General features: G+C 32.2%; 25 protein-coding genes across 50 annotated transcripts; 11 read left to right on the forward strand and 14 right to left on the reverse strand.

The window, feature by feature from the left end:
• Positions 1-9057: 9057 nt before the first annotated feature.
• LOC135124807 (potassium/sodium hyperpolarization-activated cyclic nucleotide-gated channel 1-like) lies at positions 9058-15732 on the reverse strand. The gene is made up of 3 exons (XM_064050029.1): positions 15045-15732; positions 9873-10161; positions 9058-9823 (listed from the first exon to the last, which is right to left on the reverse strand). The coding sequence occupies exons 1-3, from the start codon at positions 15720-15722 to the stop codon at positions 9135-9137; spliced, it is 1656 nt and encodes a 551-aa protein (XP_063906099.1). The 5' UTR covers positions 15723-15732; the 3' UTR covers positions 9058-9134.
• An 8587-nt stretch (positions 15733-24319) lies between these two features.
• On the forward strand, positions 24320-34636 carry LOC135125285 (potassium/sodium hyperpolarization-activated cyclic nucleotide-gated channel 4-like). Of its 2 annotated transcripts, XM_064050729.1 has the most exons (4): positions 24320-24439; positions 25018-25748; positions 25799-26093; positions 33860-34636. In XM_064050729.1, exons 2-4 carry the CDS (start codon positions 25068-25070, stop codon positions 34576-34578), a joined length of 1695 nt encoding a protein of 564 aa, XP_063906799.1. In that variant the 5' UTR covers positions 24320-24439; positions 25018-25067; the 3' UTR covers positions 34579-34636. The 2 variants fall into 2 exon arrangements, with proteins under 2 accessions (XP_063906799.1, XP_063906800.1); XM_064050730.1 differs by lacking the exon at positions 24320-24439 and having other exon boundaries at positions 24930-25748; positions 25799-26066.
• A 7021-nt stretch (positions 34637-41657) lies between these two features.
• Positions 41658-43569, reverse strand: LOC135125283 (putative aldehyde dehydrogenase family 7 member A1 homolog). Its single transcript, XM_064050727.1, has 5 exons — positions 43322-43569; positions 42439-43269; positions 42193-42375; positions 41937-42143; positions 41658-41886 (listed from the first exon to the last, which is right to left on the reverse strand). The coding sequence occupies exons 1-5, from the start codon at positions 43508-43510 to the stop codon at positions 41674-41676; spliced, it is 1623 nt and encodes a 540-aa protein (XP_063906797.1). The 5' UTR covers positions 43511-43569; the 3' UTR covers positions 41658-41673.
• Positions 43570-48792: 5223 nt separating this feature from the next.
• LOC135124808 (U6 small nuclear RNA (adenine-(43)-N(6))-methyltransferase-like) lies at positions 48793-50544 on the reverse strand. The gene is made up of 2 exons (XM_064050030.1): positions 50439-50544; positions 48793-50383 (listed from the first exon to the last, which is right to left on the reverse strand). Exon 2 carries the CDS (start codon positions 50378-50380, stop codon positions 48911-48913), a length of 1470 nt encoding a protein of 489 aa, XP_063906100.1. The 5' UTR covers positions 50381-50383; positions 50439-50544; the 3' UTR covers positions 48793-48910.
• A 2789-nt stretch (positions 50545-53333) lies between these two features.
• LOC135125290 (procathepsin L-like) lies at positions 53334-61999 on the reverse strand. Its single transcript, XM_064050754.1, has 4 exons — positions 61890-61999; positions 61694-61790; positions 54009-54356; positions 53334-53957 (listed from the first exon to the last, which is right to left on the reverse strand). The coding sequence occupies exons 2-4, from the start codon at positions 61784-61786 to the stop codon at positions 53391-53393; spliced, it is 1008 nt and encodes a 335-aa protein (XP_063906824.1). The 5' UTR covers positions 61787-61790; positions 61890-61999; the 3' UTR covers positions 53334-53390.
• A 475-nt stretch (positions 62000-62474) lies between these two features.
• On the reverse strand, positions 62475-62915 carry LOC135124841 (procathepsin L-like). The gene has a single exon (XM_064050064.1). It carries the CDS (start codon positions 62913-62915, stop codon positions 62475-62477), a length of 441 nt encoding a protein of 146 aa, XP_063906134.1.
• A 5103-nt stretch (positions 62916-68018) lies between these two features.
• Positions 68019-77871, reverse strand: LOC135124842 (uncharacterized). The gene is made up of 9 exons (XM_064050065.1): positions 77762-77871; positions 77374-77712; positions 76769-77323; positions 76529-76587; positions 76165-76484; positions 72561-72702; positions 71803-71899; positions 68685-69032; positions 68019-68634 (listed from the first exon to the last, which is right to left on the reverse strand). The coding sequence occupies exons 1-9, from the start codon at positions 77849-77851 to the stop codon at positions 68068-68070; spliced, it is 2517 nt and encodes an 838-aa protein (XP_063906135.1). The 5' UTR covers positions 77852-77871; the 3' UTR covers positions 68019-68067.
• A 484-nt stretch (positions 77872-78355) lies between these two features.
• LOC135125298 (procathepsin L-like) lies at positions 78356-79340 on the forward strand. Its single transcript, XM_064050765.1, has 3 exons — positions 78356-78543; positions 78593-78718; positions 78768-79340. The coding sequence occupies exons 1-3, from the start codon at positions 78478-78480 to the stop codon at positions 79299-79301; spliced, it is 726 nt and encodes a 241-aa protein (XP_063906835.1). The 5' UTR covers positions 78356-78477; the 3' UTR covers positions 79302-79340.
• Positions 79341-79471: 131 nt separating this feature from the next.
• On the forward strand, positions 79472-80192 carry LOC135124843 (testin-2-like). Its single transcript, XM_064050066.1, has 2 exons — positions 79472-79624; positions 79671-80192. The coding sequence occupies exons 1-2, from the start codon at positions 79481-79483 to the stop codon at positions 80190-80192; spliced, it is 666 nt and encodes a 221-aa protein (XP_063906136.1). The 5' UTR covers positions 79472-79480.
• A 5877-nt stretch (positions 80193-86069) lies between these two features.
• LOC135125296 (procathepsin L-like) lies at positions 86070-87236 on the reverse strand. Its single transcript, XM_064050762.1, has 3 exons — positions 87128-87236; positions 86740-87078; positions 86070-86689 (listed from the first exon to the last, which is right to left on the reverse strand). Exons 1-3 carry the CDS (start codon positions 87215-87217, stop codon positions 86132-86134), a joined length of 987 nt encoding a protein of 328 aa, XP_063906832.1. The 5' UTR covers positions 87218-87236; the 3' UTR covers positions 86070-86131.
• Positions 87237-93494: 6258 nt separating this feature from the next.
• LOC135125297 (procathepsin L-like) lies at positions 93495-94448 on the forward strand. Its single transcript, XM_064050764.1, has 3 exons — positions 93495-93656; positions 93705-93830; positions 93880-94448. Exons 1-3 carry the CDS (start codon positions 93591-93593, stop codon positions 94411-94413), a joined length of 726 nt encoding a protein of 241 aa, XP_063906834.1. The 5' UTR covers positions 93495-93590; the 3' UTR covers positions 94414-94448.
• Positions 94449-94533: 85 nt separating this feature from the next.
• On the forward strand, positions 94534-95305 carry LOC135124844 (testin-2-like). The gene is made up of 2 exons (XM_064050067.1): positions 94534-94737; positions 94784-95305. Exons 1-2 carry the CDS (start codon positions 94594-94596, stop codon positions 95303-95305), a joined length of 666 nt encoding a protein of 221 aa, XP_063906137.1. The 5' UTR covers positions 94534-94593.
• Positions 95306-101933: 6628 nt separating this feature from the next.
• LOC135125294 (procathepsin L-like) lies at positions 101934-103301 on the reverse strand. The gene is made up of 3 exons (XM_064050760.1): positions 102996-103301; positions 102605-102940; positions 101934-102549 (listed from the first exon to the last, which is right to left on the reverse strand). The coding sequence occupies exons 1-3, from the start codon at positions 103086-103088 to the stop codon at positions 101989-101991; spliced, it is 990 nt and encodes a 329-aa protein (XP_063906830.1). The 5' UTR covers positions 103089-103301; the 3' UTR covers positions 101934-101988.
• A 116-nt stretch (positions 103302-103417) lies between these two features.
• LOC135125293 (procathepsin L-like) lies at positions 103418-109809 on the reverse strand. Of its 2 annotated transcripts, none has more exons than XM_064050757.1 (3): positions 109677-109809; positions 109291-109632; positions 103418-104001 (listed from the first exon to the last, which is right to left on the reverse strand). In XM_064050757.1, exons 1-3 carry the CDS (start codon positions 109761-109763, stop codon positions 103438-103440), a joined length of 993 nt encoding a protein of 330 aa, XP_063906827.1. In that variant the 5' UTR covers positions 109764-109809; the 3' UTR covers positions 103418-103437. The 2 variants fall into 2 exon arrangements, with proteins under 2 accessions (XP_063906827.1, XP_063906828.1); XM_064050758.1 differs by having other exon boundaries at positions 109287-109632.
• A 44-nt stretch (positions 109810-109853) lies between these two features.
• On the reverse strand, positions 109854-111025 carry LOC135125295 (procathepsin L-like). Its single transcript, XM_064050761.1, has 3 exons — positions 110913-111025; positions 110525-110863; positions 109854-110474 (listed from the first exon to the last, which is right to left on the reverse strand). The coding sequence occupies exons 1-3, from the start codon at positions 111000-111002 to the stop codon at positions 109917-109919; spliced, it is 987 nt and encodes a 328-aa protein (XP_063906831.1). The 5' UTR covers positions 111003-111025; the 3' UTR covers positions 109854-109916.
• Positions 111026-117037: 6012 nt separating this feature from the next.
• Positions 117038-134593, reverse strand: LOC135125301 (cathepsin L-like). Its single transcript, XM_064050769.1, has 6 exons — positions 134078-134593; positions 133682-134029; positions 127510-127750; positions 127253-127453; positions 117703-117776; positions 117038-117652 (listed from the first exon to the last, which is right to left on the reverse strand). Exons 1-6 carry the CDS (start codon positions 134183-134185, stop codon positions 117095-117097), a joined length of 1530 nt encoding a protein of 509 aa, XP_063906839.1. The 5' UTR covers positions 134186-134593; the 3' UTR covers positions 117038-117094.
• Positions 134594-145509: 10916 nt separating this feature from the next.
• Positions 145510-179038, reverse strand: Trs31 (TRAPP subunit 31). Of its 3 annotated transcripts, none has more exons than XM_064050767.1 (5): positions 179016-179038; positions 153081-153227; positions 152907-153033; positions 152673-152855; positions 145510-145681 (listed from the first exon to the last, which is right to left on the reverse strand). In XM_064050767.1, the coding sequence occupies exons 1-5, from the start codon at positions 179021-179023 to the stop codon at positions 145583-145585; spliced, it is 564 nt and encodes a 187-aa protein (XP_063906837.1). In that variant the 5' UTR covers positions 179024-179038; the 3' UTR covers positions 145510-145582. The 3 variants fall into 3 exon arrangements, with proteins under 3 accessions (XP_063906837.1, XP_063906838.1, XP_063906836.1); XM_064050768.1 differs by lacking the exon at positions 179016-179038 and adding an exon at positions 158683-158708; XM_064050766.1 differs by lacking the exon at positions 179016-179038 and having other exon boundaries at positions 153081-153295.
• On the forward strand, positions 158968-160676 carry LOC135125284 (procathepsin L-like). Its single transcript, XM_064050728.1, has 4 exons — positions 158968-159058; positions 159147-159243; positions 159564-159911; positions 159990-160676. The coding sequence occupies exons 2-4, from the start codon at positions 159151-159153 to the stop codon at positions 160551-160553; spliced, it is 1005 nt and encodes a 334-aa protein (XP_063906798.1). The 5' UTR covers positions 158968-159058; positions 159147-159150; the 3' UTR covers positions 160554-160676.
• On the forward strand, positions 168842-170569 carry LOC135125292 (procathepsin L-like). Its single transcript, XM_064050756.1, has 4 exons — positions 168842-168951; positions 169040-169136; positions 169457-169804; positions 169883-170569. The coding sequence occupies exons 2-4, from the start codon at positions 169044-169046 to the stop codon at positions 170444-170446; spliced, it is 1005 nt and encodes a 334-aa protein (XP_063906826.1). The 5' UTR covers positions 168842-168951; positions 169040-169043; the 3' UTR covers positions 170447-170569.
• A 241-nt stretch (positions 179039-179279) lies between the features above and the next one.
• Positions 179280-180985, forward strand: LOC135125291 (procathepsin L-like). The gene is made up of 4 exons (XM_064050755.1): positions 179280-179389; positions 179478-179574; positions 179881-180228; positions 180297-180985. The coding sequence occupies exons 2-4, from the start codon at positions 179482-179484 to the stop codon at positions 180858-180860; spliced, it is 1005 nt and encodes a 334-aa protein (XP_063906825.1). The 5' UTR covers positions 179280-179389; positions 179478-179481; the 3' UTR covers positions 180861-180985.
• A 9905-nt stretch (positions 180986-190890) lies between these two features.
• Positions 190891-204578, forward strand: LOC135125289 (cathepsin L-like). Its single transcript, XM_064050753.1, has 4 exons — positions 190891-191005; positions 191138-191234; positions 203496-203849; positions 203909-204578. The coding sequence occupies exons 2-4, from the start codon at positions 191142-191144 to the stop codon at positions 204473-204475; spliced, it is 1014 nt and encodes a 337-aa protein (XP_063906823.1). The 5' UTR covers positions 190891-191005; positions 191138-191141; the 3' UTR covers positions 204476-204578.
• A 7847-nt stretch (positions 204579-212425) lies between these two features.
• Positions 212426-247866, reverse strand: LOC135125287 (tropomyosin-2). 21 transcript variants are annotated; one of them, XM_064050746.1, is made up of 10 exons: positions 247755-247866; positions 243236-243376; positions 243052-243177; positions 226941-227074; positions 220495-220612; positions 215329-215399; positions 214815-214890; positions 214660-214722; positions 213540-213609; positions 212426-212644 (listed from the first exon to the last, which is right to left on the reverse strand). In XM_064050746.1, the coding sequence occupies exons 2-10, from the start codon at positions 243347-243349 to the stop codon at positions 212565-212567; spliced, it is 852 nt and encodes a 283-aa protein (XP_063906816.1). In that variant the 5' UTR covers positions 243350-243376; positions 247755-247866; the 3' UTR covers positions 212426-212564. The 21 variants fall into 21 exon arrangements, 20 of the variants coding, with proteins under 20 accessions (XP_063906816.1, XP_063906817.1, XP_063906810.1 ...); XM_064050747.1 differs by lacking the exons at positions 215329-215399; positions 220495-220612 and adding exons at positions 215005-215075; positions 226163-226280; XM_064050742.1 differs by lacking the exon at positions 212426-212644 and adding an exon at positions 212765-213445.
• Positions 247867-254596: 6730 nt separating this feature from the next.
• LOC135124809 (synaptotagmin-4-like) lies at positions 254597-255654 on the reverse strand. Its single transcript, XM_064050031.1, has 2 exons — positions 255051-255654; positions 254597-254996 (listed from the first exon to the last, which is right to left on the reverse strand). The coding sequence occupies exons 1-2, from the start codon at positions 255423-255425 to the stop codon at positions 254664-254666; spliced, it is 708 nt and encodes a 235-aa protein (XP_063906101.1). The 5' UTR covers positions 255426-255654; the 3' UTR covers positions 254597-254663.
• A 3862-nt stretch (positions 255655-259516) lies between these two features.
• Positions 259517-261838, forward strand: LOC135125302 (tropomyosin-1). Of its 2 annotated transcripts, none has more exons than XM_064050770.1 (5): positions 259517-259625; positions 260318-260609; positions 260663-260796; positions 260842-261239; positions 261544-261838. In XM_064050770.1, exons 2-5 carry the CDS (start codon positions 260370-260372, stop codon positions 261624-261626), a joined length of 855 nt encoding a protein of 284 aa, XP_063906840.1. In that variant the 5' UTR covers positions 259517-259625; positions 260318-260369; the 3' UTR covers positions 261627-261838. The 2 variants fall into 2 exon arrangements, with proteins under 2 accessions (XP_063906840.1, XP_063906841.1); XM_064050771.1 differs by having other exon boundaries at positions 259520-259625; positions 260321-260609.
• Positions 261839-275005: 13167 nt separating this feature from the next.
• Positions 275006-277976, forward strand: LOC135124810 (synaptotagmin-4). The gene is made up of 6 exons (XM_064050032.1): positions 275006-275162; positions 275209-275453; positions 275504-275736; positions 275890-276262; positions 276317-276634; positions 276687-277976. Exons 1-6 carry the CDS (start codon positions 275123-275125, stop codon positions 276804-276806), a joined length of 1329 nt encoding a protein of 442 aa, XP_063906102.1. The 5' UTR covers positions 275006-275122; the 3' UTR covers positions 276807-277976.
• Positions 277977-282427: the final 4451 nt, after the last annotated feature.

Consider the following 282427-nt stretch of genomic DNA (forward strand, 5'->3'; position numbering starts at 1 on the left):
CTTTTATTTTTCGCACTTTAAATACGCACATAAATTAACAGGTTATGGGCCCAGATTACGTATCGAGTATTGTGCAATTAGTATTTTGAAAAAGTGCAATTAGTGGAATATCAGCGATTAGTTCCTATTCGAAGTTGTGATTTGTAGTTGGTCAGTGTTCAAGTTCGGTTTCGCGGCCAATAGTAGCAGACACATCGAAAATGGATAAGTTCGCGATAGCTAAGTTTAACGGCAACGATTTTGCAGTATGGAAGTTTCAAATGCGCGCCTATCTACGGTATCACGAATTGTTAGACGTTGTCGAAGGTATGAAAGCTCGCCCTGATTCGGGAGGTACGTCCAAGGAACAAGAAGAATGGGACAGAAAAGACGAGAAAGCTCAATTTGCGTTATCGTGTGCTCTAGAGACGAATGTTGTGCGTCATATAATGAATATGAAGACTGCAGCTGAAATGTGGACGCGACTGGTGACTATTTACGAACAAAAGAACAAGACGTCGATTCATATTTTACACCAAAAATTTTATAATTATCAAATGCGACCAGGCGCAACAATTACTGAACATGTTGCTGCTATCGAAGAGCTGGTGAGACAGCTGGAAGATCTGAATCAGAAACCCACCGATGAACAAATAATCACCAAAGTACTGTACACATTACCACAACAGTATCAGCATATAGCAGCGGCTTTTGATATGCTTCCAGAAAAAGAGCAAACCATGGTCAACCTTCTTCCTCGGTTATTAAAGCTGGAAACAATGAGAAATGGAATGGTCGAGATTAAAAACGACGAAGAAGACAACTCAGCCCTTTACACAAGCAACGGCAATCGGGGACAACGCCAAAATCATCAAAGAAATAGAGGTGGTCCTTATCAAAATCAGCAGCGACAGCAATTTACAAAACAGCGATTTAGTGGGAAGTGTTATAATTGCGGTAAGACGGGACATAGAAAGATCGACTGTTGCAAACCCCAAAACACTCAAAACAATGGCCAAGCGAATGCAGCATCAAACAGTGCGATGATGTACACAGCCGAAACGATGGCTGTCGGTAACGCGGGCGAATTATGGGTCGCGGATTCTGGTGCGAGTAAACACATGACTTTTCGGCGCGACATTATTACAAATTATAGGGAGTTTAGTGCAAGTGAGAGAAAACCGATCACAGTGGGCAACAATGAAACTATTTACGCGGAAGGTGAAGGAGATGTAATGATTAGCTCGTACGTTAATGGACAAGTACTGGAGCAAGGCATGAGTGAAGTGTGGTACGTGCCTGAAATTGGGAAAAATCTATTCTCAATAAGTGCAGCTAGTAATCATGGTGTTAACGCATTATTCAGCAAACACACGTTACAATTGTTTAGTCGTGGCAAAGTGGTAGCCACCGGACAATTGGCTAAAAACGGTTTATTCGAAATGAATATTCGCGCGCGGGCAACGGCAGAGGCTATGATCGCAAGTGCAAGTGCTCAAAACGTTCGAGTGTGGCATGAACGGCTTGGACATGTTGCATTTAAAGTGGTTCGCGAAATGGCCAAAAGTGACGCGATAACTGGCATGAAAGTTGTGGACTCGAAAGATAGTGCGGACAATGAGGACACATTTTGTGAAGACTGTGTATACGGCAAGCACGTGCGACAACCGTTCCCGTCCTCAAATTCGCGGGCTGAACGGCCAGGAGATCTAATGCATTTTGACACGATCGGACCATTGAATGAATCGTTAGGTGGTTCGCGGTTCGCAGCTGTATTTACAGATGATTGCAGTGGTACGATCATCGCAGTTCCAATGAAAACAAAGTCCGACGTCGTCGACGCGATGATTAGTGTAATAGCTGATGCAGAAGCGAATGGACACAAAATAAAACGCGTGCGATCGGACAATGGGGGTGAATTTTTGGGCAGTGAAATGAAGGCGGTGTTAACCAAGAAATTTATTAAACAAGAACTGACCACACCGTACTGTCCACAACAGAATGGGCGGGCCGAACGATCTAACAGGACATTAAATGAAATGGTGCGGTGTCAACTAGCAAGCGGAAACCTGCCCCAAGGACTATGGGCGGAAATGATTAGAAACGGGGCTCACATTAGAAATAGAATACCACGTGCCCGTCTCGAAGGAAAAACCCCCTACGAACTCTGGACCGGTCGAAAACCTGATTTGAGTCATTTGCGTAAAATTGGTAGTACTGCATATGCATTAATTGACGAGTCGAAACGGAGCAAATTTGAAAAGAAGAGCGAACGGCTCATCTTAGTTGGATATGAATTTGAGCAACACGCATATCGACTTTGGCGGCCAGGTACAAAAGTAATTATTAAGAGTCGTGACGTAAAAATTGTCGAATTACCACCAAAAAGACCGCTTCAATTGTTACCTGAAATCGCTACAAATGAAGAACAATCAACACCAACACGAGCGGCGTACTCGAAACGCGTGGTTCCTTCAGATGAAAACTCCATCGTAAACAACACCCGGTCTAAGACGAAGAAAAGGATGGAAGAAAAAGATGAAATGACCGAAGTTCAATTTGCAGCCCTCCTGACTGAAGGTGAGAAAATAGTGACTAAAACACCTGAAACTCTCGCAGAAGCGTTAGCCACGAATGATTCAAAACAGTGGGAGCTTGCAATGGCTGATGAATTGGAGTCTTTAGCCAAAAATGAAGTTTGGGAATTGGTGGAGCTTCCAGCGAACAGACGACCAATCCAAAATAAATGGATATTCAAGATTAAAACCAACCCGGACGGCAGCATCAATAAATATAAGGCACGGTTGGTCATTAAGGGATGTTCGCAAAAAGCGGGCATCGACTACGCGGAAACGTTTTCACCCGTTGCACGGTTCGAATCGGTGCCATCGCGGCGGCCAAAGATTATGAACTCTTTCAGATTGACGTGAAAACTGCTTTCCTTTATAGTGAACTAAAAGAGGAAATATATATGGTGCAACCGGACGGTTTTGACGACGGTAGTGGCCGTGTGTGTAAACTAAACAAAAGTTTATACGGACTGAAACAGGCACCATTAGTGTTTCATGAGAAAATGGACGGAGTGCTAAAGGAATTTGGCATGAACCCTACTCGGTTTGACCGGTGTGTGTACGCGTCTGACAATAACGAACTTTATTTCGCGCTGTACGTGGATGATGGTCTGGTAATCGGTAGTTCCGTGGAACGTGTCAACAGTTTTATAAACAAACCAAAACTGAATTTTGAAGTTACTGGTGACGTGGCAAACTGTATGCAAATAGTGCGCGATCGTGGGACAAAAACTCTACACTTAAAGCAAACTACTGAACATTTGGTGCGAAACCCTGTTCACCATCGACGCACCAAACACATCGACGTCAAGTTCCACTACACACGTGACGCCTATCAACGGGGAGAGATTGATATCAACCACGTTGGGACAACGGAACAACTGGCGGATATGTTCACGAAACCGCTAAGCCGTGATAAATTTGCCAATAATTTAAAATTGTTGAATTTACATTCAGTTTAAGACTTATTCTCTTAAGTATTATTTTATTTGTGTGTTCTAATTTTTCTTGTGTTTGTTTATTTAGTTCATCTGACCAGAGCGAGTGGGAGTGTTGCAATATGTCAGAATTAGATACGCTCTGGCCCAGTACCGGTGCGACACTTGTGTGGTTGAAAGTCTGGACCCTTTTGTCTTTGTCGGCGTTTCACGGCAAATCGACGTCCAGATGTCGGGACCTTTTTTACTAAGTTAGTTTTCTCATATTGTACATATCTAAGTCAGTTAATAAATACCTTCGCTAGTGTTAACATCGTTGGCCTTTTATTTTTCGCACTTTAAATACGCACATAAATTAACAAGATCTAGAAAAGAAATTGTACTGAAAATACCCTTGTCAAAGCAATTTGTGATTTCGTTAACAATGTCAGTAATGGCTTTCGAGGTGTTTAATCTGGGCCTGAAACCGAATTGATTGTCACATAATACATTCTTTTCCTCAAAATAATGACATAATTGACCCATCAGAATTCTCTCCAGAACTTTCGATAAAATGGGCAATAGTGATATCGGTCGGTAATTGCTGATCTCATTGGGTTCTCCCTTTTTAAAAATTGGTAGGACATTTGCAATTTTCAAGCAGTCAGGGAAAGTAAGTGTTTTAATACTTGTATTAATTAATTTCGTAAGGGGAGATATTATGACATCCAGAACGGTTTTGACTATTTCAACACTAAGACCATAGATATCTTTGGTTTTACTATTTCTTAATTTTTTTACGACATCACGAACTTCAGCGCAAGACACTTCGCTAAACTGAAAATACGTTAAACTATTATCACAGTTATTATTGCACATTAACAGAATGGGATCACAGTTTGAATGAGGAAGCTTATTAATCACATTTTTTGCGATGTTACAAAAAAAATCATTAAAATCATGAGCACTTTTATTACAACCGCATATTTTATTCGTTTTCTTAACACTTCGTTTAGAATTAATCATAGACCACATTGCTCGCATTTTATTATGAGATTGATTTATATATTTATCGTTAGCACTGATTTTTGCGTTTTTAATTGCTTCTCGATACATTTTGCGATATGAGTTTCTAGATTTTTTGATATCAAGGCGATTTGTTAGAAGATAAAGATCATTCAACTTGGATAAGTTATTTTTCATAGTTTTTAGATGGTAGGAATACCAATGAATGCGTTTACAATAAGATGGTTCAATTACTTTTTCTGGGAACGAGATACAAACATAGTGCTCCAAAACATTGAGAAAATCTTCAAAAGCCTTGTTTATGTCGTATGCGCAGTTACAGGTGATAGGATTCCAATCAACCGCTTCAAGATGTTTATACAAACAAAATTTCCCAATTTCAGTGATTGGTCTAATGATTAAAGAATTCTCATTGAACTGGTTGACTGGAATATTTGTTTCAAACAATATTCCCAAATGGTCCGAGAGGCCTAAGTTCATGGGTTGAATATGAATAGAATGAGTTTGAATATTCGTGAATACATTGTCTAGACGATTATTCCCTCTAGTATTAAAATTAACTAACGGCTTTAAACCATATCCTAGAAATAAATCTAACAGATTATTTTTCCTTGTATTGTTAGAATTAAAAACAATATTGAAATCGCCACCTATGATAATATTTTTTGTAACATCCAAACAGGTAAGCAGTCTATTTACAATAGCTATGAATTCGTCAAAGGCACTCAATGGAGGTCGATATAAGGAGACAACTGTTAAATTCATGGAGGGTATTAGAATGGCAGATATTTCACAAATTCTGCTGAAAGAGAGCGCTGTTAATTTGGGTAAACCATCCGCTCCAAATTGTTGTTGGGTGAATATAATCGATCCCCCATATCCGTCATCATCTCTTGAGAAGCAAGATTTTATTACGTAGTCATCTATTGTCACAGTGTCACACTCGGCACTCGTCAACCAGTGCTCAGTGAGACATAGGATGGAAGGGGAAAGTTTATGCTCCTCAAGGAATGCTTCTATTTCACCAATTTTGTTTCTTAAAGACTGGACATTAAAAAACAAGATTTTGATGTTGTAATTACCTGTGGTGGGTCGGATGTGGTTGCGTTTCAGTTTTGGACTTTTTGCCGTTGTCCTAAAAAAGTTGTCATATTTGTCTTTTCTCCTTTGTATTGGGAAATATCGTTCGTCTGTTCTCTTGGAAAATAATAGCGATTAAGAACTATTCCGTTAGGCCAAAAATTTTCGTCCAATATTTTGTCTTTATCCTGAAGTGGGATCGAAATTTTGAAAGATGCTATTCGATCTTTGTTTTTGAGGGAGAGTTTTTCCACTTTCGAGTTGCAAACTGTCCCAATGTGCTTCTTTATGTCCTCATCGGTAGTATCAGGGTCAAAACGGGTTGCAAACAAAAGGATTTTCTTTTCTGCAGCTTTCAACGTCGAGGTGGTACTGGTGTTGTTGTTTCCAATAACAAGAGGGCGACTTTTCTTTTTGTGTTTATAGCGTACTTCGACAAAATCGGTATCATTATGTAATGTAGTAGGGGTAGTAGTGTTTACACCCTTATCCTTATTTATTCCTGTGGTCCCTTTTTTGGAAAGATCTATGATTGTATTCATTAGATTTAGTTGGTCTTTTTCCAAAGAGGTCAAGTTGGGTTCATTAGTCTCGGATAATTTTTGTGATTTTTGATTATTGATGTTCTTATCATGCACTTTCTCTTTCGGTTGCTTGGTGCTTTTTGTAGTTGTAGGTTTTATACTGTCACTTGCCTTATCTCGCTGATTATTACTGATCGATCGTTTCAATGCAAGGATTTCCTCACGTAAATGAGAAATTTCATCAACAAGCGGAGCTACTGCTGCACTAACTACATCTCTGATGATCTCTGTTAGTGATCCATACTGAGATAGGTCCGAATTATCCGGGATTAAGATGGAATTTGGAATGTTACACTCACTTTTTTTGCAGCACTTCATTGTTGTTGCACTAAGTACTTCGAGATGTCGTAGATATTGGGAACAGCTGGGATGACACATAGAGCCACAATTTATACACGTTAAGCCACTGTCTATTAGATATTTACATTTTAAACACGGAGCTTTAGTTGGTGCGTCTTGTTTGTTCGCCATCTTGATTTTTTTCCAAACTGAAATATCGAAAAATGAACATTTCGAAAAGTCGAAAAGTAGGGAAATTAGAAAATTAAAAAATCGAACAATCGAAAAGTTGAAAACTCGTCAAGTCGAAAAATCCTAAAACCGAAAATTTAGAAACGCCAAAAAACGGTAAGTCGAAAAATTGAAAATTCTAAAATTTAAAAAATCGAAAAATTGGATAATTTAAAAAGCAAAAAATTTAATCGAAATATTGATAAATTCCAAAACTGAAGTATCCAAAAATTGGAAAATCCAAAAATCGAAAAGTTGAAAAATCGTCAAGTCGAAAAATCAAAAATTTTAAAAATTTTGAAATCAAAAACCTAAAAAATCAAAAAACTGAAGAATTGGAAAATATGAAAAATGCAGAAATCAAGAAGTAGAAAAACCGAGAAATCAAAAAGCCGAATAATCGAAAAATTGGTCAATCTAGAAATCGAAAATTTAGAAATGTCAAAAATCAGAAACCTAAAAAAACGAAAAATTGCAAAAAAAAACTGAAAAAATAGAGCAATCGAGAAACAGAAAAATTGAAGAATAGAAAATTCATCAGGTGGAATAACCGAAAATTTTAAAAATCCAAACTTCAAAATCTTGAAAAATCGAAAAATTGAAAAACTAAAAAATGGAGAAAGCGATAAGTCGAAAAATCGAGAAATGGAAAAAATTTAATAAAAAAAAACCTGACAACAAAATATCAACAAATTGAAACATTGAAAAAAAGGTGAAATCGAAACATGGAAAAATTAAAAATTCGAAAACTTTAAAGTTTAAAAAATCGCAAAATTGAAAACGAAATATGGAAAAATTAAAAAATCGAAATACTGAAAAATTTTAAAACTGAAATATCGAAATGGAAAAAATAAAAAAAATGAAAAATCGATTAATCAGGAATTCGAAAAATTTTAAAGTTAAAAAATCAAAAAATCAAAACGAAATATCGTAAAATTGATAAATCGAAAAGTCGTCAAGTCGAAAAATCGAAAAACCGAAAATTCAAAATATGCAAAAATCAAAAACCTGTAAAATCGAAACACTGAAAAATCGAGAAATGGGAAAATTCAAAAAATCTAAAGGTCGAAAATCGAAAAATGGGAAATTTGAAAAATCGATTAATCAGAAGATCGAAAAATTGAAATAATTGAAAAAGCAAAAAAATGAATCGAAATATTGAAAAATTCCAAAACTGAAGTATCCAAAAATCGAAAAGTTGAAAAATCGCCAAGTCGAAAAATCGAAAATTTTAAAAATTTTGAAATCAGAAACCTGAAAAATCAAAAAACTGAAGAATTGCAAAAATCAAGAAGTGGAAAAACCGAGAATCGAAAAATTGGTCAATCTAGAAATTGAAAATTTAGAAATGTCAAAAATCAAAAACCTAAAAAAACGAAAAGTTACTAAAACTGAAAAAATAGAGCAATCGAGAAAAAGAAAAATCGAAGAATAGAAAAATAAAAAAATGTAAGAGTCGAAAAATGAAGAAATCGAAAAATCTAAAATTTAAAAAATCGAAAAGTTGAAAAGTTAAAACACCAAAAAATCAAAACGAAATATCGGAAAATTGAAGAATCGAAATGTTGAAAAATTTGAAAACGGAAATATCGAAAAATTTAAAAATTTTAAACTGTTTAAAATGTCAGTTATTTATAAATCCGACGTAATTTAAGTGTTTGTTGATTGGGAAAAATGTTATTAAAAATAATTTCTATAAATTAACAGCAAGTGAATTTAGAGTTCAGATTTTTTTTACTACAATTTGCACTTTTATAAATCTTTTCCGATATATTATGGTTTGAAGGGACTCTTTGTTTAATTCCAAATTGACAGAAAACTAGAAATCGCGAAAAATATGCAAAATATATGTATATTTTTTTCATTTGATGACAATCATAGTTATCGAGGGGCAGAGCTTAATTACAAAATCCATATTTGTCTGCAAAAATCTACCATTTTAAACACGTTTTAATTTAAGTTTTTTGTGTGTAAAGATGACTACATCTACATATTAAGAAAAAAAGGGCAAAATATAAGCTCCGCCCACCCACCCTATCTCAATCGTGATAACTTTCAATTAAAGAAAAAGTTTGATTTATCAATTTTATCTCCACACTTAATACAAAATCCAATTTTTGTCTATAACACAGCACAAAATTTCTAAAGTTATTGAAATTTTAATGAAACGAGTTCAGAATAACACCTAAATGACATCTTAGTTGACCATGGTTTAGATTACGTTTTCGTGACGTCGTTCGTGACGTGTGTGACCTTCGTTCTGATTGGTCAGTTACGACTTGATCGTCATTTTGATTGGTTTAGCCAGGAAAAGGGATTTCTCGTGGAAATAAAAATCAGGATTTGCTGTTTATTTTTGATTTTCAAATAACGTATAAATATACACAAACTTTCTACAATTCATCAATTTACCAGTAAAACATCCTCTAAGAAAGTGAATACCGAGTAACTACTCTACAATGAAACTACTAATAAACCGAATAACTCCTGTCGCTCCTCTTCAGTGTTTGCACCCCCTCGTTCTCCTGCGACATCATCTGCAGCGTGCTCTCCAGCCGACTCATCGCCAGCCTCCGAATTTTCTTATTCAGTTCCGGGTACGGCTCGATCGCCTCCTGGAAGTCCCTCCTGCTCAGCCTGAACAACTCGCACTCCTTCACCGCCACCACCGTGGCCACCCTCGGCGCGTTGATCAGCAGCGTGATCTCCCCGAAGTGGCCGCCGTCGTCCAGGTGGCAGATCTCCTTGCCGCCTCCCGTGTACACCGCCACCGTGCCCACGTAGATGAAGTACATCGCGTTGCCGGTGTAGCCCGCCATCACGATGATGTCGCTAGGCAGGTAGATCTCCGAGCGGAGCTTCGTCACGATGCGGACCATCACCGACGGCGGCAGGTCCTTGAAGAAGTCCACCTTCTCGATCATGGTCTGGCACCGCTGGATGAGGATGTCGTGCTTGAGCACGGGGGACAGGTTGTTGAGGACGTCCTCTTCGCGGAAGATGTGCTTCTGGAACTTGAAGTCGATGTAGCGGAGGATTTTGTCGCGGAGGCGGTGGGGGAGTTCTTTGTATTTCATGTACTCGCCGATTTCTTCGAGGAGGTGGTTGTATTTGTTCCGGGAGCTGGAGCGCTTCTGGTAGAACTGCATGACTTTGGCTGGAGGAAAGAGGGTTTAGCGGGATTTCGATTGGTTGTAGCTGCTTACCTAAAATGATGATTTGGAGGACGCTACCCACGGTTATGCAACCGATCTCCACTATCATTACTAGGTTAGTGCTGTTGATTATGTCGGTGACGCCGACTACCATAAGGGCTCGAGTCACTTTAAATGCGGTCATCAGAAGGGGGAAACCCGCGATGGCAGTTTGAGCAAGAGAGACCGGGTGGAAGTAGGAGACGAGGGCGTACGCGATACTGGAGACCCATCCGAGCAAAACGAGGATCCAGATAGTAAAAGTAATCAGTCTGACGTGAGATATCGCGAATCCTGTTCTCTACAACAAACTTTATAGATCCAGCTAAACGGCCATGCGCCTGTGTAAATAAAGTTAGCTTTGGCCTTTTGGCATAAATTATCAGAAACAATTTATTTAAAATAGAACGTTAGGCAACCCAAATTACACATTTTTACTTGTCTCTTGAGCATGATTTAAATTCACAACCCGGTAAAAGCTAGGGATCCCAAGATTCTTCCAAATGATTTCCAAACAAAAAATTAGGGCCCAAAATTCTTTCAATTTTTTTCAAAAGCAACATAAGGGCCGGCTAAGGTTTTTAATTTCTTAAAAAATACACCACGGGCTCCCAAAATTATTTTAAATTCTTAAAAAAAAGACAAAAATGGCCCAAAATTCCTTTAAATTCGTAAAAAAGACACTTGCGATACCTAAGATTTTTTTTTATTTATTTTGACTTAGAGTATTAAAAAAAAAGATAATTGAGTCCGAGAATTATTTTGGACTCATAAAAAAAGACAATTGGACTCTTGTAATTAGAAAAAAAATTAAAATGTCGAAAAATCTTAAAACCGAAAAATAAAAAATTTTAGAAACCGGAAGATCGAGAAATCAAAACAACAACAGTAAAACATCAAAATAAATAAAATCGAATAATTGAAAAAGTAAAAAATCGAAAAGAAAAGGTGAAGGGTCGAAATATTGAAATATCCCAAAATTTAAAAAATTGAAAAGTCAGAAACCCAACAAATCGAGAAATTCAAGAACTGCAAAAACTGAAATATAGAGACATCGAGAAGTCGAAAAATCGAGAAATGGGAAAATAAAAAAATCTAAAAATTGAGAAATCGAAGATTTAGAAATACCAAAAATTCAGAAATAGGACATTCGAAGAATCGAAAGATCTAAAATTTAAATAACCGAAAAATAAAATATCCAAAAATTGAAAAATCGAGAAATCGAAATATCAAAAAACCAAAAAATTGCAAAATTGAAAAACCGAAAAATCGAGGAATTGAAGTATAGAAAATTTCAAAACAAAAATATCCAAAAATGAAAAGTCGGAAAATCGAAAAAGTCAAGTCGAAAAATCGAAAAACCGAAAATTGAAAACGTTGAAAAATCGAGAAATGGGAAAAGTGAAAAAATCAAAACGTTTAAAGGTCGAAAAATCGAGAAATGAAAAATCGGGAAATCGAAAAATAGAAAAATCCAAAAATCGGTTACTCAAGAAATGGAAAAATTGAAATATTAGAAACGTCAAAAATTGAAAAATAGAAAAATCGAGAAATCGAAAAATTTAAAATTTAAAAAAAAGAAAAAAGATCAAAAAATTGAAAAATTGAAAAATGAAAAATCGGGAAATCGAAATATCATCAAGTCAAATATATTTCCTTAGCTTACGGTCGGGAAGTAAAAATGAATAACCGAAAATTTAAAAGACTGAAAAACAGAGAATTGAAAAATCGAGAAATCGAAAATTTAAAAATTCGAAAAATTGAAAAATTAAAAAACAGAAAAATCTAAACGAAATATAAAAACATTGATAAATTGATTAAGCAAGAAATGGAAAATTTGAAAATTTAGAAACGTCAAAAATTGAAAAAGGAAATTCGAAAGTCATAAAACGCGAAATCGAAACATCACAAAATCAAAAAATATAAAATTTAAAAATTCGAATAATTGATTAATTAAAAGACCAAAAAATGTAAACGAATTATCGAAAAATTGATAAATTGAAAAATAAAAAATCGGGAAACCGAAAAGTCAATTCGAAAAATCGAAAACCAAAAAGTTGAAAATTCAAAAGCCTGAAAAATTGAAAAACTGAAGAGTGCAAAACTGAAAAATGAAGAAGTCGAAAACTCGAGAAATGAGAAAAATAAAAAAAATCAAAACGTCTAAAAGTCGAAAAATCGAGAAATGGGAAAAGTGAAACAATCAAAACGTCTAAAAGTCGAAAAATCGAGAAATGAAAAATTGTGTAATCGAAAAACGGAAAAATCCAAAAATCGGTTACTCAAGAAATGGAAAAATTGAAATATTAGAAACGTCAAAAATTAAAAAATGGAAAAATCGAGAAATCGAAAAATTTAAAATTTAAGAAACCGAAATACCAAAAAAATTGAAAAATTGAAAAATGAAAAATCGGGAAATCGAGATATCAAGTTAAATATACTTCCTTAACTTACGGTCGGGAAGTAAAAATGAATAACCCAAAAATTTAAAAGACTGAAAAACAGAAAAATCGACGAATTGAAAAATCAAAAAAATCTAAAATTTAAAAATTAAATCGATTAAGCAAGAAATGGAAAATTTGACAATTTAGAAACATCAAAAATTGAAAAAGAAAAATCGAGAAATGGAAAAATTCCAAAAATGAAATATCGAAAAATTGACAAAATGAAAAATCGGGAAACGAAATGCTTTAAGTCATAAAACGCGAAATCGAAACATCACAAAATCAAAAAATCTAAAATTTAAAATAATGATTGAAAAATTAAAAAGCCAAAACATCTAAACGAATTATCGAAAAATTGATAAATCGAAAAATAAAAAATCGGGAAACGGAAAAGTCAATTCGAAAAATCGAAAACTAAAAAGTTGAAAATTCAAAAGACTGAAATATTGTAAAACTGAAGAGTGCAAAACTGAAAAATCGAGAAGTCGAAAAATCGAGAAATCAGAAAGTGGAAAAATCCAAAAATCGAATAATCAAGAAATGGAAAAATTGATAAATTGAAAAATCGAAAAATTGAATAAGCGGGAAATTGAAACGAAATATCGAAAAATTAAAGAATTGAAAAATGAAAAACCGGGAAATCAAAATGTCAAGTAAAAAATTGGAATAACCTAAAATTTAATAGACTGAAAAATTGAAAAATTGAGAAATCGAAAAACTAAACTTCAAGAACCCTAAAACGAAATATTAGAAAATTGAAAAATCAAAAAATTTAAAAATTCGAAAAATTGAAAAGTCAATTCGAAAAATCGAAAACCAAAAAGTTGAAAATTCAAAAGCCTGAAAATTTGAAAAACTGAAGAGTGCAAAACTGAGAAATCGAGAAGTCGAAAACTCGGGAAATGGGAAAAATAAAAAAATCAAAACGTCTAAAACTCGAAAAATCGAGAAATCAAAAAGTGGAAAAATCCAAAAATCGAATAATCAAGAAATGGAAAAATTGATAAATTAGAAGCGTCAAAAATTGAAAAATCGAAAAATTGAAAAAACTGGAAATTGAAACGAAATTAAAGAATTGAAAAATGAAAAATCGGGAAATCAAAATGTCAAGTAACAAAATGGAATCACCAAAAATTTAATAGACTGAAAAATAGAAAAATCGACGAATTGAAAAATTGAGAAATCGAAAAACTAAACTTAAAAAACCCTAAAACGAAATATTAGAAAATTGAAAAATCAAAAAATTTAAAAATTCGAAAAATTGAAAAGTTAAAAAACCGAAAAATCTAAAAAATTGATAAATCGAAACATGAAAAATGGGGAGATCGAAAAGTCACGTCGAAAAATATCGAAAAACCGAAAACTTAAAAAGCTGAAAAATCAAAGACCTGAAATATTGAAAAACTGAAAAATCGGGAAGTCGAAAAAACGTTTAAAAATCGATTAATCAAGAAATGGAAAAACTAAAAATTTAGAAACGTCAAAAATTGAAAAATAGAAAAATCGGACAATCGAAGAATCACAAAATAAAATATCAAAAAATTGAAAAATCGAGTTATTGAAACAAAATATCGAAAAATTGAAGAACCAAAATATTGAAAAATTCCAAAAATGATATATCGAAAAATGAAAAATCGAGAAATCGAATTATTGTGAAGTCAAAAAATTGAAAAATAGAAAAATCGACGAATTGAAAAATTGGAAAAGCGAAAAATATAAAAAACGAGAAATCGGAACGTCACAAAATCAAAAAATCTAAACGAAGGATTGAACACTCGAAATATTGAAGAAAAATTCCAAAACAAAAATATTGAAAAATTGATAAATCGACAAATGAAAAATAGAGAATTCGAAAAGTCAAGTCGAAAAACGGAAAATTTTAAAAATAAAAAATCAAAAAACTGAAACATGAAATATTAAAAAATTGAAAAATCGAAAACATGAAAATTCGAGAAATGGAAAAATCTAAATTGAAAAAACCGAAAAATGAAAGCGAGAAATCTAAAATTAAAAAGCCGAAAAATCTAAACTAAATATCGAAAAACTGAAGAATCGTAATATTGAAATTTTCCAAAACTGAAATAGTGAAAAGTCGTGAAGTCGAAAAATCGAAAAACCCAAAAATTAAAAAATCTAAAATTGAAAAATTAAAGAGAAAAACTGAAAAATCGAGAAATCGACAAGTCGAAAAACTGAAAAATGTAAAAATTCAAAAATTCAATACAATTAATCAAGAAATCAAAAAATTGAGAAATCAAGAAATTCAAAATTTAAAAAACCGAAAAATAAATTACCAAAATATTTAAAAATCGAGAAATCGAAACATCAAAAAATCGAAAAATTCCAAAATCGAAAAATTAAAGAATTCCAAAACTAAAAAGCCTCAAGTCGAAAAATCGAAAAACCGAAAATTAAAAGAATTGAAAAATCAAAAACCTGAAAATTTTTTTTTCAATGTTGTCCTGCAAAATGTAGCTAGACAATTTGTTTATTTTTTCCCCGAAACTTTGATACTCTAGGAGTCATGAAACGTCGAGAAAGCTTCGACATTTTCGCATTCTGTTAACCATAAGTAACACAAAAAATTTGTGTTTAGCGTAAGAGCCAATATTGTTAGAAAACCTAAGCGTTCGCTACTCGTTTCACTTTCTAATTCGTCCAGCAAAGCGGCAAATGCACATCCATGTGCCGCTTTGTCGCCAAAAACGCCCAAAGCCAACTTGCTCTCGCTTTACTATACCTCGCCCAGCTTTTGCAGATAACTCAGTAACGTGGGCAAACGCACCAGCTTAATCAACAAAACATAGCACGAAAACTGGTACACTTCCGCGAAAAAAAAGTCAAAGTACAGACACAGCGGCTGCGACGTAACGAAATCCACCACGAAGAACGTGAAAATGTAGTGTTTGGCCACCTTCTGCGGCTTCAGCACCACCATCTGCTTGCGCGCGTCGAAGTACCCCGTGAAGAACCACATCACTACGTCCACGTTGCAAAGCACGCAGATGCCGCTGTAAACGTAGAAGAAGACTTCGGAGTGCTGCTCCACGGAGATGGTCAGCGGTATGATCGCGAACTGCACCCCCCAGGTGCACAGCATGAACATCTCCCAGCAGAAGCGGAAGCTGCTGAAGGGGTGGATCATGTTGGGGTGCATGCGCAGGTGGCGGACCTCTTCGTCGTAAATGCGGGCCGCCGACTTCAGGTACTTTTTGCTGTCGGGGCTGTAGGAACTCACCGTTACCCATTTCCAGAGCCTGCGACGCAGAAGGACGCAGAGGGAGTGGTATATGGTGTAGGTGACGATTTCCTCCTGCAGCGGGAGCTCGCAGGTGTGGTCGGGGATGGGGCGGACCAGGCTTTGGGTGGTGCGGGCGCTTTTCGTGGCTTTTCCAGCTTTTGCGGATTTTCGCAACATTTTCGAAAAGTTTAAATGTCACTGTGAGGTTTTCAAGGCATACTGGTTTCGAAAACGGAGTTGGTTATAGGTGGGGGTTGGGTACTAGGAGAAAGGGAGTTGGGGGTTGGTGCGTGGAGGGTACAGGCGGAATTTAGTCAAAATATCCAAATTTTACAAAAAAAATAATAAAAAAATAAATAAAATATGTTTGAAAAAAAAAATTGAAAAAATCTTGGGATTTCTTTTTTGTCTTCTTGGATTTTAAAGGGATTTAGGAGGCGTTTGTGTTTTTTTTTTGTGAAAATTTTAAAAAATCTTTGCGTCTTTCTTTAGTTTTCTTATAGAATTTAAAAAAATCTCGAAACCTGTATTGTTTTTATTTTGAAGTAAATTTAAAGAATCGTTACCTGCTAAGATAAGACTGATTTTAACAAATGACATACTCCGTAAGAAAAGAAAAGGTGGGCAGGCGGGGCTAGTACGTGTTAATACTGATTAGTCCCGCCCACCCACCCTGTCTTATAGTTCTTTGACTCCTTTGACTTTAAACTTCAACGAGACATAACGTCATCCTCGAAACACCAAATCCCCAAATCCCCTAAACACAGTATCCTCAAATCCTCAAAACACTTAAATACTCAAATCCTCGAAGCATCCAAGTCCTCAAATCATCAAAATAGCTATATCTTCAAATCCTCAAAATACCAATATCCCCAAAATCTCTAAATCCCCAAATCCTCATAACACAATATCCTCAAATCCTCAAAACACCAAAATCGCCAAATCCCCAAATTCTCAATACATCAAAATTTTGAAATCCTCAAAATAACAAAATCTGTAAATCCTCAAAACACCAATATCCCCAAAATCTCAAAATCCCCAAATCCTCAAATCATCAAATTACCTATATCCTCAAATCCCCAAAACACTAATAAGATCTTCAAATCCTCAAAACACAAATATCCCCAAATCGTCAAATCCTCAAATCCCCAGCACACCAAAATCTTCATATCCTGAAAACACCAAAATCTTCATATCCTCAAAACACCAAAATCCTCATATCCTCAAAACACCAAAATACCCATATCCTCAAAACATCAAAATTCCCAAATCCTCAAAACACCAAAATCCTCACATGCTCAAAACATCAAACTTTGAAATCCTCAAAACACCAAAATCTGCAAATTCTAAAAGCCCTAAATCCTCCTCAAATTCTCAAAATACCAAAATCCCCAAATCCTCCAAACACCAAAATCCTCATATCCTCAAAACATCAAAATCCCCAAATCCTCAAAATACCAAAATTCCCAAATCCTCAAAACACTAAAATCCTCATATTCTCAAAACACCAATATCCCCAAAATCTCTAAATCCTCAAAACACAATATCCTCAAATCCCCAAAACACCAAAATCGCCAAATCCCCAAATTCTCAATACACCAAAATCCTCACATGCTCAAAACATCAAACTTTGAAATCCTCAAAACACAAAAATCTGCAAATTCTAAAAGCACTAAATCCTCCTCAAATACTCAAAATACCAAAATCCTCAAATCCTCCAAACACCAAAATCCTCATATCCTCAAAACATCAAAATCCCCAAATCCTCAAAATATCAAAATTCCCAAATCCTCAAAACACTAAAATCCTCAAATTCTCAAAACACCAATATCCCCAAAATCTCAAAATCCCCAAATCCTCAAATCATCAAACTACCTATATCCTCAAATCCCCAAAACACTAATAAGATCTTCAAATCCTCAAAACACAAATATCCCCAAATCGTCAAATCCTCAAATCCCCAGCACACCAAAATCTTCATATCCTGAAAACACCAAAATCTTCATATCCTCAAAACACCAAAATACCCATATCCTCAAAACATCAAAATACCCAAATCCTCAAAGCACCAAAATCCTCACATGCTCAAAACATCAAACTTTGAAATCCTCAAAACACCAAAATCTGCAAATTCTAAAAGCCCTAAATCCTCCTCAAATACTCAAAATACCAAAATCCTCAAATCCTCCAAACACCAAAATCCTCGTATCCTTAAAACACCAAAATCCCCAAATCCTCAAAATACCAAAATTCCCAAATCCTCAAAACACTATAATCCTCATATTCTCAAAACACCAATATCTCCAAAATCTCTAAATCCCCTAATCTTCAAAACACAATATCCTCAAATCCTCAAAACACCAAAATCGCCAAAACCCCAAATTCCCAATACATCAAAATTTTGAAATCCTCAAAATACCAAAATCTGTAAATCCTCAAAACACCAATATCCCCAAAATCTCAAAATCCCCAAATCCTCAAATCATCAAATTACCTATATCCTCAAATCCCCAAAACACTAATAAGATCTTCAAATCCTCAAAACACAAATATCCCCAAATCGTCAAATCCTCAAATCCCCAGCACATCAAAATCTTCATATCCTGAAAACACCAAAACCTTCATATCCTCAAAACACCAAAATTCTCATATCCTCAAAACACCAAAACACCCATATCCTCAAAACATCAAAATCCCCAAATCCTCAAAACACCAAAATCCTCATATGCTCAAAACATCAAACTTTGAAATCCTCAAAACACCAAAATCTGCAAATTCTAAAAGCCCTAAATCCTCCTCAAATACTCAAAATACCAAAATCCTCAAATCCTCCAAACAACAAAATCCTCATATCCTCAAAACATCAAAATCCCCAAATCCTCAAAATGCCAAAATTCCCAAATCCTCAAAACACTAAAATCCTCATATTCTCAAAACACCAATATCCCCAAAATCTGTAAATCCCCAAATCCTCAAAACGCAATATCCTCAAATTCTCAAAACACCAAAATCGGCAAATCCCCAAATCCTCAAAATACCAAAATCTGTAAATCCTCAAAACACCAATATCCCCAAAATCTCAAAATCCCCAAATCCTCAAATCATCAAATTACCTATATCCTCAAATCCCCAAAACACTAATAAGATCTTCAAATCCTCAAAACACAAATATCCCCAAATCGTCAAATCCTCAAATCCCCAGCACATCAAAATCTTCATATCCTGAAAACATCCAACATTTTTTTATAACTGCAGAGATTCATTGGTTATACCACTAACACGAATTTTCTCTATTTCAATAAGTTCGGGAAAATTTCCTGACTTGTGGAAATCTGCACGTGTGGTACCAATCTTTAAATCTGGCAATAAGCAAGACATTGAAAACTATCGACCGATTAGTATAATTTCAGTTCTATCGAAAATCTTTGAAAACATTGTGTCCAGTTTCATAAGTGATTCTTTTAGAAACGTAATCAGTGTGTCACAACATGGTTTTTGTTCTGGTAGATCAACTGAATCTAATCTCTTTGTATACATAAATGATATTTTTAATGCAATTGAGGACGGTTCGGAAATTCACTGCATCTACACAGACTTCCACAAGGCGTTTGATTCTGTTGATCACACAATTTTGATACACAAACTTCTACTCTACGGCGTTCGTGATCCTTTACTTTCATGGATTCAATCTTATATCAGTCATCGTCTACATTTTGTACAATTAATGAAGTTCAAGTCATCTACCTACGAATCAACATCTGGAGTTCCTCAAGGCTCGGTTATAGGACCACTTTTATTTAATATCTTCATTAACGATATCTGCTTGAATTTCAACTCAAATTCCTTACTGTATGCAGATGACTTGAAGTTATATAAGAAGATTGATTCCATGTATGACATAAATACTTTGACAAATGATCTTATATGTCTTAACGATTGGTGTAAACTCAATCATATGTCTCTTAACATTAAAAAATGCAAAGCAATGTGCTTTAGTCGCAAAAGTCGTCCCTCAGTTCCATTGTACCTACTAGAAAATACGCCCCTAGACATAGTTAGCAATGCCAAGGATTTGGGTATCTATTTAGACACTAAATTATCTTTCGTCAGTCACTGTGAATATGTTGTTTCTAGAGGTAGAAAACTTTTGGGGTGTTTAAAGCGGTGGACGGTGAACTTCAGTAACATCAGAACCATTCTGATATTATACTATTCGTTAGTCCGATCGATATTGGAATTCAATTGTGTCAACTGGTCACCGTTTTATATCACTCACATAAGCCGAATTGAAGCTGTCCAAGTCAAACTTTTAAAATATGTCAAATATAAGTTGTGTGGTGATGGTATTGTGTTAGCAGATACAGACCTTGTTGCATCTTATCTGTCAGTACATACACTAGAAAATCGTCGTAAGTATCACAAACTATGTTTTCTTTTTAAATTATTAAATGGTTTAATTGAAGCCCCCATATTGCTAGCGTTGGTAGGTCTTAATGTGTCAATCCGTAAGGTTCGTACGCCTAGGCTGTTTTTTATACCAGTTCATAAAACGAATTATGCATTACATTCGCCTCTAAATAGCGTTTTGATGATTGCTAACGAATGCAACACTTTAGAGTTTTTTGGTATCTCCCTCAACGCCTTCAAGAAAGAATGTCGCAAATTGTTACTATTATGTTAATATGAATTGTTATGTTAATATTTTGTTATGTACTTTATGTAATGCCTTTACATCTTTCGGCGTAATAAAGCACTATTTATTTATTTATAAATCCCCAAAACACTAATAAGATCTTCAAATCCTCAAAACACAAATATCCCCAAATCGTCAAATCCTCAAATCCCCAGCACACCAAAATCTTCATATCCTGAAAACACAAAAATCCTCATATCCTCATATCCTCATATCCTCAAAACACCAAAATACCCATATCCCCAAATCCTCAAAACACCAAAATCCTCACATGCTCAAAACATCAAACTTTGAAATCCTCAAAACACCAAAATCTGCAAATTCTAAAAGCCCTAAATCCTCCTCAAATACTCAAAATACCAAAATCCTCAAATCCTCCAAACACCAAAATCCTCATATCCTCAAAACATCAAAATCCCCAAATCCTCAAAATACCAAAATTTCCAAATCCTCAAAACACTAAAATCCCCAAAACCTCAAAACACCAAAATTTTCAAATGCTCAAACCATCAAATTTTGAAATCCTCAAAACACGAAAATCTGTAAATTGTAAAAGCACCTAATCCTCAAATACTCAAAATACCAAAATATTCTTAAAACACCAAAATCACCATATCCTCAAAACATAAAAATCCTTTTAAAAAAACTGAAACAATCTGCGAGAATCTGAGACTGAGAAAACCTGAAATTTTCAATTTTTCGATTTTTCAAGTTTTCGATTCTTCAATTTTTCATTTCTTTAATAAATATTGGGTTTGCAATTTCTTGCTTCGGTTTTTTATTTAATTTTACTATTTTTCTATTTTTCAAAGTCCGGATTTTATGTTGTTTTGTTTTTTCAATGTTCCGATTTTATAATTTTTCATTTTTTTTTCAAATTTTCCTTTCTTCAGTTTTTCTACGTGCAATTTTTCAATTTTTAATTATTTTTGTTTCTTTACATTTTACAGTTTTTTGATATAGTAAAACGGTTTTCGGTTTGATTATCATATATGAATAGTTACTTACCATATTTGAACATTATAAACAATATTAATTATGTCTAAATTATATTTAATTATATCGTGAAAATGTATAGCTTTGACCGATCAATTTCAACCGTTTCGAAATTTTTTCCAAAATTTAAACATTGTCGAGTAAACGAATCATGCAACCCGATAAAGTAATACTGAAGTCGTACTTACCCCGTTTTCTGTCCTTTTCCAAAAAATATCCATTTTCTTTCGTGTTCACAGCACCAACACAACACATTTTCACTAATATTTATTAATAATAAATTAGAAATGCGCGAAAAGAGTCCTACTTTTAAGCCAAACCGGAGCTCCAATGTTACTGCCATCAGACCGAAATCTAAACTGAACACAAGGGGCCGAAAAATGCGACCTTTTATCAGGTAGCTCACGTGACAGTGACGTCATCGTACGTCATAGGTTCTTTATCAATAGTGCCAACGCAATGTTATAAAACACTAACATTGCTGATTTAGTGATGACGCTTATCAAAGAAACGACTCCTAGCAAAGGTAGAAGATGCCGAGGAAAAAAAGGAAAATGAAGGAAAAATAAGTTAATAACTTGTCTTCACATTTTTTTGTCCTTATAAATAATAAATTAAATGTAATATATTTTTGTTTCCTTAAGAATACAAATTTAACATAGTTAGTCGAGTTACAAAAGTCTCTTTTGCTCCACGTTGGCCACCAGCGAGCGATTTTCAAGATTTTTGTGAAACTTTGCTGGTTTTGGATTTGAATTATCTGTCCTCGATAGTTGATGCTCAGCAAGAAAAATATCCACTTTCCTTCGTGTTCACAGCACTTAACACATTTTCGCTAATATTTATTAACAAAAAATTAGAAATTCGCGAACACGGAGCTCCGATGTTGCTGCCACCAAATCGGAATCAAAACTGAACATAGAGGAGCGAAAAAGTGACCTTATATCAGGTAGCTTACGTGACAGTGACGTCATCATACGTCACGATGAGATTGCAAAAATTATGTGTTCTTAGGAAAATGATTTTCGGTTTAATTATCTTAAATTGATAGTTATCATATTTAAACATTATGAATTATCTTAATTATGTTTAAATTTTATTTGATTATATCGCGAAAATGTATAACTTGGACCCAACAACTTCAATCGTTTCGAAAATTTTCCCAAAATCTAAACATTGTCGAGTAAACAAATCACGGAATCCGATAAATTAAAACTGAAGTCGTAGTTACCTTATTTTCCGTCCTTTTCGAAAAAGTATACATTTTCGTTCGTGTTTACAGTACTAACGCAACACGTTTTCAGTAATATTTATAAAAAAATAAATTAGAAATTCGTGAAAAGAGCCCTACTTTTATGCCAAAACGGACATCCAATGTTGCTGCCACCAAACCGAAATCAAAACCAAACACAGAGGACCGAAAAATGTGACGTTTTATCAGGTAGCTCACGTTACAGTGACGTCATCATACGTCACGTTTCATATTTTGGCTGGGAAAATGCCCATTTTCGGGGATAATTTAACATTGTGTAAACAAATTGATTTGTTTTGACGTGATAACGTCTTATAAATCGATGGAGCCGGCTGCACGCTCGAAAAAGCATGACTCATATCGTTACTGTCACGTTCCATGTAAGGCTTGAAGTGCAAGCGAGAACGCGGAACGAGCGACAAAGAGGCACAATCGGCCTTCGCGTTCGGCAGCGTTCGCCATCCGTCTCTCTCCTACTTGAGTGAGCGATGCGTCTGCGTGGACAGCTGCTATATTATACATAGTACATTTACATGTTTTGGTCGAGTATCAAGTGCAGTGAAAAGTGAATGTAGTGTCAATTTTGACGTGACAACGATAATATTTTAAGAATTTTATTTAAATTGTTTCGAACGACGATTTATTTTGCAGAACTGCTTACAAACGCACCATGGAAAAAAAGCCTGACAAACCAGAGGATGTTACGAATAAGCCTTTACCTTCAATGAGTGAACCCATGGAGGTTCAAGATGCTGTAGCATTTACTTTAGCAACGCCATTCGCGCAGCCAATAATCGCTGCTTCAAAATCAAAAGCCCAAAACCATTCCATCAGTATTTTCTTAAGACGTTGTCACGTTCAACTATCGTCAGTAAACCGACTTAACAGACAACCGAGTTTTTTAATAATTTCGGGTTTGTAAGAAAACGAGGTCCGGTTTAATTATCATACCTGAATGATTATCATACTTAAACATTATAAATGATATTAATTACGTTTAAAATTTATTTATTTATATTGCGAAAATGTATAGCTTTGATCAACCAATTTCAAAAAAGTTAAACATTGTCGAGTAAACAAATCACGGAACCCAATAAATTAAAACTCAAATCGTACTTACCATGATTTTCAGCCTTTTCGGAAAAATATCCACTTCCCTTCGTGTTCACAGCACTTAACACAAAACATTTTCGCTAATATTTATTAACAATAAATTAGAAATTCGCGAACACGTGCTACTTTTAACCCAAAACGGAGCTCCAGTGTTGTTGCTACCAGACTGGAATCAAAACTAAACACAGAGGACGGAAAAAGGGACCTTTTAACAGGTAGCTCACGTGACAGTGACGTCATCGTACGTCACGATGAGATTGCAAAAATTATTTTTCATATTTTAGCTCGCAAATTGTACATTTTCGGGATTAATTTCACAATGTTTAAACAAACTAATTTGTTTTTGCTAACCTCGTGTTCTTCGGGAAATGGTTTTCGGTTTAATTATCATATGTTAATAGGTATCATATTTAAATTTAAACATTATGAATTATATTAATTATGTTTAAATTTTATTTAATTATATCGCGAAAATGTATAGCTTTGACCCACCAACTTCAATCGTTTCGAAATATTTTTAAAAATTTATACATTGTCGAGTAAAAGAATCACAGAACTTGATAAATTAAAACTGAAGTTTCGGTCCTTTCGGGAAAAATATCCACTTTCGTTTGTGTTCACAGTACTAACACAACACATTTTCACTAATATTTATTAATAATAAATTAGAAATTAGAACATTAGAAAATACTTTGCCTTTTTTTCTTGTTCGTAATCTTCTTTTCGCAACATAAAACTTAAAACGTGTTTAAAACAGGAAATATGGATTTTGTAATTACGCTCCGCCCATCAGTCTGGCAACGAATGGAAAATTAATCACGATTAAGAACTGAGATCGGGGTGAGGCTTATCTTTTTTTATTGTTTTTTTTTTTTTTTTAGTTAATACATATAGTTTTCTCTGAGCAACACCGTCACTGAAGGACATGTTTCACATGGCAAGCAATTCTTGTAGAAAAATACGGATTTTACAATTAAATTCCGCTCCTTCGGCTGTCGACGATTAAGAAAAATCATCACAATTGAGATAGGATGGGTGGGTGGGGCTTATGTTTTGCATCTTTTTTTCTTCAAAATATATATTGTTTTTTCCCCATAACAAGAAACTGAAAACATGTTTAAAATGGTAATTTTTATCCCATATAAATGAAAATTAAAAATCTTGAAAATGAGAAAGTTCAGTTTGAGTCTGTAAAATGTGTAATATGGGTTGCCTAACTTGATTCATCAGTAATATGAGTTGCCTAACTTGATGCTTCAATGAATTCATTTTAAAGTGGAAGACTAGTCGAGAACGAAATTTTTATGTATTTATAATTATATTAAGCTACTTGTCTTGTAATTGTCTATTTTCCAACGAGAAACATTTTCTCTTTCTGACGTTAAAATGAACCCGACCAAGCATCCAGCAATTTCCAGAATCGCTCCATTCAAGTTGGTCATGCCACTGACATTCCGAATTTCCCAAAATGTCAAAACGAATCCCCAAAATCGGACGAGCCCAACGGGCCAGCGAACAAACCGAAGTCCGCCCCATCCCCAACCACGAGTGCCAACTCCCCCTCCTCGAAGACCTGGCCTACTACCGCATCTACCAGGGCCTCTTCGTCCTATGCCGCCGCCGACTCTGGAAGTGGATGACCGTCTCCCCCTTCGACCCCCAGAGCAAGAAGTACATGAAATCCGCGGCCCGCATCCACGAAGAGGAGATCCGCCACCTCACCATGCATCCCAACGTCATCCACCCCTTCAGCCAGCTGCGATACGCGTGGGAGGTGTTCATGCTGTTCGTCTGGGGCACCCAGTTCTTTTGTATACCGGTAGTGATAGCATTACAAGACGAGAATGTAGGCAAGTTCGTAATGTTCTACCTGGTGCTGTGTTTCTTTTGCCACGTGGACATCATGATGTGGTTCTTCACCGGGTACTACGACCACAAGAAAAACATGGTGGTGATGAAGGGGTGGCAGGTGGCCGTTCACTACATGTTCAGGTTCTTCTTGATTGATCTGGTGACGGCGCAGCCGTGGAGTTTGTATATGGCCTTTGTGGGCGCATTGGGGTCATACACCTACTACGTCGATGCGATTCTTCTGCTGAAGTTGTTCCGGATGCCCAAGTTGTTGGAGTACCTGCAGCGGTTTAGCGAGGTACAGTAGTGGGAAAATGTGTTGTCCAAGCTAACGCTAGTTTGTCGCAGAGGACGGGGATAGACTTCTTGGTTTCTCATATAAAGCTGATCACTAGCGTGCTTTGGGTCGTTGTGGTCCTGATGTGGACCAGCAGTGTCACTTTCATGATCATTAAGGTGATAGCTCCTGAGGACATACTTACGACGACCATCGACAACATGCCGCTGTTGATGACCACGTTTAGAGTGGCGAGGGCGCTAATGGCGGTTGGCATTACCGATAAGCTGAATAGCGCTAATGGAGGGATGCTTATAGAAATCTTCGGCTTAACACTCGGTACTATTATACAGATCTTTGTTTTAGGTGCGTATATAATATTGCTTATAAATTTTTGGGTGACGTCATCGAGTTTTAAAAAAAGACATATATTATATATCGGGTTTTGGTGTGTATTTTGACTCCTTTTCGTAGTCGCATATTTTTTGGTTCCTTTTTGTCCTTTTTTTTTCCTCGTTCTTTTAGTCCCCTTTTTTTGTTCTCTTGCCTTTATCGTATTTTTTGCAGCTTTTATGTCGTTTTTTCGGTATTTTTTTGGCCCCTCTTTTATCACCTTTTTTGCAGCTTTTGTCACTTTTTTATCGCTTTTTTTGGTAGATTTTATGTCGTGCTTGTCTGTTTCGTCTTTTTAAATGTGTTCTTTATTATCGCTGTTTTGTTACGTTTTTTGGTCCCTTCTTTCACTTTTTCTACCCCTTTTTTGTCCTCTTTTATCGCCTTTTTTGCAGCTTTAATGTCGCTTTTTTGTCGTCTTTTTATTGTCTTCTTTTTTGAAGCGTATGTCTATCGCCTATTTTGTCCCGTTTTTTGGTTCCTTTTTCGTTTTTTTAATCGCTTTTTGGTTCCTTTTTTATTCTCTTCTCTTTATCGCTTTTTTGTCGCTTATTTTGGTCCTTTTTTTCCCTCCTTTTTCACTTTTTTTTTGTCGTTTTTGGTCCATTTTGTAGTTTTTATGTCGCTTTTTTGTGTCTTTTTTGTCTTCTCTTTTATTGCTTATTTTTGTTCAGGTTTTAATTGCGTTTTTTAAAGTCCCTTTTTTGTCCTACCTTTTATGTCACCTTTTTTGTTGCTTTTTTTTAAATGCCCTTTTCTGTAGCTTTTATTGCTTTTTTGTTGTCCCTTTTTTATTGTATTCTTCTTTATGTAGCGAATTCTTTATGGCTGTTTTATATCGTTTTTTGGTCCCTTTTTGTCGTCCCTTTTTCATTTTTTGTTATCTTTATTGTTCCCTTTTTGGTCTCCTTTTTTGCCCCTTTTTCTCTTCTTTTTCCACATTTTCTCACCTTTTTTTGTCTCTTTTTTTTTTTCTCTTTTTTGTCGCCTTTTTATTGTCTTCTCTTTTGAAGCGTATGTCTCTCCCTTATTCTGTCCCGTTTTTTGGTCCCTTTTTTTCGCGTTTTTTTAATCGCTTTTTTGGTTCCTTTTTTATTCTCTTCTTTTTATCGCCTTCTCTAGCTTTTATGTCGCTCTTTTTTTTACCGTATTTTTTATCGCTTTTTTGTCGCTTATTTTGGTCCTTTTTCACTTTTTTTTTGTCGTTATTTGGTCCTTTTTGTAGTTTTTATGTCGCTTTTTTGTGTCTTTTTTGTCTTCTCTTTTATTGCGTATTTTTGTTCGCGTTTTAATTGCGTTTTTTAAAGTCCCTTTTTTGTCCTACCTTTTTTTTGTTGCCTTTTTTTAAACGCCTTTTTCTGTAGCTTTAATTGCTTTTTTTGTCCCTTTTTTTATTATCTTCTTCTTTATGTAGCGAATTCTTTATGGCTGTTTTATATCGTTTTTTGTTCCCGTTTTGTCGTCTCTTTTTCATTTTTTGTTATCTTTGTTGTTCCCTTTTTGTTCTCTTTTTTTAATGCCTATTTTTAGTCGCTCTTGTCTTTTTTATTGTCTGTCTTCTTTTTGTAGCGAATTCTTTATCGCTTTTTGGTCTAGTTTTTTGCCCCTTTTTCTCTTTCTTTTTTCACATTTTCTTACCTTTTTTTGTCTCCTTTTTGTTCTCTTTTTTGTCGCCTTTTTTATAGCTTTAATGTACCCCTTTTTCTAGTCTTTTTTTCATTGCCTTCTTTATCTTATTTTTTTTTATCGCTCTTTTTGGTCCCTTTTTTGTCCTCCTTTTTTCACTTTTGTTTTTTGTCACGTCTTTTTTATCGTCCTTTTTTTAGCTTTTGTATCACCTTTTTTGGTCCCTCTTATGTTCTCTTTTTTATCGCATTTTTTTGTAACTTTTATCTCGCTTTCTTTGTTCCCTTCTTTTTATCGCATTCATATCACTTTTTAGTTCCTTTCTTTGTTTTTATAGCTTATGTAGCGCTCTCTTGTCTCTGCTTTACTCCTTTCTTTTTCACTTTTTTTACCTCTTTTTGTCTCCTTTTTGTTCTCTATTTTGTCGCCATTTTTTTAGCTTCTATGTGTTCCTTTATTTTCTAGTATTTTTTATTGCCTTCTTTTTCTTCTTTTTTTATCGCTTTCTTGGCGATATTTTGCTTTTTTTCACTTTTATGTTTTTTGTCACGTCTTTTTTTTATCTTTTTTGTTCCCCTTTTTTTCGTAATTTTTAGCTTTTGTGTCGCCTTTTTTGGTTCTTCTTTCGTTCTCTTTTTTATAGCATTTTTTTGTAACTTTTATCTCGCTTTTTGGGACCTTTTTTGTTCCCTTTTTTTTTTGTTCTCCTTTTTTGGTCCCTTTTTGTTCCCTTCCTTTTGTCCCATTCATGTCAGCTTTGTAGTTCCTTTTTTTTGTTTTTGCACTTTTTATAGCGCTTTCTTGTCGTCTTTTTTATTGTTTTTTTGTAGCGATTTTTTTATATCGCTTTTTTTGGTTGTTTTATTTCATTTTTTTGTCAGCTTTTTTTTGTCCCTTTCTTTTGGTACCTTTTTGTCTTCTCTTGTTTTTATAATTTTTTTTGTAGGTTTTATGTCGTTGCTTTTTTCAGCTTTCCTTATTGTCTCCTTTTTCTTATTATATATTTGTATCACGTACTTTGGTTCCTTTTTTGTCAACTTCTTTTGACGTTTTGTTTCAATTTTTTGTTCTCTTTTTTATCGTTTTTTTTTTGTACCTCTTGTCTCATTTGTGTCCCTTTTTTTGTCGCCTCTTTTATTGTCTTCTTCTTTTGTAGAAACTTTATCGCTTTTTTGTCTCGTATTTTGGCCAATTTTGTCCTAATTTTTTCATTTTTTGACTCCTTGTTCTCTTCTTTTATCGACTTTTTTGTAGCTTTTATATCTCCTTTTTTATGGTATTTTTTTAATGTCTTCCTTTTCTTGTCTTTCTTTTCTTATACCGTTTTTTTTTCCTTTTTTTCACTTTTATGTTAGCTTTTTTTTTGTCACATATTTTTTGGTACTTTTTTTTGTAGATCTTTTCACCTTTTTTGATCTCCTTTTTGTTCTACTTTTTGTAGCTCTTTTTTTGTTTTTTTATCGTCTTTTTTGTAGTTCTTGTCATCTTTTTTAGTACCTTCTTTGAAGTGTTTCTTTTACGCTTTTTTTGGTCCTTTTCTTTCACTTTTATCTAAGCTTTCTTTTTTCCCTTTCTTTTGCTTCCTTTTTGTTTTGTTTTTATTGGACAATAAGTTTTTTCTCGACTTTTTTATTATATACCGTATTTTTTTGTCGCGTTTTTTGGTCTCTTTTTTGTCCTTTTTCAATTTTTTGACGCCTTTTCGTAGTCGCAAATTCTTTGGTCCCTTTTTGTCCTTCTTTTTCTCGTTCTTTTAGTCCGCTTTTTTGTTCTCTTGCCTTTATCGTATTTTTTGCAGCTGTTATGTCGTTTTGTTCGGTTCCTCTTTTATCACCTTTTTTGTAGCTTTTGTAACTTTTTTATCGCTTTTTTTGATAGATTTTATGTCGTGTTTGACTGTTTCGTCTTTTTAATGTGTTCTTTATTATCGCTGTATTGTTACGTTTTTTGGTCCCTTTTTTCACTTTTTCCTCCCCTTTTTTGTCCTCTTTTTATCGCCTTTTTTGCAGCTTTTATGTCGCTTTTTTATTGTCTTTTTTATTGTTACCGTTTTCGTAGCGTATTTGTTTATCAGTTTTTTTGTCGTCTTTTTATTGTCTTCTTTTTTGAAGTGTATATCTACCGCTTATTTTGTCCCGTTTTTTGGTCCCTTTTTCGTTTTTTTAATCGCTTTTTGGTTCCTTTTTTGTTCTCTTCTCTTTATCACTTTTTTGTCGCTTATTTTGGTCCTTTTTTCCCTCCTTTTTCACTTTTTTTTTGTCGTTTTTGGTCCATTTTGTAGTTTTTATGTCGCTTTTTTAACTCGTTTTTTGACATTTTTTTTTGTTCTCTTTTTTTTGTCGCCTTTTTTTGGTACCTTTTACGTCGCTTTTTTGTGTCTTTTTTGTCTTCTCTTTTATTGCGTATTTTTGTAATTGCGTTTTTTAAAGTCCCTTTTTTTGTCCTACCTTTTACGTCACCTTTTTTGTTGCTTTTTCTTTAAACGCCTTTTTCTGTAGCTTTTATTTTTTTTGTCCCATTTTTTTATTGTCTTCTTTTGTAGCGAATTCTGTATGGCTGTTTTATATCTTTTTTTGGTCCCTTTTTCATTTTTTGTTATCTTTATTGTTCCCTTTTTGTTCTCTTTTTTTAATGCATTTTTTAGTAGCTCTTGTCTCTTTATTGTCGTCTTTTTTATTGTGTGTCTTCTTTTTGTGGCGAATTCTTTAACGCTTTTTGGTCTTGTTTTTTTGCCCCTTTTTGTCTTCCTTTTTTCCCATTTTCTTACCTCTTTTTGTCTCCTTTTTGTTCTCTTTTTTTGTCGCCGTTTTTATAGCTTTAATGTCCCCCCTTTTTTCTAGTATTTTTTATTGCCTTCTTTTTCTTATTTTTTTATCGCTGTTTTTGGTCCCTTTTTTTGTTTTTTTCTTTTGTTTCCCTTTTTTATCGTCCTTTTATCAGCTTTTGTTACACCGTTTTTGGTCCCTCTTATGTTCTCTTTTTTATCGCATTTTTTGTAACTTTTATCTCGCTTTCTTTGGTACCTTTTTTGTTCCTATTTTTTGTCACCTTTTTTTGATCCCTTTTTTGTTCCCTTCTTTTATCGCATTCATATCACTTTTTTGGTTCCTTTTTTTGTTTTTATAGTTTTTGTAGCGCTCTCTTGTCTCTGTTTTACCGTCTTCTTTATTGTCTTATTTTTGTAGGGAATTCTTTATTGCTTTTTGGTCTCCTTTTTTTGCTCCTTTTTGTCCACTGTTTTTTCACTTTTTTTACCTCTTTTTGTCTCTTTTGTTCATATTTTGTCGCCATTTTTGTAGCTTTCATGTCCTCCTTTTTTCTAGAATTTTTTATTGCCTTTTTCTTATTTTTTTATCGCTTTCTTGGCGATATTTTGCTTCCTTTTTTGTCCTTCTTTTTTTCACTTTTATGTTTCTTGTCACGTCATTTTTTAGCTTTTGTGTCACCTTTTTTGGTTCTTCTTTCGTTCTATTTTTTATCGCATTTTTTTGTAACTTTTATCTCGTTTTTTTTGGGACCTTTTTTGTTTTCTTTTTTTGGTCCCATTTTGTTCCCGTCTTTTTATCACATTCGTGTCATCTTTGTAGTTCTTTTTTTTTTTTGTTTTTACACTTTTTATAGCGCTTTCTTGGCCTCTTTTTTTATTGTTCTTTTTGGTAGCGAATTTTTTATCGCTTTTTTGGTCCTTTTATTTCATTTCTTGTCAGCTTTTTTTTGTCCCTTTCTTTTGGTCCCTTTTCGTCTTCTCTTGTCTTTATTTTTTTTTTGTAGGTTTTATGTCGTTGCTTTTTTCAGCTTTTCTAATTGTCTTTTTTTCTTATATTACATTTTTATCACGCATTTTGGTTCATTTTTGTCAACTTCTTTCGACGTTTTGTTTTAATTTTTTGTTCTCTTTTTTTATCGTTTTTTTAGCCCTTGTCTCATTTGTGTCCCTTTTTTTGTCGTCTCTTTTACTGTCTTCTTCTTTTGAAATTCTTTATCGCTTTTTTGTCCTCATTTTTTCATTTTTTGACTCCTTGTTCTCTTCTTTTTTCGCCTTTTTTGTAGCTTTTATATCTCCTTTTTTTATGGTATTTTTTTTATTGTTTTTTTTCTTAACTTTTATGTTTTTTTTGGTACTTTTTTTTGTAGATCTTGTGTTACCTTTTTTGGTCTCCATTTTGTTCTACTTTTTGTAGCTTTTTTTGTTTTTTTTTCATCGCCTTTTTTGTAGTTTTTGTCATTTTTTTCCTTTTGTTCGCCGTTTTTTATCGCCTTTTTTGCTTTTATATCACTTTTTTTTGTCATCTTTTTTATTGTCTTTTTTGTAGTGTTTTTTTACGCTTTTTTTGGTTCTTTTTTCACTTTTATCTCAGCTTTCTTTTGCTTCCTTTTTGTCTTGTTTTTATTGATTGTTTTATAGGTTTTATGGCGTTGTTTTCTTCGTCTTTTCTTATTTTCCCCTTTTTGTATATCGATTTTTTTGAGCTTTTGTTATTTTTTTTTCTCATTTTTGTACTCATTTTTATTGTACTGTATTTTTTTTACCTTTTTTTGTCCCCTTTTTTTTTCACTTTTATGTTAGCTTGTTTTGTCACGTCTTTTTTGGTACTTTTTTAATTCTTTTTTATCGCCCTTTTTTGTTCTCTTTTTTATCGCTTTTTTCTATAGGTTTTTGTGGTTCCTTTTTTGTCACCCTTTTTTTGGTCCCTTCTTTATATCTTTTTCATGCCATTTTTTGGTTCCTTTTTTGTCATTTTTTTTTCACCTTTTTTGTCGCTTTTTCATCATTTTTTAGTCATCTTTTTTATTGCCTTCTTTTTTTGTAGCGAATTGTTTTATCGATTTTTTTGGACCCTTTTTTCACCTTTTTGTCAGTTTTTTCAGTACCTTTCTTTTGATTCATTTTTTTTATTGTCTCGTTTTTATGGAATTTTTTGTAGTTTTGCAATCGGTTTTTTTTCCGTCTTTTGTTATTGTCTCCTTTTCTTAAACCGTGTTTTTTCGCCCGTGTTTTGGGTTTTTTCTCTTCCTTTTTTTCCATTTTTTGTCCCCCTTTTTTTGGTAACTTTTGTGTTACTTTTTTGTTCCATTCTTGTTCTCTTTTTTGTCATCTTGTTTTGTAGCGTATTTTTCATTTTTTTTGTTGTTTATTTGGTCCTTTTTTATCGCCCTTTTTTGTAATTTTTATATCACTTTTTTGGTCCCTTTTTATTTCCTTTTTTGTAACCTTTGTGTCGTTTTTTGACAGTTTTTTCCCTTTTTTTTGTGTTCTTTTTTTTGCAGCATATTTTTATCGCTGTTTTTTTGGCACCTTTTTGTCCTCAATTTTTCAGTTTTTGTTACTTTTTCTGGTCCTTTTTTGTTCTTTTTTTATTGTCGTTTTTTAGCTTTTTTGTAATCTTTTTTGTCCTTTTGACGCCTTTTTCGTTTTTTATAGTTTTTATGTCGCTTTTGTTTTCGTCTTTTTTTTAATGCGTTCTTTTTCTTGTACCGTTTTTTTATTGCGTTTATGCCGCTTTTTTATTGTCTTTTTTATTTTATTGTTACCGTTTTCGTAGTGTATTTGTTTATCACTTTTTTTTGTCGCGCTTTTTTTACTTTTTGCCGGCTATTTTTTGTCTACTTTTTTGTTAGGTACCATTTTGTTTTCTCTCTTTTTATCGCCTTATTTTATAGCTTCTGTGTCCCCTTTTTTTCGTATTGTTTTTCCTGTCTTGTTTTTGTAGTGTTTCTTCGTCGCGTTTTGTCTTCCTTCTTCCACTTTTGCCAGCTTTTTTTGGTTCCATTGCGATTATTTTTTGTCACTTTTTGTCGTCCTTTTTGTCACATTTTTTGTAGTTTTTCCTGCCGTATTTAAGAGAAGTATTGTCTAAATCGTATTAGAGTGGAAATACTATGAGAAGAACATGTGAATCATACAGTCCGGCACTTCACCTTTGACCAATAACGTATTATCAAAAAAAAAACTAGCACAAATTGGAAACTATATAATCTTGAAAAGTAAAGATTTAAAACGTGTAAGTTGTATACATTCATTGATGTGTTCTTCTCAAAGTATTTCCACTCTACTCTATTGAACGATCGTGGGTACTACACCTCATTAACCCATCCTCCTTTACCCTATTCAGCGAAAGTGATGCAGTACTACCAGAAGCGCTCCAGCTCCCGGAACAAATACCAGCACCTCCTGGAAGAAATCGACGAGTGCATGAAATACAAAGAGCTCCCCATCCGCCTGCGCAACAAAATCGCCCACTACATCGAGTTCAAGTTCCAGAAGCACATCTTCCGCGAAGAGGACGTCCTCAACAACCTCTCCATGGCCCTTAAGCACGAAATCCTCTACGAGCGCTGCCAGACCATGATCGAGAAGGTCGAGTTCTTCAAGGACTTGCCCCCCTACGTCATCACCCGCATCGTGTCGAAGCTCCGCTCGGAGATCTTCCTGCCGAACGACGTGGTGGTGGTGGCGGGCTACACGGGGCACGCGATGTACTTCGTCTCGATGGGGACGGTGGCGATGTACACGGGGGGCGGCAAGGAGATCTGCCACCTGGACGATGGCAGCCACTTCGGGGAAATCTCGTTGGTGATCAACGAGCCGAGGGTGGTGACGGTGGTGGCGGTGAGGGAGTGCGAGTTGTTGAGGTTGAGCAGGAGGGATTTCCAGGACGCGATCGAGCCGTTCCCGGATTTGTACAGGCAGATTCGGTTGCAGGGAATGAGTCAGTTGGAGAATGCGCTGCAGGTGGGGGACGAGAAAACTGATCTCCTGGTTACCTCGACGTCTTCTACCAAAATTAAGGGTGCCAAGGGTACCAAAAGCACTACTCAATTTGCGATTTGATGGATGTTTGCTTGGTTATAGTGTTGTGTTGTTTTTAATTAAAGACTGATTTCGTACATTGGTGTGTTTATTTGGTTGCATAAAAACGGGGCAACTTGTTAATAAAAAAAAAGTAAGGTTAGTGCTTTTATTTTTTATTCAATACGGTTGACAGTGGCGAGGTTTTTTGACATTTACAACGTTTAAACACTGTGTTTCAGGCCACTGAAGTTTTCCCCGAAAAGTCGGAAAAAAACTTTTAATAAAGGAAAAAACCGACAAATTTTGCTTGAAGTTGGTAGAACTGTCACTCTACTGACGTATTGACAGTGACGTTTCATTTAATCAAAATTCGTCAGCGCGTAAAAATGACAATGGCCGAAAATTCCTCAATATTGGTTTAATTCATAAATTAGGTTACAGAGATTTGGTAAAAATTTTGAAAAAAAATTGTTTTCTAAGATTTTTTTGTCATAAAATAGCGAAAACTTGACAAAATCCAGAAATGGAAAAATTTCTAAAATTGTGAAATGTTTAAAAATTGAGAACTCGAAAAATCTAAAATTCAAAAATCAAATACATAATTGAAAAATCGAGAAATTAGGAAATCCCAAAACTGAAATGTCGAAAAATTGGGGCAAAATATTGAAAAGCTTTTAAAAATCGAAGACTCAAAAAACCGAGAACTCGAAAAAAAGGGAAAAATTAAAAACACGAGAAATGAAAAAATCTGAAGTTTGAAAAATCGAAAATTTGAAAAGTTCCAAAACTCAAATACCAAACAATGGAAAAATCGAAGAAAAATTAAATAGCGAGAAACTGAAAAATTCCAATGAAACATCGAAAAACTGACGAATCGAAAAATTATTAAATCGAAAAGTCGAAAAATCGAAAATCGAAAACCCGAAAAACCAAAAAATTGTAAAATCCGAAAAATTGAAGAACTGAAAACCAGAAAAATGGAAAAAAAGAGGAATCGAGAAACAAGAAAATCAAAAAATCGAAAAACCTAAAATTCGAAAACTTAGAAACGCCAAAAATTGAAAAATCGAAAACTGAAACCCTAAAACTGAAGTCCGAAAAATTGGGAAAGAATAAAAAAAATCGAAAATGTGAAAAATCGAAAAAGCAAAGAATGGAGAAATTGAAAAAACGAAAAGTAAAACTCCTGAAAATTCGAATTTCGAAAAGTCCAAAATTCCAAAATTCTAAATATCGAAATGTAAAATTGAAAATTCAAATATTGAAAAATCCAAAATTGGAAAAAACGAAAATTCCAGAACTCAAAACGAAAAAATGAAAAATCGATAGTTATCGAGTTCGAGAAATAAAAAAAACAAAAATTACAGAAGATTGAAAAATCGAAAAACTAAAAAAATATCAGAAGATCGAAAATTTGAGAATTGCCAAAATCGTTGATGAGTAAAAAAATTAAAAAGTCTAAAAGCTGAAGAATGGAAAAATTGAAAACTCGAAAAGTGGAAAAATCAAAAATCGAAAAATCGAAAATTGGAAAAATCAAAAAAAGAAAAATCGAAAAATTAAAATATCGAGAATAGAAAAGTGAAAAAATAGAGCATTCGAGAATTCCCAAAATTCAAAATTCCGAAAAACCGAGAAATTAAAAAATCAAAAACTTAGAAACGCCAAGAATTGAAAAAATCGAAAAACTGTAAAACCATAAAACTGAAGCCGAAAATGCGAAAAATCGAAAAAAACAGAAGTACATAATTGAAAAATCAAAAATCGAAAAACTAGAGAATGGAAAAATTGAAAAATCCAAAACTAATAATACTCAAAATTCGAATTCCAAAACTCCAAAATTCGAAAACTTGAAAATTCGCAAAATCAAAAATTGAAATATCGAAATGTAAAATTGAAAATTCAGATACTGAAAAATCCAAAATTTGAAAATTCGAAAATTCCAGAACTCAAATCGACAATTGGAAAAATTGAAAAAATGGAAATTTCGAAAATTGGAAATGTCGGAATATCGACAATTCGACAAATATTAAAAATGGAAAAAATTGAAAATCTAGTGAAGATCGAAAAATCGAAAACTCGAGAAATCAAAAAAGAAACAAAAATTGGGAAGACTCAAAAATCGAAAAACTGAAAAGTCGGAAAAATAAAATTGGAAAATTCGAGAAATCGAAGAATAAAAATTGAAGTCTGGAAAAATTGAAAAATCGAAAATTGAAAAAATCAAAAATCGAAGAATAGAAAAATCGAGAAATCGAGAAGCAATAAAATTAAAATAAAAAAAAATTAAAAATCGAAAAACTAAAGCTTGGAAAAATTGAAAAATGGAAAATTCCAAACTTCTAAATATCGAAATGTAAAATTGAAAATTCAAATATTGAAAAATCCAAAATTGGAAAAATCGAAAATTCCAGAACTCAAAACGAAAAAATGAAAAATCGAGTTTGAGAAATAAAAAAAAAAATTGCAGGAGATTGAAAAATCGAAAAACTGACAAAAAAAATCAGAAAATCGAAAATTTGAGAATTGCCAAAATCGTTGACGAGTAAAAAAATTAAAAATTCTAAACGCTGAAGAATGGAAAAATCAAAAAAAGAAAAATTGAAAAATCGAGAATAGAAAAGTGAAAAAATAGGGCATTCGAGAATTACCAAAATTCAAAATTCCGAAAAATCGGAAAGTCGAAAAATCGAAAAATTAAAAAATCAAAAACTTAGAAACTCCAAGAATTGAAAAATTCGAAAAACTGTAAAACCATAAAACTGAAACCGAAAAAAACAGAAGTACATAATTGAAAAATCCCAAAACTCAATTATCAAAAAATTGAAAAATCAAGAAATTGATTGAAAATTCGAATTTCAAAACTCCAAAATGCGAAAATTCGAAAATTCGCAAAATCAGAAATTCAAATATCGAACTGTAAAATTGAAAATTCAGATACTGCAAAATCGAAAATTGGAAAATTCGAAAATTCCAGAACTCAAATCGAAAATTCGAAAAATTGGAAATTTCGGAATGTCGTCAATTCGACAAATATTGGAAATGGAAAAAATTGAAAATCTAGTTAAGATCGAAAAATCGAAAACTCGAGAAATCAAAAAAGAAACAAAAATTGGGAAGACTCAAATCGAAAAACTGAAAAATCGGAAAAATAAAATTGGAAAATTCGAGAAATCGAAAAATAAAATTTGAAGTCTGCAAAAATTGAAAAATCTAAAATTGAAAAAAATCAAAAATCGAAGAATCGAGAAGCAAAAAAATTAAAATTAAAAAAAGTTAAAAATCGAAAAACCGAAAAATCGGAAAAGCAAAATTCGAAAATTCGACGAAATCGGAAAATCGAGATATCAAAAAATCGAAAATTTAGAAACGCCAAAAATTGAAAATCGAAAAAATGAAAAATCCCAAAACTCAAAAATAGAAAAATTGAAAAATCCTGCAACTGAAACATCAAAAAATTTAGAAATCGAAAAATTGAAAATTTGAAAAGTCGAACGATTTAAAAATCAAAAAACTGACGAAACATTGGAAAACGAAAGATTGAAAAATCGAAAAACTAAAGCTTGGAAAAATTGAAAAATGGAAAACTCCAAAAATTGAATAAATAAAAATTTCGAGAATTGTAAATTCCGAAATATCGACAATTCGAAAAATCAAAAATGGAAAATGTAAAAATTGAAAAGTTGAGAAATAAAAAAAAAATTGAAAAGATTGAAAACTCGATAAACTGAAAAATCGGAAAATCAAAATTCGGAAAATCCAAAATTCCAGGATTCCCAAAATCGAAAAAAGTCTAAAAACTAAAGAATAAAAAAAAATTGAAAAATTGAACTTTGGAAAAAGCGAAAAATTAAAACGCATTGAAAGAAACGAGAAATCGAAATGTAAAAAAAATATGAAGATTGAAAAATCAAAAAACTCAAAAACCGGAAAAACAGAATTCGAAAATTCATAAATTCGAGAATTCCCAAAATCGAAAAAGCGGAGAATAATAAAATGAAAAGTCTAATAACTAAAGAATCGAAAATGGAAGAATAAAAAACTCGAGAAATCGAACAATTGAAAAATCCCAAAACTCAAATATCGAAAAATTGGTGAATCAAAAATTTGAAAAATCTACAATAAATGGGAAAATTAAAAACTCGAAAAATCCAAAAGTAGAAAAATCGAAAAAACGAACAATTGATTAAACGAGAAATCAAAAAACGAAAATTTAAGAAACTATCCAAAAATTGAAAATTTTAAAAGTCGAATAATTTAAACATCAAAAAATTGACGAATCGAAACATTGAAAAATTGAAAAACTAAAGAATGGAAAAACTGAAAAATCGAAAAGTAAAAAAAATCAAAAATCGAATTTCGAAAAATCCAAAATTCGAAAATTCGCAAAATCGAAAATTTGAACTATCGAAATGTAAAATTGAAAATTCAAATATTGAAAAATGCAAAATTGGAGAAACGAAAATTACCGAACTCAAAACTAAAAAATAAAAATCGAAAATTCGAGAAATTAAAAAAAATTGAAATTTCGAAAATTGGAAATTCCAAAATATCGACAACATTGAAAATCGAAAAATTTAAAATGTTTCCGAAAAGTGGAAGAATAAAAGGAAATGAAATCTAGAAATAAAAAATCGAAAATTTGAAAAATAAAAAAACAAATTAAAAAATTTTAAAAATCGAAAAACTGAAAAAACGGAAAATTAAAATTCGAAAGATCGAAAATTCGAGAATTACCAAAATTGAAAATTCCGACAAATTGAAAATTTAGAAACGCCAAAAATTGAAAAGTCGAACAATTTAAAAACCAAAAGATCGAAGAGTCGAAATATTAAAAAATCAAAAATTTGAAAAATTGTAAAACTGAAAATTTTGAGAAATCCAGAAGTCGAGAAACCGAAACATGGAAAATTCGAGAAATCAAATAATGGGAAAATCAAAAATTAGTAAAATCTAAAAGTTGAAAAATCGAAAAGTCGTCAAAAATTGATAAATAGAAAAATCAAAAAATTGAAGAATTGAAAAATCGAGAAATCGAGAAGCAAAAAAAATAAAATTAAAAAAAAATTAAAAATCGAAAAAATGAAAAATCCCAAAACTCAAACGTAGAAAAATTGAAAAATCCTGCAACTGAAACATCAAAAAATTTAGAAATCGAAAATTGGGAAAAATAACAAATCGAAAATTTAGAAATGCCAAAAATTGAAAAATTGAAAAGTCGAACGATTTAAAAATCAAAAAACTGACGAATCGAAACATTGGAAAACGAAAAATTGAAAAATCGAAAAACTAAAGCTTGGAAAAATTGAAAAATGGAAAACTCCAAAAATTGAAAAAATAAAAATATCGAAAATTGTAAATTCCGAAATATCGACAATTCGAAAAATCAAAAATTGAAAATGTAAAAATTGAAAAGTCGAGAAATAAAAAAACAAAAATTAAAAAGATTGAAAACTCGATAAACTGAAAAATCGGAAAATCAAAATTCGAAAAATCCAAAATTCCAGGATTCCCAAAATCGAAAAAAGTCTAAAAACTAAAGAATAAAAAAAAATTGAAAAATTGAACATTGGAAAAATCGAAAAATTAAAACGCATTGAAAAAACGAGAAATCGAAATATAAAAAAAAAATAAAAATTATGAAGATTGAAAAATCAAAAAACTCAAAAACCGGAAAACCAGAATTCGAAAATTCATAAATTCGAGAATTCCCAAAATCGAAAAAGCGGAGAATAATAAAATGAAAAGTCTAATAACTAAAGAATCAAAAATTGAAGAATAAAAAACTCGAGAAATCGAAAAATTGAAAAATCCCAAAACTCAAATATCGAAAAATTGATGAATCAAAATTTTGAAAAATCTACAATAAATGGGAAAATTAAAAACTCGAAAAATCCAAAAGTAGAAAAATCGAAAAAACGAACAATTCATTAAACGAGAAATCAAAAAATCGAAAAATTGAAAAATTTAAAAGTCGAATAATTTAAACATCAAAAAATTGACGAATCGAAACATTGAAATATTGAAAAACTAAAGAATGGAAAAACTGAAAAATCGAAAAGTAAAAATACTGAAAAATCGAATTTCGAAAAATCCAAAATTCGAAAATTCCCAAAATCGAAAATTTGAACTATCGAAATGTAAAATTGAAAATTCAAATATTGAAAAATGCAAAATTCGAGAAACGAAAATTGCCGAACTCAAAACGAAAAAATAGAAATTTGGAAAATTGGGAATTCCTAAATATCGACAAGTCGAAACATTGAAAATCGAAAAAATTTAAAATGTTTCCTAAAAGTGGAAGAATAAAAGAAAATGAAAATCTAGAAATCAAAAAAACAAACTGAAAAAACGCAAAATCAAAATTCGAAACATCGAAAATTCGAGTATTCCCAAAATTGAAAATTCCGACAAAGCGAAAATTTAGAAACGCCAAAAATTGAAAAGTCGAACAATTTAAAAATCAAAAGATTGAAGAGTCGAAATATTAAAAAATCAAAAATTTGAAAAATCGTAAAACTGAAAATTTTGCGAAATCAAGAAGTCGATAAACCAAAATATGGAAAATTCGAGAAATCAAATAATGGGAAAATCAAAAATTAGTAAAATCGAAAAGTTGAAAAATCGAAAAGTCGCTAAAATTGTAAAATTGAAAAATCAAAAATTTGAAGAATCGAAAACCTGAAAAATCCCAAAACTGGAATATGGAAAAACTGAAAATTGTGAAACTGAAACACTGAAAAATCGGAAAATCAAGAAGTCGAGAAACCGAAACATCGAAAAGTCAAAAATCGATAATTTTGAAGCGCCAAAAATTGAAAAATCGAAAAATTGAAAAATCCCAGATAAAATGTCGAAAAATTCAAAATCGTGAAACTGAAAATATCAAAACTAAAATATAGAAAAACTGAGAAATCGAAAAATCGTAGAATCTTTTTAATCCAAAAATCTGCCTAGGGTAAAAACCCAACACGGATTCATAAACCACAAGTTGGTGGGGATGACTAAACAAATGTTTCTAACATATATACAAAATTTGGCAACAATAAATCACGACAGTTTCAATTCTCTGAAGTTAGGAACAAAGGTGAATTTTATTACCAACTGAAACAAAAAAAAACTATTTAGCACCATTTATTCAAACTTAATCCCCTGCGCTAGCGGCAACTCCTTCGAATGATTAATCGTAATCGTAGCCCTCCTCATGTACTGCTTCCACGCATCACTCCCCGACTCCCTCCCCCCTCCCGTATGCTTCTCTCCTCCAAACGCGCCCCCAATCTCCGCCCCCGACGTCGGAATATTCACATTAACAATCCCGCAGTCCGAGCCCTTGGGACCAATCCACTAAAAACCCAAATTAAAACACACTCAACACGTTTCGCACCTCAAACTACCTTGAAGATGTTCCCAATACTCTGGGTGAAAATACTCGACGACAACCCTTGCGGCACCTCGTTATTCCAAGCGATAGCTTCGTCGACGCTCTCCGTCTTCAGGACGTAGACAATGGGGGCGAAGCACTCGTTGTGGACAAGGGGGCTGTCGTGAGGAAGCCCCGTCACGATAGTGGGTTGGACGAAAAAGCCATCCCTTGCGATTTTCTAAAAATGGGGGTTATTAACTCGTTAAAACACAATTAGGGGTTTTTACTTTTCCCCCAAACTCAATCCGTCCTCCTTGTTTTACGATTTCGGTGATCGTGTTTTCGTAGTTTTGCAAAGACAGGGGGCTGTGGAGGGGGCCGATTAGGGTTTTGTCGTCTAAGGGGTCTCCAATTCGGTGGACGACTTGTTCGTAGGCTTTTTTCAAGCGCTGGAGGACTTCGTCGTGGACCTAGAGAACGAGCCGCGGGTACAATAAGCGTTAGGACACACTATATTGAGTATGTAGTCTTACGGATTTGTGCAGAATTAGTCTCCTGGTGGTGGTGCACCTCTGCCCCGCCGTCCCCACGCACGCGAACACCGTCGCCTGCACCACCATGTCCACGTCGGCGTCTTCAGCCACAATCAGCGCGTTGTTTCCACCCAGTTCCAGAAGATGTTTGCCGAAACGTTTCTGGACTTCCACGCCTACGTTGTGACCCACGGCGGAGCTTCCGGTGAAGCTTAAGAGTTTGATTCTGGGGTCGGCTGCCATGGCTTTTCCGACGTCGGCGCCGCCGCAGCAGAGAGTAGCGATGGCTCCTGGGAGGTGGTTTCTTTCGAGCACTTCGGAGACGATTTTGGTGGTGGCCACCGACACCAAGGGGGTGGTTTCAGAGCCTTTCCACAGGACAGCGTCTCCACAGACCATGGCGATGGCGCTGTTCCACCCGTACACGGCTATGGGGAAGTTGAAGGCCGAAATGACTCCGATGACCCCCAGAGGGTTCCACTTTTCCATGAGGACGTGGCCGGGGCGCTCCGACGGGTAAATCGCACCGGCTAGAGTCCGGGAAAGACCGACGGCGTAGTCACAAATGTCAATATATTCTTGAACCTCGCCGACTCCTTCTGGAAGAATCTTCCCCATTTCGACCGACACGAGTTTCCCGAGGGGTTGGAGTTTGTTCCTGAGGGCATCCCCGATTTGTCGGACGATTTCGCCCCTTTTAGGGGCTGGAAGCTCAGCCCAGACGCTCCAAGCTTCCTCAGAGGCTTTCACACACGACTGGTAGTCATCAACGGTGCCTTGTTTGACCTCCGCGATGACTTTTCCATTGCTGGGGCAAATCGACTGGACTGACTGGAACGAAAACATAGAAAACATGTGGTTATGGAGGTTTTAGGGTTCATACGTCACCGGATCCTTTCCAGCTGCCGTCGTACACCCCGAGGTTCGTGGCCTTGAGCCCCAGGTCCTTCAAGAACGAGTATTTGGGGTCGTTGATCAAAAATTCGCCTGTCGAGGTGGACATTCTGTGAAAACTAGCAACTTTCTTGCACAAGGAGAGGATTTGTGTCGATTTTGTGGCGAAGAGTGGCATCGCTTGTTGCCGAGTTGGTTACTGTGATAAAACTCTTTATCTGTAGGTCAATAGTCGACTGACACACTATTTATGCATTTTCTACAGATATCTCGTAAACAAGATAAGAAAATCGAATGAAGCAAACACTCGAAGATAACACCATAGTTATTTAATTAAAATGGAAAATTATGAACACAGCATAACCCAGTTTGGTTTTTGTTGTTTTCGAAAGTGATTTATTTCTTCCATCACGCTGATAAAATGACTGAAAATTTCAATTTCTGTGGTCGGTTAGGGGAAGGATCGCATATGAGCGAAGAGGTGGTTGAAGTCTCTACGGGTAGGAATGGGGACACCTCCTCGAATTTCTGTGATCCTATTGGTGGAACGGAGATTCCGGCTCGTCAGCTGGAATTTTTGGCAAAATCAATTTATTTTTATTACTATTGGAGTGATCAAGGATCTTCTGGGCTTTCTGTGTTCCTGTTACTAGGTCGAGGATTCAGGTTCGTCAGCTGGAATTTTTGACCATCAAGATGGATGTGGTAATTGACAAAAAAAAAACAATCAATTATCTGTGATTGTTACTAATGTTTCGGAATAATAATAAATTAATAATGGGGATTAAGGGTCAAAGAAGTCGATAAAATTAGAAAAATATACTGTAAATATGTAAAAAATGTTCGTAATGTGGAAATTCCAAATATGGCAAAACGAAAAAATTTAAAAATTTTCCGAAAAGTCGAAAAATCAAAAAACTGAAATTCTAGAAATCGAAAATTGAGTCTGAAAACTCAAGAATGGAAAAATTGAAAAATCGAAAATTGGAAAAATCAAAAATCGAAGAATTAAAAAATCGAGAAATCGGAAAGTAAAAAAATAAAAAAATGCAAAAACTAAAGTATGGAAAAACTGAAATATCGAAAAATAAAAAAAATTAATAAATTTGAATATCGAAAAACCGAAAATTCGAGAAATCGACAAATCTAAAAATTGAAAAGCCTAAAAACTGAAGAATGAAAAAATTGAAAAGTCGAAAATTCGAATATTGAAAAAAAGAATGTTCCAGAAATCGAAAAATAAATAAATTTTAGTCTAAAATGTAAAGAATAATATTGGAAAAATCAAAAATAGAAAAGTCGAAAATTGCAAAAATTTGACAATTCGAAAATTAAAAATAGGAAAACCGAGAATAGAAAATTTAAAAAATAGAAAAATCTAAAATTCGGAAAAACGGAATTTTAAATAATCGAAAATTCTAAAAATTGAGAATCGAAAGAATTGAAAAGTAGTGCAGAAATTCGCCAAACCAAAAAACTGAAAAATCAAAAAATCCAAAAATTAAAAAAGCTGTGAAATTTAAAAACTGAAATGTGGAAAAACTAGAAATACTGAAAATTCCAAAAATTCAATATAGAAAAAATTTTCGGATAGCCGAAAAATAAAAAAATTGAAAACCAAGAAATCCAAACATCCAGCATAGAAAACTCGAAAAATCAAGAAATCCAAAAATGAAAAAGATTGAAATATGTATCGAAAAATTGAAAAATCTAAAAGTGAAAATACTGAAAATTCGAATTTTGAAAAATCCAAAATTCGCAAAATAAAAAAACAGAAATTTCATAAATTGGAAATTCCGAAATATCGACAATTCGACACATTGAAAATCGAAAAAATTTAAAGATCTTCTGAAAAGTCGAAAAATCAAAAAATTGAAAATCTAGAAATCGAAAAAATGAGAAATCATAAAAGCAAAAATTAATAAGATTGAACAATCGAAAATTCCAGAATTCCGTAAATCGAAAATTTGAGCAATCGAAAAATAAAAACTTGGAAAGTCTAAAAACTGAAGAATGGAAAAAATCAAAAATCGAAAACTCAAGAAGTCAAAAAATTAAAAAAGTAAAAAATTGAAAAATCGAAAAGTAAAGTAAAAATTCGAATTTCTAAAAATCCAAAGTTCGCAAAATCGAGAATTCGAAATATCGGAATGTAAAATTGAAACTTCCAATATTGAAAAATTCAAAACTGGAAAATTTGAAAAAATAGAAATTCCGAAATATAGACAATGATTCGAAACATAGAAAATCGAAATAATTAAGAATCTTCCGAAAAGTAGAAAAAGCAAAAATTAAAAATCTAGAAATCGAAAATCAAGGACTCAAGAAATTAAAAAAAATCAAAGAAGTTGAAACATCGGAAAATCAAAATCTAAAAGTAAGAAATTAAGAAAAGTCTAAAAACTGAAGAATGGAAAAATGGAAAAATCGGGAAATCGAAAATTAAAAGAAACAAAAATCGAAGAATGGAAAAATTAAAAAAATTATAATCAAAGAAGCCATAATAAAAAAAATGAGAAATGGAAACACTGAACGATGGAAAAACTGAAAAATTGAAAAACCGAAAATTAAAAAAATTTAAAATTTGGGAAAATTTTAAAATAAAAAAATCGAAATATTAAAAATTCGAAAAATTGAAAATGGAAAAAATTGAAAAATCTTTCGGAAAGTCGAAAAATCAAAAAATTGAAAATCTAGAAACCTAAAAATCGAAAACTCTAGAAATCAAAAATTACAAGAATTGAAAAGTTTGAAAAATCTGAAATCAAAATTCGTGAATTCCCAAAATCGAAAGAAAATTCCGAAAAATTGAAAGTAAAAAATTCAAAAGTGTTCAAACTGAAGATTGGAAAAATTCAAAATTGAAAAACTCAAAAATCGAAAGTCGAAAAATCGAAGAAATGAAAAATCCAAAAATACAAAAACAAATAGAAAAACTGAAGAACAGAAACACTGAAAAATGGAAAAGTTAAAAAATGGAAAATGCGAATGTCGAAAAATCGAAAAGTAAAAAAAATCAAAACCTAAAAACTGAAGAATATCGGAAAACTGAAAAATCTAAAAATCGGAAAATTGAAAAATCGAGAACCTGAGAAATCAAAAAATCCAATCATTAAAAAAAAATGAATCGAAAAACTGGAGAATGGAAAAACTGGAAAATCGAAAAGTAAAAAAAATGAAAATTTGATTGTCGAAAGATCCAAAAATTGAAAAATCGACAATCGAAAATTCGAGAAATCGAATAGTAGTAAAAAATGAAAATTCTGAAAACTGAACAATTCGAAAATTTGGAAAATCAAAAGCCCGGAAATAGAGAAGTCAAAAAATTAAAAAATCTGGAACTCGAAAAAATCAGATTTTCGGGAAATCGAACCAACAATCAATACTAATTTTTCCAAAATACAGCTAGCAACGTCGCCACTGTCAGTTTAGTAATTTATTGTAGCTGAAAATAATTGGGTTATGTTTTTTATGTTAATTCAAAGGGTTTTTATATTATTTATATTTATGCTATATTTAGCATCTTTGTTCAATTTTCTTAGGTTATTTCCATTTTTATAAGTATAATGTGAAAATCGAAAAAATTTTAAAATCTTCTGAAAAATCGAAAAATCAAAAAATTGAAAATCTAGAAATCGAAAAAGTGAGAAATTATAATAGCAAAAATTAATAGGATTGAACAATCGAAAATTTGAGCAATCGAAAAATAAAAACTTGGAAAGTCTAAAAACTGAAGAATGGAAAAAGTCAAAAATCAAAAACTCCAGAAGTTAAAAAATTAAAAAAGTAAAAAATTGAGAAATCGAAAAGTAAAATAAAAATTCGAATTTCGAAAAATCCAAAGTTCGCAAAATCGAGAATTCGAAATATCGGAATGTAAAATTGGAAAATCCAAAACTGGAAAAATCGAAAATTGGAAAATTTGAAAAAACAGAAATTTCGAAAATTGAAAATTCCGAAATATAGACAATAATTCGAAACATTGAAAATCGAAATAATTAAGAATCTTTCGAAGAGTCGAAAAAGCAAAAATTAAAAATCTGGAAATCGAAAATCAAGGACTCAAGATATTTAAAAAAAAAATCAAAGAAGTTGAAAATTCGGAAAATCAAAAACTAAAAGTAAAAAATTGAGAAAAGTCTAAAAACTGAAGACTGGAAAAATAGAAAAATCGGGAAATCGAAAATTAAAAGAAACAAAAATCGAAAAACTAAAGAATGGAAAAATCGAAAATTCGAGAAATTCAAAATCGAAAACTCGAGAAATCAAAGAATCCATAATTAAAAAAAATTGAGAAATGGAAACACCGAACAATGGAAACGCTGGAAAATTGAAAAACAGAAAATTAATAAAGATTAAAATTTGGAAAAATCTTAAAATAAAAAAAATCGAAAAATTGAAACTGGAAAAAATTGAAAAATCTTTCGGAAAGTCGAAAAATCAAAAAATTGAAAATCTAGAAACCTAAAAATCGAAAACTCTAGAAATCAAAAATGACAAGAATTGAAAAGTTTGAAAAATCTGAAACTTAAAATTCGAAAAATCGAAAATTCGAGAATTCCCAAAATCGAAAGAAAATTCCGTAAAATTGAATGTAAAAAATTCAAAAGTGTACAAACTGAAGATTAGAAAAATTGAAAATTGAAAAACTCAAAAATCGAAAGTCGAAGAAATGAAAAATCCAAAAATGCAAAAACAAATAGAAAAACTAAAGAACAGAAAAACTGAAAAATGGAAAAGTTAAAAAATGGAAAATGCGAATGTTGAAAAATCGAAAAGTCGGAAAATTGAAAATTCGAAATATCTGAAAAAAACGAGAAGCAAAAAAGTGGGAAAATACCAAATTGGAGAAATTGGGCACTTGAAAACAGGAAAATCAAAAATTTTATAAAATCGAAAATTCGAAAAGTTGAAAATCGAAAAATTGAAGTCTTCCGAAAAGTCGACAAAAAATTGAAAATCGAGAACTTGAGAAATCAAGAAATCCAAACATAAAAAAAATGAAGAATCGAAAAACTGGAAAATCGAAAATTCGAGAAAAGTAAAAAAGATGAGAATTCTAAAAACTGAAAAATTCGAAAATTTGGAAAATCAAAAATCCGGAAATAGAGAAATCAAAAAATTGAAAAATCTGGAACTCGAAAAAATGAGATTTTCGGGAAATCGAACCAACGACCAACACCGTAATTTTTCCAAAATACAACTGGCAACGTCGCCATTGTGAGTTTAGTGATTTGTTCTAGCTGAAAATAATTGGGTTGTTTTTTATGTTATTTCAAAGGGTTTTTATATTTATGTTAAATGTAGCATCTTTGTTCCAATTTTCTTAGGTTATTTCCACTTTTGTGAGTACAATGTGTTGCCTACAGTGGTTGATGTTTCTGACTGTTTAATGTGTTGCCTATACTTCCACATAAACAACAACTCGTACAAAAATTTAGGATAAATAATTCCTCCAACTTCCACTTTTATTTTTTTATTTCCTACTAAAAATAAATACTTCCACTCTTCATCCAACCCAAAAAATAAAAAAAAATCTTAACTCTCCTTTCCTTTACAAAAACCCAACTTAAACCATTCACTCCTTCTTCATCAAATTATTCTTCAAATACTGAAGAACCTGATGCATCGCCTCCTTCGTCCCCGTCCCCTCAAAAAACGTCAGCTCCAAACCAATACACGAATCCGTCTTCATCACCCCAATCTTCGCCTTCAAATAAACCTTACTCGAAATATTATCCTCCAAATCAGTTTTCAACCTCTTCTTCTTATAAAACCCGTCATCCTCCAACCCCCTCTTGACCGCCGCCCCCGACTCCTCGCAATTCAGTTCCGCCAACTTATCGCAAGTTTTGTGAATATCGCTCCCACTTAAATTATTATTATCACAATTTGAGTCCTCACTGAGGGTCACTGAAGACTCACTAACCCTCAACCTCTCCCTCCTTTTTCTCCTCTGGTGTGACCACGTGTCCGCAAACGCCGTAATAACAAACTCCACCAAATTACTAACGTGCTTGATTTCTTGATAATCAAACTGGAGCCCCCTGAAGATCTCGACAAGTCTTTCAGAAACCGTGGCAAGTTTATACGGAACCTCATCACGTTTAGGCACTTCATAATAAAGCGGTTTCGGCAACTTGTGTTTAGCCACAACCAAAGAATCCGGGATTTTCGTTAAATCGATATCGGCGAACGTCCACGCTAGCCCCCACCGGGTGGTGTGACCCTGACAGAACTCCGTCTGTTTGAAACTAACAACTTCCACTTCTCTCAACAATTTTTTCAAAGGGGGCAACGTCGATTTGTGGCCCACCATACTCGAATAAATTTTGATTTGTGTACCTAAAGTCTTGCTTTCGTTGATCAGTCGACTGATATAGTCGACTTCACCCCCTTTAGCCACCACTTCATCCACTGACGCACAAAACGCGTTCCTGGGGTGTGGTCTGTTCTGCTTCCGGGCTTTGAAAAACGGGTGCAGTTCTTGCGTGGTTGAGAAAAACGGGGGGTTGCACATGCAGAAGTCGTACTCATGGGGGTGTTGATTGACTGCTTCGTTCAAAAGGGTGTCTTTGACTTGGATTACCGTGACGAGGTTCTGGAGGGAGTTGCGTTTGACGTTTTCCGTTGCGAATTTGATGCTTTCGGGGTCAATCTCAGTGGCTAACATTGTCCACTGGTTTTTCTTGGCGGCTATAGTGGGGTACACACACGAGGCCCCCGTTCCAATGTCTATACCTTTAATGTTGTCGGTGCGACCGGCAACGCTGAGCAGGTCTTCAATCCAGAGAATGTAGTTGAGTCTGAGGGGCACGGTTGGTATTAGTTTGTTTAGGGGGATTTGGATGTCCAAACCGAAGTCCTTTTTTAGTAGGGTACAAGTGAGGGCGCGCAGCGCCTCCACGTTTTTGAAATCGATGGTGATTTTCCCTGATAGGTCTTGGGTTGCGTGTTTTCTAAAGTCGGGGTATTGTATAGCAAGTTGTTTGAAGTTGGGGGGCTGCTTATAGATGTTTCTTGGGTGCATGTACTGATTCATCGACATTGTCTAGACGGGGAAAAAGGGCCAAAAATTAACAATTCGACGCAAATTGGGTACTTACGGTAACTTGGAGTCGTCAACGCTGTATTAAGAAACGTAAAATGCATAAAAAACGCAATTTTTTGTATTTTTTCAAATTTCAACATAACCTCAAATTATTATATTCAGTGTTGCCACCACGTCAAAGTTCCTAGCGTCATAGTCGGTTGTCTTAGCACACAGATATTGAATGAATAGATAGACAATGCCATAGATCTTCCAAACAGTCAAAGTCGACGAACAAACAAATATTTTTTATCTCAAGCGCTATGAAAAATAACGAATTACGATACGAAAATGAATCCTGGCTTCGAGTTGATGTTTTTGCTACAAAAATGTCTCTTAATAACAGAAAACAATCTGTTATCATTACACCTTTGTATTCTCCTGAAAATTTTTTGAAATATCTCCTAGAAGCGTTGTAGATGAAAAGTGGAGGATTTAAGTTTATTACTACAAAAATTTACTATTCTATACATGTTTTAAGTTTCTTGTTGTCGAAATAAGTCTGCCGATATTAAGAAAAAAAGGCAAAATATAGCCCCGCCCACCCACCCTGTCTCAATTGTAATGATTTTATTTTATTCGTCGTGAGCCAAGAAGGCGGAGCTTAGCTGCAAAATCCATATTTCCTTACAAAAATTTACCATTATAAACGCGTTTTAAGTTTCTAAGAATAAAAAAATCATCACAATAGAGATGGGGTGGGTGGGCGGGGTTTATATTTTGCCGTTTTTTCTTAACATACATGTTTTTAATGTCTCGCAAAGAAATAAGTATTTTACGCTCACGGCGACTTTCCGAGTTTTTGTTTTTTCGATTTTCCGACTTTTCGGTAGAATTTCCTATTTTCCGAAATTCAGATTTTTTCGAATTGCAGATTTTTAAATTTTTTGATTTCTCTATTTTCGGTTTTTCAGTTTTTAGGATTTTCATCTTTTTTACTCGAATTTTCAATATTTGAATTTTTTTTTTTTCAATTTTTTTGAATTTTCAATTTTTTTAATTTCCTGTTTTTCGATTATCCAGTTTATCCATATGTACTTCAGTTTTCCGATTCTTCAAATTTTTTAATTAAATGGAAATGATTTTGTATTTTTGTATTTTTCAATTTTCAATTTTTCCAATCTTCAGTTTATATACTTTTGAATTTTTTACTTTTCGATTTTGGGAATTCTCGCATTTTCGATTTTTCGAATTTTGAATTTCCGATTTTTCAAATTTCTTAATTCCTGTCATTTGTGACTTCTCGAGATTTCGATTATTTGATTTTATTTTTCGAATTTCCGTTTTTCCGAATTTTAGATTCTTCAAAATTAGTTATTTTGGATTTTTGCAATTTTTCGTCTTTCGTTTTTTCTATTTTGATTGATTACATTTTCGATTTTTCAATTTTCGTTTTTTCGGTTTTTCTATTTCCATTCTTAAGTTTATAGACTTCCATTTTTCACTTTTCTATTTTAGGAATTTCCGTTTAGATTTTTCAAAATTTTTGATTTTTCCAATTTTGAATTTTTGCAATTTTTGGTCTTTCTTTTTTTCTAATATTTGATTTTCATTAATTAAATTTTCGATTTCACGATTTTTCGATTTTCGAAAAATTTTTTTTTTCTCGATTTTTCAATTTTTCCATTCTTCAGTTTTTCAATTTGTAAATGTTTTGATTTTAGTTTTTTTAATTCCTTGAGTCCTCGATTTTTCGATTTCTAGATTTTCAATTTTTTGTTTTTTCGACTTTTCGGAAGATTTTTAAATCTGTCCCATTTTCATGTTTCGAATTGTCGATATATCGGAATTTCCAATTTTCAAAATTTCTATTTTTTTAAGTTTCCGAATTTTCTATTTTTCAATTTTTCCTTATGATTACTGGAATTTTTAGTTTTTTACTTTTCGATTTTTGGATTTTCAGTTTTTCCATTCTTCCGTTTTTAGACTTTTCCAATTTTCCACTTTTGGATTCCTCGAATTTTCGATTTACGGATTCTGGAATTTTCGATTTTTCGAATTTTAATTTTCCGATTTTTCAGTTTCTCCATTCTTCAGTTTTTCGATTTTTCTGTCTTTCTCATTTTTGGTTTCTTGATTTCTCGCGTTTTCGATTTTTCGATTTCTAGATTTTCAATTTTTTGATTTTTCGGAAGATTTTTAATTTTTTTTTGATTTGTCGATATTTCGGAATTTCCAATTTCCGAAATTCTATTTTTTCAATTTTTCGAGTTTTCAATTTTTCGTTTTGATTTCTGGAATTTTCAATATTTCGATTTTATTGATTTTTTTATTTTTTTGACTTATTCGCACTTATTACACGCATTCATATTTTTTGGATTTGCATATACAGGGTGACTCAAAAAAATTAGTGAATGCGTGAATTTACTTTATTTATTTAATCAGGAACTATAAAACCGAATGCTTTGAAATCTTGGAGATGTTTTGATTGTATCATAAGCGCGGTAAATTTTTAATCAAAATGTATTTGCTCATCCCCCCTAAAAAATTGATGACGTCACCCCAAAATTTTGATTTTATCATTCCATTCATATTTTTTAGATTTGGTGGCTCAAAAAAAATTAATGAATGGGTCAACACCCTTATTATTAGTAGTACATTGCACCAACCCAATTTCATAGACACAAAATTTTGTAAAGTAAAGACTGGTTTGAAACATTAAATTTATACAAAGAAATATCGATCTATAGTTTCTTGCAAATCACCATGTTTTAAGTTTCTTGTCGTGAAAAGATGGCTACGTATATTTAAAAAAGGCAAAATATAAGCCCCGCCCACCCACCCTATCTCACTTCTGGTGATTTTTTTATTCGTCGTAAACCGAGGGGCGGAGCTTAATTGTAAGATCCTTATTTTTCTACAAGAAAGTACAAAGCTGCATATCAAACTATATTTGTTCATAGAACTCAAAATACAAAAGGCATTAAAAACTTAACCTACTTCTTCAAACTACGACCTCAGTAGCGACTTAAACCAGAGGATAACTGGCCGCCGTGGCAATTCCACAATTATTTTTGCGATTGCGGGCCATCAGGATGTACCCTTGAGCCCCCCAGCTCTCTCCCCACGAGTTCTTAACAATCCAGTAGTCGTTACCCTTGTTGTCGGTCCCATACCCCACAGCCAAGACTCCGTGGTCCAGCAGATCCTCGCTGCACTCCGGCTCGTAGTACACCCCGCTCTGGTACTGCTGGAAGCTCTCATGGCTAGCATCTATAGCGACCGAAATCGGTCCAACCGTAGCAACCGCCTTCTGGAGCGCATCCTCGTCGCCAGCCGCGATGTCCACGAAACCGCGATCCGTAGCCCCCTTGTTCTTGGGGTTGTAGTGGCACCGTTCGTCCTCAGCCTTATACGGGTACGACTTTTCGGTGTCGATGCCTTTGTTAGCCTTGATGTACAGGAAAGCGTAGTCCATCAAACCACCTTGGCAACCCTTGTTGCCGAATTTTTGGGAGCAGTCCACAAGGTTTTGCTCGCTTAGGGACACCAGTTTCTTGGTTTTGCGGAAGTTTTGCCCCTCCAAGGAGCCCGTCTACAAAATAGACAAGATTTAGTTATGATTACACTTATTTTAAGTACTCACAGCGCTGAAAGCCCAGCATGATCCACACTGTCCTTGGTCTTTTATTCCTGTAACCGCCCCTTTCTTCCTCCAGTCCACGGAGGCTGGGACTTCCACGTTAGCAGGAGGGATGAACGTGACGCCATCTTCTATCTCGCTTCCACTCATTGCGGTTCTATTGAAACCGTTCATGATCTGGATGAACTCCTGGTGCAGCATGTCGGAGTATTTATTGATACCCATTTCGTAAGTGACCAATCCCTGGGCGTACAATTTGTTATGTTGGGCGACTTTGTGGGAGTTTTCCATGAAAATTTTCATGCGAAAACGTTCTTCGATTTCGCCTGGGTATTGTTTGTTGTAAGTAAGCTGCAAAAAATTTGATATTCAAACATTTTTATTTAGTCAAGGCAAACATGATTGATGAAGATTATCTTGACAGGTTGTCAAATTTGATTAGTTGGTACTTCCCCCAGATATTTAATCCGCCAATCAAACACAGGGTGTGTTCGGATGGTGATAACATAGATTAATATAAATGCGACATACAGGCCGATTTTGCAAAACCACCCTTATTGACATTGGAGTCCTCAACCGCCAAAGACAAGCGCCAAATTTAAATAGTCGATGCCAATAAAAAAACTGATTTGGTTGGTTTGGACTATAATTTCTGGTCGGTTTTTATAACGACCAAGCGAATATTTTTGGTATATTAAAATAAGAATATTGTTGAAATCGTAATAACCTAATGGATTTTTTTCGAGAAAATATTTTGGAAACACTGTGTCCTATTTTGTATGAATTTTTAAATATTTTTAGAGACAATTTTTGTGGTTGTTTTCGATACACTGTATGATATTAACAGTGAGAAAAAAAAAAATGAAAAATTAAAATAATCGAAAAACCGAGAAATCGAAAAATCAAAAGATCAAGAAATCATGGGGTCGAAAAGTCGAACAATTGAGAAACCAAAATAAGTCAAAATCGAAAAGTTAAAAATTGAGAAATTGACAATCAAAATATCGAAAAATCCAAATCTCGATAAATCGAGAAATCTAAAAATTTAAAAATTCGAAAAATTGAAAAATTGGGGAATTGGGAGATCAAAAGAACGGGAAATCGAAAAGTGATGAAGTCGAAGAATCAAAAAATAGAGAAATCGACAAACAAAAAGTTAAAAGTTGAAAAATTGGAAAAGCAGAAAAATCAAAAAACGAAAAAGTGGAAAACTGGAAAAACTGAGAAACCGAAATAGGCCAAAATAAAAAATTGAAAAAATGATAAATGGAAAACCTGAACAATCAAATCTCGATAACTCGGGAATGAAAAATTAACAAATCGAAAAATTGAAAAACAGAACATCTGAAACCAGGAAGTCGAAAAATCTAAAATTTAAAAATCCAAAAATTGAAAAATCGAAAAAGTAAAAAGATAGACGCATCGAAAAATCGAGAAGTCAAAAATAGAAAGGCCGAAAAATCGAAAAATCAAACAAGTGAAGTCGAAAAATAGAAACCTTAAAAAATCGAGAAATTGAAAAATCAAAAACCTGAAAAATCAAAAAATTAAAGAATTGAAGAACCGTAAAATCGAAACATCGATTAATCGAAAAATCGAAAAATTGAGTTTATAAAAGTCGAATTTGAAAAATTAAAAAAGCGAAAATTCGACAAAATGATAAATGAAAAACAGAAAATCTAAAACCGGGAAATCGAAAAATCAAAAGATTAAGCAATCGAAAAATTGAAAAATCGAAAAAGTAAAAAAATCGAAAACTCTAGAAGCCAAAAATCCAAAAGTCGAAGAATTGAAATATTGAAACATCCCAAAACTGAAAATATCGAAAAACTGAAAAATGGAAGAAAAACTGAAAAATGGAAATCCTGAAAAAACGAAAAACCGAGAAATCGAAAAATCAAAAGATCAAGAAATCATGGGGTCGAAAAGTCGAACAATTGAGAAACCGAAATAGGTCAAAATCGAAAAGTTAAAAATTGAGAAATTGACAATCAAAATATCGAAAAATCCAAATCTCGATAAATCGAGAAATCAAAAAACTTAAAAATTCGAAAAATTGAAAATTGGGGGATTGAAAGACCAAAAGAACGGGAAATCGAAAAGTTATGAAGTACAAAAATCGAAAAATTGAGAAATCTACAAACAAAAAGTTAAAAGTTGAAAAATTGGAAAAGCGGAAAAATCAAAAAACGAACAAATGGAAAACTGGAAAAACTGAGAAACCGAAATAGGCCAACATAAAAAATTGAAAAAATGATAAATGGAAAACCTGAACAATCAAATCTCGATAACTCGGTAATGAAAAATTAACAAATCCAAAAATTGAAAAACAGAACATCTGAAACCAGGAAGACGAAAAATCGAAAGATTAAGAAATATTGAAAAATTAAACATAAGTCGAAAAATCTAAAATTTAAAAATCCAGAAATTGAAAAATCGAAAAAGTAAAAAGATAGACGCATCGAAAAATCGAGAAGTCAAAAATAGAAAGGCCGAAAAATCGAAAAATCAAAAAAGTAAAGTCGAAAAATAGAAACCTTAAAAAATCGAAAAATTGAAAAATCAAAAACCTGAAAAATCCAAAAATTAAAGAATTGAAGAACCGGAAAATCGAAACATCGATTAATTGAAAAATCGAAAAATTGAGTTTATAAAAGTCGAATTTGAAAAATTAAAAAAGCGAAAATTTGACAAAATGATAAATCAAAAAAAAGAAAATCTAAAACCGGGAAATCGAAAAACCAAAAGATTAAGCAATCGAAAAATTGAAAAATCGAAAAAGTAAAAAAATCGAAAACTCTAGAAGCCAAAAATCCAAAAGTCGAAGAATTGAAATATTGAAACATCCCAAAACTGAAAATATCGAAAAACTGAAAAATGGAAGAAAAACTGAAAAATGGAAATCCTGAAAAATCGAAAAACCGAGAAATCGAAAAATCGAAAGATCAAGAAATCATGGGGTCGAAAAGTCGAACAATTGAGAAACCGCAATAGGTCAAAATCGAAAAGTTAAAAATTGAGAAATTGACAATCAAAATATCGAAAAATCCAAATCTCGATAAATCGAGAAATCAAAAAACTTAAAAATTCTAAAAATTGAAAAATTGGGGGATTGAAAGATCAAAAGAACGGGAAATCGAAAAGTGATGAAGTCGAAAAATCGAAAAATAGAGAAATCGACAAACAAAAAGTTAAAAGTTGAAAAATTGGAAAAGCGGAAAAAACAAAAAACGAAAAAATGAGAAACTGGAAAAACTGAGAAACCGAAATAGGCCAACATAAAAAATTGAAAAAATGATAAATGGAAAACCTGAACAATCAAATCTCGATAACTCGGGAATGAAAAATTAACAAATCGAAAAATTGAAAAACAGAACATCTGAAACCAGGAAGTCGAAAAATCGGAAGATTAAGAAATATTGAAAAATTAAACATAAGTCGAAAAATCTAAAATTTAAAAATTCAAAAATTGAAACATCGAAAAAGTAAAAAGATAGACGCATCGAAAAATCGAGAAGTCAAAAATAGAAAGGCCGAAAAATCGAAAAATCAAAAAAGTGAAATCGAAAAATAGAAACCTAGAAAGTCGAAAAATTGAAAAATCAAAAACCTGAAAAATCAAAAAATTAAAGAATTGAAGAACCGGAAAATCGAAACATCGATTAATTGAAAAATCGAAAAATTGAGTTTATAAAAGTCGAATTTGAAAAATTAAAAAAGCGAAAATTTAACAAAATGATAAATGAAAAACAGAAAATCTAAAACCGGGAAATCGAAAAATCAAAATATTAAGCAATCGAAAAATTGAAAAATCGAAAAAGTAAAAAAATCGAAAACTCTAGAAGCCAAAAATCCAAAAGTCGAAGAATTGAAATATTGAAACATCCCAAAACTGAAAATATCGAAAAACTGAAAAATGGAAGAAAAACTGAAAAATGGAAAACCTGAAAAATCTGAAAACTGAAATATCCAAAAACTGAGAACCTAAAAAGTCGACAAATCGAAAAATCCAAAAGTCAAAAATGGAAGAGTCGAAGAACAGAAATATAGAAAAATCCCAAAACTTAAATATCCAAAAACTAAAAAATGAAAGAAAAACTGACGAATCGAAAAACTAAAAAATCCCAAAATTAAAAAGTCGAAAAATTAAGCAAACGAAAAATGCAAAAAGTGAAGTCGAAAAATCGGAACCTTAGTACTAAAAAATGAAAAATCAAAAACCTGAAAAATCAAAAAATTAAAGAATTGAAGAACAGGAAAATCGAAACACTCGAAGGTCAAGAAATGGGAAAATCAAAACACCGATTAATTGAAAAATCGAAAAATTGAGAGTTTATAAAAGTCAAATTTGAAAAATAAAAAAATCGAAAATTTCACAAAATGACAATTGAAAAACACAAAATCTAAAACCGGGATGTCTAAAAATTAAAAGACTAAGAAATCCAAACGTTTGGAAAATTCTGAAATGAAAAATCGACACATCGAAAAATCCAGGAGTCAAAAATCGAATCGATTTTTTGAATTTCCCATTTCTCAGTGTTTCAATTCAAGTTTTTGAATTTCCGGGTTTTCGTTTTGCCATTTTCGATTTCTCAATTTTTCGGTGTTTTACTTTCGGCATTTTTCAATATTTTGATTCTTCAGTTTTTCGATTTTTCGATTTCTCGGTTTTTTATTTTTTCGTTTTTTTTTGTTTTTGGATTTTAAAATTTTAGATTTTTCAATTTTTCGACTTTTCTGTTTTTCAATTTTTCGAACATTAAATTTTAGAGTTTGTTTCAATTTCTTGATGTTTCGAAATTTTAACTTCTTGGTTCTAGATTTTTCAATTTTTCAATTTTTAAAATCAATTTTTCGGTGTTTCAATGTTTTAATTGATCAGTTTCTCGATTTTTATATTCTTCAATTTTTCTATTTTTTCAGTTTTGACCTATTGACGATTTCTCAAATTTTCGATTTTTCTACTTTTCGGCTATTCGGTTATTCGATTTTCCATTTTTTTGATGTTTCAATTTTTCAAATTCTCGATTTTTCATTTTCTGATTTTTCAATTTTTCGATTGTTTCAATTTCGGATTTTCGATTTCTCGGTTTTCCCTTTTTCAATTTTACAAATTTTAGATTTTTGAAATTTCCATTTTTCGATTTTTTGAAGCATCGATTCCTCGATTTTTCAATTTTTCCATTATTCAATATTTCGCTACTTTAATTTTTAAATTTTTTCAATTTAAGACATTTCGATTTATCGATTTGTCGATTTTTCAGTTCTCCGATATATTTTTCAATGTGGCGGATTTTTAAATTTTTGATGTTTCAATTTTTGGTTTTTACAATTTTTTTGATTTCTTGACGATCCGGTTTTTCTACTTTTAAAATTTTTCAAATTTTTGGATTGTTAGATTTCTCGATTTTTCGAGTTTTCGATTTCTCAATTTTTCAATACATGTTTTAATTTTGACAACTTTTGCATTTCTGGATTTTTCAATTTTTCGGTTTATAACGTTTCTAAATGTTCATTTTTACGGTTTTCTAATTTCTCAATTAATCGATTTTTTTATTATCCCATTTTTCAGTTTTTTGACTTTTCGGTGGTTCGATTTTTCAGTTTTTCAATTAAATGTTTTGAATTTTCGTGTTATCGTTTTACCATTTTTCAATTTTTCAAATTTTCTATTATACGACTTCCAGTTCTCGACTTTTCGATTTTTCAATTTGTCGATAAAATTTAAAAATCGAAAAATTGAAAAATCGAAAAAGTAAAAAAATCGACACATCGAAAACTCCAGAAGCCAAAAATCAAAAAGTCAAAAAATCGAAATATTGAAATCCAGAAGTCAAAAAACAGAAAAGACGAAGAATTGAAATATTGAAAAATCCTAAAATTGAAATATCTAAAAACTGAAAAATCGAAAAATCAAAAAGTGAAGTCCAAAAATAGAAACCTTAAAAAATCGAAAGATTGAAAAATCAAAAACCTGCAAAATCAAAAAATTAAAGAATTGAAGAACAGGAAAATCGAAACACTCGAAGGTCAAGAAATGGGAAAATCGGAACATCGATTAATTGAAAAATCGAAAATTTGACAAAATGACAATTGCAAAACAGAAAATCTAAAACCGGGAAGTCGAAAAATCAAAAGATTAAGAAATCGAAACATTTGAAAAATTCGAAAACGTGAAAAATTCAAATATCGAAGAACTGAACTGAAAAATCGAGAAATGGAAAAATTGAAAAATCGTAGAAGTAAAATAATCGACACATCGAAAAATCCAGGAGTCAAAAATTGAAAAGTCGAAGAATCGAAATATTGAAAAATTCCAAAACTGAGATATCGAAAAACTGAAAAATGAAAGAAAAACTGAAAAGTGGTAAACTTGAAAAATCCGAAACCTGAAATATCCAAAAACTGAGAACCTAAAAAGTCGAAAAATTGAGCAACCAAAAAAATCCAAAAAGTGAAGTCGAAAAATCGAAACTTTAAAAAAACTAAAAAATGAAAAATCGAAAAATTAAAGAATTGAAGAACCGGAGTATCGAAACCCTCGAAAGTCAAGAAATGGGAAAATCAGAACATCGATTAATTGAAAAATCGGAAAATTGAAAGTTTATGAAAGTCAAATTTAAAAAATTGAAAAATCGAAAATTTGAAAAAACGACAATTGAAAAACAGAAAATCTAAAAGCGGAAAGTCGAAAAATCGATTGATTAAGAAATCGAAACATTTGAAAAATTGAAATATGGAAGAGCTGAAATGAAAAATCGAAAAATCTAAAATTTTAAATATTGAAAAATTAAAATACCAAAAAATTGAGAAATCTAAAATTTAAGAATCGAAAAAGTAAAATGTCGACACATGGAAAAATCCAAAAGTCACAAATGAAAAAGTCGAAGAACAGAAATATTGAAAAATCCGAAAACTGAAATGTCCAAAAACTGAGAAATTAAAAAATTGAGAAATTGAGAAATCTAAAAAACAAAAAAGTGAAGTTGAAAAATCGAAACCTGAAAAAATTGAAAAATTGAAAAAACAAAAAACCAGAAAAATCAATTAATTGAAAAATCGACAAATAAAGAGTTATAAATAAAAGTCAAAAATTGAAAAATCGAAATATTTTAAAATCGTAAAATTGAAGAGAAAAACTGAAAACCGAGAAATTGAAAAATTGAGAAATTGTGAAATCCAAAAATTGAATAATAAATATGAGTAAATTGAAAAGTCCCCAAACTAAAATTTCGAAAAAATGAGAATTCGGAAGTTGAAACATCAAGAAATTTAGAATTTAGAAATGTAGGAATTTTACTGCAGCTGCTGTTGTGATAAGTTGTTTGAAATATTTATATCGTACGGGATGATATGTCTGCATGGCAACACGCTGGTGAATCCCCGGTCTATTTTTAGTTATCATTAGAATGTTTGTTGGATGACTCGTCGTGGCGCCTTTTGATATTAAAAACTAAGTTCTTTTTTTAAATGGCCTTCAGTTTATTAATCTTAATGTCACTATTTACTTGTCCGGTATTTTAACGTGATATAATATTTGTTTAGCTTTAGCTTAATCTAAAGTTCGCATATATTGACACAAAAGACGGTAGTTCCCCCAAATTCAGTCTTCTAGTCAAACAATAAGTCATTGAAGTTTTTTTTTTCAATCAATAAGTAATAACTTGAAAATTCTTGAAAAAACTAACCTTGTAAGCGGCCCATTGTTCTTGTACTAAGTTGGAAAACGACACTGCCTGGCTGCCAATCACACAAACGGATAGGAAAATTTGGAACTTCATTGTTCTGAAAAAAAAAAAAAAACGAAATTAATAGCAAAGGTGGCACAAAATAGTGTAATAAAGCCACCAGTGGCACGGGAGTCAAGAGAAAAAGTTTAATTACCTCTTGTTGTTCGACTGTTCTGTTCACCTCGACCACAAAACAGAAAATGATCGCGAATACAAAATTGGTGAGATTCAAATTTGTAATGGAGATTAAGAGCCCCCTTCCACTGCGTCGCCAACTTGCGGAGCGAAACTCCCTAGATGGATTGTGGTTAATTTTTTTTTTCTGTTATTACCGAAAATGTGTGTAAATTAAAATTTCGCTGTTTTATGACTTCTGCGGACATTAATTTACGATTTTGTTATCTCTCTTGTTGAAAATAAATCACTCTTTAGTAATTTAGTGATATAAGGCAGTGTTGCCAGTCGTGCGAAAATGGCTGATCAGTTTGATTGTTCCGCCGATCGACGCAAAATTTTGGAAGAAAATGCGAAACGAAGAACTTTTCTTCGTAATGTGTTCTTGAAAGAAGTTTCCGACCCGTTTAGACATGCCTCGGGGGAAGGAGGGACCGTGGTAAGTCGAAATGGTGTTATGTCATACCTAACCTAAAATAACTATGAAAATTTTACTTAAACATTGCGGGGGGATTTGCAATTTCGAGCGGTTTGTTTTGTTTCACATTATTTACAACGACAATCATTACAAAGATGGGTATGAAGCAGCAGTAGCGATACCGCAGTTGTTGCCGTGGTTGCGGATGTGTCTGTAGAAACCACTTTCGCCCCATTGCTGCCCCCAGGAGTTCTTGACGATCCAGTAGTTGTAACCGTCTTCGGAACCATACTTTACGACGAGGACACCGTGGTTGAGGTCTCTGTCGTTGCAAGTGGAGTCATACAAGACTCCCCCGCTGTAGAACTGGAGTTGGTCGGTGGCGTCAATGCCCACAGAAACCGGACCGTTGTTGGCGACGGCTTTAGCGAGAGAGTTTTCGTCTCCAGAGGGTAAATCATAGACCCCATTAATCTTAGTGACAGACTGGGAAGCGTTGAATCTGCACTTGCCAAGTTTGCCTTCGTACAGATAGTCACTTTCGCTCATGATACCATAGTCGTGGATGTAGTCAAAGGCGCTTCCCATACAAACTTAGTCTCCGCATTTCACTCCCTTAGCATTAATTTAATACAAAGTTTCACGCAAAAATTTAAATTTACAATAGATATACTTTTCTCATACAAACTTAACCAGTATTTTTCACCCCCTTAGGGGTTAAATCTCGGAAAATGCTTAAATACGTGTTTCACTATACATTAATACTAAATTCCATGTTAAAAATTTACAACAGAAATAATTTTCCGATATAAAGTTAGCCACCACTTTTCACCCCCTTAGGGGTTGAATCTCGGAAAATGTTCAAATACGTGTTTCATTACTTGTGTTGAAGAGCATTAGTACCAAGTTTCATGTACAAATTTAAATATACTCGTACAACAGAAATATTTTCCCATACAAACTTAGCCTCCACATTTCACCCCCTTAGGGGTCGAATTTTAGAAAATGCTTAAAGACGGGGTTCATTATTTGTGTTGAAGAACATTAATACCAAGTTTCACGGAAAAATTTCAATTTATTGTAGAAATATTTTCCCTAAGCAAACTTTGCCGCCCAAATTTAGACACCACTTTTCACCCCCTTAGGGGTCGAATCTCCGAAAATGCTTAAATACGTATTTCCTTATTTGTATTGAAGAGAATTAAAATATACCAGGTTTCACGCAACGATGTAAATTTACAGTAGATATATTGGTCCTATACAAATTTTATGACCCCTTTTTAACCCCCGTAGGGGATGAATTTCGTAAAATCGCTTCTTAAACGATGCCTCCAGTATAAAATGAACATTCTCAGCAAATTTCAACTTTTTAGCATTAGCGGTTTGGGCTGGGCGTTGATAGGTCAGTCGGGACATTGCCTTTTATATAATAAAGATTATATAATATAAAGATAAATAAGAATGACTAAACAGTATTAAGAATAATCACTGTAATGAAGAGGGGGTGGGTGGGCGGGGCTATTGCTTGTTTTAAAAAGATTCTATAGGAAAAGTTTGACTTAACCCCACCCACCCACCCGTTCTCTCATTTTTTTGGTAAATCACTGAACAGTATTAAGAGTAATCACTGGAATAAAGAGGGGGTGGGTGGGCGGGGCTATTGCTTGCTTACAAAAGATTCTATAGGAAAAGTTTGACTTAACCCCACCCACCCACCCGTTCTCTCATTTTTTGGTAAATCGCTGAACAGTATTAAGAGTAATCACTGGAATGAAGAGGGGGTGGGTGGGCGGGGCTATTGCTTGCTTACAAAAGATTCTATAGGAAAAGTTTGACTTAACCCCACCCACCCACCCGTTCTCTCATTTTTTGGTAAATCGCTGAACAGTATTAAGAGTAATCACTGGAATGAAGAGGGGGTGGGTGGGCGGGGCTATTGCTTGCTTACAAAAGATTCCACAGGTAAAAGCTTGACTTAACCCCACCCACCCACTCGTTTTCTCATTTTTTTGGTAAATGACTGAACAGTATTAAGAGTAACCATTGGAATGAAGAAGGGGTGGGTGGGCGGGGCTATCGCTTGCTTACAAAAGATTCCATAGGAAAAAACTTGACTTAACCCCACCCACCCACCCGTTCTCTCATTTTTTTGATAAATTACTGAACAATATTAAGAATAGTCACTGGAATGAAGAGGGGGTGGGTCGGCGGGGCTATTGCTTGCTTATAAAAGATTCCATAGGGAAAAGTTTGACTTAACCCCACCCACCCATCCGTTGTCTCATTTTTTGGTAAATGACTGAACAATATTAAGAGTAATCACTGGAATGAAAAGCGTGGGCGGGGCCAGTACCTGCTAGGATAAGATGGATTTTCACAAATGACGTATCCTCCAAGAAAATTAATTAAATTATTATAAGAAAAGACACTAGAGGCTCCAAAGCACTTTCCAATTCTATCCAAACATGAATACCTAGAACCTCAAGATTGTTTTAAATTTTCAAAAAAAAAAAAAACAAAACATGGTATATGTAGTCTTTTATTCGTAATAAGAAACTTAAAACCGTAATTTTTGTAAACAAATATAGACTTTGCAATTAAGGGGACTCGCTAGACGAGCTATAACATTTTTTTGGTTTTTTGTATGAAAAAATGATATTAATATTGATGTATCATAGATCAAACTGCAGCTTTTTTCATATTCTAGAGCGCAGAGACTAGTTCAATCAATTACAAAAATATGGCTGAGAAATATCGTAAAAAAAAGCAGCATTGTATGTTTTCTTTTCAAGTTTTTTGAGTCATACTCATAACCATCATAGAATCACTTGAAAATTCGCACATGGATAAAACATCACTTTTTACAGGCCGCAGAGTCATTAAATGTTTGTTAGTGGTACAATTTGTTTAAATAATAATGTGTTTATTAAAATGAAAATATACCACAAATTAATGCAAAATACGTCGAATAATTTTAACAGGAATATCAGAGATATCAGAATATCTATTGGTTAGCAGAGTTTTTAACAAAAACTAACAATTATTGAAAAAAATGGGTATCAATTCGACAGATTTTGAGCCGTTAGTTCAGTACTTTGCCTCTAGGAGCGCCACTAAAATTTACGGAAGCGACTTTCCAGGTAAAACCCTTATCGCCTGCTCTACCATAAGCTGATTGTTAGCGTTCTCGGCTGATTTTTCTAATTTATGGCAAGGAACTCAGTTTTATAACAAGCCACCAGGACTGGCCGTAGTAATCTATTTAACTTTTACGCAATGAGGTATTATCATAAAACCGAATTAAAACTCGGGAACTATAATATTTTTACTGCACTCAGGATCCTGAATTCAATACACATTATTACTAAAAATTCATTGTAATATTATTGTTAACATATATTTTACTTTGTTAATTAATAAAACTAATAAACATATTTATAATAATAATAAAAAAATATATAAAATACAGCTTTTGTTTAACACATATAAGTAGCTAAGTGTATCTACTACTAATCCCAGAAAGGAGGTGTTTTAAAAAAGCCCTACGTCCAGTAACTTCTCCCTGCATTGTTTACTCGAAAAAAGTGCTCGTATATGTTTTCATTTGCCGAGAGATCATTTTCAAAATATATTTATAATAAAAATATGCAAGTCTTGGTGATGAAAAATGTACTCCTAATAAATTATTAAAGTACATAAAAAAATAGAAACAAATTTTATTTATTTTAAAAAAATCTCTCGCAAAGGCAGGTTCCTCTTTCTTCTTGAATCAATTATTTCGGGCAATAATGCGCCAAAGTAAAATCTGCCAAGTTTATCTGGCATCTTTTTACATATTTCTTAGTTTTTTTCTATATTAATTCCTAAATAAACTTGTGAAATACCCGTAACAAGCATTTGTCCCTGGACTTGAAAGTAGTAATCATGATTTTTTTTAGTTTCAATTCACTCTGTGTCAATGTACAAAATTTGATTTTTTTTTCTAACCGCTTCTTCGGGAGTCAAATCTTGCGATTTTGAAGGGCATTTAATTTCGACTAATGCACTCATAATCCTCCAGAACCCTGTCTGGACTAGCAGCCAAGTAAGGAAATTGTTTTGAAATAAACAAGCCACACCGTTCAGTTTTTATATTTTTATTTAATTCAAAACACTTGACAGCTTTTTCCTCACTTTGTTGCCCATAGTATGTATGATTATTACCTCTAAATGTACTGTACAACAGAGACTTCACAGTTTTAGCTATTGCTTGCTTACAAAAGATTCTATAGGAAAAGTTTGACTTAACTACGTACTTACAACTAAGTTTGTAAATACCTCCAAAATTTGAAGCCGTAACCCTAATTTCTTTTGCCCAAATGTGCCTGTTGCCTAGTGTCTATTTCAATTTGGTCTAAATTCAAAGATAATTTTCTCAAAAAAACCTCTTTGGCTGTCACAAATGTTTCTACATCCATGTCAGGATTATCTAACAAATATTTAAACCATAATCGCAATCGGGACCAGCATACGTACATTTTTTTACGACATATTTCTTTTACGAATACTTTGTCTAAGACGAGCTTGTTTCATAGACGAACAATATTTTTTTGTTATTAAACCAGGACCGTATCATATTCTTTAGTAGTCGCACCGTCTAGAAGTGCTGAGATTCTCGCTCCTGAGATTATTGAGTTTTTTAGTATTAGTTAGTGTATTTAATTCATTATTTTTTTACCAAAGTGTTAATATCTTGAGTCCTCGATTTTTCGATTTCTAGATTTTCAATTTTTTTATTTTTCGACTTTTCGTAAGATTTTCAAATCTTTCCCATTTTCGATGTTTCGAATTGTCGATATATCGGAATTTCCAATTTTCAAAATTTGTTTTTTCAAGTTTTCGAATTTTTCTATTTTTCAATTTTTCGTTTTGATTTCTGGAATTTACAACTTTACATTTCGCTATTTCGAATTGTGGACTTTGCGATTTGTCGATATCCGAATTTTATTTTTTTTATTTTTCGATTTTTCAGTTTTTCCATTCTTCAGTTTTTCGATTTTTATTTTTTTAACTTTTCGATTTCTCGATTTTTCAGCTTCCGAATTTTGATTTTCCGATTTTTCACTTTTTCTATTTTTCAACGTTTTCGATTTTTGTTTTTTTTTCGATTTACGGATTCTGGAAGGATTTTTCGAATTTTAATTTTCCGATTTTTCAGTTTCTCCGTTCTTCAGTTTTTCGATTTTTCAGTCTTTCTCATTTTTGGTTTTTTGATTTCTCATTCCATTCATATTTTTTAGATTGGTAGCTCAAAAAAAATTAATGAATGGGTCAATACCCTTATTATTAGTATTACATTGCACCAACCCAATTTGATAGACACAAAATTTTGTAAAGTAAAGACTGGTTTGAAACATTAAATTTATATAAAGAAATATCGATTTTGCAATTAAGCTCCGCCCCATAATTGCAAGATCTATAGTTTCTTGCAAATAACCATGTTTTAAGTTTCTTGTTGTGAAAAGATGGCTACGTATATTAAAGAAAAGGCAAAATATAAGCCCCGCCCACCCGCCCTATCTCACTTCTGGTGATTTTTTTATTGGTCGTAAACCGAGGGGCGGAGCTTAATTGTAAAATCCTTATTTTTCTACAAGAAATTACAAAGCTGCATATCAAACTATATTTATTCATAGAACTCAAAATACAAAAAGCATTAAAAACTTAACCTACTTCTTCAAACTACGACCTCAGTAGCGACTTAAACCAGAGGATAACTGGCTTGAGTGGCAATTCCGCAATTATTATTGCGATTGCGGGCCATCAGGATGTACCCTCGAGCCCCCCAGGTCTCTCCCCACGAGTTCTTAACAATCCAGTAGTCGTTACCCTTGTTGTCGGTCCCATACCCCACAGCCAAGACTCCGTGGTCCAGCAGCTCCGCGCTGCACTCCGGCTCGTAGTACACCCCGCTGCGGTACTGCTGGAAGCTGTCGTTGCTAGCATCTATAGCGACCGAAATCGGTCCAACCGTAGCAACCGCCTTCTGGAGCGCATCCTCGTCGCCAGCCGCGATGTCCACGAAACCGCGATCCGTAGCCCCCTTGTTCTTGGGGTTGTAGTGGCACCGTTCGTCCTTAGCCTTATACGGGTACGACTTTTCGGTGTCGATGCCTTTGTTAGCCTTGATGTACTCGAAAGCGTAGTCCATCAGGCCGCCGTTGCAGCCCTGGTTGCCGAATTTTTGGGAGCAGTCCACGAGGTTTTGCTCGCTGAGGGACACCAGTTTCTTGGTTTTGCGGAAGTTTTGCCCCTCCAAGGAGCCCGTCTACGAAATGGCAAGATTTAATCATGCTTACACTTATTTTGAGTACTCACAGCGCTGAACGCCCAGCATGATCCACATTGTCCTTGGTCTTTTATTCCTGTAACCGCCCCTTTCTTCCTCCAGTCCACGGAGGCTGGGACTTCCACGTTAGCAGGAGGGATGAACGTGACGCCATCTTCTATCTCGCTTCCTCTCATTGCGGTTCTATTGAAACCGTTCATGATCTGGATGAACTCTTGGTGCAGCATGTCGGAGTATTTATTGATACCCATTTCGTAAGTGACCAATCCCTGGGCGTACAATTTGTTATGTTGGGCGACTTTGTTGGAGTTTTCCATGAAAATTTTCATGCGAAAGCGGTCTTCGATTTCGCTTGGGTATTGTTTGTTGTAAGTGAACTGCAAATAATTTCATATTCAAACATTTTAATTTAGTCAAGGCAAACATGACTGATGAAGATTATCTTGACAGGTTGTCAAATTTGATTAGTTGGTACTTCCCCCAGATATTTAATCCGCCAGTCAAACACAGCGTGTGTTCGGATGGTGATAACATAGATTAATATAGATGCAACATACAGGCTGATTTTGCAAAACCACCCTTATTGACATTGGAGTCCTCAACCGGCAAAGACAAGCCCCAAATTTAAGTAGTCGATGCCAATAAAAAAACTTGTTTCACAACTCGTTGCCTGAGAACTTGTTTGATCTACAAGCCAGAGTGCGCTCAGGCCAATGTCGACTCTAAGCGTTCAAAAGCGATTTGGTTGGTTTGGACTATAATAATTTCTGGTCGGTTTTTATAACGACCAAGTGAATATTTTTGGTATTTTAAACTAAGAATATTGTTGAAATCGTAATAACCCAATGGATTTTTTTCGGAAAAATATTTTGGAAACACTGTGTTCTATTTTGTATGAATTTTTAAATATTTTTAGTGACAATTTTTGTGGTTGTTTTCGATACACTGTATGAAATTAACAGTGAGAACAAAAAATGAAAAATTAAAATAATCGAAAATTCCAAAAATCGAGAAATCTAATAATCGAAAAATCGGAACCCTAAAAAATCGAAAAATGTAAAATTTAAAAACCGAATAACGAAAAATCGAAAAATCGAAACTTCCAAATTTAAAAAATCGGATAACTGAAAAATCGAAACATCGAAAAACTGGAAAATCGAAAAACCGAGAAATCGAAAAATCAAAAGATCAAGAAATCATGGGGTCGAAAAGTCGAACAATTGAGAATCCGAAATAGGTCAAAATCGAAAAGTTAAAAATTGAGAAATTGACAATCAAAATATGGAAACATCCAAATCTCGATAAATCGAGAAATCAAAAAACTTAAAAATTCGAAAAATTGAAAAATTGGGGGATTGAAAGACCAAAAGAACGGGAAAAGTGATGAAGTCCAAAAATCGAAAAATTGAGAAATCGACAAACAAAAAGTTAAAAGTTGAAAAATTGGAAAAGCGGAAAAATCAAAAAACGAAAAAATGGAAAACTGGAAAAACTGAGAAACCGAAATAGGCCAAAATAAAAAATTGAAAAACTGATAAATCGAAAATCTGAATAATCAAATCTCAATAAATCGGGAATGAAAAATTAACAGATCGAAAAATTGAAAAACTAAGAAATATTGAAAAATTAAAATATCAAAATATTGAAAAATCTAAAATTTAAAATCCAAAAATTGGAAAATCGAAAAAGCAAAAAGGTAAACACATCGAGAAATCCAGAAGTCAAAAACAGAAAAGCCGAAGAATTGAAATATTGAAAAATCCTAAAATTGAAATATCTAAAAACTGAAAAATCGAAAAATCGAAAAGTGAAATCAAAAAATAGAAACCTTAAAAAATCGAAAGATTGAAAAATCAAAAACCTGAAAAATCAAAAAATTAAAGAATTGAAGAACAGGAAAATCGAAACACTCGAAGGTCAAGAAATGGGAAAATCAGAACATCGATTTATTGAAAAATCGAAAATTTGACAAAATGACAATTGAAAAACAGAAAATCTATAACCGGGAAGTCGAAAAATCTAAAGATTAAGAAATCGAAACATTTGAAAAATTCGAAAAAGTGAAAAATTCAAATATCGAAGTACTGAACTCAGAAATCGAGAAATCGAAAAATCCAAAATTTAAAAATCGAAAAATTGAAAAATCGTAAAAGTAAAATAATCGACACATCGAAAAATCCAGGAGTCAAAAATCGAAAAGTCGAAGAATCGAAGTTTTTGAAAAATCCCAAAACTTAGATATCGAAAAACTGAAAAATGAAAACTTGAAAAATTGAGAAATTGTGAAATCCAAAAATTGAATAATAAAAATGAGTTAACTGAAAAGTCCCCAAACTAAAATTTCGAAAAACTGAGAATTCGAAAGTTGAAACATCAAGAAATTATGGTCGAAACCGGTTAGGATGTGTGTCAGATCACGGATCATGGCTAATAAATCAAATCGTTTCCGAACGCTTAGAGTCGACATTGGCCTGAGTGCGTTCTGGTCTGTAGATCAAACAAGTTCTCAGACGACGAACTGTAATTCTTGTGACCTGAATTAAAATGAAGGAAATAGTAAGCAGCTTGTAATATTCTGGTCAATTTGTCGAAAGTAAAACGCGTCGTTAAAAATATTATGACATTTTAGTTAATTTTATTCCTAGTTAGCAACAAACAGTGTTGCCAACATAAGACGAGGAGTCCTCAACCGTCATTAAATTTAAACTATTACGCTTCTCTATGTTCTCTGGTGATAATTTAGAAATGTAGGAATTTTACTGCAGCTGCTGTTGTGATAAGTTGTTTGAAATATTTATATCGAATGGGATGATACGTCTGCAGGGCAACACGCTGGTGAATCCCCGGTCTAGTTTTAGTTATCATTAGAATGTTAGTGGGATGACTCATCGTGGCGCCTTTTGATATTAAAAACTAAGTTCTTTTTCAAATGGCCTTCAGTTTATTAATCTTAATGTCACTGTTTACTTGTCCGGTATTTTAACGTGATATAATATTTGTTTAGCTGTAGCTTAATCTAAAGTTCGCAGATATTGACACAAAAGACGGTAGTGCCCCCAAATTCAGTCTTCTAGTCAAACAAGAAGTCATTGAAGTTTTTTTTTTCAATCAACAAGTTATAACTTGAAAATTCTTGAAAAAACTAACCTTGTAAGTGGCCCATTGTTCTTGTTCTAAGTTGGAAAACGACACTGCTTGGCTGCCAGTTACACAAACGGCTAGGAAAATTTGGAACTTCATTGTTCTGAAAAAAAAAACGAAATTAATAGCAAAGGTGGCACAAAATGGTGTAATAAAGCCACCAGTGGCACGGGAGTCAAAAGAAAAAGTTTAATTACCTCTTGTTGTTCGACTGTTCTGTTCACCTCGACCACAAAACAGAAAATGATTGAGAATAAAAAAATGGCGAGATTCAAATTGTAATGATGATTAAGAACCCCCTTCCACTGCGCCGCCAACTTGCAGAGCGTGGTTAATTTTTTTTCATCTGTTATTACCGCAAATGTGTGTAAATTAAAATTTCGCTGTTTTATGACTTCTGCAGACATCAATTTATGATTTTGTTGTCTCTCTTGTTGAAAATAAATCACTGTTAAGTATTTTAGTGATATAAAGCAGTTTTGCCAGTCGTGCGAAAATGGCTGATCAGTTTGATTGTTCAGCCGATCGGCGCAAAATTTTGGAAGAAAATGCGAAACGAAGAACTTTTCTTCGTAATGTGTTCTTGAAAGAAGTTTCCGACCCGTTTAGACATGCCTCGGGGGAAGGAGGGACCGTGGTAAGTCGAAATGGTGTTATGTCATACCTAACCTAAAATAACCAAAGCAAACTTTATTTGAAAATTGCGGTGTTGTTTCTTCGAACGAGTTGTTTTGTTTCACTTTATTTACAACGACAATCATTACAAAGAGGGGTATGAAGCAGCAGTTGCGATACCGCAGTTGTTGTTGTGGTTGCGGACGGGTCTGTAGAAACCACTTTCGCCCCATTGCGGCCCCCAAGAGTTCTTGACGATCCAGTAATCGTAACCGTCTTCGGAACCATACCCTACGACGAGGACACCATGTTATGTTATATATAAAGATTATATATAAAAATAAATAAAAATGACTGAACAGTATTAAGAATAATCACTGGAATGAAGAGGGGGTGGGTGGGCGGGGCTATTGCTTGCTTGCAAAAGATTCCATAGGCAAAATCTTGACTTAACCCCACCCACCCACCCGTTCTCTCATTTTTTTGGCAAATGACTGAACAGTATTAAGAGTAATCACTAGAATGAAGAGAGGGTGGGTGGGTGGGGCTATTGCTTGCTTATAAAAGATTCCATAGGAAAAAACTTGACTTAACCCCACCCACCCACCCTTTCTCTCATTTTTTTTGGCAACTGACTGAACAGTATTAAGAGTAATCATTGGAATGAAGAGGGGGTGGGTGGGCGGGGCTATTGCTTGCTTACAAAAGATTCCATAGGAAAAATCTTGACTTAACCCCACCCACCCACCCGTTCTCTCATTTTTTTGGCAAATGACTGAACAGTATTAAGAGTAATCACTGGAATGAAGAGAGGGTGGGTGGGCGGGGCTATTGCTTGCTTACAAAAGATTCTATAGGAAAAGTTTGACCTAACCCCACCCACCCACCCGTTCTCTTATTTTTTTGCTAAATGACTGAACAATATTAAGAGTAATCACTGGAATGAAGAGGGGGTGGGTGGGCGGGGCTATTGCTTGCTTACAAAAGATTCCATAGGAAAAAGCTTGACTTAACCCCACCCACCCACCCGTTCTCTCATTTTTTAGGTAAATGACTGAACACTATTAAGAGTAATCATTGGAGTGAAGAGAGGGTGGGCGGGGCCAGTACCTGCTAGGATAAGATTGATTTTCGCAAATGAGATCCCTCTAAAAATAGAGGGCGGGTGGGCGGGGTTAGTACTTCCCAATCTAAGACTGATTTTGGCAAATGAGATACCTTCCAAGAGAGGGCGGGTGGGCCGGGCTAGTACCTGCTAAGATAAAACTGATTTTGGAAAATGAGATACCCTGTAAGAAAAAAGAGAGCGGGTGGGTGGGGCTAGTATTTGTTAAGATAAGACTGATTTTAGCAAATGACGTATTCTCCAAGAAATTTAATCAAATTCTCTCCAAACAGGAATACCTAGAACCTCAAGATTGTTTTAAATTTTCAAAAAAAAAAACGGTATTCGTAGTCTTTTATTCGTAATTAGAAACTTAAAACATGTTTAAAATGGTAATTTTTTGTAAACAGAGATAGACTTTGCAATTAAGCTCCGCCCTCTTGGCTCACGACGAATAAAAAAATCATCACAATTGAGACAGGGCGGGTGGGCGGGGCTTATATTTTACCTTTTGTCTTCTTAATATACATAGTCTTCTTTTCACAACAAGAAACGTAAAATATGTTTGGAATGGCAAATTCTCATAGACAATTGTGGAATTTCAATAACTTAACACTTGTTATTTTTATCCAATTGGTTTTAATTATTTAAACTTATGTAGATTTGTGCGTCATCATAAACCTGTCAATTTTTGGTTAAAATATTTAATTAAACTTAGGATTATTCGATATACATATGAATGAGATATTTATGCCATCAAATGGAAAAAAATGCATAAACTCACCTCAAAACTACAATATATTGAAAAAGATTTAAAAAAGTGCAAAGTGTAGTAGAAAAATCTGAACTCCAAATTCATTTTTTCTAGAAGTTATTTAACATTTTTACCTTATCAACAGTCACTTAAATTATCTTATTGTATACAGTTTCGTTTGTGATTTAGAAATTCGAAATAAAGCACATAGCTTAATTACACGAATTTAAAAAAATACTTGTTCATATTCATTTGATTTCTTTATTTTTCAGTAAACTTAAAATGCAGTTTCGTGCAGTTTAATTAACATACGGTGATTCGGTGTAAATGACGAATGTGATTTGTGGTTGCGGCAACCCGAAATACATTATTCATTTATACCGTGATTCACACTATAATTTCAAAAATATCACAAATCCACGAAGTTTGTTACACATTGCATTTAAAATAAAAGCTGACGGAAATAATTCTCTGAAAAACGGGTTCACGAATCCATCGTGGATTTTCTTGGACGTAATAATGTAAATTATGTTTGTTTACATTACAATTGTTGATAAATTGTCGAACAAAATTGTAAAATGGGAAGTAATATTTTGGAAAGTTAATTTCTCGTAGTTCGTGAACTAACTGTATATGATACGGGTGGAACTTGTTAGCCTCTAACATTCGTCAAGTAGAAGATTGGCTTATGCCAATTTAATATAATTTTTTTTCTTACGGCTTGAATTTGAACATTTATTCTCGAATGATTAGTTTGATTTTCATCGTACTGAATATTACCCACTGTGTTTTGTTTTACGTGATATGGGGGTTGAATTAGTTTGAATTTCTTTTTGAAAAATCTGTTATCTCAATATCTTCTACCAAAAAATGTTTCAATGTTAAGCAAGTTATTAATCGCTTTGTATTTGGTGTTATCTGCTTCGATTTTTAACAAATTTCGCGTAAGGATGACAAAGCGTTTCAAATCATCCTTATCAGACAAGTACTCTGTTGTGTCTAGGCCAAAATTTATTTAGTTCATTCCACGTTTCAAAGCATTCCTGAAATTTTGGAAATATTTACAATTTTGAGTCTCACAAGATCTCCGATTAAAAAAAAAGGTATGCAGAGGGTTTAATTACACTTTTTAACCCTTAAAAAGTTAAAAACTACTATCTTGTTTTCATTTGTGAATTTTTCTAAAAATTACTGGATCTTCATTTTACCAAACATTCAAAATTTTTATAACCGAGATTTTCAATGTTTTCAAAATTTTCGTTACTGAAGTTGTGCCTGAGTTTTGGATACCTGAGATGACAAAAGTGAATCTCTGGTCGTTAAGGTTTTCCGAATTCGCAAAATTTTTTAAATTTTCAAAATTTGTCCGAACGTCAAAATCGTCGATGTTTAAAAAAATTTCTTTGAAACATCATAGATTCCTTCAAAGAGTTTAAACTTAAGTATGTTAAAAATGTATTTAGTTCAATCCACGTTTCAAAGTATTTCTGAATTTTGGAAATCTTTACAATTTTTAGAATCTCACAAAGTCTTCGATTGAAAAAAAAGTCTTTGCGAAATGTACAGAGGGCTTAATAGAAGTTTTTAACCCTTAAAACATTAAATACTACTTCTAATTTTCAAATTGTTTTCAAATCACAGAAATTTTTAAAATTTGGAAGATTTTCGAAATTTAAATTCTCGAAATTTTGACGAGTTACATCAGAGTTTTATATAGCCAGGTTATTAAAAACCAATTATTTGTTAATCGCCATCAAGATTTTCCAAAACTTCAGAATTTTTGGAATTTTTGAAATAAAAATTTCAAAGTTTAATCAAGTTTTTAATTAGGTGAACCCTTCAGCATCTTTTTTGCGTTTCTTAGCTGATACTTACTGCACTAAAAGTCCAAGACGACCCACAGTCCCCCCGTCTTTAATATCACTTATTACGTTTTTGGTCGTCCAGTCAACTTCGTCATCGACTGGTTGCTTGGAAGGAACGTATCGTCTGCGAAATTTTCCAGGCACTTGTGTTTCAGGAGCTTTAGTCCGATTTACGAACGCAAGAAATTCATCAGCTGTTAAATCCCCGAACTTATTAATCGCTTTGTAATAACTAACTTCGTCATTTTTGTATTTGGTGTTGTGTGCTTCAATTTTCGCCAGATTTTGCGTAAAGATGACAAAGCGTTTCAAATTGGTTATCTGACAAGTACTCTTTGTTGTGTTTGGCCTAGAAACAAATGATGGAAGGGGTCTAAATGTGGTGAAAATTACCTTGAAATTAGCCCATTGGTCTTTGATGGTACTTTGAGGGATCGCAGTCGCGAGAGCGACTACACTTACAATTAAGACAACTGTAATCTTCTGGTGTCAGGGCACTAATTCGTCTCCTTATATGCACCATAGTCAATATCTTATCGTTTGAAAGGCGCAACTTAGTAAAAGTGACTTGTTGAAAATTTCAAAATTTTATTATGTATTAATTACATCGTAACATTCTGGAAGATTTGTTTACAAAGATGGGTATGAAGCAGCAGTTGCGATACCGCAGTTGTTGCCGTAGTTACGGATGGCTCTGTAGAAGCCACCTTCTCCCCAGCCACCTCCCCAGGAGTTCTTGACGATCCAGTAGTCGTAACCACCTTCGGAACCATATCCTACGACGAGGACACCATGGTTGAGGTCTCTGTCGTTGCAAGTGGAGTCGTAGATGATGCCCTGGCTGTAGAATTGGAGCTCATCGGTGGCGTCAATAGCCACAGAGACGGGTCCATTGTTGCCGACAGCGTTGGCAAGAGAGTTTTCGTCTCCAGAGGGCAGATCGTAGTATCCATTGATGCTGGTGACCGATTGAGAAGCGTCGTATCTGCAGTTGTCAAGTTGGGCTTCATAGGGGTAGGCGCTTTCGCTCATGATACCATAGTCATAGATGTAGTTGAAGGCGCTGTCCATCCAACCACCGTCGCAAGCAGCATTACCATACCCAGTAGAACAGTCAATCAAGTTCTGTTCACTGAGCGAGATGAGTTGTCCGCGATTGATGGCGAGTTGCCCTTCCACGGAGCCAGTCTGCGAAAAAAATCAACACTACTCAAACCCTCGAGAATGTTCCTACTCACGGTGCTGAAACTCCAGCAGGATCCGCATTGTCCCTGGTCCTTGACTTCGGTGACGGCGTTGCCTCTCCAGTCGACGTCGGCGGCGGCGGGTTTCTTGGAAGGCACCCACTTCTTGGCCAGTTTCTCGTTCTTGACGGGCTTGGTGGCCTTGCCGCGGTTGACGTAAGCCAAGAATTCCTCCTTGGTCAGGTCACCGAATTGGTTGATGGCTTTGCTGTAGGTGACTTCTCCTTTAGCGTATTTGGCGTTGTGTTCCTCGATCTGGGCCAGGTTGTCTTTGAAGATGACCAGACGGCGAACTTCCTCCAAGGGGTTGCTGTATTGTTTCTTGTGGGTCAGCTGGAGGAGGCGGTTAGTAGGGGTATTGAACAAAAATTAAGCGTCTTACCTTGAAATCAGCCCATTTTTGGTGGAGGGCCGATTTGGGGGCTGCCAAAGTGGCGACGATTACCAAAGCTAGAACGATGAAGGTCTTCATGGTGTCTGACGAAACGCTGGCACAGTCAGCCTTTTATACCAAATTTTATCTTTGATTTTTGCAACGGGTTATGGATTTGAGAAGTGGTTTTTGTTCAAATTTTTTTATCGCAGACGGTACTTGAAAAACAATCGAGGAATTGAAAAAATTGTGGAGGACTTTGGTCCTTGCAGAGTTTAGTGTGTTGTGTACCTATTTTTAGTATTTTAACTTATCCAGGAAAATTGCACTAGCTCGTGTAATGTTGGTTGCCTACATTAACAATTCATTTGTTACATTCTACGTCATCTTTCGCCACGATTTGGTTTATTATTACCACGGATTATCATAAAAGCGGCCTTTTTGCTAACCCACCATTGCTTTGTAACAACGATCATTTTCCTGTTTGTTACAAACAAATTGTTGCCAGCCGGAAATTAAAAACAAATAAAATAGTTGCAATTTATTTCAAGTATAATACACTATTTTGTTGTCTCTCCAGATATGAATTTAAAAACATTCAAGTGTGGTCTCTGTAAAAACGTTAAACAATCGATCGCCTGATTGATAATCGAGTGAATTGTTCGAAGATAAAATTTTTAAAACGGATCATCGTATCTTATTTATTCGGTCGTTGAAAAGTCAGGATGAAGCTGTCGGTTCTTTCGTTCGCACTATGCCTCGTAGGGGTGCTTTCAATCCCCAATCCTAAGGTGAGTGTTCCTGGAATAACCCCCCAAAATAAAAAAAAAACTTAAATAGGAACATCGTCGCATTTTTAACCCCGATTTCGTTGCGGACATTCCCGATTCCGTCGACTGGAGGGAACAAGGAGCCGTCACTCCCATCAAAAACCAAGCTCTTTGTGGGGCTTGGGTCTACAGTGTCGTATGTATCCAACCCCGATTCCAAATTCGCACTACCCTGACTCTTTCAGACCGGTGTTCTCGAGGGCCAAAATTTTTTAAAAAATGGTGAACTCGTTCCGTTGAGCGAGCAAGAACTGGCCGATTGCGCAACCCAAGATGGTTGTAGTGGAGGAACCGTCGAGGAGGGCTACGAATATGTGATAGCCCATGGTCTGGCATCCGCAGCGGATTACCCAGGCCCCAGCGATGGGACTTGCCATCGAGGTTCCATTCCTTCCACAGTCACAGAAAGTGACTACGTTACGGTAGAACACGACGAAGAGACTCTTCGGCAAGCCGTTGCCACGATTGGTCCAATTTCTGTGGCCGTTAACGCTCTACAGTGGGAGTTGTACGTCGGTGGGATTTTGAAATGTGAGGATTCGGAGACTTTGAACCATGGGGTGCTCCTGGTTGGGTATGGTAGCGAAGATGGGGTGGATTATTGGTTGCTGAAGAATTCGTGGGGCGAAGCCTGGGGCGAAAATGGCTACATTAGGGTGGATAGGACCCCTGGGGCCGATTGCGGAATAACTTTGGCAGCTACATATCCAGTTGTTTGAAATTGATTACTATTATTAAACCGCATTGTTACAATTTTAGTTTTTTTTTTATATATAAAAATAGAACACTGTTACTATCTCCAGATGCGAACTTACTCGTAAAAACAGATAATCGCGTGATTCGTTTTAAGATTAATCTTCCATCACAAACAAACCAGTCTCAATTTTTGCAAAGCAAAATGAAACCGTTACTAATTTGCGTCCTCGGCTTGTTGTCCGTCTCGACTTTCGCCCTCCCCGATTCCGTCGACTGGAGAGACCAAGGCGCCGTCACCCCAGTCAAAAACCAAGGCCTTCTCGATTCACCTTGGCTCTTCAGCGTCGTACGTATCCAACCTCCCTTATTTCCAATTACAACCAAAATTGTAGACCGGCGCTCTCGAGGGGCAAAATTTCCTAAAAACCGGCCAACTCATCGCGCTGAGCGAGCAAGAGCTAGCCGATTGCGTCAGCGTGAATGGTACGACCGAAGATGCCTACAAGTACGTGATCGGGCACGGGCTGGCGGCCGATGCGGATTACCCCCATCTTGACGACGGTAGTTGCCATCGCGAGTCGATTGCGTCAGCGGTCACTGAAATTGCGTACGTTGAGGTGGACTACGACGAAGAGGTGCTTCGGAGGGTGGTGGCCGCGGTGGGTCCGGTGGCGGTCGAGGTTAATGCGCGTGCGTGGACCACGTACGCTGGCGGGATTTTCAAGTGTCGGAGACCGGTGCCGACGAACCATGGGGCGCTGCTGGTGGGGTATGGGAGCGAAGATGGGGCGGATTATTGGTTGGTGAAGAACTCGTGGGGGGAGGAGTGGGGCGAAGGGGGGTATATTAGGGTTGAGAGGAGTATTGAGGGGGATTGCGGGATTACGTTGTATGCTACTTATCCTGTTGTTTGAGGTTAATGATGATTAAATCGTATGATTATGAAGTGGTTTAAATAAAACCACAACCTAAATAAGCTAATTTTTCGAAAAGGAACAAATACTGTTATGTGCTTGTGAAGAAATTCATTATCTGGTAGAAAACTGGTTCTTATATGGCAATTAAAGAACATAATTTTCGTTTTATAAAGTAATAAAACAACTGGGACGCTAATAAATAAATTATAGCTAAATGTTTTGCCTGACTTTTTAGTAATTGGTGATGTCAGTGAAGAAATACATAGAAATCTTCAAAATTTTTCTGGTCGTCAGAGTGCAAGTATTCATAAAACGTGTCTGCTTCATCGGTTATATACAGGGTGATTTTTTTTCTATTGGAATGAGCAAACTGAGTGAAGCTAATAAAAGATCTAATGCGAACTAAAATTTTGGTACGCGCGCTACTTTGGAGATACAATTAAAATTTTTAGTGAGAAATCAAAGTTTTGAGAAATCTATAATTTTGGGCGGAAAACCCGAGTTGATGCATTGTTGAAAATTAATAATAAATTTAACTCGTTAGGTAAAATTTTCAAATCTTGATATCGTGGACTTCAAACAGTCGGGAATATCTTAAAAAAATCAAAATTTTTACTCAGAAATTATAATTTTTGAAGAAAGTTCATAATTTTTCGAGAAAATAAGATTCGAAAGACAAATTTTGAAAAAAATCAAAAATTGTAGACGAAAACCCGAGCTGATGAATTGTTGAAAATTAATAAAAGGTGAAAATCTTTGGGTAACATTTTTGTAGAAAATATGATGACTCAAAAAACCAAATTTTGAAAAAAAACTTGAACCGTGGGAGAAAACTCGAGCTGAAGGAATCATGAGAATTAATAAAAAATGAAAATTTTTGGGAAAATTTTCAATGCGTGATTTTGAATAGAACGTCAAGTTCTTCAAAAATTGAAACCAAATATTAAGCATTCATATTTTTTAGATTTGCATATACAGTGTGACTCAAAAAAAAATGAATCAGTCAGTTTATTATTGATCAAATTAAGAACGAGCCACCCCATTTTCTGGTAAAAATAAAATAATGTAAGGTAAGAATTGTAATAACAACATTCAACTGTCTACGTGACATTCTTCCGATGTATAAACATCAACTTTTTAAACACTACGCATATTGCTTAAGGGAACTCGCTAGACGAGGTATAACATTTTTTTGGTTTTTTATATGAAAAAATGATACTAATATAGATGTATCATACATCAAACTGCAGCTTTTTTCATATTCTAGAGCGCAGAGACCAGTTCAATCAATTAAAAAAATCTGGCTGAGAAATATCGTAAAAAAAGCACCATTGTATGTTTTCTTTTCAAGTTTTTTGAGTCATAACCATCATAGAATCGCTTGAAAATTCGCACATGGATAACACACCACTTTCTGCAGGGCGCAGAGTCATTAAATGTTTGTTAGTGGTACAATTTGTTTAAATAATAATGTGTTTATTAAAATCAAAATATACCACAAATTAATGCAAAATACGTCGAATAATTTTAACAGGAATATCAGAGGAAAATTAATGATCTATTGGTTTGCAGAGCTTTTAACAAAGACTGACAATTATTGAAAAAAATGGGTATCAATTCGACAGAATTTGAGCAGTTAGTTCAGCACTTTGCCGATAGGAGCGCCACTAAAATTTACGGAAGCGACTTTCCAGGTATAACCCTTATCGCCTGCTCTACCATAAGCTGATTGTTAGAGTTCTCGGTTGATTTTTCTAATTTATGGCAAGGAACTCAATTTTATAACAAGCCGCCAGGACCGGCCGTAGTAATCTATTGTTAAGGAAATTAACTTTTACGCAATGAGGTATAGTGCTGCAATTGCTGGTTCGTTTTTATGACTGCATCCTATTGTAAAGGAGTTAAGTGTTCCACAATAGGCCCCTGCCGCAAGTAATCCAGCGGTTATAAACCATCAAGGAACCAACTGTCTACACTACACAGAGCCGTATGCGCCCGTAAATCTTTAAGATGATTTATGACACGGCTATTTACATTTTCAATACAGTTCCTAATACTTGCGGTAATTGAGTTTGCAGGGCCATAAAAACGAAGTCAGAGTTGGACCACTATACTATCATAAAACCGAATTAAAACTGGGAAATTATAATATTTTTACTCCACTCAGGATCCTGAATTCAATACACATGATTACTAAAAATTCATTGTAATATTATTAATAAACATATTTATAATAATAATAAAAAATATATAAAATACAGCTTTTGTTTAACATGTATAAGTAGCTAACTGTATCTACTACTTATCCCAGAAAGGAGGTGTTTTAAAAAAGCCCTACGCCCAGTAACTTCTCCCTTCATTGTTTACTCGAAAAAAGTGCTCGTATATGTTTTCATTTGCCGAGAGATCATTTTCAAAATATATTTATAATAAAAATATGCAAGTCTTGGTGATGAAAAATGTACTCCTAAAAAATTATTAAAGTACATAAAAAAATAGAAACAAATTTTATTTATTTTAAAAAAAGCTCTCGCAAAGGCAGGTTCCTCTTTCTGCTTGAATCAATTATTTCGGGCAATAAAGCGCCAAAGCAAAATCTGACAAGTTTATCTGCCATCTTTTTACATATATTTCTTCGTCTTTATAAATTTTTTCTATATTTATTCCTTTGGATGTCCATACAACAAAATAAACTTGTGAAATACCCGTAACAAACATTTGTCCCTGGACTTGAAAGTAGTAATCATGATTCTTTTTTTAGTTTCAATTCTCAATTTTTTTTCTAACCGCTTCTTCGGGAGACAAATCTTGCGATTTTGAAGGACATTTAATTTCGACTAATGCACTCCTATCCTCTAGAACCCTGTCTGGACTAGCAGTCAAGTAAGGAAAATGTTTTGAAATAAACAAGCCACACCGTTCAGTTTTTATATTTTTATTTATTTCAAAACACTTGACAGCTTTTTCCTCACTTTGCTGTCCATAGTATGTATGACTGTTACCTCTAAATGTACTGTACAACAGAGACTCCACAGTTTTAGCTATTGCTGTAGTCGGTCTAAGTTTGTAAATACGTCCAAAATTTGAAGCCGTAACCCTAATTTCTCTTTATTTTGCCCAAATGTGCCTGTTGCCTAGTGTCTATTTCAATTTGGTCTAAATTCAAAGATAATTTTCTCAAAAAAACCTCTTTGGCTGTCACAAATGTTTCTACATCCATGACAGGATTTTCTAAAAAATATTTAAACCATAATCGCAGTCGGGACCAGCATACGTACAGTTTTTTACGACATATTTGTTTTTACGAATACTTTGTCTAAGACGAGCTTGTTTTATAGACGAACAATATTTTTTTGTTATTAAACCAGGACCGTTTTAATCACAATATATTTACTTATCCCCTCTAAAAAATTGATGACGTCACCTCAAAATTTTGCTGAATAAATCCTATCTAAATTGTATAAAATATGATGAGTCTCTTCTTGTGATTTATGATTCTATTCATGTTTTTTGGATTTGCATATACAGGATGACCCCAAAAATTAATGAATGCGTAAATTTATTTGATTGATTTAATCAGGAACTACAGAACCAAATGCTTTGAAATCTTGCAAATGTTTTAAGGTTATAAAGAGCATAATAAATTTTTAGTCAATATATATTTGCTTATCCCCTCCAAAAAATTGATGACGTCAGCTCAAAAGTTTGCTGTATAATCCTATTTAAAATTTACAAAATATGATGAGTCTCTTCTTGTAATTTATCATTTCATTAATATTTTTTGGATTCGGATATACAGGGTGACTCAAAAATTTAATGAATGCGCAGATTTATTTTATTGATTTAATCAGGAACTACAAAACGGAATGCTTTGAAATCTAATGTGAAAAAAAAAACATAATAGGCCTGCAGTCGTGACGTTTCCGATGGCGAGGGAAGTACTGTCTAAACCCTTTAGACCAATTTTTTTGATTTTCCCATTTCTCCATTTTTCAGTTTTTCAGTATTTCAGTTCTGAGATTTTGTAATGTTTCGGTTCTTCAATTTTTCCATTTTTTGATGTTTCGATTTCTCGGTTTTTCAATTTTTCGATAGGTATTTTAATTTTTCAATTTTTAAGTTCTAGATTTTCCGTTAATTTTTTTGCTTTCCTTGATGTTTTGATTTCTCGATTATTCGATTTTTCAAGTTCTCGGTTTAGATTTTTTGGTTTTCCAATTCTTCGATTTTTAAATTGTTTAATTTTTAGATTGTTCAATTTCTCGATTTATATATTTTTCAATTTTTCGGTTTTTTTCATTTAAAATGTTTCAATTTTTCAATTATGCGTTCCCCCTTAAATACCACTATTCCCGTTGATAATGTGCTGTAAATATATTTTACAATGACCGTATTTGTGCAGAGACGGTTTATACGGATATGCTTGTGATGCTGGACCATCAGGCCTTCGAAGTTAAGGGACCCTTCTGGCCTAAAGTAACGGAAAATAAAATTTATTTGGTTTTATTTTGGTTATTACAAAAATACGATTTCGTCTGACTGACCGTTTGCCGACACATACGAGTACTTCTTGGCGTTTCACTAATTTATGACTTGCAGCCAGGCAGCCACCTGAACAAAGAGTTGCCGCTTGAGTTTTGTTTGCAATTTCGTTTCTCATTCTTATTTTGCTTTTTTTATCGTTCAATAAAGTATACCGCACACTTTTGAAATTATTGCATTTGAATTCATGTTTTTTCGATTTACTTATTATTGATTAAATCAAGAACGGCGCGCTCCATTTTTTTCCAAAATTTGGTGCTCTGTTTTTGGAAAATTCTAACCTGACCTGGTTTTAAGTTAATTTTGAGACTCCATTTATTTTGAAAAATTTAAGGCAATCTTGTGGTTCTAGGTATTCCTGTTTGGAAAGAATTTGTAAGTGCTTTAGAGCCTCTAGTGTCTAGCCCCGCCCACCCACCCTCTCTTTTCTTGGAGGGTATGTCATTTGCCGAAATCAGTCTTATCCTAGCCAGTAGCGGCTAAGATAAAACTAATTTTGGCAAATGACATCCTAGGAGAAAAGAGAGGGTGGGTGGGCGGGGCTAGTACCTGCTAGGATAAGACTGATTTTCGCAAATGAGATCCCTCTAAGAAAATAGAGGGCGGGAAGGTGGGGTTACTACCTGTTAAGATAAGACTGGTTTTAGCAAATGACGTATTCTCTAAGACATTTAATTAAATTATTACAAGAAAAGACACTAAAAGCTCCAAAGCACTTTCAAATTCTGTCCAAAAGGAATACCTAGGAACCCCAAGATTGTTTTATATTTTCCACAAAAAAACAGGTCAGGTCAAAATTTTACAAAAATCTCCAAGGGACTTACCAGTTGATTATCATTAAGAGTGTGGCGGAGAGTTAATCCGTCATTTTCCTTACATCCGGTATAATTTACCTTCATCACCCGAAATCGCCCGAAACTGGTGGTCGGCAACGATTCGCACTGCACAAAGATTACGATTCCAAAATTTAGTTTTAGAACAAGGTTTCTGGATTTGTTAACTGCAGGGTGTATAAATGATATGACAAGAAAGCTGACACTTCTTCAAGCAATTTATTTGGTGTTGTGTGCTTCGATTCTCGTCAAATTTTGTGTAAAGATGACAAAGCGTTTTAAATTCTCGTTATCAGACAAGTACTCTTTTGTTGTGTTTATCCTAAAAAGTGTGAAAATTATCTTGAAATTAGACCATTGGTCTTGGATGGTACTTTGACGACCACACTTACAATCAAGACAACCTTCATCTCCTGGTGTCAGAGCCCTAATTCGTCTTCTTATATCACACCACAGACAATATCTTATCGTTTGAAAGGCGCAACTCAGTAAAAGTGACTTGTTGAAAATTTGTAAATTTTATTATGTATTATTTACATCATAAAGTTCTGGGAGATTTGTTTACAAAGATGGGTATGAAGCAGCAGTTGCGATACCGCAGTTGTTGCCGTAGTTACGGATGGCTCTGTAGAAGCCACCTTCTCCCCAGCCACCTCCCCAGGAGTTCTTGACGATCCAGTAGTCGTAACCACCTTCGGAACCATATCCTACGACGAGGACACCGTGGTTGAGGTCTCTGTCGTTGCAAGTGGAGTCGTAGATGATGCCCTGGCTGTAGAACTGGAGCTCATCGGTGGCGTCAATAGCCACAGAGACGGGTCCATTGTTGGCGACAGCGTTGGCAAGGGAGTTTTCGTCTCCAGAGGGCAGGTCGTAGTATCCATTGATGCTGGTGACCGATTGAGAAGCGTCGTATCTGCAGTTGTCAAGTTGGGCTTCATAGGGGTAGGCGCTTTCGCTCATGATACCATAGTCATAGATGTAGTTGAAGGCGCTGTCCATCCAACCACCGTCGCAAGCGGCATTACCATATCCAGTAGAACAGTCAATCAAGTTCTGTTCACTGAGAGAGATGAGTTGTCCACGACGGATGGCGAGTTGACCCTCCACGGAGCCAGTCTGCGAAAAAAATCAACACTACTCAAACCCTCGAGAATGTTCCTACTCACGGTGCTGAAACTCCAGCAGGATCCGCATTGTCCCTGGTTCTTGACTTCGGTGACGGCGTTGCCTCTCCAGTCGACGTCGGCGGCGGCGGGTTTCTTGGAAGGCACCCACTTCTTGGCCAGTTTCTCGTTCTTGACGGGCTTGGTGGCCTTGCCGCGGTTGACGTAAGCCAAGAATTCCTCCTTGGTCAGGTCACCGAATTGGTTGATGGCTTTGCTGTAGGTGACTTCTCCTTTAGCGTATTTGGCGTTGTGTTCCTCGATCTGGGCCAGGTTGTCTTTGAAGATGGCCAGACGGCGAACTTCCTCCAAGGGGTTGCTGTATTGTTTCTTGTGGGTCAGCTGGAGGAGGCGGTTAGTAGGGGTATTGAACAAAAATTAAGAGTCTTACCTTGAAATCAGCCCATTTTTGGTGGAGGCCCGATTTGGGGGCTGCCAAAGTGGCGACGATTACCAAAGCTAGAACGATGAAGGTCTTCATGGTGTCTGAGGAAACGCTGGCACAGTCAGCCTTTTATACGAAATTTTATCTCAGATTTTTGCGATGGTTATGGATTTGAGAAGTGGTTTTTGTTCACATTTTTTTTATCGCAGTCGGTACTTGAAAAACAATTGAGAAATTGAAAAAATTTTGGAGCACTTTTGTCCTTGGAGAGTTTAGTATGTACAATCGCACGCAAATGTTTTGAGCCTATGGGCGGATCATTTTTGCCGGTCGTCACCGAAGGAGGCGGTCCAAATCGTCCAAGGGCAGAATTTGTAGGTAGGCTCAAACTACAACGAAATTTACGTGTTGACCAAATTCTTACCCTGAATTAGTTTTAATTTTATAAATACCCTATCTAAAATGTTCAGAATATGATGAGTTTATACTTGTGATTTACCATTCCATTAATATTTTTTGGATTTGTTTATACATATAGAGTGACTCAAAAAAAAAATGACTGAGTCAATTTATTTTATTGAAGAAATCAAGAATTGCAAAACTGAATACTTTGAAATCTTGTCAATTAGTTAGAAAAAAAAACCTGTCCTGCTCTAATAACATCGAGAATATGCTCAAAATCACACTAATATTAGGTCTAATTGTGCCGACCATAGTTATAAAATTCACATTAAAGTAAATAGGGGACATTTTTTGAAATGTACTACATTTCAAAAAGCAAAAAAAATGTTCAGTTTATAAACTTCATAATTTTGGTTTAAAGTTTATCAATCATATTTGACGCTTTATTTTATCCGTTCCATTTGTTATCCTTTACTGCGGTCTCTCTTGGGTCGAGATGTAACACCGGACCGAAGGTTCTTCGACCGATAGGATAATTTATTACTTCCGACATCTTTTCGGTGACAAATTTAATCTTTGCATACTTCAGCGTAGTTAGTGAACTCGTTGTGACCACTGAAATATACAAAGAGTAAATTTTGAAATGGAACGAAAATCGAAGAATACTTTCAAGGCCACGATCAAAATGTATTTGCTTATCTTCGCCAAAAAATGCATGACGTCATCGTAAAATTTGATATGATGAGTCTATACCTGTGATTTATCATTGCAGTAATATTTTTTAGATTTACTTATACAGCCTGTCTCAAAAAAAGGTCACTTCGATTTTCGATTTTTCGTTTTTTCGACCAACAGTTTCATCGAATTAGATTTTTCAGTTTCCATTTTTCTATCAACTTTTCGATTTTATTACTTTCTAATTTTCTGATTTTTCAAATTGCGGTATTTTGATTTTTCGAGTTTTCAGTTTTTTCGTTTTTCGATTTTTTAATTTTTGGTTTTTTTGATTTTTCGATGTTTCGATTTTTTAATTTGCCATTCTTTCAATTTTCGATTTTTCGTCTTTCCATTTTTAGATTTTTTGATTTTTCTGTTCGTCAGTTTTTAGACTTTGCAATTTTTTTGCATTTTTCGATTATATTTTACTTTCCAATTTTTTTGATTTTTGAAATCTCGATTTTACGTTTTTAATTCTTCGATTTCCGATTTTTCAATTTTCCGGTTTTTTAATTCTTCTATTCTCGATTTTTCGATTTTCCATTAATTATAAAATTCTTCGATTTTTCGGTTGTTTTATTTGTCGACCTTCGATTTTTCAACTTTCGATTATTCGATTTTCCATTTTCTGATTTTACGATTTTTCGATTTGCGATTTTTCGATTTTCGTTTTTCCGCTTTTGTGGTTTTTCGATTTTTCTGTTTGTTTCAGTTTTTATGGTTCTGCAATTTGCAGCTTTTAGATTTCAATTTTGTTACTTTCCGATTTTCCACGTTTCGATTTTTTGATTTTTTTTCGATCGTCGTTTTTTCGATTTTCATTTTTTCGATTTTTTGATTTTTCAATTTTTAGGCCTTTCAATTTTTTTACTTTTCGCTTTTTTGAGTATTTGTTTCATCGAATTTTCGGTTTTCGATTTTTCGGTTTTTCCATTTTCCGATTTTCGATTTTTCGATTTTCCATGTTTAGATATTTTTCGATTTTTTTTTATTTTTCGATTGTTCTGTTCGTCAGTTTTGAGACTTTGCAATTTTTACTTTTCCACCTTTCTATTATTTTAGTTTCGGATTATTCGATTTTTGAATTTTCGTTTTTTTTTTCAGTTTTCGATTTCCGATATTTTTCGATTTTTCGGTTTTTTAATTTGTCGATTATCGATATTCCGATTTTCGATTTTTCGATTTTCCAATCTTCGATTTTTCTATTTCCAGTTTTCGATTTTCCACTTTTTGATTTTACGATTTTTCGATTTTTCTGTTCGTCAGTTTTTAGGCTTTGCAATTTGTTTACTTTTCGATTTTTCGATTATTTTACTTTCCAGTTTTTTGATTTTTGAATTGTCGACTTTTAGAGTTTTCAATATTATGAATTTTCGAATTTTCGGTTTTCCTATTTTTTGATTTTTGATTTTTCCATTTTTCGGTTTTTTGTTTTTTCAATTCTCGGTTTTTCAGTCTTCCAAATTGTCGATTTTTCAGATTTGTGAATTTCCAGTTTTTCGATCGACCTACGTATTAGATTTATTGAATTTTCGATTTTCGGTTTTTCCGTTTTTAGATTTTTGATTTTCCAGTTTTGCATTTTCAGATTTTCTGTTTTTCGCATATCTGATTTATCAAATTTTCGATTTTTCGGCTTTTCGATTTTTCGATATTTGATTTTCGATTTTTCGATATTTGATTTTCGAATTTTCGATTGTTCAGTTTTCCATTTTTCAGCTTTTAGACTTCAATTTTTTTACTTTTCGATTTTCCAAATTTTCGAGTTTCAATTTTCAGATTTTTGATTTTTCGATTTTCTTTTTAAATCTTTGAATTTTTCGGTTTTGATTTTTCGAATTTATGATTTTGAATTTTTCCATTTTTCGGTTTTTAGACTTCAATTTTCTTTCTTTTAAATTTTTCGATATTCTATTTTCCGCTTTTCAGAATTTTCGTTTTTCAGTTTTCAGACTTTCGATGATTAGAATTTTGGATTTTTCAGTTTTATGATTTTTCGATTTGTAGAAAATTTGAGTAGTCGAATTTTCGATTTTTCAATTCATCGATTTTTCTATGTTCAATTTTTCAATTTAAATTTTGCAATTTTCAATTTGTCCATTGTCGATTTTTAGAATTTTCGGTTTTTCAATTTTTCCATTCTCAACTGTTAGACTTCAATTTTGGTACTTTCCGATTTTTTGGTTTTCGATTTTCCAATTTTCAGAATTTTCAAGTTTCTTTATTCAAATTTTCCATTGTCCACTTTTTCGATTTTAGATTTTTCGAATTTTTGTTTTTCCAATTTTTTGCTTTTTCGATTTTTTTGTTCGTTTCAGTTTTTAGGCTTTGCAATTTTTTTTACTTTATATATTTGGATTATTTTAATTTCCGATTTTTTTTATTTTTGTTTTTGATTTTTTTAATTTTCAACATTACAAATTTTTGACTTTTCGATTTTTTTGTTTTCCCGTTTTTCAATTTTCGATTTTTCGATTTTTGAGGTTTGTGAGTTTCCACTTTTCGATCGACCTAGGTATTTGATTCATTGAGTTTTCGATTTTTTGATTAGCCATTTTTAGATTTTCGATTTTTACGATTTGTATTTTTCGATTTTCTGTTTTTTGCATATTTGATTAATCAAATTTTCGAAAAAGTTACCATGCTTACAAAAACTTCAAAACATCTACAATATTAAAGTAGAAAACAGTCTCAGCAAACCTGTAAAAGTATTAAGTGGAGTACCACAAGGTTCGGTTTTGGGCCCTCTACTTTTTATTGCATATACTGCTGACCTTAAAATCAGTATTGAGTCGCCATTTGCAATGTACGCGGATGACATCAAATTATATAATAATAGCTGTAAAAATATAATTTTGAAAAAGGACTTGCTCGCAATATACAACTGGTCTAAAGATTGGTTACTTCCACTGAATTGTGAGAAATGTTACGTGCTTCATATCGGAAAGAAAAACCCAAAGTGCAAGTACTATTTAGGTGGAAACGAATTAACCAAAACTGAGTGCTGTCGGGACTTGGGTATCTTCATAAACCAAGAACTAACGTGGTCTGACCACATAGCGCATACTGTCAAGAAAGCGAACTCAGTACTGTTTCTCTTGGGGAAGGCATTTTCTAGAATACACCCAGTGGCATTTTCTAAACTGTACAAAACCTTTGTAAGACCAATTTTAGAGTTTGGTAATTCAATATGGACCCCAGTCTTGCAACATGATATCCACTTGCTAGAATCCGTGCAACGTAAAGCTACCAGAAGGCCTTTTGGTAGAGTCAGACCGCAGTACCATGAAAGACTTTCTCTAATGCAGCTAACCACCCTTTCGGATAGACGTATAAGAGGAGACCTTATCACTACCTTTCAGGCTCTCACAAACCCTACATCGCCCATTCGGCAATTATACATGATGAACCTGGACCCTAGACTGCGAGGACACAAATTCAAGTTGCAAAAGCAAAAGTTCTATACAACACCACGTCAAGTATTCCTTACGAACAGGGTTTTTAATTCTTGGAATATGCTTCCGATCGAGGTCATTCAGAGTCAATCCCTACAAGTTTTTAAAAAAAGATACGATCACTATCGAGCCCAAACAACGCAGTAATGCACTAGTAGATTTAGAACCCGCTCACCAGCGCGGGCATAACAGGCCTCGGCCTCTGCCCGGTCGCTCAACTTAATAATTAATAATAATAATAATAATAATATTTCAAAGTATTCAGTTTTGCTATTCTTGATTTCTTCAATAAAATAAATTGACTCAGTCATTAACTTTTTTGAGATACCCTGTATAACCAAATCTAAAAAATATGAATGCAGTGATAAATCACAAGTATAAAACTCATCATATTTTATACATTTAAGATAGGATTTATTCTGCAAAATTTTGAGGTGACGTCATACATTTTTTAGAGGGGATAAGCAAATATATTTTAATTAAAAATGTATCATGTTTATCATGATTTTAAAACATCTGCAAGATTTCAAAGTATTCGATTTTGCAAATTCAAAATTAAATTGCAGAATATTATTTTATAATTTTGATTTTTTTTTCCAAAAATCTGGACGTTTTGGATAAAAACTCAACACGGAGTCATAAACTACATGTGTAGGACTATGTTACTGTATACAATTTAAAACCCATTTCCTATGCATAAATTTGAAGTGACGTCATCACATCATTGGTGGGGATGATTAGACAAATTTAATAATTTTGCGACATTTATGAAAAAAATATCAATTTTAATAATAATGAAAATACTTTCAGAGTTTAATAATATATTCGTAGTCAGAGAAACTGTTTCTCTTCTGCCTGAAGACGGTACTGTGTACCGAAACCCGTGTAGCAGTGACTACGAATATATTATTAAACTCTGAAAGTATTTTCATTATTATTAAAATTAATATGGAGTTTAAACACGATCAGTCTCATCAATACAAACAAAAAAATATCAGTTAACAAAAATGGCACGTTTTTATTATTATGCCAGTTACATGTCACTCAACGACAATATCGTTTTTTTTTTAAGAGTATTTTATTTGAAAAAGTGATGAAATTTTTTATACGGAACAATTGGTCGAAAGATGTTAGAAAGCAAAATAATTCATGTCCGGACCATCGTTACTCACGAACGAAAGTCACCATTATTTTATGCTAAATCTTCTCCGACAAATTCGAGAGAACTGGTGTGAGCCATAAATATTTCTTACCAAATGTATATATAACTACTGTCCGTCCCGTTATTGTCAATAAAATTTTATAGGGTAAAATGTGAATTTCGTTGTATGTAGTTTGAGCCTACCTACAAATTCTGCCCTTGAAGGATTTGGACCGCCTTCTTCGGTGAGGGCAGGCAAAAACGATCCGCCCATAGGCATAGGATCGCATTTGCGTGCGATTGTACCTATATATAGTAATTTGACTTATCCGGGAAAATTTCACTAGTTTGTGTAATTTTGGTTGCCTACATTAACAATTCATTTATTATTATTACATTCTGCCTCATCTTTCTCCATATTATTACCACGTATTATCATAAAAACAGGCTTTTTGCTAAACTTGTCCACAAATAACCCACCATTTCTTTTTAACAACGATCATTTTCCTGCTTGTTACAAACAAATCGTTGCCAACCGGAAATTAAAAATATACATAAAATAGTTGGAATTTATTTAAAGTCTAATACACTATTTTGTTGTCTATCCAGATATGAATTTAAAAACATTCAAGTGTGGTCTCTGTAAAAACGTTAAACAATCGATCGCCTGATTGATAATCGAGTGAATTGTTCGAAGATAAAATTTTTAAAACGGATCATCGTATCTTATTTATTCGGTCGTTGAAAAGTCAGGATGAAGCTGTCGGTACTTTCGTTCGCACTATGCCTCGTAGGGGTGCTTTCAATCCCCAACCCTAAGGTGAGTGTTCCTGCAATAACCCCCCAAAATAAAAAAAAAATCAAACAGGAACATCGTCGCATTTTTAACCCCGATTTCGTTGCGGACATTCCCGATTCCGTCGACTGGAGGGAAAAAGGAGCCGTCACCCCCATCAAAAACCAAGCTCTTTGTGGGGCTTGGGTCTACAGTGTCGTATGTATCCAACCCCGATTCCAAATTCGCACTACCCTGACTCTTTCAGACCGGTGTTCTCGAGGGCCAAAATTTTTTAAAAAATGGTGAACTCGTTCCTTTGAGCGAGCAAGAACTGGCCGATTGTGCAACCCAAGATGGTTGTAGCGGAGGAACCGTCGAGGAGGGCTACGAATATGTGATAGCCCATGGCCTGGCTTCCGCAGAGGATTACCCAGGCCCCAGCGATGGGACTTGCCATCGAGGCTCTATTCCTTCTACAGTCACAGAAAGTGACTACGTTACGGTAGAACACGACGAAGAGACTCTTCGGCAAGCCGTTGCCACGATTGGTCCAATTTCTGTGGCCGTTAACGCTCTAGAGTGGGAGTTGTACGTCGGTGGGATTTTGAAATGTGAGGATTCGGAGACTTTGAACCATGGGGCGCTCCTGGTAGGGTATGGTAGCGAAGATGGGGTGGATTATTGGTTGCTGAAGAATTCGTGGGGCGAAGCCTGGGGCGAACAGGGCTACATTAGGGTGGATAGGACCCCTGGGGCCGATTGCGGAATAACTTTGGCAGCTACATATCCAGTTGTTTGAAATTGATTACTATTATTAAACCGCATTGTTACAAATTTAGTTTTTTTATATATATAAAAATAGAACACTGTTACTATCTCCAGATACGAACTTACTCGTAAAAACAGATAATCGCGTGATTCGTTTTAAGATAAATCTTCCATCACAAACAAACCAGTCTCAATTTTTTTGCAAAGCAAAATGAAACCGTTACTAATTTGCGTCCTCGGCTTGTTGTCCGTCTCGACTTTCGCCCTCCCCGATTCCGTCGACTGGAGAGACCAAGGCGCCGTCACCCCAGTCAAAAACCAAGGCCTTCTCGATTCACCTTGGCTCTTCAGCGTCGTACGTATCCAACCCCCCTTATTTCCAATTACAACCAAAATTGTAGACCGGTGCTCTCGAGGGTCAAAATTTCCTAAAAACCGGCCAACTCATCGCGCTGAGCGAGCAAGAGCTAGCCGATTGCGTCAGCGTGAATGGTACGACTGAAGATGCCTACAAGTACGTGATCGGGCACGGGCTGGCGGCCGATGCGGATTACCCCCATCTTGACGACGGCAGTTGCCATCGCGAGTCGATTGCGTCAGCGGTCACTGAAACTGCGTACGTTGAGGTGGACTACGACGAAGAGGTGCTTCGGAGGGTGGTGGCAGCGGTGGGTCCGGTGGCGGTCGAGGTTAATGCGCGTGCGTGGACCACGTACGCTGGCGGGATTTTCAAGTGTCGGAGGCCGGTGCCGACGAACCATGGGGCGCTGCTGGTGGGATACGGGAACGAAGATGGGGCGGATTATTGGTTGGTGAAGAACTCGTGGGGGGAGGAGTGGGGCGAAGGGGGGTATATTAGGGTTGAGAGGAGTATTGAGGGGGACTGCGGGATTACGTTGTATGCTACTTATCCTGTTGTTTGAGGTTAATGATGATTAAATCGTATGGTTATGAAGTGGTTTTATTTAGCTAATTTTTCGAAAAGGAACAAAAACTGTTAAGTGCTTGTGAAGAAATTCATTATCTGGTAGAAAAACTGGTTCTTATTAAAGAACCAGTTAAAGAACATAATTTTCGTTTTATAAAGTAATAAAACAACTGGGACGCTAATAAATAAATTATAGCTAAATGTTTTATGCCTGACTTTTTAGTAATTGGTGATGTCAGTGAAGAAATAAATAGAAATCTTCAAAGTTTTTCGGGTCGTCAGAGTGCAAGTATTCATAAAACGTGTCTGCTTCATCGGTTATATACAGGATGATTTTTTTTTCTGTTGGAATGTACGGACTGAGAGAAGCCACTAAAAAGATCAAATACGAACTAAAATTTTGGTAGACGAGGTAGTTTGGAAATAATATCAAAATTTTAGTATGAAATCAAAGTTTTGAGAAATCTAAAATTTTGGGCGGAAAACCCGAGTTTCAAATTTTTTAATCATTGAAAACAACATATTTTCAAATGAAAATAGATTGCTTTTAAAAGACTCGTGGACTCCAAAGGTCAGGAATGTCAAATAATCAAAGTTTTTATTCAGAAATTACAATTTTTGAAAAAAGTCCATAATTTTTCGAGAAAATATGATGATTCAAAAGATAAATTTTGAAAAAAAACTATATTTTCGGAAGAAAACTCGAGCTGATGAATTGTTGAAAATTAATAAAAAGTGAAAATCTTTGGGTAACATTTTTGTAAAGAATAAAAAAAGTGAAAATGTGGTGATTCAAAAAACAAATTTTGAAAAAAGCTGTAACCGAGCTAAAGAAATGCTGAAAATTAATAAAAAAATTGAATGTTTGTGTAAAAGAACGTCAAAATCTCCAAGAATTGAAACCATATATTTTAAAATGAAAACAAAAATTTTTAAGTAAAATTTTTAGAAAAAATAATAAAATAGCAACATTGAACAATAATTTTGAGACCTGGAAAAAAATCAACATTTTTTGTGAGAAATTAAAATCTTGAAAAAAAAAATAATTTTACGAAAAAATACGCTGATTCAGAAAAAAAGAACAAATTTTGAAAACTTCTGAACTCTTGGGGAAAAACTGGAGCTGATGAAATGTTGAAAATTAATAAAAAATTTAAACTAGGTAAAATTTTCAACCCGAAATTTGGAGAAGATCTTCAAAATCTTCAATAACTGAAACCAAATATTTTAAAATCAAAATTAAAATTTTGAACTAAAAATTTTAGAAAGAGTACTTAATAGTGTGAAAACATTGAGCAATGATTTTGAATCTTGAAATGTTGGTGTCTAAAAAATCTTTAAGAAAATCATTTTAGTAGGTACTAGCCCCGCCCACCTACCCTCTCTTTTTTTAGAAGATATGTCATTTGCCAAAATAAGTCTTCTCCTATCTAGTAGCTGCTAAGATAAAACTGATTTTGGCAAATGACATACCTTCCAAGAAAAGGGGGGGGGGGGGCTAGTACCTGCTAAGATAAGAGTGATTTTGGCAAATCAGGTACCCTTTAAGAAAAGGGAGGGCGGATGGGCGTGGCTACTACCTGCTAAAATCAGTTTTATCTTGGCAGCTACTAGCCCCGCTCACCCGCCCTCTCTTTTCTTAGACGAAACGTCATTTGCCAAAATCAGTCTAATCCTATAGCTAGTAGCTGCTAAGATAAAACTGATTTTGGCAAATGGCATACCTTCCAATATAAAAATTTTAGTGTGAAATCAAAGTTTTGAGAAATCTAAAATTTTGGGCGGAAAACCCGAGTTTCAAATTTTGAAATCTCAAAACTTCTAATCATTGAAAACGACATATTTTCAAATGAAAATAGATTGCTTTTAAGACTCGTGGACTCCAAACAGTCAGGAATGTCAAATAATCAAAGTTTTTATTCAGAAATTATAATTTTTGAAAAAAGTTCATAATTTTTCGAGAAAATATGATGATTCAAAAGACAAATTTTGAAAAAAATCCATAATTTCGGAAGAAAACTCGAGCTGATGAATTGTTGAAAATTAATAAAGAGTGAAAATCTTTAGGTAACATTTTTCTAAAGAATAAAAAAGTGAAAATATGGTGATTCAAAAAACAAATTTTGAAAAAAGCTGTAATCGAGCTGAAGAAATGCTGAAGATTAATAAAAAATTTGAATGTTTGCGTAAAAGAACGTCAACATCTTCAAGAATTGAAATCATGTATTTTAAATTGAAAACAAAAATTTTGAAGTAAAATTTTTAGAAAAAATAATGAAACAGCCACATTGAGCAATAATTTTGAGACTTGGAAAAAAATCAACATTTTTTGAGGGAAATTAAAATCTTAAAAAAATATATAATTTTACGAAAAAATACGCTGATTCAGAAAAAATGAACAAATTTTGAAAACTTCTGAACTCTTGGGGAAAAACTGGAGCTGATGAAATGTTGAAAATTAATAAAAAATTTAAACTAGGTAAAATTTTCAACCCGAGATCTGGAGAAGATCGTCAAAATCTTCAATAACTGAAACCAAATATTTTAAAATCAAAATTAAAATTTTGCACTAAAAATTTTAGAAAGAGTACTTAATAGTGTGAAAATATTAAGCAATGATTTTGAATCTTGAAATGTTGGAGTCTAAAAGATCTTGAAGAAAATCATTTTAGTACGAGGTACTAGCCCCGCCCACCCACCCTCTCTTCTTTTCTTACACGATATGTCATTGGCCAAAATCAGTCTTATCCTAGCTAGTAGCTGCTAAGATAAAACTGATTTTGGCAAATGGCATACCTTCCAATATAAAAATTTTAGTGTGAAATCAAAGTTTTGAGAAATCTAAAATTTTGGGCGAAAACCCGAGTTTCAAATTTTGAAACCTCAAAACCTCTAATCATTGAAAACAATGAAAACAACATATTTTCAAATGAAAATAGATTGTTTTTAAAAGACTCGTGGACTCCAAACAGTCAGGAATGTCAAGTAATCAAAGTTTTTATTCAGAAATTACAATTTTTGAAAAAAGTTCATAATTTTTCGACAAAATATGATGATTCAAAAGACAAATTTTGAAAAAAATCTATAATTTCAGAAGAAAACTCGAGCTGATGAATTGTTGAAAATTAATGAAAAGTGAAAATGTGGTGATTCAAAAAACAAATTTTGAAAAAAGCTGTAACCGAGCTGAAGAAATGCTGAAGATGAATAAAAAATTTGAATGTTTGCGTAAAAGAACGTCAAAATCTTCAAGAATTGAAACCATATATTTTAAAATGAAAACAAAAATTTTTAAGTAAAATTTTTAGAAAAAATAAAATAGCAACATTGAACAATAATTTTGAGACCTGGAAAGAAAATCAACATTTTTTGAGAGAAATTAAAATCTTAAAAAAGTATATAATTTTACGAAAAAATAAGCTGATTCAGAAAAAAGAACAAATTTTGAAAATTTCTGAACTCTTGGGGAAAAACTGGAGCTGATGAAATGTTGAAAATTAATAAAAAATTTAAACTGGATAAAATTTTCAACCCGAGATTTGGAGAAGATCGTCAAAATCTTCAATAACTGAAATCAAATATTTTAAAATCAAAATTAAAACTTTGAACTAAAAATTTTAGAAAGAGTACTTAATAGTGTGAAAACATTGAGCAATGATTTTGAATCTTGAAATGTTGGAGTCTAAAATATCTTGAAGAAAATCATTTTAGTAGGTACTAGCCCCGCCCACCCACCCTCTCTTTTTTTAGAAGATACGTCATTTGCCAAAATCAGTCTTCTCCTATCTAGTAGCTGCTAAGATAAAACTGATTTTGGCAAATGACATACTTTCCAAGAAAAGGGAGGGTGGGGGGGCGGGGCTAGTACCTGCTAAGATAAGAGTGATTTTGGCAAATCAGGTACCCTTTAAAAAAAGGGAGGGCGGATGGTTGTGGCCACTACCTGCTGAAATCAGTTTTATCTTGGCAGCTACTAGCCCCGCTCACCCGCCCTAGCTCTCTCTTCTTTTAGAGGGTATTTTATTTGCTAAAAAATTTTGGAAAAAAAAAGAAACCTTGGGGGGAAACCTCGAGTTGATGAAATGTTGAAAATGAATAAAAAAATAAAATTCTAAATCAATTCTTTCTTAGTGAGAAATTAAAATTTTGAAAAAAAATGAGTAATAATTTTGAATCTTAAAATCTAAACAATCGGAAAGATCTTCAAAAAAATCAAAATTTTTAGTGAAAAATAAAGATTTTGAAAAAATTGAATCTTAAATGTAGTGATTCAAAAAACAGTCAAATTTTGAAAAACATCTGAAACTTTGGGCAGAAACTAGAGCTTTTGAAATGTTGAAAATTAATGAAAAATGAATTTTTTAAGATTTTGACGTTCTTTTCAAGAGAGAAGAATGTCAAAATCTTCAAAAATTGAAACCAAATATTTTAAAATGAAATTGAAAATTTTGAAGGAAAATTTTTTGAAAGATAATAAACTGAAAACATTGAGCAATAATTTTGAATCCTGAAATCTTGAAGTGTAAAAGATTTTGAAGAAAATCAATTTTTTTTAGTGAGGAATTAAAATTTTGAAAAAAAAATGTAATTGAGCTTGAAATCTTGAATCCTGAAGTCTAAACAACCGGAAAGATTTTCAAAAAAATCAAAATTTTTGGTGAGACATAAAAATTTTGAAAAAATTACGATAAAATGTGGTGATTCAAAAAAAACAGAAAACTTTGAACAATAATTTTGATTCTTGAAATCTTGGGAGTCTAAAAAATCTTGAAAAAATCAGTTTTTCTTTAGTGAGATATTAAAATTTTGAAAAAAATATAGTTTTATGAGAAAATGTCATTAAAAACCAAATTTTGAAAAAAACCCGAGCTGCGAAATGTTGAAGATTAATAAAAAATTAAAATTTTCAACGCGAGATCTTGAAGAGAAGTCAAAAATCTTCAAATTTGAACCCAAATATTTTAAAACGAAAATACAACTTTTGAAGTAAAATTTTTAGAAAAAATAATGAAATGCAGATATGGAGAAATACTCTTGAATCTTGAAATCTTGGAGTCGGAAAGATTTTGAAAAAATAATTGTTACGGAGAAAGTAAAATTTTCAAAAATTCTTAAACCCCGAGGGAAAATCCGTATTACTGAAATGTTGACAGTTAATAAGAAATTTAAACTAGATAAAATTTAAAGTCTACAATAGGAAAGATCTAAAAAAAAATTTAGTCCTACGACAAAATGTGGTGATTCAAAAAACAAACAAATTTTCAAAAAAATCTGAAACTTTGGGAGAAAACCCGATCTGTAGACGTGTTCAAAATTGGTAAAAAAAATAAAATTTAAGATTTTGACGTTCTTTTCATGAGAGGAGAATGTCAAAATCTTCAAAAATTGAAACCTAATATTTTAAAATGAAAATAAAAATTTTGAAGGAAAATTTTTAGAATGATAAAGTGAAAACATTGAGCAGATAGTTTCGAATCTTCAAATCTTGAAGTCTAAAAGATCTTGAAGAAAATCAATTTTTCTTTAGTGAGGAATTAAAATTTTGAAAAAAAAATATAGTTGAGCGATAATCTTGAATCCCAAAGTCTAAACAATCGGAAGTATCTTAAAAAAAAATCAAAAATTGTGGTTAGAAACAAGAAAAAAAATGAATCTTACAACAAAATGTGCTGATTCAAAAAGTAAGCAAATTTTGAAAAAAATCTGAAACCTTGGGAGAAAACCCGAGCTGTTGAAATGTTGAAAATTAATAAATTAAAATTTTGACGTTCTTTTCAGGAGAGCAGAATGTCAAAATCTTTAAAAAGTGTAACGTAATATTTTAGAATGAAAATTAAAATGTAGAAGTAAATTAACAAAAAAATAATAAAGTGAAAACATTGAGCAATAATTTTGAATCTTGAAAACTTGGAGTCTAAAAATTTTGAAAAAAATTATAATTCATGAGAAAACGTGATGATTCGAAAAACAAATTTTGAAAAAATCTTAAACCCAGGGGGAAAACCCGAACTGCTGAAATGTTGAAAGTCGATGAGAAATTTATACTAGAAAAAAATTTCAGCGAGAGGTCTTGAAAAGATCGTCAAAATCTTCAATAATTGAAATTAAAATTATTATTTTAAAATCGAAATTAAAATGTTTAAGTAAAAATTTTAGAAAGGGAACACATTGGGCAATAATCTTGAATCCTAAAGTCTAAACAATCGGAAAGATGTTCAACATAATCTAAATTTTTAGTGAGAAATAAAAATTTTGAAAAATATTTAATCCTAGAACAAAATGTGGTGATTCAAAAACAGACAAATTTTGAAAAAAATGTGAAACCTTGGGGGGAAACCCGAGCTGTTGAAATGTTGAAAATTAATAAAAAAATTAAGATTTTAAGATTTTGACGTTTTTTTCGACAGAGGAGAATGTCAAAATCTTCAAAAATTGAACCCTAATATTTTAAAATGAAAATAAAAATTTTGAAGTAAAATTTCTAGAAACAATAATAAAGTGAAACATTGAGCAATAATTTTGAATCTTGAGATATTGGACTCTCAAAGATCTTGGAAAATATCATTTTTTAGTGAGAAAAAAAACCCCAGGGGGAAAACCCGAACTGCTGAAAAAACGAAAACTTTTCATTCAAGCATTTATCTATTTATTTACAATTCTTACAAAAAATTGATACATTTAAAGAACGGGGTACCAAGGTTCCGTGGCAATTCCACACGTGTTGTTGCGATTCCTCGCCAATTTAATGTACCCGTCCATCCCCCATTCCGGCCCGTATGAATTCTTCACCAACCAGTACTCTCCATCGTCTTCGGTACCATAACCCACGGCTAGAACTGCATGGTTCAAACTATTAGCCTCAGTTTTACAAGTCGCGTCATAAAAAACCCCTTCACTATAAAACTGCCACTTGGTGGCATCCACACCCACCGAAATGGGTCCAACCGTACCAACAGCATCCTTAAGAGCTTCCTCACTAGTACCAAAAATCGCAAGATACGCAATTTCTGTAACAGCAGATGGAAGATCGCCCCTGTGACAAATACCATCAGCCTCTTCGTACGGATAATCATCTTCTGTGGAAAGTCCATGGTCTATGACGTATTGGAAAGCTACATCTAGAAAACCTCCATTGCAACCTCGCAACGATCTGGCTATAATACAATCAACCAGTTCTTGCTCGCTTAAAGACACTAGAACACCATTTTTGAGAAAATTTTGACCTTCCAAGCTGCCAGTCTGAAAAAACAAAAAGATAGTGAGCTGTGGTTGGGTGGGTTGTGGATGGGTTTACCGTACTGAAAGCCCAACAAGCGCCACAAACTCCTTGATTTTTTACTTGCGTGACTGCGCCCTTTTCCCTCCAGTCTATCTCTTCAGGGACCTCATCATATATAGATTTAGTTTTCGGAATTACTTTACTTTCTGTGTTTCTCGGTTTGTACCCACGTGCGTAATACTGGGCGAACTCGTCGCAGGTTAGATCGGCAAATTGATTCACAGCCATCTTATAAGACACCTTTTTGTCGCCATACTGTTTGTTGTGGTCTTCAATTGTGCGTAAGTTGGTTTCGAAAATGTCAAAACGCTTTTGTTCTTCTGAATCGTCGTATGATTTTTGGTAGAGTGTCTAAAATTACGACGGTTTTTCTAATTTATGTGTACATTTGGTAAAAGTCACTCACCTTGTAGTCGTTCCAGCGTCTCTGCACTTCCTCTTTCATAGGGTTCGAAAACGATGGCATAAAAACCGCGATTAATATGAGAAAAAACTTCATTTTGACGTCTTCTCTTGCGAACACTCTCAGCAATTGATTTTTGGTAGCTTGACCTGACGCAAATGAGTTTATTATTTATTTATCGCATAAAAACACTTCAATTTTGTTTTCGCTGTTTTAAACAAAAAGTGGAATCAGTTTATCAAGATGACCGAATAAGAGGGTCAAAGGTCTTGTTGGACGTTTGACATTTTTTAGGGCGTGATTTTCTCTCTTAATAATTGTCAGTTTTGGATACTTTAAATTATTTTAAATGCGAAAATAGTGATATTATCAGATAGTTTTGAAATGATAACATTGTGCAATTCACGTCAATAAAACAATGCCTCTATTACTCATCACACTTTATTTACAACTGTGGATACGAAGCATGAGTTGCAATACCGCAATTATTCCCATAATTCCTCACCGACTTATAAAACCCGTTTTCGCCCCAATCCACCCCCCACGAGTTCTTCACGATCCAGTAGTCGTACTGCAACTCTCTCCCATACCCCACGACCAAGACCCCATGGTCCAAATCCGACTCGTTGATGTTGCAAGTTTCGTCGAAGAAAACTCCTCCGTAGTAGAACTGGAGGGCTTCGGTGGCGTCGATGGCGGCTGCGATTGGTCCGATGTTGGCCACGGCGTCCGCTAAGCCCACTTCGCTCATGAAGTCCACGTCCACGTAGCCCGATATGGAGGTGACGGATTGCGAAGGGTCGAAACGGCAGGCGCCGGCGGCGCCTTCGTAGGGGTAGGCGGATTCCGACATGATGCCGTTGTCGTGGATGTAGTCGAAGGCGCTGTCGGTGAAGCCGCCGTCGCAGCCGGTGTTGCCGTAGTCGGAGGAGCAGTCGAGGAGGTTCTGCGCGCTGAGGGGGGTAAGTTCGCCGGTTTTGAGGGCGAGCTGGCCCTCCACGGCACCCGTCTGAAGAAACAACCAATTTAAAAATAAATAAATAAAATAAATTTTTAAGTGCATTCCATGTTTCGAAGTTTTTCGGATTTTTTGGAAATATTTACAATTTTGAGAATCTTACAATATCTTCGATTTAAAAAAAAATGGTCTGCAAAATGTACAAAGGGCTTGATTCAAAGTTTTTAGCCCTTAAAGCGTTAAAAACCACTCTATTTTTCGGTTGTGAATGTTTTTTCAATTTTCGAAATAATCAAAATTTTGATAATCAAAAAGATTTTCAGTGTTTTCAAAATTTGCGATTTTCTAACACGCCGAAGTTGAGTCAAAGTTGTGGAAACCTAAGATGATAAACATGTTATTTTTTGGTTTATCGTCGTCCAGGTTTTTCTAAATGTCAAAATTTTTGAAAATTTCAAAATTTCACCAACCGCCAAAACGTCGATGTTTAAAAAAATCATTCTTGGAATAGACATAGATTGCTTTGAAGTTTTTAAACCACATATGTTAAAAAATGTATCATTGAATTATAAATTTTTAAGTTCATAACATGTTTCAAAGTTTTTCGGATTTTTTGGAAATATTTACAATTTTGAGAATCTTACAAAATCTTCGATTTAAAAAAAAAGGTCTTTGTGAAATGTACAGAGGGCTTGATTCAAAGTTGTTAGCCCTTAAAGCGTTAAAAGCCACTCTATTTTTCGGTTGTGAATGTTTTTTTCAATTTCCGAAATAATCAAAATTTTGATAATCAAAATGATTTTCGGTGTTTTCAAAATTTGCGATTTTCTAACACGCCGAGGTTGTGTCAAAGTTGTGGAAACCTAAGGTGATAAAAATGTTATTTTTTGGTTTATGGTCGTGGAGGTTTTTCTAAATGTCAAAATTTGTGAAAATTTCAAAATTTCACCAACCGCCAAGACGATGATGTTTAAAAAATCATTCTTGGAATATACATAGATTGCTTTGAAGTTTTTCTACATATGTTAAAAAATTAATCATTGAATTATAAATTTTTAAGTTCAGAACATGTTTCAAAGTTTGTGGGATTTTTTGGAAATATTTACAATTTTGAGAATCTTACAAAATCTTCGATTTAAAAAAAATGGTCTGCAAAATGTGCAAAGGGCTTGATTCAAAGTTTTTAGCCCTTAAAGAGTTAAAAACCATTCTATTCTTCGGTTGTGTATATTTTTTTTTCAATTTTCGAAATATTCAAAATTTTGATAATCAAAAAGATTTTCGGTGTTTTCAAAATTTGCGATTTTCTAACACGCCGAAGTTGTGTCAAAGTTGTGGAAACCTAAGGTGACAAAAATGTTATTTTTTGGTTTATGGTCGTCGAGGTTTTTCTAAATGTCAAAATTTTTGAAAATTTCAAAATTTCACCAACCACCAAGACGTCGATGTTTAAAAAATCATTCTTGGAATATACATAGATTGCTTTGAAGTTTTTAAACCACATTGTTATAAAAATTTATCATTGAAGTTCATAACATGTTTCAAAGTTTTTCGGATTTTTTGGAAATATTTACAATTTTGAGAATCTTACAAAATCTTCGATTTAAAAAAATGGTCTTTGTGAAATGTGCAGAGGGTTTGATTCAAAGTTTTTAGCCCTTTAAACATTAAAAACTACTGTCTTTTTCGGTTGTGAATGTATTTTTAATTGCTGGTTCTTTAATTTTCGCAATTTTCAAAATTTTGTTAACCGAAAAGATTTTCGGTGTTTTCCAAATTTGCGATTTTCTAACACGTTGAAGTTGTGTCAAAGTTTTGGAAACCTATGATGATTAAAATGAATTTTTAGTTTATCGTGGTCGAGATTTTTCTAAATGTCAAAATTTTTGAAAATTTCAAAATTTCACCAACCACCAAGACGTCGATGTTTAAAAAAATCATTCTTGGAATATACATAGATTGCTTTGAAGTTTTTAAACCACATATGTTAAAAAAATTATCATTGAATTATAAATGTTTAAATTTCAAGGTTTTTCGGTTTTTTTTGAAATATTTACAATTTTGAGAATCTTACAAAATCTTCGATTTAAAAAAAATGGTCTTTGTGAAATGTGCAGAGGGTTTGATTCAAAGTTTTTAGCCCTTTAAACATTAAAAACTACTGTCTTTTTCGGTTGTGAATGTATTTTTAATTGCTGGTTCTTTAATTTTCGCAATATTCAAAATTTTGTTAACCGGAAAGATCTTCGGTGTTTTCAAAATTTGCGATTTTCTAACACGCCGAAGTTGTGTCAAAGTTGTGGAGATCTAAGGTGATAAAAATGTTATTTTTTGGTTTATGGTCGACGAGGTTTTTCTAAATGTCAAAATTTTTGAAAATTTCAAAATGTCACCAACCGACAAGACGTGGATGTTTAAAAAAATAATTCTTGGAATATACATAGATTGCTTTGAAGTTTTTAAACCACATCTGTTAAAAAATGTATCATTGAATTATAAATGTTTAAGTTCATTCCATGTTTCAAAGTTTTTCGGATTTTTTGGAAATATTTACAATTTTGAGAATCTTACAAAATCTTCGATTAAAAAAAAAATGGTTTGCAAAATGTGCAAAGGGCTTGATTCAAAGTTTTTAGCCCTTAAAGCGTTAAAAACCATTCTATTCTTCGGTTGTGAATATTTTTTTCAATTTTCGAAATATTCAAAAGTTTGATAATCAAAAAGATTTTCGGTGTTTTCAAAATTTGCGATTTTCTAACAAGCCGAAGTCGTGTCAAAGTTGTGGAAACCTAAAATGATAAAAATGTTATTTTTTGGTTTATCGTCGTCGAGGTTTTTCTAAATGTCAAAATTTTTGAAAATTTCAAAATTTCGCCAACCGATAAGACGTCGATGTTTAAAAAAATCATTCTTGGAATATACATAGATTGCTTTGAAGTTTTTAAACCACATATGTTAAAAAATTTATCATTATAAATTTTTAAGTTCAGAACATGTTTCGAAGTTTTTCGGATTTTTTGGAAATATTTACAATTTTGAGAATCTTACAAAATCTTCGATTTAAAAAAAATGGTCTGCAAAATGTGCAAAGGGCTTGATTCAAAGTTTTTAGCCATTAAAGCGTTAAAAACCATTCTATTCTTCGGTTGTGTATATTTTTTTTTCAATTTTCGAAATATTCAAAATTTTGATAATCAAAAAGATTTTCGGTGTTTTCAAAATTTGCGATTTTCTAACACACCGAAGTTGTGTCAAAGTTGTGGAAACCTAAGGTGACAAAAATGTTATTTTTTGGTTTATGGTCGTCGAGGTTTTTCTAAATGTCAAAATTTTTGAAAATTTCAAAATTTCACCAACCGCCAAGACGTCGATGTTTAAAAAATCATTCTTGGAATATATATAGATTGCTTTAGTTTCTAAACCACATTGTTATAAAAATTTATCATTGAAGTTCATAACATGTTTCAAAGTTTTTCGGATTTTTTGGAAATATTTACAATTTTGAGAATCTTACAAAATCTTCGATTAAAAAAAAAGGTCTTTGTGAAATTTGCACAGGTTTTTAGCCCTTGAAATGTTAAAAACTACTCTCTTTTTCGGTTGTGAATGTTTTTTTAATTTCTGGTTCTTTAATTTTCGCCATATTCAAAATTTTGTTAACCGAAAAGATTTTCAGTGTTTTCAAAATTTGCGATTTTCTAACACGCTGAAGTTGTGTCAAAGTTTTGGAAACCTATGATGATTAAAATGAATTTTTAGTTTATCGTGGTCGAGATTTTTCTAAATGTCAAAATTTTTGAAAATTTGAAAATTTCATCAAGACAAGATCGTCGATATTTAAAAAAATCTTTCTTGGAACATAATTAGATTGCTTCAAAGATTTTAAACTAAGTATGTTAAAAATTTATTAGGTTCATTCCACGTTCAAAGTATTTCTATCTTCGATTAAAAAAAAAGATCTTTGCGAAATGTACAGAGGGCTTGATTCAAAGTTTTTAACCTTTAGAATATTAAAAACTAGTTCTTGTTGTCAGTTTTTTGTTGGGAAAAGAAGACTTCGTATGTTAAGAAAAAATGGACTAAATATAAACCCCGCCCACCCACCCCTTCGCAATTTTGATGAATGTTTTATTCATTGTGAGCTGAAGGGCGGAGTTTAATTGCAAAATCCTCATCTCTACAAGACATTATCAGATGAAACTCATCACAATTGAGATTGGGGCGGGTGGGTGGGGGTTACTTTTTGTTTTGTTTTTTTTTCCTTACATATGTAATTTTCTTCAACAATTGTTTGGCACAAAGAAAATGAATCTTTCGTTTAATAGTCGTCAAGGTTTTCCGAATTCTCAAAATTTTTGAAATTTTCAAAATTTGCTCGAACGTCTAAATCGTCAATGTTTAAAAAAATCTTTCGTAGAACATACATCGATTTCTTCAAAGAGTTTAAACCAAGTATGTTAAAAATTTATTTAGTTCATTCCACGTTTCAAAGTCTTTCTGAATTTTGGAAATATTTACAATTTTGAGTCTCACAAGATCTCCGATTAAAAAAAAAGGTGTTTGCGAAATATGCAGAGGGTTTAATTACACTTCTTAACCCTTAAAAAGTTAAAAACTACTATCTTGTTTTCATTTGTGAATTTTTCTAAAAATTACTGGATCTTCAATTTACCAAACATTCAAAATTTTTATAACCGAGATTTTCAATGTTTTCAAAATTTTCGTTGTTGAAGTTGTGCCTGAGTTTTGGATACCTGAGGTGATAAAAGTGAATCTCTGGTCGTCAAGGTTTTCCGAATTCGCAAAATTTTTGAAATTTTCAAAATTTGTCCGAACGTCAAAATCGTCGATGATTAAAAAAAATTTCTTTGAAACATCATAGATTGCTTCAAAGAGTTTAAACTTAAGTATGTTAAAAATTTATTTAGTTCATTCCACGTTGCAAAGTATTTCTGAATTTTGGAAATCTTTACAATTTCGAGAATCTCACAAGGTCTTCGATTGAAGAAAAAGTCTTTGCTAAATGTACAGAGGGCTTGATAGAAGTTTTTAACCCTTAAAACATTAAATACTACTTCTATTTTTCAAATTGTTTTCAAATCACAGAAATTTTTAAAATTTGGAAGATTTTCGAAATTTATATTCTCGAAATTTTGACGAGTTACATCAGAGTTTTATATAGCCAGGTTATTAAAAACGAATTCTTTGTTAATCGCCATCAAGATTTTCCAAAACTTCAGAATTTTTGGAATTTTTGAAATAAAAATTTCAAAGTTTAATCAAGTTTTGAATTAGGTGAACCCTTCAGCATCTTTTTTGCGTTTCTTAGCTAATACCTACTGCACTAAAAGTCCAAGACGACCCACAGTCCCCTTCGTCTTTAATATCACTTATTACATTTTTGGTCCTCCAGTCAACTTCGTCATCGACTGGTTGCTTCGAAGGAACGTATCTTCTGCGAAATTTTCCGGGCACTTGTGTTTCAGGAGCTTTAGTCCGATTTACGAACGCAAGAAATTCATCAGCTGTTAAATCCCCGAACTTATTAATCGCATTGTAATAACTAACTTCGCCATTTTTGTATTTGGTGTTGTGTGCTTCAATTTTCGCCAGATTTTGCGTAAAGATGACAAAGCGTTTCAAATCGTCGCTATCAGACAAGTACTCTTTGTTGTGTTTGGCCTAGAAACAAATGATGCAAGGGGTCTAAATGTTGTGAAAATTACCTTGAAATTAGCCCATTGGTCTTTGATGGTACTTTGAGGGATCGCAGTCGTCAGAGCGACCACACTTAGAATTAAGACAATCTTCATCTTACTGGTATCAGAGCACTAATTCGTCTCCTTATATCCATCTATTGTCAATATCTTATCGTTTGAAAGGCGCAACTCAGTAAAAGTGACTTGTTGAAAATTTCAAAATTTTATTGTGCTATTGTTTACATCGTAAGGTTCTGGGAGATTTGCTTACAAAGATGGGTATGAAGCAGCAGATACGATACCGCAGTTGTTGTTGTAGTTGCGGACGGTCCTGTAGAAACCACCTTCTCCCCAGCTACCTCCCCAGGAATTCTTGACGATCCAGTAGTCGTAACCACCTTCGGAACCATATCCTACGACGAGGACACCATGGTTGAGGTCTCTTTCGTTGCAAGTGGTGTCGTAGATGATGCCCTGGTTGTAGAACTGGAGCTCATCGGTGGCGTCAATAGCCACAGAAACGGGACCATTGTTGGAGACAGCGTTGGCAAGAGCGTTTTCGTCTCCATAGGGCAGATCGTAGTATCCATTGATGCTGGTGACAGACTGAGAAGCGTCGTATCTGCAGTTGTCAAGTCGTTCTTCGTAGGGGTAGGCGCTTTCGCTCATGATACCATAGTCGTAGATGTAGTCGAAGGCACTGTCCATCCAACCACCGTCACAACCGGCATTACCATACCCAGTAGAACAGTCAATCAAGTTCTGTTCACTGAGAGAAATGAGTTGTCCGCGATTGATGGCGAATTGCCCTTCCACGGAGCCAGTCTGCGAAAAAAATCAACACTACTCAAACCCTCGAGAATGTTCCTACTCACGGTGCTGAAACTCCAGCAGGATCCGCATTGTCCCTGGTTCTTGACTTCGGTGACGGCGTTGCCTCTCCAGTCGACTTGGGCGGCAGCGGGTTTCTTGGAAGGCACCCACTTCTTGGCCAGTTTCTCGTTCTTGACGGGCTTGGTGGCCTTGCCGCGGTTGACGTAAGCCAAGAATTCCTCCTTGGTCAGGTCACCGAATTGGTTGATGGCTTTGCTGTAGGTGACTTCTCCTTTAGCGTATTTGGCGTTGTGTTCCTCGATCTGGGCCAGGTTGTCGTTGAAGATGGCCATACGGCGAACTTCCTCCAAGGGGTTGCTGTATTGTTTCTTGTGGGTCAGCTGGAGGAGGCGGTTAGTGCGGGTTTTGGACAAAAATTAATTGTCTTACCTTGAAATCAGCCCATTTCTTATGAAGGGGCGATTTGGGGGCTGCCAAAGTGGCGACGATTACCAAAGCTAGAACGATGAAGGTCTTCATGATGCTGCGGTGTGACGATGTCCAAGACAGCTGCACAATTTATAGTCGGTTTTTGGGGTGGTGGTAATTTTTATCGGGTTTTTGAGATCTACACGTGCACCATTTCAATTGCTTATAATCTTATCGAGGTGTCCAATCGCGATGATTGTACTTCTTTGCATACTTTGAGTTGGATTTTAGTTTGGATAATTTATTTACTTCAAGTTTAAATACATGCAAGTCGAAAGGTGTTCTGGATGGTATTTCTTCCAGATTTAGGTCTTCAAAGCGTTAAATTCAAATTACTTGGCAATTCTTCAAACGCTACACCCAAGAAATAACCAAAAGCAACCTAAAGAAAAATTCATTTTACGTAAAATAGGCATTTCTGCGCCACACATTTTTTTTTTATCAAGATATTTGATCGATTGAACTTTGTATATTTTTTCAAGATCGTGACGTCTCAATACCCACTATTCAATCTCTAGTAGCATCTTGAACTTTCTTCTGAATTGTATTTGCTGGATGCGTAGAATAATATTCTTGTTCTAATTTTGCCACTATGTTTAGTTTTCAATTTCAAGTCAGTTAATTTAGATTAGTAATAGTTGTGTCATGTGGAAGTTCGCATTTTTTCGGCGTTGTCAAAGTAATTCAGTAGATCATTGAAGCAAATTGAAAATAAAAGTAAGATCGGGGCCTTGTACTTGAGTGTCAAAAGTCTCTGTAGTTAGCAGTTCTTTGTTTTGTTTTTTTTAATATACCTGGTGTCTGGAAAATGGCGGATTAACTCTCCGCTACGTTCTTAACAATCAACTGGTGAGTCTGGGAAAAACAGTAAAAAAATCCGTCTCACATTTTGGTGAAGTTATAATGATTTTAAAATTGGTTCTTTTGCTACGTTTAACAACTAAACAACTCATTCATTATCAGAATAACTAGTAGTAAAACTTTTAGTTAATATTTTTCTCGCCCATTACCATGTTTAATTACCCTTTCCATTAGAATGCACAAAGATATGGCTGTGTTGCTTTTGTAATAATTTGATAAAATTCCATTTGACAACAATGTTTGCCTGATATAAAGCGAAGGTGGATTTCAATCAGCATCGTTACTAAGAAACCAGAAAGTAAGACGGAGGTATTCACGCATTAGCTGTGAACATTGTTGCCAATTTTACTTTTATAAAACCACGTTTTTTTCGTTATCTACGTTATAAAGAATGTACGTACTGAAGAGTTAATCCGCCATTTTCCAGACAGCCGGTATAGTGTTTTCTTTCACCAACAGGATAGTTAAACATGTTTTCAGTTTCTTGTTGTAAAAAGAAGTCTTCGTATATTAAGAAAAAGTGGACAAAATAGAAACCCCGCCCACCCACCCCTTCGCAATTGTGATGAATATTTTATTCATTGTGAGCTGAAGGGCGGAGTTTAGTTACAAAATCCTCATTTCTCTACAAGAAATTATCATATGAAACTCATCACAATTGAGATTGGGGCGGGTGGGTGGGGCTTAATCTTTGTGTTTTTTTTAAATATAGAGTTTTCTTTCAACAACAGGATAGTTAAACATGTTTTCAGTTTCTTGTTGTAAAAAGAAGTCTTCGTATATTAACAAAAAATGGACAAAATATAGACCCCGCCCACCCACCCCTTCTCAATTGTGATGAATGTTTTATTCATTGTGAGCTGAAGGGCGGAGTTTAGTTACAAAATCCTCATTTCTCTACAAGAAATTATTATATGAAACTCATCACAATTGAGATTGGGGCGGGTGGGTGGGGCTTAATCTTTGTGTTTTTTTTAAATATAGAGTTTTCTTTCAACAACAGGATAGTTAAACATGTTTTCAGTTTCTTGTTGTAAAAAGAAGTCTTCGTATATTAAGAAAAAGTGGACAAAATATAAACCCCGCCCGCCCACCCCTTCTCAATTGTGATGAATGTTTTATTCATTGTGAGCTGAAGGGCGGAGTTTAGTTACAAAATCCTCATTTCTCTACAAGAAATTATCATATGGAACTGATCACAATTGAGATTGGGGCGGGTGGGTGGGGCTTATTATTATTATTATTGTTATTATTTTTTTGTTTAATATATAGAGTTTTCTTTCAACAGGATAGTTAAATATGTTTGCAGTTTCTTGTTGGGAAAAGAAGTCTTCGTATATTAAGAAATAATGGACAAAATATAAACCCCGCCCACCCACCCCTTCTCAATTGTGATGAATGTTTTATTCATTGTGAGCTGAAGGGCTGAGTTTAGTTACAAAATCCTCATTTCTCTACAAGAAATTATATTGATGATGATGTTTATTAACGGTCGAAAAAAAACCAATTATAATAAAAACATACAAAAGTTACAACACTAAATTAAAATCTTCCTGTGGATCGATGATTTAAACCTGGTGTAAGAAATTCCCACAAACTTAATTTCATTATAGATAAATGTCAGTCTATCAAGACGACTAACAGGCGATTGAAACGCGTACAAAGTACGATGATATGGAATTGAAAGTAAGTGAGAATTTCTTACTTGACGAGATGGAACATGTATCATAAATAAAATTAAAATATTTGAACAAGTAACAATACCAGACAATACTTTATAAACAAAACACATATCAAACATTATTCTTCTCTTAGAAAGTAACGTAAGCCCAAAATAACTTATTATCATAGTATAATTATAGCAATTGAAAAATATTTTGAACTTATAGCACAGAAATTTGACGAATTTTTTTTTAATTTTTTCAATTTTTTGACTGTGCATCTTATAATAAGGGGACCATATAGTAACACCGTATTCGAGGATCGACCTTACAAAAGATGAAAACAAAACAATAAAAGATCTAAGATTTGTGAACTCACTACAGGTTCTTTTTACTAATCCTAACATTTTATGTGCTTTAGAAACAATATTATTTATGTGAAAAGTAAAAGAGAGTTTACTATCAATAGTAATTCCTAAATCACAAAAACTGGTCACACTTTCAAGAACAATAGAAGATAATGTATAATTATAATGTTCAGAACATAATTTGCGACTAAATCTTAAAACCTTACACTTAGGCATGTTAAATTCTAGTCCATTTTTCTTACACCAAAATTCTAAAAAGTTCAAATCAGATTGTATCATATGACAATCAGAGGGGCAAGTAATTTTTTTTTTTAATTTTTAAATCATCTGCAAATAGTAAAAACGGACTAGATTTTATAACATCTTTGATATCATTTATAAATAGAGAGAAAAGCAAAGGCCCTAAATGGGAACCTTGCGGAACACCAGAAGATGGAATTATACATTTTGATTTAAACCCATTTATAATTACAACTTGCCTTCGATTACTTAGATATGAATCTATCCATGATAGTAAAGGATCACCAATTCGAATCTTAGCCAATTTTAATAGTAGAATACGAATATTCACCCTATCAAAATCGTAACCATTTTCCATATTATTAACTATATAATTAGTAAATATCATTAAATTAGAAGTTGTCGAACGCCCTTTAAAGAAACCATGCTGTTCATCTAGGATGATATTTTTTACATGGAAAGGCAAAATGTCATATGTAATTGAATCAAATATTTTGGCTATAGGTGAACCAATACTAATAGGTCTATAGTTTGAAATGTCACTACGATGACCGTTGCTCCCAGAGCCGATATAACGAGGTGGGGAACATGGTTACAGGCCACATTTTATTATGACCAATATATCAAAGAATTTGAGGAAATAGTTACGGAGTTTAGCGAAGATTCTTCTCAATCGATTAAAGATTGCATACATATTTTGGAAAACAAAGATTTGCGACAAGATCTAGCTTTTCTAAGAAGCAATTATCAATTCGTATGTGAGGTAATAGAAAAGTTAGAAAAACCCAACATGTTGTTGGTAGATGCCATAAACTTAGTGAAAGAATTTAAACAACAAGCAAACGCAGTAAGGGGTGATATTGGTACTAGAGTATCTCCACAATTTGACGAAGTGTTAAATAAAAATGCAGGTTTCGGTGTTCTTTCCGACGTTGCTCGTGTTTTACAAGGCCAGAAGGTGGAAAATTTGGAGTTAGATTCAACATTAGTTGCAAAATTCAAATTTTGCGCCAACAACGAGTGTGGATGTTGAACGCACATTCTCCAATTTTAAACACATTTTAAATGATCGGCGAAAAAATTTTACAGTGGACAACTTGGAACATATTACAATCATAAATTGTTTTAAAGAAAACTGAAATACGTGCGTAAAATATAAAGTCTAGGATTATTGTAATCATATTTTATCCAAAGTTCTAAGAAGTGTTCTTTGATTTGTAATATGATTATGTTTTAATGCTTTTTGGCTTAAAATAAAACTTTTTTAATGAAAGTGTTATGCTTATTTAATGCTTTTTTGCTTAAAATAAAACTTTGTTATTGAAAATGTTGTGCTTATTTAAGCGCTTATTCTTAATTTTTTTGTGCTTATAAATCCGCTCTCTAGTCATAACAATAGAGATTGGGGGGGTGGGCGGGGCTTAATGAAAATAAATAAATAAAATAAAAATGAAAATCTTTCGTTTAAAAGTCGTCAAGGTTTTCCGAATTCTCAAAATTTTTGGAAATTTCTTTTCTTCGAACGTCAAAATCGTCAATGCTTAAAAAAATCTTTCGTAGAACATACAAAGATTTAAAACTAAGTATGTTAAAAATTTACTTGGTTCATTCCACGTTTCAAAGTATTTCTGAATTTTGGAAATATTTACAATTTTGAGAGTCACAAGATCTCCGATTAAAAAAAAAGGTGTTTGCGAAATATGCAGAGGGTTTAATTACACTTTTTAACCCTTAGAAAGTTAAAAACTACTATCTTGTTTTCATTTGTGAATTTTTCTAAAAATTACTGTATCTTCAATTTACCAAACATTCAAAATTTTTATATCCGAGATTTTCAATGTTTTCAAAATGTTCGTTATTGTGACACACTAAAGTTGTGCCAGAGTTTTGGATACTTGAGATGTTAAAAGTGAATCTTTGGTTTATAGTCGTCAGGTTTTTCCGAATTCTCAAAATTTTTGAAATTTTCAAAATTTCACCAAACGCCGAAATTGTCGATGTTTTAAAAAAATCCGTGGAACATACATAGATTGCTTCAAAGATTTTAAACTTTAGTATATTAAAAATTTATTTAGTTCATTCCACGTTTCAAACAAAACATTAAATACTACTTCTAATTTTCAGATTGTTTCCAAATCACAGAAATTTAAGTTGAAATTTTTAAAATTTGGAAGCTTTTCGAAATTTATATTCTTGACAAGTTACATCAGAGTTTTATATAGCCAGGATGTTAAAAACGAATTCTTTGTTAATCGTCATCAAGATTTTCCAAAACTTCAGAATTTTTTGAATTTTTGAAATAAAAATTTCAAAGTTTAATCAAGTTTTGAATTAGGTGAACCCTTCACCATCTTTTTTGCATTTCTTAGCTAATATTTACTGCACTAAAAGTCCAAGACGACCCACAGTCCCCTTCGTCTTTAATATCACTTATTACATTTTTGGTCCTCCAGTCAACTTCGTCATCGACTGGTTGCTTCGAAGGAACATATCTTCTGCGAAATTTTCCGGGCACTTGTGTTTCGGGAGCTTTAGGTCGATTTACGAACGCAAGAAATTCATCAGCTGTTAAATCGCCGAATTTATTAATCGCTTTGTAATAACTAACTTCGCCATTTTTGTATTTGGTGTTGTGTGCTTCAATTTTCGCCAGATTTTGCGTAAAGATGACAAAGCGTTTCAAATCCTTCTTATCAGACAAGTACTCTTTGTTGTGTTTGGCCGAGAAACAAATGATGCAAGGGGTGTAAATGTGGTGAAAATTACTTTCAAATTAGCCCATTGGTCTTTGATGGTACTTTGAGGGATCGCAGTCGCCAGAGCGACCACACTTAGAATTAAGACAATCTTCATCTTACTGGTGTCAGAGCACTAATTTGTCTCCTTATATCCACCTATTGTCAATGTCTTATCGTTTGAAAGGCGCAACTCAGTAAAAGTGACTTGTTGAAAAAAAAAAATTTCAAAATTTTATTGTGCTATTGTTTACATCGTAAGGTTCTGGGAAATTTGCTTACAAAGATGGGTATGAAGCAGCAGATGCGATACCACAGTTGTTGTTGTAGTTACGGACGGTTCTGTAGAAACCACCTTCTCCCCAGCTACCTCCCCAGGAGTTCTTGACGATCCAGTAGTCGTAACCACCTTCGGAACCATATCCTACGACGAGGACACCATGGTTGAGGTCTCTTTCGTTGCAAGTGGTGTCGTAGATGATGCCCTGGCTGTAGAACTGGAGCTCATCGGTGGCGTCAATAGCCACAGAAACGGGACCATTGTTGGAGACAGCGTTGGCAAGGGAGTTTTCGTCTCCAGCGGGCAGATCGTAGTATCCATTGATGCTGGTGACAGACTGAGAAGCGTCGTATCTGCAGTTGTCAAGTTGGGCTTCATAGGGGTAGGCGCTTTCGCTCATGATACCATAGTCGTAGATGTAGTTGAAGGCGCTGTCCATCCAACCACCGTCGCAAGCGGCATTACCATATCCAGTAGAACAGTCAATCAAGTTCTGTTCACTGAGAGAGATGAGTTGTCCGCGATTGATGGCGAGTTGACCTTCCACGGAGCCAGTCTGCGAAAAAAATCAACACTACTCAAACCCTCGAGAATGTTCCTACTCACGGTGCTGAAACTCCAGCAGGATCCGCATTGTCCCTGGTTCTTGACTTCGGTGACGGCGTTGCCTCTCCAGTCGACTTGGGCGGCAGCGGGTTTCTTGGAAGGCACCCACTTCTTGGCCAGTTTCTGGTTCTTGACGGGCTTGGTGGCCTTGCCGCGGTTGACGTAAGCCAAGAATTCCTCCTTGGTCAGGTCACCGAATTGGTTGATGGCTTTGCTGTAGCTGACTTCTCCCTTGGCGAATTTGGCGTTGTGCTCCTCGATCTGGGCCAGGTTGTCGTTGAAGATGGCCATACGGCGAACTTCCTCCAAGGGGTTGCTGTATTGTTTCTTGTGGGTCAGCTGGAAAAGGGGGTTAGTGCCAGTTTTGGACAAAAATTGATTGTCTTACCTTGAAATCATCCCATTTTTGGTGGAGGGGCGATTTGGGGGCTGCCAAAATGGCAACGATGAACAGAGTGAAAAATAGCACGATCAGAGTTTTCATCATGTTGCTGCGGTGTGACGATGTCCAAGGCAGGTGGACAATTTATAGTCGGTTTTTGGGGTGGTGGTAATTTTTATCGGGTTTTTGAGATCTACACGTGCACCATTTCAATTGCTTATAATCTTATCAAGGTGTCCAATCACGTCTTTGCATACTTTGAATTGGATTTTAGTTTGGATAATTTATTTACCTCATGTTTAAATACATGCAAGTCGAAAGGTGTTCTGGATGGTATTTCTTCCAGATTTCGGTCTTCAAAGCGTTAAATTCAAATTAATTGGGAATTCTTCAAACGCTACACCCAGGAAATAACCAAAAGCAAGCTAAAGAAAAATTCATCACCCCTATGTGCTTTTCATTTTACGTAAAATAGGCATTTCTGCGCCACCCATTTTTTTTTTATCAAAATATTTGATCGAATGAACTTTATATATTTTTTCAAGATCGTGACGTCTCAATACCCACTATTCAATCTCTAGTAGCATCTTGAACTTTCTTCTGAATCGTATTAGCTGGATGCGTAGAATAATATTTTTGTTCTAATTTTGCCACTATGTTTAGTTTTCAATTTCAAGTCAGTTAATTTAGATTAGTAATAGTTGTGTCATGTGGAAGTTCGCATTTTTTCGGCGTTGTCAAAGTAATTCGGTAGATCGTTGAAGCAAATTGAAAATAAAAGTAGCCCCATATCGGGGCCTTGTACTTGAGTGCCAAAAGTCTCTATAGTTAACAATTGTAAATGTTTTTTCAACACCACAAATTTGGTTTTTGGAATTCAAAAATTTGCGTTCTCGTGGTGAAGTTATATGTCGGAATTTTGGTTACCGAAGATGATAAAAACGTTGGTTTGTAGTCGTCAAATCTCAAAATTTTTGAAATTTTCAAACTTTTTACTTCCTCAATTCCAAAATTTGTAATCATATTTTTAGTTCCGTTTGCCCGTCTGTCTGTAACAATATGACGACGTCATCCAATGAACCGCATTTTAAAATGAGTTGAATGTTGTACAAAAATATACTCCTAGAATTGTAGTAAGCGAATCCACTTTCAGTTTTTTCGCTTAAAGTTAAAATTTTCGCTGAAATAATTGCACGGTATCATAACATTATACGAGATAAGTATATGAACTCGTGACTCAGTGGCTCAGGGATTCAGCAGCTTACTCGGCGAACTTAACCCTTTCCTTTTTTTTTGCACTGGTAATGCGCTGTGACAACTTTTCTTTTGTGCTATGACTATGTTGATCACAAATTTTTTATTGGTCCAATTAAAAACAAATCAGTTACCCCATTTCTTGAAAATGTGAGAAAACCAACGTCGTTATATAAGAATGATAAAATAAGAATTATAATGTTTATAACATGTTAGTTTTTATTTTTTTCCTTTCAGTAATTTTGCCCTTTATCGTATTTTGTCCCTTATAACATTTTGTTTGATTTTAGTTTAATTAATAATTTTAGTCCTTTGCTTTGAGAAGGCAAACTCATTCAAATCAATAGAGAAATATGTATTTTGCAATTACGCTATTATGCCCCTCAGTTTAACAAAGAATGAAAAATTAATCACACTTGAGATTGGGGCGGGTGGGTGGGGCTTAATCTTTGTTCTTTTTTATATACATAGTTTTCTTTCAACAACAGGATAGTTAAACATCTTTTCAGTTTCTTGTTGGGAAAAGAAGTCTTCGTATATTAAGAAAAAATGGACAAAATATAAACCCCGCCCACCCACCCCTTCTCAATTGTGACGTATATTTTATTCATTGTGAGTTAAAGGACGGAGTTTAGTAACAAAATCCTCATTTCTCTGCAAGAAATTATCATATGAAACTCATCACAATTGAGATCGGGGCGGGTGGGTGGGTGGGGCTTAATCTTCGTATTTTTTTAATATATAGAGTTTTCTTTCAACAACAGGAAAGTTAAACATGTTTCAGTTTCTAGTTGGGAAAAGGAGACTTTGTATAATAAGAAAAAATGAACAAAATATAAACACCGCCCACCCACCCCTTCTCAATTGTGATGAATGTTTTATTCATTGTGAGCTGAAGGGCGGAGTTTAGTTACAAAATCCTCGTTTCTCTGCAAGAAATTATCATATGAAAATCACCATAATTGAGATTGTGGCGGGTAGGCGGTGCTTAATCTTTGTTTTTTTTTTAATATATAGTTTTCTTTCTACCACAGGATAGTTAAACATGTTTTCAGTTTCTTGGTGAGAAAAGGAGACTTTGTATATTAAGAAAAAATGGACAAAATATAATCCCCGCCCACCCACCCCTTCTCAATTGTAATGAATGTTTTATTCATCGTGAGCTGAAGGGCGGAGAGAAATTATCAAATGAAACTCATCACAATTGAGATCGGGGCGGGTGGGTGGGGCTTAATGTTTTTCCTTATATACGTAGTTTTCTTTCAAAAAATTGAAAATTAAAAATTGAAAACTCGTGAAACTTCAAGTCGAAAATTTTTGTCGTTTTTTGAATTTTTAATTCTTAGTGAATACAATTTTTATTATTAAAAAAACATTTATTATTATTAAAAAAGTGCGACATTTTGACGAATTTTCGTTTTAGGTTTTTCTTAGTTTTCAAATTTTCAAACAGTTCGTGATTTAAAAAAAATAAAAATTTTTCTAAAATTTTCGCCAGTTAACGTTAAATTTTGATTGTTAGTGGATCAAGTTTTTATTATTTAGGATTTTTGGACGATTAGAATAATTTAATTTTAAAATTATTTTATTTTGCGTTTCTGCTATTGTTTTTGAGAAATTTTGTACTTCTCCGACATGAGCGTCTACCAATTTTTTTTTACTATTGACCATTTATTATATATAAAAATTAAAAATTGAAACGAAAAATTAAAATGTCCAAAAATTATGAAGTTGAAAAATTGAGAAAACTAAAAATTTTAAAAATTCATTTGAAAAATTACTGAAACGAAGCATTTCCAATATTTGAAATGTGGTAAAATCTGAAAAGTACCAAATCGCCAATATTGAAAAATCGAAAATTGAAAAATCATATATATATATGTACATTGTTGAAGAAACGAAAAATTCAAAAATCAAAAACATTCAAAAATTCAAATTTGAAAACTTGAAAAGTCGAAAATTTTTAATCTGAAAACTTGACAAAAAATGGAAAGTTGAAAAAATAGCTAAAAATTGGAAAAACGAAAAATTAAAATGTCCAAAAATTGAAAAATCGAAAATTTGAAAAGCGCTGAAGTTGTAAAATAAAAGAAATAAAAATTTAAATTGGAATATTACAAAATCGGAATTAAAGAAAAATTTAAAAATTGGATAAACGAAAAACTACAATTTCTAAAAACCCAGAAATTGAGGAAAAATTAAAAACATAAATATTGAAAAATCGAAAATTGCAAAATCAAAAAATTGACAAATGGAAAATTGAAAAAAAAATAAAAAATGGAAACTTGAAAAATATTGAAAAATTGAAGAAACGAAAAATTAAAAACTGACGAACGAAAAAACGAAAAATTAAAATGTCCAAAAATCGAAAATTTGAAAAACGCTGAAATCTAAAAAGTTTTAAATCGTAATATTAAAAAAAGCAAAAATTTTAATTGGAAAGTTGCAAAATCAAAATTAAAGAAAAATTTAAAAACGGAAAACTACGATTTACCTAAAAAAAAACACGAAAAATTAAAAACAAATATTGAAAAATCGAAAATTGTAAAGTCATATACGTAGTTGAAGAAACGAAAATTCAAAAATCAAAAAATTGAAGATTTTCGCTGTTTTCAAAATTTGCGATTTTCTAACACGCCGAAGTTGTGTTAAAGTTGTGGAAACCTAAGATGATAAAAATGTTATTTTTTGGTTTATCGTCGTCGAGGTTTTTCTAAATGTCAAAATTTTTGAAAATTTCAAAATTTCTCCAAACCAAGATCGTCGATATTTAAAAAAATCTTTCTTGGAACATAGGTAGATTGCTTCAAAGATTTTAAACCAAGTATGTTAAAAAATTATTTAGTTCATTCCACATTTCAAAGTATTTCTGAATTTTGGAAATATTTACAATTTTAAGAATCTTCGATTGCAAAAAAAAAGATCTTTTAAATATTGAAAACTACTTCTCGTTTTCAGTTTCTTGTTGGGAAAAGAAGACTTCGTATGTTAAGGAAAAATGAACAAAATAGGGCCGAGTTTAGTTGCAAAATTCTCATTTCTCTACAAGAAATTATCAAATGAAACTCATCACAATTGAGATCGGGGCGGGTGGGTGGGGCTTAATGTTTTTTTTTTCTTATATACGTAGTTTTCTTTCAAAAAATCGAAAATTAAAAATTGAAAACTCGTGAAATTTCAAGTCGAAAATTTTTGTCGTTTTTTGAATTTTTAATTCTTAGTGAATACAATTTTTATTATTAAAAAAACATTTATTATTATTAAAAAAGTGCGAAATTTTGACGAATTTTCGTTTTAGGTTTTTCTTAGTTTTCAAATTTTCAAACAGTTCGTGATTTAAAAAAAAAATAACTTTTCTAGAATTTTCGCCAGTTAACGTTAAATTTTTATTGTTAGTGGATCAAGTTTTTATTATTTAGGATTTTTGGACGATTAGAATGATTTAATTTTAAAATCATTTTATTTTGCGTTTCTGCAATTGTTTTTGAGAAATTTTGTACTTCTCCGACATAAGCGTCTACCATTTTTTTTTACTATTGACCATTTATTATATATAAAAATTAAAAATTGAAACGAAAAATTAAAATGTCCAAAAATTATGAAGTTGAAAAATTGAGAAAAGTAAAAATTTAAAAAATTTATTTGAGAAATTACTGAAACGAAGCATTTGTCCAATATTTGAATACTCGAAAATTTGGAAAGTGGTAAAATCTGAAAAGTACCAAATCGCCAATATTGAAAAATCGAAAATTGAAAAATCATATCTATATGTACATTGTTGAAGAAACGAAAAATTCAAAAATCAAAAACATTCAAAAATTCAAATTTGAAAACTTGAAAAGTCGAAAATTTTTAATCTGAAAACTTGAAAAAAAATGGAAAGTTGAAAAAATAGCTAAAAATTGGAAAAACGAAAAAATAAAATGTCCAAAAATTGAAAAATCGAAAATTTGATAAGCGATGAAATTGTAAAATAAAAGAAATAAAATTTTAAATTGGAAAATTACAAAATCGGAATTAAAGAAAAATTCAAAAATTGGATAAACGAAAAACTACAATTTCTAAAAACCCAGAAATTGAGGAAAAATTAAAAACATAAATATTGAAAAATCGAAAATTGCAAAATCAAAAAATTGACAAATGGAAAATTGAAAAAAAAATAAAAAATGGAAACTTGAAAAATATTGAAAAATTGAAGAAACGAAAAATTAAAAACTGACGAACGAAAAAACGAAAAATTAAAATGTCCAAAAATCGAAAATTTGAAAAACGCTGAAAGTTTCAAATCGTAATATTAAAAAAACAAAAATTTTAATTGGAAAGTTGCAAAATCAAAATTAAAGAAAAATTTAAAAATGGAAAACTACGATTTCTAAAAAAAACACGAAAAATTAAAAACAAATATTGAAAAATCGAAAATTGTAAAGTCATATACGTAGTTGAAGAAACGAAAATTCAAAAATCAAAAAATTGAAGATTTTCGCTGTTTTCAAAATTTGCGGTTTTCTAACACGCCGAAGTTGTGTCAAAGTTGTGGAAACCTAAGATGATAAAAATGTTATTTTTTGGTTTATCGTCGTCCAGGTTTTTCTAAATGTCAAAATTTTTGAAAATTTCAAAATTTCTCCAAACCAAGATCATCGATATTTAAAAAAATCTTTCTTGGAACATAGGTAGATTGCTTCAAAGATTTTAAACCAAGTATGTTAAAAAATTATTTAGTTCATTCCACATTTCAAAGTATTTCTGAATTTTGAAATGTTTACAATTTTGAGAATCTTCGATTGCAAAAAAAAGATCTTTTAAATATTGAAAACTACTTCTTGTTTTCAGTTTCTTGTTGGGAAAAGAAGATTTCGTATGTTAAGGAAAAATGAACAAAATATAAACCCCGCCCACCCACCCCTTCGCAATTGTGCTGAATGCTTGTTTTTTTTTCTTTATATACGTAGTTTTCTTTCAAAAAATTGAAAACTCGTGAAATTTCAAGTCGAAAAAATTTGAACTTGAAAACTCGAAAAACTGAAGGAGCAAAAAAAGATCGTGTAATTTTTCGATTTAAAATGTCTCAATGTGACATTTTTTCGACTTTACAGTTTTGAGGATTCTATAATTTTTTGATATCACAGTTTTTCGTTTTTTCATTTTCATTTTATAATTTTCAATATTTCGATTTTACAATATTTCCTTTTTTCAATTTTCAACTTTCTCAATTTTTATTCTTTCAATTTTTCCATTTTTTTGATTCGAAAAGTAGAAAAATGGAAAAATTAAAAATCGAAAAAATATGAAAAATTCAAAAAAGCTGCGGAATGCCGAAAAATTGAAAAAACAAACAATTATAAAATCGGAACATTGAAGAATTGTAAAAATAAAGAAAATTAAAAAGTGAAAACTCGAGAAACTCAAATAAAAAAAATGCAAAATCTAGAAATTGAATGGAAAAGTTGAAAAATTTGAACTTGAAAACTCGAAAAACTGAAGGAGCAAAAAAAGATCTTGTAATTTTTCGATTTAAAATGTCTCAATGTGACATTTTTTCGACTTTACAATTTTGACGGTTCTATAATTTTTTGATATCACAATTTTTCGTTTTTTCATTTTATAATTTTCAATATTTCGATTTTACAATATTTCCTTTTTTCAATTTTCAACTTTCTCAAATTTTATTCTTTCAATTTTTCCATTTTTTTGATTCGAAAAGTAGAAAAATGGAAAAATTAAAAATCGAAAAAATATGAAAAATTCAAAAAAGCTGCGGAATGCCGAAAAATTGAGAAAACAAACAATTATAAAATCGGAACATTGAAGAATTGTAAAAATAAAGAAAATTAAAAAGTGAAAACTCGATTAACTCAAATACAAAAATTGCAAAATCTAGAAATTGAATGGAAAAGTTGAAAAATTTGAACTTGAAAACTCGAAAAACTGAAGGAGCAAAAAAAAGATCTTGTAATTTTTCGATTTAAAATGTCTCAATGTGACATTTTTTCGACTTTACAATTTTGGCGATTCTATAATTTTTTGATATCACAATTTTTCGTTTTTTCATTTTATAATTTTCAATATTTCGATTTTACAATATTTCCTTTTTTCGATTTTCAACTTTCTCAAATTTTATTCTTTTAATTTTTCCATTTTTTTGATTCGAAAAGTAGAAAAATGGAAAAATTAAAAATTTAAAAAATATGAAAAATTCAAAAAAGCTGCGGAATGCCGAAAAATTGAAAAAACAAACAATTATAAAATCGGAACATTGAAGAATTGTAAAAATAAAGAAAATTAAAAAGTGAAAACTCGATAAACTCAAATAAAAAAATTGCAAAGTCTAGAAATTGAATGGAAAAGTTGAAAAATTTGAACTTGAAAACTCGAAAAACTGAAGAAGCAAAAAAAAGATCTTGTAACTTTTCGATTTAAAATGTCTCAATGTGACATTTTTTCGACTTTACAATTTTGACGATTCTATAATTTTTTGATATCACAATTTTTCGTTTTTTCATTTTATAATTTTCAATATTTCGATTTTCAACTTTCTCAAATTTTATTCTTTTAATTGTTCCATTTTTTTGATTCGAAAAGTAGAAAAATGGAAAAATTAAAAATCGAAAAAATATGAAAAATTCAAAAAAGCTGCGGAATGCCGAAAAATTGAAAAAACAAACAATTATAAAATCGGAACATTGAAGAATTGTAAAAATAAAGAAAATTAAAAGTGAAAACTCGAGAAACTCAAATAAAAAAATTGCAAAATCTAGAAATTGAATGGAAAAGTTGAAAAATTTTAACTTGAAAACTCGAAAAACTGAAGGAGCAAAAAAAAGATCTTGTAATTTTTCGATTTAAAATGTCTCAGTGTGACATTTTTTCGACTTTACAATTTTGACGATTCTATAATTTTTTGACATCACAATTTTTCGTTTTTTCATTTTATAATTTTCAATATTTCGATTTTACAATATTTCCTTTTTTCGATTTTCAACTTTCTCAAATTTTGTTCTTTTAATTTTTCCATTTTTTTGATTCGAAAAGTAGAAAAATGGAAAAATTAAAAATCGAAAAAAATGAAAAATTCGAAAAAGCTCCGGAATGCAATTTGTCATATCGAAAACATCTAGAAAATCTTCCAACGTTACACATCAGATATAAAATTAATTAATAAGCTTTCACATTGTAGTCTAACTTGGCACTTCTCACGTAATCACAGATTATCTCCACAAGACATCAAAATCAATTTTTCTAAAGTGGTGATAACATTTACAGCCTCTTTTATGACTTAAAAGCCTATTCACACGTTTTCGAGTGCCGATAATAATCTGAAGTCGTCTGATTTGAATGCGACGTTCAATTCTCATTTTTTTTTCTCGAGAGTCATTATCGACTATTATTAAATGACCTTGATAAGAATATATAACCGACTGACACAGAATTGACAGCGTGCCGTGTTCAAAAAAACTTTCCTCTCAAGTTAATTCTTCCTAACTATTTTGCAATAATGTGCAACATATTTAATGCGTTAATAAGAAATTATTTTTTATCCATAAATTTTATAATAGTGAAGGTGAAGTAGCGTCTGTTGTTTCAGAAGGCCACTCTTTGCTGAAATGTTGTCATCGCCAATTAAACTCTCAATTATAGATTTAATTGCTTCCAAGACACTATTTATTCAATTAAAATTCACGATAATAAAGTTCAACTGTGTCTATAATCCGGTACAGTTGTGGAATTTCCACAAATGAAACAACCCGTATCCTAAAATAATTTATTGTTATTTATTATTAAGCTAGACAAGGGGGTAGCTTGCAATGGTCGCTATCCCGCAATGGTTATTCGCCTCCTTGGCTAGTTTCAAATAGCCCCCAACCCCCCATTGCGGCCCATACGAATTCTTGATCAACCAGTACTTCTGGCCGCTGGGTTCCGTCCCATACCCCACCACCAACACCGCATGGTTGACCGCCTCCTCGCTGTTCCCGCACTGTGGGTCGTAGTATATCCCATCCGAGTAAAACTGGAAGGTCTCCCGTCCCGCGTCCATGGCGGCCGAAACGGGACCGATGGTGGCCACGGCCGCTTCCAGACCCTTTTCGTCCCCTGGAGCTATGTCGACGTATCCTGCCATTTTTTAATCGTTAGTAAATGTTAATTTTGGGTCTTTTTTACGGTTTTACCTGTGCATTGTGCGCCCACCGCTTCTGGTAGGAATCTACACGGTCCGTCCCTGGCTTCGTAGGGGTAGGCGCTTTCGATGTCGATTCCAGGGTTGGTTCGGACGTATTCGAATGCGGGGTCCATGAGGCCGCCTTGACAGCTGTCGGTCCCGAAGGATTTGCTGCAGTCCATGAGGTTTTGGGGGCTGAGCTCGGGGAGGCGGCCGGTTTTGCGGAAAGTGTGGCCCTCGAGGGCGCCAGCCTGAAAACGTCGGTTTTTGGAGTTTGATTTTATTTTTCAGTTTTTCAAAATTCCGATTTTTGAAAAAAAAATTTCAAAATTGTTCACAAAATTCACGTTTAGATATACATTTTATAATTTTTGATTTTTGGAAGTTTGTCTAGCTTAAAAAAATACATACATTCATTTTCAAAATTGAAGTGTTTTTTAAAAATTTTGGCAAAGTCAAGGTTGCAATAATTTTTATAATATCCGTTCGCAAAACTCCCGCACTGTCAGAATGACATTCCGTTGGTATGAGAAATAATCCCCTAAAAGATTTTTAAGTTTATATGATTACCGCCTTGAATTTCAAATTTTCAAAATTAATGAATGATAAATCAAATGTTTATTAACTATTTTACCTTTTTGAGTTGCTGAAGTGTTCAATGTGTTTAAAGAACTTGTCAGTAATTCAAACAAATTGTAGCACCAGAAGCGTAGAAGTGGACAGTAAAGTCAAAAATATATATTATTCAAAAAAAGCTTTCGTTGTCGTTCGTGTGTCATACTCTTTCTTTATTTGCATTGATAAAAATCTTCAATTAATGTGCTTTTGACATTTTTATTTGACAAGTTATTTTTAGTCACTAATTTGTCACTGGATTGCAATTTTGCAACATATTGTACAGGTTTTTCGCATCTCACCACTGAGTACACTCAGGTCATTTTTTCCAAATCTGACACTGACAGTGCGGGAGTTTTGCGAACGGATATTACCTACATGTAATTTTTTAATTTTTAGTGAATGCATGTTTATTTTGCGATTTTTGGAAAATGGAAACAATTTTATTTCACGTTTATGCTATTATTTTTAGACATTTTCTACTTTTCGTAACAATGGAACTGTTTTTCAGTTTATTAAAAAAGTGAGAAATTTTGACGAATTTTCAAAAATTAAAGAGCATTTATTGTTTAATTTTTGTTCTTTTAATATTGAATTCAATTTCATAATTATAAAATTTTTGAAAATTTCGTTTTTTGTTAAAGTATTTTTTGAAAATTTTGATAATTTGGATTTTGCAATATTGCTTCTACGTTTCCAATTTTGACAAACTGGATAACAGGGGTCCTAAGGACATTTTGTCATAATAGACTATTTTCGGTTTATTTAAAAAAGTGGCAAAATATTGACGAATTTTCAAAAATTAGAGAGCAAAAAAATTTACGTTAATTATCTAAATTTCGTAGTTTTTAAACTAAATTTAGTTATTTTTCAATTTTGAAGATTTCGACTTTTGGAAAAGTAAAACTTTTGGCAAAGTTAACGTTGCATTAGTCGTTTTTGTACATTTTGAAATTTTCGAAAATTGGATGGATAACGGGAGCTCCCAAGGACATTTTTGTCATTTTTTTAAATAAATTTTGAATTCTTGGTGAATCAAATTTTTATTATTTTGGATTTTTTACGCTGTTGTTTTTTGAGACGTTTTGTACTTTTGGAAACAATCGACTGCGGCTTGAACAAAAACAGAATTTCGGCTTATTAAAAAAAAACTCGGAAATTTTGACGAAGTTTCAAAACTGCAGAGTAAAAAAGTTTTCGATTGATATTTAAATTTCTTGTTTTTTAAATATTGATTAGTAAAGTCAGGTTTTTGTTATATACATTTTTCAAATTTTGAAAATTTTTGTCGTTTTTTGAATTTTAAATTCTTATAGTGAATCAAATTTTTATTATTAAAAAAACATTTATTATTATTCAAAAAGTGGGAAATTTTGACGAATTTTGGTTTTAGTTTTTTTCTTACTTTTCAAATTTTCAAACAGTTCGTGACTTTTTCAAAAATTTTCGCCAAGTCAACGTTAAATTTTGATTGTTATTGAATCAAATTTTTATTATTTTAGATTTTTGGACAATTAGAATAATTTAATTTTAAAATTATTTTATTTTGCGTTCCTGCTATTGTTTTTCAGAAATTTTGTACTTCTTCGACATAACCGTCTTTTTTTTAATATTGGCTATTTATTATTATTATATATAAAAATTAAAATTTGAAAAACGAAAAATTAAAATGTCCAAAAATTATGAAGTTGAAAAATTGAGAAAACTAAAAATTTTAAAAATTTGTTTGAAAAATGACTGAAACGAACCATTAAAACGTCCAATATTTGAAAACTCGAAAATTTGGAAAGTGGTAAAATCTAAAAAGTACCAAATCGCCAATATTGAAAAATCATATATATGTACATGTTTAGATGAAGAAACGAAAAATCAAAAAATTGAAAAATTAAAATTTGAAAACTTGAAAGGTTGAAAATTTTTAATTTGAAAACTTGAAAAAAAACGGAAAATTGAAAAAAATAGCTAAAAATTGGAAAAACGAAAAATTAGAATGTCCAAAAATTGAAAAATCGAAAATTTAAAAAGCGATCAAATTGTAAAATAAAAGAACCAAAAATTTAAATTGGAAAATTGCAAAATCGGAATTAAAGAAAATTTCAAAAACTACAGTTTCTAAAAACCCAGAAATTGAGGAAAAATTAAAAACATAAATATTGAAATATCGAAAATTGCAAAATCATATACATAGTTCAAGAAACGAAATATTCAAAAATCAAAAAATTGACAAATGAAAATTTGAAAACACTGAAAAATCATGGTATTTAAACAACGAAAAAATGAAAAATTGAAAAATCCAAAACTTGAAAAGTCGAAAAATTTCAATCTGGAAACTTAAAAAAAAAAATAAAAAATGGAAACTTGAAAAAAATATTGAAAAATTGAAGAAACGAAAAATTAAAAACTGACAAACTGACCAACGGAAACATGAAAAATTAAAATGTCCAAAAATCGAAAATTTGAAAAACGCTGAAATCTAAAAAGTATCAAATCGTAATATTAGAAAAATCAAAAATTTTAATTGGAAAGTTGCAAAATCAGAATTAAAGAAAAATTTAAAAACGGAAAACTACAATTTCTAAAAAAAACGAAAAATTAAAAACAAATATTGAAAAATCGAAAATTGTAGAATCATATAAGTAGTTGAAGAAACGAAAATTAAAAAATCAAAAAATTGAAGAATTAAAATTTGAAAAGCTCGAGAAGCAAAAACACTGAAAAGCGTAGGATTAAAAAACAAAAAAGTGGAAAGTTAAAAAAATTTAAATTAAAACTGGAAAAGTTGAAGGAACGAAAAACTAAAAAAATGAATAATTAAAAATTGGAAAACTGAAAAATCAAAAAATTGAAAAAACCAAAAATTACAAAATCCAAAACTTGAAAAGTCTAAAAATTTTAATCTGAAGACTGGCAAAAAAACAATGGAAAGTTGAAAAAAATATTGAAAAATTGAAACGAAAAATTAAAAACTGACTAACTGACGAACGGAAAAACGAAAAATTAAAATGTCCAAAAATCGAAAATTTGAAAAACGCTGAAATCTAAAAAGTACCAAATCGTAATATTAAAAAAAAACAAAAATTTTAATTGGAAAATTGCAAAATCAGAATTAAAGAAAAATTTAAAAACTGAAACCTCGAAAAATTCAAACTTTCAAAAACTACAAAAATTGAAAAATCGAAAATTGTAAAATCATATACGTAGTTGAAAAAACGAAAATTCAAAAATCAAAAAATAGAAGAATTAAAATTTGCAAAGCTCGAGAAGCAAACACTGAAAAATCTTAGGATTAAAAAACGAAAAATTGGAAAATTAAAAAATTTTAAATTGAAAACTGAAAAAGTTGAAGAAACAAAATTTAAAAAACTGAATAATTAAAAATTGGAAGACTGAAAAATCAAACCATTGAAAAAACCAAAAATCAAGAAATTGAAAAATGAAAAATTACAAAATTTAAAACTTGAGAAAAAAATTGGAAAGTTGAAAACAAATATCTAAAACTACAATACAAAGAAACGAAAAATTCAAAAATAAAAAACTGAAAAATTAGAATTTGAAAAGTTCAAGAAGCAGAATTGGCAGAATTGAAAAATCGTAGTACTAACAAAACGAAAAATTAAAAACTGAACAATTAAAAAATTGGAAAACTGAAAAATCAAAAAATTGAAAACCAAAAATCAAAAAATCCAAAACTTGAAAAGTCTAAAAATTTTAAGCTGAAGATTGGAAAAAAAGTAAAAAAATCTAAAAATTGGAAAATCGAAAAATTAAAAACTGACAAATGGAAAAACGAAAAATTAAAATGTCCAAAAGTTGAAAAATCGAAAATTTCAAAGCGGTCAAATCTAAAAGGTAACAAATCGTAAAATTAAAAGAACCAAAAATTTAAATTGGAAAATTGCAAAATCAGAATTAAAGAAAATTGCAAAAACTGAAACCTTGAAAATTCAAACTTTCAAAACTCCAAAAATTGAAAAACGAAAAACTACAATTTCTAAAAACCGAGAAATTGAGGAATTTCAAAAATCGAAAAATTAAAAACAAAAATATGTACTGAAAAATCGAAAATTACAAAATCATATATGTAGCTGAAGAAATGAAAAATTAAAAATCAAAATTGGAAAATTGCAAAATCAGAATGAAAGAAAAATTCAAAACGTGAAACCTACACTCGAAAAATTAAAAACAAATCAAAAATTGTAAAATCGTATTGTTGAAGAAACGAAAAATTTTCCGCTGGCGACCAATTTTTTTCTAATATTGACTGTTTGGTAATTCAGTTTTTTATTTTTTCAACTTGTGAAAATTTGAATTTTTGGAAAATTACTTTTCAAAATGTTGGCAAAGTTCACAGTGCGAACTTTTTTGTAAATATTCCATTTTTTGAAAATTGTGAGACCAAGCTTCCAGAGACAATTTGTCATTTCTATAAATAAGTTTTAAAATTTCAACGGACAAATGTGGGAATTTTGAATCGTAGAAGTCGGTTTTTTGAAAAAAATCGTCGAATTTAAAGCTGTAAACAGCCGATTACAACTCATTTTATTAAAAAAAGTGAGAATTTTTGACGAATTTTCGAAAATTTTGAAAAAATATTTTTCGTATAATTTTCGAAAACTGAAAGAGTAATAAGATGTCGCTTGAACATTTTGAAGTTAATTATATCAATTTTGAAGTACCTGAGACTCAATTTTTATTATTTTTCAATTTTTGAAGTTTTTTTGGAAAAGTTTAATATTCTTCAATTTTGACATTTTTTTTCTACATTTTGTAACAACTGAAAAAAAATGGGGGGTTTGAAACATGAAGATAAATGTAAACTAAGATATTATTATTATTCATTAGAAAAAAATGACGAATTTTTAAAATTGCCACGAAGTCCACCTTTTAATTTAATTCGCCTTGGAAATCTTTAAATAGAAATCCAATCAGATCACTCCAGTTGTAAACTATTCATGCAAAAAAATCATCAACACTCACTCGAGTAAACAAAGTGAAGTGACTTAAGTGCATTCACTAGAAATACCAACCGATTTTTTCATTGTATCACTCTTCAAGAATGTCCGATTCTATTCAAGATCTTTATTTTTTTCGTCAAAAGTCCGTTCCAAAAAATCAAAGTCATCCCAAGAACAATCAGATAAAGCACGGGAAGTGCGAGATTACAATCTCCATTTACTCAACTCCACAAGTGTTTACCTATTACCTCTTCACCTTGATTACATTCGCACTATTTAAGTAATTCGTTCGATTGGTCATTGTCAACCAAGGCATGCATTCGTCATGTGAAGTAACCTTAAAAGCTTTCAGAAAATCCCAACACCTCTTAACTATAATAAACACACTCTCATTCCCAAAAATACAAAGCCTACTATAAAACGACGGATCTTCTCTCTCATTATGTTAATTTTCTGTGAGAACGATTTCGTAATCGAGCTCTAAATTAACAATATCTTGGGAAAATCTGAAAATTCTTGCGTAATAATTGTAGGTGTCGAAACCCGGCGGACCGATTTCCGTGCGATCGTCCGCGATCACGTGCCACTCGATTATCGATTTATCGTACTCACCGCGCTGAAGGCCCAACACGACGCACACAACCCCTGGTTTTTGACCCGGGTTACAGCCCCAGCTTCCCTCCAGTCGACATAGTCCGGGAAGATCACGTTGGCGCTGGGGATGAAAGTAGTGGGGGTGGGAATAGCCACCCTGGACCTTAAAGTTATGTTGAACCCGTTCAGGGCCCGGTGGAACTCGTGGTTGAGCATGTCGGCGAAGTTGTTCAACTGTTGGACGAAACTCCACTGACCCCGACCGTACTCCTGGTTAAATCTGGCGATTTTGTGACGGTTTTCGATGAAGACTTCCCTGCGGAAGGTTTCTTCTTCCGGGGAGCGGTAGCTTTTGTTATACGTGAGCTGGAGGAGAGTGACAATTAAAATAATTCCAAATGGTTCTGTAATTACCTTGAAGGCCATCCATTCCTCCTGGAGGAGATTCTCCAAGGAGATGGAGAAGCGCAGTTGGCACGTGGTGGAGGCTACTAGCGCTACTAGAACCAGCAGCGTCTTCATGGCTCAATTTCGCCTAACGTTGCCTAACTTTTACAAGTTAATGTCAGTGGAAGCACGAACTCTCACTGGTCTTGAAGATGTTCCGGCGAAGACTGAGAGTGGTTTGAATTTTTGGCCATTTAAGATGGTGGAAGGTGGCTTTGGTGGCCCCCGGTGAAGATCTCTGGCGTAATGTAACGTGTTGTCCATCATCTCTTCACTTTCTTCGCGGTTTGGGTTGCGAAATCTTCCGGTTGGGTGTTGACCTTTGGGTGTTTTTCTGGGTGGTAATGTGTCACTGGACGTCAGTGTCAATGTCATCGCCGTTTTGACGTTTTTTGTACAATTGGCGGGTATTGAGATCATTTTGAAACCTTTGTTGGTTAATAAATTGTTACTAGGTCAGTAAACGCATTATGTTTGAAGAAATGTTAATGGTGTTCTTCCATGTACCACATGGGTTTTTTAGCGAGATTTAGCTTCGTGTTGATTATTATTAAATATTTGAATTTCTTTTTGGATGAACACGATCGGTAGGAACTGTTAGTAGATAAATAGTGTTTTGAGGAATTTTTGTTTTTTTGAACAAAAATTTTCGTTTTCGTATTTTTAGTTTTTCAAAATTTCTATATTTTTGAGAAACTTTTGTTTGTTTTTTCTTTTTCAAAATATTAAAAAGTTGTCCGAATTTTGCAGGTTGAGAAAGCTTGTACTGTTTTAAAAGTTCGTGTTTTAAAAATTAAAATACCCAAAAATTGAAAAATCGAAACCTTGAACAAATGAAGAATTTCAAATCGTGATTTTGAAATTGAACCATTGAAAAATCGAAAAATTGTAAAACTGAAAAATATGAAACTTGAATAAACGAGAATATTAAAAACGAAAAGTTGAAGCAACAAAATATGAAAAATAAACTCAAAAATCGAAAATTTGAAAAAGTGAAAACATAAAAATTAAGAAACCGAAAGATTGAAAAGACGAATAATTAAAACATCCAAAAGACAAATAGTAAAATTGGGCAAACGAAAAATTCAAGAAGTAAAAAATTGAAAAATTTGAAAACTGCAAACTTTGATAAATTGTAAGATTAAAAAACGAAAAATTCAAACATTGAAAACTTGACAAATTTTAATTTGAAAATTCGAAAAGTTGAAGTAACGAAAAATTAAAAACCTAAAGAATTAAAAATTGAAAAACTGAAAAATTGAAAAAACAAAAATGAAAAACCCAAAACTTCAAAAAAAACAATCAATTTGAAAATAAAACTAATAATCGAAACATCCAAAATTGAAAGGTAGTAAAATTAAAGAAACGAAAAAATGACAAAATTAAAAATTGAGAAACCGAAAAATTAAAGAAAGAAAAATTAAAATGTCCAAAAATTATACAATTGAAAAATTGAACATTTTTAATTTGATAATTGCAAACTTGAATAAACGAAAAAGTACAATTTCTAAAAATTTTAAAATCGTAAAAATTTGAAATCGATTAAATCTAAATGTTCAAAATCGCAAAATTAATGAAAAATTCAAAAACCGGCGCCTTCAAATTTCAAAATTTGAAAACTCAAAAAATCAAAAAACGAAAAGCTACAATTTCTAAAAACCGAGAAATTGAAAATTTTGAAAATTCAGAAATTGAAAAATTGAAACATTGAAAAATCGAAAAATTATGAAACTGAAAAATATGAAACTTGAATAAACAAGAAATTAAAATTTCTAAAAACCGAAAAATTGAGAAATCTGAAAATTGAAAAATCGAAAGATTGAACAATTCAAAAGTTGGAATATCGAAAAAGTCCAAAATCGTAAAATTAAAGAAAATTTCAAAAAGTGGAACCTTCAAAAATTCAAAATTTTAAAACTCGAAAAATAAAAAACGAAAAGCTTCAATTTCTAAAAACTGAGAAATTGAGAAATTTGAAAAATCTAAAATTGTAATGTCGCATAGTTAAAGAAGGAAAAATTCAAAAATCGTAGGATTAAAAAACAAAGAGTTCGAAATTAAAAAATTTAATTTGAAGAAGCAAAAATTAAAAAATCGTAATATTAAAAACGAAAAGTTGAAGGAACAAAATATGAAAAATAAACTCAAAAATCGAAAATTTGATAAAGTGAAAACTTAAAAATTGAGAAACCGGAAAATTGAAAAGACGAATAATTAAAACATCCAAGAGATAAATAGTAAAATTGGGCAAACGAAAAATTCAAGAAAAAAAAATTGAAAAATTTGAAAGCTGCAAACTTGATAAATTGTAAGATTAAAAAACGAAAAATTCAAATATCGAAAACTTGACAAATTTTAATTTGAAAACTTGTAGGAACGAAAAATTAAAAATTGAAAAAAGAAAAATGAAAAAACCCAAAACTTCAAAAAAAACAATCAATTTGAAAACATTAAAAAAAATATGGAAAATCGAAAAATTGTAAAAACTAATAATCGAAACATCCAAAATTGAAAGGTAGTAAAATTAAAGAAACGAAAAAATGACAAAATTGAAAAACGAAAAATTAAAAATTGAGAAACCGAAAAATTGAAGAAAGAAAAATTAAAATGTCCAAAAATTATACAATTGAAAAATTGAACATTTTTAATTTGATAATTGCAACTTGAATAAACGAAAAAGTACAATTTCTAAAAATTTTAAAATCGTAAAAATTTGAAATCGATTAAATCTAAATGTTCAAAATCGCAAAATTAATGAAAAATTCAAAAACCGGAGCCTTCAAATTACAAAATTTGAAAACTCAAAAAATTAAAAAACGAAAAGCTACAATTTCTAAAAACCGAGAAATTGAAAATTTTGAAAATTCAGAAATTGAAAAATTGAACCATTGAAAAATCGAAAAATTGTGAAACTGAAAAATATGAAACTTTAATAAACAAGAAATTGAAATGTCTAAAAACCGAAAAATTGAGAAATCTGAAAATTGAAAAATCGAAAGATTGAACAATTCAAAAGTTGGAATATCGAAAAAGTCCAAAATCGTAAAATTAAAGAAAATTTCAAAAAGTGGAACCTTCAAAAATTCAAAATTTTAAAACTCGAAAAATAAAAAACGAAAAGCTGCAATTTCTAAAAACCGAGAAATTGAGAAATTTGAAAAATCTAAAATTGTAATGTCGCATAGTTAAAGAAGGAAAAATTCAAAAATCGTAGGATGAAAAAACAAAGAGTTCGAAATTAAAAAATTTAATTTGAAGAAGCAAAAATTAAAAAATCGTAATATTAAAAACGAAAAGTTGAAGGAACAAAATATGAAAAATAAACTCCAAAATCGAAAATTTGATAAAGTGAAAACTTAAAAATTGAGAAACCGGAAAATTGAAAAGACGAATAATTAAAACATCCAAGAGATAAATAGTAAAATTGGGCAAACGAAAAATTCAAAAAAAAAATTGAAAAATTTGAAAGCTGCAAACTTGATAAATTGTAAGATTAAAAAACGAAAAATTCAAATATTAAAAATTTGACAAATTTTAATTTGAAAACTTGAAGTAACGAAAAATTAAAAACCTAAAGATTAAAAATTGAGAAACTGAAAAATTGAAAAAGAAAAATGAAAAAACCCAAAACTTCAAAAAAAAACCAATCAATTTGAAAACATTAAAAAAAATATGGAAAATCGAAAAATTGTAAAAACTAATAATCGAAACATCCAAAATTGAAAGGTAGTAAAATTAAAGAAACGAAAAAATGACAAAATTGAAAAACGAAAAATTAAAAATTGAGAAACCGAAAAATTGAAGAAAGAAAAATTAAAATGTCCAAAAATTATACAATTGAAAAATTGAACATTTTTAATTTGATAATTGCAAACTTGAATAAACGAAAAAGTACAATTTCTAAATATTTTAAAATCGTAAAAATTTGAAATCGATTAAATCTAAATGTTTAAAATCGCAAAATTAATGAAAAATTCAAAAACGAAAAGCTACAATTTCTAAAAACCGAGAAATTGAAAATTTTGAAAATTCAGAAATTGAAAAATTGAACCATTGAAAAATCGAAAAATTGTGAAACTGAAAAATATGAAACTTGAATAAACAAGAAATTAAAATTTCTAAAAACCGAAAAATTGAGAAATCTGAAAATTGAAAAATCGAAAGATTGAACAATTCAAAAGTTGGAATATCGAAAAAGTCCAAAATCGTAAAATTAAAGAAAATTTCAAAAAGTGGAACCTTCAAAAATTCAAAATTTTAAAACTCGAAAAATAAAAAACGAAAAGCTGCAATTTCTAAAAACCGAGAAATTGAGAAATTTGAAAAATCTAAAATTGTAATGTCGCATAGTTAAAGAAGGAAAAATTCAAAAATCGTAGGATGAAAAAACAAAGAGTTCGAAATTAAAAAAATTAATTTGAAGAAGCAAAAATTAAAAAGTCGTAATATTAAAAACGAAAAGTTGAAGGAACAAAATATGAAAAATAAACTCAAAAATCGAAAATTTGATAAAGTGAAAACTTAAAAATTGAGTAACCGGAAAATTGAAAAGACGAATAATTAAAACATCCAAGAGATAAATAGTAAAATTGGGCAAACGAAAAATTCAAAAAAAAAATTGAAAAATTTGAAAGCTGCAAACTTGATAAATTGTAAGATTAAAAAACGAAAAATTCAAATATTAAAAATTTGACAAATTTTAATTTGAAAACTTGAAGTAACGAAAAATTAAAAACCTAAAGATTAAAAATTGAGAAACTGAAAAATTGAAAAAGAAAAATGAAAAAACCCAAAACTTCAAAAAAAAAACAATCAATTTGAAAACATTAAAAAAAATATGGAAAATCGAAAAATTGTAAAAACTAATAATCGAAACATCCAAAATTGAAAGGTAGTAAAATTAAAGAAACGAAAAAAATGACAAAATTGAAAAACGAAAAATTAAAAATTGAGAAACCGAAAAATTGAAGAAAGAAAAATTAAAGTGTCCAAAAATTATACAATTGAAAAATTGAACATTTTTAATTTGATAATTGCAAACTTGAATAAACGAAAAAGTACAATTTCTAAAAATTTTAAAATCGTAAATATTTGAAATCGATTAAATCTAAATGTTCAAAATCGTAAAATTAATGAAAAATTCAAAAACCGGAGCCTTCAAATTTCAAAATTTGAAAACTCAAAAAATTAAAATACGAAAAGCTACAATTTCTAAAAACCGAGAAATTGAAAATTTTGAAAATTCAGAAATTGAAAAATTGAACCATTGAAAAATCGAAAAATTGTGAAACTGAAAAATATGAAATTTGTATAAACAAGAAATTAAAATTTCTAAAAACCGAAAAATTGAGAAATCTGAAAATTGAAAAATCGAAAAATTGAACAATTCAAAAGTTGGAATATCGAAAAAGTCCAAAATCGTAAAATTAAAGAAAATTTCAAAAAGTGGAACCTTCAAAAATTCAAAATTTTAAAACTCGAAAAATAAAAAACGAAAAGCTGCAATTTCTAAAAACCGAGAAATTGAGAAATTTGAAAAATCTAAAATTGTAATGTCGCATAGTTAAAGAAGGAAAAATTCAAAAATCGTAGGATGAAAAAACAAAGAGTTCGAAATAAAAAAATTTAATTTGAAGAAGCAAAAATTAAAAAATCGTAATATTAAAAACGAAAAGTTGAAGGAACAAAATATGAAAAATAAACTCCAAAATCGAAAATTTGATAAAGTGAAAACTTAAAAATTGAGAAACCGGAAAATTGAAAAGACGAATAATTAAAACATCCAAGAGATAAATAGTAAAATTGGGCAAACGAAAAATTAAAAAAAAAAATTGAAAAATTTGAAAGTTGCAAACTTGATAAATTGAAAGATTAAAAAACGAAAAATTCAAATATTGAAAACTTGACAAATTTTAATTTGAAAACTTGAAAACTTGTAGTAACGAAAAATTAAAAATTGAGAAACTGAAAAATTGAAAAAAGAAAAATGAAAAAACCCAAAACTTCAAAAAAAATCCAATCAATTTGAAAACATTAAAAAAAAATATGGAAAATCGAAAAATTGTAAAAACTAATAATCGAAACATCCAAAATTGAAAGGTAGTAAAATTAAAGAAACGAAAAAATGACAAAATTGAAAAACGAAAAATTAAAAATTGAGAAACCGAAAAATTGAAGAAAGAAAAATTAAAATGTCCAAAAATTATACAATTGAAAAATTGAACATTTTTAATTTGATAATTGCAAACTTGAATAAACGAAAAAGTCCAATTTCTAAATATTTTAAAATCGTAAAAATTTGAAATCGATTAAATCTAAATGTTTAAAATCGCAAAATTAATGAAAAATTCAAAAACGAAAAGCTACAATTTCTAAAAACCGAGAAATTGAAAATTTTGAAAATTCAGAAATTGAAAAATTGAACCATTGAAAAATCGAAAAATTGTGAAACTGAAAAATATGAAACTTGAATAAACAAGAAATTAAAATTTCTAAAAACCGAAAAATTGAGAAATCTGAAAATTGAAAAATCGAAAGATTGAACAATTCAAAAGTTGGAATATCGAAAAAGTTCAAAATCGTAAAATTAAAGAAAATTTCAAAAAGTGGAACCTTCAAAAATTCAAAATTTTAAAACTCGAAAAATAAAAAACGAAAAGCTGCAATTTCTAAAAACCGAGAAATTGAGAAATTTGAAAAATCTAAAATTGTAATGTCGCATTGTTAAAGAAGGAAAAATTCAAAAATCGTAGGATTAAAAACAGAGTTCGAAATTAAAAAATTTAATTTGAAGAAGCAAAAATTAAAAAATCGTAATATTAAAAACGAAAAGTTGAAGGAACAAAATATGAAAGATAAACTCAAAAATCGAAAATTTGATAAAGTGAAAACTTAAAAATTGAGAAACCGGAAAATTGAAAAGACGAATAATTAAAACATCCAAGAGATAAATAGTAAAATTGGGCAAACGAAAAATTCAAGAAAAAAAAAATGAAAAATTTGAAAGCTGCAAACTTGATAAATTGAAGATTAAAAAACGAAAAATTCAAATATTGAAAATTTGACAAATTTTAATTTGAAAACTTGAAAACTTGAAGTAACGAAAAATTAAAAACCTAAAGATTAAAAATTGAGAAACTGAAAAATTGAAAAAGAAAAATGAAAAAACCCAAAACTTCAAAAAAAAAACAATCAATTTGAAAACATTAAAAAAAATATGGAAAATCGAAAAATTGTAAAAACTAATAATTGAAACATCAGGAATTTAAAGGTAGTAAAATGAAAGAAACGAAAAAATGACAAAATTGAAAAACGAAAAATTAAAAATTGAGAAACCGAAAAATTGAAGAAAGAAAAATTAAAGTGTCCAAAAATTATACAATTGAAAAATTGAACATTTTTAATTTGATAATTACAAACTTGAATAAACGAAAAAGTACGATTTCTAAAAATTTTAAAATCATAAAAATTTGAAATCGATTAAATCTAAATGTTCAAAATCGTAAAATTAATGAAAAATTCAAAAACCGGAGCCTTCAAATTTCAAAATTTGAAAACTCAAAAAATTAAAAAACGAAAAGCTACAATTTCTTAAAACCGAGAAATTGAAAATTTTGAAAACTCAGAAATTGAAAAATTAAAACTTGAAAACTTTAAAAGTTCGAAAATTGAAAACTCAAAAATTTGAAGATGCAAAAACTAAAAAATCGTAATATTAAAAAACCTAAATTTTGGAGGAACAAAAATGAAAAATAAGCTCAAAAATTGAAAAACCGAAAAATGGAAAAAACGAGTAATGAAAACATCCAAAAACTGAAAAATAGTAAAATTGAACAAACGAAAAATTCGAAAAGCAAAAATCAAAAATCGTAAGATTAAAACACGAAAAATTCAAACATTGAAAAATTTTAATTTTAAAACCAACGAAAAATTAAAAACCAAAGAAACTGGAAAATCAAAATATTGAAAAAACGAAAGACTACAATTTCTAAAAACCGCGAAATTGAGAAATTTGTAAATTGAAAAATTAAAATTTGATAACGTAAAAAGTTCAAAAAGCAAAAATTGGAAAATCGAAGAATTAAAAAAAGGGAAAGATCGTAATATGAAAAAACGAAAAGTTGGAGGAACGAAAAATGAAAAAACCTCAAAAATCGAAAATTTTGAAAAGTGAAAACTCAAACATTGAGAAACCGAAAAATTGAAAAAACAAATATGTAATTAAAACATCCAAAAACTGAAAAATATTTTTTATTTAAATAGTAAAATTAAACAGACGAAAAATTCAAAGTAAAAAATTTAAGAAGCAAAAATTGAACACAATCAATTTGAAAACTTAAAAAAAAAATAAAATTTGGAAATTCGAAACATTGTTAAAGGAATAATTGAAAAGTAGTAAAATTAAAGAAACGAAAAATTAAAAAATCGAAAGATACAATCAAAAGTTGGAATATCAAAAAATTTTAATTTGATAACTTACAAACTTGAAAATCGAAAAATTAAAATTTCTAAAAATTGTAAAAATTTGAAAAATAAAAACTCAAAAATCGAAAATTTAAAAAAGTGGAAACTCAAAAATTGAGAAAACGAATAATTAAAACATCAAAAAACTGAAAAATTGTAACATTGATTAAACGAAAAAATCAAGAAGTAAAAAATTGAAAAATTTTAATTTGAAAACTTAAAAAATTCAAGAAGCAAAAATTGAAAAATCTGAGGATTAAAAATCGAAAAATTCAAACATTGAAAACTTGAAAAATTTAAATTTGAAAACTCGAAGATTTGAACTAAGAAAAATTAAAAAACTAAAGAATCCAATACTAGAAAAATTGAAAACAATCAATTTGAAAACTTAAAAAAAAAATAAAAATTTGGAAATTCGGAACATTGTTAAAGGAATAATTGAACAATTCAAAAGATGGAGTATCAAAAACCCCAAAATCGTAAAATTGAAAAATCGAAAAATTAAAAATTAAGAAATCGAAAAATTTAGAAATTTTAATTTGATAAGTTGAAAATTTGATGAAACGAAAAATTAAAACTGAGAAACTGATAAGCGGAAAAACGGAAAAATTAACTCCAAAAATTGAAAAACAAAAAACTACGATTTCCGAAAACCGCGAAATTGAGAAATTTGAAAATTGAAAAATCGGAAACTGCAAAATCGCATACTTGGTTAAAGAAACGAAAAATTCAAAAATTAATCAAAATTTGAAAACTTAAGTTCAAGAATCAAACATTGAGAAAATTTGAAATGTGGAAAATTAAAAATGGAGGAACTGAAAAATAGTAAAATTAAACAAATGAAAAACTCAAGAAGTAAAAAGTTGAAAAATTAAATTTGGAAACTTGAAAAATTCAAGAAACAAAAATTGAAAAAACGAAAAATAAAAAAAATCCCAAACTTCAAAATTCGAAAAATTTCAATTTGAAAACTTACAAACTTAAACAATTGAAAAACCAAAGAATTAAAAATTTCAAAAACGAAAAAAAATGCAAAACCGTTGTAGATTATAATAAATTAAAACCTAAATCACCTGCGCCATTTTTACTTTCAGTAATTTACGGAGAGTGCGTTGTATATTAATTTTGATTTCTGAAGTGTATATTTTCTTAGATTTTTTATTTTTCTTGTATTCTTATGTAGTTTAATTTTCATGTAAAACAAAAATTCTGACGAATTTTTTTCGAACTAATTTTAGATTTTTTCCATAAAAACGTTGTAACGTTGTTTTCATTAATGGTAGTGATATCCATCTAATCGATCAAAAAACTGAGATAATTTTGGTTTCTTTTCGTTATCGACTGATTTAAATTTAAGTTGAGGGGAGATACTTCGATATAAATCTGGGATAATAGTGAAGATGTCATAATTATTATTAATGTACTAATGTAACCCATAAATGTTCGACTTTTGATGGGACTGACATTTAAAGTGTGAGTATGTACTAGTAAATCTTCCTCGTAATCACTTCTTACAACATAAAATTTTTATCGAAATAATCGAAATAATTGCTTCAACATCCACGAGAATTGAATTGATTACTGAAAATGACTAGGCTGAAAAAGCCAACTTTTTTACTCGGAAAATGGAAATCGCGCATTGATATTAATCCCACACATTCTTAACATTCTTCTCACTTTCTCTTCAATCATAAATCCTTCCACTGCAGCAATTATTGCCACTTTTAACCAACAATAATTTAATTCCAGCAACAAAAAACAAATAAATTACGCCGATGAATACAGACTTCTTTTATTTTGTAACCCATCAGCAACCATAAAAAGCTGCCATTGACATTATCTGTTTTTTCTTACCAAACCATTACCCCATCATCGCCTTGAACTTCGCTGGATTTCTACCTCAAATCGTTCCACTTAAATTACATAACATGATGAAGTAAATTTTGGCGGTTGGAGTTGACATTTTCGGAAAATTGAAGTCCTCTTCAACGTATTTGCCGGTGACTCACCACAGTCAGAATGTCAAATTGTATTGATACAGAGCACAATTGCGGCCAACAGGACCTTGGTTGTTGTTTTTTGTTTTCACAATTAACCTTTCAAATGACGCTATTAGCAAGAATCGGTCGATAAAGATCGTGAAAATCATCCAACTGCATTTATAATCGAAGTGTCGTAACTTAATTTGTCACACATTCGAGAATTTGCTTATTTTTGTTCGATGATAGCAAAATTGATAATTCCGTTGGGTTGAAATGTCAGTGGAACACGATTTTTAACTTCTGGTCTTGTGGGTGGTTGCTCAATTTCAGTTCTAATAATTAATACTTTGTATGTATACACGTTGTGATAAAATTAATGGATGACCCCCTTTCGTTACAAACATCTCAATACTTTCGTAACTGCTAAATAAAGACACTTGTACCAACCATGCGTGTTGTGGCCTACTCCAATCCCAAACCTTTTTACCAACCAAATGGCGCTAAATTCGAATTTTGTTCTAGTTTGACCCGGCCATCCAGCGCTATCAAGCCATGCGGGTTAGCAGCTTTGAGCACTTCAGACCCAACCCCAGGAACACCGGCTACGGAATCATCCTGATGGCCATGCCCATCATCGGCTACGCCTACTTCCTACACGTAACGAAAAGCGCCAAGGAGAAGCGTTTAAGGAACGGCGAAATCGCCTACAAAGACCGCGACTTCAAGTACATTTAAAATATGCAAACCCAGAACAATGTAGTGACATTTGTTTGTAAACTTTGTTAGAAATAAAAAATAAAACCATTGAATACTGTTAAACGCCAGAGGTCAAGTTTGGTAAGTACCGGACGTTCTTTTATCTCGACGTAGTGGTTGTTTTTATAAACAACTACAAGTGTTTGATTTTTTTCAAGTAAGTGGATGATAAGGTAAAAATAAAACGGGCGAAAAGAGATCTGTAATAAGCGCTTTAATTTAAATTTTATCAACGGAAACACGTAGACAATTATTAAACATAGTACAGGAATTATCGCTCTTCTAGTTGTTTGTCTCTGGTGACGACGGTATCGTCGAATTTCACCATGTAAGTCGTACCTTTGTGCCAATGCGCCGTCACTTTGGCTGTCTGAAAATAAAAGAGTGTTGCAATAGCGTTCATTATACGCCAGGTGGAGAAAGCAGGTGTTTTTATTACATGACAACTGAATACGAAAAAGTAATTATAATCACAATAATTATTATTACATGATATAGATAGTTGTATTTTCCCAGAGGGAACAAGTAACACGACAGTTATCATCCATGTGATGTAAATAATTACAATAAACACAATGTGATAACGCAGATTTTGTTCCTGGGTACTGATTGAGCAATCTAAAATGTACTAATCATTAATCGTTTGAACGTCAAATCACACAAAAGCCACAAATCAGAATAGTGTGAGCTAACATTTATTTCCACACTGAGCAACTTATTGCAAAAACCATCATCAATCAATGTGTTTTAAATTTAATAAACACACTATAAAAATTTACTTAGTGTCATCTCTAAATTTTAAAATCAGTTTTGAAGCTTTCGCCAGAATTTGATGTGTAATGACAGGTCGAGAGATAATTTTGATTGTTATTTATTTATTTAGTGTGAGTGTAACAACGCAATCTTCACACGTATAGATAATGATAAATGAATCATAGTTATAATGTATTCGTACACGTTGGTGTAAAGTTGGTTGCATACACAACCATGTACGTCACCGAATTATTGGTTGCCTACATTACTATTTTTTATACCATTGTTTAAGTGTATTATAGTTGGACAACCTAATACAAATTCTACTTCGCCTAAATAATGAGCTTTAGGACAAGGAATCCAGGGGGCGTAGGACAAATTTTTCGTCAACGCGCATTTTCACTACAGTGAGCCAACGTATTAGGTTTATTTTACTCTACATCAGATGGCGCCATCAAACATTAGCAAAGGCATTATTATGATTATGATAATTTTATAATTATCATTTTAATGAAATTGTGTTCTTCACTTCGCGAACGACAGCAAACAATTTAAAATTACCGCTAGTCAAGCACCTGAAAATCCATCTCTCCCAAATATGTCTTTCTTGGCACGATTTGTAATCCGAAGTCTCCCTCCACATGCAATTTTTCGTCGCCTGAGAACTTGTTTGATCTACAGACCAAAGCACACTCAGGCCAATATCGACTCTAAGCGGTTTATCTATAAGGCGACATTCGTTAGAGTTGATCTGATACACATCCACTACGAAGAACTAACCCATTTCGACCATTGGACTTTACAACGAATAAGTGAACAAAGTTCTTGAACATCTTAACGATTTAATACATAATGTTCCCGAATGACAAAATTTACATTTCAAATTGTATTATCAAATTACACTCACCAAAATTTGTCACGAACAATGAAATGACGCAATCTCCAAATTTTACAATAGTAAAATTGTAAATTCGCCCCGTTTACGGTTTATGCATCCGTGTCGAGTTTTCACCTTTGACGTCAAGATTTTTTGAAAAAAAATCAACATTTTCCAATTTATAATGTTATTTAAATTTTAAAAAGTAGAATAGTCAGATCTTGTGATTTATACCTAAATACGCTATTGGGATTTTTCGGCTTGTCGATTTCTCGATTTTTCAACTTTAAATGTCTCAATTTTTCAATATTTCAATTTTGGGCTTTTCCGATTCCTCCATTCTTCAAATTTTCTATTTCTTGATTTTTTTATTTTTCGATTTCTCAATCTTTCGATGTTTCAATGATACGATTTCTCAATTTTTGTCCTCTTCAATTTTACGGTTTTTAAATATTTCGATTTTTCAATTTTTCAAATTTTCACGTTTCTAAATTTTCAGTTTGCCGATTTCTAAAGTATTTTTTTTTATTTGTCCATTTCTGGACTTCCTAAAGTTTCGTTTTTTCACATCTTCAATTCTTCAATTTTTCGATTTTTTAAGATTACGATTTTTCAATTTTGCTTTTTTAGATTTTCGATTTCTCAATTTTCCAATTTTTTAATTTCTCAATTTTTTGAATATTTCTTTCAGTTATGAGATTTTTCAATATTTCAATTTTTCGACTTTTCGATTTTTGAATTGATGGATTTTTTTTTATTTCTCGATTTTTTACTTTTTGGATTTTCAATTTATTGTAAACTTTAGATTTTTCAATTCTGCGACTGTTTAGTGCTTTGATTTCTCAATTTTTAAACTTTTCGATGTTTTAATATTTCATTTTTTAAAATTCTAGGTTTTTCGATATCTCGAGTTTTCAGTTCTATATTTCAATTTTTCAATTTTTCGATTTTCCAGTTTCTTTTTTAAAATTTTTCGATTCATTCTTTTAATTTCTCAATTTATCGAATTCAGATGTTTCGTTGTTTAGATTGTTCAATTTCTCAATTTTTCAATTTTTAACTTTCCTTTTCGGCTTCCAACTCCTCAGTTTCTCGATCCTCCGATTTTTCGATTTCTCGAAGTCTCAGTTTTTGAATTTTTCGACGTTTCGATTTTTGGATTTCTCGGTTTTTCGATTTTTTTTCTTTTGAGCTTTTCAATTTCTGGATTTTCCAATTTTTCAATGTCCCGATTTTTCAATTTTTCAAATTGAATTGGATTTCTCGATTCTTCAATTTTGCGATGTTTTAATTATTCGGTGTTTTAAATTTTAGTTTTTCGATTTCTCGATTTTTTGACTTTTCAGTTCTTCAGTATCTAAATTTTTCAATTTTTCAAATTTTTGCGTTAAATTTTCAGTTTTCTGATTTCTCAATTAATCTATTTTTTATTTTCCCACTTCTCAAAGTTTCGATTTTTCAGTTCTTCAATTCTTCGATTTTTCGACTTCGCTTTATTGGTTTGTCGATTTCTCAATTTTCGACTTCTAGATTTTTCTATTTTTTATTTTTGGATTTTCAGTTTTTTGTTTTTTATTTCAATTTCTCAATTTTTCAACTTTTCCATATTTTAATTTTTAAATTTCTAGATTTTTCGGTTTCTCGAGTTTCCAGTTCTATATTTTAATTTTTTAAATTTCCGAATGTTTAAATTTTTTGAGATCTCAATTCATTGAGATTCGGATGTTTCGATGTTTTGATTATTCAATCTCTCGCTTTATCAATTTTTCCATATTTAAGTTCTCGATTTTTCGAGATTTTGGCCTATTTCGGTTTCTCAATTTTTTGATTTTTCGACTTCTCGATTTTTCGACTCCTCGATTTTTTGTCTTTTGATTTTTAGATTTCTCGATATTTCATTTTTTGAATTTTACAATGTTTCGATTTTTCGATTTGTTGGTTTTTCGATTTTTTACTTTTCGGTTTCTCGATTTTTCGATGTTTCGATTTTTGATTTATCCGATTTTTCAATTTTCCAATTTTTTTAATTCTCGACTTCTCGATTCGTTGATTTTTCAGTTTTTCAATTTTTAAAATTTAGAATTTTTTTTTTTTTTTGATGTTTGGATTTCTCCATTTTTCAGTTTTAGGATATTTTAACTTTTCAATGTTTTAAATTTTAGATTTTTCGATTTTTCAGTTCTTCAATATTTTTTTATTTTTCAAATTTTGACGTTTCTGAATTTTTAGTTTTCGGATTTCCCAATTAATCTATTTTTTTAGATTCCCATTTATCCAGTTCCTAAAGTTTCGATTTTTCAGTTTTTCAGTTCTTCAATTTTTGGATTATTCAGGTTTTTGATTTTTCAATTTTTAGATTTTTTAAGTTTTCGATTTTTCGACTCTGCTTTTTTGACTTTTCTGTTTCTCAATTTTTTAATTTCCTGATTTTTTGATATTTCGTTCAATTTTGTGATTTTTCGGTTTTTCGATTTCTCAATTTTAACTTTTCAATTTTTAAATTATTAATTTTTTTCGGTTTCTCGAGTTTCCAGTTCTATAATTTAATTCTTCAAATTTCCGAACTTTTTAATATTTTGAGATCTCAATTTATTGAGATTCGGATTTTTCGATGTTTTGATTATTCAATCTCTCGCTTTATCAATTTTTCTATATTTAAGTTTTCGAGTTTTCGATTTTGGCCTATTTCGGTTTCTCAATTTTTTGATTTTTCGACTCCTCGATTTTTTTGTCTTTTGATTTTTCGATTTATCGATGTCTCAATTTTTGCATTTTACAATGTTTCGAGTTTTCGATTTGTTGGTTTTTTGATTTTTTGCTTTTCGGTTTCTCGATTTTTCGATGTTTTGATTTTTGATTTATCCGATTTTTCAATTTTCTAATTTTTATTTTTAAATTTTGGATTTTCGAATTTTTATTTTTTTGATTTTTTAATGTTTGGATTTCTCCAATTTTCAGTTTTAAGATATTTTAACTTTTCAATGTTTTAAATTTTAGATTCTTCGATTTTTCAGTTCTTCAATATTTTTTTATTTTTCAAATTTTGACGATTCTGAATTTTTAGTTTTCGGATTTCTCAATTAATCTATTTTGTTAGATTCCCACTTATCCACTTCCTAAAGTTTCGATTTTTCAGTTTTTCAGTTCTTCAATTTTTCGATTATTCAGGTTTTTGATTTTTCAATTTTTACATTTTTTAAGTTTTCGATTTTTCGACTCTGCTTTTTTGACTTTTCTGTTTCTCAATTTTTTAATTTCCTAATTTTTTGATATTTCGTTCAATTTTGTGATTTTTCGGTTTTTCGATTTCTCAATTTTAACTTTTCAATTTTTAAATTATTAATTTTTTTCGGTTTCTCGAGTTTCCAGTTCTATAATTTAATTCTTCAAATTTCCAAATTTTTTAATATTTTGAGATCTCAATTTATTGAGATTCGGATTTTTCGATGTTTTGATTATTCAATCTCTGGCTTTATCAATTTTTCTATATTTAAGTTTTCGATTTTTCGATTTTGGCCTATTTCGGTTTCTCAATTTTTTGATTTTTCGACTCCTTGATTTTTTTGTCTTTTGATTTTTCGATTTCTCGATGTCTCAATTTTTGCATTTTACAATGTTTCGATTTTTCGATATTTCGATTTTTGATTTATCCGATTTTTCAATTTTCTAATTTTTTAAAGTCTCGACTTCTCGATTGTTTGATTTTTCAGTTTTTCGATTTTTAAATTTTAGATTTTCGAATTTTTTGTTTTTTTGATTTTTTAATGTTTGGATTTCCCCATTTTTCAGTTTTAAGATATTTTAACTTTTCAATGTTTTAAATTTTAGATTTTTCGATTTTTCAGTTCTTCAATATTTTTTTTATTTTTCAAACTTTGACGTTTCTGAATTTTTAGTTTTCGGATTTCTCAATTGATCTATTTTTTTAGATTCCCATTTATCCACTTCCTAAAGTTTCGATTTTTCAGTTTTTCAGTTCTTCAATTTTTCGATTATTCAGGTTTTTGATTTTTCAATTTTTAGATTTTTTAAGTTTGCGATTTTTCGACTCTGCTTTTTTGACTTTTCTGTTTTTCAATTTTTTAATTTCCTAATTTTTTGATATTTCGTTCAATTTTGTGATTTTTCGGTTTTTCGATTTCTCAATTTTAACTTTTCAATTTTTAAATTATTAATTTTTTTCGGTTTCTCGAGTTTCCAGTTCTATAAATTAATTCTTCAAATTTCCAAACTTTTTAATATTTTGAGATCTCAATTTATTGAGATTCGGATTTTTCGATGTTTTGATTATTCAATCTCTCGCTTTATCAATTTTTCTATATTTAAGTTTTCGAGTTTTCGATTTTGGCCTATTTCGGTTTCTCAATTTTTTTATTTTTCGACTCCTCGATTTTTTTGTTTTTTGCTTTTCGGTTTCTCGATTTTTCGATATTTCGATTTTTGATTTATCCGATTTTTCAATTTTCTAATTTTTTAAAGTCTCGACTTCTCGATTGTTTGATTTTTCAGTTTTTCGATTTTTAAATTTTAGATTTTCGAATTTTTTATTTTTTTGATTTTTTAATGTTTGGATTTCTCCATTTTTCAGTTTTAAGATATTTTAACTTTTCAATGTTTTAAATTTTAGATTTTTCGATTTTTCAGTTCTTCAATATTTTTTTATTTTTCAAATTTTTACGTTTCTGAATTTTTAGTTTTCGGATTTCGCAATTAATCTATTTTGTTAGATTCCCATTTATTCACTTCCTAAAGTTTCGATTTTTCAGTTTTTCGATTATTCAGGTTTTTGATTTTTCAATTTTTAGATTTTTTAAGTTTTCGATTTTTCGACTCTGCTTTTTTGATTTTTCGGTTTTTCGATTTCTCAATTTTAACTTTTCAATTTTTAACTTATTATTTTTTTTCGATTTTTTGAGTTTTCAGTTTTTCTATATTTCAATTTTTCAATTTTCGGAATTTTTAAATTTTCGATTGTCCAATTTTTTTTAATTTTTCGATTGTTCAATTTCTCGATTTTTAAATTTTAGATTTTCCAATTTTTATTTTTTTGATTTTTTTATGTTTCGATTTCTCGATTTTACAATTTTCTCATATTTGAATTTTTCAATGTTTTAAATTTTAGATTTCGAGGAATTATTATGTTACAGTAGTCATCAGTCATTACTTTTCAAGAACGATTATTGCTGTGCGTTAAAATGCCTACATACTGATAAGCACGTACATACAAGACACATTTAAGGCTGTTTTAACTCTGCTACATTTAATTTTTGCGATTTTAAATTTATTTCTTGATGTCTAAATCGTATATATTTAAATGGTGATAAATATTTTGTGATAAAATGCATTTTAGTTTCAAAGATAATATGTATTTAATGATTTGATGCAGTTCATGGATAATAGGTATACCGCGATAATATTAAATTTTTGTTACCTTAACCTTGAAACAGGTATGCACTACATATACATATATTACATATAGGTAAAGTCTTCAACACGTACGTTTGCTTATTTTGTGACTGCTCCCCGTACAACGTACTGATTAATACGTCCGTTTACTACCTTATCGACATCGCGTGCTTTCAGACTATTTTTACCCCCTTTCGTAAGGTACCGGCACTTCATAGTGAAGCGAGTGAGATGTAAAATATATATTCATTCTTTTCTACATGGGAAAATGATTGTCCGTATAGGTTGCCCAACTATAATATACTTAAACAATGTTTATACTTACGAATCCAGTTCCTGTCAAAACAGCCTCAATAATCCCCGCAACAAACACGGCACAATTCAAGCTACTTTTATCCCTCGGTACCGAAATAAACCTATTCACTAAAGGCTCCTTCTCCATCAAATAATAAGTATTTTCATCGTCATTGGAATGTTCCAATTTATCCGCTTCTCTACCAAACAACACCTGCAATCACATTAGCCACCACACAAACACACAATTCTCACACTTACGCACCTTCCATAAAGTGGACTTCACAAACAACAATATGTTCAGTAATTTAATTTCCCTTTTCCCGTTGCGTTCCCTCAGGAAGTACAAATCGATTATTTTTACTCCAACTTTGCGACCCAGTTCGTGCAATCTGCAAAATTTCGTCAGGTTAACTTATAATTGGGTGATGAAAACCACCTATTTTGGAGCTCCGGAACGGTATGGGACCTGTTCTGGCAATACTGAACCACTTCGGAAAATAGAAGCGCGAAACAACTCAGAGAGACTTCGCCCTTGCCCCGGCTTAGGGGTTTATCGAGAATGCTGGTCTTATTTCGCCCCGTTAAACTCATCGTTAAATGTTTTAAATTTTCACGGATTTTTGTAGGTTATGTTTTGACAAGTGACGTAGAATGTATCGGTGGGTTTATTGGGTTGCCTATACGAAGGCGTTAAAACCATTGATATAATAGAGGAGTGGATGGAGCCTTGTATACGTTTCCATACGCAGGCGAGTGTAATCAACATAAGAGAGAAATAGCTAGACCGGTTATGCGTCAGTGGGGAAAGGACGGCTGACTGGGTGTCACGTGCTGAGTGGCAAGAAACGCTTCATTTGCACGGGAATTAATACGTTTTCTTCCGAATTTGTTCAAACAAATTATTATAACAAACGTTTATTAATGAAAACTATATTTTCACAGCTTACATTATAATTATATATAATCTAAAATAACAGAAATCGTGTTAAGCGATGGAAATCCTCTTTTAATAAAATGAAATGTGTGTAGAATCTACAATACATTACGAATTCAGTTAATACAACAATCTATCTTCTAATATTATTTCTATGGTTAAAACAGTTTAACAATAGAAATAAAAAATGATGAACGCTGTTTCCAGAAGTTAGAAATAGCGAAATTTTTAGTTATGATACGGTTTTTTTTGTCGGGGGAATTTCGCTGCAGCGGACACTCCCTGTGTGGTTTTATCTACAAACAAATTTGAATCTTGATATTTTTTGAAGTTGCGTCGGAATTATTTTGTACGTAATCGGTGTAATAGTTAGTCGTATAAATTCGAGTTATTAAGAAATAAATTGTTGAGTTTTCCCCACGCCGATTTTAGTACCCGTCAAACGTAACGTAACTTTAATTCCCATACACCGAGAAAAAATATTCATTGGTGTCCCTGAGAAGCTATATAATATTTTCGGATTTTAACACGTCGAGATTTATATCATAGATTTCTGGTCCTTTCGACATCATTTTTTCGAATATTACAACAATTTTTCCAAAATCAATGAAAATGACAATTTTCTGGAAAAACAATGCATTTTAAAACCGCTCGTCGAGATTGCTAGCCCAGAATTTTTTGAGGATTTTTAGGCATCTTTTCGAAAATTTTTCAATACGAATTTTCGACAGTTTTTTCCTCGTGATTCGAAAATTATCGAAACATATTTTTTTCTACATTTCGACTCATGGAATTTATTTATTAGCTTCATTTTTTCGAAATTGACAATTTTTCCGGAAACGATAACACAAAAATTTTCGAAATAAAAAAATATATTTCAAATCGAATTTTTGGAAAATCTTGAGCTAAAAGCAATTGGATTTTTCGATTATCCACTTTTGAGTTTCTCTTTTTTACGATTTCGATTGTACGATTTTTCGATTTTTGGATTGATCACTTCTTCGATATTTCGAATTTTGGATTTCTCTTTTTCTTTCGATTTTTGGATTTTTAAACTTTTCAAAATTTCGATTTCTATATTTCTCAATTTAGACTTTTCAAATTCTTGATGTTTCGACTTTCACATTTTTCGATAATCCCACTTCGACTTTCAGTTTTTGGATTTCTCGATTTTTCGATTTGTGATTTTTTTTGCTTTTTCGAAATCTCCATTTTTGGATTTTTGGATCTCTCCTTTTCTTGATTTTTAGTTTTCGATTTTTGGTACAATTTTTGAATTTTTCGACTACGAAATTTCGAATTTTTGAGTTTTCGATTTTTAGATTTTTCAAATTTTCGATCTTTTTGATTTTTTGTCTTTTCTACTTCTTGAATTTTCAACTTACCTTTTTTCGATTTTTTGAGTTTTAGGTTGTTCGAAATTTCAATTTTGGGATTTTTCGACTTTTTTGGTTTTTGGATTTTTCGACGTTTAAAATATTCAATTACTATTTTTTTCAATTTAGACTTTGATGTTTCGACTTTCAGATTATTCGATTTTCCAACTTCGACTTTCCGATTTGTCGATTTTTTTTACGATTTCGATTCTAAGATTTTTCGATTTTTGGATTGATCAATTCTTCGATATTTCGACATTTGGCTTTCTCTTTTTCTATCGAGTTTCTCTAGACTTTTCGATTTTTCGAGTTTTGGATTTTTCGAAATTGCGATTTTTGGATTTTTGAACTTTTCAATATAATGGATTTCTAAATTTCTCAATTTAAACTTTTCAATTTCTTGATGTTTCGACTTTCACATTTGTGAATAATTTCAATTCGGCTTCAAGTTTTTGGATTTTTGGAGTTATCTCTTTTTGGATTTTTCGACATTTCGATTTGTGATTTTTTAATTTTTCGATTTTTGGATGTCTCCTTTTCTTGATTTTTAGTTTTCGATTTTTGATACAACTTTTGAATTTTTCGACTTCGAAATTTCGAATTTTTGAGATTTTGATGTATCGATTTTTTCGATTTTTTGAGTTTTTAGATTGTTCGAAATTTCAATTTTTGGATTTTTCGATTTTTCTTATTTTAGGATTTTGCGACTTTAAAATATTTCAATTTCTACAATTCCCAATCTAGACTTTTCAATTTTTTGTTGTTTCGACTTTCAGATTTTTGGATTTTTCAAAATGGAGAAATCGCCATTTTTCGATTTGAATTTTCGATTTCGCATTTTTCAATTTCCCGATTTTTCGATGAATTGTTTTCTCAATTTTTCGACGTTTTAAAATTCCCGATTTTTTGCCTTTTTGATTTTTCAATGTTTCGACTTTTCGATGTCTAATTTTTCGATTTTGAAACTTTTGAAATTTTTAAATCTTCAGTTTTTCGATTTGTCAAGTTCTCAGTTTTTAATTTTTGTCTTTTACAGTGTCTCGATCTTCAAACTTTGGAATTTTTAAAGTGTTAAAAATTTTCCATTTTACAATTTTTCGATTTAAAACTGTGCAATGTAATTTTTGTCTTTTACAATTTTTGAATTTTCGGATTTTGATTTTATTTCACAATTTTTTTGGTTTTCAATTTTTCCATTTTCAATTACTTACGCACTTTTACAACTCCATCTGTTCGATAACCGGAGTATATTTCTTTCTCCGTGTAAATTTTGAACAAATAAGGGAAAACCTGAGTGAGGTTAAAACGCTGTATTTTTGTTTTAATTAAAGAAATTGAACGTTAAATGCTTAATTTCATGGCTGTCAACCGTTTTGAACAAAATCCCCAGAATTTTTAGGCACCTTTTTAAAAATCTCCAGAAACGATTACACAACAATTTTCGAAATAAAAAAATATTTTTCAAATCGAATTTTTGGAAAATCTTGAACCAAATCCAATTGGATCTTTAGATTATCCACTTCTGAGTTTCTCTTTTTTACGATTTCGATTGTACGATTTTTCGATTATTGGATTGATCACTTCTTCGATATTTCGAATTTTGGATTTCTCTTTTTCTTTCGAGTTTTCGATTTCTAGACTTTTCGATTTTTCGAGTTTTGGATTTTTCGAAAAAGCGGTTTTTGGATTTTTAAACTTTTCAAGATATCTATTTCTAAATTTCTCAATTAAACTTTTCAATTTCTTGACGTTTCGACTTTCACATTTCTGAATAATTTCAATTCGACTTCGAGATTTTTTGGATTTTTGGAGTTATCTATTTTTGATTTTTCGACTTTTCGATTTGTGATTTTTTAATTTTTCAATTTTTGGATCTCTCCTTTTCTTGATTTTTAGTTTTCGATTTTTCATTCAATTTCGGAATTTTTCGACTTCGAAATTTCGAATTTTTGAGTGTTTGATTTATCGATTTTTAAATTTTTCAAATTTTCGATTTTTTACTTTTCTGACTTTTGGATTTCCCGAATTTTCGGCTTACCTTTTCTAGATTTCTTGAGTTTTAGATTATTCGAAATTTCAATTTTTGGATTTTTCGACTTTAAAATATTCAATTTCTAGTTTTTTCAATCTAGATTTTTCAGTTTCCTCGATTCTTTCAGATTTTTCGACTTTTCGATTTCTCGATTTTTCGATATTATGATTTCTCGATTTTCCGATTTTTGGATTTTTCGATTTTTGGATAGATCAATTCTTTCGAGTTTTCAATTTTTCGACTTTCCGATTTTTCGATGAGTATTTCTGTGAATTTTTCAACTTTTTGAAATTCCCGATTTTTTGTCTTTTCGATTTTTCAATGCTTCGACTTTTCGATGTCTAATTTTTCGATTTTGAAACTTTTGAAACTTTTAAATCTTCAGTTTTTCAATTTGTTAAGTTCTCAGTTTTTAATTTTTCTCTTTTACAGTTTCTCGATCTTCAAACTTTGGAATTTTTAAAATGTTCGAAATTTTCCATATTTCAATTTTTCGATTTAAAACTGCAACGTAATTAGTGTATTTTACAACTTTTGAATTTTCGCATTTTAATTTTATTTCACATTTTTTTTGTTTTTCAATTTTTCCATTTTCATTTTCTTACGCACTTTTACAACTCCATCTGTTCGATAACCGGAGTATATTTCTCATTTCTTGATTTTTAGAGTTTTCGATTTTTGGATACAATGTTTGAATTTTTCGACTTCGAAATTTCGAATTTTTGGGTTTTGAATTTTTTGTTTTATCGATTTTTAGATTTTTAAATTTTCGATTTTTTGAGTTTTTATATTGTTCAAAATTTCAATTTTTGGATTTTTGGACTTTTTTGATTTTGGGATTTTTCGACATTAAAATATTTCAATTTCTACTTTTCTCATTCTAGACTTTTCAATTTCTTGATGTTTCGACTTTCAGATTTTTCGATTTTCCGCATTCGGCTTTTCGTTTTGTGGATTTTTGGATTTTTCGAGGATCCATTTTTGAATTTCTCTTTTTTACGAATTCGAAACTTCGACTTTTCGATTTTACGATTTCTCGATTTTCCGATTTACCGATTTTGATTTTGATTTTTCTACTTTTTCACTTTCCAATTTTCGGATTTTTGTATTTTTACAACTTTTGAATTTTCGCATTTTAATTTTATTTCACAATTTTTTTATTTTTCAATTTTTCCATTTTCATTTACTTACGCACGTTTACAACTCCATCTGTTCGATAACCGGAGTATATTTCTTTCTCAGTGTAAATTTTGAACAAATAAGGGAAAACCTGAGTGAGGTTAATACGTAAAACTTGAATTTTGTACTTTTTTTTCCAATAAAAGACCAAACTCAAAGTTAAATGCTTAATTTCATGGCTGTCAACCGTTTTGGACAAAATCCCCAGTATTTTTAGGCAACTTTTTAAAAATCTCAATTTTTCAATATGAACTTTTGACCATTTTTCCGCATCATTCGAAAATTACCCAAAGACATTTTCTTGTAGATTTCGACTCGTAGAATTTATTTTCGGCTTCATTTCTTCAGAAATTGGGACAATTTTCCAGAATCGATAAGATAACGATTTTCGAGATACAAAGAATAATTCACAAGCAGAATTTTTGGAAACACACAATGTTTTGAAATTTTTTTCAAAAATCTTAATTTTTCTCAGAGTAGGGGCTTATCCAGAATGCTGGTCTTATTTCGCCCCGTCAAACTCATCGCGAGTTGAAGATTTGAAAGTTTCACGGATATTTTGTAGGTTATGTTTTGACAATTGACATAAAACGTATCAATCGGTTTATTGGGTTGCCTATACACCAGACGAAGCATAATTTATGGGATTAAAACACTCTATAACAATAGAAATAAAAAATGATGAACGCTGTTTCCAGAAGTTGTGAATTAGCGAAATTTTGAGTTTTTCTTTTTTATCTGGGGAATTTCGCTGCGCGGGTTGGCAATGCAGTCCAAGCGGACACTCCCTGAGTGATTTTATCTACAAACAAATTTGAATCTTGATATTTTTTAGCTTCGCAATCATTTTGTGTTTAGTGGGTGAGGTGAACACAACACTTAGAGAAGAACAAGTAATTATTATCTTTTTCTTGACTTTGGTGTACTTTTACATCGTTGTACCATTTTGCAACCCATTTGTTCGTCTTTTTTATTTTTCAGAACAATGAAGTTCCAGATTTTGTTAGCCATTTGTGTGGTTGGCAGCCAAGCAGTTTCGTTTTCTAAGTTAGTACAAGAACAATGGGCCACTTATAAGGTTGGTTTATTTTGGTTTTTCATAAATCTTCGAACTATAACTTGTGTCAGGGATTTCCCGGTTTGTTGCTATGCAGACATTATCCCCCTATTCAATATAAAACAGTAACACTCGGGCAATTTCCGGTTATCAGCTTCTGAACACACCTTATGAATAAATATAAACTTTAGATTGAACGACACTATAAATAAACTTCACAAATAGACAAGATAACCCTTTCTCAGGATTTTCTAAATTTAAACAAGATATTTGCTTTGATTACATAAAAATGTTGTTTTTTAAATATTTGTACAGACACTCGAAATTCTCAATGTTTGCAGCTGACCTACAACAAACAATACCAAAGCGAAATCGAAGAACGTTTCCGCATGAAAATTTTCATGGAAAACTCCCACCAAATAGCCCAACATAACAAATTGTACGCCCAGGGCTTGGTCACGTACGAAATGGGCATCAGCAAATACTCCGACATGCTGCACCAGGAGTTCATCCAGATCATGAACGGTTTCAACGGAACTGCAATGAGAGGAAGCGAGAGGAAAGATAGAATTACGTTCATCCCCCCAGCTAACGTGGAAGTACCCACTGACGTAGACTGGAGGACAAAGGGGGCGGTTACGGGAGTGAAAGACCAAGGAGCGTGTGGATCGTGCTGGGCTTTCAGCGCTGTTAGTATTATATTAATTTATATTAATTTAATATACCTAAAATAAGTGTAAGCGCGACTAAACCTCGTACGTTCGTAGACCGGCTCCTTGGAGGGTCTGTTCTTCCGCAGAACCGGCAAACTGGTGTCTCTCAGCGAGCAGAACCTGGTGGACTGCTCCCAACCATACGGCAACATGGGTTGCCACGGTGGTTTGATGGACTTAGCATTCCGCTACATCGCAGCTAACGGGGGCATCGACACCGAAGCGTCTTACCCGTATACGGCTATAGAAGGCCAGTGCCAATACAACCCCACGAATAGAGGGGCTATTGATCACGGTTCCGTGGATCTGGCGCCTGGCGACGAGTTGCTTCTGCAGAGTGCTGTTGCTACCGTTGGACCCATTTCAATCGCTATAGACGCCAGCAAACCAAGCTTCATGAACTACAAGAGTGGGGTGTACTACGAGCCGACCTGCAGCTCGAGCCGGCTGGACCATGGAGTCTTGATTGTAGGGTATGGGACGGATAATGGTCAAGACTATTGGCTCGTGAAGAACTCATGGGGGAGCACATGGGGAGACGCTGGGTACATCAAGATGGCCCGCAATCGCAATAATAATTGCGGAATTGCCACGATGGCCAGTTTTCCTCTAGTTTAGGCCGCTTCGAGAAGTCGTAGCATAAATTCGAAGTAGAAGTCGAATATTAGGTTAAGCTGCTTATGATTTTAGCGATTTTGATGTTGCTTTGACCTAAATGAACAAATACAATTTTTTACTATTTGTTTTTTAATAAATGTAGTAATAAGCGTCAAAAGTGGGATCGAATACTAGAAGAAAAAGTGGTACCTCAACTTAATAAGTATTTTTGCTCTTTGTGAACCATTATTTGTAATAACCTCTATAAATTAAAACAAATATAGGTAAGTAATACCAGTAACAGTGTGAGAAACTAAATGATATCCTATCCAGGAAAATCCCGAAGCGGCGTTTTCCAGCCACCGAGAGAAACGTGTAGGTTTAAATAGAGGCCACCGTCTGGAACGGGATTATTATTCAGCTAATTCAGCCGAGTCGAGTCCAACGAGTATCGATAAAAACCGAGTGAAATTGCGTCGGAATTATTTTGTACATAATTGCTGTAATAGTTAGTCGTGTAAATTCGAGTTATTAAGAAATAAATTGTTGAGTTTTCCCCACGCCGACTTTAATACTCGTCAAACGTAACAATACTTTAACTCCTATACACCGAAAAAATTATTCATTGGTGTTCCTGAGAGGCTAAATTCTTAAGAAAAATGTGCTTTTGATTTTTCAGTGGGAGTTAAGTATTTTGAATATACTTTATCAAAAAAACTATACTCATTTAATTGTGCTTTAGTAGCGAGGGTTTTTTATGTATTGCTACTTCTGTCGATATCTTTCCAATTTTTTTCTTTTTTCTCACATTTTTCGTTCTGATTAAGTCACATTGTTTAAAATATTGTTACGATTTTATTTTGCAGTAACTCCAATTTACAGCGATTATGTACAGAATAATTCCGACTCGACTGGAATGGATTTGACTAGACTTCTCCCATGCATTGCCTGGACTACGCTAACTGCTTCCGACGATGGTTCCCCTTTAAATAGCCCCTTTTTCCTAACAATATTTTCGGATCTTTAACACGTCGAGATCTATATCATAGATTTTTTTGAAGACTTGTAGGCAACTTTTCAAAAATTTCAGTTATGAATTTTTTGAGCGTGTTTTGAGCACTATGCAGAAATTTTCTCGTGCATTTCGACATCATTTTTTCGAAAATTTCAACACTTTTTTCAAAATCAATGAAAATGACAATTTTCTGGAAAAAAAAAATTCATTGTAAAACCGAATTTTTCGAAAACCTTGGTCGAAAACTAGTAAAACTTCATCTTTTTCTAATTAGCTCGTCGAGATTGGTAGCCCAGAATTTTTTGAGGATTTTTAGGCAACTATTCAAAAACCTCAATTTTTCAATACGAATTTTCGACCGTTTTTCCCACGACATTTGAAAATTATCCAAACATATTTTTTTCTAGATTTCGACTGATGAAATTTATTTACTAGCTTCATTTTTTCGAAAATGTCGACAATTTTTCCGGAAACGATAACACAAAAATTTTTGGAAATAAAAAAAATATTTTTCAAATCGAATTTTTGGAAAATCTTGAGCTAAAACCAATTGGATTTTTCGATTATCCACTTTTGAGTTTCTCTTTTTTACGGTTTCGATTGTACGATTTTTCGATTATTGGATTGATCACTTCTTCGAAATTTCGAATTTTTGAGTTTTCGATTTTTAGATTTTTCAGATTTTCGATTTTTTTGATTTTTTGACTTTTCTATTTCTGGCATTTTCGACTTACCTTTTTTCGATTTCTTGAGTTTTAGGTTGTTCGAAATTTCAATTTTGGGATTTTTCGACTTTTTTTATTTTTGGATTTTTCGACTTTTAAAATATTCAATTTCTAGTATTCTCAATTTAGACTTTTCAATTTTTTGATGTTTCAGCTTTCAGATTATTGGATTTTCCGATTTGTCGATTTTTGGATTTCTCTTTTTTACGATTTCCATTCTACGATTTTTCGATTTTTGGATTCATCAATTCTTCGATATTTCGACTTTTGGAGTTCTCTTTTTCTTTCGAGTTTTCGATTTTTAGACTTTTCAATTTTTCGAGTTTTGGATTTTTCGAAATTGCGATTTTTGGATTTTTAAACTTTTCAAGATATCTATTTCTAAATTTCTCAATTCTTCGACTTTCACATTTCTGAATAATTTCAATTCGACTTCGATTTTTTGGATTTTTGGAGTATCTATTTTTGGATATTTCGACTTTTCGATTTGTGATTTTTTGATTTTTCGATTTTTGGATCTCTTCTTTTCTTGATTTTTAGTTTTCGATTTTGATACAATTTTTGAATTTTTCGACTTCGAAATTTCGAATTTTTGAGTGTTTGATTTATCGATTTTTAGATTTTTCAAATTTTCGATTTTTTACTTTTCTGACTTTTGGATTTCCCGAATTTTTGGCTTACCTTTTCTAGATTTCTTGAGTTTTAGATTGTTCGAAATTTCAATTTTTGGATTTTTCGACTTTAAAATATTCAATTTCTAGTTTTCTCAATCTAGATTTTTCAGTTTCTTCGATTCTTTCAGATTTTTCGACTTTTCAATTTCTCGATTTTTCGATATTACGATTTCTCGATTTTCCGATTTTTGGATTTTTCGATTTTTGGATAGATCAATTCTTTCGAGTTTTCAATTTTTCGACTTTCCGATTTTTCGATGAATTTTTTTCGGAATTTTTCGTTTTTTTGAAATTCCCGATTTTTTGCCTTTTCGCTTTTTCAATGTTCCGATTTTTCGATGTCTAATTTTTCGATTTTGAAACTTTTGAAATTTTTAAATCTTCAGTTTTTCGATTTGTCAAGTTTTCAGTTTTTAATTTTTCTCTGTTACAGTTTTTCTATCTGCAAACTTTGGAATTTTTAAAATGTTCGAAATTTTCCATGTTTCAATTTTTCGATTTAAAACTGCAGTGTAATTTTTGTATTTTACAATTTTTGAATTTTCGCATTTTAAATTTATTTCAAATTTTTTTTTGTTTTTCAATTTTTCCATTTTCATTTTCTTACGCACTTTTACAACTCCATCTGTTCGACAACCGGAGTATATTTCTTTCTCATTTCTAGAGTTTTCGATTTTTGGATACATTGTTTGAATTTTTCGACTTCGAAATTTAGAATTTTCGGGTTTTGGATTGTTTGATTTATTGATTTTTAGATTTTTTAAAATTCCGATTTTTTGAGTTTTTAGATTGTTCAAAATTTCAATTTTTGGATTTTTGGACTTTTTTGATCTTGGGATTTTTCGACTTTAAAATATTTCAATTTCTACTTTTCTCAATCTAGACTTTTCAATTTCTTGATGTTTCGACTTTCAGATTTTTCGATTTTCCGAATTCGACTTTTCGTTTTGAAGATTTTTGGGTTTTTCGACGATCCATTTTTGAATATCTCTTTTTTACGAATTCGAAACTTCGATTTTTCGATTTTACTATTTCTCGATTTTCCGATTTACCGATTTTGATTTTGATTTTTCTACTTTTTCCCGTTCCGATTTTTGGATTTTTCAATTTTTGGATTTCGCAATTCTTTCGAACTTTCGCTTTTTCGACTTTCCGATTTGTGATTTGTTAACTTTTGGATTTTTCAAAATGGAGAAATCGCCATTTTTCGATTTTTTGACTTTTCGTTTTTTGAAGTTCCCGATTTTTCGCCTTTTCGATTTTTCAATGTTTCGACTTTTCGATGTCTAATTTTTCGATTTTGAAACTTTTTAAATTTTTAAATCTTAAGTTTTTCGATTTTTCAAGTTCTCAGTTTTTAATTTTTCTTTTTTACTGTTTCTAGATCTTCAAACTATGGAACTTTTTTCGATTTAAAACAATGCAATGTAATTTTTGTATTTTACAATTTTTGAATTTTCGCATTTTAATTTCATTTCACAATTTTTTTGTTTTTCAATTTTTCCATTTTCATTTACTTACGCAATTTTACAACTCCATCTGTTCGATAACCGGAGTATATTTCTTTCTCAGTGTAAATTTTGAACAAATAAGGGACAACCTGAGTCAGGTTAATAAGTAAAACTTGAATTTTGTATTTTTTTTTCCAACAAAAGACCAAACTCAAAGTTAAATGCTTCATTTCATGGCTGTCAACCGTTTTGAACAAAATCCCCAGCATTTTTAGGCAACTTTTTAAAAATCTCAATTTTTCAATATGAACTTTTGACCATTTTTCCGCATCATTCGAAAATTACCCAAAGACATTTTCATGTAGGTTTCGACTCGTAGAATTTATTTTCGGCTTCATTTCGAAAAAGCGATTTTTGGATTTTTAAACTTTTCAATATTTCGATTTCTATATTTCTCAATTTAGACTTTTCAAATTCTTGATGTTTCGACTTTCACATTTCTCGATAATCCCATTTCGACTTTCAGTTTTTGGATTTTTCGACTTTTCGATTTTTGATTTTTTTTTTTCGCTTTTTCGAAATCTCCATTTTTGGATTTTTGGATCTCTCCTTTTTCCGATTTTTAATTTTCGATTTTTGGTACAATTTTTGAATTTTTCGACTTCGAAATTTCGAATTTTTGAGTTTTCGATTTTTAGATTTTTCAGATTTTCGATTTTTTTGATTTTTTAACTTTTCTATTTCTCGCATTTTCGACTTACCTTTTTCCGATTTCTTGCGTTTTACTTAGGTTGTTCGAAATTTCAATTTTGGGATTTTTCGACTTTTTTGATTTTTGGATTTTTCGACTTTTAAAATATTCAATTTCTAGTTTTCTCAATTTAGACTTTTCAATTTTTTGATGTTTCAACTTTCAGATTATTCGATTATCCAACTTCGACTTTCCGATTTGTCGATTTTTGGATTTCTCCTTTTTACGATTTCCATTCTACGATTTTTCGATTTTTGGATTGATCAATTCTTCGAAATTTCGACTTTTGGATTTCTCTTTTTCTTTCGAGTTTTCGATTTTTAGACTTCGATTTTTCGAGTTTTGGATTTTTCGAAATTGCGATTTTTGGATTTTTAAACTTTTCAATATATCGATTTCTAAATTTCTCAATTTAAACTTTTCAAATTCTTAATGTTTCGACTTTCACATTTGTGAATAATTTCAATTCGACTTCAAGTTTTTGGATTTTTGGAGTTACCTATTTTTGGATTTTTCGACTTTTCGATTTGTGATTTTTTAATTTTTCGATTTTTGGATCTCTCCTTTTCTTGATTTTTAGTTTTCGATTTTTGGTACAATTTTTGACATCGAAATTTCGAATTTTTGAGTTTTCAATTTTTAGATTTTTCAAATTTTCGATTTTTTTGACTTTTTGACTTTTCTATTTTTCGAATTTTCGAATTACCTTTTTCCGATTTCTTGAGTTTTAGGTTGTTCGAAATTTCAATTTGGGATTTTTCGACTTTTTTGATTTTTGGATTTTTCGACTTTTAAAATATTCAATTTCTAATTTTCTCAATTTATTCTTTTCAATTTTTTGATGTTTCAACTTTTCAGATTATTCGACTTTCCGATTTGTCAATTTTTGGATTTCTCTTTTTACGATTTCGATTCTACGATTTTTCGATTTTTAGATTGATCAATTCTTCGATATTTCGACTTTTGGATTCCTCTCTTTCTTTCGAGTTTTCGATTTTTAGACTTCGACTTTTCGAGTTTTGGATTTTTCGAAATTGCGATTTTTGGATTTTTAAACTTTTCAATATATCGATTTCTAAATTTCTCAATTTACTCTTTCCAGTTTCTTGATGTTTCGACTTTCACATTTCTGAATAATTTCAAAATCGACTCCAAGTTTTTGGATTTTTGGAGTTATCTATTTTTGGATTTTTCGACTTTTCGATTTGTGATTTTTTTATTTTTCGATTTTTGGATCTCTTCTTTTCTTGATTTTTAGTTTTCGATTTTGATACAATTTTTGAATTTTTCGACTTCGAAATTTCGAATTTTTGAGTGTTTGATTTATCGATTTTTCGATTTTTCAAATTTTCGATTTTTTACTTTTCTAACTTTTGGATTTCCCGAATTTTCGGCTTACCTTTTCTCGATTTCTTGAGTTTTAGATTGTTCGAAATTTCAATTTTTGGATTTTTCACTTTAAAATATTCAATTTCTAGTTTTCTCAATCTAGATTTTTCAGTTTCTTCGATTCTTTCAGATTTTTCGACTTTTCGATTTCTCGATTTTCCGATTTTTGGATAGATCAATTCTTTCGACTTTTCAATTTTTCGACTTTCCGATTTTTCGATGAATTTTTTTCTGAATTTTTCGACTTTCTGAAATTCCCGATTTTTTGCCTTTTCGCTTTTTCAATGTTCCGACTTTTCGATGTCTAATTTTTCGATTTTGAAACTTTTGAAATTTTTAAATCTTCAGTTTTTCGATTTGTCAAGTTTTCAGATTTTAATTTTTCTCTGTTACAGTTTCTCGAGCTGCAAACTTTGGAATTTTTAAAATGTTCGAAATTTTCCATATTTGAATTTTTCGATTTAAAACTGCAGTGTAATTTTTGTATTTTACAATTTTTTAATTTTCGCATTTTAATTTTATTTCACAGTTTTTTTTGTTTTTCAATTTTTTCATTTTCATTTTCTTACGCACTTTTACAACGCATCTGTTGTCGAACAGATGGAGCTGTTCGACAACCGGAGTATATTTCTTTCTCATTTCTAGAGTTTGCATTTTTCGACTTCGAAATTTGGAATTTTTGGGTTTTGGATTTTTTGATTTATCGATTTTTAGATTTTTTAAATTTTCGATTTTTTAACTTTTTGACTTTTGGATTTCTCGCATTTGCGACTTACCATTTTTTCGATTTTTTCAGTTTTTAGATTGCTCAAGATTTCAATTTTTGGATTTTTGGACTTTTTTGATTTTGGGATTTTTCGACATTAAAATATTTCAATTTCTACTTTTCTCATTCTAGACTTTTCAATCTCTTGATGTTTCGACTTTCAGATTTTTCGATTTTCCGAATTCGGCTTTTCGTTTTGTGGATTTTTGGATTTTTCGATGATCCATTTTTGAATTTCCCTTTTTTACGAATTCGAAACTTCGACTTTTCGATTTTACGATTTCTCGATTTTTCGATTTACCGATTTTGATTTTGATTTTTCTACTTTTTCACTTTCCAATTTTCGGATTTTTCGATTTTCGAATTGAGCAATTCTTTCGGGCTTTTGTTTTTCGACTTCCCGATTTGTGATTTGTTAATTTTTCGATTTTTCAAAATGGAGGAATCGCCATTTTTCGATTTTTTGACTTTTCGAGTTTTGAAGTTCCCGATTTTTCGCCTTTTCAATTTTTCAGTGTTTCGACTTTTCGATGTCTAATTTTTCGATTTTGAAACTTTTGAAATTTTTAAATCTTCAGTTTTTCGATTTGTCAAGTTCTCAGTTTTTAATTTTTCTTTTTTACAGTTTCTCGATCTTCAAACTATGGAACTTTTTTCGATTTAAAACGGTGCAATGTAATTTTTGTATTTTGCAACTTCTGAATTTTCGCATTTTAATTTTATTTCACAACTTTTTTGTTTTTCAATTTTTCCATTTTTATTTACTTACGCACTTTTACAACGCCATCTGTTCTATAACCGGAGTATATTTCTTTTTCCGTGTAAATTTTGAACAAATAATGGAAAACCTGAGTGAGGTTAATACGTAAAACTTGAATTTTGTATTTTTTTTTCAACAAAAGACCAAATTCAAAGTTAAATGATTAATTTCATGGCTGTCAATCGTTTTGAACAAAATCCCCACAATTTTTAGGCAACTTTTTAAAAATCTCAATTTTTCAATATGAACTTTTGACCATTTTTCCGCATCATTCGACAATTACCCAAAGACATTTTCTTGTAGATTTCGACTCGTAGAATTTATTTTCGGCATGATTTCTCCAGAAATTGGGACAATTTTCCAGAATTGGTAAGATAACGATTTTCGAGATACAAAAAATAATTCAAAAGCAGAATTTTTGGAAACACACAATTTTTTTAATTTTTTTTCAAAAATCTTAATTTTTCTCAGGGTAGGGGCTTATCTGGAATGCTGGTCTTAATTCACCACGTCAAACTCGTCGCGAGTTGAAGATTTGAAAGTTTCACGGATATTTTGTAGGTTATGTTTTGACAATTGACACAAAACGTATCAATCGGTTTATTGGGTTGCCTATACACCAGACGAAGCATAATTTATGGGATTAAAACACTCTCTAACAATAGAAATAAAAAATGTTGAACGCTGTTTCCAGAAGTTGTGAAACAGCGAAATTTTGAGTGTTTCTTTTTTATCTGGGGAATTTCGCTGCGCGGGTTGGCAATGCAGCCGCAGCGGACACTCCCTGAGTGATTTTATCTACAAACAAATTTGAATCTTGATATTTTTTTGCTTCGCAATCATTTTGTGATTAGTGGGTGAAGTGAACACAACACTTGAGAAGAACAAGTAATTATTAAATTTTTCTTGGTTTTGCTTTACGTTTACATCGTCGTACTATTTTGTAACCCATTTGTTCGTCTTTTTTATTTTTCAGAACAATGAAGTTCCAGATTTTGTTAGCCATTTGTGTGGTTGGCGGCCAAGCAGTTTCGTTTTCTAAGTTAGTACAAGAACAATGGGCCACTTATAAGGTTGGTTTATTTTGCTTTTTTCATAAATTTTCGAACTATAACTTGTGTCAGGGATTTCCCCGTTTGTTGCTATGCAGACATTATCCCCCTATTCAATATAAAACAGTAACACTCGGGCAATTTCCGGTTATCAGCTTCTGAACACACCTTATGAATAAATATAAACTTTAGATTGAACGACACTATAAATAAACTTCACAAATAGACAAGATAACCCTTTCTTAGGATTTTCTAAATTTAAACAAGATATTTGTTTGATTACATAAAAATGTTGTTTTTTAAATATTTGTACAGACACTCGAAATTCTCGATGTTTGCAGCTGACCTACAACAAACAATACCAAAGCGAAATCGAAGAACGTTTCCGCATGAAAATTTTCATGGAAAACTCCCACCAAATAGCCCAACATAACAAATTGTACGCCCAGGGCTTGGTCACGTACGAAATGGGCATCAGCAAATACTCCGACATGCTGCACCAGGAGTTCATCCAGATCATGAACGGTTTCAACGGAACTGCAATGAGAGGAAGCGGGAGGAAAGATAGAATTACGTTCATCCCCCCAGCTAACGTGGAAGTACCCACTGACGTAGACTGGAGGACAAAGGGGGCGGTTACGGGAGTGAAAGACCAAGGAGCGTGTGGATCGTGCTGGGCTTTCAGCGCTGTTAGTATTATATTAATTTATATTAATTTAATATACCTAAAATAAGTGTAAGCGCGACTAAACCTCGTACATTCGTAGACCGGCTCCTTGGAGGGCCAGACCTTCCGCAGAACCGGCAAATTGGTGTCTCTCAGCGAGCAGAACCTGGTGGACTGCTCCCAACCATACGGCAACATGGGTTGCCACGGTGGTTTGATGGACTTAGCTTTCCGCTACATCGCAGCTAACGGGGGCATCGACACCGAAGCGTCTTACCCGTATACGGCTATAGAAGGCCAGTGCCAATACAACCCCAAGAATAGGGGGGCTACTGATTACGGTTCCGTGGATCTGGCGCCTGGCAACGAATTGCTTCTGCAGAGTGCTGTTGCTACCGTTGGACCGATTTCGATCGCTATAGACGCCAGCAAACCAAGCTTCATGAACTACAAGAGTGGGGTGTACTACGAGCCGACCTGTAGCTCGAGCCGGCTGGACCATGGAGTCTTGATTGTAGGGTATGGGACGGATAATGGTCAAGACTATTGGCTCGTGAAGAACTCCTGGGGGAACACATGGGGAGACGCCGGGTACATCAAGATGGCCCGCAATCGCAATAATAATTGCGGAATTGCCACGATGGCCAGTTTTCCTCTAGTTTAGACGGCTTCGAGAAGTCGTAGTATAAATTCGAAGTAGAAGTCGAATATTAGGTTAAGCTGCTTATGATTTTAGCGATTTTGATGTTGCTTTGACCTAAATGAACAAATACAATTTTTTACTATTTGTTTTTTAATAAATTTAGTAATAAGCGTCAAAAGTGGGATCGAATACTAGAAGAAAAAGTGGTACCTCAACTTAATAAGTATTTTTGCTCTTTGTGAACTATTATTTGTAATAACCTCTATAAATTAAAACAAATATAGGTAAGTAATACCAGTAACAGTGTGAGAAACTAAATGATATCCTATCCAGGAAAATCCCGAAGCGGCGTTTTCCAGCCACCGAGAGAAACGTGTAGGTTTAAATAGAGGCCACCGTCTGGAACGGGATTATTATTCACCTAATTCAGCCGAGTCGAGTCCAACGAGTATCGATAAAAACCGAGTGAAATTGCGTCGGAATTATTTTGTACATAATCGCTGTAATAGTTAGTCGTGTAAATTCGAGTTATTAAGAAATAAATTGTTGAGTTTTCCCCACGCCGACTTTAATACTCGTCAAACGTAACATTACTTTAACTCCTATACACCGAAAAAATTATTCATTGGTGTTCCTGAGAGGCTAAATTCTTAAGAAAAATGTGCTGTTGATTTTTCAGTGGGAGTTAAGTATTTTGAATATAATTTATCAAAAAAACTATACTCATTTAATTGTGCTTTAGTAGCGAGGGTTTTTTATGTATTGCTAATTCTGTCTATACCTTACCACTTTTTTTTTCTCACATTTTTCGTTCTGATTAAGTCACATTGTTTAAAATGTTGTTACGATTTTATTTCTCAGTAACTCCAATTTACACGACTAACTATACAGCGATTATGTACAGAATAATTCCGACTCGACTGGAATGGATTTGACTAGACTTCCCACATGCATTGCCTGGACTACACTAACTGCTTCCGACGGTGGTTCCCCTTTCAACAGCCCCTTTTTCCTAACAATATTTTCGGATTTTTAACACGTCGAGATCTATATCATTGATTTTTTTGAAGACTTGTAGGCAACTTTTCAAAAATTTCAGTTATGAATTTTTTGAGCGTGTTTTGAGCACTACGCGGAAATTTTCTCGTGCATTTCGACATCATTTTTTCGAAAATTTCAACAATTTTTCCAAAATCAATGATAATGCCACTATTCTGGAAAAAAAAACATTTTGAAACCGAATTTTTCGAAAACCTTGGTCCGGAACTAGTAACACTTTATCTTTTTCTAATCAGCTCGTCGAGATTGATAGTCCAACATTTTTTGAGGATTTTTAGGCAACTTTTCAAAAATTTGAAATTTTTCAATACGAATTTTCGACCGTTTTTTCCTCGTCATTCGAAAATTACCAAAACATATTTTTTTCCAGATTTAGACTCTGGAATTTATTTACTAGCTTCATTTTTTCGAAAATGTCGACAATTTTTCCATAAACGATAACACAAAAATTTTCGACATAAAAAAATATTTTTCAAATCGAATTTTTGGAAAATCTTGAGCCAAAACCAATCGGATTTTTCGATTATCCACTTTTGAATTTCCCTTTATTACGATTTCGATTGTACGATTTTTCGATTTTTGGATTGATCATTTCTTCGATATTTCGAATTTTGGATTTCTCTTTTTCTTTCGAGTTTTCGATTTTTCGATTTTTTCAGTTTTTAGATTGTTCAAGATTTCAATTTTTGGATTTTTGGACTTTTTTGATTTTGGGATTTTTCGACATTAAAATATTTCAATGTCTACTTTTCTCATTCTAGACTTTTCAATTTCTTGATGTTTTGACTTTCATATTTTTTGATTTTCCGAATTCGGCTTTTCGTTTTGTGGATTTTTGGATTTTTTTTCGATGATCCATTTTTCCACTTTTTTCGTTCTGATTAAGTCACATTATTTAAAATGTTGCTACGATTCTCGCTAATTTAAAATTGGCATGGATTAAACTGAACAATTTTATTTTTCAGTAAATCCAATTTACACGACCAACTATACAGCGATTAGGTACATAATAATTCCGACTCGACAGGAATGGATTTGATTAGACTTGTCCCATGCACTTTCCGGACTACACCAAGTGTTCCCGACGGTGGTTCCCCTTTAAACAGCCGCTCGGCCTTTGACGAAGGTCTCGGTCATCGCTTCTAAGCTTGTTCTGGAACACCCATCGCGATATCCGCTTCCAGGTCGCCGTACATACTAGAAATCATAGGCGTCGTACCGGGCCGGGGTATGGGTTTCTTCGTAACAATATTTTCAGATTTTTAACACGTCGAGTTCTATATCATAGATTTTTTTGAAGACTTTTAGGCAACTTTTTAAAAATTTCAGTCATGAATTTTTTGAGCGTTTTTTGAGCACCATTCGAAAATTTTCTCGTGCATTTCGGGTCCTTTCGGTACAATTTCAACAATTTTTCCAAAATCAATAAAAATTACACATTTCTGGATAAAAAAATTTCAATGGAAAACCGAATTTTTCGAAAACCTTGGTCCGGAACTAGTAACATTTTATCTTTTGCTAATTAGCTCGTCGAGATTGATAGTCCAAAATTTTTTGAGAATTTTTAGGCAACTTTTCGAAAATCTCAATGTTTCAATATGAATTTTTGACACTTTTTCATCATCTTTCGATTCTTAAGCCCGTTTGACACGATGCAAAATTTACACGAAAAATTACACATTAAAAATCTTGTAAAATATCACGTAAAATTTTATAAAATATTTGTAATAATTTGATTTTCCTGTATGCCAGCTAAGTTAAAATTTTACTTAAATTTGACTCGTACGCATGCGTACGAATAAACACTTTTCCAAAAAAGTGACATTTTTTTGACAGAATTTTTCTAAAATCAATAAGATAAGGATTTTTGAGATAAAATAATTTTCAAATCGAATTTTTGGAAAATTTTGAGCCAAAACCAATTACAATTAGTTTTTCTAATCAGCTCGTCGAGATCTATATTCCAGAATTTTTTGGGAATTTTTAGGCAATCTCAATTTTTCAATGTGGATTTTTGACCGTTTTTTCGCATCATTTGAAAATTCCTTACAGACATTTTTTTTGTAGATTTCGACTCGTGTAATTTATTTTCGGCTTCATTTCTTCGAAAACACTAATTATTTTTTCAGAATCGATATAACGAAAAAAAGATAATTCTCGAGAAAGAAGAAAATTACTTCTATTTTTAAATCAATTTTTAGAAAATTTTGTCCGGCACAATTAACATATGTGTTTTCAGCATCAGCTCGACGAGATCTATGTCTCAGAATTTTATGAGAATTTTTAGGCAATTTTTCAAAAATCTCAATTTTTCAATATGCATTTTTGACCGCTTTTTCCTCGTCATTCGAAAATTACCGAAACGCATTTTTTTCTATATTTCGACTCATGAAATTTATTTACTAGCTTCATTTTTTCGAAAATGTCGACAATTTTTCCAGAATTTTTTAATTTCTCTTTTCTACGATTTCGATTCTACGGTTTTGCGATTATTGGATTGATCACTTCCTCGATATTTCGAATTTTGGATTTCTCTTTTTCTTTCGAATTTTCGATTTTTAGACTATTGATTTTTCAAGTTTTGGATTTTCGGAAATTGCGATTATTGGATTTTTAAACTTTTGAACACATATTTCCATTTTTATATTTCTCAATTTAGACTTTTCAATTTCTTGATGTTTCGACTTTCACATTTCTCGATAATCCCACTTCGACTCCCAATTTTTGGATTTTTCGATTGATCTATTTTTGGATCTTTCGACTTTTTGATTTGTGATTTTTTAGTTTTTCTATTTTCCGAAATCTCCATTTTTCGATTTTTGGATTTCTCCATTTCTTGATTTTTAGAGTTTTCGGTTTTTGGATACAATGTTCGAATTTTTCGACTTCGAAATTTCGAATTTTTGGGTTTTGGATTTTTTGATTTATCGATTTTTAGATTTTTAAAATTTTCAATTTTTTAATTTTTTGACTTTTGGATTTCTCGCATTTCCGACTTAACATTTTTGCGATTTTTTCAGTTTTTAGATTGTTCAAAATTTCAATTTTTGGATTTTTGGACATTTTTGATTTTGGGATTTTTCGATTTTAAAATATTTCAATTTCTACTTTTCTCAATCTAGAATTTTCAATTTCTTGATGTTTCAACTTTCAGATTTTTCGATTTTCCGAATTCGACTTTTCGTTTTGTGGATTTTTGGATTTTTCGATGAATGCTCGTGCATTTCTGGTCCTTTCGACATCATTTTTTCGAAAATTTCAACAATTTTTCGAAAACCTTGGTCCGGAACTAGTAACACTTTATCTTTTTCTAATTAGCTCGTCGAGATTGCTAGCCCAGAATTTTTTGAGGATTTTTAGGCAACTTTTCAAAAATTGAGATTTTTCAATACGAATTTTCGACCGTTTTTTCCTCGTCATCCGAAAATTACAGAACCATATTTTTTTCTAGATTTCGACTCATGGAATTTATTTACTAGCGTCATTTTTTCGAAAATGTCGACAATTTTTCCACAAATGATAACACAAAAATTTTCGAAATAAAAAAATATTTTTCAAATCGAATTTTTGTAAAATCTTGAGCCAAAACCAATTGGATTTTTCGATTATCCACTTTTGAATTTCTCTTTTTTTACGATTTCGATTGTACGATTTTTCGATTTTTGGATTGATCACTTCTTCGATATTTCGAATTTTGGATTTCTCTTTTTCTTTCGAGTTTTCGATTTCTAGACTTTTCGATTTTTTGAGTTTTGGATTTTTCGAAAAAGCGATTTTTGGATTTTTAAACTTTTCAATATTTCGATTTCTATATTTCTGAATTTAGACTTTTCAAATTTTTGATGTTTCGACTTTCACATTTCTCGATAATTCCATTTCGACTTTCAGTTTTTGGATTTTTCGACTTTTCGATTTTTGATTTTTTTTCGCTTTTTCGAAATCTCCAATTTTGGATTTTTGGATCTGTCCTTTTCTTGATTTTTAGTTTTCGATTTTTGGTACAATTTTTGAATTTTTCGACATCGAAATTTCGAATTTTTGAGTTTCCGAGTTTTAGATTTGCAGATTTCGATTTTTTTGATTTTTTGACTTTTCTATTTCTCGAATTTTCGACTTACCTTTTTTCGATTTTTTGAGTTTTAGGTTTTTTCAATTTTGGGATTTTTCGACTTTTTTGATTTTTGGATATTTCGACTTTTAAAATATTCAATTTCTAGTTTTCTCAATTTAGACTTTTCAATTTTTTGATGTTTCAGCTTTCAGATTATTCGATTTTCCAACTTCGACTTTCCGTTTTGTCGAATTTTTGATTTCTCTTTTTTACGATTTCGATTCTAAGATTTTTCGATTTTTGGATTGATCAATTCTTCGCTATTTCGACATTTGAATTTCTCTTTTTCTTTCGAGTTTCTCTAGACTTTTCGATTTTTCGAGTTTTGGATTTTTCGAAATTGCGATTTTTGGATTTTTAAACTTTTCAATATATCGATTTCTAAATTTCTCAATTTAAACTTTTCAATTTCTTGATGTTTCGACTTTCACATTTCTGAATAATTTCAATTCGATTTCAAGTTTTTGGATTTTTGGAGTTATCTATTTTTGGATTTTTCGACTTTTCGATTTGTGATTTTTTAATTTTTCGATTTTTGGATCTTTCCTTTTCTTGATTTTTAGTTTTCGATTTTTGATACAATTATTGAATTTTTCGACTTTGAAATTTCGAATTTTTGAGTTTTTGATTTACCGATTTTTGGGTTTTTCAAATTATCGCTTTTTTAATTTTTTGACTTTTGGATTACTCGAATTTTCAACTTAACATTTTTTCGATTTTTTGAGTTTTTAGATTGTTCGAAATTTCAATTTTTGGATTTTTCGACTTTAAAATATTTCAATTTCTATTTTTCTCAATCTAGACTTTTCAATTTCTTGATGTTTCTACTTTCAGATTTTTCGATTTTCCGAATTCGACTTTTCGATTTCTCGATTTTCCGATTTACCGATTTTTAGACTTTGATTTTTCCACTTTTTCACTTCGATTTTTGGATTGATCAATTCTCCAACTTTCCTATTTTTCAATTTTTGGATTTCACAATTCTTTCGATTTTTCGACTTTCCAATTTGTGATTTGTTAATTTTTGGATTTTTCAAAATGGGGAAATCGCCATTTTTCGATCTGACTTTTCGATTTCCCATTTTTCAATTTCCCGATTTTTCGATGAATTTTTTTCGGAATTTTTCGACTTTTTGAAATTCCTGATTTTTTGCCTTTTCGCTTTTTTAAATCTTCAGTTTTTCGATTTGTCAAGTTCTCAGTTTTTAATTTTTCTCTTTTACAGTTTCTCTATCTTCAAACTTTGGAATTTTTAAAATGTTCGAAATTTTCCATATTTCAATTTTTCGATTTAAAACTGCAATGTAATTTTTGTACTTTACAATTTTTGAATTTTCGCATTTTAATTTTATTTCACATTTTTTTTGTTTTTCAATTTTTCCATTTTCCTTTACTTACGCTCTTTTACAATTCCATTTGTTCGATAACCGGAGTATATTTCTTTCTCATTTCTTGATTTTTAGAGTTTTCGATTTTTGGATTGATCAATTCTCCAACTTTCATATTTTTCAATTTTTGGATTTCCCAATTCTTTCGAGTTTTCGATTTTTAGACTTTCTGATTTGTGATTTGTTAATTTTTGGATTTTTCAAAATGGGGAAATCGCCATTTTTCGATTTGACTTTTCGATTTCCCATTTTTCAATTTCCCGATTTTTCGATAAATTTTTTTCTGAATTTTTCGACTTTTTGAAATTCCCGATTTTTTGCCTTTTCGCTTTTTCAATGTTTCGACTTTCCGATGTCTAATTTTTCGATTTTTAAACTTGAAATTTTTAAATCTTCAGTTTTTCGATTTGTCAAGTTCTCAGTTTTTAATTTTTCTCTTTTACAGTTTCTCGATCTTCAAACTTTGGAATTTTTAAAATGTTCGAAATTTTCCATATTTCAATTTTTCGATTTAAAACTGCAATGTAGTTTTTGTATTTTACAACTTTTGAATGTTCGCATTTTAATTTTATTTCACTTTTTTTTTTTGTTTTTCAATTTTTCCATTTTCATTTTCTTACGCACTTTTACAACTCCATCTGTTCGATAAACGGAGTATATTTCTCATTTTTTGATTTTTAGAATTGTCGATTTTTGGAGACAATGTTTGAATTTTTCGACTTCGAAATTTCGAATTTTTGGGGTTTTGGATTTTTTGATTTATCGATATTTAGATTTTTGAAATTTTCGATTTTTGAGTTTTTAGATTGTTCAAAATTTCAATTTTTGGATTTTTGGACTTTTTTGATCATGGGATTTTTCGACTTTAAAATATTTCAATTTCTACTTTTCTCAATCTAGACTTTTCAATTTCTTGATGTTTCGACTTTCAGATTTTTCGATTTTCCGAATTCGGCTTTTCGTTTTGTGAATTTTTGGATTTTTCGACGATCCATTTTTGAATTTCTCTTTTTTACGTATTGGAAACTCCGACTTTTCGATTTTACGATTTCTCGATTTTCCGATTTCCCGATTTTGATTTTTCTACTTTTTCACTTTCCAATTTTCGGATTTTTCGATTTTCGAATTGAGCAATTCTTTCGGGCTTTTGTTTTTCGACTTCCCGATTTGTGATTTGTTAACTCTTGGATTTTTCAAAATGGAGAAATCGCCATTTTTCGATTTTTTGACTTTCCGATTTTTGAAGTTCCCGATTTTTCGCCTCTTCGATTTTTCAGTGTTTCGACTTTTCGATGTTTAATATTTCGATTTTGAAACTTTTGAAATTTTTAAATCTTCAGTTTTTCGATTTGTCAAGTTCTCGGTTTTTAATTTTTCTTTTTTACAGTTTCTCGATCTCCAAACTTTTTTTCGATTTAAAACAATGCAGTGTAATTTTTGTATTTTACAATTTTTGAATTTTCGCATTTAAATTTTATTTCCCAATTTTTTTGTTTTTCAATTTTTCCATTTTCATTTACTTACGCACTTTTACAACTCCATCTGTTCGATAACCGGAGTATATTTCTTTCTCAGTGTAAATTTATTTTCAACAAATAATGGAAAACCTGAGTGAGGTTAATACGTAAAATTTGAATTTTGTATTTTTTTCCCAACAAAAGACCAAACTCAAAGTTAAATGCTTAATTTCATGGCTGTCAACCGTTTTCAACAAAATCCCTAGAATTTTTAGGCACCTTTTTAAAAATCTCAATTTTTCAATATGAACTTTTGACCATTTTTCCGCATCATGCGAAAATTACCCAAAGACATTTTCTTGTAGATTTCGACTCGTAGAATTTATTTTCGGTATGATTTCTCCAGAAATTGGGACAATTTTCCAGAATCGATAAGATAACGATTTTCGAGATACAAAAAATAATTCACAAGCAGAATTTTTGGAAAGACACAATTTTTTGAATTTTTTTTCAAAAATCTTAATTTTTCTCAGGGTAGGGGCTTATCTCGAATGCTGGTCTTATTTCGCTCCGTCAAACTCATCGCGAGTTAAAGATTTGAAAGTTTCACGGATTTTTTGTAGGTTATGTTTTGACAATTGACATAAAACATATCAATCGGTTTATTGGGTTGTCTATACACCAGACGAAACGTAATTTATGGGATTTAAATAGTCTATAACAATAGAAATAAAAAATGTTGAACGCTATTTCCAAAAGTTGTGAAATGGCGAAATTTTGAGTTTTTCTTTTTTATCTGGGAAATTTCGCTGCGCGGGTTGGCAATGCAGCCGCAGCGGACACTCCCTGAGTGATTTTATCTACAAACAAATTTGAATCTTGATATTTTTTGCTTCGCTGTCATTTTGTGTTTAGTGGGTGAGGTGAACACAACACTTGAGAAGAACAAGTAATTATTATCTTTTTCTTGACTTTGCTTTACGTTTACATCATTGTACCGTTTTGTAACCCATTTGTTCGTGTTTTTTATTTTTCAGAACAATGAAGTTCCAGATTTTGTTAGCGATCTGTGTGGTTGGCAGCCAAGCAGTGTCGTTTTCTAAGTTAGTAAAAGAGCAATGGGCCACTTATAAGGTTGGTTTATTTTGATTTTTTCATTAATCTTCGAACTATAACTTGTATCCGGGATTTCCCCGTTTGTTGCTATGCAGACATTATCCTCCCAGTAACACTCGGCCAATTTCCAGTTATCAGCTTCTGACCACACCTTATGAATAAATATAAACTTTAGATTGAACGACACTATAAATAAACTTCACAAATAGTCAAGATAACCCTTTCTCAGAATTTTCTAAATTTAAATAAGATATTTGTTTGATTACATACAGATGTTGTTTTTTAAATATTTGTACAGGCACTCGAAATTCTCTATGTTTGCAGCTGACCTACAACAAACAATACCAAAGCGAAATCGAAGAACGCTTTCGCATGAAAATTTTCATGGAAAACTCCCACCAAATAGCCCAACATAACAAACTGTACGCCCAGGGCTTGGTCACGTACGAAATGGGCATCAACAAATACTCCGACATGCTGCACCAGGAGTTCATCCAGATCATGAACAGTTTCAATGTAACTGCAATGAGAGGAAGCGAGATGAAAGATAGCGTCACGTTCATCCCCCCAGCTAACGTTGAACTGCCCACTGACGTAGACTGGAGGACGAAGGGGGCGGTTACGGGAGTGAAAGACCAAGGACAGTGTGGATCGTGCTGGGCTTTCAGCGCTGTTAGTACTAATTAATATTTAATTAGCTAAAATAAGTTTAAGCGCGACTAAATTTCGACCATTTGTAGACCGGCTCCTTGGAAGGCCAGACCTTCCGCAAAACCGGCAAACTGGTGTCCCTCAGCGAGCAGAACCTGGTGGACTGCTCCCAAAAATACGGCAACAAGGGTTGCCACGGTGGTTTGATGGACTATGCTTTCCGCTACATCGAAGCTAACGGGGGAATCGACACCGAAGCGTCTTATCCGTATAAGGCCAAGGATGGCAAGTGCCAATACAACCCCAAGAATAGGGGGGCTACTGATCGCGGTTTCGTGGATGTGCCACATGGCAGCGAACAGGATCTTCAGAGTGCTGTTGCTACCGTTGGGCCGATTTCGGTCGCTATAGATGCCAGCAGACCAAGTTTCATGCACTACAAGAGTGGGGTGTACTACGAGCCCAAATGCAGCTCGAAGATGCTAGACCACGGAGTCTTGGTTGTGGGGTATGGGGCGGATAATGGTAAAAACTACTGGATTGTCAAGAACTCGTGGGGGAAGACCTGGGGGACGCAAGGATACATCAAGATGGCCCGCAATCGTAATAATAATTGCGGAATTGCCACGGCTGCCAGTTATCCTCTTGTTTAAGCCGCTTAAAGGGGTCGTAGTTCGAATTCGAAATAGAAGTCGAATATTAGGTTAGGTTGCTTATGATTTTTGCGATTTTGATATTGCTTTTGAGCTAAATGAACAAATACAGTTTTTTACTATAAGTAATTGTTTTTTAATAAGTTAAGTAAAAAGCGTCAGAAGTGGGATCGAATACCAGAAGAAGAAATGATAACTCAGCGCTCTTTGGGAAATTTAATTTGTAATAACCTCTATAAATTTAAACAAATATAGGTAAGTAATACCAGTAACAGTGTAAGAAGCTAAATGATATCCTGTAAATGTGTTTTCACAACTTATAATTTTTTTTTGTGTTTGTCTACACCACAGAGTTTGTTTTTTTGACTTCATAGATTTTTTTTTAAGACTTTTAGACAACTTCTCAGAAATCTCAGTTATGAATTTTTTCAGCACTATTCGAAAATTTTCTCGTATATTTATTTATTTATTTATTTATATTTCGGCACCATTTTTGCGAACATTTCAACAATTTTTTCAAAATCACTAGAAATGACAATTTTCTGAGTAAAAATTGTAACACTTTATATTTTTCGAATCAGCACGTCGAAATGTATAGCTTAGAAGTTTTTAAAGATTTTTAGGCAAGGAGATCTATATTCTAGATGTTTTGGAGGATTTTTTGGGCAAAAACCTCAATTTTTCAATGTAGATATGATTTTTTGGCCGTTTGGAAAATTACCGAAAGACATTTTTTGTAGACTTTAAAAAAAAAATCATAGAGGTTTATATCCTACAATTTTTTGATGATTTTTGGGCAACTTTCAAAATTCGCTACGGACATTTTCTTGTTGATTTCGACTCGTACAATTAATTTTTGGCTTCATTTCTTCGAAAATTCCAACAATTTTTCCACAATCGATAAAATAAGGATTTTCGAAAAACAAAAATCATTTCCAAACAGAATTTTTGGAAACTCTTGAGCCAAAACCAATTACACTTTATGTTTTTCGGTTCAGCTCGTCAAGGTCTATATCTCAGAATTTTTTGAAAATTTTTTGGCAATTTTTCAAAAATCACAATTGTCCGATATGAATTTTTGACCGTTTTTTCGCACCATTCGAAAATTCTTTGCAGACATTTTCTTGTAGATTTCGACTCGTACAATTTACTATCGGCTTGATTTTTTCGAAAATTCCAACCATTTTTCCAGAAACAATGAGATAACGATTTTCGAGATAAAAAAAAAATAATTTCCAAACAGAATTACGTACAGACATTTTCTTCCAAATTTCGAACCGTAGAATTTATTTTCGGCTTCATTTCTTTGAAAATTCCAACAATTTTTCCAGAATCGTAAGATACAAATTTTCGAGGCAGAAAAAATGTATGTTCTTGAATCAGTTCGTTTCAAAAACCTCAATTTTTCAATGTAAATATAATTTTTTGAATAGGAAAAATACTTTAAGACACTTTTTGTAGATTTTGGGCTATAACATCTATTTTGGGCTTAATTTCTTCGAAAACTGCAATAGTTTTTCCAAAGATGGATTTTCAAAATAAAAAAAAATCACTTCGAAACCGAATTTTTGGAAAATCTAGATCCAAAACCACTTACACTTTATGTTTTTCAAATCAGTTCGTCGACGATTATATCCCAGAATTTTATGAAAATTTTTAGTCAATTTTGCAAAAATTTCATTTTTCAATATGAATTTTTGACAGTTTTTTCCGCATCATTAGAAAATTACCTAAAGACATTTTCTTGTAGATTCCGACGCACAGAATTTATTTTAGGCTTCATTCCGTCGAAAATTCCAACAATTTTTTCCAAAATCGATAAGAAAATATTTTCAAGACAGAAAAAGTTTATTTCCAAACCGAATTTTTGGAAAATCTTGAGTCAAAACTGATTACACTTAATGTCCTTGAATTACCTCCGCAAGATTTATATCTCAGGATTTTTTGAGAATTTTTAGTCAATTTTTCAAAAATTTCATTTTTCAATGAATTTTTGACAGTTTTTTCCGCATCATTAGAAAATTACCTAAAGACATTTTCTGGTAGATTCCGACGCACAAAATTTATTTTAGGCTTCATTTCGTCGAAAATTCCAACAATTTTTTTCCAAAATCGATAAGAAAATATTTTCAAGACAGAAAAAGTTCATTTCCAAACCGAATTTTTGGAAAATCTTGAGCCAAAACTGATTACACTTAATGTCCTTGAATTACCTTGTCAAGATTTATATCTCATGATTTTTTGAGAATTTTTAGTCAATTTTTCAAAAATTTCATTTTTCAAGATGAATTTTTGACAGTTTTTCGCATCATTAGAAAATTACCTGAAGACATTTTCTTGCAGATTCCGACGCACAGAATTTATTTTAGGCTTCATTTCTTCGAAAATTCCAACAATTTTTTTCAAAATCGATAAGAAAATATTTTCAAGACAGAAAAAGTTCATTTCCAAACCGAATTTTTGGAAAATCTTGAGCCAAAACTGATTACACTTAATGTCCTTGAATTACCTCGTCAAGATTTATATCTCAGGATTTTGTGAGAATTTTTAGTCAATTTTTTAAAAATTTCATTTTTCAATATGAATTTTTGACAGTTTTTTCCGCATCATTAGAAAATTACGTAAAAACATTTTCTTGTAGATTCCGACGCACAGAATTTATTTTAGCCTTCATTTCTTCGAAAATTCCAACAATTTTTTCCAAAATCAATAAGAAAATATTTTCAAGACAGAAAACATTCATTTCCAAACCGAATTTTTGGAAAATCATGAGCCAAAACTGATTACACTTAATGTCCTTGAATTACCTCGTCGGGATTTATATCTCACGATTTTTTGAGAATTTTTAGTCAATTTTTCAAAAAAATCATTTTTCAATATGAATTTTTGACAGATTTTTTCCGCATCATTAGAAAATTACCTGAAAACATTTTCTTGTAGATTCCGACGCACAGAATTTATTTTAGGCTTCATTTCTTCGAAAATTCCAACAATTTTTTCCAAAATCGATAAGAAAATATTTTCAAGACAGAAAAAGTTCATTTCCAAACCGAATTTTTGGAAAATCTTGAGCCAAAACTAATAACACTTAATGTCCTTGAATTAGTTCGTCGAGATTCATAGCCCAGAATTTTTTGAGAATTTTTAGTCAATTTTTCAAAAATCTCATTTTTCAATATGAATTTTTGACCGCTTTAGAAAATTACCTCAAAACATTCTTGTAGATTCCGACTCGCAGAATTTACTTTAGGCTTCATTTCTTCGAAAATTCCAACATTTTTTTCAGAATCGATTAGATAAAAATTTTCGAGGCAGAAACGTTCATTTACAAACCGAATTTTAGGAAAATCTTGAACTAAAACTAATTACACTTGATGTTTTTCGAATCAGCTCTTCGAAATTTATATTCCAGAATTTTTTTAGAATTTTGAGGCATTTTTTCAAAAATCTCATTTTTCAATATGAATTTTTGACCAATTTTTCTGCATCATTAGAAAATTACCTAAAGACATTTTCTTCTAGATTCCGACTAACAGAATCTATTTTAGGTTTCATTTCTTCTAAAATTCCAACAATTTTTCCAGAATCGATAATATAAAAATTTAAAAATTTTCCAGACAGAAAAAATTCATTTCCAAACCGAATTTTTGGAAAATGTTGAGCAAAAAGTAATTAGACTTAATGTTCTTGAATCACCTTGTCGAGATTTATATCCTGGAATTTTTTGAGAATTTCGAGGCAATTTTTCAAAAATCTCATTTTTCAGTTTGCATTTTTGACAGTTTTTTCCACATCATTAGAAAATTTCCTAAAGACATTTTCTTGTAGTCTCCGACTCGCAGAATTTATTTTAAGTTTCATTTCTTCGAAAATTGCAACAATTTTTCCAGAATCGATAATATAAAAATTTAAAAATTTTCGAGACAAAAAAAATTCATTTCCAAACCGAATTTTTGGAAAATCTTGGGCGAAAATTAATTAGACTTAATGTTCTTGAATCACCTTGTCGAAATTTATATCCCGAATTTTTTGAGAATTTGTAGGCAATTTTTCAAAATTAATTTTTGGCCGTTTCTTCCGCACCCTTAAAAAATTACCGAAAGATATTTTCTTGTTGATTCCGACTCACAGAATTTATTTTAGGTTTCATTTCTTCGAAAATTCCAACAATATTTCCAGAATCGATAAGATAAGCATATTCTAGATAAAAAAAATCATTTCCAAACCGAATTTTTGAAACTCTTGAGTCAAAACTAATTACAGTTTTTGTTCTTGAATCAGCTCGTTGAGATTTATATTCCAGAATTTTTACAGAATTTTTAGTCAATTTTTCAAAAATTCTATTTTTCAATATGAATTTTTGACCGTTTTTTCTGCATCATTAAAAAATTATCTGAAGACATTTTCTTGTAGATTCCGACTCACAGAATTTATTTTAGGCTTCATTTCTTCGAAAATTCCAACAGTTGTGCCAGGGTCGATAAGATAAAAATTTTCGAAACAGAAAAAATTAATTTCCAAACCAAATTTTTTGCAATTTCTTAAGCCAAAACGAATTACACAAGTTTTTCGAATCAGCTCGTCGAAATTTATGTGCCAGAATTTTTTGAGAATTTTTAGACAAATCTCAACAAATCTCATTTTTCAATATGTTGCGGAAAAATGGTCAAAACATTTTTCCGCAACATTAGAAAATTAGCTAAACACATTGTCTTGTAGATTCCGACTCGTAGAATTTATTTTAGGGTTCATTTCTTGGGAAATTCAAACAATTTTTCCAGAATCTATAAGACAAAAATTTTCGAGACAGAAAACGTTCATTTACAAACCGAATTTTTGGAAAATCTAAAGCCAAAACTAATTACATTTAATTTTGTTGAATCAGCTTGTCGAGATTTATATCCCAGGATTTTTAGAGAATTTTTAGGCAATTTTTCAAAAATCTCATTTTTGATTATGAATTTTTGACCGTTTTTTTTCGCAGTTTGGGGACTTTTCAGTTTACTCCTATTTATTTTTCAATTTTTGGATTTTACAATTTCTCAATTTTTCAATTTCTCGGTTTTCAGGTGTTTTCTTCAATTTTACGATTTTCAAATATTTCGATTTTTCAAGTTTGGACTTTGATAAACTCTTTATTTGTCGATTTTTCTATTAATTGATTTTTCATGTTTTTTGGTTTTTCAATTCTTTTTTCTCAGGTTTCGATTTTTCAATTTCATTTTTTTGATTTTTCGATTCCTCAATTTATTAATTTTGGGATTTTTCAGTTTTTCGATTCGTCAGTTTTTCTTTCATTTTTCAGTTTTTCGATATTTAAGTTTTGGGATTTTTCTATATTTCTGTTCTTCGACTTTTCCATTTTTGACTTTTGGATTTTTCGATTTGTCGACGTTTTAGGTTCTCAGTTTTTGGATATTTCAGTTTTCAGATTTTTCAGGTTTCCCATTTTTCAGTTTTTCTTCCATTTTTCAGTTTTTCGATATTTTCAGTTTTGGGATTTTTCAATATTGCAATTCTTCGACTTCGATTTTTGGCTTTTGGTGTTTTCGATTTTTTTACTTTTTCAATTTTTCAATTTTTGGATTTTTAAATTTTATATTTTTCGACTTATGTTTAATTTTTCAATATTTCTTAATCTTTCGATTTTTCGACTTCCTGGTTTCAGATGTTCTGTTTTTCAATTTTTCGATTTGTTAATTTTTCATTCCCGAGTTATCGAGATTTGATTGTTCAGGTTTTCGATTTATCATGTTTTCAATTTTTTATGTTGGCCTATTTCGGTTTCTCAGTTTTTCCAGTTTTCAATTTTTTTTTTGATTTTTCAGCTTTTCCAATTTTTTAACTTTTAACTTTTTGTTTGTCGATTTCTATATTTTTCAATTTTTCGACTTCATCACTTTTCAATTTCTCGTTCTTTTGATCTTTCAATCTCCCAATTTTTCAATTTTTCGAATTTTTTAGTTTTTTGATTTCTCGATTTATCGAGATTTGGATTTTTCGATATTTTGATTGTCAATTTATCAATTTATAAATTGTTCAATTTTTAACTTTTCGATTCTTCGATTTTGCAGTTATCCGATTTTTTAAATTTGGGAGTTTCGATTTCTCGATTTTTCGTTATTCGGTTTTTAAATTTTAGATTTTTTAATTTTACATTTTTTCGATTTTCTGATGTTTCAGTTTTCGATTTTCAGAATTTTTTGGTATTTTAATTTTTCAATATTTAAAATTTTAGATTTTTCGATTTCTCGATTTTTCATTTCAGCTCTTCCACATTTCAATTTTTCAAATGTTTAGATTTCTTATCTTTCGATTTTTCGACTTCCCGGTTTTAAATTTTAGATTTTTCAGTTTTTGATATTTTAATTTTTCAATATTTAAAATTTTAGATTTTTCGATTTCTCGATTTTTCATTTCAGTTCTTCGATATTTCAGTTTTTCAAGTTTTCGAATTTTTCAAATGTTTTGATTTCTTAATCTATCGATTTTTCGACGTCCTTGTTTTAGACTTTCTGTTTTTCATCTGCCGTTTTTTCAAATTTTCGATCTTTCAATTTTTCAAATTTCACATTTATAAACTGCCAATTTTTCAATTTTTTAATTAATCGATGTTTTGATTTTCCCATTTCTTGACTTTCGAGTGTTTCGATCGATATTCCTGTTCTTCAATTCTTTAATTTTTCGATTTTTGAGGTTTTTGATTTTTGATTTTTCAGTTTTTTTAAGGTTTCGATTTTTCGACTTCACTTTTTTGAAGGTTTTGATTTTTCGACTTCATTTTTTGGATTTTTCAACTTTTTGGTTTCTCAGTTTTTGGATATTTCAGTTTTCAGATTTTTCGGGTGTTCCATTTTTCAGTTTTTCGATATTTCAGTTTTGGAATTTTTCAATATTTCGATTTTTCGACTTTTTGATTTTTGGCTTCTGGAGTTTTCGATGTATCGATTTTTTTACTTTTTCGAATTTTAAATTTTTGATTTTTAAATTTTATCGACAAATTGAGAAATCGAAAAGTCGAGAACTGGAAGTCGAATAATAGAAAATTTGAAAAATTGAAAAATGGAAGAACGACAACACGAAAATTCAAAACATTTAATTGAAAAACTGAAAAATCGAACCACCGAAAAGCCAAAAAATTGAAAAATGGGATAATAAAAAAATCGTTAATTGAGAAATTAGAAAACCGTAAAAATGAACTATTAGAAACGTTACAAACCGAAAAATTGAAAATCCAGAAATGCAAAAGTTGTAAAAATTAAAACATGTATTGAAAAATTGAGAAATCGGAAACTCGAAAAATCGAGAAATCTAAAAATCCAAAAATTTGAAAAATTTTAAAAGTAGAAAAACCGGTTCGTCAAGAAATCAAAAAAATTGTAAAAACGAAAAATTGAAACATCAAAAAACTGAAAAATCAAAAATTTAAAAATCCGCCACATTGAAAAATATATCGGAGAACTGAAAAATCGACAAATCGATAAATCGAAATGTCTTAAATTAAAAAAATTTCAATTCAAAAACTTGAATTGAAACACTGAAAAGTCAAAAAATTGAGAAATGAGAAATTCAAAAAATCGATTCGATTTTTGACTCCTGGATTTTTCGATGTGTCGATTTTTTTACTTTTTCGATTTTTAAATTTTGGATTTTTTAATTTGTAAAATTTTAGATTTTTCGATTTCTCGATTTTTCATTTCAGAATTTTCCAAACGTTTGGATTTCTTAATCTTTTAATTTTTAGACTTCCCGGTTTTAGATTTTCTGGATTTTTTTTTCAATTGTCATTTTGTCAAATTTTCGATTTTTTAATTTTTAAAATTTGACTTTTATAAACTCTCAATTTTTCGATTTTTCAATTAATCGATGTTCTGATTTTCCCATTTCTTGACCTTCGAGTGTTTCGATTTTCCTGTTCTTCAATTTTTTAATTTTTCGATTTTTCGTTTTTTAGTACTAAGGTTTCGATTTTTCGACTTCACTTTTTGCATTTTTCGATTGCTTAATTTGTCGACTTTTTAATTTTGGGATTTTTTAGTTTTTCGATTCGTCAGTTTTTCTTTCATTTTTCAGTTTTTCGATATTTAAGTTTTGGGATTTTTCTATATTTCTGTTCTTCGACTTTTTCAGGCTTTCCATTTTTCAGTTTTTCTTCCATTTTTCAGTTTTTCGATATTTTCAGCTTTGGGATTTTTCAATATTTCAATTCTTCGACTTCGATTTTTGGCTTCTGGTATTTTCGATTTTTTTACTTTTTCAATTTTTCAATTTTTGGATTGCTTAATCTTTTGATTTTTCGATTTCCCGGTTTTAGATTTTCTGTTTTTCAATTATCATTTTGTTAAATTTTCGATTATTTAATTTTTCAAATTTGACTTTTATAAACTCTCAATTTTTCGATTTTTCAATTAATCGATGTTTTGATTTTCCCATTTCTTGACCTTCGAGTGTCTCGATTTTCCGGTTCTTCAATTCTTTAATTTTTTGATTTTTCAGGTTTTTGATTTTTCAATTTTTCGATTTTTTAAGGTTTCTATTTTTCGACTTCACTTTTTTGATTTTTCGATTTTTCGGCCTTTCCATTTTTGACTTTTGGATTTTTCGATGCGTCTATATTTTTACGTTTTCGATTTTTCAATTTTTGGATTATTAAATTTTAGATTTTTCGACTTATGTTTAATTTTTCAATATTTCTTAATCTTCCGCTTTTTCGACTTCCTGGTTTCAGATGTTCTGTTTTTCAATTTTTCGATTTGTTAATTTTTCATTCCCGAGTTATCGAGATTTGATTGTTCAGGCTTTCGATTTATCATGTTTTCAATTTTTTATGTTGGCCTATTTCGGTTTCTCAGTTTTTCCAGTTTTCCATTTTTTCGTTTTTTGATTTTTCCGCTTTTCCAATTTTTTAACTTTATTCTTCGATTTTTCGACTTCATCACTTTTCAATTTCTCGTTCTTTTGATCTTTCAATCTCCCAATTTTTCAATTTTTCGAATTTTTAAGTTTTTTGATTTCTCGATTTATCGAGATTTGAATTTTTCGATATTTTGATTGTCAATTTCTCAATTTATAAATTGTTCAATTTTCAACTTTTCGATTTTTCAGTTATCCGATTTTTTAAATTTGGGAGTTTCGATTTCTCGATTTTTCGTTACTCGGTTTTTAAATTTTAGATTTTTGAATTTTACATTTTTTCGATTTTCTGATATTTCATTTTTCGATTTTCAGTTCTTCGATATTTCGATTTTTCAATGTTTCGGTTTTACGATTTTTTAAGATTTCGATTTTTCGATTATTTTAATTTTTCATTTTTTTTTCTCACTGTTAATATATAGAGTGCATCGAAAACAACCACAAAAATTGTCACTAAGAACATTTAAAAATTCATACAAAATAGAACACAGTGTTTTCAAAACATTTTCCCGAAAAAAATCCATTGGGTTATTACGATTTCAACAATATTCCCAAACAACTATTACAATTATAGTCCTAACCAACCAAATCGCTTCTGAACGCTTAGAGTCGACATTGGCCTGAGCGCGCTCTGGTCTGTAGATCAAACAAGTTCTCAGGCGACGAGTTGTGTAGTGAAACAAGTTTTAGACCATTTAAATTTGGCGCTTGCCTTAGGCGGTTGAGGACTCCAATGTCAATAAGGGTGGTTTTGCAAAATCAGCCTGTATGTCTCATCTATATTAATCTATGATACAGCCGTGTCGCATTATCAATTATTACCGACAATACATCTATTTAAACTGTGTATTAACATAAAAGTCACTAAATTCAAAATTCGTTTGACATTCAGGGTCGCCAAAAGTACCAACCGCGACACCGGTCGATACACAAAGCTCGTAATTTTTGCAATTAAAACTAAATTATCTAAAATAACGATTCACTAACCACCAATATTAAGTATTAACTAACAAAAACATTTGTTCTTGTTTTTCCAATTTAATAATTAAATTTATTCCGCCATCTAGAGAGTCTAGGGACTTTCGCCCCTCACGTTGGCAGCGCAGTGGAAGGGGCACTTAGTGGTCAGCTGACTTTATGTACAAAACAAATTTGAGTCCAGCGAATAATTGCAATCCACAATCATTTTCTGGTTTGTTGTCGAGGTGAACACAACAGTCGAACAACAAAAGGTAATTGTAGTAATTGTACTCTTTCTCTTGTCTCCCCTTTAATCCTCTACATTTTTGTAACCAAATCAACACCCAACCTCTTCTTGTACCATTTTGTACCACCCCTGTTATTAATTCGTGCTTTTTTTTCAGAACAATGAAGTTCCTAATTTTCCTAGCCATTTGTGTACTTGGCAGCCAAGCAGTGTCGTTTTTTGACTTAGTACAAGAACAATGGGGCGCTTACAAGGTTAGTTTTATTTTGGTAGTTTTCCACGAATTTCCCGGTCAAGACGTTGTTGTTGATGACCGTGGTTTGTCTCTTTGTTGCGTCATTTGCTGAATCATGAACACATGACCCGAGATTGAAGAATTCCAGGAAGTCTGGTTGCACAGAATTGCTGAAAGTTGAAACTGGTCAAGTGCCAGGACCGGACTCGGCAATTTTGTCCTTGTTTTTTTGCACGTGGCAGATGTAAATTCGTGCGAATCATGCGAAGAGTGGGTATTAACAAGAGCGTGCTAGCCAGAGGTGTAATTATTTAGCATTCACATTTATGACGGGGTTTCCCAACATTATTTATTATTTCATTAAACTTGTAGGATGAAATTGCGAACTAATTTCTTCATTTAAAGTTTTATAAAATAAACACTATTGTTTATTTTGTTTGACGCTGATAACCTTTGATATTGACATTTAAATAGACGAAAATATTTGCTTAACAAAGTTTAACGTTGATTTTGATCAGAAAATAAAACCGAAAATTGGGCCAAATTGTGTCTAGGACTCGTTATCTTTACGTAGTTTGACCCTTTTTATGAAATCTTGAGCGTGTTGATGTTTTCACGAGTTGTAGAAAACATCCACAGACTAATAAATTTTAATTTTTTCTTAACAATTTTAGCATACAAATGTGTTTGTTTATTATTTAAATTTTCCTATCTACGGGATAAAAAATAAACTCGTGATAAACAAACGGTCATTTTTTTTTTTTCAAAAATTGTAACTTATTTTTGTTGTTTTCGCTTAAGTTTATAATAATAGGTTCCATTACAGCACTAAATTACATATAAATTAGCAACAGATATGATAAGAAATTATGGCAAGCGTTTAAAAGCATGATAAAGTTGTGAACTAATTACAATTTTATCTAATAGTTTGTTGTGACAGTCTGTCGATTGGAAATTTCAAATTTATCAACTTTGTTAAACAATTTTGTAGAACACACACTATTTATTTCATACCGAGTGATGTTAAAATACTTCGTTTACCCTAAAATAGGCTACTCATATCAAAAACATTTTTAGCACAACGCGATCAGAGGTTAAAATAACAGGATTAATGTATTTCAAAATTGTTGCTACGCATTTCATAAATTCAAAAATAAACGCAGTTTAATGTTGTTAGATTAATAAGCTGAAGGTCAATCCAAGTGGTGCATTTAGAATAATTCAGTAGCCGGGAATCCCAGTGGATAACTGAACCCAGTTATAATTGTGGTTTATGAATCCGTGTTGAGTTTTGGAAAAAATCTAAATTGTATGATAATTGCAATTTAACTTTGTAACTGCAAAACCGAGTGCTTTGAAGTCTTTTTTAGTAATTTTACTAATAGAGGGTGACGCAAAAAGAAGTAATGAATGGAATAGTTTATTCTATTGATTAAATCAAGAACAACTCACTCGATTTTCTCGAAAATTTGGGGATCACAAAATTTTGTAATGGAAAAACTTTAACTTATAATCATCAAAAAATCTTAAGTTTTTCGAAAAGTCTGGATTTATTTATCTTCGATCAATTTTTTGATTCACAATTTTTCGTTTTGCCTTTTTCTGCAATTTTACAATTTTTTGATTTTCATTTTCTCGATTTTATAATCTTTTCTTCATTCACTTTTTCAAATTTTCAGTCTTTGATTTTTCAACTCGATTTCCGTATTTTTAATTTTTATATATTTCAATTTTGCAATTTTTGGATTTCTCAATTATCCGATTTTCCGCTTTCTTTAATATTTAGTATTTAGATTTTACAAAATTTCGATTTTTCAAGTTTTCCTTTCTTCAATTTTTGAAATTTCAGTTTTTCCATTTTTTCAATTGCAAAATAGAATAATTTCAAATAAAGCTAGAAAAATTGCAACTCAAAATTTGAAGAAAGGAAAAATTAAAAATTCCAAAAGTTGAAAAACTGGAAAATTGCAAAATTCAAAAATTTAAAGTTTCACATTGAAAATAAAAGGGAAAATTACAAAATCAGAACAGTGAAAAATGCAAATTTTTAAAAACTGAAACATTCAAAAGTTGGAAAATTGAAAAATGGAAAACAGGAAACTCGAGAAATTGCAAAATCGTCAAAATCATAATTGAAAAAATGAAAAACCAAATATGAAAAAGTTTTGGAGAAATTTGAAAAAGCGAAATTTTTTAAAAATTATGATTATTACACATTTTAAATGAAAATTAGAAAAATTGTAAATAAAAATTTGAAGAAACGTCAAATTGGAAAATCGAGAAACTCAAAAATCTAAAATTGAAAAAACGAAAAATTCAAAATTCCAAAAGTTGAAAAACCGAAAAATTGCAAAATTCAAAAATTTAAAGTTTCATATTGAAAAAAAAAGGAAAAATGATAAAATCCGAAGAGTGAAAAACAATAATTTAAAAAAAAATGAAGAATAAACAAACCGAAACGAAAAATTGCAAAATTTAAAACATGAAACATCCAAAAGTTGGAAAATTGAAAAATCGAAAAACAGAAGAAACGAAAAATTTCAGTTTTATAATTTGTCAGTTTTTCCATTTTTTCGATTCGAAAAGTTAAAAAACCGGAAAAAAGTGAAAAGTCGAAAAACCGAAAAAACGAGAAATTGCAAAATAGAATAATTTAAAATAAAGCTAGAAAAATTACAACTCAAAATTTGAAGAAACGAAAAATTAAAAATTCCAAAAGTTGAAAAACTGGAAAATTGCAAAATCAAAAATTTAAAGTTTCACATCCAAAAGTTGGAAAATTGAAAAACTGAAAATTTTAAAATTCAAAATTCGAAAAATTGCAAATCGAATACAATTGAAAAATGGAAAAACAGGAAACTCGAGAAATTGCAAAACCTTCAAAATCATAATTGAAAAAATGAAAAACCGAATATGAAAAAGTTTTGGAGAAATTTGAAAAAGCGAAAATTTTTAAAAATTATGATTATTACATATTTAAAATGAAAATTAGAAAAATTGTAAATCAAAATTTGAGGAAACGTCAAATTGGAAAATCGAGAAACTGAAAAATCTAAAATTGAAAAAACGAAAAATTCAAAATTCCAAAAGTTGCAAAAAAACCGAAAAATTGCAAAACTCAAAAATTTAAAGTTTCATATTGAAAAAAAAAGAGGAAAAATTATAAAATCAGAAGAGTGAAAAAACAATAATTAAAAAAAAAATAAGAAAATAACAAACCGAAACGAAAAATTGCAAAATTTAAAACATGAAACATCCAAAAGTTGGAAAATTGAAAAATCGAAAAACCGAAAAACGACAAATTGCAAAATTAAATCATTTAAAATAAAGCTAGAAAAATTGCAACTCAAAATTTGAAGAAACGAAAAATTAAACATTCCAAAAGTTGAAAAACTGGAAAATTGCAAAATTCAAAAATTTAAAGTTTCACATTGAAAAAAAAAAAGGAAGAATTACAAAATCAGAACAGTGAAAAATGCAAATTTTTAAAAACTGAAACATCCAAAAGTTGGAAAATTTAAAAACTGAAAATTTTAAACTTCAAAATTCGAAAAATTGCAAATCGAATAAAATTGAAAAATGGAAAAACAGGAAACTCGAGAAATTGCAAAATCGTCTAAATCATAATTGAAAAAATGAAAAATCGAATGTGAAAAAGTTTTGGAGAAATTTGAAAAAGCGAAAATTTGAAAAAATTATGATTATTACATATTTAAAATGAAAATTAGAAAAATTGTAAATCAAAATTTGAAGAAACGTCAAATTGGAAAATCGAGAAACTGAAAAATCTAAAATTGAAAAAACGAAAAATTCAAAATTCCAAAAGTTGAAAAACCGAAAAATTCCAAAACTCGAAAATTTAAAGTTTCATATTGAAAAAAAAAGAGGAAAAATTATAAAATCAGAACAGTGAAAAACCGAAAATCTGAAAAAAGCTAAAATAAACCGAAACGAAAAATTGCAAAATTTAAAAAATGAGATACAAAAGTTGGAAAATAGAAAAATCGAAAAACAGAAAAAACGAAACATTGCAAACTCAAAAAAGTGAAAAATCGGTAAATTACAAATGGAAGAACTGAAAAAACGAATAACTGAAACATTGGAAAACTAAAAATCGAGAAACTTAAAAATAGAAAGAATTAATGAATCTAAAAATTGGAAAACCCAAAAATTGTAAAATTCTCAAAATTGTACCATTGAAAAATCGAATATGAAATAGTTTTAGAGAAACTTTGGAAACATTTTAAAATCGAAAATTTGAAAAAGTGATAACTAGAAAAATTGTAAATCAAAATTTGAACAAATAACACACTGAAAAATCGAGGAACTGAAAAATCTAAACTAAAATTAAAAACGAAAAATTAAAAATTCTAAAACTTGAAAAACCGAAAAATTGCAAAATCCAAAAAATTAAAGTTTCACAGTGAAAAAAAAAGAAAAATAAAATCAGAACAGTGAAAAACAGAAAATCTGAAAAAAAAGCTAAAAAAACACGAAACGATAAATTGAAAAATCGAAAAACAAAAAAAACGAGAAATTATAAAATAAAAAAAGTGAAAAATGGATAAATCACAAACCGAAGAATTGAAGAAACGAATAACTGAAATATTGAAAAGAAAAAAAAACTAATCGAATCAACAAATTGGAAACCCAAAAATTGTAAAATTCTCAAAATTGTAATCGAAAAACTGTACCATTGAAAAATCGAATATGAAATAGCTTTGGAGAAATTTTGGAAAAATTTTAAAATCGAAAATTCGAAAAAGTGATTACTAGAAAAATTGTAAATCAAAATTTGAAGAAATAACACACTGAAAAATCGAGAAACCGAAAAATCTAAACTAAAATTAAAAAACGAAAAATTGAAAATTCTAAAACTTGAAAAACCGAAAAATTGTAAAATCCAAAAAATTAAAGTTTCACATTGAAAAAAAAAAAGGAAAGATTACAAAATCAGAACAGTGAAAAATTTTTAAAAACTGAAACATCCAAAAGTTGGAAAATTGAAAAACTGAAAATTTTAAACTTCAAAATTTGAAAAATTGCAAATCGAATAAAATTGAAAAATGGAAAAACAGGAAACTCGAGAAATTGCAAAATCGTCAAAATCATAATTGAAAAAATGAAAAACTGAATATGAAAAAGTTTTGGAGAAATTTGAAAAAGCGAAAATTTTTAAAAATTATGATTATTACATATTTAAAATGAAAATTAGAAAAATTGTAAAGCAAAAGTTGAAGAAACGTCAAATTGGAAAATCGAGAAACTGAAAAATCTAAAATTGAAAAAACGAAAAATTCAAAATTCCAAAAGTTGAAAAACCGAAAAATTGCAAAATTCAAAAATTTAAAGTTTCATATTGAAAAAAAAGGAAAAATGATAAAATCCGAAGAGTGAAAAACAATAATTTAAAAAAAATGAAGAATAAACAAACCGAAACGAAAAATTGCAAAATTTAAAACATGAAACATCCAAAAGTTGGAAAATTGAAAAATCGAAAAACAGAAGAAACGAAAAATTTCAGTTTTATAATTTGTCAGTTTTTCCATTTTTTCGATTCGAAAAGTTAAAAAACCGGAAAAAAGTGAAAAATCGAAAAACCGAAAAAACGAGAAATTGCAAAATAGAATAATTTAAAATAAAGCTAGAAAAATTGCAACTCAAAATTTGAAGAAACGAAAAATTTAAAATTCCAAAAGTTGAAAAACTGGAAAATTGCAAAATAAAAAAATTTAAAGTTTCACATTGAAAAAAAAAGGAAGAATTACAAAATCAGAACAGTGAAAAATGCAAATTTTTAAAAACTGAAACATCCAAAAGTTGGAAAATTGAAAAATCGAAAAACAGAAGAAACGAAAAATTTCAGTTTTATAATTTGTCAGTTTTTCCATTTTTTCGATTCGAAAAGTTAAAAAACCGGAAAAAAGTGAAAAGTCGAAAAACCGAAAAAACGAGAAATTGCAAAATAGAATAATTTAAAATAAAGCTAGAAAAATTACAACTCAAAATTTGAAGAAACGAAAAATTAAAAATTCCAAAAGTTGAAAAACTGGAAAATTGCAAAATCAAAAATTTAAAGTTTCACATCTAAAAGTTGGAAAATTGAAAAACTGAAAATTTTAAAATTCAAAATTCGAAAAATTGCAAATCGAATACAATTGAAAAATGGAAAAACAGGAAACTCGAGAAATTGCAAAACCTTCAAAATCATAATTGAAAAAATGAAAAACCGAATATGAAAAAGTTTTGGAGAAATTTGAAAAAGCGAAAATTTTTAAAAATTATGATTATTACATATTTAAAATGAAAATTAGAAAAATTGTAAATAAAAATTTGAAGAAACGTCAAATTGGAAAATCGAGAAACTGAAAAATCTAAAATTGAAAAAACGAAAAATTCAAAATTCCAAAAGTTGAAAAACCGAAAAATTGCAAAACTCAAAAATTTAAAGTTTCATATTGAAAAAAAAAGAGGAAAAATTATAAAATCAGAAGAGTGAAAAAACAATAATTTAAAAAAAATGAAGAAAATGACAAACCGAAAGAAAAAATTGCAAAATTTAAAACATGAAACATCCAAAAGTTGGAAAATTGAAAAATCGAAAAGCAGAAGAAACGAAAAATTGCAAAATCAAAAAAGTGAAAAATCCGTAAATTACAAATGGAAGAACTGAAAAAACGAATAACTGAAACATTGGAAAACTAAAAATCGAGAAACTTGAAAATAGAAAGAATCTAAAAATTGGAAAACCCAAAAATTGTAAAATTCTCAAAATTGTACCATTGAAAAATCGAATATGAAATAGTTTTAGAGAAATTTTAGAAACATTTTAAAATCGAAAATTTGAAAAAGTGATAACTTGAAAAATTGTAAAATCAAAATTTGAAGAAACAACACACTGAAAAATCGAGAAACCGAAAAATCTAAATTAAAATTAAAAAACGAAAAATTGAAAATTCTAAAACTTGAAAAACCGAAAAATTGCAAAATCCAAAAAATTAAAGTTTCACATTGAAAAAAAAAAGAAAAATAAAATCAGAACAGTGAAAAACCGAAAATCTGAAAAAAAGCTAAAATAAACCGAAACGAAAAATTGCAAAATTTAAAAAATGAGACATCTAAAAGTTGGAAAATTGAAAAATCGAAAAACAGAAAAAACGAAAAATTGCAAAATCAAAAAAGGGAAAAATCGGTAAATTACAAATGGAAGAACTGAAAAAACGAATAACTGAAACATTGGAAAACTAAAAATCGAGAAACTTAAAAATAGAAAGAATGAATGAATCTAAAAATTGGAAAATCCAAAAATTGTAAAATTCTCAATATTGTACCCTTGAAAAATCGAATATGAAATAGTTTTAGAGAAATAGTTTAATGAAATATTGGAAAACTAAAAATCGAGAAACTTAATAGAAAAAATTAATGAATTGAAAAATTGAAAAGAAAAAAATTGGTCTAAAGAGTTTAGACAGTACTTCCCTCGCTGTCGGAAACTTGACGACTGCATGCCTATTGTGTTTTTTTTCTCATTACATTTTTGTAGTGGGAATTTAAAAAAAAAATTGCGATGACGTCATCAACATTTTTGCAAGGACACGTATATCAGTTGGGATAGATGTAGTGTAATACTAAGAATAAAATTATTATATTCTCAAATTTTCGGGAAAATGAATTGGGTCGTTTGAATATTGATTTGTAATAATCAATAAAATAACGAAACAATTTACTCACGTATACCTACGTATCAGAGGCAACTGAAAATCGTGTATGTATAAACATTCTTAATTTAAGATGACAGGCGTAACAGCATACATGAGAGCCAAACAGAGAAACTGTAAACAAAACGACCGTCGGTTTTATTGCTTCGACTTCCGCTATTATTATATAAAACATTGGGTTTTATTTTAATTCTTGACGGTGAAATTCACAATTGGTTGATTATAAACATGTCTATTTCACATTCGCGGAATCAAGTGAACGCATAAAACAAATGCAGGTCTGTAATGTTAAAGTCGATGTAAATAAGCGTGCTACCCTTATGTTTCAACCGAGTTTTTCCTTTAACAAATTTTGTGTCTACCAAATTGGGTTGGTTGGGGTGTAATACTAATAATAAGTGTTGCCTTTAATTTAATCAATAAAATAAATTGACTTCATTAATTTTTTTGAACCACCTCTTAAGAAAATCTAAAAAATATGAATGGAATGATAAATCACAAGTACAAACTCATCATATTTTTTGCATTTTAGATAGGATTTATTCAGCAAAATTTAAGGGTGACGTCATCAATTTTTTTAGGAGGGATGAACAAATACATTTTGAACAAAAGTTTACCATGCTTATAATAACTTTAAAATATTCCCAAGATTTCAAAGCATTCGGTTTTGTAATTCCTGATTAAATCGATAAAATAAATTCACGCCTTCATTAATTTTTTTGAGTCACCCTGCATATGCAAATCCAAAAATATGAATGGAATGATAAATCACAAGTACAGACTCATCATATTTTGTACACTTTAGATACGATTTATTCGGCAAACTTTTGAGCTGACGTCATCAGTTTTTTGTAGAAGATAACCAAATATATTTTGACTAAAGATTTATTATGCTCTTTATAACCTTAAAACATCTGCAAGATTTCAAAGCATTCGGTTTTGTAGTTCCTGATTAAATCAATAAAATAAATTTACGCATTCATTAATTTTTTTGAGTCACCCTGTATATGCAAATCGAAAAAATTTGAATGGAATGATAAATCACAAGAAGAGACTCACCATATTTTGTACATTTTAGATAGGATTTTTTCAGCAAAATTTTGTGGTGGCATCATAAATTTTTTAGGGGGGACGACCAAATACGTTTTGATCAAAAATTTACCATGCTTATGATAATTTTAAAATGTCTTCAAGATTTCGAAGCATTCGGTTTTGTAGTTCCTGAGTAAATCAGTAAAATAAATTTACGCTTTCATTTATTTTCTTGAATCACCCTGTATATGCAAATCCAAAAAATATGAATGGAGTGATAGATCACAAGTACAGACTGATCATATTTTGTACATTTTAGATATGATTTATTCGGCAAATTTTCGAGCTGACGTCATCAAGTTTTTGGAGGGGATAAGCAAATATATTTTGACTAAACATTTATTATGCCCTTTATAACCTTAAATCATCTGCAAGATTTCAGAGCATTCGGTTTTGTAGTTCCTGATTAAATCAATAAAATATATTTACGCATTCATTAATTTTTTTGAGTCACCCTGTATATGCACATCCAAAAAATATGAATGGAGTGATGGATCACAAGTACAGACTCATCATATTTTGTACATTTTAGATATGATTTATTCCACAAACTTTTGAGCTGACGTCATCAAGTTTTTGGAGGGGATAAGCAAATATTTTTTGACTAAAGATTTATGATGCTCTTTATAGCCTTAAAACATCTGCAACATTTCAAAGCATTCTGGTTAGCAGATTAAAAATTAAATTTCAAAATGTTGTTTTATAATTTTGATTTTTTTTTCCAAAAATCTGGACGTTTCGGGTGAAAAGTCGATTCAGAGTTGTAAACTACATGTGTAGGACTATGTTATTTTATACAATTGAAAACCCATTTACTATGTACAATTTTGAAGTGACGTCATCGCATTAGTGGTGGGGATGATTAGACAAATTTTGGTTAGCGTTTTACCATCTACATGATATTCTTAATATAAGTACAAAATTTCACAACAATCGGTCGAGTACTTTCGGAGATTATCTGTCTAATAAAAATCCGTTACAACAGACGGACGGACAGACAGACGGAAATGGGAGACCTATTTCTTCGTCTTCTAGGGGTCATGAAAGATCGAGAAAACGTAAAAGTAAAGAGTCGGCCGACGGACTCGATTACAATACTTCCTTTGCTTACGCTCGGGAAGTAAAAACGAATCGAATCGAAAAATTAGAAAACCCAAAAATTGTAAAATCGTCAAAATTATAGTCGAAAAACTGAGTATACCATTGAAAGATCGGAATATTCGATTAAAAATTAAAAAAAAAAAATTGAAAAATCGAATATGAAAGTTTTGGAGACATTTTGGAAAAACTCTAAAGTCGTAAATTGAAAAAATTAAAATTAGAAAAATTGCAAATCAAAATTTGAAGAAACGAAAAATTAAAAATTCTACAAGTTGAAAAACCGAAAAATTGCAAAATTTAAAAATTTAAAGTTTCACATTGAAAAAAAAAGGAAAAATTATAAAATCAGAAAAGTGAAGAACCAATATATAATTTAAAAAAATGAAAATAACAAACCGAAACGAAAAATTGCAAAATTTAAAAAATGTAACATCCAAAAGTTGGAAAATTGAAAAATCGAAAAACAGAAAAAACGAAAAATTGCAAAATCAAAAAAGTGAAAAATCGATAAATTACAAATCGAAGAACTGAAAAAACGAAAAACTGAAACATTGGAAAACTAAAAATCGAGAAACTTAAAAATAGAAAGAATTAATGAATCGAAGAATTGGAAAATTCTCAAAATTGTAATCGAAAAATTGTACTATTGAAAAATCGAATATGAAAGTTTTGGCGAAATTTTGTAAAAATTTTAAAATCGAAAATTTGAAAAAGTGATAACTAGAAAAATTGTAAATCAAAATTTGAAGAAACAATACAGTGGAAAATCTAGAAACTGAAAAATCTAAACTAAAATTGAAAAAACGAAAAATTAAAAATTGTAAAACTTGAAAAACCGAAAAATTGCAAAATCCAAAAATTGAAATTTCACATTGAAAAAAAAATAAAAATAAAATCATAACTGTGAAAAACCGAAAATCTAAAAAATAAACCTTAAAAAAATCGAAAAACAGAAAAAACGAGAAATTCTAAAATAAAAAAGTGGAAAATCGATAAATTACAAACCGAAGAATTGAAGAAAACGAATAACTGAAATATTGGAAAACTAAAAATCGAGAAACTTACAAATATAAAAAATTAATGAATTGAGAAATTGAAAAGAAAAAAATCGAATCGAATCGAAAAATTGGAAAACCCAAAAATTGCAAAATCGTCAAAATTATAGTCGAAAAGCTAAGTTTACCATTCAAAGATCGAAATATTTGATTAAAAATTAAAGAAAAATTGAAAAATCGAATATGAAAGTTTTGGAGACATTTTGGAAAAATTCTAAAATCCTAAACTGAAAAAATGAAAATATTTTTAAACTATAATGATACATATTTAAAATGAAAATTAGAAAAATTGCAAATCAAAATTTGATGAAACGAAAAATTAAAAATTCTGAAAGTTGAAAAACCGAAAAATTGCAAAATTGAAAAATCGAAAAACAAAAAATTGCAAAATCGAAAAACTCAAACATTGGAAAACTAAAAATCGAGAAATTTTAAAATAGAAAACATTAATGAATTGAAAAATTGGAAAGAAGAAAAACTAATCGAATCGAAAAATTGGAAAACCAAAAAATTGGAAAATCGTCAAAATTGTAGTCGAAAAACTCTACCATTGAAAGATCGAAACATTCAAATATTAAAAATCAAAAAATTGAAAATGAAAATGTTTTGTCGAAATTTTGGATAGATTCGAATGTTGTAAATTTCAAAAGTGAAAAAAGTTTCACATTGAAAAAAAAAAGAATTGAAAAATTCCAAATTTAAAAATTGAAACATCCAAAAGTTGGAGAATTGAAAAACTGAAAAAAAACGCATTTTTTTTAATACTTCTTCAAGGAAGCGGGATTTGTTGGGCACTACTTCAGGGGCAAGGGAAGTTCTATCGAACAATTTTTTAATGAATTTAGTGTCATAAAAACATTACAAAGTAACTATCAGCATGGCCACTTAGTTTTTAATATAATAATTCTTGAAATTACTATGTGAAGGTAAATTACCCTGAAAAATGAAAAGGGCGAGCGTAGCGAGCACTTTCAAGATGTGACAGTTCCAAAGACATTACAGTAACTACAATCTTTAAACTCACATTTTTAAATATCAACAAATATTTTCTTTATAATTAGTTTCTCAGAAACATCAATCTTTTAAATTACACCTGAACGTGCTCGCTGCGCTCGTATTTCAAATTAATTTTTTTCGGCTTTATTTTCATAATTGTGGAGAAAAGAATCTCGACGTCGTTGTTTGGACTTAATTTTCAGTAACGTCTAAACGTGCTCGCTGCGCTCGCATTGTTAATTTTCGTTTTTCGGATAATGCAGTCCCAAAAAGATAGGAACTTTACGAACTAAATCTAAACGAATTTAACGTTTGCAGCTCACCCACAAAAAAGAATACCAAAGCGAAACCGAGGAACGCTTTCGCATGAAAATCTTCATGGAAAACTCCCACAAAATCGCCAGACATAACAAATTGTACGCCCAGGGATTGGTTACATACAAACTCGGTATCAACAAATACGCCGATATGTTACACCACGAGTTCATCCAGAGCCTGAACGGTTTCAACCGCAGCAAAACCCTGCTGAGAGGAATCGAGATGGAGGACAGCGTCACCTTCATCCCTCCAGCTAACGTAGAAATGCCCACTGCCGTGGACTGGAGGACAAAGGGGGCCGTCACTGAAGTAAAAGACCAAGGACAGTGCGGATCGTGCTGGAGTTTCAGCGCTGTGAGTATATTTATACAAAATAAGTGTAAGCATGACTGAATTTAATCTCGTGTGTTTAGACCGGGTCGTTGGAGGGTCAACATTTCCGCAAAACCGGTAAACTGGTGTCGCTTAGTGAGCAGAACTTGGTGGACTGCTCCCAGAAGTTTGGTAACGATGGTTGTAATGGGGGTTTGATGGACAATGCATTCCGCTACATTAAGGCTAACGGGGGTATTGATACTGAAGCGTCCTATCCGTATAAAGCTGAGGACGAAAAGTGCCACTACAAGCCCAAGAACAAGGGGGCTACTGACCGCGGTTTCGTGGATATTGCCACCGGAAACGAGAATCAGCTGCAAAAGGCGGTTGCTACGGTGGGACCGGTTTCGGTCGCTATAGACGCTAGCCACCAAAGCTTCCAGCTGTACGCCGGAGGGGTGTACTACGAGCCGGAATGCAGCCCGGAACAGCTGGACCACGGAGTCTTGGCTGTGGGGTATGGTACCGACGACAACGGTAACGACTACTGGATCGTCAAGAACTCGTGGGGAGACAGCTGGGGAGACCAAGGGTACATCCTGATGGCCCGCAATCGCGACAATAATTGCGGAATTGCCACTCAAGCTAGCTACCCTCTTGTTTAATCCACAGTAGTTTGATTAATTTCGAAGTAGGAGTCGAATTTTAGGTTAAGTTTGTAAATGATTTTGATGTTGAGCTATATGAACAAATAAAGTTTGATAATGAGTTTTTGTACCGGTGTGAAGACAGCAACGATTTACCAGCAACGATTTTAGTACGAACCGTAATTTCATGCAGGCGGCACACACAGAAATACATATGGGGCACCCCTGTAATTCGCTTATCAGTGTTTGTGCCACGATGAAATTCAGTGTGGGAGTTCTTTAAAATTTATAACGAATTATGATTTGAAAAAAAATTCAAATGTTTTGAGCCTATGGGCGGATCGTTTTTGCCTGCCCTCACCGAAGAAGGCGGTCCAAATCCTCCAAGGGCAGAATTTGTAGGTAGGCTCAAACTACAACGAAATTTACATTTGGTAAGAAATATTTATGGCTCACACCAGTTCTCTCGAATTTGTCGGAGAAGATTTAGCAGGTAGTTGTTCCCATAAAATAATGGTCAGTTTCGTTCGTGAGTAACGATGGTCCGGACATGAATTATTTTGCTTTATAACATCTTTCGACCAATTGTTCCGTATAAAAAATTTCATCACTTTTTCAAATAAAATACTCTTAAAACAAAAAACGATATTGTCGTTGAGTGACATGTAACTGGCATAATAATAAAAACGTGCCATTTTTGTTAACTGATTTTTTTTTCATAAATGTCGCAAATTTATTAAATTTGTCTAATCATCCGCACCAATAATGTGATGACGTCACTTCAAATTTATGCATAGGAAATGGGTTTTAAATTGTATACAGTAACATAGTCCTACACATGTAGTTTATGACTCCGTGTTAGTTTTTATTATATTTTGGAAAAAAAATCAAAATTATGAAACAATATTTTGCAATTTAATTTTGAATTTGCAAAATCGAATAATTTGAAATCTTGCAGATGTTATAAAGTCATGATAAACATGATTTAATTAAAATATATTTGCTTATCCCCTCTAAAAAATTTATGACGTCACCTCAAAATTTTGCAGAATAAATCCTATCTTAAATGTATAAAATATGATGAGTTTTTATACTTGTGATTTATCACTGCATTAATATTTTTTAGATTTGGTTATACAGGGTGTCTCAAAAAAGTTAATGACTGAGTCAATTTATTTTATTGAAGAAATCAAGAATAGCAAAACTGAATACTTTGAAATATTGTCGATGTTTCGAAGTTTTTGTAAGCATGGTAACTTTTTCGAAAATTTGATTAATCAAATATGCGCAAAATCAAAAATCGGAAAAACTGAAATTCACTAATGCAAAAAACAGAAAATCGAAAAATACAAATCGTAAAAATCGAAAATCTAAAAATGGCTAATCAAAAAATCGAAAATTCAATGAATCAAGTACCTAGGTCGATCGAAAAGTGGAAATTCACAAACCTCAAAAATCGAAAATTGAAAAACGGGAAAACCAAAAAATCGAAAAGTCAAAAATTTGTAGTATTGAAAATTAAAAAAATCAAAAACAAAAATAAAAAAAATCGGAAATTAAAATAATCAAAATATATAAAGTAGAAAAAAATTGCAAAGCCTAAAAACTGAAACGAACAGAAAATCTAAAAAGCAAAAAATTCGAAAAATCTAAAATCGAAAAAGTGGAAAATCGAAAATCTGAATAAAGAAACTTGGAAATTCTGAAAATTGGAAAATCGAAAACCAAAAAATCGGGAAGTAACAAAATTGAAGTCTAACAGTTGAGAATGGAAAAACTGAAAAACCGAAAATTCTAAAAATCGACAATGGACAAATTGAAAATCGCAAAATTTAAATTGAACAATTGAACATAGAAAAATCGATGGATTGAAAAATCGAAAAATCATAAAACTGAAAAATCCAAAATTCCAATGATCGAAAGTCTGAAAACTGAAAATCGAAAATTCTGAAAAGCGGAAAATAGAATATCGAAAAATTTAAAAGAAAGAAAATTGAAGTCTAAAAACCGAAGAATGGAAAAATTAAAAATCAAAAATTCGAAAAATCAAAACCGAAACATTCAAAGATTTAAAAAGAAAATCGAAAAATCAAAAATCTGAAAATTGAAACTCGAAAATTTGGAAAATCGAAAAGTAAAAAAATTGGTCTAAAGAGTTTAGACAGTACTTCCCTCGCTGTCGGAAACTTGACGACTGCATGCCTATTGTGTTTTTTTTCTCATTACATTTTTGTAGTGGGAATTTAAAAAAAAATTGCGATGACGTCATCAACATTTTTGCAAGGACACGTATATCAGTTGGGATAGATGTAGTGTAATACTAAGAATAAAATTATTATATTCTCAAATTTTCGGGAAAATGAATTGGGTCGTTTGAATATTGATTTGTAATAATCAATAAAATAACGAAACAATTTACTCACGTATACCTACGTATCAGAGGCAACTGAAAATCGTGTATGTATAAACATTGTTAATTTAAGATGACAGGCGTAACAGCATACGTGAGAGCCAAACACAGAAACTGTAAACAAAACGACCGTCGGTTTTATTGCTTCGACTTCCGCTTATTATATAAAACATTGGGTTTTATTTTAATTCTTGACGGTGAAATTCACAATTGGTTGATTATAAACATGTCTATTTCACATTCGCGGAATCAAGTGAACGCATAAAACAAATGCAGGTCTGTAATGTTAAAGTCGATGTAAATAAGCGTGCTACCCTTATGTTTCAACCGAGTTTTTCCTTTAACAAATTTTGTGTCTACCAAATTGGGTTGGTTGGGGTGTAATACTAATAATAAGTGTTGCCTTTAATTTAATCAATAAAATAAATTGACTTCATTAATTTTTTTGAACCACCTCTTAAGAAAATCTAAAAAATATGAATGGAATGATAAATCACAAGTACAAACTCATCGTATTTTTTGCATTTTAGATAGGATTTATTCAGCAAAATTTAAGGGTGACGTCATCAATTTTTTTAGGAGGGATGAACAAATACATTTTGAACAAAAGTTTACCATGCTTATAATAACTTTAAAATATTCCCAAGATTTCAAAGCATTCGGTTTTGTAATTCCTGATTAAATCGATAAAATAAATTCACGCCTTCATTAATTTTTTTGAGTCACCCTGCATATGCAAATCCAAAAATATGAATGGAATGATAAATCACAAGTACAGACTCATCATATTTTGTACATTTTAGATACGATTTATTCGGAAAACTTTTGAGCTGACGTCATCAGTTTTTTGTAGAAGATAACCAAATATATTTTGACTAAAAATTTATTATGCTCTTTATAACCTTAAAACATCTGCAAGATTTCAAAGCATTCGGTTTTGTAGTTCCTGATTAAATCAATAAAATAAATTTACGCATTCATTAATTTTTTTGAGTCACTCTGTATATGCAAATCCAAAAAATATGAATGGAGTGATAAATGACAAGTACAGGCTCATCATATTTTGTACATTTTAGATATGATTTATTCGGCAAACTTTCGAGCTGACGTCATCAAGTTTTTGGAGGGGATAAGCAAATATATTTTGACTAAACATTTATTATGCTCTTTATGACCTTAAAACATCTGCAAGATTTCAGAGCATTCGGTTTTGTAGTTCCTGATTAAATCAATAAAATATATTTACGCATTCATTAATTTTTTTGAGTCACCCTGTATATGCAAATCCAAAAAATATGAATGGAGTGATAGTTCACAAGTACAGACTCATCATATTTTGTACATTTTAGATATGATTTATTCCACAAACTTTTGAGCTGACGTCATCAAGTTTTTGGAGGGGATAAGCAAATATTTTTTGACTAAAGATTTATGATGCTCTTTATAGCCTTAAAACATCTGCAACATTTCAAAGCATTCTGGTTAGCAGATTAAAAATTAAATTTCAAAATGTTGTTTTATAATTTTGATTTTTTTTCCAAAAATCTGGACATTTCGGGTGAAAAGTTGATTCAGAGTTGTAAACTACATGTGTAGGACTATGTTATTTTATACAATTGAAAACCCATTTACTATGTACAATTTTGAAGTGACGTCATCGCTTTAGTGGTGGGGATGATTCGACAAATTTTGGTTAGCGTTTTACCATCTACATGATATTCTTAATATAAGTACAAAATTTCACAACAATCGATCGAGTACTTTCGGAGATTATCTGTCTAATAAAAATCCGTGACAACAGACGGACAGACGGACAGACGGACAGACGGACGGACAGACGGACAGACGGACAGACGGACAGACAGACGGAAATGGGAGACCTATTTCTTCGTCTTCTAGGGGTCATGAAAGATCGAGAAAACGTAAAAGTAGAGAGTCGGCCGACGGACTCGATTACAATACTTCCTTTGCTTACGCTCGGGAAGTAAAAATTGAAGGCTAAAAGCTGAAAAATGAAAAACTGAACAATCGAAAATTTGATAAATCAGATATGCGAAAAACAGAAAATCTGAAAATACAAAACTGGAAAATCAAAAATTTAAAAATGGAAAAACCGAAAATCGAAAATTCAATGAATCTAATACGTAGGTCGATCGAAAAACTGGAAATTCACAAAGCAGAAAAATCGAAAATTTGCAAGATTGAAAAACCGAGAATTGAAAAATCAAAAAACCGAAAAATGGAAAAATCAAAAATCGAAAAATAGGAAAACCGAAAATTCGAAAATTCATAATATTGAAAACTCTAAAAGTCGACAATTCAAAAATCAAAAAATTGGAAAGTAAAATAATCGAAAAATCGAAAAGTAAACAAATTGCAAAGCCTAAAAGCTGACGAACAGAAAAATCGAAAAATCGTAAAATCAAAAAGTGGAAAATCGAAAACTGGAAATTGAAAAATCGAAGATTGGAAAATCGGAATATCGAGAATCGACAAATTAAAAATCAAAAAATCGAAAAATTAAAAAATCGGAAATCGAAAAATGAAAAAAAAACGAAAATTCAAAAATCGAATAATCCGAAACTAAAATAATAGAAAAGAGGAAAAGTAAAAATTGCAATGTCTCAAAACTGACGAACAGAAAAATCGAAAAATATCTAAAAATGGAAAATCGAAAATCGGAAAATGGAAAAACCGAAAAATCGAAAATTCGATGAAACAAATACTCGAAAAAACGAAAAGTAAAAAAATTGCAAGGCCTAAAAATTGAAAAATCAAAAAATCGGAAAAATGAAAATCGAAAAAACGACGATCGAAAAAAAAATAAAAAAATCGAAAAGTGGAAAATCGGAAAGTAACAAAATTGAAATCTAAAAGCTGAAGAAGGGAAAATTCTAAAAAGCAACAATCGAAAAAAGCAAAATTAAAAATTGAAAATTTGAAAAATGGAAAATCGAAAACTCGAATATCGAGATTTTGAAAAATCGTAAAAATGATAATCGAAAAATCGAAAATTCGATTAATCAATATTCTAAAAATCGAAAAAACGGACACAAATCCACAACCCACAAATGTGAAAAATCGAAAATCAAAATACGAAAAATTGAAAAATCCCAAATCGAAAAATGGAAAAACCGAAAATTCAAAAATCAAACTATCCGAAAGTAAAATAATCGAAAAATGGAAAAATAAAACAAATTGCAGAACCATAAAAACTGAAACAAACAGAAAAATCGAAAAATTTAATGATTAATGGAAAATCGAGAATAGAAGAATTAAAAACGTAAAATCGAGAATTCAAAAATCAAAAAAATCGGAAAGTAAAATATAATCGAAAAATGCAAAAAATTGCAAAATCTAAAAACTGACGAACTGAAAAATCCAGAAATCTAAAAAAATGGAAAGGCGAAAAATCGAAAATTGAAAGAATGGCAAATTAAAAAATCGAAACATCGAAAAATCAAAAAAACGAAAAATTAAAAAATCGAAAAACGAAAAAACTAAAAACTCGAAAATTCAAAATACCGCAAATTTGAAAAATCAGAAAATTGGAAAGTAATAAAATCGAAAAGTTGATAGAAAAATTGAAACTGAAAAATCTAATTCGATGAAATGGTTGGTCGAAAAAACGAAAAATCGAAAATCGAAGTGATCTTTTTTTGAGACAGGCTGTATAAGTAAATCTAAAAAATATTACTGCAATGATAAATCACAGGTATAGACTCATCATATCAAATTTTACGATGACGTCATGCATTTTTTGGCGAAGATAAGCAAATACATTTTGATCGTGGCTTTGAAAGTATTCTTCGACTTTCGTTCCATTTCAAAATTTACTCTTTGTATATTTCAGTGGTCACAACGAGTTCACTAACTACGCTGAAGTATGCGAAGATTAAATTTGTCACCGAAAAGATGTCGGAAGTAATAAATTATCCTATCGGTCGAAGAACGTTCGGTCCGGTGTTACACCTCGACTCAAGAGAGACCGCAGTAAAGGATAACAAATGAAACGGATAAAGTAAAGCGTCAAACATGATTGATAAACTTTAAACCAAAATTATGAAGTTTATAAACTGAACATTTTTTTTGTTTTTTGAAATGTACTACACTTCAAAAAATGTCCGTGACTTATTTTAATATGAATTTTATAACTATGGTTGGCACAATTAGACCTAATATTAGTGTGATTTTGATCTTATTCTAGATTTTATTACAGCAGAACGGCGTATCCTTTTTAAATTTTAGAAGTTACGGAAACTAGTTCAAGAAACAATTAGTTATCTCGTATTTTTGGAACAAAATCTACCAAAATGTCCGATAACAGCAATTGTTTTTCATAGAAACAAACAGTCTTCAAAGCAGCCTTTAACAAGTCGATATTACAAACATGCCTCTTAAGTTCTTTATGCGTTTTTTTCTCTCTTGTAATTATTTGTAATGTTAACGCCGAAAGTTTATGTCATTCTGTTATTTACTTTGAACATATATTTTCATTTTGTGTTAATATTTTTGTAACACCACGAATCTAAATTTTACTTAAAATCTTGTTTTACTTTAATCTTGTAAAACTAAACAATTATACCAGTTTAAAAACCCTTGGAAAGTTTCTGTCAGTCTTCAGATATAGTCAAATAAAAATATGCGTCAAATTCATTTAAATTCAATTCTTTCGTATCACGTTACAACGCGTTGCTTCATATTTTTTATGTTAAGTATATTTCCATATTTTGTACACATTACTGTTTACGGAACAATGTTAATTATGGATTTATGGATAACTCCTGGTATAAGAGCAGAGTGAAGGGTGTTTGCCTTTGCTAATGTTTGATGGCGCCATCTGATGTAGAGTAAAATAAACCTAATACGTTGGCTCACTGTAGTGAAAATGCGCGTTGACAAAAAATTTGTCCCACGCCCCCTGGATTCCTTGTCCTAAAGCTCACTATTTAGGCGAAGTAAAATTTGTATTAGGTTGTCCAACTATAATATACTTAAACAATGCCTATACCATGTCTCCTTCTACCATGGCACAAACACTGATAAGCGAATTACAGGTGTGCCCCATACGTATTTCTGTGTGTGTCGCCTGCGTGAAATTACGGTTCGTACTAAAATCGTTGCTGTCTTCACACCGGTAGTTTTTGTCGTACCGCAAAAAAAACTGCAACCATGTCATGACCATTTATTAATAAAAATATTAAAATCTCGTGGACTCGTTAGCGACACAACTCGAACTCAACCACATAAGCAGAACGAAATAAATAAATCGTGCCCCACCCCGGTGCTGAAGAGACAACGCTACAAAGCTAATTGGTGTCCCAATCACAAGCGAATCGACACTAAAACTCAAGGACAACTTTGAGCGGCGTTCGTCCCCGAAATAGGCAGTATAATTTGGGCAGAATTCCACGTACTAATAGCCCGCCAAATCCGCCATCGTTTGGTCCATCTCGTCCGCGATCGCTTTATATTTGCTCTTCTCGTCGACCAGCTCATCTGAAATGTTAGTAGTGTTAGTAAGCGTCAGGAGTGGGATCGAATAACGGAAAAAGAAATGGTAACTCAACTTAAGTATATTTGCTGTGGTATATACAACACGTACACATTACCAAAATAAAAATACCGATTATATCTCGACAGCAACGAAAAAAGTGAGTCGCTGGAAAAGGCAAAGTTGCTGTCTCTCAAAGACATTTACAAGATGAGTTCGACGAAAGCGGTGTCCAAGTCGTCGCCGATTTCCTTGTAGCGTTCCTTTTCGGCGACGAGCTCATCTGAAAGGGCGAACTACAATAAATATGCGTCCGTGGACTAAGTAGGCACTCGGTTATTTGCAGCTGGGTAACTAACGCTCGGTTAATCATGCAGGTAAAAAAAAAAAAAAAAAAAGAAATAAAAATAAAAAACACATCATATAATTCATATTAGCTTACATCGCAGTTAGAGATAAACAGACTTTAATATAAATTGCTTTAGACTATAATACTACATCAAATCAACATTACCGTAAAAAATGAAGCGCGCGTACATGCAAGGACTCGAAATAAACCAGCTGTAAACCCAAAAACCACGTCGTCTGTCTTATAAATTATTAATAATATATTACATAAATAATTAAAAAATATGTGTATAAGCCCGGAGTCCTTCCATCTACGTGCCCACTAAATTCCGAAAATATACAATAAACAAACGGCATAATTTCGACGATATTAACGAAGCGACTAAGTTTGTGGCCTCCGAGTGGCAGTGTTGACCAATATTGCAACGAACCAAGAAAGAGATCGCAGACTTCGTTAACATCGACCGTGGGAAAAAAATTTAATGCCTGTCCTATATAATTGTGCTTATTGTGCTATCACACGGTTGTAATGATTAGTATTTTTCTGATTTGCAATAAGCACGGGTAAATGGTCTCCGATTGCGTCTTAGCCTGGATTTTATTGTTGATGGAGGGGAATGCAAGGCAGGAATGTTGACAGTACTGAATTGGTTTTACATATTTTGGATATCATGCAATGTAGCTTCCATCTCGTCAGACAAAAGTTTGTTCTTTTCCTTTTCTGCCAACAGGTCGTCTGGAAGTTAATGCGTTAATGGCGACACACAACAAAAACAACGAAAAAAAAAAAACAAAGTGTGAGTAAAGGGGGTGTTTCACACAAAACGCACCTTCTAATCTGTCGACCTCCTTTTGCAGTTTCTGTACGGAACGTTCAGCAAACTCAGCGCGAGCCTCAGCCTAGACAGAGAAAAAACAGTTATTATAAGTTCAGATTTAACCGATTGGACGGAACTGGAAGTCACACAAATCCAGGTTCGTCCAACATTATACATCACAAAAGTGACGTGAGGGTAAGTCAGTGTGGAAAAAAAAAGCACTCGGGTTATTCTACTTACATGCATGAAAACGTACTTACAAATGTTGCAGACCCGCCACCTTACTTACACTTTAATCGTCAACAAAGAAACTAGATTTGATACAAAAAGCGGCTGAAAAGTGATACAAGCACCTGAAGCTACTTAACGCAAACAGTACAGATTAATACAAGCGATCGCGTTAAAAATGACACAATTCGTGAACCACGAGTTTTAAATGGACACCATTTTAACTTATTTAGCCACAAAAGCGTTAAGCTAACTGTTCACCATGACCAAAGAAGTTCAAATGATTCGTTATTCCAGAAAACGCAGTGATTTTATACTTGATATCGTGATTTTTACATGCTTCGTCCGGTCGATTGACGCCCGAAATTCGACATTTGTGACGATCAACTAAAATAAATTTCGCTTCTTTACTGAACTTACTTCACGCAGTTTATCAGAGATGGAACGGATTTTATCCTCGCTATGTTCTCTGGTAACAGCCGCCTGCACACAACAAACTCTATATACACATGCTCGATAAATACCAATATACTAAGTCTAAGACAAGAGACAAACAGTCGAGACGAGCCCCCAGAATCACCAACATAACAAGAGCTAATTATGTACAACGATGTAAATACGAAAAATCAACAAAAGTCGCTATGAAAGATGCCGCTGTTGCCACCATCGCACTTTACCTCAGCTAGACGTTGTTCCACCTGTTTGAGGGTGACCGAATACTCTTCCTCTTTTAACGTGGCCTGTGTTAATAAGTCATTTAGTAAAAGAAAACACACAACTACGGCACAAAAGCAAACTCGTTAGTACTAGTTTGCGTTTGTGATTCAAACATGCCGCCAATTAAAAAATAACCAAACAAAAAAAAGAGGTTAGACATTGAGGTGCACTCCACACATGTCGGTACCTCCTTTAGGCGGGTTGTCAAGTTCTTAATTTGATTTTTGTACTCTTCTTCGCGTTGGTTGGCCTATGATTACAACGATTAATCACAAGTTTTTCCAATTTGACAATAATAATAATAATAATAATAATAGTAATAATAACAACGATTTATAATACCTTCTCCTCAGACACTTCAAGCGACTTCAAGTTGTTGCCAACGACGCGAAGTTCCTCCTCAAGCTCTACGATTTTGCTGCAAAACAAAACCACGTTACGTTTTGTCCACGAAAAACATACTAGTCGTTACCGTGGCCGCATACCAACACCACGATAACGAACAGTTCGGTAACAACGCTCTCTACTGTACCTTTCGCTCTGCTCGGCCCGCTCTTCGGCTCGCTCCAGGTCCTGCTCCATTAGAACCAACTTTCTGGCAACCTAACAAACCACACAGACATGCAAGTTGTTAACTGAAATCTACTCGGTAAAAACAAAAACCGTCGTTATTTTTGCTTAAGAATAGCTAGCTAAACTGCGTTAGTGTGGGTAAAATAAAAAAAAAAAAAACAAAAACGGCACAAAATTAAAAAGGACGATGTCGGTTTCACGCCTGGGCTGTAAATTTTGCTCTTAGATTATGACGCTACGTCATGCCACACGAAAACACCACAATTACTAGCTAGAAACCTACGATTCTCCTGCCTCGGCGCGCTCTTCGGCTCTCTCCAAGTCGGCTTCCACCATGGCCAATTTACGAGCTACCTGTGTACGAATTGAGATGAGTACGTGTTGTTTTACAGGGGGATGGTTAATTTTTGACACACTGTGAATGGCGGATTTAGATTGGAAAATTTGCAGAGTTTTAAGATGCCAGGATTTTTGACGATATTTTCGTATTCAACTTCGAATAAGTTAAAAATAAAACAACTATAGAATATATCAAGGGTTTTCTGCTAATCGCACCGCTTATATTCGTTGCTATGGTTACGATGTGACGTCACCAAACATTTTTTAAATGGAACCAATCTTAATTTTTGAGTTCGTAGTTCAACCTTTACCTACATATTTAGCAAATAAAATATAGATAAGCAGAACCATCAAAGGAAAATCAATTTCTAGTATGTTATATAACGCTGTCATTACTATTATCTTATCATTCTACATATATAATTTTTCAGTTATCAATATTTAGTGCATTCTTAATAATTTTATTATATTTATTTTATTTTATCATACTTTGTATATTTGCTATTACATACTGCAAAAAAAAACTCGAAAAAATTACAGTATCACAAGAGTTTTACCATCAAAGTGTAATAAATAGAAGTAACAAAATTTACACCCTGTATAATACACACAAAAAAACATCAATTTCCATTATAAAAACAGAATAAGTTGAACACACTATTTTTTTATATGCATACAGTGTCCCCAATCTGCGCAATCTATATTTAAAAATTCTTAATTTTTTTTTTTATAAACACAATGTATATTAAAATGTCATAAAATATTGCAACACAGATCTTAAAAATGGCGTTATTGTGATTTTTGTGCACTGCTATTTTTATTTTAATTGGAACGTGGCAACGTTGCATCGGAGTTAAAAAATTAATTATGGTAATAAATCCTAGAAGTTTAATAAGAATATGTAAAAATAAAAAGTTCCGCCATTTTTAAAGATGGAGGTTTTGGAATTCTGCATGAATCTTGATTTAACACACCTACAAACCTAGCACAAGAATTAAACTTTTATATATACAGCGTGATTTAATTACGAGCCAATTATGAGTCAGTATTTTGTGAATACACCCATTTTTTTTTTATATATACAGAGTGCCTCAACAGTATGACGCCAAAAACTTACGCAAACTGAGAGAAAAATTGAAATAAGAAATTTTATGCGGTCTGAAGTCGTTTAAGTCCACAATTTAAAATAATTTTAAATATACATATATTATATATACAGGGTGACTCACTAAACTTGCGCTCCTCATTAATTAAAACAAGAAAAAAAAATCCAAGACTATACGGTTGTAAAGTTTTTTCTTCGGATTTATAACCATAGCTTATTTTTGAAATTCCGAGGCGATGTTGAAAAATTATTGAATTTTCTGTATTTGAAATTGACACGTTATTGATATATTGATTTTTTACTTTTTCTGGAGACACATCGGCGTATAAGAAAAAAAAAATTATTTGAAAACCTTAAAAATGACGTTATTGTGATTTTTTTGTGCATTTATTTTAACTGGAACGTGGCAACGTCGCAACCGAATTTAAAAACGTAGTCATGATAATAAAGCTTAGGAGATTAATATTAAAAAAAAAATAGAGAATTTATGAAAAAAGGGTCTGTAAAAGCCAGAAGTTCCACCATTTTTAAAGATGGAGGTTTGGAATTTTGAACGAAATCTCCTAGTGATCTTGATTTAACACACGTACAAACCTAGCGCAAGGATTAAACTTATATATACAGCGTGATTTAATTACGAGCCAATTATGAGTCGGTGTTTCGTGAATACACCCAATTTTTTTATATACAGGATGTCCCAACAGTATGACACCAAAAACTTACGCAAACTGAGTGAAAGATTTAAATAACAAATTTTATGCGGTCTGAAGTCGTTTAAGTCCGCAATTTAAAATAATTTTAAATATACATATATTATATATACAGGGTGACTCACTAAACTTGCGCTCCTCATTAATTAGAACAAGAAACAAAAAATTCCAAGACTATACGGTTGTAAAGTTTTTTCTTAGGATTTATAACCATAGCTTATTTTTGAAATTCCGAGGCAATGTTGCCAAATTATTTGAATATTCTGTATTAGAAATTGACAGTTATTGATCCATTGATTTTTTACTTCTTCAGGGGACACATCGGCGTATAAGAAAACAACAAAAAAATTCTTTGAAAAAAACTCAAATATAGATATTTGAAAATCTTAAAAAATGACATTATTGCGATTTTTTTGTGCATTTATTTTAACTGGAACGTCGCAACGTTGCAACCGAATTTAAAAAAGTAATCATGATAATAAAGCTTAGATTAATATTAAAAAATAAAAGAGAATTTATGAAAAAAGGGTTTGTAAAAGCCAAAAGCTCCGCCATTTTTAAAGATGGAGGTTTGGAATTTTGAACGAAATCTCCCTGTGATCTTGATTTAACACACGTACAAACCTAGCACAAGAATTAAACTTATATATACAGCGTGATTTCATTAAGAGCAAATTATGAATCAGTGTTTTACGAACACACCCAATTTTTTTATATATATACAGAGTGTCTCAACAGTATGACGCCAAAAACTTGCGCAAACTGAGAGAAAAATTGAAATAAGAAATTTTATGCGGTATGAAGTTATTTAAGTCCACAATTTAAAATAATTTTAAATTTACATATATTATATGTACAGGGTGACTCACTAAACTTGCGCTCCTCATTAATTAGAACAAGAAAAAAAAATCCAAGACTACACGGTTTTAGTTTTTTCTTAGGATTTATAAGCTTATTTTTGAAATTCCGAGGCGATGTTGCCAAATTATTTGAATTTTCTGTATTTGAAATTGACAGTTATTGATATATTGATTTTTTACTTCTTCAAGGGACACATCGGCGTATAAGAAAACAACAACAAAAAAATCTTTGAAAAAACTCAAATATAGATATTTGAAAATCTTAAAAATGACATTATTGCGATTTTTTTGTGCATTTATTTTAACTGGAACGTCGCAACGTCGCAACCGAATTTAAAAAAGTAATCATGATAATAAAGCTTAGATTAATATTAAAAAAAATAAAAGAAAATTTATGAAAAAAAAGGGTCTGTAAAAGCCAAAAGTTCCGCCATTTTTAAAGATGGAGGTTTGGAATTTTGAACGAAATCTTCCAGTGATCTGATTTAACACACGTACAAACCTAGCACAAGAATTAAAGTTATATATACAGCGTGATGTAATCACGAGCCAATTATGAGTCGGTGTTTTGTGAATACACCCATTTTTTTTATATATATACAGGGTGTCCCAACAGTATGACGGCAAAAACTTAGGCAAACTCCATTAAAAATTGAAATAGGAAATTTTATGCGGTCTGAATTCGTTTAAAATCAAATAAAATGTACGTGTCCTTAAATATATACAGAGTGACTTACTAAATTTGCGCTCTCATTAATTAGAACAAGAAAAAAATCCAAGACTATGAAGTTTGTGCAGTTTTGTCTTAGGATTTATAACTAGCTTGTTTTTGAAATTCCAAGGCGATGTTGCCAAATTATCTCAATTTTCTGTATTTGAAATTGACAGTTATAGATTTTTTACGTTTTTAGGGGACACATTGGCGTATAAGAGAACAAAAAAAATTGTAAGATCATCGCAACGGAATTTAAAAAATGAATCATGATAATAAAGCCTCGGAAGGCCTGGGAAATATTAAAAAATAAAATAAAAGAATTTATGAAAAAAGGGCCTGTTAAATTCAAAAGCTCCGGCATTTTTAAAGATGAAGGTTTGGAATTTTGCACGAAATTTCCTAGTAATCTTGACTTGACATACGTAGAAAAGTAGCAGAAGTTAACTTATCTATACAATGTGATTTAATTACAACTAGAAAGGTTCAAGCAAAATATTCAACCTCCATTTTTGAAAATGGCGGAATTGAAAATGTAATCTTTCGAAAACTGTTGATAAAAAAACCTTATTTTGTTTTTTTTATAAAGTATCTAAAACTATTTAAAAATATATAGGGTGTTCCAATTAAACAAAAATCAATCTTTTACCCCTTGACCCATGGGACACCCTGTATATTTTTTTAAACAGTCATAACAAATGAAACCTCAATAAACTTGACAATTATAGTTTTAATTTTAATTGTTATGACTGTTTTTTTTAAGATGGAATATTTCTAGATTCCACAATCATCGAATTTTTTATTTCTCATTTCCAAAATAATGACGATGTAAATTGAACTTGATTTTTTTAACAAAAAAGTGAAATCTAGTTATAATATAAAACACAAATAAATAATAAAACTTAAGAAAATAATAAAATAAGGTCCTAACAGTTGCTTTCAGTCTAAAATATGGTCATCTTAAAACCAACAAATTTCTGGCGCGTCCACACAATATTGTAATTATTAGAGCGAATATAATCACACTGATCTCCACAACAGACTTTCCGTAGTTCTGACAAATAAAAAAAAATGGTGTTGAGTAAGCGTACGGAAAATCTGCCAATTAGATGAAACATGCACAATGATCACCATGGAACATACTCATCTAACTGTAGCCACGTATAAAAGTAGGCCTGAAAGCATTCCTCCATGTCAGTCCGTAAAATAAAACTTAACAGTTCAAAGTCCGTGGAAACATTCCAAAACAGGCACAAAAATTTTGATCCCGTTGACACAATATAAAAATGACTTTATAGTTGACTTGACTGTTAGTGATGTATAAATATACAAATTACATTAACACTAAATACATTTTACATATCCAACAATAGAAAAATTTGTTTAAAATATAAACAAATATACAACAAAATCAACATGAAATATACAACTTAACCACTAGGTTAACCCCCCGCGTTTCGTATCGATTGGACGGATCGTAGTTCACAAAACTACAACGAAATTTCCACTGACACAAACAACACAAAATCCACTAGAATCACTAAATCAACTCATTTTTGACAAATCAAACCCCCCCCTCCCGGGCGCGAATGGATGTGTAGTTCCATGGCGACTTTCATATAAATAGTTTAGTCATATCACACGTTTTGGGTTGGTAGCACTGATTAGTAATAGCCTCGATGCAGGAAAACACTGCAAAACGCTAAGTCATATTATTATACACCTCATCGTATTTTTTATCGGCTTCTTCAGCCAAGAAGCGGGCCTCCTTCAGCTGATTTTCGAGGGCGTCCATGCGCTCTTCATCGGCGAGGGAGCGGTTCTCGAGAACCTTGCGTTGCCTAACGAATAAATATGTCATCGGTCAAACAAAAATCAAACGGCAGGACAATGGACATCTGGAGGTTTGCCGCTCCAGATGGCCACTCGACTCAAACAAAAAAAAATAACAGTGCCGGTGTGCGGGAACTGGAGCCCAGGAACCTGCTGGAGAAATTACAACCTAACGGTCCCTAATGCCCTAACTGTCTCGACGGGAAAACACAAGCGTTTTGGTGTAGAGATGGAGAATTCGCTGGGGCTCCACTTGGTTGATTTTTTTTTATTTTGGGAAAAATTGGAATGTTTAGTTTACACTGTTGCGATAAAACCGAATTTATCGCCCACGACTGTACACTTTTTTAAAACAGGTTTTTGCATAAATGTATTTCAGAATATATCAAAAAGAAAAAACCTCAAATTTTGACGTATTTTTACAATGCTGAATTTTCCGAAAAACTTAGAATTAAAGTTTAATTTTACCACATTAGAAATTGTTGAACGTAGATGTCAATTTTGAATTTGCCAATTTCGTAAAATTCGACCTCCTAACTTTCAAAATTTTCAATAATTTTAACAGGATATTAAAAAAAACACTTGTTTTAATATAATCAATCTCGGTAAACTGACGAATGCCAAAAATATACAACAAATTTACAATTTTGAAAATTTCATTTTTACAATGCTGGGTTTCCAAACAAAAAAAAATATTTCCATATTAATTTTCCCAAAAATGTATCATAGTTTGATTTATTATTTTCAAAATTATTGAATGTGGGTATTATCAAAATATTTAGTCTATAAAATTTACATCATTTTAAAAATTCGAAAACTTCGTAAAAATTTAGAAGTTCCCCGACTTCCGATTTTTTTCAATATTATTCATGACAACTTGAAAAAATCAAAAGCTCCCATTTTAATTTTTTTCTTCCACCAGGAAACTGTTGAAGTTGACAAAATTACAAATTTTGAAAAATCCTTAAAACATTATTTGCAATATTTGTGTTTGAATTTCTCGGAAAACTTAAAAAAAAAACATGAGCAATTTTTTCCTTTTTTGAAATTAAATAATTAGTAAGAATTATCACTCAAAACTATGAATTTTCCAGAGGGATTACAAAAAAACGAAAATATAATTTTTCATTATTCAAAATTTTGAAAACAAAAAACGTAACGATTCAAAAACTGGAAAATTATTTTCGATTTTCAGAAATACCTATAGGATAACAATATCAAGTTCGAAAAAATCATCAATTTGTCCATTTTTCGAATTTTTAGATTTAACATTTTTTTGATTTTGAATAATTCAATTATTTCTGTTACAATTTTTCTAGTTTTCAATTTTCTGTTTCTTAATTTTTAGGTTTTTCATTTTTCGAATTGTAATTCGTCAAGTGTGTTCCAATGTTCTAATTATTTTATTTTTTTTTGTTTTTACATTTATTTACAAAATAAATATTTTATTTATTATTTTTAAAGTTTTCAATTGTGAAATTTTTGGATTTTTCAATTTTTGTGACGTTTTCAAGTTTCGATTTTTGCGAATCCCGATTTTTCAATTTTTCGATTTACAATTTTTCTAGTTATAAGTTAATTTCTTCGATTGCTTGATTTTTAATTTTCCATTTAATTTTAATATTCCGAAATATCGGTTTCCGATTTTTCAATTGTGAAATTTTTGATTTTTTAATTATTGATTTTTCAGTTCCTCGATTTGCAATTTTTACTTTTTTTGGAATTGTTATCTTCAGGTTTTCCAATGTTTTAATTATTTTATTTTTTGAATTTTTGGTTTTTCTATCCATATTTCGATTATTTTTTGTTTTTACAATTTACAAATATTTTATTCGTTATTTTTTTATTTTTCCAATTTATCAAGTATTCGTTTTTAATTTTCCAATTACTCAGTTTTCAGAGTTTTCAATTGTCAAATTTTTGAATTTTTCAATTTTTTTGGCCTTTTCAAGTTTTGATTTTTCCGCTTCTCGATCTTTTTCTAGTTACGAATTTTTGATTTATGTGATTCCCGATTTTTCAATTTTTTGATTTACAATTTTTCTAGTTATCAGTTAATTTTTCGATTGCTTGATTTTTTTTTTCCAATTTTTGATTTTTCCGATTTATTTTTACAATTTATAAATATTTTTTGTTTTTTTTTTCAATTTTCCAAGTATTCGTTTTCAATTTTCCGATTCCTCAGTTTTTAGAGTTTTCAATTGTGAAATTTTTGGACTTTTCAATTTGTGTGATCTTTCCCGTTTTAATTTTTCCGATTCTCGATTTTTCGTTTTTTCGATTTACAATTTTTCAAGTCGTACATTTTTGATTTTTGAATTTTTGCGATTCCCAATTTTTCAATTTTTCCAGGTACAATGTTTCCGATAAATTATTCTAGTTTTTGATATTTATTTCGATTTTGTTTTGTTTTTATAATTTATATATTTTAATTTTATTAATGTTTCGATTTGTAGTTCCTTGATTTTTCAATTTTTAATTTCTCACTTTTCATCTTCCCGATTTCTTTTTACTTCTTTTTTCGGTTTTTATTTTGCAATTTTTAGTTTTTACAATTGTTAAGTGCTTTTTTTTTCAAAAATTTAAAAGAATCTAGAAATCTACTTCGAAATATCTTCAGAACTTAACAAAAAAAACCAAAGTTTTAAAAACTGTAAAATTTCGGAAAATATAAAAAAGAGTTCCACTATTTTTGATTTTTGGAAATATTAATTTTTTGATTTTCGCTTTTTCAATTGTGAAAAAATATTTGGTTTTTCAATTTTTGATTTTTCAGTTCCTCGATTTGTAATTGAACTTTTAAGTTTTTCAAATTCTCATTTCGATACTTTAATTTATTTTTGTTTAACTTTTAGATTTTCTATTGCTCTATTTTTAATTTTTCAAATAACAATTCTTCAAATTTTCCGATGTTTTCATTTTAAAATTTTTGATTTTTCCAATTTTTTTAATTATTCTACTTTTTGATACTCCTATTTATTTTGAAAATTTTTCATCTTCCGATTTCTTTTTTCGGTTTTGTAGTTTTAGGTCCTTATTTTACAATTTTTAGTTTTTTGATTGTTAGGGTTCGAAGTGTGCCTTTTTTTTTCAAAAATTTCGGAAAATATAAAAATGAGTTCCACTATTTCTGATTTTCGGAAATATTTATTTTTTGATTTTGAATATTCCAATGCTCGCTTTTGAATTTTTCAATTATCCGTGTTACAATTTTTCGGTTGTGAAATATTCCGATTTCTTAATTATCCGCTTTTTCAATTGTGAAATTTTTGATTTTTCATTTTCTCGATTTGCAAGTTTTTCAAATTCTCGTTTCGATACTTTAATTTTTGATTTGTTCAACTTTTCGATTTTTAATATTTCAATTTTTCAAATAACAATTCTTTAAATTTTCTGATGTGGCCTTTTCAAGTTCTGATTTTTTCATTTTCTCGAGTTCGAAATATGTATAAATTTTCTAGTTACGAATTTTTTATGTTTGGGTTTCCAGATTTTTCAATTTTTTTATTTACAATTTTTCTAGTTATCAGTTAATTTTTCGATTGCTTGATTTTTTATTTTTCAATTTTTGATTTTTCCGATTTGTTTTTACAATTATAAAAATTGTTTGTTTTTTTTTTTCAATTTTCCAAGTTTTCGTTTTCAATTTTCCGATTCTTCAGTTTTTAGAGTTTTCAATTATGAAATTTTTGGACTTTTCAATTTGTGTGATCTTTCCGGTTTTGATTTTTCCGATTCTCGATTTTTCGTTTTTTCGATTTACAATTTTTCTAGTTATACATTTTTGATTTTTGAATTTTTGCGATTCCCAATTTTGCAATTTTTCCATGTACAATGTTTCCGATAAATTATTCTAGTTTTTGATATTTATTTGGATTTTGTTTTGTTTTTATAATTTATATATTTTAATTTTTTTAATGTTTCGATTTGTAGTTCCTTGATTTTTCAATTTTTCAATTTTTAATTTCTCACTTTTCATCTTCCCAATTTCTTTTTATTTCTTTTTTCGGTTTTTATTTTGCAATTTCTAGTTTTTACAATTGTTAAGTGCTTTTTTTTTAGTTTTAAAAGAATCTAGAAATCTACTTCGAAATATCTTCAGAACTTAACAAAAAAACTAAAGTTTTAAAAACTGGAAAATTTCGGAAAATGTAAAAAAGATTTCCACTATTTTTGATTTTTGGAAATATTTATTTTTTGATTTTCGCTTTTTCAATCGTGAAAAAATATTTGTTTTTCAATTTTTGATTTTTCAGTTCCTCGATTTGTAATTGAACTTTTAAGTTTTTCAAATTCTCATTTCGATAATTTAATTTTTGATTTGTTTAACTTTTAGATTTTCTATTGCTCTATTTTTAATTTTTCAAATAACAATTCTTCCAATTTTCCGATGTTTTCATTTTAAAATTTTTGATTTTTCCAATTTTTTTAATTATTCTACTTTTTGATACTCCTATTTATTTTGAAAATTTTTGATCTTCCCGATTTCTTTATTCGGTTTTGTAGTTTTAGGTCGGTATTTTGCAATTTTTAGTTTTTACGATTGTTAGGGTTCGAAGTGTGCTTTTTTTTCAAAAATTTCAGAAAATGCAAAAATGAGTTCCACTATTTCTGATTTTTGGAAATATTTATTTTTTGATTTTGAATATTCCAATTGTCGCTTTTGAATTTTTCAATTATCCGTGTTACAATTTTTCAATTGTGAAATTTTTGATTTTAATTTTCTCGATTTGCAAGTTTTTCAAGCTCTCCTTTCGATACTTTAATTTTTGATTTGTTTATCTTTTCGATTTTTAATACTTCCAATTTTTCAAATAACAATTCTTCAAATTTTCTCATGTGGCCTTTTCAAGTTCTGATTTTTTCGTTTTCTCGAGTTCGAAATATAAATTTTTCTAGTTGCGAATTTTTGATTTTTGGGTTTCCAGATTTTTCAATTTTTTGATTTACATTTTTCTAGTTATCAATGTTAATTTTTTCGATTACTTGATTTTTAATTTTAATTTTTTAATTAATTAAAAAAAAAATGGGAAATAATTTCCTCCTGTGAATTTTGAGATGAAAAAAAATATATTTTTTTTAACCTTTGAATATTTATAATTATTAATTATGAAATTTCCGAAATTTGCAACATAAATATAGAATTTTAATTTAATTCAATTTCTACAAAAAGTAATTTCCAAGATTTATAATTTTGGAAAATGTTAAGTAACATTTAGAATTTTAAAAAATGTTACGATTAAAGAAATTCTATTTTAAAAACCGAGACAGTTAAAATAAAAAAAAAAAAAGACAAAAATCTGGAAATATTGAGAAAAATGTTTAAATCAAAGAAATCCTATTTAAAATTTTCAAAAAAAAATTCTTCATTCAAAATTTTGGAAAAAAGAACTACTTATGGAAATAAAAACTAGTGGACCACCTACATTGTTTTCCTTGTGGTTAGCAACAATACCGCACGCACACCGCGACGAAAGTACTTTTCCCCACGCTTGTGCTTTCTCGCCGACATTCATGTAGTGATAGTGTCTTGTTAAAATGAACAGAGGAGGTTGTACCTCTTCGTATTTTTTGTCGGCCTCTTCGGCTATGAGTTTAGCTTGAGCCAGTTGGTTTTCCAATATGGCTACTCTGTCGTCTTCCATGTTGGTCCTGTTTTCTAAGGCTTTGCGTATCCTATATGATGTTCGGCATGTTAATAGCGTTGTCGACTACTCTATTAAGCGATCACGAATCCAATTGTAAAAATATTCAAATCAACCACATTAAGGTCATTACGAGGATGATGTCACGACAAAGGAGTCTACGATTCCGTCATTTTTATGCATTTTTGATTAAGAAAAACGCTGACTAAAAGCACGATTAGGAGACGGTAATTGTTTTGATTGTAAATTATTATTGGAGATAAGAGTGCGATAATTGATAAAGCGCGCTGATTAAAATAGTTGTGGTGTTTAAACAAGCAACGAGTTTCAATATTTATGACACATAAAAGAGAATCCTCGAACGATAATAAACAACACATTAACAACATCCGCCCGAGTTATGGACAGTTTTATTAATTTTGCTGAGTTGTCATTTTGAACAATTTCGTCGAAATTTGAAGCCTGGAATTTTTCATCGGCTACTAGAACGCATACTTTGCGTCCATTATCTCAACTACCTTTAAATTATGTGTCCTCTGCGACTGGTTTTACAGACGAACAACTGTAAAAACGGCCACAAGCAAAATATCGTTCGAACTCTCCGACTTGAATATTTTTACAATCGACTTTATCGACCGCCGCATGGTTAGTAGCCACACGATTTTTTCGACGGTCGTCGCTCGAAACAAACCTTTCGCTTTCATCGGCGGCGGCGGAAGCTTCCGCCAATTTGGCAGTGGCAGTGGCCAGACGTTCTTCCGAACGTTCCAAGTCTTCTTCTAAGAGCTGAATGCGACGGTTGAGGGCGGCGACTTCCGATTCAGCCTGCAATCAAACAAAGAATGCGTCAGTCACCAATTCGGCGTACCTGGAAAACGCAATGACGCGCTTTCCTCAGATATCGATCTTTTGAATCATTCACGCAACATCCGCGTCACCGATTTCTGAATTAGTTACAAACAATGTGAACAATGGCACAAAGGCACCGGAAGGAAATGCGCCATTAGGTTTTTGTTTGGGGTTTTTTCTCCACCCTAGAATGGTGTTTTTCGGTGGATTTTAGCAGGTGGAGTTCGATGACCGGCCGTGAAAGGTGAGAATTCGAGAGTTTTTCAAAGGAATTACATGCATATGCAGCGGGTCTTGGTAGCGCGGCGTTTCGCTGTTTATGGAAGGTTGTGTTGAAAAGCGACGTCAACTGAGTCACATGAGGTATGGATGGATGTATATTCATGGTAATTGGTAAAGTGTAACGGGAAAATTAGGATGAGTAGGCGAGTGGTACGCACACTGACGCGGTTTTTCTAATACGTTCACTTTTAATGTGGTCAAGTAGATAATAAAGTTTTAGTGTGGAAACTGCAGTGAAGGCGATAAGAGAAAATATGAAGGCAGGTGCTTCTCTGCACTAGTTATTTCTCAAGAAATTATTAATGAAAGCGCCATGACCGGAACGAACGCTATACTAAAATTATTACAGCCGGAAGTGGACGGGAGTTAATTATTGTTACATATTTTTCTGGAAAAAAAAAACAGTATTCGTAAACAACTCAAAAAAATCCGGAAATAATGCAGCAGCGAACACCGTTAAAAATTGGCAAATTATGTTGACATTTTGTCCCTATAATAAAAATCTTTAAACAAGTAGTGGAAAAATTACATATTTGCTTAAAATGCACCACGAACTTTTGAGTTGAATAAAAAACTACAAATTTGGAGCTACTTTTTTAAAAATATATTCAACATAGAAACTCTTTCCTTTTATTTTTTGTTTTTATAAATTAATCCATTCCATTATTATTTTTGGATCCATTTTTCAAGTTTTCAACTTCCAATTTCTTAATTTTGAATACTTAATCTCTCTTGTTTGAATTTTTCTATTCGTTTTTACAAATTTTCGTTTCTTCAATTTTCCCATTTTTCAGTCTTCGATTGTAATTTGATTTTTCAAAACTCCGTTTTTTCAATGTTCAAGTATCAATCACTTTTTGGATGCAACACAATTTTTCAGATTTTGTAAATAGGTCTATTTTTCGATTCTTATTTTAAATTTTTTAATTTGACGAATTTTCAATTCGCAATTTTTCGAATGTTGGGTTCTAATTTTTCGTTTCAATTTTCAGATTTCAGTTTTTGATTTTTCAACTTTTAGTTCTTCAAAATTTTTTGATATTATAACTTCAATATTTAAATTTTCGATTTTTTGTTCCTCGATTTTTAATTTCTCAATATTATAATTTTGGGATTGTTCGATTTTTCAATTTCGATCTTTCTGATTTTTTTAACTCCATTTTTGTTGTTTTAGCGTTTCGATTTTTAGTTTGCAATTTCTGTTTTTCGATTTTCCAATTTTCAAGTTTTTTGATTTTTCAACGTTGTGGATTTTTCAACTTCTGGAATTTAGTTCCTCAATTTTTAATTTTTCAAGTTTTCCATTTTTTATAATCCTATTTCTTATTTTTCCAATTAGGCCTCGATTATTCAATTTTTCGAATTCCTAGATTTTTTGTTTTGTTTTACAATTATTCAATTTTTAAATTTTTTAATTTCTCGAAATTAATTTTTTAATTTTTTGTTTTTACAACTTTCAAATAATTTAATTTTTGATCTCTTTCAATTGGTCCTATATTTTTCGATTTTTCCATTTTACAATTTTGCTATTTTTTTTTCCCAATTCAATTCTTCAAATCTTAAATTTTTTGATTTTTCAAGTGCGAAATTTTCGTTTTTTCAGAGTTTTCATCTTTACTTTGCAATTTTGTAATTTTTCAATTTTCCAATTTCTCATTTTCCAAATTTTCAATGTTGAAATTTTTGTATTTTTCAATGCTGTGAATTTTTCATTTTCTCAATTATTACCTGGATTTGTAATTTCTCAATTTTTCTTTAATTTTTGGATTTCTGGATTTCAATTTCTTCATTTACTAGTTGTTCAATTTTGATCTTTCTGATTTTTTTTTGCGTGTTTCGATCATCAATGTGCAATTTCTCAGTTTTTAGTTTTTTCAATTTTCTAGAATTTAGTTCCTCGATTTTTAATTTGTCAAGTTTTCCATTTCTTTAAATAATCTTATTTTTTATTTTTTCAATTAGTCCTCGATTATTCAATGTTAGGAATTTTTAAATCTCTAGATTTTTAATAAATCAAATAAATAAATCAAATTTAGTTCCTAATTTTTTTTTTTAATTTTTTGTCTTTTCTATAATTATTTTGAAATTATTTGTTTCTACAATTTTCAAATATTGTAATTTTTAATTTTTTTCAACATTTTAAGACTTTCAATTTTTTTTCCAAATTTTTAAAAATTTTCGATTTGTATTTTTTTAATTTACGATTCTTGATTTTTAATTTTTCAGTTTTAATTTTCCCATGTTCTTATTACATTTTTCTTTTTTTTGCAATTTTTCGATTTCTCAGTTTTTCAAATTTTCAATTATGAAATTTTTGGGTTTTTCAATGCCGTGAATTTTTCATTTTTTTATTATTTCCTGAATTTTTAATTTCTAAATTTTATAATTTTGCAATTGTTTGATTTTTCAATTTTTCTTTTCTTCAATTTTGGATTTGTATTTTTCAATTTCTTCATTTTTTTTGTTTAGATCTCTAGTTTGCAATTTCTCAGTTTTTCAATTTTCAATTTTTTTAACTTTTCGACGTTGTGGAAGTTTCAATTCCTGGAATTTATTTCCTCGACTATTCATTTTTCAAGTTTTCCAGTTTTTAATAATCTCATTTCTTATTTTTCCAATTACTCCTCGATTATTCAATTTTTCGATTTTTTATTTTTCAATGATGTGATTTTTTGAATTTCTAGATTTTTAGTTCCCCGAGTTGTTAATTATTTTATTTTAATTTTTTTAATTTCTCGACTTTTTTTGTTTTTTACAACTTTTAAATTTTAATTTTTGATCTTTTTCAATTTGTCCTCGATTTTCCATGTTTCTATTTCATAATTTTGCAATGTTTCAATTTTTTTTTTCCAATTCAATTGTTCAAATTTTAAATGTTTTGATTTTTCAAGTGCGAAATTTCTCAATTTTGATTTTTCAATCTTTGGATTTGAAATTTTTTTAAATTTTCGATTCTCAACTTTTAATTTTTCAATTTTGATATTTTCCATCTTTTTTTTATCGCATTTTTCGTTTTTTACAGTTTACATCTTTACTTTTTTTTTATTTCTTCATTTTTTCGATTTCCCAATTTTTAATTTTTCAATTTTGATATTTTCCATCTTTTTTTTATCGCTTTTTTCGTTTTTTACAGTTTACATCTTTACTTTTTTTTTATTTCTTCATTTTTTCGATTTTCCAATTTTTCGAATTTTAAATTTTGGAACTTTTTAAAAAATTTTCAATGCTGTGAATTTTTCATTTCCCCGATTATTTCCTGGATTTTTAATTTCTCAATTTTATAATTTTGCGATTGATTTTTCAATTTTTTTTTCTATAGTTTTTGGATTTGTGGTTTTCCATTTCTTCATTTATTACTTTTTCAATTTTGATCTTTCTGATTTTTTAATTCCATTTTTATTTCTGGAATTTAGTCTTCGATCTTTAATTTTTCAAGTTCGCCATTTTTTTAAATAATCTTATTTTTTATTTTTTTCAATAGCAGCCTGGACGCATGCAAATGTCGACTCATTTAGTGGTAGCAAATTCAACTTTTGCTACCACGGGTTCAAAAAGAAAAATTGAGGTTATGTACGCAATGTTTGATGTGATTATTTCTTAAAAAATGAACAAATATGTGCTACAAACATTACTTGAGTATACGCATGGTAGTTGGTAGACGGTAGAAGATAAAATGATTAACTCAGCGACAAGTATAAACGGTTTTCTTTGTGTTGAAGATTTAGATCAAGTTTGATTAGAAATCGAAACAAAATCATGTTGCGTCAAAAAATTGAACGTTTATTTTTCAGTTTATTGTCTTATTGTTTCTACTAGTGAAAAAAATAGTATATTAACCACGGTTGCAAAGCCACTTCTAGACCTCGCACTTACAGCCCTCGACGCTGCGCGTCTCGGGTTCTAATTTGCGCTCGGTCTAGAATGCTTGGCTCTGCAACCTTGGCTAATAATATACTATTTTCAATTAGTCGATAATTCAATTTTTCGAATTTTTCATTTTTTTTTCCCATTACTCCTCGATTATTCAATTTTTCGGTTTTTTCATTTTATAATTTTGCAATTTCAGGATTTTTCAATTTTGAAATTTTTGATTTATCATTGATGTGATTTTTTGAATTTCTAGATTTTTTGTTCCCCGAGTTGTTAATTATTCTATTTTAATTTTTTTAATTTTTGATCTTTTTCAATTAGTCCTCGATTTTCCAATTTTTCTATTTTATAATTTTGCAATGTTTCAATTTTTCAAGTGCGAGATTTGTCAATTTCGATTTTTCAATTTTGATAATTTCCAACTTTTTTATCCCATTTTTCGTTTTTAACAGTTTTTATCTCTACTGTGTAATTTTTTGTTTCTTCAATTTTCCGATTTCCCAATTTTTCGAATTTTCAATTTTGAAACTTTTTCAATGCTGTGAATTTTTCATTTTCTCGATTATTTCCTGGATTTTTAATTTCTCAATTTTATAATTTTGCAATTGTCTGATTTTTCTATTTTTCTTTTCTTTAATTTTTGGATTTGTATTTTTCGATTTCTTCGCTTTTTTTGTTTAGATTTCTAGTTTGCAATTTCTCAGTTTTCAGATTTTTCAATTTTCAATTTTTTTGATTTTTCGACGTTGTGGAATTTTCAACTTCTGGAATTTATTTCCTCGATTATTAATTTTTCCAGTTTTCCAGTTTTTAATAATCTTATTTTTTATTTTTCCCATTACTCCTCGATTATTCAATTTTTCGATTTTTTCATTTTATAATTTTGCAATTTCTAGATTTTTCAATTTTGAAATTTTTGATTTATCATTGATGTGATTTTGTGAATTTCTAGATGTTCCCCGAGTTTTCTATTTCTAAAATTATTTTATTTTAATTTTTGATCTTTTTCAATTAGTCTCGATTTTCCAATTTTTCTATTTTATAATTTTGCAATGTTTCAATTTTTCAAGTGCGAAATTTGTCAATTTCGATTTTTCAATTTTTCGATTTGTAATTGCTTTAAATTTTCGATTCTCAATTTTAAATTTTTCAATTTTGATAATTTCCAATTTTTTTTATCCCATTTTTCGTTTTTAACAGTTTTTATATCTACTGTGTAATTTTTTGTTTCTACAATTTTCCGATTTCCCGATTTTTCCAATTTTCAATTTTATAATTTTGCGATTGTTTAATTTTTCAATTTTTTTTTCTATAATTTTTAGATTTGTGGTTTTCCATTTCTTCATTTATTACTTTTTCAATTTTGATCTTTCGGATTTTTTAACTCCTTTTTAATTTTTTTAAGGATTTTTCAATTTCTGGAATTTAATCTTCGATTTTTAATTTTTCAAGTTCGCCATTTTTTAAATAATCTTACTTTTTATTTTTTCAATTAGTCGTCAATTAATCAATTTTTTGATTTTCTCATTTTATAATTTTGCAATTTTTCAATTTTGAAAATCTGCTTTTTTACAACTTTTAAATATTTTAATTTTTGATCTTTTTCAATTAGTCCTCGATTTCTCCATTTTATAATTTTGCAATTTTTAAAACTTTCAATTTTTTTTCCAATTCAATCTTCAAATTTTAAATTTTTTTGACTTTTCAGGTGCAACATTTTTAGTTTTCATCTTTACTTTGCAATTATTTAATTCTTCAATTTTCCGATTTCCCAGTTTTCCGAATTTTCAATTTTGAAGTTTTTGGATTTTTTCCTGGATTTTTAATTTCTAAATTTTATAATTTTACAATTATTTGACTTTTCAATTTTCAAGTTTTTTAAATTTTTCGACGTTGGTGATCTTTCAATTTCTGAGATTTAGTTCCTCGATTTTTATCATTTTTCCATTTTTTAAATAATCATATTTTTAATTTGTTCAATTAGCCCTTAGTTATTCAATTTTTCCATTTTTACTTGTCATTTTTGAATTTTCAATGTCGTGAATTTCTAGATTTTTAGTTCCTCGATTTTTTAATTATTCTACTTTAATTTTTGTTCTTCGGTATTTGTTTTGAAAGTTTTTGTTTTTACAACTTTTAAATATTCTTTTTGATTTTTTCAATTTGTCGTCGATTTTTCAATTTTTCTTCAATTTTATTTCTTCAATTTTCCGAATTTTCAATTTTTGGATTTTTCAAAGCTGTGAATTTTTCATTTTCTCGATTTTTATGTCCTAGATTTCTGATTTTCAAATTTTTGGAATTACAATTTCTCAAGTTTTACAATTTTTAATAACATTATTTTTGGTTTTTTAACTTTTGGATTTTGCAGATTAAATTTAAATAAAAAAATACATATTTTTTTTTAAACGAACTGCAGGTTAGTTGCATCAATGATTTGCTCGTTCAATGGTAGTCAATTTACATGGCAATAGAGTTTCGAGCATTCCAGAAGTAATGGCACTAAAACTCAATTTTATCACATGTACATATATTTTTTTTTAAGAAAATAAAAATAGCACAAATTTAATTCGTCGTCGGAGTTGATAGAAAGGTTTTCAACTACTCATTTCCTAACAGGAAACAATGTCAATAATTGAGAACCATGACATTTAAAATCGTGACTGAATTCCGTCCCAATTATATGACTCAAATATATAACGATACAAAATTTAACTATATTCTACAATCAAAAACTCCATTCCAGAGAAGTCTTTCTCTATGATGTAATTCCAAACCAACGATAACTGAAATCGATAACGCTATCTACAATGTTTTCGCAAACACCTTTTCCCCATTTCCCTATGTGTATTTAACAAACTGAATTACTTAGAAAAAATATAAAGCATTAAAAATAAATCGCCACTTTGTGTTGGTGGAAATAAAAAACCCCACATGTGGCACTTTGTTGGGAAGATTGGAGCAGTTGGCAGTGTCTAAAATCCATACTAGCACCTTTTTCAATACAAACAAGCGCAAAAGCGATTACTTTAGATAAAAATCGATCAATGATTTGATTTTAATTAGTTCAAAAAACCCTCAAGTGCAATTCCTCAAAACTATTAATCTCAAATATTGATCTCCACTTCTGCGATAAACTTCGCAGAAACTAACTTTCCGAAAATAATTAGTAAAACAGCGATATATCTCCCGATTACACAAATGACATCAGCAGCGCCACGAAGGTTATCGCTCGCTTTACCCACATTTTCCTATTTTGGTAAAAAATCGACCTGTTGCGCTCGAATTTTCTCCAGCCTCAACCAACCGAGTCAACCCTACCCACTATACCTCTCGCAAGCCATATGTCGCCGAAATTCGCAAAAATCGCCCTTACAACAATCCAACTCCTCGCGAAAACACAAATCCGCCCAACCTCGATAAAACCCACAATCTTATCGCACCCAATTACCATAATTTCGAAAAGTCGTCCCATCAAGCCTGCCGTGCCAACCCCGAATGACAGAAAATAAAACAATCGAACGTCAATCGATCGCCTACTGGCCGCGTCGTCACCTAACCGCAAACCCGAAACGTGGGAGCGGCCGGGGGCGGCCGCCGCCGCCGCCGGCCGAAATCGCCGTTAGCTTACTTCCTCTCGTCGCATGCATTCCGCATGAAGTCGTTTGTTGTACTCTTCGCACTCGTCCTTGTACCGCTCCATTTCCTCCTTCGTCTGACGCATCTTCTTCTTGAGGACGTCCAAAAGGGAGCCCTGCTGGATGTTGGCCGTCATTTTGGCGAATTTTCTCTCGGGGAAATGCGAATTTTCACACAAAAACCCGACGACGACTAGCCACACGAACCGACACCGACGAGCAACTGGGCGAGCCGGCAAGATGGCGCTGACTCACGCTTGCCAACCACCTGTCACTAAACGCGATGGCGCCGGGTTTGAATCGGAGGAAGCGGATGTCGGTTTTGAATCGGCGTGAATGGAACTTTGGAGATGGGCGGAAATGGGCGCGGGATTCAATGGGCGAATAAGGTCATGGGTATACGAGGGGATTGCGAAAACGAAAAGTGGATTGAAAAGGAATCTAAGGGATTTACGTGATCAAGTTTTAAGAATCGATTGTGGGTATGACGTGGCGAAAATTTACAACGGCACCGGACGCCGACGCGACGTGGGAATTAATCTATAGTCCAGTTCACGTTCGGTTGGCAGCGTGTGAAACCATGTGTGATGCATTTATACGAGGGAGTTCGGGGAAGTGTTGCCAGTTCGTCACAGAATCCCGAATTACGGAATATAGTGGTATTAACAATTTACTATTATAAAAAAAAAAATCGTTGCCACCCTCAAATCGATAGTAATGCTACGACAATTGTCTTACATGGAATTATCGGGCGAATTAAATGAATAAATAAATACCTAATAAAAAGATTTCAAAATTTCAGTAGTGTAATGCAGGGAGAATATATTTAAGAAACGCAAAAGCTTTGATATTTTATTCACAGCACACGAAAATTATATCGACTTTTGACGTTTATTTTTGATTTTTTTTTTTGTTCCATAATTAATATATTTCAAAATAAATTAGTACTTTACAACAGTTGGTGCTTATTAAGTCAATTTCATAAAAAAAAATTACACGTGTTTTTTAGAAAATTTTCAAAAAATTGCTAATAAAATTTAGATTTTTTTAAATTTTGAACTTTTTTGGTAAATTCAACAGTTTCCCGAAATATTTTTTTTCGATTTGCTAAAAATGTAAAAATCAAAAACAAGAATATGAGTTTTCGATTTTAAGTTTTTTCAAAATCGATATTATTTCACGAATTTTTCGAATTTTTAAAATTGACAGTAATTTGTTACTTTTGATGACATTCAAAAGCTGAAGATACGGAAAAATTAAAATAACTAGAAAATTCGGAAAATTCGAAGGCTAAAATAAAGAAAAATGGAAACATTTTAAATTGAACGTCTGAAGAATTCCAAATCGAATAATTGAAAAATCGAAAAATTAAAAACGAGAAACTGAAAGATGCAAATAATGAAACACTGAAATATCAAAGCTAAAAAACTGATAAATTCAAAAGTTTTGAAAACAGAAAAATCGAGAAATTGAAAAATTCTAAAATTGAAATATTTTAAACTGAACTTTTGAAAATTCCAACTCGAATTTTTGATCTTCGAAATTTGAAAAACGAAAAATTGAAATTTTTTTAATTTTGTCAAATTCAACAGTTTGTTGGAAATTTAAGCAATATTTTTTCATCGATTTGTTAAAAAAACAAGAAAAATAGGAGTTTTCGGCTGTAATTTTTTTAGATCTCAGTTATTTTACGAAATTTTCGAGGTTTTAAAATTAAAAGTAGTTTAATAATTGACTCTAAAAATTGTGAGAATGTTGACGTTCAACAACTTCTAAAATCACAAAATTAATCTCTTAATACGTTTTTTAACAAAATTCATTTGGAATTACTTTTTTGTTAGAGCATTGAAAAAATACAAAACAGTTCAAGATATAAAGAAATTAAAATAAGTAAAATTTGAAAAATTGCGAAATAGAAAAATCAAAAAACTCAAAAATTCAAATATCAAAAAACTAAAAAATGCAGAAAAAACTGAAAATTCTAACAATGGGAAAAAACAAAAAATTGGAAAAAATGCAAAATTAGTAAAATGAAAAATGAAAAATTTTAAAATCGAAAAACTGATGAATTGAAAAGATGAATAATCGAGATATTAAAAAAGCGATAAATCAAAAACCCAGAAACTGAAAAATCGAAAACCTTAAGAAATGAAAATTTGAAAAATTAAAAAAATTAAAAAACTTGAAACTGAGACCTCGAAATATATATTGCAATTCAAAAAACCAGAAAATGAAAAATCGAGACACTGAAACATCGAAAACTTGAAAAATTCGAAAATCGAAAAACTGATAAATTCAGAAGATGAAGTATCGAATAATCGAGAAATTGAAAGTCCAAAAACTTTGGAAATGAAGAATTAAAAAACCAAAAAATTAAAAAACTTAAAAATGAGACTTCGAACTACATATTGCAAATCAAAAAACTGGAAATCGAAAAATTAAAAAACGAAAAACTGAAAAATAAAAAAATCCAAGTGAAAAATCGAAATATTGAAGCAAAAAATTGAAAAATTTGAAAGTTGAACATTGAAAAATTGAAGTATATTTTAAACTGAAATTCCAACTCGAATTTCTGTTATTCGAAACTGGAAAAACGAAAATTTGAAAAATTAAAAATGGGTGATCAGAAAAATCCAAAAACTGAAGAAACGAAAAACTGAAAAATCTAAAAAAATAAAACTGTTTAGTCAAATTCAACAGTTTGTTGGAATTTTAAACAATATTTTGTCCTCGATTTGTTAATAAAAAAGACAGGAGTTTTCGGCTTCAAGTTTTTTCAAAATCTCGGATATTATTTTACGAATTTTTTGAGTTTTAAAATTTACAAGTATTTTAATTTAAAAATTGTGAGAATATCGGCATTCAATAATTCCTAAAATGATAAAATTAATACGTTTTTTCAACAAAATTCATCTGGAATTTTTTTTTTTAATTTAGAAATAGAGCATTGAAAAAATAGGTCAAAATTTAAAAATTTTTCTTACATTTTGAAGACTCCAAAAGTGCGTCAACAGTTTAAGAGATATAGAAAAATTAAAACAGTAAAAATTGAAAAACTAAAAAATGGAAAAACTGGAAAATCTACTATTATTGGAAAAATGAAAAATTGAAAATTCGAAACACTGAACAAACGAAAAATTATAAAATCCAAAGAATCCTTAAAAAAATAACAAAAATGAAAAATCCAAAAAATATCTCAAAAATACGAGAAATCCGAAAAATTTGGAAAATCCAAATAAAAAAAAAAAACAAATCCAAGAAATCCAGGAAGTCCAAAAAAATTCAAACAAATCCTATTAATTAAAAAAAAAATCCAAAATATCCGAAAAATGCAAAAAAAATCCCAGAAACTCAAGAGATCAAATCATTTGAAATCCAATAAATCCATAAAACCTAAAAAATTCAAAAGATCCAAAAACCCAAGAAACTCAAGAGCTTCAATAATTTGAAATCCAAAAAGTCGGAAATTCTAAAAAGTCCAAGCAATACAAAAAAATTAAAAAATACATCCGAAATTTTTAAAAATTCAAAAAAAAAAACAGAAATCCACGCAATTACAAAAAATCCAAAAAAGAATCAAAAAAATCGAAATATCCAAAATATAAAAAAAATCAAACATACGAAAGGCAAAAAAAATCCAAAATCCGAAAATCAAAAAAACAAATAAAACGAAGAAATCCAAAAACCTAAGACACTCGAGAAATAAAAAACCCAATCCAAACAATCGAAAGAAAAAAAAATCCGAGAAATAAGAAAATTCGGAAAAATCGAAAAAACAAAATATTGAAGTTTAAAGTAATCGGAAAATCGGATAATTGAAACCCCAAAAACTGCAAAATTTAAAAACTAAACTAAAAAGTTGAGAAGCTGGAAAATCTAACTGGAAAAATGAAAAATTGAAAAATTTTAAAATCGAAGAACTGATAAATCCAAAGGATGAAAATTTTGAATAAACGAGAAATTGAAAAAGGGAAAAAACAAAAACCGAGAAACTGAAAAGTCGAAAAATCCAAAAAACTGGAAAAAAGAGAAATTGAAAAGAAAAATCGAAAAATTGAAAATTTCTCAAGTCAAAAATATCGAAATTTGAACATTTAAGTGAAGAATTCCAAATCGATTAATTGAAAAACTGAAAATTTGGAATATGTTAAATCGAACACTTAAAAATTCCAACTCGAACCACCGAAAAATCGAAAAATTAAAAACGCGAAACTGAAAAATCGAAAGTTTGAAAAACGAAAAATTCAAACAATAAAAATCAATAACCAGAAAAATCGAAAAATTCAAGAAATGAATGATTGAAAAGTTTTCAGGAAGTTTAAGCAATATTTTTTCCTCGATTTGTTAATAAAAAAATAGGATTTTTCAGCTAAAAATTTTTTCAAAATCTCAGATATTATATTACGAAATTTTTAAGTTTTTAAAAGTAATTGAATAATGGAATGGTGAAAATTTCTAAAATGATAAAATGAAACTCTTAAAACTTTTTTTTAAACAAAATTTATCTGGAATTACTGGAAAAAATACCTCAAAATTTAAAATGTTTTCTTACATTTTGAGCCTCCAAAAGTGCGTCAACAGTTTAAGATACAGAAAAATTGAATAGTAAAAATTGAAAAACTAAAAAATGGGAAAACTGGAAAATCTACCATTTACTGGAAAAATAAAAAATTAAAAAATCGAAAAATTGAACAAACGAAAAATTATAAAATTCAAAGGATCTTTGAAAATATAACGAAAATGAAAAAATCCAAAAAATATCTCAAAAATAAATCCGAAAAATCCGGAAAATTAGGAAAATCCAAATAAAAAAACAAATCCAAGAAATCCAAAAAATCCAAAGAATTTAAAATATGAAAAAAAATTCAAACAAACCCTAAAAATAAAAAAAAACAATCCAAAATATCCGAAAAATCCAAAAAATGCCCAGAAACTCGAAAGATCCATTAATTTGTTAAATCCAAAACATCCAGAAAATAAAAAAAATTCAAAAGATCCAAAAATCCAAGACTCTCGAGAGCTCCAATAATTTGAAATCAAAAAGTCGAAAATTCTAAAAAATCCAAAAAAATAAAAAAAATACAAAATAAATCCGAAAAATTTGAAAAATTCAAAAAAACAAGAAATCCAGGCAATTAAAAGGAGATTTAAAAAAAATCCAAAATACCCGAAAATGAAAAAAAAACAAATAAAACGACGAAATCCAAAAAACCCAAGAAACTCGGGAAAAAATCCAAGTAATCCAAACAATCGAAAGAAAAAAAATCCCAGAAATAAGAAAATTCGGAAAAATCGAAAAAGTACAAAACCGAAAAAACAAAATATTGAAATTTAAAGTAATCGGAAAATCTGATACTTGAAAACCCAAAAACTGCAAAATTTAAAAACTAAACTAAAAAGTGGAGAAGCTGAAAAATCTAACTGGAAAAATGAAAAATTATCGAAATTTGAACATTTGAGTGAAGAATTCCAAATCGATTAATTGAAAAACTGAAAATTTGGAATATGTTAAATCGAACACTTGAAAAATTCCAAATGAAACCATCGAAAAATCGAAATATGAAAAACGCGAAACTGAAAAATCGAAAGTTTGAAAAACGAAAAATTTGAAACAATAAAAATCGAAAAATTGAAGAAATGAATGATTGAAAAGTTTTCAGGAAGTTTAAGCAATATTTTTTCCTCGATTTGTTAATAAAAAAATTGGATTTTTCAGCTTATTTTTTTTCAAAATCTCCGATATTATATTACGAAATTTTCAAGTTTTTAAAATTAAAAGTAATTTAATAATAAAAAGGTGAAAATTTCTAAAATGATTAAATGAAACTCTTAAAACTTTTTTTCTAACAAAATTTATCTGGATTTTTTTTTAATTCAGAAATTTTGTAAAAATACGTCAAAATTTAACAATTTTTGTGACACTTTGAAGACTTCAAAAGTACGTCAACAGTTCAAGACAGAAAAATTAAAATAAGTAAAAATTGGGAAAGTGCAAATTTGCAAAATGAAAAACTCAAAAAATTAATAATCCAAAAATCGAAAAACTAAGAAATGGAGAAAGTGGAAAGAAAATCTAACAACTGGAAAAATGAAAAATCGAAAAACTGATCAAATCAAATTTCCAACAATTAAGAATTATTGACTTATTTCCTATAGAACTTTGTAAAAAAAGTCCAATATTAACACCAACTGTTTAAGTCAACACCCAGGAACTGGATTTGATTGGCGCATTCTAGTAACATTCCCAGCCACGCCCACGCCAACATTTTGACCTCCCTTCTCCATGAACATAAGAACTAATTTGGCTTAAATTAAACGCGTTAAATTCAAGACAACGTCTTATCATGTTTATAATTAAATCCGTTTGATCAAAGGTCAAAGACTACTGTGACATTAAGAAATAAATGTATGTACATATACACATTGTGCATATAAAATCAACACGTCGTAGATACGTTGTCGTTAATTGTGTGCACTAAATTCAAGTTAAGTGTTGTGACCTGAATTTAGTACAAACACTCATTTCAACTCCTCCAATATTTACTTTTTATAAAACTGCAATTTAAGAGATTATAAACGACGAACACTTATCGGACCTCATCGAACTTCGTGAATTACAAAAACGCGATTTTCTCCATAAAACGATTTCAAACCAGTGTAAATTCTCGTTTCTGTAGAAAGTTAAGACGAGTCGATCAATTACCTTCATTCCCAATACGGTCCTTTCGAAACCAGCTCGCACCAAGTGCGTCTGGTTACAAAACATCTTAAGTTTTCAAAAATTTCAAAATTGCGAAACGGTAAATTGTCAGTGAGTGAGTCAAAGAGAAATTCTTGTTTAATTTAAAACATGCAACACAAGATAAGAAAAACCAACAAGAGGATTGAAATGCATGAAGGGTCATGATTTCATCGTGACTATAATTTAATCAAATAAAGTTAAGGAAGAGGAATGCTATTTATCTTCATAGTAAGTCGAATATATTACTTGAAGACCGACCACCCGTGAAGTAGCGGTTTATGATCTATTGTCGGTTAATTTGGCTCGTTTTCCCAATTGGGCTAATTGGACACACGGTTGCCCACAATTTCCATAAGCGAGTCGAGAGGTTCCTGACTCCCTCACACGTTTTCCGAAAAAAGTGCATCTATAAACGTCTACAGTAAACATCAGTGTTTACATGTACTTTTCCTGGCATGACGCATCCAAAAAACGCCGTCTCCTTCCTCCACCTACCCTCTTTAACTGAGTATTCATGATATTGTGCAGCTCATTCCGGATGATGGAAAACTTGATCAGGGTGTCCGAGCTGAAGATGGAACTGGCGAAGGCCAACCCCGGGTAGTCGGCGCACCTGCGTCCTCTCCTCCTCGTCTCCCTCTCGGCCACGACCTCCGTCCGCTCCGACGTGCACCTCAACTTCGACAGCTCCTCGATCTCCGGGTCCTCCACTTCCTCCTGGTCGCTCTGGCTGGAGCCCTCGGCCGCCGGCCGGTACACCGTCGACATGTCCCCCACCTGGGGGGGCTTCCTCAGCCTCTCGTTCCGCTCGTCCTTGCGCACCTTGTCGCTCGCCTCGTCGTCATTGGTCAAATCTATCACTTCGCTATCACAAGCTGGGGGCTTCGAGGCACTTTGCATCACATTTTGTTTCGCACTGTAGGGGCTCAGTGGCGGGTCGGCAGGGGGGGGCTGGTCCAGGGCGGCCCTCCGTCTGTTGCTGTCATTGCGAGGATGGTGTTGGTGCCCCCTTTTCCTCGGGTTGCCCGGGCCGGCCCTTTGAGACATCGTCACTTAGACGTCTTCGCTGCTGGATCACATTCCAACGCAGCCATTTTGGTTGCACTACGACTACTGAAAGTCGAGCGCAGTGGGCGACGGTGGCGCCAATGACAGCCAGGGTCGGCAACCACCAATACGTGTGGCAGCAATGCGGCGTGACGTCACGGGAGCGCCGAAGCGCCATATTTGGAAACGGATCGGGTTGCGCGGGTATTTTTAGACGGGTATTTGCGGCTTTGGAAACTTTCGACGGGAGGAGGGGGACTTCATTGACACAATCGACCATTCAGTCCTCTATTATTAAACCTTCACCTTAATAATATCGCGTTATGAAATTTGCCACAAACGGACATTCCGACGGACCGCCTCATTGGACTTACCGTCTGGAGGGCCTTCTCCTTCTCTTCCAGCTTCCCGTTGACCTGGGTAAGCTGCTCCTGGGTCTGGTCGAGCTCGTTCTCAATGGTCTGGATCTTCTTCTGGAGTGTACGAGCCTCTTCCTCGAGCTGTAGATGAAACGAAGAAATTGAAGAAAAGAGTGTGGAAGAGGAGATAAAGGCTTACTTTTTCGGCGCGAAGATTGGCGTCTTTGGCTTGTTGTTCGTTCTGGATGGCACGATCCAAAGCGTTGTCTTTTTCAAGCTTCATCGCTTGCATCTTCTTCTTGATCGCGTCCATGGCGGCGGCTGGATTTTATCTTGCGCGCTGGAATGAAGAAAGAAAAAAAATTAACTTTCACAGGTTGATTATTGATGATTGTGGTCAGGTTGGCAACATATTTAAACACTTATGATGCCAAACCTGACTGTCAAAATGAAATTTAGGGCACCGTGAATTGACACTAGTGCCAATAATTCAGAATCACGTTATTGATGTGTATATATATGTACATATATACTATTTCGAGGCTAAATTCCAGAAATATGTTCTCTTCAGAGAGATCAATTTATACCTTCAATGTATAGATTTCTTTTTCACTTTTTTCAAGCTTAGATAACTTTTTCATTAAACGTTAAACTCTCGGAAAATGTTCCAGTTAAATTTTCATACTATTATCATCTTTTTATTATTTCTGCGTTTTTTTTCTAAGTACCTGCTAAGATAAGACTGATTTTGGCTAATCAGATATTCTCTAAGCAAAAAGAGGGCGGGTGGGCGGGGCTATTTCTTTATAAGATAGAACTGATTTTGCCAAATGAAATACCTTCTAAGAAAGGAGAAGGGGCTAGTAGCTGATAAGATAAGAGTGATTTTGCCTAATGCCATACCTTCTAAGAAAAGAGAGGGTGGGTGGGCGGGGTTAATATCTGCTAAGATCAGACAGATTTTGGCAAATGATATATTGAAGCAAAAAATTGAAAAATTCGAAAGTTGAACATTGAAAAATTGAAGTATATTTTAAACTGAAATTCCAACTCGAATTTCTGTTATTCGAAACTGGAAAAACGAAAATTTGAAAAATTAAAAATGAGTGATCAGAAAAATCCAAAAACTGAAGAAACGAAAAACTGAAAAATATAAAAATTTAAAACTGTTGAGTCTTCGATTTGTTAATAAAAATGACAGGAGTTTTCGGCTTCAAGTTTGTTCAAAATCTCGGATATTATTTTACAAATTTTTTGAGTTTTTAAATTTAAAAGTAATTTAATTTAAAAATTGTGAGAATATTCAATAATTTCTAAAATGATAAAATTAATACGTCTTTTCAACAAAATTCATCCGGAATTACTTTTTTTTTAATTTATAAATACAGAGTTAAAAATTGGTCGAAATTTAAAATTTTTTCTTACATTTTGAAGACTCCAAAAGTGCGTCAACAGTTTAAGATATAGAAAAATTAAAACAGTAAAAACTGAAAAGCTAAAAACTGGGAAACCTGGATAATCTTAAAATGATTGGAAAAATGCAAAATCGAAAATTGAATAATGGAGAAACTGAAAAAACGAAAAAACAAAAACCGAGAAAGATTAAAAATAAATACGAGAAATCCGAAAAATTTGGAAAATCCAAATAAAAAAAAAACAAATCCAAGAAATCCAGGAAATCAAAAAAAATTGAAATATTTTAAACTGAACTTTTGAAAATTCCAACTCGAATTTTTGATCTTCGAAATTTGAAAAACGAAAAATTGATTTTTTTTAATTTTGCCAAATTCAACAGTTTGTTGGAAATTTAAGCAATATTTTTTCATCGATTTGTTAATGAAACAAGAAAAATAGGAGTTTTCGGCTTTAATTTTTCTTTTTTTTTAATCTCAGACATTTTACGAAATTTTCGAGAAAAATTATAAAATCCAAAGAATCCTTAAAAAAAATAACAAAAATGAAAAAATCCAAAAAATGTCTCAAAAATAAATACGAGAAATCCGAAAAATTTGCAAAATCCGAATAAAAAAAAACAAATTCAAGAAATCCAGGAAATCCAAAAAAATTCAAACAAATCCTATAAATTAAAAAAAAAAAAAAAAAATCCAAAATACCTGAAAAATGCAAGAAAGCTCCAGAAACTCAAATCAAATAATTTGAAATCCAAAAAATCCACAAAATCCAAAAAATTCAAAAGATCCAAAAACCCAAGCTCAAGAGCTCCGATAATTTGAAATCCAAAAAGTCGAGGGTGGGTGGGCGGGGTTAATTGCTAAATGACATACTGTAGAAGAAAATGGAGAGTAGAACTTTTTTATAAGTCTTATCTTGGCAACTTAGTTTTAAAAAAATCTGTTATGTTAAGTCACTGATCTGTATCTTTATTTATTTATTTATTATTATTATTAAAAACTAATAATTAATAAAAAATAAATTATTATAATCTACAAGGTCATGGAAGAAGATCTTGAAAGTACTATATTCTTCACAAACTAAATTTGTTCATTAATAAAAAAATTCAATTTCCAATAAAAATTTTTATAATTTTGGAAATTTCTTTCTACCATATAAAATTTTATTGACAATAACGAGACGAACAATAGTACAATAGCAAGAGATATTTACAACTTGAAGTTATCGCGTGCCGGTAATCCCCAGATGTTAGAAAGCAGAATAATCCAGGGCCCATCGTTACTCAAATTTCCAAAACTATAATACAAATCGAAAATCTATAGTTCCAGCACCTTTGTAACATTATATCAGACTAAAAGTCGTTCGGAAATCTTCGGAAATATTCGGCAGGTGGTGCCAACAAAGTTGTCAAAAGCTCAAACTACATAGTTCCAGAATCTTTTATTTTGATCAAATGACTCAAAATATTCATAATATACAAGCACATGTGAAAAAAGCCATGAAAATATTATATCTTTCAGAAACTAAATTTGTTCATATGTAAATAAAAAATCGAAGCCGAAACTTCCAATATATGTCTTATTTTCACAAAATCTGCACTTCCAATGCTTTTGTGATATTATATTATACTGAAATTTGTTCGGAAATCTTCGATCGGCTTCGGAAATGCTTCAGAATTTTGTAAAAAGCAATAGGAATGGTTCGGAACTCTTCGACTGGTGTTGGAAGTTGTCCGGAAATATTCGGCAAATAGTGCCAACAAAGTTGTCAAAAACCCAAAGTACATACATACTTTCCGAATATTTTATTTATATAGTTAGAATGTACTGTTAAAATATTTTTATCACGTTAGTGTTGAACATTGTTTCTTCAATCAGATCAACTAAACTCTTGAAAAACGGCCACGATTTCTTTTTGTTCAAAATTTTCATAAAAATTTTCTGTAGAACTCACGAAAATTTATCTTTATAAATTAAATAAGAGATATCGATGATTAATAATAATAACAACAACAGAATTTACGTTATTCATTAAAAAAAATATATGGGGTTAAAGAATGGCCAGCTATAAGACCCGATTTAACCCCACTGGAGTGTGTTTTTACAGCTTCATTATAAATATTTATGTCAAAAAACCATCCAAAATAAAATAAAAAACACTAACATCTCTCATCATCATCACCCTTATTAGTTGAGAAATCGATATGCTGTAAAAGCTAAATATAATGACAAGTTGCGTGGCACAGGCCGCCCCCAATTTTCTATTTTTAAACAACCGTCACAATTTTTTTTCTGAAAAAGTAAACGCACATTTCATTGTCCATTAAAACGCAGTTTTTCAAAATGGCGAACTGTCACGTGATACATTTGTTTGACTTAAGCAGCATTAATCAATTTACCGGTGGAAATTTGAAGCGACAAAGTCAAGTGCTCCGACTATTCACAAAAAAGCTAAATTTTGAAATTCAAAAAGAGTCACAAGTTTCGAAATGGCTTAAAGGCTATATTTTGTTTGGTTAGATTAGGAAAACAATGCAAGTGTCAGTGTTACGAAAATTTAAATATAGAATATTCGCCCAGTTAATTCTGAAAATCGTTATCTAAATCTATGTTTACGCGTACTTTGTATATTGTTACAAAAGTCTGCCAAAAAATGTCAGTTCTAAAAATACGAGCAATCTGGCGATTATGAAATTCTAAAAATAGCAAAACATGGAAACGCGATGTTGTTTGGAAAAATTGTGTCCGAAAATTCGAAAAATTTCCTCCGTCGAGGAATGTCTATAGAACTGATTAACCCAAGAATCCACGTTTAGTCACCCAAGATAAGAACCACCCGTGCATGTTTTGATTCATAGGTCATGTCTGATCGGAAATCGCGTTGTTTAAATATTTGCGTGCTCATAGAAGGCTGCGACCACTATTATGAAAATAATCCAACCGTTTTCAGTGTCGACAATAAGCGGATGTTATTACATTCCAAAAAGCATAAACATCGCTCCTAAAACAACTTTCTGGTATTCCATTCCGCAGAAATGCAGTTCGCTTTGAATCAACGCTGGACAAGTCCATCGATGACTCCGACAACAAACGCCGACCTTGTAATACATGCCCAAATATGGCGAAAATCGCGCTGAAATGAAAACTAAAACTCTTGCGTAACTTTTCAGGCGGCTTTAAAAATAGAGCGTTTGTGTGCTCCCGATTCGGTTGGGCGTTTCGCGAAAAAAAAAAATTGAGCGGGTTTTGAAGAGGTTGAGGGCTTGTTTGAGTGTGTGGTTGTGGTGGTTTAGTAAAATTACTTACCGAAGAGGTGTTGACTAGGAGTTCTCTGTACCGGCAGACACGACACGAGGTATCAGAGCGACTAACGAAAGAGCTACGGAGGTGCTATCAGTTTACGTGGTCTCCTTACTGGGTGAGGCCCCACCACCTCCAAGAATAGCCCTGCTCTGCCACACCATCTTGCTAAAATCAGAACGTAGGGAGCGAGCAGGGGACTCCAAAATGTTGGCGCGAAGCGCTAGAGAAATATTCGCAGGGTTTATTTCCGAAAATTTGGAACACAAAAATCAAACTAATCAGAAAATTTTGCCCTGAATGCGTTAATGCCGTAGGTACAAGCTTTTTGATACTTTTTATACAAATAACAAAACCCCAGCACCTGCACTGAACACTCAGTACATTGTTTATTTTTACCTATTGACGCATTATCTGCAAAAAATATTTTTTGTATAATATGACACTAATTGACATCGTTAGAAAACTTGCAACTTTTAGAACTATTTGTGTATAAGTCCCAAAGTCCCATATAATGCGAGCGCAGCGAGCGTGTTTAAGTTTTATTGTAAAAAAATGTTTTCATATATATGTTTCCGTAAATTAATTTAAAAAATAATAGTGTGCGAAACGTTGAGCCCAAAAACTCAACTAACACAGTTCCAACACAGAAAACGATCATGTATTGATTCCGACCGTGGAACATACCAATAAATAGAACTGTATTTACTCTCAAAAGTATATGTGAAATTATATATTTTTTAGAATGCCCCCATTCAAAACGCACATAAGTGTCAATGGTGAAAGCCTGAATGACGGACGACTGATGACTCACTATGTTCTTCCCATAGAATTTACACTCTAAATTAACTAAAAAGATAGTCAACGTCCAGAGAGCGAGCGCAGCGAGCACGTTCAAGTTTTATTGTAATAAAAAATGTCTCCGTTGAGGTTTCCGAGAAGGTAAATTAAATTAAAAAGTAATACACTTTTCAAGAGAGAGCGCAGCGAGCACGTTTAGGTGGTATTTAATAAAACGTATATCGTAAAGGTCCCCGTGAAGGTAGAGTGGAAATACTTTGAGAAAAACAGACCAATAAAAGGAACTGTATTTAATCTAAAAAGTATATGTGAAATTATATATTTTTAGAATGCCCCCGTGTCAAAAAGCAAATTTTGTGTCATTGATGAAAGCTTAAATGACGGACTACTCATAATATTTCCACTCTAAATTAACCAAAGAGACAGTGAACGTCCAGAGAGCGAGCGCAGCGAGCACGTTCAGGATTTATTGTAATAAAAAATGTCTCCGTAGAGATTTCCGAGAAGGTAAATTAAATTAGAAAGTAATACACTTTTGGAGAAGGAGCGCAGTGAGCACGTTTAGGTTGTGAAAGTACAGTGGAAATACTCTGAGAAGAACAGACCAATAAGAGGAACCGTATAACTATATTTAATTTCAAAAGTATATGTGAAATTATATATTTGTTAAAATGTCCCCATTTCAAAACGTGTATTATGTGTCAGTGGTGAAAACCTAAATGATGACTCACTATGTTCTTCTCATAATATTTCTACTCTAAATTAACTAAAAAGATAGTGAACATTTAGAGAGCGAGCGCAGCGAGCACGTTCAGGTTTTATTGTAATAAAAAATGTCTCCGTAGAGATTTCCGAGAAGGTAAATTGAGCTGAAAATTAATAAACTTCTCGAGAATGAGCACAGCGAGCATATTTCGGTTGCGTTTATTAAAACATATCTGGTAGGTGCCCCCGTGAAGGTAGAGTGGAAATACTTTGAGAAGAACAAACCAGTAAAAGAAACTATATAATAATTGTATTTAATCTCGAGAATATATGTGAATTTATATATTTCTTAGAATGCCCCCATTTCAAAACGTAAATTATGTGTCAGTGGTGAAAGCCTAAATAATGACTCACTATGTTCTTCTCATAATATTTCTACTCCAAATTAACTAAAAAGATAGTGAACATTTAGAGAGCGAGCGCAGCGAGCACGTTCAGGTTTTATTGTAATAAAAAATGTCTCCGTAGAGATTTCCGAGAAGGTAAATTGAGCTGAAAATTAATAAACTTCTCGAGAATGAGCACAGCGAGCATATTTCGGTTGCGTTTATTAAAACATATCTGGTAGGTGCCCCCCTGAAGGTAGAGTGGAAATACTTTGAGAAGAACAAACCAGTAAAAGAAACTATATAATAATTGTATTTAATCTCGAGAATATATGTGAATTTATATATTTCTTAGAATGCCCCCATTTCAAAACGTAAATTATGTGTCAGTGGTGAAAGCCTAAATAATGACTCACTATGTTCTTTTCATAATATTTCTACTCCAAATTAACTAAAAAGATAGTGAACATTTAGAGAGCGAGCGCAGCGAGCACGTTCAGGTTTTATTGTAATAAAAAATGTCTCCGTAGAGGTTTCCGAGAAGGTAAATTGAGCTGAAAATTAATAAACTTCTCGAGAATGAGCACAGCGAGCATATTTCGGTTGCGTTTATTAAAACATATCTGGTAGGTGCCCTCGTGAAGGTAGAGTGGAAATACTTTGAGAAGAACAAACCAATAGAAGAAACTGTATAATAATTGTATTTAATCTCAAGAATATATGTGAATTTATATATTTCTTAGAATGCCCCCATTTCAAAACCTAAATTATGTGTCAGTGGTGAAAGCCTAAATAATGACTCACTATGTTCTTCTCATAATATTTCCACTCTAAATTAACTAAAAAGATAGTGAACGTCCAGAAAGCGAGCGCAGCGAGCACGTTTAGGTTGTATTGTAATAAAAAATTTACACAGGCTTCCAAGAAAGTAAATTATTCTTGTGTTTTATCAACTATATTTTTTAGGATAATAAGGATTAGATTAAAATAAAAATTGAAACATCATCATTTTTCTGTGGACGAAAATACATAAATTCTAATATGTACAATATAACACTAATAAGAAAAATTTGGTGTTCTTAGAATTACAGAAAAATCGGAAAGTTTATGAGTAGTTCAAATAATAAAGAACATTTCGTCAAAACACAAACATATTTTTTAATATATTTTTTTTCAAGTGTGTGATTTAAATAAGAAGACGTCATCAAATTTCTGAAGTGAATTGACAGATTGATTTAAATTTTACTGAACTTTTAATAAGAATGTGTGCATTTTATTTCGAGTTACTTAGCCCTACAAATGCAGTCATTGCTCAAACACAAAACGATTTCTGCGTGTAAAATATATGCAAACGGCTTACTGAAAGTAGAGACAAACTATGAAGCATGGAATTAAATATAATATTGCAAGAATAGAAAGCCGTTATGATACGTATTTTACATAAATAGAATGCAATAATGATGAATGTGCACTCGATGTGAATTATGCGTTATCGTGCTCTCAAAGTCCGACATGTAAGCAAGCGATGATGTGAGTTCTATTTTGTGTTTAGTGCCACTTCAGAGTGCAAAACCCAGGTAACTAAATCATTCTATGACACTTCGGCAAGTTGTTAGAGCGAGCATCTCCCTCACCACGAAACCCCGTTTAAAAAAAAATTGTTTTAAAACCTCGTCCGATATTTTTACTCGACTTCGTCTCCTCAATTTAGTCAAAACCTAATTACTCCCTCCTCGCCGCTCACCCACTTCCCAGCGCCGCTTCTCTCCCAAAGTTCCTCCACATTCCGTCTAAAATACAAATCGCGTCTCCTTTGCCACAAATCCTACTTACCAAATACATACATTACTAAAAATAACTGTAAGCGGCGAACGCTGCCTCAATGTTAAATATGGCCTTGCCCAAGACATTATGCGTTTATTCCATATCGGTACGGTCCTAAAACAACAGCGTATCTCGGGATCTACGACTTCGGCGGGCCCCGAATTATGGTAATACGTTTTTCGTGCTCTGCGCTAAAAGGTGGCGAAAAATGGGGACGGTGCGGACATAAAAATGGGGTGAAAATATCGACGAGACGCACATTTGCGTTGGTGTTACAATGGGTGGCTTAGTCACATATCGGTCACTGGGTCGACTTATATATGGACCAATGTCGCACTTTCGCTTTTGCTGAGATCAATTAGGCGATGCGATAGTTGGTGGGAAATTCGTCAGATCGGTTAATTGTCTCTACTTTCCTCGATCTAGTTTGCATTTTGATTTGACCAGATGTTTAAATTACTTACTTACTACAATTTGTAAAATTCAAACCCAAGTCAATTTTAAACAGGAATTTAAACGCTTTTTGTTTACATATTGGATTTCGAAGTATTCGTTCGCTACCACTTTTTACCAGATCTGATTAATTCACACAATGCAGAAATTTACATATTAGTATTATTCTTAATATAATCAAATACATTTGCGGATTTTCTTAAAGAGTTCTTCTTCAAACAATATCAGAAAATCGCCCATAATCATAACCTGTATGGGAAAATGTGGACCAATCCAAACCGCGTTTCGTCACCACGGAATGCCCAAACGTCCCCCTCAGGGTTCTAGAACCGAAAATTAGGAACTGGACATTCTAGAATGCAAGTAGCGTGCAACTTGCTCTAAAGTGCATAATTGGCAAATGACATATCCTCTGAAAACATAGGGGGCGGGTGGGCGGGGTTAATGCTTGGTAAGATAAGACTGATTTTGGCAAATACTATATCCTATGAGAAAATAAAGGGTGGGTGGGCGGGGCTAGTACTTGCTACGATAAGACTGATTTTGGCAAATGACATATCCTCTGAGAACATAGGGGGTAGGTGGGCGGGGTTATTACTTGTTAAGATAGGACTAATTTTGGCAAATAGTATATCCATGAGAAAATAGAGGGTGGGTGGGCGGGGATAGTACTTGCTAAGATAAGACTGATTTTGGCAAATACTATATCCTATGAGAAAATAGAGGGTGGGTGGGCGGGGCTAGTACTTGCGAAGGTGAGACTTATTTTAGCAAATGACACCCTCTGAGAAAATAGGGGGCGGGTGGGCGGGGTTAATACTTGGTAAGATAAGACTGATTTTGGCAAATACTATATCCTATAAGAAAAGAGAGGGTGGGTGGGTGGGGCTAGTACTTGTTAAGATAAAACTGATTTTGGCAGATACTATATCCTATGAGAAAATATAGGGTGGGTGGGCGAGGCTAGTGCTTGCTAGGGCTAGACTGACTTTATACCTATTAATCTTGTAAAAATTAATAGCAAGATAGTACAAGAACAAAATAAATTGACTGATTCATTAATTTTTTTCATCATCGTCATCGTGTATAACCAAATCTAAAAAATCTAATAAATAAATTTGGACGATTAGGGAAATCTCAAAGCGGATTCATACACTACACTTATAGGAATACTTATCTTTGTGTAGAACAGCTAAATAAAATAAACATAGAATTCTTTGAAATGAAGTCATTAAATCTACTTGATGAGAACAATCGGTCTAGCAGTTTCGGAGATTACGTGTACTAGCGTCCTCTAGGGGTCATGAAACATCGAGAAATTATAACTCGATGACTATACTTACTTAGTTTACGCTTGGGAGATAAAAATATAGTCCAGAACGCCCTCTCAATCCAAAAGAATAGTTAAAAACCATTGAAACATTTATTTAATAATTATATACATTCATAAATTTCAAAAAATAAGATTTTCAAAATGTAGACAGTCGAAAGCAAAATTTGCAAATTCCGAAAGAAAACACTTAAACCAATGGAATAAAAAGTAGGTGATCCATATATACAGATGTGCACTGCTTATAGAGAAAGATGCACCTCGAAAACGAGAAATCGTTAACTGCTGTTAAAAAGCAACAATAACAACAGATCGTGTACTAGCATACAGATAAAGATTGCAAATTAGTTTAGTACTAAACCTACGTGATTAGTACCCTACATAAGTACATTATGCAGAAATTTACATATTAGTATTATTCTTATTGTTAGACTAGATCTACGCTGTAAGGTGCGCCAAATACATTTGCGGATTTTCTTAAAGAGTATTATATTTGACTGAGAATGTGCGTTTATTCGTTGTAAATTCTAGAAGAAACATCAATTCTACCGCTATTTTAGGAGTAAAGGGTTAAAATCGGCAAATGTATTATCTCCAACACAAACAATATCTTCAAACAATATCAGAGGTCGTCCCGTAAAACAGTGACAATCCGCTAAGAGTAGCTTTTCAATGTATGTCAAATCTTCCATAATCGTAACCTGTATGAGAAAATTTGAACCAATCCAAACCTCGTTTCGTCACCACGGAATGCCCAAACGTCCCCCTCGGGGTTCTAGAACCGAAACTTAGGAACTGGACATTCTAGAATGCAAGTAGCGTGCAACTTGCCCTAAAGTGCATTATCAAGTATAATACATTTAGATTACATTTCTTGGTACTTTGTATAAGTCAGCTTAAATCTATATCACAAACCCTTTTTTTAACAAAGCTAATCTCGAAATTTAGTCTTGTTAAGCGCGACCCTGCCCTTTGCCTTGCTCCTCTTTAAACCGCTAACTCAACTATAATAGGTAATTTGGGTCCACCAGTTCTCGAAGCCTAATTGAAACATTAATCCATATTTACACAAAACCTAACGCGGAAAATCATCAAAGCATACTAACAGATTTTGCGGTGAATGCTTACGAGTACACAAATATATTTATAGCGGCTGGTCCAGAAGCTTAGCGATCGTACTGCTGTGAAGAGCGTGACTTTCGGACCAGCCGTGCGCTATAGTTGCAACTAAACCCCTCAGTTTTCAGTCAGTCGGCTCCTCCTTATTCTCCAAGTTTGTACCAATCGGCTCTGTCCACGGGGCAAGTTGCAGACTTGCTTCCAATGGTGGAGCACCGTCCCGTGCACTTAGCGCCGCCCATCTCGAGCGGCCCAATCACCTACCGGTCCACCAATTAGACCCCATCCCACTAAACATCACAACAAACATATCTCGTTTTTGGTCACTCGATCCCAATCCAGGAGCAAAAATTCCAAACTGACGTTATCAAGGCCTTCACCTCCTGCGGGAATATCAAACACGAAGCTCTCGTTAAAAACTGGACTCAGTGTCCGCTTTTTAACGTGGGTCTTCTTCTTAGCGATCCGCTGGCCGTTATACAAAAGGTAGATTTTCAAGTAGGGATCCGCCAACCCGGTCACGTCCATCTTGGGGAGGTTTCGGGCCTTGAGTACCACCACCGTGAGTCTGTTAGCCGCCGGTTGCCAACACAAAGACACCAGGAGTTCACCGCGACCTTGGGAACGAATCTGAAACCCAACCCCACTGTAACACAAATCGCTTTTTTAAACAACAACACCGACGTTAAGACTCCTGCGCTGGATCTCCCTGCATAGAGCCATCTGCTGGTTCTCGATCTGAGTTACATCGATGGAGTTGAGGGCGCAGAAGACTTCACCGATGATGTCGTCGCGGCTGTAGCGGTCGAAACTGAGCACCACGAAGTGAAGGGTGATGTTGGGTAACTGGTTGAAGTTGATTCCGTAGAAGGTGAAGTCTTCGTCGTAGACGGGATTGCGGGTTTTTCTCAAGACGTGGGTTTTGACTTTGTGTTGCTTGTCTGGGAGGAGCTGCAGCTTGACGTAGGGGTCGCTAGAACCTGGGTTGGGGTTCTTGGCCGGGAGGTCTCTGCAGTGGACCACCGAGAGGATGAGGGCGTTCTTGTCGTGCTTGTACATGGAATATGTTTTTTTGACTGGTCCAGGACAAAACCACTCCCACAAAATCGCCCCGACAATAAAATAGTTCCGTCAAAAGAGCCCAAAATCTAAAAATCTCCACGTACGCAAAAATATCATGCACAAAAAATAAGAATTCAATTGTCGTCTCACAGTAAATAATATAACCCAATGAAATTCAATATAATGTCCAATAAAATGAGTGATCAAAAGTTGCCTAAATAGAATTCTGTTTTCATATTACGATAAATAAAATAAGCCAATGAACCACCAAATGGGAGGTGGGCGGGTTTAGTTTCACCTTTTTTGTTTACGTTCCAATCACTATCAACGTAAAATCCACTTTTTGTACAATAAAAATAGCGATCAACAAGAAAACGGGTGGGTGGGCGGGGCCACTTTGAGGTTCTTTTGTTAGATTTAGCTACTTTTTACCGATGAAATTCTCCACTTTCTCGAAAAGGTGAGATTACGCCCCTCTTTATTTAAAAATGTAAAACCTTTTCGCGGCCCCAACTGTCGTTTTTTTAAGAATGTGAAACTTTCGAGGACCCCAGCTGTATTTTTTTAACTATGTGAAACCTCTCAGGGGTCCCAACTGTCTTGTTTAGGAATCTGAAATCTTCTCGGAGGCCCGAATTGTCTTCTTTAAAGAAGGTGAAAATTTCTCGAGGGCCCCAACTGTCTTTTTTGAAGAACGAAACCTTCTCAGGGGTCCCAACTCTCTTTTCTTAAACAAGCTGAAACCTTGTCGGGGGTCTCAACTGTGTTTTTTTAATGAAGGTGAAACCTCCTCGGTGGCCCCAACTGTCTCTTTTTTTGGAGAATGGGAAACCTTCTCAGGAGTTCCAACTGTTTTTTTTTTTAAGAATAAAACCGTCTCGGGGATCCTAACTGTCTTTTTTAAAAGAGGGCGAAACCTTCTCGAGGGCACCAAATGTACTTTTTTAAGAACATGAAACCTTCTCAGGGGTTTCAATTGTGTTTTTTTAAACGAAAAACCTTCTCGGGTGTCCCAACTGTCTTTTTTAAAAAAGTAAAACCTTCTCGGAGGCCCCAAATGTATTTTTTTAAGAATGTGAAACCTTCTCGGGGATCTTAGTTGTGTTTTTTAAAAATGGCAAACCTTCTCGGGGACGCCAAATATTTTATTTTAGAATGTGAAACCTTCTCGGGGGTCCAAACTTCCTTTTTAAAAAAGTTACACCTTGCCAGGGGGCCGAAATATCTTTTTTTTAATAAGAAACCTTCTCGGGTGTCCCAACTGTCTTTTTTTTTATTTAAAACCTTCTCAGGGTCTCAAATGTATTTTTTTAAGAATGTGAAACCTTCTCGTAGGTCCCAATTGTGTTTTTTAAAAATGTAAAACCTCCTTCTCGGGGGTGCCAAATGTTTTATTTTAGAATGTGAAGCCTTTTCGGGGGTCCCAACTGTCGTTTTTAGAAAAGTAAAACCTTCTCGGGGGCCCCAAATGGCTTTATTTAAAGTGTAACCTTCTCGTGGGTCCCAATTTTGTTTTTTAAAAATGTAAAACCTTCTCGGGGATGCCAAATATTTTATTTTAGAATGTGAAACCTTCTCGGGGGTTCCAATTGTTTTTTTAAAAATGTAAATCTTCTCGGAGGCCCCAAATGTATTTTTTTAAGAATGTGAAACCTTCTGGGGAATCTTAGTTGTGTTTTTTAAAAATGTCAAATCTTCTCGGGAACGCCAAATATTTTATTTTTGAATGTGAAACCTTCTCGGGGGTCCAAACTTTCTTTTTAAAAAAGTTGCACCTTCCCAGGGGGCCGAAATATCTTTTTTTTTTTAATAAGAAACCTTCTCGGGTGTCCCAACTGTCTTTTTTTTTAATTTAAAACCTTCTTAGGGTGTCAAATGTATTTTTTTAAGAATGTGAAACCTTCTCGTGGGTCCCAATTGTGTTTTTTAAAAATCTAAAGCCTCCTTCTCGGGGGTGCCAAATGTTTTATTTTACAATGTGAAACCTTTTCGGGGGTCCCAACTGTCGTTTTCAGAAAAGTAAAACCTTCTCGGGGGCCCCAAATGGCTTTATTTAAAGTGAAACCTTCTCGTGGGTCCCAATTTTGTTTTTTAAAAATGTAAAACCTTCTCGGGGACGCCAAATATTTTATTTTAGTATGTGAAACCTTCTCGGGGGTCCCAATTGTGTTTTTTAAAAATGTAAAACATCCTTCTCGGGGATGCCAAATGTTTTATTTTAGAATGTGAAACTTTTCGGGGGTCCCAACTGTCGTTTTTAGAAAAGTAAAACCTTCTCGGGGGCCCAAAATGGCTTTATTTAAAGTGAAACCTTCTCGTGGGTCCCAATTTTGTTTTTTATAAATGTAAAACCTTCTCGGGGATGCCAAATATTTTATTTTAGAATGTGAAACCTTCTCGGGGGTTCCAATTGTTCTTTTTAAAAATGTAAACCTTCTCGGAGGCCCCAAATGTATTTTTTTAAGAATGTGAAACCTTCTGGGGGATCTTAGTTGTGTTTTTTAAAAATGTCAAACCTTCTTGGGGACGCCAAATATTTTATTTTAGAATGTGAAACCTTCTCGGGGGTCCAAACTTCCTTTTTAAAAAAGTTACACCTTCTCAGGGAGCCGAAATATCTTTTTTTTAATAAGAAACCTTCTCGGGTGTCCCAACTGTCTTTTCTTTAATTTAAAACCTTCTCAGGGTCTCAAATGTATTTTTTTAAGAATGTGAAACCTTCTCGTGGGTCCCAATTGTGTTTTTTAAAAATGTAAAACCTCCTTCTCGGGGGTGCCAAATGTTTTATTTTAGAATGTGAAAACTTTTCGGGGGTCCCAACTGTCGTTTTCAGAAAAGTAAAACCTTCTCGGGGGCCCCAAATGGCTTTATTTAAAGTGAAACCTTCTCGTGGGTCCCAATTTTGTTTTTTAAAAATGTAAAACCTTCTCGGGGACGCCAAATATTTTATTTAAGAATGTGAAACCTTCTCGAGAGTCTCAGTTGTGTATTTTCAAAATGTAAAACCTTCTCGGGAGTGCCAAATATTTTAATTTACAATGTGAAACCTTCTCGGGACTCCCAACTTTCTTTTTAAAAATGTAAAACCTTCTCAGGGACCCGAAATATCTTTTTTTTTAATGAGAAACCTTCTCGGGGACGCCAAATGTTTTATTTTAGAATGTAAAATCTTTTCGGGGGTCCCAACTGTCCTTTCTCAAAAATGTAAAACCTTCGCGGCAGCCCCAAATGGCTTTATTTAAAGTGAAACCTTCTCGTGGGTCCCAATTGTCCCTTTTAAAAATGTAAAACCTTCTCGGGGGCGCCAAATGTTTTTTTTGTTAAATGTGAAACCTTCTCAAGGGTCCCAACTGTCTTTTTTAAAAACGTAAAACCATCTTAGGGGGCCCAATTGTATTTTTTTAAGAATGTGAAACCTTCTCGGGAGTCCCAACTGTCTTTTTTTAAAAACATGAAACCTTCTCGGGGGTCCCAACTGTCCTTTTTTAAAGAAGGCGGAACCTTCTCGGGGGCCCAAGTGTCTTTTTTTAACAATATTAAATCTTCTCGATCCTTCGAATTGCCTTGTTAGAGAAGGTGAAACCTTATTTTTTTCTATTACACTGTGACTAGTACCCTCTATATTGTTTTTACTCCATAGAGGTTATCAGGCAGTACTTGTTGAACTGTACTTCAGAAGCGGGGGAAGTTCTGTGAAAATAACTTTCGACCAATTTTTTAAGCGTAGTTTTGGCCGCTACTTGACCAAATAAAATGGCAAATGAAATTCAAAATAAAAAAATGCAATAAAACGGGTGGGTGGGCGGTGCCACAGACGCGAAGGTGGGGTAATTATGAGCTGACCTGACCTGACCTGACCTCTATATTATCCCAAATATACAAATTTTAAACATGTCTGTGAATAAATAAAAACAAAAAGTACACCCTTGAGACAATTCTACATTGTGAAACAAAAATTATTATTAATAAAAATTTCATTCTTGTCCACTTTTACTCTCACCCGCCGCTGAGACATTTTGAGAACCTCTGACCCACCGCATCCCGCCTTACTCAGTAAACCTTGGTAGGGGTATTAGGGGAAGAGCGTTCGTCGCAAGAGGGGACGCGTGGGAGACGCCACCGTCGACGTCGTAGCCGTCGCGATGCCTGTAGCTCCTAGGACAGCGTCAACCTCTGAACGCCTCAGGCTCACCACAGGTAGGTAACAAGTGTTGTGTTTGCGAAACTAACCCCCGGCCACTAAACCCCGGCATGCTTCGCCACCACCTTCAACCACCAATTAACACCAACCACCCTTAAGAAAAACCAACACGGCAAAAATTTTTGCAACGACCTTAACCACCCCTGGAACCGCTTTCGCTAATTTCATCCACTCTGCTTTCCCAAAAAACCAGAAATTTGGATTTTTTGCAAATTCGGGATTTATGTGGGTCGCGAGGTATTTTCGTACGGGTGTGTTGCGTCCATTTCGTATTCGGATGGGTGTTACAGCTGCTATAACACCTCCAGAACATACGCGGACTGTGACATAAACTCTCTTCATTCTGGCTAAACTAGGAGCGGGCTAATTTTAGAACCCGGGTTTCATTCCAACGGGCTCGTATAAACAGTTTTGCGTGCGAATAGCGCATTCAAGATGATACAAAGATCTTTCTATTTTATCGAAGTTTGATTGGGGTTTAATTGCGCCGAGACGCTCGCAGTCAATCTACTTGGGTAAATAAATTAGGGGGCAATTAATTCGGTCGTACGGAATTATTTGCCTTTGCACTTGGTGAGGCCATGAGCTATTTTTAAATATCCGCGATGGATGACCCGACTTTGATTTTTTTATTTTTATTTGTCGGTTCGAACTTTCTTTCGTGTTAATTCTTGGTGTGTTGTTCCAGCAGTCACTTGTTTCTTGTTCTTGGATAAGCGTAAAAGCCCCCAGCCGCCGCCATGGACGCGATCAAGAAGAAGATGCAAGCGATGAAGCTTGAGAAGGACAATGCTCAAGACAAGGCCGACGCGATGGAGGGCCAGGCCAAGGACGCCAACCTCCGCGTCGAGAAGCTCAACGAGGAGATGAGAGATCTCCAGAAGAAGTTGGCCCAAGTGGAAGGCGACCTCACCTCGACCAAGAACTCGCTGGAGCAGGCCAACAAGGACCTCGAGGACAAAGAGAAGGCCCTCACCAACGTACTACCCCGTTCTCTCACAAAATCGTCTTCTAACTCCTTTTTGTTGTTCAGGCGGAGTCCGAGATGGCGTCCCTTAACCGCAAAGTCCAGCTCATTGAGGAGGATTTGGAGCGTTCTGAGGAGCGTCTGGCCACGGCTACCACCAAGCTCGCCGAAGCCTCCCAAGCCGCCGACGAGTCCAGCCGGTACGTACCGCCCCCATACCGCCCCCCAGACTAATTCAAATTTAGTATGTGCAAAGTGCTGGAGAACCGCTCCCAGCAGGACGAGGAGCGCATGGACCAACTCACCAACCAGCTCAAGGAGGCGCGTCTGCTCGCCGAGGACGCCGACAACAAGTCCGACGAAGTGTCGCGCAAGCTGGCCTTCGTTGAGGACGAGCTCGAGGTGGCTGAAGACCGCGTGAAGGGCGGCGACGCCAAGATCATGGAGCTCGAGGAAGAACTGAAAGTCGTAGGCAACTCGCTCAAGTCTCTGGAGGTGTCGGAGGAGAAGGCCAACCAGAGAGTCGAGGAGTTCAAGAAGCAGCTCAAGACGCTCACCGTCAAGCTCAAGGAGGCGGAAGCCCGGGCCGAATACGCGGAAAAGACTGTGAAGAAGCTCCAGAAGGAGGTCGACAGGCTCGAAGGTAGAGCTTGGAGGCGGTTTCGGCTTGAGGGCTGCCACTTCACAGTTTTGCTTTTGCAGATTTCGTGCTTCGCGAAAAAGCTAAATATCACAATATCGTGACGGACATCGACAAGACGTTTGTCGAGATGTCCTCGCTGAGCCAGCAAAAATAACACGTTCCTTCCCTGCTTTTAGTTAGTTCTTAGTTTAGGCTTTACCCTACATTTAACACTCCTGGCGATGCTTGCTTTGCTTGAGGTAGGCTTGCTGCTTGGGCTTGGAAGGGTTGGGGAGGGTTCTTTCTAACGTGGTTTTTATTTTAGACGAGCTTGGTATCAACAAGGATAGATACAAGTCGCTTGCGGACGAAATGGACTCCACTTTCGCCGAGTTGGCTGGTTATTAAGAGATCTTACGTCAGGTTCGTGGTCCGAAGGAACATCTGCTTTGGATCACCGAGAGGTTCTTTGTTTGCTACATACTTATTTCCGGTGTATTTATAATTTAACATCTTTTACATTGTTGTTCGGTTGATAGTGTGCCCTAAGCTGCTCTATGTTTGCGTTAGGAAACCTATGATTATTAAAATGATTATAAATAAAATGTAATATATTATTAGACGGTCTTTTATTTCTCCTACACACCTACATTTTTCCAAAAAAAGTTACAACTATACAGAACTATTTAAAAGCACAGTTAAATTAGACATTTTCTAGTACAATTAGTGTATTGTGTGTTGCATAACTACATGCGCACTAGTAATTGAATTATTTATTACATAGAAACGAGTAAAGTATTAATTTTTTTTCTGATTGATACAATATTGAATCATATTGCCTTAGTTACCATATGTCATAACACACTAATATTTCCCAAGGGAAATATGAAATGCTCATATTGTCCCAAGGGAAATATGAATCGTCATATTTCACTATAAATTTTTTTTATTTATTAATTATAGCAACAAAAATTATAACAATAATTTATGAACTAACAAAGTTGTTGCATTTGTAACGCTACTTTTCAGAACCAAAATAAAAATTGCAATTCTCAAAATTTCCGCTAAAACGGTTACAACCAGATACAAACGATGAAGAATCTTGTTCGCAATTCGTCAATGAGTTGGTCGTTTCCTTACTAAGAGCATTCAGTTCAGTTGCAGTCTTAAACGATCACCGACCCACGATCTTCGATATCGGAAGAGAACATATTCACCAATTCGTTCGTTCTGCAAGCGCCAAAGATTTCCATAATTAAAGCGACCTTCAAAATTACAGATGTAACAATCTATTCAATAGAGGAGAATCACAATGAAATTTTTACCTTATACATCAAAAAAATGTCATTAGGAGCTTCTCGCAAAAATTTTTTGAGCTGTTGTCGAGACACCTCTGATTTTTTAGGAACGTATCCTTTATTTTTATTCTTCACAAATGCTTCTACTTCATCGAACAGTTTAACATCAGTTTTTTCCCTTAAATGTAACATTGACCTTAGCATCGATAATTTGGGCCACAACGTATTTGGTGAATATTTGTGCGACTACGGATAGAATAAATTAGTCATACGTCAAAAATAACAAAAGTCATAGCAAAATACCAAATCTTCAAAAAATGCAAGCAAAATATTTTCGTCGACACCATTCACCGAATTTCCTCTTCTCCACTCTTGAAAGTCTTCATACACTTTACTGTAACCAGCTTTAGATTTCACGTGAACCAAACATTCACGGGCTTTCGCCGCTTGTGATAGCACGTAGTTCGACATTTCATCAATTTTATTTATGACAGGACGCGACAATCAAAGCAGCCAATATTTACAAACACGGCCCTTAGCAACGTTACCAATCCGATTAATTCAAAAATTTAGAATCCAATATTTTTTGCAACATTATTGTATCAATCAGAAAAAAACTATTGATTACAACACGGGAAATATGAATTATTTCCCTTGGTTGTCTATACATCCCTCGGGTTTAACCCTCGGGATGTAACTAGCCAACCTCGGGAAATATAGTATTCATATTTCCCTAGTTGTAATAACAGCTATAAAATTAATTAACACATAATATGGTTTCAAGTTATTTACAGAAAACTTTTCTTACTCTTGAGATAACAAAGTTCTTTGATGGCGTCATCAGAGACACAACTCTTTTTTAAATAAGTTGAAAAAGTCAGATTAATTTTTTTCACTATGTAATCAATCACCTAAGTAGCTTCACTGACGATTCATTCGTACACGTTTAACATTAAATTATTCACTGGTGTCCCTGAGAAGCTAAATTATCAAAAAAAAAAAAACAAATTTTACTTAAAAATATGAGAAAATCCGCAACATTCCATAAGAAACCAACAGAATGTGAAAGAAATCCGAAAAAGTCGTACAGAATTCGAAAGAATCGGGAAAAATCTAACAGGATCGAGAGAAACCAATGAACCTATGGAACTCCAGGAGCCCAAAGAACAAAAAAAAACACCAGGAACTCAAAATCACAAAGAATCGTAAGAACACGAAAAAGGAAAAAATCCTAAAAAAATTTCGAAAGAATCAGAGGAATTCAAAGAAAATTCGAGAAATTCGAAAGAAATCGAAAACTAAATTATCATATTTCAGTATCCTGGAGAATCCCAGAGCGATTCCAAGTGAATCTGATAGAATCCGAAAGAAGACATAAAGAATCCAAAATAATACTACAGAATCCGAAAAAACATCGAATATATGCAAGAGAATCAAGAAGAATCCGAGTGAATTCGTGAAATAATTCGAGAGAATCCAGTAGAATCTGAAAGAATGCGAGAGAATTAGAAAGAATACGAAAATAATCCGACAGAATATGAAATAATCTTACCTGATTCCTGGAAGACTGGAGATATTCCAGAAGGACCCAAAAGAATAATGCAAGAGAATCCGAGAAGATCCAACAAAATCAAAAAAAAAATCAGAGAAAAACCGATAGAATCCGAAAGAATCCGGAAAGATCCATATAAATCCAAGAGAATGTGAGAGAAACCGGAAAAATCTGAGAAAATCGACCCGAATTCGAAAGAATCAGAGAAAACCCGAGAGAAATTTAGGAACTTAAAAAACCTTAGGAATCCAAAGAACAAAAGAAACACAAAGAATGGGAAAACACGAAAAACGAAAAAATTCCAAGAACCGAAAAAATTTCGAAAGAATCCGAAGAAAATCAGAGAAATCTGAAAGAACTTGAAAACTAAATTATCTTATTTCAGCATCCTGGAGAATTCCAGAAAAACCGAGAGAAACCAAGGAACCTATGGAACTCCAGGAGCCCAAAGAACAAAAAAAAAACAGGAACTCAAAATCACAAAGAATCGTAAGAACACGAAAAAGGAAAAAAAATCCTAAACAAATTTCGAAAGAATCAGAGGAATTCAAAGAAAATTCGAAAAATTCGAAAGAAATCGAAAACTAAATTATCATATTTCAGTATCCTGGAGAATCCCAGAGCGATTCCAAGTGAATCTGATAGAATCCGAAAGAAGACATAAAGAATCCAAAATAATACTACAGAATCCGAAAAAACATCGAATATATGCAAGAGAATCAAGAAGAATCCGAGTGAATTCGTGAAATAATTCGAGAGAATCCAGTAGAATCTGAAAGAATGCGAGACAATTAGAAAGAATACGAAAAGAATCCGAAAGAATATGAGATAATCTTACCTGATTCCTGGAAGACTGGAGATATTCCAGAAGGACCCAAAAGAATAATGCGAGAGAATCCGAGAAGAAGCAACAAAATCCAAAAAAAATCAGAGAAAAACCGATAGAATCCGAAAGAATCTGGAAGGATCCATAAAAATCCAAGAGAATGTGGGAGAAACCGGAAAAATCTGAGAAAATTGACCAAAATCCGAAAGAATCAGGGAAAACCCGAGAGAAATTTAGGAACTTAAGAAACCCTAGGAATCCAAAGAACAAAAGAAACACAAAGAATGGGAAAAACACGAAAAACGAAAAAATTCCAAGAACCGAAAAAATTTCGAAAGAATCCGAAGAAAATCAGAGAAATCTGAAAGAACTTGAAAACTAAATTATCTTATTTCAGCATCCTGGAGAATCCCAGAAAAACCGAGAGAAACCAAGGAACCTACGGAACTCCAGGAGCCCAAAGAACAAAAAAAACACCAGGAACTCAAAATCACAAAGAATCGTAAGAACACGAAAAAGGAAAAAAATCCTAAAAAATTTTCGAGAGAATCAGAGGAATTCAAAGAAAATTCGAGAAATCCGAAAGAAATCGAAAACTAAATTATCATATTTCAGTATCCTGGAGAATCCCAGAGCGATTCCGAATGAATCTGATAGAATCCGAAAGAAGACATAAAGAATCCAAAATAATACGACAGAATCCGAAAAAACATCGAAAATATGCAAGAGAATCAAGAAGAATCCGAAAGAATCCGAGTGAATTCGTGAAATAATTCGAGAGAATCCAGTAGAATCTGAAAGAATGCGAGAAAATTAGAAAGAATACGAAAATAATCCGAAAGAATATGAAATAATCTTATCTGATTCCTGGAAGACTGGAGATATTCCAGAAGGACCCAAAAGAATAATGCAAGAGAATCCGAGAAGAACCAACAAAGTCCAAAAAAAATCAGAGAAAAACCGATAGAATCCGAAAGAATCTGGAAGGATCCATAAAAATCCAAGAGAATGTGAGAGAAACCGGAAAAATCTGAGAAAATCGACCAGAATTCGAAAGAATTAGGGAAAACCCGAGAGAAATTTAGGAACTTAAAAAACCTTAGGAATCCAAAGAACAAAAGAAACACAAAGAATGGGAAAAACACGAAAAACGAAAAAATTCCAAGAACCGAAAAAATTTCGAAAGAATCCGAAGAAAATCAGAGAAATCTGAAAGAACTTGAAAACTAAATTATCTTATTTCAGCATCCTGGAGAATTCCAGAAAAACCGAGAGAAACCAAGGAACCTATGGAACTCCAGGAGCCCAAAGAACAAAAAAAAACACCAGGAACTCAAAATCACAAAGAATCATAAGAACACGAAAAAGGAAAAAAATCCTAAAAAAATTTCGAAAGAATCAGAGGAATTCAAAGAAAATTCGAGAAATCCGAAAGAAATCGAAAACTAAATTATCATATTTCAGTATCCTGGAGAATCCCACAGCGATTCCAAGTGAATCTGATAGAATCCGAAAGAAGACATAAAGAATCCAAAATAATACTACAGAATCCGAAAAAACATCGAATATATGCAAGAGAATCAAGAAGAATCCGAAAGAATCCGAGTGAATTCGTGAAATAATTGAAGAGAATCCAGTAGAATCTGAAAGAATGCGAGAGAATTAGAAAGAATACGAAAATAATCCGAAAGAATATGAAATAATCTTACCTGATTCCTAGAAGACTGGAGATATTCCAGAAGGACCCAAAAGAATAATGCAAGAGAATCCGAGAAGAACCAACAAAGTCCAAAAAAAATCAGAGAAAAACCGATAGCATCCGAAAGAATCTGGAAGGATCCATAAAAATCCAAGAGAATGTGAAAGAAACCGGAAAAATCTGAGAAAATCGACCAGAATCCGAAAGAATCAGGGAAAACCCGAGAGAAATTTAGGAACTTAAGAAACCCTAGGAATCCAAAGAACAAAAGAAACACAAAGAATGGGAAAAACACGAAAAACGAAAAAATTCCAAGAACCGAAAAAATTTCGAAAGAATCCGAAGAAAATCAGAGAAATCTGAAAGAACTTGAAAACTAAATTATATATCTTATTTCAGCATCCTGGATAATCCCAGAAAAACCGAGAGAAACCAAGGAACCTATGGAACTCCAGGAGCCCAAAGAACAAAAAAAAAACACCAGAAACTCAAAATCACAAAGAATCGTAAGAACACGAAAAAGGAAAAAAATCCTAAAAAAATTTCGAAAGAATCAGAGGAATTAAAAAAAAATTCGAGAAATCTGAAAAAAATCGAAAACTAAATTATCATATTTCAGTATCCTGGAGAATCCCACAGCGATTCCAAGTGAATCTGATAGAATCCGAAAGAAGACATAAAGAATCCAAAATAATACTACAGAATCAGAAAAAACATCGAATATATGCAAGAGAATCAAGAAGAATCCGAAAGAATCCGAGTGAATTCGTGAAATAATTCGAGAGAATCCAGTAGAATCTGAAAGAATGCGAGAGAATTAGAAAGAATACGAAAATAATCCGAAAGAATATGAAATAATCTTACCTGATTCCTGGAAGACTGGAGATTTTCCAGAAGGACCCAAAAGAATAATGCAAGAGAATCCGAGAAGAACCAACAAAGTCCAAAAAAAAATCAGAGAAAAACCGATAGAATCCGAAAGAATCTGGAAGGATCCATAAAAATCCAAGAGAATGTGAAAGAAACCGGAAAAATCTGAGAAAATCGACCAGAATCCGAAAGAATCAGGGAAAACCCGAGAGAAATTTAGGAACTTAAGAAACCCTAGGAATCCAAAGAACAAAAGAAACACAAAGAATGGGAAAAACACGAAAAACGAAAAAATTCCAAGAACCGAAAAAATTTCGAAAGAATCCGAAGAAAATCGGAGAAATCTGAAAGAACTTGAAAACTAAATTATCTTATTTCAGCATCCTGGAGAATCCCAGAAAAACCGAAAAAATCCGCGACATTCCGAGTGAATCTGACAGCAACCGAAAGAAGATATCAAGAATCCGAAAGAATCCCAGTGAATTCGAGAAATCCGAAAATAATTCTAGAGAATCCAATAGAATCTGAGAGATACGCAAAGAACGCGAGAGAACCAGAAAATATCCGAGATCCGAGAGAATTCGAAAAAATACGAAAAGAATCCGAAAGTATATGAAAGAACCCGACCTGATTTCTGGAAGACTGGAAAGATTCCAGAAGGACGCAAAAGAATATCAGAGAATAAAAGAGAATCCTGAAAGATCTGAAATAATCCGAGAGAATTCGAGAAGATCCGACGGAATCCAAAAGAATCAGAGAAAAACTGATAAAATCTGAAAGAATCGGAAGGATCCATAAAAGTCCAAGAGAATCTGAGAGAAACCAGGGAACTTAGGGAACCCCAGGAACCCTAAGAACAAAAGAAACAAAGAACTCAAAAGACACCAAGAATCGGAAGAACTCAAAACATGAAAATATCCTAAAAACTGAAAAAATTTCAAAAGAATCTAAAACAATTCGAAGAAAATCCGAGAAATCTAAAACCAAATTATTATATTTCAGCATCCTGGAGGACCCCAGAAAATCGGAAAAGATCCGCGAGATTCCCAATGAATCTGACAGAATCCGAAAGAAGACATAAAGAGTTCGGAAGAATACCAAACAATCCGAAAAGAATCAAGTGTATGCAGGAGAATGAGAGCATCGAAGAGAATCAAGAAAGATCTTCAGAAAAAATCCAACAGAGTCTGAAAGAATACGCAAAGAGTGCCAGAGAATCGGAAAATATTCGAGATCCGAAAGAATTTAAAAGAATACGAAAAGAGTCCGAAAAAATATGAGAGAATGAGGGAGAATCTCGAAAGGTCTGAAATGATCCGAAAAGATCCGACAGAACTCAAAAGAATCACAGGAAAATCTATAGGATCTGAAAGAATCCGGAAGGGTCCACAAAAATCCAAGAGAGAAACCGGAAAAATCCGGGAAAATCAAGCAGAATCCCAAAGCATCAGAGAAAATCAGAGAGACAACAAGGAACTTAGGAAACCCAAGGAACAAAAGAAACACAAAGAATTGTAAGAATACGAAAAACGAAAAAATCCTCAAAAACGAAAAAACTTCGAAAGATAGTTCGAAGAAATCCGAAGGAACTTGAAAACTAAATTATCTTATTTCAGCATCCTGGAGAATCCCAGAAAAACCGAAAAAATCCGCGAGATTCCGAGTGAATCTGACAGAATCCGGAAGAATACGAAAGACTCCGAAAAGAATCGAATGTATAGAAGTGAATATGAGAACATCGGAGAGAATCAGGAAGAATCCGAAAGAATCCGAATGAATTCAAGAAATCCGAAAATAATTCGAGAGAATGCAATAGAATCTGAGAGAATATGCAAAGAATGCAAGAGAATCAGAAAATATCCGAAATCCGAGAGAATTCGAGAATAATTAAAAAAAAGTCCAACGGAATCTGAAAAAATACGCAAAGAATGCCAGAGAATCGGAAAATATCCGAGATCCGAGAGAATTTAAAAAAATACGAAAAGAGCCCGAAAAATATGAGAGAATGAGGGAGAATCTCGAAAGGGCTGAAATGATCCGAAAAGATCCGACAGAACTCAAAAGAATCACAGGAAAATCTATAGAATCTGAAAGAATCCGAAAGGGTCCATAAAAATCCAAGAGAGAAACCGGAAAAATCTGGGAAAATCAAGCAGAATCCCAAAGCATCAGAAAAACTCAGAGGGACACCAAGGAACTTAGGAAACCCAAGGAACAAAAGAAACACAAAGAATTGTAAGAATACGAAAAACGAAAAAATCCTCAAAAACGAAAAAACTTCGAAAGATAGTTCGAAGAAATCCGAAGGAACTTGAAAACTAAATTATCTTATTTCAGCATCCTGGAGAATCCCAGAAAAATCGAAAAAATCCGCGAGATTCCGAGTGAATCTGACAGAATCCGGAAGAATACGAAAGACTCCGAAAAGAATCGAATATATAGAAGAGAATATGAGAACATCGGAGAGAATCAGGAAGAATCCGAAAGAATCCGAATCAATTCAAGAAATCCGAAAATAATTCGAGAGAATGCAATAGAATCTGAGAGAATATGCAAAGAATGCAAGAGAATCAAAAAACATCCGAGATCCGAGAGAATTCGAGAATAATTAAAAAAAAGTCCAACAGAATCTGAAAAAATACGCAAAGAATGCCAGAGAATCGGAAAATATCCGAGATCCGAGAGAATTTAAAAGAATACGAAAAGAGCCCGAAAAAATATGAGAGAATGAGGGAGAATCTCGAAAGGTCTGAAATGATCCAAAAAGATCCGACAGAACTCAAAAGAATCACAGGAAAATCTATAGGATCTGAAAGAATCCGGAAGGGTCCATAAAAATCCAAGGGAGAAACCGGAAAAACCCGGGAAAATCAAGCAGAATCCCAAAGCATCAGAGAAAATCAGAGAGACACCAAGGAACTTAGGAAACCCAAGGTTCAAAAGAAACACAAAGAATTGTAAGAATACGAAAAACGAAAAAATCCTCAAAAACGAAAAAACTTCGAAAGATAGTTCGAAGAAATCCGAAGGAACTTGAAAACTAAATTATCTTATTTCAGCATCCTGGAGAATCCCAGAAAAACCGAAAAAATCCGCGAGATTCCGAGTGAATCTGACAGAATCCAGAAGAATACGAAAGACTCCGAAAAGAATCGAATGTATAGAAGAGAATATGAGAACATCGGAGAAAATCAGGAAGAATCCGAAAGACTCCGAATGAGTTCAAGAAATCCGAAAATACTTCGAGAGAATGCAACAGAATCTGAGAGAATATGCAAAGAATGCAAGAGAATCAGAAAATATCCGAGATCCGAGAGAATTCGAGAATAATTAAAAAAAGTCCAACAGAATCTGGAAAAATACGCAAAGAATGCCAGAGAATCGGAAAATATCCGAGATCCGAGAGAATTTAAAAGAATACGAAAAGAGCCCGAAAAAATATGAGAGAATGAGGGAGAATCTCGAAAGGTCTGAAATGATCCAAAAAGATCCGACAGAACTCAAAAGAATCACAGGAAAATCTATAGGATCTGAAAGAATCCGGAAGGGTCCATAAAAATCCAAGGGAGAAACCGGAAAAATCCGGGAAAATCAAGCAGAATCCCAAAGCATCAGAGAAAATCAGAGAGACACCAAGGAACTTAGGAAACCCAAGGTTCAAAAGAAACACAAAGAATTGTAAGAATACGAAAAACGAAAAAATCCTCAAAAACGAAAAAACTTCGAAAGATAGTTCGAAGAAATCCGAAGGAACTTGAAAACTAAATTATCTTATTTTAGCATCCTGGAGAATCCCAGAAAAACCGAAAAAATCCGCGAGATTCCGAGTGAATCTGACAGAGTCCAGAAGAATACGAAAGACTCCGAAAAGAATCGAATGTATAGAAGAGAATATGAGAACATCTGAGAAAATCAGGAAGAATCCGAAAGACTCCGAATGAGTTCAAGAAATTCGAAAATACTTCGAGAGAATGCAATAGAATCTGAGAGAATATGCAAAGAATGCAAGAGAATCAGAAAATATCCAAGATCCGAGAGAATTCGAGAATAATTAAAAAAAAGTCCAACGGAATCTGAAAGAATACGCAAAGAATGCCAGAGAATCGGAAAATATCCGAGATCCGAGAGAATTTAAAAGAATACGAAAAGAGCCCGAAAAAATATGAGAGAATGAGGGAGAATCTCGAAAGGTCTGAAATGATCCGAAAAGATCCGACAGAATTCAAAAGAATCACAGGAAAATCTATAGAATCTGAAAGAATCCGGAAGGGTCCATAAAAATCCAAGAGAGAAACCGGAAAAATCCGGGAAAATCAAGCAGAATCCCAAAGCATCAGAGAAAATCAGAGAGACACCGAGGAACTTAGGAAACCCAAGGAACAAAGGAAACACAAAGAATTGTGAGAATACGAAAAACGAAAATATCCTCAAAAACGAAAAAACTTCGAAAGATAGTTCGAAGAAATCCGAAGGAACTTGAAAACTAAATTATCTTATTTCAGCATCCTGGAGAATCATGGAAAAACCGAAAAAATCCGCGAGATTCCGAGTGAATCTGACAGAATCCGGAAGAATACGAAAGACTCCGAAAAGAATCGAATGTATAGAAGAGAAGATGAGAACATCGGAGAGAATCAGGAAGAATCCGAAAGAATCCGAATGAATTCAAGAAATCCGAAAATAATTCGAGAGAATGCAATAGAATCTGAGAGAATATGCAAAGAATGCAAGAGAAAAAGAAAATATCCGAAATCCGAGAGAATTCGAGGATAATTAAAAAAAAGTCCAACGGAATCTGACAAAATACGCAAAGAATGCTAGAGAATCGGATCCGAGAGAATTTAAAAGAATACGAAAAGAGCCCGAATAAATATGAGAGAATGAGGGAGAATCTCGAAAGGTCTGAAATGATCCGAAAAGATCCGACAGAACTCAAAAGAATCACAGGAAAATCTATAGGATCTGTAAGAATCCGGAAGGGTCCATAAAAATCCAAGAGAAAAACCGGAAAAATCCGGGAAAATCCAGCAGAATCCCAAAGCATCAGAGAAAATCAGAGAGACACCGAGGAACTTAGGGAACCCAAGGAACAAAAGAAACACAAAGAATTGTAAGAATACGAAAAACGGAAAAATCCTCAAAAACGAAAAAACTTCGAAAGATAGTTCGAAGAAATCCGAAGGAACTTGAAAACTAAATTATCTTATTTCAGCATCCAGGAGAATCCCAGAAAAACCGAAAAAATCCGCGAGATTCCTAGTGAATCTGACAGAATCCGGAAGAAAACGAAAGACTCCGAAAAGAATCGAATGTATAGAAGAGAATATGAGAACATCGGAGAGAATCAGAAAGAATCTGAATGAATCCGAGTGAATTCAAGAAATCCGAAAATATTTCGAGAGAATGCAATAGAATCTGAGAGAATGTGCAAAGAATGCAAGAGAATCAGAAAATATCCGAGATCCGAGAGAATTTAAAAGAATACGAAAAAAGCCCGAAAAAATATGAGAGAATGAGGGAGAATCTCGAAAGGTCTGAAATGATCCGAAAAGATCCGACAGAATTCAAAAGAATCACAGGAAAATCTATAGAATCTGAAAGAATCCGGAAGGGTCCATAAAAATCCAAAAGAGAAACCGGAAAAATCCGTGAAAATCAAGCAGAATCCCAAAGGATCAGAGAAAATCAGAGAGACACCAAGGAACAAAGGAAACACAAAGAATTGTAAGAATACGAAAAACGAAAATATCCTCAAAAACGAAAAAACTTCAAAAGATAGTTCGAAGAAATCCGAAGGAACTTGAAAACTAAATTATCTTATTTCAGCATCCTGGAGAATCCCAGAAAAACCGAAAAAATCCGCGAGATTCCGAGTGAATCTGACAGAATCCGGAAGAATACGAAAGACTCCGAAAAGAATCGAATGTATAGAAGAGAATATGAGAACATCGGAGAGAATCAGGAAGAATCCGAAAGAATCCGAATGAATTCAAGAAATCCGAAAATAATTCGAGAGAATGCAATAGAATCTGAGAGAATGTGCAAAGAATGCAAGAGAATCAGAAAATATCCGAAATCCGAGAAAATTCGAGAATAATTAAAAAAAAGTCCAACAGAATCTGAAAAAATACGCAAAGAATGCCAGAGAATCGGAAAATATTCGAGATCCGAGAGAATTTAAAAGAATACGAAAAGAGCCCGAAAAAATATGAGAGAATGAGGGAGAATCTCGAAAGGTCTGAAATGATCCGAAAAGATCCGACAGAATCCAAAAGAATCAGAGGAAAATCTATAGAATCTGAAAGAATCCATAAAAAATCAAGCAGAATCCCAAAGCATCAGAGAAAATCAGAGAGACACCAAGGAACTTAGGAAACCCAAGGAACAAAAGAAACACAAAGAATTGAAAGAACACGAAAAATGAAAAAATTCTCAAAAACGAAAAAACTTCGAAAGATAGTTGTTCGAAAAAAATCAAAGAAATCCGAACGAATTTGAAAACTAAATTATCTTATTTCAGCATCCTGGCGAATCCCAGAAAATCCGAAAAATCCGCGAGATTTCGAGTGAATCTGACAGAATCCGAAAAGTACGAGAAAATCCGAAAAGAATCGAATATATGTAAGAGATTATGAGAAAATTCGACCAAAAACTGAGAGCGTCAGAGAGAATTAGGACGAATCCAAAAGAGTTCGAGTGAACCCGCGGGAATCCGAAAATAATTGGAGAGAATCCTACAGGATATGAAAGAATACGCAAAGAATGCCAGAAAATCAGTAAAAAATTTGAGATCCGACCAGATTCCTTGGGATTGGAGAGATTCCAGAAGGATTCAAAAAAATCCGAGAGAATGAGAGAGAATCCCGAAAGATCTGAAACAATCCGAGAGAATAGGAGAAAATCCAACGGAATCCGAAAGAATACAAGAGACAATGAGAGAATCGCACCATTTTTCCGAAGGAATCCAAGAGAATCTAACTGCACCTAAAGAACAAATGGAATTCCAAAAACGCTAAGAATCAGAAAAATGTGTCAATAATCGGTTCGAAGATTATTTGTTTAATAAAAATTGAGACAGACGACAGTACAAAAATCAAGTTGAGTATTTCCTGGATATTTTACAGCCATAGAAGTGTACTCTAGATCTTTTTTGGAATCCAGTGTCCCCAGTGACCCTCTTTCTAAAGGTCATACATGGCAGCCATTCCAAAAGGTCCATCCACCCCTCTTCCTAGCATTAAAATCCTCCAAACTTTCATTCATAAACAGGTAATCATTCACCTGCATCATTCATGCTCTTCCCCTTATTCCCCGTTATTTTTAGTCGTCCCGGTCCCTTTATAGCCCTCCAAGAGCCTCCAGCCCCCTCCCCTGTTAATCCCCGACATGACATTTCATGTTCCACCAGGTGTAAAGAAAAACAAACACTCGCAATTAGGCGGAGCGTCACAACGCACATCTCCACAGGACAGCACCCCCACAATTCCGTGACGTCATCGAGCGTCGCGGCGCCTGCGCCGCAGTTTGTATTGATTCCATCCGTGTCCATGACTAAGGCGAAATACCCATTTGCTATCGGAACGGCATAAAATTTTTCCGTCGAGAGAACAACGCCACTTTACGTGATCTGAGGGTGCAGACCCGCCGCAGACACCCACCATGGTCGAAGAGGAACCCAAGATCAAGGCCATCGAAGGAGGTAAGAGCGGCTTTTGTGTAACGCAGTCTGATCGAGCGCTCTTCAGTCACTTCACCTACGATCATCGGGCTATGCTTGGGAGGAGCGGTCTTCGTCCTCTGCATGGCGGCCTTGACGTGCTTTTGCTACCGCCAGAGGAGGAACCACAACGCAAAGAGGCACGGACCGGATCAGCCCTTGGCCTTCCACACCCATCGGAGGCCCACAGCTGTGAAGAGCCCGGCTGGAACCACGACGCACTACTTGAAGAAGAGTCCGAGTCCGACGGGACCGTCGAAGACGCCACCGGGAGTAAGTGGGTCGGGATGGGAGAAGTTTGGGTTAATTGGTAGTTTTTCAAGATGTCGGCTCCGCACACTCCTAGTCCAACAGGTAGTTCTTCGGGGAGCATGGCGGGGCCGTTGGAGAGCGGGGTGTCGAATGGGAGCGACAAGGTGGAGCAGAGCACCACGATGAAGGACGTCTACACCACGGAGAACGAAGTGCACACGCCCACGAAGGAGGAGATGGAGACCAACGAGAAGAATCTACAGCAGAGTGCGTCGTATTTGGGGCAGCTGGTTTTCAAACTAAGGTGATCACTTGTTATCTAGATTCCTGTTGCTATTCAAAGCAAGTTGAGACAATTGTCGCTTCGGTGCTAAATCTTGATAAGTCTTCCTCTGTCTCTCTCTTGTTACAACGCCCTCTCTGAACTCCCACACATTAGTCAAAAAATTTATTCCAGGTACAAGCACGACAAGAACGCCCTCATCGTCTCGGTGGTCCGCTGCAGAGACCTCCCGGCCAAGGACCCCAACCTGGGTTCCAGCGACCCCTACGTCAAGCTGCAGCTCCTCCCAGACAAGCAACACAAAGTCAAAACTCGCGTCTTGAGAAAAACTCGCAATCCCGTCTACGACGAAGACTTCACCTTCTACGGAATCAACTTCAACCAGTTACCCAACATCACCCTCCACTTCGTGGTGCTCAGTTTCGACCGCTACAGCCGCGACGACATCATCGGTGAAGTCTTCTGCGCCCTCAACTCCGTCGATGTTACTCAGATCGAGAACCAGCAGATGGCTCTATGTAGGGAGATCCAGCCCAGGAGTCTTAAGGTCGGTGTTGTTGTTTAAAAAAGCGATTTTTGTTACAGTGGGGTTGGGTTTCAGATTCGTTCCCAAGGTCGCGGTGAACTCCTGGTGTCTTTGTGTTGGCAGCCGGCGGCTAACAGACTCACGGTGGTGGTACTCAAGGCCCGAAACCTCCCCAAGATGGACGTGACCGGGTTGGCGGATCCCTACGTGAAAATCTACCTTCTGTATAACGGCCAGCGGATCGCTAAGAAGAAGACCCACGTTAAAAAGCGGACACTGAGTCCAGTTTTTAACGAGAGCTTCGTGTTTGATATTCCCGCAGGAGGTGAAGGCCTTGATAACGTCAGTTTGGAATTTTTGCTCCTGGATTGGGATCGAGTGACCAAAAATGAGGTATGTTTTTTTTTATGTATAGTGGGATGGGGTGTAATTGGTGGACCGGTAGGTGATTGGGCGGCTCGAGATGGGCGGCGCTAAGTGCACCGGGACGGCGCTCCACCATTGGAAGGAAGTGTGCAACTCGGCCCGTAGACAGATAGCCGATTGGCACAAGCTTAGAGAATAAGGAGGAGCCGACTGACTGAAAACTGAGGGGTTTAGTTGTAACTATAGCGTACGGCTGGTCCGAAAGTCACGCTCTTCACAGCAGTACGATCGCTAAGCTTCTGGACCAGCCGCTATAAATATATTTGTGTACTCGTAAGCATTCACCGCAAAATCTGTTAGTATGCTTTGATGATTTTCCGCGTTAGGTTTTGTGTAAATATGGATTAATGTTTCAATTAGGCTTCGAGAACTGGTGGACCCAAATTACCTATTATAGTTGAGTTAGCGGTTTAAAGAGGAGCAAGGCAAAGGGCAGGGTCGCGCTTAACAAGACTAAATTTCGAGATTAGCTTTGTTAAAAAAAGGGTTTGTGATATAGATTTAAGCTGACTTATACAAAGTACCAAGAAATGTAATCTAAATGTATTATACTTGATTATGCACTTTAGGGCAAGTTGCACGCTACTTGCATTCTAGAATGTCCAGTTCCTAATTTTCGGTTCTAGAACCCTGAGGGGGACGTTTGGGCATTCCGTGGTGACGAAACGCGGTTTGGATTGGTTCAAATTTTCTCATACAGGTTACGATTATGGAAGATTTGACATACATTGAAAAGCTACTCGTAGCGGATTGTCACTGTTTTACGGAACGACCTCTGATATTGTTTGAAGATATTGTTTGTGTTGGAGATAATACATTTGCCGATTTTAACCCTTTACTCCTAAAATAGCGGTAGAATTGATGTTTCTTCTAGAATTTACAACGAATAAACGCACATTCTCAGTCAAATATAATACTCTTTAAGAAAATCCGCAAATGTATTTGGCGCACCTTACAGCGTAGATCTAGTCTAACAATAAGAATAATACTAATATGTAAATTTCTGCATAATGTACTTATGTAGGGTACTAGTCACGTAGGTTTAGTACTAAACTAATTTGCAATCTTTATCTGTATGCTAGTACACGATCTGTTGTTATTGTTGCTTTTTAACAGCAGTTAACGATTTCTCGTTTTCGAGGTGCATCTTTCTCTATAAGCAGTGCACATCTGTATATATGGATCACCTACTTTTTATTCCATTGATTTAAGTGTTTTCTTTCGGAATTTGCAAATTTTGCTTTCGACTGTCTACATTTTGAAAATCTTGTTTTTTGAAATTTATGAATGTATATAATTATTAAATAAATGTTTCAATGGTTTTTAACTATTCTTTTGGATTGAGAGGGCGTTCTGGACTATATTTTTACCTCCCAAGCGTAAACTAAGTAAGTATAGTCATCGAGTTACAATTTCTCGATGTTTCATGACCCCTAGAGGACGCTAGTACACGTAATCTCCGAAACTGCTGGACCGATTGTTCTCATCATGTAGATTGTTAAATGCCAACTAAAATTTTGCTAATCATCCCCACCAACAATTTGATGACTTCATTTCAAAGAATTCTATGTTTATTTTATTTAGCTGTTCTACACAAAGATATCCCTGTAAGTGTAGTGTATGAATCCGCTTTGAGATTTCCCTAATCGTCCAAATTTATTTATTAGATTTTTTATATTTGGTTATACACGATGACGATAATGAAACAAATTAATGAATCAGTCAATTTATTTTGTTCTTGTACTATCTTGCTATTAATTTTTACAAGATTAATAGGTATAAAGTCAGTCTAGCACTAGCAAGTACTAGCCCCGCCCACCCACCCTCTATTTTCTCATAGGATATAGTATTTGCCAAAATCAGTCTTATCTTACCAAGCATTAACCCACCCCACCCGCCCCCTATGTTTTCAGAGGATATGTCATTTGCCAAAATAACACTTATCTTAGCAAGTACTAGCACCCTCTGAGGAAATAGAGGGCGGATGGGTGGGGCTATTATTTGCTAATAGTCGTATTTTGGCAAATGAGATATCCTATGAGAAAATAAAGGGTAGGTGGGCGGGGCTAGTACTTGCTATGACAAGACTTATTTGGGCAAATGACATACGCTCTAAGAAAATAGAGGACGGGTGGGAGGGCCTAGTACTGGCTAAGATAAATTTGATTCCGCCTCTATTAATTTTGTAAAAACTTGTTAAATTTAAAAATTGTGAAACTGCAAATTTCCATTGTAACGAGTTAAATTCTTAAATCTATCAAATCTACACGAAATGAGTTTTTACTTGTGATTTATCATTCCAATCATATTTTTTAGATTTGGTTATACAGGTGGTTCCAAAAAATTAATTATGAGTTATTTTATTGATTAAGTCAGGAACGGCTCAGTCCATTTTCTCAGAAAATTTTGAGAATACAATTCTGTTATTTTTCAATTTACAATCTACACTAAATAAAATAAGTCAGTGAAATGGAGAAGAAGGTGGGCAAAGAGTAGCCCCGCCCACCCACCCCTTCTTCGTTCCAGTGACTACTCTTAATATTGTTCCGTGCTAACTTAGCAAGTTTTAGTCCCGCCCGCTCGCCCTTTTTTTCTCAAGAAGATATATCATTTAGTTCTACGGACCTAATAAAACATAGGCTGTTAAAAAAAAGCGTTAATCGTAATTTTTTTGTTATACTACTTATTTGCTATTACATTTATTTCTTATTTCTGAAGAAACAAAATTAGAGAACGGGTGGGTGGGCGGGGCTAAATTTGAATTTTTCAATTTTCAATTTTCCAATTTTTTAGATTTTTTATACTTCGATTTTTCAATTTTTCAACTTTTCGATATTTTAATTTTTCAATTTGCCGAATTTTTAAATTTTAAATTTTTCAATTTCATGACATTTCGATTTATCGAATTTTAACTTTTCGATTTTTCGTTTTGGCCTGCTTGAGTTTCTCAGTTTTTGAATTTGTCGATATTTCGACTTTTTGATTTGTCGGTTTTTGGATTTTTTAATTTTCGGCTTTTCGATTTTTAAATTATGCAATGTTTCAATTGTCCAATTTTTTTAATTTTGGAGTTTCGATGTCTCGATTTGTTGATTTTTAGTTTTTCGTGTTTTAAATTTTACATTTTCGAATTTTTGTTTTTTTACGATTTCTCGACTTTGCTGTGGAGATTTTTCGGTTTCTCAATTTTTCAATTTTTTAATTTCCAATTTTTAGATATTTCCTTGAATTTTGTGATTTTTCAGTTTTTCGATTCGTCAATTTTTCTCCTATTTTTCGATTTGTCGGTATTTGAGTTATGGGATGTTTTTGTATTTCGACTTTTCGATTTTTCGAGTTCAGAATTTTTCGGTTTTTCGACTTTTAACTTCTTGGATTCTCAATTTTTCGTTTTTTAGACTTGAGATTTCAGTTTTTCAACTTTACGATATTTAAACTTTTGAGTTTTTAAAATTTCAGATTTTTCGATTTCTAGAGTTTTCATTTCTTCTATATTTCAATTTTTCAATTGTTGGAATTTTAAAATTTTCGATTTTCCATTTTTTTAAATTTTTCAATTGTCCAATTTTTCGATGTTTCGATTTTTCGATTTTCAAATTTTAGATTTTCAATTTTTTTTAGTCTTTTATTAATTTTACCATCTTGTTTTTTCGATTTTAAAAACATTTCGACATTCAATTTTTTTTTAAGAGAACGGGTGGGTGGGCGGGGCTAAATTTAACTTTTTTATGCAGAATCTTCTATAAGCAAGCAATAGCCCCGCCCACCCATCCTCTCTTCATTCCATTGATTACTCTTAATATTTTCGGAATTTTTCAATTTTCAATTTTTAAATTTTTTGATTTTTCGGTTCTTCAGTTTTACAATTTTTCAATTTTTCAAATTTTGACGTTGCTAAATTTTCAGTTTTTCGATTTGTCAATTAATCTATTCGATTTTTCAGTTCTTCAATTGTTCCAATTTTTGACTTCGTTTTTTTGGTTTTTCGATTTCTCAATTTTACAATTTTTTAATTTCTCAATTTTTGTATATTTCTTACAGTTTTGGGATTTTTCAATATTTTGTTTCGACTTTTCGATTTTTAGACGCCTGGATTTTTTGATTTTTTATTTTTTGAATTTTCATTTTTCGTTTTTAAACTTTTTTTATATTTCTATTTCTCAATTTTTCAACTTTTCGATATTTTAATTTTTCAATTTGCCGAATTTTTAAATTTTAGATTTTTCAATTTTTTGACATCTCGATTTATCGAATTTTAACTTTTCGATTTTTCGTTTTGGCCTGTTTGAGTTTCTCAGTTTTTGAATTTTTCGATATATCGACTTTTGGATTTTTTAATTTTCGGCTTTTCGATTTTTCAATGTTTCGATTTTTGAATAATGCAATGTTTCAATTGTCCAATTTTTTTAAATTTGGAGTTTCGATGTCTCGATTTGTTGATTTTTTAGTTTTTCGTTTTTTAAATGTTACATTTTCGAATTTTTGTTTTTTTTAAGATTTCTTGACTTTGCTGTGGTGATTTTTCGATTTCTCAATTTTTCAAATATTTAATTTCCAATTTTTGGATATTTCCTTCGATTTTGTGATTTTTCAGTTTTTCAATTCGTCAATTTTTCTCGTATTTTTCGATTTTTCGGTATTTGAGTTATGGAATGTTTTTGTATTTCGACTTTTCGATTTTTCGAGTTCAGAATTTTTCGGTTTTTCGACTTTTAACTTCTTGGATTCTCAATTTTTCGTTTTTTAGAGTTGAGATTTCAGTTTTTCAACTTTTCGATATTTAAACTTCTGAGTTTTTAAAATTTCAGGTTTTTCGATTTCTCGACTTTTCAGTTCTTCTATATTTCAATTTTTCAATTGTGGGAATTTTTAAATTTTCGATTTTCCATTTTTTTTTTATTTTTCAATTGTCCAATTTTTCGATGTTTCGATTTTTCGATTTTCAAATTTTAGATTTTCAATTTTTTTTAGTCTTTTATTAATTTTACCATCTTGTTTTTTCGATTTTAAAAACATTTCGACATTCAATTTTTTTTTAAGAGAACGGGTGGGTGGGCGGGGCTAAATTTAACTTTTTTATGCAGAATCTTCTATAAGCAAGCAATAGCCCCGCCCACCCATCCTCTCTTCATTCCATTGATTACTCTTAATATTTTCGGAATTTTTCAATTTTCAATTTTTAAATTTTTTGATTTTTCGGTTCTTCAGTTTTACAATTTTTCAATTTTTCAAATTTTGACGTTGCTAAATTTTCAGTTTTTAGATTTGTCAATTAATCTATTCGATTTTTCAGTTCTTCAATTGTTCCAATTTTTGACTTCGTTTTTTTGGTTTTTCGATTTCTCAATTTTACAATTTTTTAATTTCTCAATTTTTGTATATTTCTTACAGTTTTGGGATTTTTCAATATTTTGTTTCGACTTTTCGATTTTTAGACGCCTGGATTTTTTGATTTTTTATTTTTTGAATTTTCATTTTTCGTTTTTAAACTTTTTTTATATTTCTATTTCTCAATTTTTCAACTTTTCGATATTTTAATTTTTCAATTTGCCGAATTTTTAAATTTTAGATTTTTCAATTTTTTGACATCTCGATTTATCGAATTTTAACTTTTCGATTTTTCGTTTTGGCCTGTTTGAGTTTCTCAGTTTTTGAATTTTTCGATATATCGACTTTTGGATTTTTTAATTTTCGGCTTTTCGATTTTTCAATGTTTCGATTTTTGAATAATGCAATGTTTCAATTGTCCAATTTTTTTAA

The sequence above is a fragment of the Zophobas morio genome, unplaced genomic scaffold (genome assembly GCF_036711695.1).
Source record: "Zophobas morio isolate AGI-343-1 ecotype UQ-CSIRO unplaced genomic scaffold, CSIRO_AGI_Zmor_V1 ptg000008l, whole genome shotgun sequence".
Classification (NCBI taxonomy): domain Eukaryota; kingdom Metazoa; phylum Arthropoda; class Insecta; order Coleoptera; family Tenebrionidae; genus Zophobas; species Zophobas morio.

What these genes read in the sequence shown, in the direction of transcription:
- LOC135124807 (XM_064050029.1), bottom strand. Translation starts at nt 15,722, where the DNA reads ATGTTGCGAAAATCCGCAAAAGCTGGAAAAGCCACGAAAAGCGCCCGC. An exon ending in ATCTGCAAAAGCTGGGCGAG is followed by an intron (nt 10,162 to 15,044) that starts GTATAGTAAAGC and finishes AGTTTGTTGTAG; the next exon opens with AGAACAGGATTCGCGATATC. An exon ending in CCTCCAAATCATCATTTTAG is followed by an intron (nt 9,824 to 9,872) that starts GTAAGCAGCTAC and finishes TCTTTCCTCCAG; the next exon opens with CCAAAGTCATGCAGTTCTAC.
- LOC135125285 (XM_064050729.1), top strand. Translation starts at nt 25,068, where the DNA reads ATGTCAAAACGAATCCCCAAAATCGGACGAGCCCAACGGGCCAGCGAA. An exon ending in ACCTGCAGCGGTTTAGCGAG is followed by an intron (nt 25,749 to 25,798) that starts GTACAGTAGTGG and finishes AGTTTGTCGCAG; the next exon opens with AGGACGGGGATAGACTTCTT. An exon ending in TATACAGATCTTTGTTTTAG is followed by an intron (nt 26,094 to 33,859) that starts GTGCGTATATAA and finishes TACCCTATTCAG; the next exon opens with CGAAAGTGATGCAGTACTAC.
- LOC135125283 (XM_064050727.1), bottom strand. Translation starts at nt 43,510, where the DNA reads ATGCCACTCTTCGCCACAAAATCGACACAAATCCTCTCCTTGTGCAAG. An exon ending in GCTGGAAAGGATCCGGTGAC is followed by an intron (nt 43,270 to 43,321) that starts GTATGAACCCTA and finishes TTTTCGTTCCAG; the next exon opens with TCAGTCCAGTCGATTTGCCC. An exon ending in GACTAATTCTGCACAAATCC is followed by an intron (nt 42,376 to 42,438) that starts GTAAGACTACAT and finishes CTCGTTCTCTAG; the next exon opens with GTCCACGACGAAGTCCTCCA.
- LOC135124808 (XM_064050030.1), bottom strand. Translation starts at nt 50,380, where the DNA reads ATGTCGATGAATCAGTACATGCACCCAAGAAACATCTATAAGCAGCCC.
- LOC135125290 (XM_064050754.1), bottom strand. Translation starts at nt 61,786, where the DNA reads ATGAAGTTCCAAATTTTCCTATCCGTTTGTGTGATTGGCAGCCAGGCA. An exon ending in AACAATGGGCCGCTTACAAG is followed by an intron (nt 54,357 to 61,693) that starts GTTAGTTTTTTC and finishes AATTTTTTGCAG; the next exon opens with CTTACTTACAACAAACAATA. An exon ending in CATGCTGGGCTTTCAGCGCT is followed by an intron (nt 53,958 to 54,008) that starts GTGAGTACTTAA and finishes TCTATTTTGTAG; the next exon opens with ACGGGCTCCTTGGAGGGGCA.
- LOC135124841 (XM_064050064.1), bottom strand. Translation starts at nt 62,915, where the DNA reads ATGGGAAGCGCCTTTGACTACATCCACGACTATGGTATCATGAGCGAA.
- LOC135124842 (XM_064050065.1), bottom strand. Translation starts at nt 77,851, where the DNA reads ATGAAGACCTTCATCGTTCTAGCTTTGGTAATCGTCGCCACTTTGGCA. An exon ending in AAAAATGGGCTGATTTCAAG is followed by an intron (nt 77,713 to 77,761) that starts GTAAGACGCTTA and finishes CGCCTCCTCCAG; the next exon opens with CTGACCCACAAGAAACAATA. An exon ending in ACCAATGGGCTAATTTCAAG is followed by an intron (nt 76,485 to 76,528) that starts GTAATTTTCACC and finishes ATTTGTTTCTAG; the next exon opens with GCCAAACACAACAAAGAGTA.
- LOC135125298 (XM_064050765.1), top strand. Translation starts at nt 78,478, where the DNA reads ATGAAGCTGTCGGTTCTTTCGTTCGCACTATGCCTCGTAGGGGTGCTT. An exon ending in TTTCAATCCCCAATCCTAAG is followed by an intron (nt 78,544 to 78,592) that starts GTGAGTGTTCCT and finishes AAACTTAAATAG; the next exon opens with GAACATCGTCGCATTTTTAA. An exon ending in GGGCTTGGGTCTACAGTGTC is followed by an intron (nt 78,719 to 78,767) that starts GTATGTATCCAA and finishes TGACTCTTTCAG; the next exon opens with ACCGGTGTTCTCGAGGGCCA.
- LOC135124843 (XM_064050066.1), top strand. Translation starts at nt 79,481, where the DNA reads ATGAAACCGTTACTAATTTGCGTCCTCGGCTTGTTGTCCGTCTCGACT. An exon ending in CACCTTGGCTCTTCAGCGTC is followed by an intron (nt 79,625 to 79,670) that starts GTACGTATCCAA and finishes CCAAAATTGTAG; the next exon opens with ACCGGCGCTCTCGAGGGGCA.
- LOC135125296 (XM_064050762.1), bottom strand. Translation starts at nt 87,217, where the DNA reads ATGAAGACCTTCATCGTTCTAGCTTTGGTAATCGTCGCCACTTTGGCA. An exon ending in AAAAATGGGCTGATTTCAAG is followed by an intron (nt 87,079 to 87,127) that starts GTAAGACTCTTA and finishes CGCCTCCTCCAG; the next exon opens with CTGACCCACAAGAAACAATA. An exon ending in CCTGCTGGAGTTTCAGCACC is followed by an intron (nt 86,690 to 86,739) that starts GTGAGTAGGAAC and finishes TTTTTTTCGCAG; the next exon opens with ACTGGCTCCGTGGAGGGTCA.
- LOC135125297 (XM_064050764.1), top strand. Translation starts at nt 93,591, where the DNA reads ATGAAGCTGTCGGTACTTTCGTTCGCACTATGCCTCGTAGGGGTGCTT. An exon ending in TTTCAATCCCCAACCCTAAG is followed by an intron (nt 93,657 to 93,704) that starts GTGAGTGTTCCT and finishes AAAATCAAACAG; the next exon opens with GAACATCGTCGCATTTTTAA. An exon ending in GGGCTTGGGTCTACAGTGTC is followed by an intron (nt 93,831 to 93,879) that starts GTATGTATCCAA and finishes TGACTCTTTCAG; the next exon opens with ACCGGTGTTCTCGAGGGCCA.
- LOC135124844 (XM_064050067.1), top strand. Translation starts at nt 94,594, where the DNA reads ATGAAACCGTTACTAATTTGCGTCCTCGGCTTGTTGTCCGTCTCGACT. An exon ending in CACCTTGGCTCTTCAGCGTC is followed by an intron (nt 94,738 to 94,783) that starts GTACGTATCCAA and finishes CCAAAATTGTAG; the next exon opens with ACCGGTGCTCTCGAGGGTCA.
- LOC135125294 (XM_064050760.1), bottom strand. Translation starts at nt 103,088, where the DNA reads ATGAAGTTTTTTCTCATATTAATCGCGGTTTTTATGCCATCGTTTTCG. An exon ending in GACGCTGGAACGACTACAAG is followed by an intron (nt 102,941 to 102,995) that starts GTGAGTGACTTT and finishes TCGTAATTTTAG; the next exon opens with ACACTCTACCAAAAATCATA. An exon ending in CTTGTTGGGCTTTCAGTACG is followed by an intron (nt 102,550 to 102,604) that starts GTAAACCCATCC and finishes TTGTTTTTTCAG; the next exon opens with ACTGGCAGCTTGGAAGGTCA.
- LOC135125293 (XM_064050757.1), bottom strand. Translation starts at nt 109,763, where the DNA reads ATGAAGATTGTCTTAATTCTAAGTGTGGTCGCTCTGACGACTGCGATC. An exon ending in ACCAATGGGCTAATTTCAAG is followed by an intron (nt 109,633 to 109,676) that starts GTAATTTTCACA and finishes ATTTGTTTCTAG; the next exon opens with GCCAAACACAACAAAGAGTA. An exon ending in CGTCTTGGACTTTTAGTGCA is followed by an intron (nt 104,002 to 109,290) that starts GTAGGTATTAGC and finishes TTGTTTCTTCAG; the next exon opens with ACGGGTGCCGTGGAGGGCCA.
- LOC135125295 (XM_064050761.1), bottom strand. Translation starts at nt 111,002, where the DNA reads ATGAAGACCTTCATCGTTCTAGCTTTGGTAATCGTCGCCACTTTGGCA. An exon ending in AGAAATGGGCTGATTTCAAG is followed by an intron (nt 110,864 to 110,912) that starts GTAAGACAATTA and finishes CGCCTCCTCCAG; the next exon opens with CTGACCCACAAGAAACAATA. An exon ending in CCTGCTGGAGTTTCAGCACC is followed by an intron (nt 110,475 to 110,524) that starts GTGAGTAGGAAC and finishes TTTTTTTCGCAG; the next exon opens with ACTGGCTCCGTGGAAGGGCA.
- LOC135125301 (XM_064050769.1), bottom strand. Translation starts at nt 134,185, where the DNA reads ATGAAGACGCTGCTGGTTCTAGTAGCGCTAGTAGCCTCCACCACGTGC. An exon ending in AGGAATGGATGGCCTTCAAG is followed by an intron (nt 134,030 to 134,077) that starts GTAATTACAGAA and finishes ACTCTCCTCCAG; the next exon opens with CTCACGTATAACAAAAGCTA. An exon ending in GGGGTATGGGACGGAACCCA is followed by an intron (nt 117,777 to 127,252) that starts GCGGCCAGAAGT and finishes CTGCCGCCCAAG; the next exon opens with TCGACTGGAGAGGCAACGCC.
- LOC135125284 (XM_064050728.1), top strand. Translation starts at nt 159,151, where the DNA reads ATGAAGTTCCAGATTTTGTTAGCCATTTGTGTGGTTGGCAGCCAAGCA. An exon ending in AACAATGGGCCACTTATAAG is followed by an intron (nt 159,244 to 159,563) that starts GTTGGTTTATTT and finishes CAATGTTTGCAG; the next exon opens with CTGACCTACAACAAACAATA. An exon ending in CGTGCTGGGCTTTCAGCGCT is followed by an intron (nt 159,912 to 159,989) that starts GTTAGTATTATA and finishes GTACGTTCGTAG; the next exon opens with ACCGGCTCCTTGGAGGGTCT.
- LOC135125292 (XM_064050756.1), top strand. Translation starts at nt 169,044, where the DNA reads ATGAAGTTCCAGATTTTGTTAGCCATTTGTGTGGTTGGCGGCCAAGCA. An exon ending in AACAATGGGCCACTTATAAG is followed by an intron (nt 169,137 to 169,456) that starts GTTGGTTTATTT and finishes CGATGTTTGCAG; the next exon opens with CTGACCTACAACAAACAATA. An exon ending in CGTGCTGGGCTTTCAGCGCT is followed by an intron (nt 169,805 to 169,882) that starts GTTAGTATTATA and finishes GTACATTCGTAG; the next exon opens with ACCGGCTCCTTGGAGGGCCA.
- Trs31 (XM_064050767.1), bottom strand. An exon ending in TGAAGTCCACTTTATGGAAG is followed by an intron (nt 152,856 to 152,906) that starts GTGCGTAAGTGT and finishes ATGTGATTGCAG; the next exon opens with GTGTTGTTTGGTAGAGAAGC. An exon ending in TTTTGACAGGAACTGGATTC is followed by an intron (nt 145,682 to 152,672) that starts GTAAGTATAAAC and finishes TTTTATTTTCAG; the next exon opens with ACAGCCAAAGTGACGGCGCA.
- LOC135125291 (XM_064050755.1), top strand. Translation starts at nt 179,482, where the DNA reads ATGAAGTTCCAGATTTTGTTAGCGATCTGTGTGGTTGGCAGCCAAGCA. An exon ending in AGCAATGGGCCACTTATAAG is followed by an intron (nt 179,575 to 179,880) that starts GTTGGTTTATTT and finishes CTATGTTTGCAG; the next exon opens with CTGACCTACAACAAACAATA. An exon ending in CGTGCTGGGCTTTCAGCGCT is followed by an intron (nt 180,229 to 180,296) that starts GTTAGTACTAAT and finishes GACCATTTGTAG; the next exon opens with ACCGGCTCCTTGGAAGGCCA.
- LOC135125289 (XM_064050753.1), top strand. Translation starts at nt 191,142, where the DNA reads ATGAAGTTCCTAATTTTCCTAGCCATTTGTGTACTTGGCAGCCAAGCA. An exon ending in AACAATGGGGCGCTTACAAG is followed by an intron (nt 191,235 to 203,495) that starts GTTAGTTTTATT and finishes TAACGTTTGCAG; the next exon opens with CTCACCCACAAAAAAGAATA. An exon ending in CGTGCTGGAGTTTCAGCGCT is followed by an intron (nt 203,850 to 203,908) that starts GTGAGTATATTT and finishes TCGTGTGTTTAG; the next exon opens with ACCGGGTCGTTGGAGGGTCA.
- LOC135125287 (XM_064050737.1), bottom strand. Translation starts at nt 242,677, where the DNA reads ATGTCTCAAAGGGCCGGCCCGGGCAACCCGAGGAAAAGGGGGCACCAA. An exon ending in GCCGCCGATGAAAGCGAAAG is followed by an intron (nt 226,281 to 226,940) that starts GTTTGTTTCGAG and finishes AACATCATATAG; the next exon opens with GATACGCAAAGCCTTAGAAA. An exon ending in TCTCTGATAAACTGCGTGAA is followed by an intron (nt 213,610 to 214,175) that starts GTAAGTTCAGTA and finishes TTCTCTGTCTAG; the next exon opens with GCTGAGGCTCGCGCTGAGTT.
- LOC135124809 (XM_064050031.1), bottom strand. Translation starts at nt 255,425, where the DNA reads ATGTACAAGCACGACAAGAACGCCCTCATCCTCTCGGTGGTCCACTGC. An exon ending in TCCAGCGCAGGAGTCTTAAC is followed by an intron (nt 254,997 to 255,050) that starts GTCGGTGTTGTT and finishes GTTGGGTTTCAG; the next exon opens with ATTCGTTCCCAAGGTCGCGG.
- LOC135125302 (XM_064050770.1), top strand. Translation starts at nt 260,370, where the DNA reads ATGGACGCGATCAAGAAGAAGATGCAAGCGATGAAGCTTGAGAAGGAC. An exon ending in GCCGCCGACGAGTCCAGCCG is followed by an intron (nt 260,797 to 260,841) that starts GTACGTACCGCC and finishes ATTCAAATTTAG; the next exon opens with TATGTGCAAAGTGCTGGAGA. An exon ending in GGAGGTCGACAGGCTCGAAG is followed by an intron (nt 261,240 to 261,543) that starts GTAGAGCTTGGA and finishes TTTTTATTTTAG; the next exon opens with ACGAGCTTGGTATCAACAAG.
- LOC135124810 (XM_064050032.1), top strand. Translation starts at nt 275,123, where the DNA reads ATGGTCGAAGAGGAACCCAAGATCAAGGCCATCGAAGGAG. An exon ending in CGTCGAAGACGCCACCGGGA is followed by an intron (nt 275,454 to 275,503) that starts GTAAGTGGGTCG and finishes TAGTTTTTCAAG; the next exon opens with ATGTCGGCTCCGCACACTCC. An exon ending in TCCAGCCCAGGAGTCTTAAG is followed by an intron (nt 276,263 to 276,316) that starts GTCGGTGTTGTT and finishes GTTGGGTTTCAG; the next exon opens with ATTCGTTCCCAAGGTCGCGG.